Consider the following 287,787-nt stretch of genomic DNA (forward strand, 5'->3'; position numbering starts at 1 on the left):
CTGTCTTATCTATATTCATAATCATTCCAGTTATAAAATATGATTCACGTGCAGTTTGAAAACACCTTTGCAATTCTTGAAAAGTTCCTTGTGCTGCGGACCAACACGACGGGCATCATGCAAGCACATCTTTATGTTCTTCTTCTACGCCTCTCTTACCCGTCCAAGAGGTTTGCTCATACAGGTGTGATAGAGCCCTGTTCGTACGGGACAAGCAAAGTCTGTATTTGACTTGTATTAACATTATCTCCTGGATATGATGTCATAAAGAAACGTTATTTTTTTGCTTTCAAACATCGATATAGTCGTCTCACAGCACAGCTGCTGACTGCTGTTGAACGTGTTTCGAGCCACGATCAAATTTCATAATTGCTCAGTGTTTGACAGCATAAAAACAGCAGTTTAAAAAGAAATACAACCCAAAATCACTAATAATGTTGTAGTGAGGCCTCTGTGTTTGGCAGATTACGGTAAACGTCCTCTTTGCCAAGGTCATCAAAAGAGGACCCAAAAGCAGAACACCGAGGCAGGTGAACAAAACTCAAACCGAGCTTTAATGAAAGCTGATGTCCAAAGTCCAACATCCAAGCAGCAGAATCGCTGGCAACAAAACTGGAGTAATCCAAGAGTGTAAACCAAACTGAGTACAAACCGGCACAACATGAGAACACAGGCAGCAAACGCACGGACCAGAGAACAGATGAGAAACAGAGCCGAACCAACAGAGAGTGAAGGGAAAACACAATTAAATACACAGGAAGGGTTAACTGATGGATCACAGGGGTACGCCGGGAAAGGCTGGGTAAAAGACAAAGACAGGAAGTGGAAAGTAAAACATGAATCATAATCTACAAAATAAAACAGGAAACAACTAAACGAAAACCCAAAGTATGACACACATCAAAGCTTCTCTTACTTTTACTTTTAGTGTTTCGGAGCCATATTCACCCTGAACCAGTCTCACCTGTGGACTCTTAGTCATTTGTAATTAATGTGAAGCTCGTCTGTGATCGAAATCCTGTGCAAATCTGCCATGTCTGAAATTTGCGACGTAAAAAATCCACCACAAATGATCCACCAAACACAGAGGTCATGTGATGACATCAGTCCTGTTCTTAATTTGTTTAACATCTGTTGTCTGTAGCACCAAACCTGATAACAGCTTATAACACGTTGATCTGCAGTCAACAGCTGTCGTGTGATCGACTGTATCGATGTTTAAAAGTGATAACAGAGAAGGTTGTCATATTCAAGTACAGCCACAAAGCATCTGTTACTTGATCTAAATGAGCTGCGAATGTGTATTAATGCTTCTCAAGTGATCAAAACAATTTAAAACTATATATTAATGTGGCAGTTGAAGAACAAACTCTCCGTTTCTGAAGCGCTGATGTTACATCGATGCCTTGACATCATATCCAGATAATGTCAGCAAGTTAAGGTTGTTTCTGAGCGCACACGAGGTCCCCTGGTAACACTCGCCCTGTGCTGGCAGGAAGATTCAGCAGAGCCTCTTCAGAGCGAGGTCTCCACGAGGAGATGAGAAGAACTTGAAGTCCTGCTGAAAGAACTGAGCGGACAAAAACAGAGAACATGCAGCGGTGTCGGTAATCTTACAGTCGGCAACATGAGAGCAGCTCATTAGAGCAGCGCCCTACTGTGGCACAAAATGAGGTGGGAATGGTTTGACATGACCTCTGATGTTAAAATATATCTTCCATGACAGTCACAGAGACACTAGAGGAGATAATATCAGACTGTGCAGCACAAGAACACACTGATTGTTATTTCAACTCCTTCCATTAGTTTGATCTGGTCTGTGCTGAATGTGAAGATTAATTAACTAACAAGAGTCAGTTAGTGGCCTGTAAATTGATATGACACCTTTCAGTGGTGGTGTGTGCGTTTCTTTTCTTGTAGGTTTATTACCTTATTTCAATTTCCTCGGTCTGGTGTTTCCTGAGACGCCACAGTATCAGCTCGTGTGATATAATGAAACACGAACACGGACTTTTTAAGGCCACTTTTTAATTACCCTGGTTCCACAGAGTCTGGCTGAATCCGTGCTCTAATTAAATCATTGTGCAGGTGTTCGAAGCATGATCGGGAGCCACCACACCATAAGACCAATTATCTTTACCGCGCCGTCCTCAGTGGATAAACGCTTATGTGACATTTAAGCTTTTGTGAGGATGAACGTGTTCTTGTGGGCTCAGCCTCGACACAGTTCAAATCACAGCGGTGTGAAGACGCCGCCCACGCCTCTAAATATGACCTCATCTGCTCGGCTTCAGCCGGGACTTCAGGTTCTCACATTATTTAATAAATCATCAAAATATACTGCTGCTAATAAAATGCTTTATGTAAAATTCATACTTGGGGACGACGGCACCACTTCAACAGAATAAGCAGAATAAATAATTATTATAATTCACCAGGAGGAAATATCGCTCTCCCTTCCGGAGGGGGGGAATGTAAAACTTTCCGTCTCTTTGCTCCGATTTATGGGTCCATTCGTCATTAAACAATTACATAGGCAAAGAATTCAATTTCGCTCCCTTCATTTCTTCTTTCATGACTGTGTTTCCCAGAAAGGGCAAAAACATCATTACACAATGCAGCAACACGCTAACAAAGAAATATCGACTGTTGCCTTACAGTGTGGATTGTGTGTGTTTGTGTTGCTAATGTTTTCTCCTCCATTATCAGGGAGACGTTTTTCACCGCAGCCTTGCAGTGTGAAAGAGTTTTATATTCAAAAAGAAGAGAACGACTGTTTCTCATTCCCATCAATCTACCTTTGTTTTTGTGAGGGAAGACAAAAGAAGCAGCCTTAACGTGCAAATCAACAACGACAGGATGAGTAGGAGGCAGTGTGTGTCTGCGTGTGTGTGTGTGCGTGAAAGCCTTTCAACACGTGCCAGAAGAGTCGCAGCATTGTGTTTCCTTCCACCAGGAGCATACGTTTAATGTGATGTTAGTGAACGCTTGAATGTGTGCAGAGGATGCATAGCAGCGCATGCATGTCTTCCTCTTTTGCAGCCAGACACAATTTTTGGACGTGGAGTTGGAACTGCAGTCGGCTCACATGGGAGCTCATTTGGCAGACCAGCCTGTCATCGGGGAGCGTATGAAAGCTAAACCTAATGAAAGCACACACAGCCAAAACCTGCCGGCTAACATCTGCCCCAGACTTCAGCTACAACCAGCTCCACTCTCTCGTCAAAGCGAAACCGCACAGCTCCCGTTTGCCAGGCTTTCTTTCTCTCACTTGAGCTGCGGCTCTATATGATCTTTTATGTGTAGCAAGGCGTCCGCGGCCCGTGGGGCTTGGAAATCTATCAAAAACGAGGTGCGTAATTTCAAAGCCGCAGAGATCTCAGTAAGCAAATGTAGACTTTTTTCATTCCTTGGAGTTGTTTTTCAGATACGTGTATTTATACAGGCTACAAAGATAAACATAAGCTCTCCTCATCCTTAGCTGACAAGTCTTTATTTCTTTTTATGAGACAGCTTATTTATTCATTCAGTCACAGCCACTCTACCGTGCGTATATGATTCTGTGTGGGGAGGTGCACTTTGTTTGTTTTTTAAACGATTCTTCTGAGGTCCTGAAGGAAGTAGACGACTGATACAACTACTACCTAGTGTCGGATTAAAACTGTTTCTCTGATAGTCGTGAGGCTCTTTGTTGTTTTGTCCAGGGTCAAATATTTCTGGCACAAAATCTGGTAGAGGCATTTTATCATTTTCATCTAACGCCAGCAGCAGGTTAAAGGTTTTGTTTCTTTGTAAAAAATACTTCACAACTGTTGGACACATTGGCATAAGCTTTGGTGCAGACGTGCATATTCTCCCCAGGAAGAACTGAAGAGTCTGCTAGTGTGGCTGTTGACTGTAAACCCTATTTGCATGGGACTCCTTTTACTTTGGACCTGTAATAACTTATAATAACTGCGAAGGACGTCTGTGACCTTCATCCGTGTGTGAATCCACCATGGCCATAATTTGTAAAGTAAAAATCCCAGCCACAGAGGTCATGTGATAATATTAGTCCCGAGAGATTTTGGGTTGTAATCCTTTTGAAATATCTGTTTTCTGGCGTCAGACAACTGAACAAGTATCTGATATAAATGATGATATACGGCTCACAATATGTTGAACAGCAGCTAACAGCTGTGCGCCGAGATCGCCTATATTGATGTTTAAAATGAGCGGCAGAGAAGAAAAGGTTGTCAAGTTCAGCCACAAAGCATCTGTTACTTGATCTTCTAAAACATGCAGAAAGTGAGTAAAACAACAACTTTAAACTTTTATATTAACGTGGCAGCTGAAGAACAGACGCTCCGCTTCTGAAAGCTGATGTTAGACGGAGCCTTGACATCATATTCAGGAGACGTCAGCGAACACACTCCACAGAGCGCACGAGTAAATCCTCTGGTAATACTGTGTGAAAGCTTTAGTGTTGTCCTCTCCTTGTTAGATTACTTTCATATTTATTGCCACATTTGTTTTTTGTTTGTAACAATTCTGCATTAAAATGTCTAAAAACATCCGGCCGCCTTTGTTATATAAGATGTTTCCAACATGTTAAAAACTAGCTGTCGGACAGTGACGAAGACATCATCAGTTATGGTCGACTTGACCTACAATCCCAAAGCTTCAGTACTCGACAAGTTGGGAATGAGACTCAAAAACCTGCTTTCTTACAAATTGGACGTTTGAACACAAACACTCTAAAAATGCTTTTACGTGTCACAAAAACTGCATGTCATTTTTAATTCTTATTTTAATGTGGAGTATAAATGATCTTTTTCAGAGTCATAATAGTGAAACGTCAGTGTTTGAACATTTTCAGGGGCAACTTGAGCCCAGATCGTTTCTCTGTTAATAGGAATAGTATCAGTCATGTTATTCTGAGGGACTTCCATCTGTTTTGCTAAATTATCCCACTAATTATACTGAAAATAAGAGTGGTCAGATCAGTCAATAACTGATAAGAGGGGGACAAACAGCCACGCGGCGCTAACAGCTTTTCAGCTGCAATCCAAACGCAACAGACCAATCAAAACGCAGTCAATTAGTATAAAGAGATCTGCATTACACAAAATGATTATTCTGGGTATCAACATGGATTCACAATTTACACAGGCTGAAATCCAACGGCTTTGTTCGCACATCAATACTCAGAATAATGTTTGTCTACTCCAGCTGTCAGATGTCTTTTCAATCATGTATCTGGGTTACCATAGAAACATGTTAGCAATGTCCTGAAAATGATTACTTATCTTTGGTAGATGTGTAAACATGTGGTCCTACAAAGATGGATGCCAGTTTCCCATCATTTAGGATGAAATGGTGATATCGAGATCTCTTAAGAGGAGAGTATCAGAACCAGAATATTTCTTATTGGGCTTCTGGGACATACAGTGAACCCTGTGTGTTGGTGTACAAGTTGTTTTTTAAGGGCCTCATTTGTACAGGAATGCAGCTGTTCTCACAGGTTCAGTGAGGAAACTATTTTTAATGTAATCTGACTAAACAAACGCTGTGGACACGGGCGTCGCTGACCCACAAAGTTAACCTTGTTTCTTTTGTATTTTTGGAGTAGCTGGAGCATTTGGTGCTCTGATTTCTGGAGCAGCCCAGGGGACCGCAGGCTCAGAAACCACAGACGCAGTGGATTTTAATGAGAGTGCACAAATGAGGGACAACATGAAAATTAATGAAAATAGTCCAAGAAAGTGAAGAAGAGGCCAATAGTTTCTGATGTGTCATACACATAGATTCAGTTGTTAATGTCAGCAGAAAGCAATTAGTGTGTATCATCACTTCAGTTCATGTTTATATTAATACTATATATATTAATCATAGTATGTTAATCAGCAGATGAAGCAGAGCAGTTATAAACTGCATTTTGAAACACATTTCATGTCAGCGTGTGTACGATGCAGGTACGTTTATGCATATTTTATAAAATATGGAAATATTTCCTGATCATTATTTGAAATGCTAATTGCTTCCAGAAGATCTTCATAAACCTCAGAGAATCACGCTGTTTAAAAATGTACATTAAATAAAAAAAAATAAATGAAAATGCAAACATGGAGATTCAGTGATTAGTTATTAGTTTAGGTAACCTAGTTATTAGTAAGCCTACCACAGGAAGATAAAAGAAGTGCCTTTAGCTGCAGTATCAAGACGTTTATTGGCAAACGCTTAATGATCCAAAGTGAAACATTGTTTTCTCTGAAGGTTCAGTTTCACCAAGAATGTGTTTTCTTGTCCATTTCTTGCAAGAGATAAATATTCAATTTATTCCATCGTGGGCGAAATGTAGTCATGAAAAAATAAAACTAAAATGCAAATCTCCTTCAAAAACAATGCCTTTATTTTACATGGCAATAAGTATCCAAAACAAGGAAGTGATATAATCATAGAAGGAATTACACTTTACTATACATGTCCTTGTTTTGGACCGATGGTCTTGCACATTACTAGAGATCCACCTTAACACTCAACTCATTAGTGCAATACAATCTAGGTGTGTAAGCTACTGCTGACAGTGACCCTGATGACGATGCGTTGGTCATTTTAAATACATATTGCCATGTAAAATAAAAAGTATTTTGATTTTGCACAAATCCTACAATGTGCCTTGAATTGTTTTTGAACGAGACTAGTGTTTTATATTTTTAACAAGACTTTATTGCACCAACGCAACGAGCCCTTCACAAGATGGGAGAAGCAGAGCACAGCTGAAGTTTCCGAAGAGCTGCTGTATGTGATCACCAGCAGCACTGCCAAAAGGATGACTGCAAACTCAGCACCAGTGATTGTACAGTTTGACCACATCTGGTAAGTTTTGACTTAAAGCAACATTATGTAGAAATTGTGTGATTTTTTTGTGTGATTTGGCGCCCCCTACTGTTTCTGAGTGACCACAATGAAAACTTCCACTAGATAGGGATACGGTCAGTACCTGGTCAGTTTGATAAAAGAGGACGCACCAGTGATTGTATGCATTGATCACATTTGGTCCATTTCAAGTTAAATTTAACGAAGCTGTCAACAACATTATGTAAACATCACCTGTTAGTAATCTACAATGAGTGACGACATAATGGACGAGTCACTGGAGCTTGTGGTCATCTTCATTTTAAAATTGAAAACTGTTATGACCAACATCTAACTTTTCAGAAAACGGGCAAAGCATAAAGTTAAAAGTAGCTCCCAGTACGATTTTCTTGATTGTTTCACTTTTATATTGTTATTTTTGGAATATACTGTTTCTGTATAAGAAACTGAATCGAAAAATTCTCAATGATTTGTCAGCGTCATTCATTTACTGTTGAATAAATATGAGTAAAACACTAAAATATAGTTGTAGTCATTCAACAATTTATATCAGTAAACAACATGTATGCTGTAGGTGGGCGAGTTTGTAAGATAACGACTCAACTTTCAAAACAAACATCAAAACAATCGACTCTTCATTTCCTCTTCTGACAAATGATATACGTAGTTTCACTGAGGCTGTTACTGATGACAACTACGCCTTCTGTACTGCATTTTATAGGAACTGAAGGGAAATGTAATGACAGATGTTTGTACATCAGCTGTGATGTCAGTACAGTTATACAGTACAACAGTAAATGCTTGGTAATTTAATATGTACGTGATTTACTGTTATGGGACTCCAAATAATATCGTCCCATGTTTGTGTTCTTTATTATACTTATACTGATTTAAAGTATGGTATATGTTATTATGACATACACATGGTGGACATGTCACCTCACATGTGAGTGTTTCTGTAGATATCTGCAGTGTGAACAGAAGAAAAGCAGACTGACGTCTATCAGTGAGGCTGAAGAGAAGAAGTTTTCATTAGTTATTAGCCATTTAGTCGGACTCATCGGTACAAATACATCTTCATTTATTTCACATACATTTTTTTTACTTTTACTTTGAAGTTTTCACAATCTAAATGATTCAACAACAAAATGAGGAACTACCACAACAAAGTCCAAATTTCCTACTGGGGAAAATTATGCAAATGTCACTGTAGTAAAATTGACACATGTAATTTGCCAACCAGCAAAAGTACGGTTAAAGTAATAAAAAGAGACAAAATAGGACAAAAAGGTGTTTCATGTAGGTTCTCTGACCAGTACTGGGTCAGCTTTCTCATGAATCAAAGTGTTATGCTAGATCCTGATTTTCTTTTTTTTTTTTATAAATAAAATCTTTTTTCTTCATTTTTTATTGATAAATCATATATATTTATTAATATCTAGGAGTCAATTGGGGGAGCAGGGACGTATAATCACCCATAGAAGCCCTTCCTGAATCCACGGAAACTTCAAAAGTCTGAAGAATGTTCTTGCTGAACATACGGGGTATATCAATTTTGGCTAATGCATCCCATGAATATTGCTATGAGTAGTTCTTTTGAATGAATATGTACATACATGTACATAATGAAGCATTAGGTACACATATGCAAAGTATAGAACATAGGAAATCATGGTCTGTTTCATTGAGTTGTTCTGTGAATAAGCATGGCGCAAGACTAAACAAAGTAGGTTAATAGCTTAGATACAAATTTGTACTGTACATGGTTCAGCTCAGTCTGTAGATCCAACCCAAAACTGAAGTGTTCTTTTTGGGCATATAAATTTCAAAAAGCTGATAAATGACACATATTCCCTTCGGGTCCACTTGGCGGTAACAGTTTTCACTTCTCGTCCACGTTTAAGGAGTCGCTCGTTGGCTGTCCCATCATGACTCGGTATTTTAAACACAGTATCCAAGCATTATGTTAAAATCCACTGTTTTACGGTACTGCTCATCTTGTTATGACGCCCCAAATGTTTTTACTACTATTCTCCCTGCAGTAGTGGGAAGTTCAGTAGTCCAATTTTCAAAAAAATACATTGTGCTGTGCATTTCCACAATCCAGATATCTTGGACTTATGAAGAAAGTCACATCATTTTCATGTTAAAACGACGAGGACCAGCTTGTCCCTCTGCCGAGTCAACGTTAGTGCCGTTAGACTTTGACCGAGGCACATATTCAACATCTATGTTGTTTTTATGTTTTCCTTTTCCTCTGCTCCAAACGAAAAGGAGCAGGAAACAAAACAAGACCACTCCCAAGAACGTGAAACAACCCATTGCCGTTGACACTAAAATAGTCTTTAGGTCTAAACCGAGGGTCACGCCGGCTGTCCCATTGGCAGTGGTATTGCTGGGATCTGTGTAGTACTGGGTCCTGTTGGCGTACAGCGATCCCAGACTTTTCACCGCCAATGAGGTCATCAGGGTGTCATTCCCGGCAGTGTTAGAGGCAAGGCAAAGATACACTCCGCTGTCTTGTATCTCTGCTGACTTGATCTCCAGTGTGCCATTGTTGTGGACGCTAACTCGACCATGGCTCCTACTTGTAAAATGACGTCGACTTGGGGACATCCAGGACACGGAGGGCCTTGGTGTCCCCTCAGCACTGCAGCGCAACATCGCCTGCTGGCCTTCATCCACAGTGATCATTTGAGTTTTATTCTCTCGGATTTTTGGCTTGGTACATGTCACGTAATAAGAAAGGAGAGTCTCCTTAAACTCCTTAAAAGGCCTGCCACGAATACCTTCAGGTGTGCTGCACTCTGGCTGCGATTCCCCAAAGAAGATGGAATGCCTTTTCTGCAGAATCCACATGAGACGGCAGTCGCACACTAGGGGATTGTTGTCAATCAGCAGAACCTCCAGAGCCTCAGGAGACTGAAAAACACCCTTCTCAAGTGTATCCAGTCGGTTGTGAGAAACATTGAGGACTTTGAGCCCCCGCAGGCCCTGGAAGGCATACGGTTCAATGGTGGTTAGCTGAGCTCCGACCAGATGGAGCTCCTGAAGCCGAACCAGTTCCATCAGCATCCCCCCTTCAATGTGCCTGATGTGGTTGTAGGACAGGTTGAGGTGTGTCAGGTAGGGCAGATGCTTCAAGGCTTGGTAAGGGAAGGAGGACAGGTTGGTGTTGGTTATGAACAGAGTGGTCAGGTTGAGGCCATGCAGGGTATTGGCTGGCACGTGGTCCAGTGATGGCCAATTATCAATTTCTAAATTCCGCAGCCGAAACAGCTTTTTGAAAGAGTAAGGATGCAAAGTGCTGATGCTGAGGTATCGTAGATGGAGGCTGACAAGGTTGTGCAGGTGGGAGAGGGCCTCAGTGGGTACAACTGTTAGGTTGCACCTTTCCAAGGTTAGAATCTCCAGGCTTAAAAGTCCACTGAATGCACGGTGAGAAATGTAAACCAGATCATTGTCACCCACTTCCAAAAACTTTAGATTGTGCAGGTCCTGGAACATGTAATCCAGGAGGATGACGATCTTGTTGTCACTTATATCCAGCCGGGTAAGGTTTGCTAAGCCTGCAAAGACGCCCAGAGGTATGAGTTTGATACGATTGCTCTTGAGACTGAGCGAGTGCATGTTAAACAGGGCGTTGAAAGCTCCAGGCTCAACATAACTGATAATATTTCCACTGAGGTCAAGTTCTTCAAGCCCAGGAAAGTTGATAAAGTCATCAGGGTTGATCATTGTCAGCTTGTTCTTACTCAGGTCCAGGATCCGGGTCTCTGTTGGGACGCCGTCCGGGATGGTGGGCATGCGCTTGCGGTGACAGACAACTGCCTTGGTCTGCGCCGAACACTCGCAGCGCGAGGGACATCCCAGGGTAGAGCCCACAAAGACAGCCACGAGGGCAAGTCCCAGGAATGGTTGCCAGCATGAGACGACCGTGTGCAGCATGACTTTGCTCATACAGTCGACCATTCTGTCACGGTTCTGCAAGAAAGAGAGGGAGAGAACAAAGAGAGAAAGAAAAAGGTCAGTTAGTCACTCAGGATACAACTCGTAGCTGTGTTCCTGTACAATAACTTTATTTTACACAAAACATAGAGCAGGAATTAGTCTGGTTTAGAGTAAAATAGCTTCAGGTGCCTTTACTCCTGTAGTATTTGGATTGACCTTGCTGCACACAAATGTTTTATTCTTGCCACCTTTTTCCCATCTACTTATTTCTTTAAAAAAAGGCTCCAAATATTTTGAATTTAAGTAATTCTTTCTCTCTCCTCTTCCCCACCATCATTTTATTCTGTCTGCCGTCTTTGTGTTTCCTTTCATCCACGGGATACTGAACAAGGCACAACAGAGCTGGTTAAAGTGCTTCCCTGGTGAGCGTTGACAGTTAATTTGATTCTCACTGAAATCAAATTAACTGTCAAATAAATAAAAAGAGCAGCTTTTGAAGCCCATTGTTTCACCCCACTTTATGTGTTTTAGCAATATCACAAAAAAACTTTTCCACAAAACTGTTGGCTATGGCATTTACTGCAAATCAAAGTTAAAAAAAAAAAGATGAGGATGACTAAATATGTTCTGAGTAAACATGTCATTATGTGATCATTTAAAAAATACACAAAATCGAGACAACAAAAATGAAACAAAATCACAAAACAGCTGAACTCCTGGTAGAAATAACCCTAAACGTGTGAGTGTCAGGATGAAAGAACTCAATCATGATAAAGTGTGACCGAACAACAAAGGTTACAAAAGCCAATATACGTATATATATTTACATAATAAATATATATATAAATATATATATATATATATTTACATAATAAATATATATATATATATATAGAGATATATATATATATATATATATATATATATAGATAGATATATATATATTTACACTATATATTTATATATATATATATATATAAAATCAAATTTATTTCAACATCCACTCAATAAATGTCATGTTACTATGCAGTACTGATACATTACATTGTGGACATGCACCTGATCAACCATTTGTGTGTGTTCATTATATTGCAATACTGTATATATTATTACTCATTTCTGCCTTCTATACTGTTGTGATCAAAATAACTGTAACTGACCTACATAAGTAATCTTGTTGGATGTGTACAAACATAAATTAGATGAGAAATATCTTCCATTTGAATATATGTGATTTATCTTTTCATGCAGCCACTGCCAATAAATTTACATTAAAACACAACCTAGTCCATCGGTTACTTATTTGTTATGCTGTTTTTTTTTTTATGTTCATGGACCATATATATCATATAAGCACCTACTCATACATAACACATGAGCACATGCAGATAAGCAGATATATGACCTGGATGCACTGATGCCACAAACAGACTGGGTGACAGGTTGCAAACCATTCTTGCCTCATTTGGTGTGTCATGGGCTGTGCTAAATTTAAACGATGAGAGGAACAATCTGAATTTCTCCCCAGGCTCTTAATATGCTAACAGATTATGGTGCAAAGATAATATGATGACATACCAATCTAAGGAGAAACATTATGTAAACCTAAGAAATCACGTCAAATGGTCAAAATAAGGAAGATGTGAAGCTCAGAGTGCTCGTGTGTCGGCTCAGAGTGACACAATTACAATCTTCTCACCCATAATCAAGAGCAACAACGTGCACCAAAAACACCACGTGTCATTGTTTTCATCCTTAACAATTACCAATTTGAAACATCAATTTAAAATGTGCTTTTATATATACACCGAAATGCAGCACATTTATTTCTGTTTTTGTTATACAGAATAAAAATGGTGAAGTACTAATTCTCAAAGCTGTGGTGGTTGTTAGTCGCCTATTTTTGTATTTTTTTTCTTCATTTTTTAATTAGAAATGTATAAATATTTATTTCTATATTTTTCTTTTTGTGTCTTTACTTCCCCTTGCCTTTAGTTTGCTATAAAGCGTTATTGCCATAGTTAGTGGGTACCATATGGCAGCTCTCCATTGCTGCTGAGTTGAAAACCATTGCCAAATGTGCATTGGCCTGTTTAAGCGTTCAACAGCTTTCTAATAGTTTCTCTGAAATGTAAAGCTAAATCCTTACTCCCCACTTTAAAAACATTACCCCTCCGTATTGTGCTCAACATTCATGCTAACGCCTTAGTCTGTCCTTACAAAACACCTTGGTTGTTGCTTTCGTTATTGCTGTCTTCCATTTTGTGAACCAATATGGGAAAAATGTATAAATTGCAATTGTTTTGTTATGTTTCATAGATTGCTGCATAACATTTTGAACAACTTGAAAGAACAAAATCTTGGCACTATTTTTCCATCTAAGAAGTCAATTATTTAAAGTTGCATATGTAAGAATTGTTAGCTAGTTAGCCAAGTTAGCTAGCTGTCTCTGAGCTCAGAGTACCAGGGGAATGTTTGTGTTGTTAACACCACTGGGATCGCACGCTAACCTCAGTGGATAGGGAATACATAGCTGTCTTTTACGTAACATTAAAACTGTTATTTCTGCAAATTGTGTTGATAACTTCCGACTTATTTTTGAATGTCTAATTTCTTAAAATTGTATCTGGGCAGCATAGTTCCTATATACTGTATACTGTACTTTATTTTTCTATTCAGTGTCATCATGAATTTAAATAAATTAATGCTTGTGGTAGTGAACTGGCATAATTGTATGAATAGAGACATTATCCAATCTCTGTGTTCAATCAAACATGTGTACATATACATAGCTCACGTGATTGTAACACATACAGATCTCTAGACAGGAGATTTTCTTGCCTCCTTGTGTTCCTACAGACTCTTTCAAGAGAATAATCACTTTATGGACACACACTGGCCACATGAATTGCGGCACCATATGATTTGATGGTTTACTAAGAGGGTATCTAATCAGTATAATCACTGGATGTCTTCGGAACAGTGTGTAATCAGAGTAAGAGCGAGCCTGTGATGTAACCCTCTCACCTGGACGCTGCTCATTGAGAGAACCATAATGCAAATGCATCATCAGTAGCACCTGTGAAGTGTGTCCTGTGCAGGAGCAAATGCTGCACAGAATTAGGCAGAAGCCCCGGGGCAACATCCGCAAATAAAATCCTAAGTATGTGCTCACTGACTGAGTGAGCTGAGTGTTTGCTGACGTGCTCACCAAAAGAAAAGACAAAATACAGGATGGTACATTTTGTGACATAAAATTCAATAGTGATAGAAAAAGAGATCCATTTGCCTGAATTTATTTTGTTTTTTTGTACATTTTCTGGTTAATATGGATAACTGGCACGATGTGAACAATCTGACTTCAAGGTAAGAGTATGTTGGTTTCGAGAATATATCTGCTCCCTTAAACATCAGTGGCTTTTCTCTGGATTAAACATTTTATATCGATGTTCACCAGTCACATGGACAAAGCAAGGACAGCCAGAGTGATCTCAGGGGACCAAATTATTTTGTAGCCACAAAGTTAAATGAAAATTTTCTCACAAAACTCAGTTAATACCTTAAAATATCAAAAGGGCAAAAATATCTGAACTTTTTCAAAAATAACTCCTGGAATACAATGAAGAACACAAATATTGACCCTCGAGTAAATGCTTTCTTCATAGCGTTTTCCCAACATTTTCATCTTATCTTCCGGAGCCATTCAATAACAGTCCTGTTACTGAAATCCTGCAGTGCACACTATGAGATAAGACTGCACGGTGAAGGTGTTTCTATAATGTGGCCCCTGACCCACATTAGTGCAGGGTTGGATCCTGAGAGGGGGAGGATAACAGCTAATGGTGTCTGACTCAGCATAAATCAGTGAACAGCCATTTCGCAGGGGTGCTGAGGTCGCTTGGGCAATGCCATCATCCCTGGCATATGTATACAAGTGGCTCGATGTGAATCTCAAACTTATGCAACACTCCAGACTATTAAGTGATGATTTACTCCTCCGCTATGACGAGTATATGAGACGTATTTGTCTTAGCTCATTTCAGTTTTCTATTACCGTGACAAACTAATCTCCATATGAATCGCTGAAAACATGCAGAGCTCCTCCATCCCATGATGCCACGCTTTACTTTTCAACACAGCCCGGGGCTAACTAGTAAGAGGATGAGTAGGGATGACGTCTGTCTTTACTAGAATGGCAAAACACAGCCATGCATGTGCTGCTAGTCATGATTCCACTCACATGTCTCCTGGTTTACGTGCAGGATTATATCACCTCATGTAGAAAACCACTCCGATACATATTCATGAGAAATGCAATTATATTTGCTACATCTCTCGTCAGACTAATCGAACTTTGACCTCTGCACTCCAGACTTGGCGTCCATGTCAGTGAACAGTACAAAAGGATTTATCAGGCAGGAATCCAGAGGTGAGAGTGGAGCCACTGTAAGCAGGAGATTGTGATCGCTCCCCCGGCAGGCGACTGATATCTTCCTCAGGTCACAGCTGAATTTGTGTCTCGGTATCTTTCTCTCACTGACTCTTTCATTTTGTTCACAGATTTTAACTTCCTGTGTGTGAACCTCAACTAATTGATATGCATTATGTAGTGTCATGTCTTTATTAAAGATGTGCTGTAGTTATTGTTACTTTACTTGAATGTTTGAGCTTCACTGTGCAGATAGATGTAGGTGGTTGACACTAGAAGGCTGTTTTCACATTCATCTGCTGAAAAGGGAAATTTTTAACAAAGACATTGAATGTTTTTGTGGAAAAACCACATCAGACACGATATATTATTCAAAGCTTAGTATTTTTATGTGTCTTGAAATATCTTTAAATCATAGCTGGATGGTTGTCTGGGCTGTGTTGTAGTTTTCACTACAACAAGCACATTTGTTTATAATGAGCATTTAGAAGAGCAGATATGATCAACAGTGTAGGTGGTGATAATACTATTGATTTAAACATTTTTGATCATTGTATAGTCAGGTAGGTGTTCTTAACCAGCGAGATTAGCCTGCCAACTAGCCTAGCTGGCTGCTAAAATTAAGAAGGGCCTTTGTGATTGAAGATTTAGCTGGACACAGTAATCCAGTAATGAGGTCGGAGCTTTACTGATCGCTTTCACAAGAAAGACGCTAATGCTGCTAACAGATATCTGTGCATCTATAGGATAAAAACTTAACGGTAAACTATTCACAATTTATACAAAGTGAACAATTTATACAAAGTGAGTTATGGCTGAAAAAGCACTGAGATGACTATAGATGTAAACTGTGGAGTTGTTTAAAAGTCTAAAAGTCTGGTAGGTAATACTCCATTTAAAAAGACGACCATGATTATGACTCATTTTTCACCAAAATGTTGTGTAATTACAAAAACAGAAGAAATACGTGTTAAAGATCTTACTAAACTTGACAAAGAAAACAGAAAAAGATGAGAGATGAATATTTAGTGACTGAATTCTGTTGCTTATTCAGACAACTGTGAGACATTTTGTGTCACAATATTGTGACAATGCAGACCAGAAATAATGACCTTATGCTGAAAAGTCCTGCCGCCGGGACATGAAACGTGTTTAATATACAATATGCGGTGATTTCAAAAGGAAAGCTTGACATTTATTTATTCATTTATTCTCTTTCATGGGAAACATCAACAACAAAGATCTCAAGTTTCAGTTCATGTCCTGCAGCAATACACAGACGTGGTGATTTTAGATACAGCACATACAGAAAACCGCCGCTCCTTTGAGATGCAGCAGCCAGAAACTCCACAGAAACATGGAAGTTAATTTTATTTTAATCGGAGTAAATTGAATCAAGTAATCACAGGTCAGTTTGCTCATCAGTGTCTCTCCCCCTGATGGGCAGAGTGGACACCCACCATCCATGTTTGATTTCAAATTATTTACCAACTAATTAGCCCAACAGCTCTAATATGGACTGAACATAATTAAGCTAAATGATAAATTAAATCCCTCAATGGTAAACCTCACTGTACAGGAGGTCAGCTTGTTAGACTGCAGCAGGATCTTGGCAACAAATTCTGACCTGATTAAAAAAAAAAAGAAATCACGGTTAAACTCTCTGTAACCTGTCTGCAGTCTGAAAACACATTTGAATTTGAATGTGGGCTGTAGCAGCATGAAACCAGTTCATCCGTCAAAAGATTACACAAGCCGTCAGTTCAAGTGAAAACACGAAAAATCAAAGTTGGCATAATGCGTTTTTTCCGCACTAGCAGTGACACTGTTTGTCACTGGTCGACTTTGTAACCTCTACGTTCTGTTTGCACTGAGTCTCTTAAGCCATAATCCTGGAAAACTATTGGTTGTAAACATTTTGCTCTGGCTTTCATCAGAGGGGTGAGTTTGCACACCCTGAAAGCTCACAAGGCACTTCTTATTTTGCCCAAGTAGTTTGAGGATTTAGATAACAACTTGGCCTCTGTGCAATCAACCAATAAAAAGCCACTTGTGAAATTGGCCTGCCTCTATCTCCTCTGGAAAGGTTTTTCAGACTATGTTTGATGTGGCCCCCAGGCACTGATCATTGCACATAATGTGATTCCTCTTCACACAGAAAAGCCTCCCTGCGTTTATGGCGGATGGTGGGAGACAGTTGCTTTCTTTACCCGGCAATTATCAACACCCCTTAAAAAGCATAATCAAAGCGTCAAATTTTGATATTTTGACTTAGACGGCTGCTCTGGAGGAAGAGCCACTTTGAAAAGGCAGGAAAAAGGAGGAAAATTAACTCTCAGAGCTCGAGCAAAGCCGCAGAGGAACACGACTGTATGAGGAATAAAGCAATAATGAAAGCAGCATTATGTGTAATCATGCAGGGAGAGAATGTGCTACATACTGGGAGCTGCAGTTATACAGCAAGCTCTCTTGTACATTAGCATCTGACATGGCTGCCCTCATGTCACTGGATCCAACTCATCGTAATGTAAGTGGTTATAACGGAAGGAAAAGGTGACTCTTTCAGAAAGCGCCAAAAAATGAAGGTTAAGAAAACCCTGCATACGTCTAATATTCCTATATTATATTGTGTGAGCACTGCATGCCATTACTGTTATATCAAACTATGTAGAGAAACTGTTATTGTCACTGGACGAAGGAAGGTTTCAGTGGTCAAGAGATGGTTAATTCTTGTTTTCCAAAGAACAGCACAGACATGCAGAAGCACCGTGTTTGATGTCTTAATTTCCCAGACAACTACAAAATAACCGTACATCCTCATAAGGGTCATTTTAAGGGAAAGTTATTAAATCATCATTTTATTTTAATGAGGCTTATATCTTATAATGATGCTACCCCAAAGGAAAGATGTTATTAACTTGCAGGTTAGTTCACAGTCAGAGTGCGCAATTAACCCACCTTTTCCAAAGAGCATAGACGAGTAATCAAATGGGATCATAATGAGTGGGAAGAGACTGCGATGCTCTTTGCCTTATCCATTATTGAAAGGATCTTTGTAAAGGGCAGCGAGGCTTTAAGGTGAGCCTGCCAACATGCAAAATGACACTGTACTTCTTTAATAAACCTCTGTCGATCTGACTTGTCATGCAACACAATGCCTCCTCGGAACGTGACCTGCATACCATTACATTTTTTCCAAACACAAATAATTAACCGGAGAGCACGGCAGTATTTCTATTGGTCGAAGGAGTCGATTAAGTAAAAGAACAACAGCAGCAGCAGCAACCTTGATTATTCATACGGACGGAAACAAAAGTCTAAAACTGTTGGTAATTGTTCCGTTTTCACAACCATTTACATAAACTAGATTCAGTGTGGCAAACTGTGTAATTCATTAACACACACAGCAACACGATCATGGTCACATGACCGAGGGTTTTGGGACCTCGAGCCCTTAACAGCGAGGATCAACAGCCTCGAGGCAATAATAGGCTTCCATGCACGAATTGCCCTTCTGCTTGGCTTGCAGAGTGAAGTCAAAGCTCAATTAATCCGTGTTAATTAGAGATAAACTTGGTAGATTGAGTCAGTTGCTCTTTTCTATGCGTGATAACCCTTGGTTTGGGAAGGAGTCAGAATGGCCGCATCACACAGTCGGATCTAGAAACATCCCACAAGAAAAGCCTCTCAGAGAAGACTGTTAATCCTTGTGTTTAATAGCTATTAAAAAATGCTGAACTTTGGAGACAAGAAGGAGCTTGTTAAAGAAGGTAACAAAACTTGGTGATTAAATGTGTGGGGATAAAAGTACAACAGTGACGATTTGAGAGGACTTAATAAGGTCTGGTTGAACGGAGCTTTGTTATTATTTCATTACATTTACAAAGTGACAAGTGGAAAAAAAGACAGAAAAAAAAAAAGAAATAAAAAAATCAACCAATTTGTCAGTTCATTAGGGACTAATGTGTAATGCAGTAAGAGTTTTATTGCAGTGTATTTGTTAAAATGACACCCACTCTCCTCTCCCATCAGACTATAAAATATAAACATTAATGCACCTTTATATTGATACTGAGGTGATGTTATTGTGCTTTTTAGCACCACTTAAGCAGGTCACAATGCTTTGCAGTGAGTGCAGAGAGTCTGTGTTCCTTCGTTATGATCAGGGCATTCAGGACGCATACTTAATCCCACATTAACATGGGCAAATGGTCTAAATAGGTGTGAACAGCCCACAGGATATATTACAAATGTTTTTTTCCGAAGGATGTGGAGCTTTACGCTGCTTTTTATCTGATAAAATAATCTAGAGACAGACACAGAGAGACAGCCAGTCATCGTTCTGTATTGGCTTTTACCAGATCCTATGTTTGGTAGTTTTTTACATTTTCAAAACTGCCTGAAATCATTAGGTATTTGATTTGACTGGAGAAACATGACAGATAACTCACCCAGGCTGCAGATATATCTTTATTGGCATATATATGTCAGCCAGTAAATAGTGCAGAGATGTTATATTGTTGTTTGTGGAGGAAAAGAGTGTCTACAGTTTATTGTTCGTTGAGTAAAGAGCACTCACAAGTTGTTTTTCAAAACACAGTGAAATAAAATATATGAATTTCCCTGTATTGAGGCATCTCTTGGTATATGTTGACAAAATAATCAGTGTTGTTGTATAAAAGACAGTTAAACAGATCACAACATTACAATAGTTTTGAAGAATCATTTCGATAAATCAAATAATTAGCCAATCAAATGAGCTAACCATATGAAATAGGACAGAGCCATATGACAGAACTAGAGTATCACTCAGTAGAGTGCATGCTGGGCTCTAAAAAAGTCAACTGTACGCTTAAATGTTATAATTTACAATTATGGATATAAATCATACACATTCACCTGTTAAGGACCTTGTGTAACGTGACATGCAGATGATAAACACCTGTGTTGTTTTCAATACCCAGAACATAATTCTGGGTAATAAATAGTCCACAGCAGATCCCCGCACTCATTCATCATCTTAACTAGCGATATTTTTAGAAAATGGAAACAGATCTTTGACCATCTGAACCCTGAACACCACTTGGACTGATAATGTACAGTGCATATGTGCTATGTAACATATATGCTATTACACAAACACTAAATATAACATGAAGCTCACTAGGCTACTCTATCTGTATCGAGTGAAAAATCAATAACGGCATCAGAGACCAGAATCCCTGTAGCTTGAGCATTATGTGGACATTTATATAGATGTGTGCAGGTACATTATTGATGAATCACCAATAACTGAGACTTAACTAGAGTAAGATATATGATATTACAATACAACTAACACAAAGCGTGATTCAGGTTTGACATTTTTCACTTCACATCTCAGGCGATGCTACAGCGAGAAGTCACTGATGCCTGGAGGGATTTTCTTTTTTCCACCTGCTGCCCCCACAGAGAGATTAGCCCACAACAGCACCCCTGAAGCTGCGAGGGATGCTGTGTCTTGCTCATGGGTACAACCAACAGTGTGTGTACACGCATGCCAACAGAAAGACGTGAACCTGAGTGCTGCAGGTCTTAAAGTACTGCTGCCTAAATCATAGTCGACTGCTGCCAGTAACAGCTAAAGAAAGGATAAGAGAGGAAATGAAGACAGAAGCTCGTCTAGTCTCCTCTCCTTAATCTTCTCTTGCCTTAATGACTTCATCATAAACTTGCATAACCAGCAACCCATGCCCATTTTTTTTGTCACTGATCTCTTATAGTTTCACTGACCTAGACTGTATTTTTTATTCAGCCTCGTGTCTAAAGAGCATTTTTAAAAGGGTAAGCAGAACCTCGAGTGAATTTCTTCCTTCTGTGGCTTTGAACTGAACAGCCTTGTGAGATAAATTGTGTGGACTGATTAAAATGCATCTGCAGCAGCCGTTAACACATTGTGTGGGCTCCTGAGAGCCCTTGTGGATTCGCTTCTTGCACCCCCATCCCCCCCACCCCTCTGTGTCTGGACAGCCTACATCAGGTCTGAGTCAGGGGGTGTTTCATCAGTGCTATGACTCAACCACAGGGGCAGTTAAAGGTGCTTGGCAAACCCCTTTACCCCTACACCCACACACCTCATCCTGGCCTATATTTACATCTAAACCAGTATACAATAAGTATACATATTGCATGTAGAGCCTGAGCCCATGCGTGCTGCATGCTAAAAAAAAGGCATCCACACCAACAATCAGCTATAATAAAGGAAGACATGTGCTGCTGACTCCATAAATGCCTTTAGCAAAAATTCTGAAAACAACAAACAGTATTACTGCAGCATAATGAAAGCGTCATGCTTCCTATTGCCAAAAATGCATCAGCTTAGACCCAGCGCTGCGCTGAGAGGATGCTTTTCAGTATTACAATGAGGCACTGCAAGCATCTCACAGTCATACTGATAAGAAATGACTCCATATTCATTTAGAGCGTGACATTTCCACATTTTACACAAGCTTTAAGAATATATCAAAGCAACCACCGCTGTCATTTGTGCATTAAACATCATTCTGCACACACTACCTTCAGCACACCCCTGAGAGGCGAGTGGGCAAGAAGTAGTATATGCCCAGAACAACAAACAAGCAAATGCAAAAGAACATTTCTTTTTTGTAAGTTACAGACGTTAGCTGAAAGGAACACATGCAGCTCTGACATACCCATGCATCTCCGTGATGTCCCAACAGTGTTTCAGTAAATTTGGCAGGAAATCTTGTACAATATCTTCGAGACATCTCTCCATCTCTTCCTCTAAATCAAAATGGATTCACAACTTGTTGTTTTGAATCTCACTCTCTTGTGCTATCATTTTCTGCGTGTGTGATGCTTGTTCCTCTGTGTCTCCCTCTTTGTCTTCCCCTCTCCCCCTCCTCTTTGGTTTTCTCTCTCTTCACCCAATCAACAGATCTGCCCTCTGACCTCGCAGCTCAATGCCATTAAACTCCTTTCAATTCTGCAGCTTGTAGCGCCTCGGAAAAGACAATGCAGCCCCGTGCAGTACTTAATATCAGCCTGTATTTTTGTTCTCCCTTGTACAGTCTCAGTCACCTTCCTTCATGTGAGAAAAAAATACTGAGGCTTTAGAGATGCTTTTTTTTATATGATTGTTTTGCTTTATGCTGGTGTGTCAAACACAGTCAGGGGAAAGGTAATGATCTATTGATTGACTGTAGTATTTCACACTCTACATCCAAATTAATAAACAAAAAGCATTAGCAGGTTCAAAAGATCATATAGTGTGCACAGTGCCAGTGAAGAGCGATCTCTTCATTGTTTCTCTTCCTGAGGCTTCAGGTTTTTTCACCAGGTTCTTGCTATAAGATTAAAATGACTTCACAATTGATTATATATGTTGGACGTTTTTCTATCAACTATCGACAGTCCCTCTGGTTTTCTGTTACATTTTCAATCATCTGAATTCTTAACGGAAATTCATTGACGATTAATCATTAACTTTAAACATGGTGCTGCTCACACTGTGTGTCTGTTTCTTGCGTGGAAAGACTGAACTGTTAGATCAAATATGACTGGTTGGACTAATTACAGATACATAGTTGTGTTGACTGTTGAGTTACATTTCTGTCCATACGGTTTTATTGTATTTATGTATTCATCTGATTTAGGTTCATCCGTTCACAGTCTTTTAATGTATTTTATGTATTTTATGAGTGAGTGGTTCACTTGTCTGTGTTCGGCTGAGCTCACCGAGACAAATTCTATTCAATAATGTTGATATGACAATAAAGTATTGAATCTTGAATTAACATCCACAGTTGAAATATGACTGGAAAATGATTTGACTTGTATTTGAAATAGATACCAGCGCAGTGCCATTTACAAAAAAAAAAATAGTATATAAATGTAAATTTCCCCTGATGTCATCCAAACTGCCACCTTTAGATAAACAATTTACAGTAGTAAAAAATACAGATGTTCACGTTTCTATTATCAGGACAGAAAGCCCGGCCACCGCTGCTGGAACAAAGAATGAAAAGCGGGGACAATAAACAATAAACACATGGTTACAGAGTTGATTCCACCTGACTGATCTGATGTTTCTAGTTCAGTACATAACTTAGTGTCAGGTGAAATAACAAGGCAATTGGAAATGATAGTGCTAATGTTGTTAATGCTAATGTTATTGCTGCAGGTTGCACTTCATTACATACCATTGCGTTCCAGATTTAACACACAGCAATGGATCCACAATGGCTAAATGCAACATTGCTGCTGATTCAAGTGAAACACTGCGTGTACAAAAGGCAGCGTTGCCTCAAGACCTCACAGTATGATCACTTCCCGCGGGAATTCACACAGCTGGGCTAATCTGACTGCAGTTATGGCTACTTTACAAAGGGTTAATGAACTGTCCAGGGATAAATCAAAGCAGGCGTTTGAGTGACTGTTTTTATAGCTTGCTGTAATCAGCTATACAATATGGCTCTCCCGCGGGATTACAGTCCATGGAAGGATCACAAAGAGTTATTGGATATTGATCAGACCACGTGATCCAATTGTGGCAGAACAACAGCAGCAAAATAAAATAAAAGATACAGCAGGTGGCGAAACATAATGTCCAAAATGACCATCCTGCTGATTCTTGTCTGGAGTGTCTCAGTCAATATTGCATTTATGGCGCTTCATGCTGCTTGTGTTCACTTCAAACGCTGTGGGATAGGTTTCTTAAAGCTCGCAGCGCATTAAGAATATCAGTGAAATTTTGTGTCATCATATTTCCCTTCCTTATTCGTTCTTGGTTTCCCATGAGCAGCTATAAAGACGCCTAAAGAGGAGTCTAATGCCCGAGCTATAAACAGTGGGACATATAGCTAATTGGTCATTCATTATCTGAAGAAATGACAGCGTAGTATAAGGTGTAGTGAGGATATTCAAAATTACATAGTTTAGTTTTTAAAAATGACATCAGATCAAGCTTGATCTGCACAGTGCATCTTTTCTTTTCCATTCTCATATATAATTAAACCTTGGCATGACCTTTAATAGTCTGGCACTTTATGTAAGGATACAGCTGGCATTTATCATCAGTTTCAGAAAGATAAAAAGAAATGAAAGTGTATTCATGCTTTGTCTAGTCCTGGTGCTTTGTCGACCATTGACAATGATCGTTGACAAATGTCTTTTTCAACCAAAAATGTCTCACTTAGAACAAATCTTGATCAAAATCATTTCAGAATTTAAGTTAAAATACCTTCAGTGTTTATGTAAAAAGCAAAAAACAAAAATAATTCAGCCATTTAACCACATTCATACGACCATTTTCCTCTGATATCATGGTTCAGGTAGGAGGCTCAAACGTTGTACTGATGTCGTCGAGGTTGCAATTCTGTTAAATAGTGACTCGGACAAATCGTTATATCAAAGCTTCCAATGCAACTGAAAATTCAACGGATAGTAAATAATAATCTGGAGCGACATCAGATCATATTTCAAGGTAAAAAACAGACTTGATAAATGTCATTAACTTCTGTCAGACTACAGGTTATGTTAGCGTTGAGCCATTTTCTAGCTAACATTACGATAACATTACAATATTAGCTCGGACGTTTTTGAAGGCTAACGTTAGCTTACTGGTTATCATTTACTTTGAAATAAAGCCCAGTGACTGTCCGCATTTTCACTTTTCATCATCTTTTCAGTTGCTGATCATTCAGGAAGCTGTGAACAGATAACAAATATTGAGTTTCTCTACCTACATGTATATACGACTTGCAACCTGGAACACAGCAGCATATCGTTACCTAAACATTTGAGCTTTCACGCCCTGAATGTGGCATCGGAGGAAAATGACTACTGTGTGAATATGGTCCATATACAGTATGGTTATCACAGATTCCCTTACAAATACTTGCACTTTCATCAGCCCCCCAAAAATAATCCATGATCAATTGGCTTAATAACAGATTCTTTGTTAGATTTGAGTTGTCAATTAATAGATCACCAGAAATTATAGTATTTAATTAGATTTTAATAGTTGATAAGTAATTTCAGTCACTTCCAGAGTCAGATATGAGGATTTGCATTGTATCTGTGTGTTCTGTACAGCTGACGAGGAAAAAAAAGACATATGAGGATGTCACCTTGAGCTACCATGGCATTTTAATTAGTTTCTTAACGTATTATAGACTGAATAATTCCACATTTTTTCAAGAAAATAATCAACAGATTTACTAATAATGAAATGGTTCATTGTTTTTCTGGTCTTCAATAATACATATAAGATCAAAAACTGAATTAAGGTCAGCCCCTGAAATGATCATTTAATCAGTGACATCTGAAACCAAAGACTTTTCTTTCTATGAGGAATTCAACAACATAATTGAAACTATAATTTAATAGAACAACCAAACAATCAGAACAGCTTTTCTCTTGATTCATATTTAAATGAATCTCTACAAGCTGCATTTATGAAGTGACATACATTCTGCAGTGTATATGTCACATATTAAGTCATTTCAATGTGCTACAGTTCATTAATCAGCCAAACAAAACATAGCCTTCATCTATATTTAGTTGTAAGATTAATTATCCGACCATGATACTTTCACATCTCACATTTTGAATTATTCATGAGGAGAGTCCTCGGTGGTCTCCGTGTTTCTTTCACACACCTCTCATTCGGAGCAATGTGGGGAAAGCAAGTGGTGGGAGTGAAATGAAAGCAAAACAAGGAGAAAAATGGATCTCTGAATTTGAATACTGATCTGTCAGAGCTGCTTGTCAAAGGCAATAGCCACAGGCTGCATTCAGACGAAGGCATGTGAGCGGGATTGTGTCTGCATCGCCGGTGGGCGCTCAGGTAATGTTACTGCTTAAACAATGTTGACTTGTGAAGAAAGTAGAAAACAATGTAGCAAGAATTCAATCACAAATAAGCATGTTCAAGTTTAATTAAATTGCAGTCTCTGTTGCAGATGGCCCCCAGTACAAACACTGGAATAAGATTACCAAACACTACGAGCTCAAGAAACTTTGGAAACATTCAAATTGGAGAAGTTTGTGAAAGTGCAATACTGTAAAAAAAAGAAATCTGAGCTGTACAAAATTACTTTTGTTTCTAAGTATCTGAGCTCAGGTCTGATACAAATGATCTTCCTCAGGTGGCTGCCGTTGATATAAACTGAAACACATTTCCTGCTCTGCTGGCTCTCTTGGGTGTTGGGTGAACACGACAGGGGAAACACCCTTGGTACTAATCACTGAACCACACTCAGCCCCTCGAGGATCTCACACAGTTTTTGTTATCATAGCAGCCTGAATAACTGGATTTTTAGTAATGTTTCCTACATACAAGTAAAATCTGAGGCCACTTATTGTTATTGTGCAATAAAACTTTAACAACTGCGAGTCATCAGTAAAAAGAAATCTGTGATTGTATTGAGATGTCACTGATAATAATAAGAAACGTATAATTCCAGTGGGAGTAAAAATGAGCCAGTGCAACAAAAACTCAAACTCCATTCAGAGCTGAACAACTCACAGTCACTCACTTGCTGTTACTCACAGTAAATGTTACAGCCAGTGCGATTATGTATATAGTCTATCAAATAAACAGCCTGAAATGGCCTCCACTTTCTCTCACTGCCTCCTTCCCTACTTCATTCTGTTCGGTGTCTTCTCAAAGTTGCTTGCTTAGTAATGGAGGAGCAGTGAGAGAGCATTTGGATCCACCCAGGGACTCTGTAGCTCACTACACAGTTTAGCTAACAATAGCCCTGGGTGATTGGTTTAAGCACTAGGAATGGGGCTGGTGTGGGAAGCTAATATTTTAACAGTCTACCAAAGCAATATGTTCAGGGTAGCTCAAATGATTGAAATGTCTGACGTGTACTTCTGCCTCATGTTGTCAATACGTCAACATGAGTCCTGAGACGACAGGTAGAATCTGCACAGTATGTAAAAGCAAGTCTTTTATATTATTAAAGATTGTTTAAAAGATGAGAGAAAAAATCTGATTACTCAAAACTACCTGAGCGAAGGTGCATACAAGTTTTTTTTTATCACGTTGGACAGCTAAGGAGAGAAGGTTTGTTGTGGTATTACTGTGGTGGTTGAAGCAGAAAAGGTGTCTGTTGCCAGTTTAAATAGTAACTTTCAAGCACATTAAGGAATCAACGAGAACAGGGACACGACATTCTTGATCAGTTATTAATTGGAGGTGTATCATATAAGTGCATACAGTTTGAGGTAACTGAGAAACGGCGTCGTCACCAGAGAGCACTGACAAGGTTCATGTTCTCTAGTTTGTTCTTCTTGTTTCAGTTATAATAATTAAAAAGAAAATCTAAGAGATTTGGATCAGCACTGATTGTTTATATTATGCGATCATGTAAAAAATATTAGTCCTGACCAATAAATAACAATCTCTTAAATATCAATATCAGTTTGGGCCTCAAAGATCCAGGATCGGTTTGGCAATACCAACAAACAATTCCTGAAATAGCCTACTTGATTATATGTTAATGTGACAAACAATAAAAAAACAGCCGATGTCGATGTCACTAGAAAGGAAAGAGAGAACCATTTTACATTTACCATTCAGCAGAGGAGTGAAGATAGTTTGCTGAACAATTTTGCTCAGCAAACACACCTCAACAACCCTGGATTTATACAGTAGATGCTTTGTGGAGGATTTTTTTGACTTCTCAAAACCACTTCCTCACATTAAAAGTTTGTTTCCACCTGGAGACCTAGGGCGGGTTTCATCATGGGTCTGTTTGCCGAAGATAAGCCCAAAATGAAACTCCACTGCAGACCGACCCTTTTGCAAAGAAATCATTAACATGGCCATTTCTCATGGCACTTCACCGGATGCTCCCACCATTTTGAGCACCCTGAATACTGACAGTGTCTACTTAACTTAATGACTTTCTTGACTGCTTGCAGGTAAGTGATTGGGAAGTGTATAATCTTTTAAGAGGGCTGAAAGGTAACGCTTAGAGGAGGGAACGGCTAATAATGTTTTATTATGAAAACAGATTAAATTAATCTTTGGATTAATCAGTTGCTCTATGGACTGCCTTTGGAAAATCTTATTATACTCCTCACAACACTGCAGTCTGGGCGAGACACTCAGTTTGCAAACTGCTGTCCACACTGCATTCTTTAAATCACTGCCATTTATTACATGTTTTTTGTTAACTCAAATTCTCATTTGTGTTTAGGTTTGTGTATGTTTCTGGTTAAGAAACGTATTTATGTTAAGTACTTAGATGCATTAGCTATTGAAGGACGTTGATTCAAGGTAAACTGCAGCTGAGGGAGGACATTAACCCTGAGTTCTGAGCTTATCTGCTGTGGCAGCTGTTTTATAAAAGCTGCCACACCATCAAGCCGCTGTCTGGCCAACCCTCACAGTCCATCTGCAAACGTCTGCGGACAATATCAGTGCAATATCAGTGTTGCACACACCTTTGCACACACTCGCACTATTTTTACACCTGTTTATTCGCATTACGTTAAAAGTCTCAAACAGATTCAGAAGTAACAGAGACACACAGACAGATTTACACAAGATATTTTAAATTCTTGGAAAGTTTGTCTCGCCAGAAACTTCAGTCATTGACCTATGAACAAATTCAGCAAGCCCCCAAACAGCTCAGGAATATGCCACCAACCAAACATAGTGATGAATTTGGCTCTCTTTCTATCTCTTTCCTCTGTGATATACGGGCCAAGTGCCGAGGGGAAACGTTCCTGAGGTGAAGAAAAGTTCTCTTTTAATTTGTGTCTGTGTATGACAAAATATTACAGGAAACATTTACAAATCTAGTATCAGTCCCATGTTTTTCAGCCTCTTACCTGCGACGATTATTAAGATAATTCCTTAGTCGATCAAAAGAAAGATAATCACCAACTATTCTGATAATTCATCGATTGTCTCAGTCAATTTTTCAAGCGAGAATGTCAACCAATTTCTGGTTTTAGCTTCTTAAACGTGGGGATTTGTTCCTTGTTTTTGTCATTTATGACAGTAAATGTTGAGTCTTGTCTCGTCCTGTTGGGCAACTGGAAGACATCACTTTGGCCTTTTATTATATTTATTTATTATTTATTTATTACAGTAAATAAATAATAAATAATAAACACTGAAGCTTTGGTCTTACTAAAGCTAGCAGCAGCCACGGAAACATCACAACAATAGTAATGACAGACTGACAGAAAGCAGCTTATTAAAAACAGTAGTATATAAGGAACAAGGCAGTGACATTCTGAAAAAAGTTGTGGATAAAACTATGACAAAGATGAAACATAAAACTGCTTTGAAACAGTATTAAAACAGTCCACTGGTACAGCAACACAACATTAACATGGAAGTAAGTAATGAGCCAGAATCTAGTAAAAACTGCTTTTGTGGAAAGTTTTTAAAAGAGATGATAAATAAAGAAAAAAACACTGCTCATCTGGTATTGACACCTAACTGGGATGCTGAAGCTATAAACTATCAAAGTTAATGAAAAAAAACATCCACACTCAAATATGTACAAAAACCCTTTTAATTAGCTAGTTTCAGTCTGAAACGTTCTTCAAGACATGAACAGGTGCAAAACAGAGACAATGCCAGCAGATGTAAATAAAGATGAGACTGTTTCACATGAGTCACTCGCAGCAGATGCTTGGTAACCAATTGTTTTTAACCGAGACTGAGGAACCAGGCCAGATGACCTAAATAAGCAGACCTAAGAGGACTTTAGGGAAAGCTAAAAGGTCACTAATGCAATCAGGGACGACTATTAATGTGATTAAGATTGCTTTGACACAGTGGAGTCATAACTGGCCAACACTTCAAAAACATAGAATTGGTGCCAAGTGTGAACATTGGTCAATAGCTGAGTTGGCAAAATTATATATCAGTAATGTGGAGGTTGAGCCATCCCGCTCTGTGCTGCTTACTTCACCAGTATACCCACATCATACACGTCTAAGAATGCAGCAATGGTCTTGAATATTATTTAGTTTCCCTCCTGACCCCTTTCCAACCCTTTTCATTCAGGTTTTATTGTGAGTGGCCACAAAACTACTGCCCAAAGCAGCACTACATCGCACTTGTTCCAAGGTGCCCCTAAGGGTTACTTCTAAGGACGCTGTTTCGTGATGGTGAAAAAGGTTCAGGGAGAAAGGTTATTGCTTCCAATCTGGCGGTGGGGAAAACATGATGACTCTAAGCTAGAGGGCACTACTGTGGCCTAATTATAGTCCAGATGGTCTGAATAGGTAGGACTTCCAACAATTAATTACTGAATGCCCATGTGCAACGCATGGCCAGGATCTCTCCAAAAGAGTGAGCAGAGATAGCTTCAGTCCTGTTTAAATGAAATAATTGAGATTGATTACTTTCATCCTTAAACAATTTTTTTTTATATATATATATATATGTCAGGTCTACTTTGATGTTACATCTTAAAACATGTCTTTTTCTGCCTATGTCATGGTAAATGTGTTGGCAAAACACATCCTCCCTGGGAAGATTCTTATTTAATGCATAATTAATGACCTTCCTCATAGCAACCTTGTGTCTACGTTTCATCTCAACCCAAACACAGATGCTTCATTGATGACATGAACCTCAGAAAGAACAATCACTTCCCTTGATCATGACCAAACTGTACCAAATTCAAAGCACTAAATACGGGACCACACAGCTACTGTAACTGATGGGCTCCAATATTTCAGGTACTTCAGCCAAGAAAATTCAAGATCCTTCAGGGTAAATTTATGGACATGGCTGTGATTTAGAGTTGGGGTTGCTGTGAGTTTCTGGCACCCTATCTGCAAAAACAAAAACAGAAAACAGAGCTCCGCTATTCCCGACAGACGTCTGACCGGTCAAACGATGGGAAGTTTTATCTCTCACTTAAGACAAAGTTGGACAACTTCCTTTCCCAGCAATATGAAGATGATGTGTGGTTTCGTCTTGGCCACTGGCCACCGTTTTTTCTGTGTGACAATTAACTTGATATATATCATGTATGACAAAGCCCATGGGCCCCATTACAGGATCCAGTATATCCAAAGGGTCGTGTGAAGACGCTTCAAACCTATCTTCTCTCGACAGATACAGTACAATCTGTCTGCTTTAATAAGTGAGAGAGCTGCCTGTGTCTCCCATACAGAAGCTTGGTTTTACAAGTTGGTAGCACGCTTCAGGTTTGAGAACATCCAGTGCACTTTTTCGAGAGGTGTGGAGTGCAACGTAGTAGGAGAAAGGGAGGACGCATTATGGAAATTAGTTGTAATTAAAGCGGAGAGAGTCAAAACAGCACAACAAGGCACAATCAGGAAGCTTGTGTGATCACAAAGTCAGAGGTGCGAGATAGGACAACCATCTGTAGATATAACAAAGAGGAAACATAAAGGGTTTGTGGTGTACGGTGATGAGGGGGAACTCGCTTTGATGTCGTACATTTTGTGCGGGGGGCGTGTTAGTGTTATGCTAATGACCTGTCAGTACAAAGGGCCTATTAGGCAGTGTCTCCGGTTGTTGTAGACCAATAGGAGAAGTGGACATCTGGTGCAGCCGAGGCTATTTTATTTCCTCAACAAAACCTTCTGATTTCAAAGGGATGCAGCAAGTGTGTTTAACATCATCCTATGAAAATTATGTTGATTCAGAAATGCCATAGAGGGCCGCAGGAACAAGTCCCAGAACCGAAAATAAGTTGACATTTTTGCGTCAATGGGTTTTTTGAATGGGTATTACACAGGCTCAAGAGATTTCAGATTTTCAGAGATTTGTTCTACAACATAGAAAACATCTGTAAATACCCTGCTTGTGAATTTTGAAGCATTAACATGTGTTTAAAAGAGATTATCTAACAAGTGGCTAAATGAGACAACTGAGGTTGTCAGGGACATTAAACGTCATCGTTCATCTATTCACTTTTCCGTCTTCACAGGTGGACTTTAGTTTTAGCTCTGACTTTCCAGGATTGATCAATCTTTGTCTTCAAAAAAATCCATAGGCTGGTTGTTCTGCAGTAGTCAATTGGGGTAGAAAAATGTCACTGGAGCCTAAAAGGTACCACCAAGTTGTGTCGAGGGATAGTATAAAAAGTTTTTTTGTAAGACAACACATATCAGCTGTCACAATATCTGATCACCTGAATGTGAAGATGGAAAAAAGAAAAATTATAGATTGTGAGCGGTGGCTTCAGATGTTGAATGGATCTCACCCCAAAAATATTACAATATATTTACTCGCAGTAACGATCAACTATCTAAATGCCTTGTAGACTACAGCCACATCTGAAATAGATAGATAATAGTAAAGATAGCTCTTTTTTGGCACAAGCACACATCAATTAAGGAAGAGGCACGTGAGGTAATTCATCCAATCAGCTTTTGCCATTTAGTTGGAAACATCACTTTGTTGGTTAGTTCTAAATTTGTTAGTTCTTCTAAATTTCCCTCGGGATAACTTAATAATCTATCTATCTAGTTCATGTAACACAGATCTGCTGAGATTATGTGAAGTTAGGAAACAGAAAGAGAAGGACATAAAATTCGGCAATCTCTTCGATTCGCCTACAAATTAGATTAAAAACGCCTTCAAGATCGATCACGCTCTCAAATCATCAGATCGCCCACCACCTAATGCACTACTTCCACAGAGCTGTTATCACAGAGTTGGTGTTGCTTTTAGAAAAAGTCATGAAGTAACTGCAAGAGCAGGCATTTTTATTTTTTTTTCATTAAAGCATATAACAGCAATTATGTGTGTGAACACATTCAGGGAGTCCTGGTGTCTAATGCGTTGAAGTTTGCTTACACCCCGTGGCCCTCACTTTTGTGCTTCCACAGTAATGCTGCGATAATTCACTTTCACTGCAAGAGCTCCGTTTTTGCTCAGTCACTCAAACAGTAGTCTTGACTTGACTCATCAAATTCTCAAGGTGCAGCCGAAAGCAATTACAGAGCCTCTGGGTGGAGGAGCTACAGCCAAGGCCTTTTTCTTACTTTGCCCCTAATAAAGGCTCGCCTTACAAACAAGATGAATCATGTTCCTCTTTTCCTTAAGCCTCAGCACTTTGGTGAAACCTCTCAGACGAGCATTGTATGCTCATTACACGTACACCTCACTGCTGAAAACAATAATGGCTCAGATTTTCACACCATTTTAGCAGGAGGAAGATTAAGCCGATAGTACGGCTCTGCCGGAAGAACCATGTGTAAGATGTCTGTGCAAAGCTTCTCTGCCTGAGCTCTGCTTCGGTTTCCGAATGCATGTAGCTGCGATTTGTAGCTCAGGGTAAGAGTCATTTATTTTTTCCCCTTGTCGCACTGTGCACGAGAGTGAAATGGTAATAGGCGTGATTTTGACACACGATGGTAACACAGGAATTGCGGGTTCCAATGTATGTGTTCCTGTTATAATTGGGGACTCATGTAGAAAAGATGCATTCATCACTCACTGTACCATTCTCCCCTGCTGCAGCATCCTATTACTCATCTGCTCATGTGGAGCAGATGAATAATAGGATAATAGGCTGGGCAGTATACACAAAAGTTCTGTTGTAAGATGGATGCAGCTCAGTAAGGCAGCTCAGAAATACACAAGCTGCTCTGATTTTCCACAAGGGCATCTGGCATCATGATGTTTCTGTAAAGTTTGGTGGCACTGGCACTGATGTTATAGGATGACATGGATTTTACTCCCATCTGTGTAAGAGTCAAAAATAATCATTTGTCTGAAGGCAGACACGATCTCAGTGTGGCGCACACAAACTATTTTCGGCAGCAAGGGGAGAAATCCAAAATCCCCCTTTAAGTATTACAGATTATGACAGCTTTAGTATGTTTCACTTCAAACAGAAACCAGGAATTGTATAACTAAAAGCATGTATATTAGGATGCAGAATGTTTCTAGCAGCTGACCTTATGTGGGCATGTGTACACTCTAATTAAAATATACATACATTAAGATTAATAAATTAAAGAGGATTACTCAGAGCTGAATGCAGATACGGCTCCCTCTGCTTCTTCTTCTCCACTTTCCATTTGGAGATTATCAACTCACAAATTAATCCATTCAAGGTATTGTGCTGATAATAATGCTGGAATATAAATATCAAATGAAAATACAGCGCTTCTATAAATGAACCTTAATGATCGTGACCGATTAGAGAGAGAGACATACATTTAATACGTATCTGAAGTAAAGCTGTCTTACCACAGTCAGTCAGAGAGCAGCCCAGTGATACTACTACTTTGCACAAAAAGCAAAGCGAGCCAAAAAACAGTCCCTTAGAAAGCAGAATCCACATCCTCACTGTGCGTTCGTCTCGATCTCTGACTAGAAATCTCTCCAGAGTATCACAGCTACAGGAAACTACAACTCCAGACCAGGCTGGACATTCTTCACGCACGGAGGGATTTTGTGTTGTTGTTATTCTCCGTTTTCCTGCATTTTCAAGGCAAAATCCGGTCAACTTTGTGAACAACAACTGTCTCATATGAGCTGGACACAGACAAAGACGATTCAATAGGTCTGTTTGTCTGCTAATGCAATCTGAGGCTGCTAGCTAGTTACCTAGTCTGGTTAATTAACCCCCGGAGGTTTAGAGAGAGCAGAGGCTGCGATCTCGATGGGTCTACTGGGCTCAATCAAGACCACAAACTGAACATTGTATATGGCATAAAAGTGTTGTAGTAAACACATTCTCTTCCCTCTGGCAAACCCCCGGGAGCTCTTAATCAAACCGCAATACACACATGATGGTGTCTCCACACAAACGGAAGAGGAGAAAAGACAGAAAAGTGTATGAACTCACGGGCCCTTGGCCTTTTATCTGAACTCCTCTGTGACATTTTAACTCAGCTGCTCTCTGTGGACACAGTTTTACCAAATGATGGGAAGAAATCACATTGTATCGTAGAGAATTATGCCTCGTCTTTGATTATGTGCTTCACCTTGCATGGTTTTGTTTCTCACGCAGACGTGAGTTAGCATAATGCCATTAGAGTCATTTAATTGATCTATGTTTTGTTATTCACACAGAATGTGATCATTAGCAATCTGTTGTGATGTAACAGTTCTCCCATTCGATCTAATGGCACAGACGTTATGGGTGTAATCTGTCCAAACAGCATTTTTCTTCTCACGTGATTAGCATGGATGTCACTGCTGTTACTTAAAACTGCGTTTTCTTACTGTTCAAGTCACAACGGAAGATTAAGTTTGCTTTTTACAAATGTGTTCAGGGATCACTGGGCCATTTTATGACATCCGGGTAATTTATACCATGTTAGAAGTGGTTTAAAAATTCTAAATGACACGATTTCCACTCAGGAAATTATAATTTTCTGAAAATGTATTTTTTTGGCAGTTGCTTGTGCTCACCCTGCACCTGTGAGGGAAACTTGATTATTCAGGAAGGAGTTAAGACTGATGAAAAAAAGTAATGAATTATGTGTGTTCATTAAAAGACATCTTGACGCCATCTTGACTCTCTAATTTGATACTGTATTTACCTGCTTTAATCAGGGTTTCTTAGTGAGACCTGCTGTAACATGGCAGGAGGTGGGGAAGTTCAAACGTGGTGCTTAGGTGTAACTCCTGCAGCGGTGCATCGGGAAGACGGACCTAAACATACCCTGAAAGATACAGTTTGTTTCTGTGGTTCACTTAAAGCGAACAGGCAGTCGGAGGACAGTAAAGGTTCCAATCATATCACCAGGGAAGAACATTTATCATCCTTTGAGGCCTTCTTGTAAATCACCACAAGGTCTTGCCCCCAAATTACCCAGGACACAGCCAGAAAATAAATAATTAAAAAGCCCATTTTCTGATGGGAGCTTCCTGAATGATAAATGATGAGGCTTGGATGGTGAACATGACCAGCCAAGTTCTCAAGACCTTCAACACTTGGTGCAGGGAAGGGGAACAAACGCATTTCAGTGGTATAGACGCTGACTGTTAAAGCCCGGTATTGTGGGATTTATATCATCGACAGTTTAGTGGTATAGGTGAAATTATTATGATAAATATCGACAATAATATGAAGCCAAATTGCTTTCGTGCTGTAGGCACCTTGAAAGAGAAGAAGGAGATGGAGAAGAAGAAAAAGTCTACAAATTTTAACTCAACAAATCTTAATAGTGTTCTGGGATATTAAATCATCCATCTTTTTTATGATAATATAATTTTAAAAAAAAACGTTATTTATATAGCACATTTCATTTTTAAAATACAACACAAATTGCTTAACATAAAAGCAGATGATCAAACCTTTTTTGATAAAACAATAAAACATCCATCGGGTAAAAAAAAAACACTTAAGAGAGACGGCAACACAAAAGAAGGAAATACAATAGAATTAAAACAACAGGATAAGAAAAAAACAACCGGTCAGAGTCTTGGGGCATTATCAACAAAGGCAGCCTCTCTGTGCCTTTTAGTCCTGACTTCAGGAACAACTCTCCTCACCCTCAGCTGTGCATAAACTACAGGTCATGAACTTTTTAAAATAAAAAAATCCCTACTGTTAAAATAATAAACACTACAAGCATCAATAACGTAATCGGGTTGTTTTTGAGCGTTTGTTGAAACGATCATGCCGTCGTATTTATTGAGAACATTTGCCTAAAACATTTATCTGCATGCAGAGCTGAGATGTGGCAGATAAAATCCAACAACAGGCCCTCACGTGGATGATAAAAAGTAAAAGATGTCCTGACAAACAATAAACTACACACGTAGTTCTTATCCTGATTCACCTGTGACACACCTGTGTCAAGCTGGACAGTGCCTGTCGAACAAACTGTGACTACTGTGGGAATCATTTTTTACCTGTTGTACTAGAACAAATGCTACAGTTTAGATTTTCTTCAACTGCTTCCTTTTCCTGTCATTTGTTGAATTTCAGAGGGTGAATTCATAATGCATGTAGCTTAAAACTTAAACTCATAAAGTCCTTTTATAATGTAAGAATCCTACAAAGAAAATGTAATGTAAAAAAACTTTCATTCAAAAGTAAAACAGATTTTTCACAATTTGTATTCGTATATTTTCCTTGTGACACTTGAACATGTACACACGTTCACTGCAGGGTATTGCTAACATGTATATTATAGAAACAGGACATCATCTTCACTAAAAATGTATTTTGTGTCTGAAAGCTTCAGCAGACTGTTTATCAGACCATCCAATGTTTCCTATGTGATAGTTCTCCCTGTGAATCATATCAGATATTAGATTAGTCATCTCTTATTTGAGGGCAAAAGCAGCTATGTCTGGTTTTTATCTCTCAAGTGCTGCCCCAGAAATTACCCGCCTATCTCACATCTATACAAAAAAGATAACAGCAGAACGAAACAAGGTTCAGGTTGTTACTTACAGTACATCCCTTGTGAGCACACAGACCTGGTAAATCTGCCCTTTAGATTGCATGTAGCCAAAAAGTGACGAGTTTTTGGGCAGCAGAGGCGTTTGTGGGATGTTTCTTTGCTCATGGGTGACTTGATTTTGCTTTTGTATTTGAAATCCTGTTATTTTACATGTAAGGAACATTAGTAAAATAACTTATTTCATAGCACCAATATTAATAGCTAATTTAACCCATATAATGATCGACCACTTGACTGATATAAACACTGCATTAAAATAGGAGGCAGAATAATTATACGCACAGCAGAACAAGGACGCAAATGTGAGTGTTGAGTTAATTTGAAGAACAAAACAACAATCACAAGAAATACCCAGAGAATAACTGATGAAAATATATAAACACTCCAGGAAAATCTGAGCCCAAAAGGTTACTTTTGAGCTCTATTTCCTCTAATCCTCAGAGGCATTTCCATTGGCTTCTGTTCTGCATTTTGGCATAGTTTAAAGGCGGCTCCCAGGAGACCTGTGAGACAACTAAGCCATTTTCACTACTTTTAAAGTGCAACATCAAACAAGGCTTTTCTTAATTCACCCACGAAGCTTCATCATCTAACTTTAGAAGAATCTAAAAACAGATTTGTCAGATTTTATGAAGCCAGTCGGAGTTGAAAAGCCAAAGACTGACACAAAGGTTATTATCTATCACTAAAAAGTTATTATTCAGTGATGGATAATTGAAGCAAGAGGCCACACTAAGAAATGACACCAGCTGCAGGTCCAACTCCTGTCATGAGTATAATTAGAGTCCTGTTAGTACAGAGATAAAACTGATAAAAGCCTTTGTGACAAAGCAAAAAGATTGTCCTTTAATGGCTCGTCTAAATGGAGAAGGATTGAAAGTGAAGAGAAGTTTGGTCCAGTAGCTCACATCACAACACCTTCATGTTCCAAGTGAAAATCCCAGGTGTGTTAAACAACTTTGCCTACAGCTGTGCAGGATCTCAGAAGACACGTGGTATATTTGGCTCTGTCATAAACAACCCTGACATTTTGAGGGATTTGAATTTTTCTTTTTTCTGTTTTGTTTTTTCAGAAACGTTATTTCTTTCTAGGTGGGAGAAGCTTGCAAAGAATAGACCACTGTGGAATAATAAAACCCTCCATTAAAACACATGCTAATGAAATCCGTACCAGGTTTAGCAGCTCCCATAAGCAGGGTGAGGCAGGGTTCACTGCAGATTTTATAGAGCCAAGAAGCTGTTGAGGAAAATCACATCTTCATCTCCATCATGGACTGACAGCCTAATATCAGATGTCAATACTGCCTTGATATACAGTATTGACTTACACATGCACGCACACAGACACACAAACCCTGGATTATGGGAGTGTAGGCAAAACATGCTTCAGGGATCAGTCTTTAGCCACCTTCTATTCTCACTCTGCGATACTGTGGCTTAGTTATCATGTCTCACACAGACACCTTCAGGTTCAAGGATGCATCTCAGCATGCCTAACTGACATTTCCACGTGAATGTTTCCCACAAGCTCAAGTTCAAAATTGCTTTCTTCCTCCCTGTGAGCACATACCTCCCCATCAGATTTGACTAGTCACACCTTTCCTATCTGCAAAGACATTTGTGTGATTTCCGCCACAGTAGCCACTGTTCTCACCAATAACCACTGGATCTCAGCCTAATAAGAGAGCAGCTCCTCGTCTTTGCTATTGGCTATTCTTTCTTCCAGTCAGAACAATAATTTTTTTTTCAGTTTTGTGAAAGGGGAACAGCAGAGTCTTGTGGCAAAATTAGGGTTTATATCTTTCACAAATATGTAATAATAAAGGCAAAGCATAAAAGTCCCTCAAAACATGGTGAGAGAAAACTTGAGTATTTAAACAGGCTCCACAGAATGAAGGTTTATAATACAGCAGAATGCACAAAAACACCCAGAAAACCTCGGCTTCATCAGGCCTGTGTGGGTGCACTTTGATTAGATTTGGCTGATTAAAATATTGCTGAATTCTGATTGGTGCTCGGGAGCACATGATATCATATTTTCCACCACAGCAACGCCCACTTCGGACCAGTGATCAAAGCACAGACAAAGCACAAGAGACAGTAATCTTTCATGTGAAATGTCCACAACAGAAACACAAAAGTAGTAAAGTTACAAAGTGTAACAAACCAAACTGAACAAAACCGGACTGGTCGGTGGAAACAGGGCTTTGGTGTAATATCTACTGTTGCTTACCTTTTGTTTGTATAGCACAGAACTCTTTGGCTTCTTATGCACTGATGAAACCATTGATAAAGATGTCCTTGATCTGCTAATTATAAAAATTGTAAAGTGCAATTTTAACGTAAAGAGTACAAAATGAGAAACACATCTACACTGGCAGATACAACACATACACAGAAGCCTCGCCTTTTCATTGCGTATCCAGACCTTGCTCTTTGAAACACTGTCTAGAAGTCTAAATCTCGAGCCGTGGATGCGAGTTCTCGCTTCCTCCTGACAGCTTTGGGATCATAACATATTATAATGCAAACTCAGATAAAATGAACCTCAATTTGCCTGTCTTAGTGGCCCTGCTGAATGTGATTCCATCAGCCGTGGCAGGGAACATTGTACCATGTTCACTCCGAGAGATGAGATTAGGTCGGCACTGAAATACGCACTCATCCACGCGCAACCATTCTCAATATGTCACTGCGACATGAGAGAAACTCAAAAACCTTGGAATGTTAAGGACTTTTGTTGTGGGAGTTTGCTTTGAAAAGCTTTCTCATTACTTTACAGTACTGAGAGAATTCAAAAGTAAAGGTTGGGGTGTTTTTTCACGTAGAGGTGAACTGCTAGACGACTCAGCAAATGAATCAATGCTCGGATGGAGAGAAAAGACTTGGTGATAATCCCCATTCAAACAGAGAATGGTTGGCCTACATAATTTGAGCGTCTGCATGAATTGATGAGAGTTTTTGTCTTTCACTCGGAGTAAAACACACATACGCACAGACCCAGACTCTCCAATTAGTTTGACAACTGTTGGATCAATACTTCTTATTGTATTTAGACACAGTTATAAGATTAATGCTGGAATTCAAAATGCAAATGCGGCATAAATCTGTAAAATGATTCCTCTATCACTGCTACTGTGAAACCACAGCGGATAATGAAGTGGGGCGTGAGTACACACTGTGTCAGATTTGGTAGTGAACTATGAATTGTATGCATCATTATATTATGATCTATCTTCGACATACATATGACTGAGATGTCAGTTCCTTCTTCACCTATGTATGAAGAAGCTATAAATACATTTTTTCCCCCTCCAAGAATAATGAAGAAGTTACTACGAGTGGAAGCCGGGCTGCAGTTGGTGCTCTCAGAAGAAACTGTCAGAGGCGTATGCAGGATTGTGGTAAGTAGGATGAAAAGCCAATAACTCGGATCTGTATTATCTTCAGTTTAGGTCCCTGTAGCACTAATGCAGTACACAAAATGAAAAATGTTTGTAATTGTTGAGTTTCAAAAGTTGTACTTGAACACCAGAGAGTTTTGTTCCTCAAGAAAAAAAATCTACCTTTCAAAAGAATAACAAGTACTGAACTGTAGGTAACTTAAGTTCAGGGTTGACTATAAGATGATTCAACACATCTATAGTCCATTATGAGGGTATTCATACTGAATTATAATGCACTCACAATGGCTTCTGGCTACACGCATAAACACACAAAATGCTTTGTGATGCACTATACACAAATCCAGCAAAGTACTGGGAGTAGAAAAGTCGGCATTTTTGTTGTGGCGTTTCCTTACAATATCCGTCTGCATGCAAGTTTTCCTGAGAAGTAAACACTTATCTACTTTCACCTTTACTTTCTATGTCGTGCTACTTTTGACAGCTTAGACAGACATCAAAGAAATCGGGAGGAACCTGTGCAGTTCTCAGCTGCTCCGGCAGTCCTGGCAAACCAAACTCTGAAAAACACAAGCTTTTTCTTCATGAATTGTCTGAGACAATACACTTCACATAGATTCCTTGATCATGCAGAGGAACAAGATGTTCGCCAGTAGTGGAACAAAATATATTAAAATTATTATTGATTAATTAATGTGATTATAAATGTAATTATGACCCTCTATGAGTGATCTGTGGGCCTAGTTTTGTTGCCAAGGAGATTGACTTCGTATTTCTACATGTTTTACTAATGGAACGGGTCTATGGTTACTAGTAATGATTAAAAGTAGTTGTCATTTGATGATGCTTGCTATCTAGTACAGTTAGTAACTAACAGTACTTTATCAGTTGAAATGTGGTGGATGGTCAGGTTTCTTCTCAGTTTCTCTAATATCTGTTTGGGCTAAATGTGGTGATGATGCACAGACACGCTCCCTGAAGAGGAGAAGAGACCCTGGCTGGCTGTATTTGTTTGTAATCGTTGAACTCACGTTCGTGCACAAGCACGCTCGTAAACGTTTGGGACCATGGGTACGGCTTCAGAGACGGAGGGCGAGTAGAAAGCAAAGAGAAAAAGGAAAGTGACGGACAAGGCAGGAAGCTGTTTTCAATGCCTACCAGCCAAAATGACTGCTGCACTTTAAAGTTCACTTCCCTCAGTGGCATGACGCTGGATGGCGTTACAAACAAATCGATATCAAGTCCATATCAAAAGTAATAAATCATCCAAAATCTGAATTATTATAATTTTAAGTGTCTTATGGATCGTCTTTCCAGGTAACATTTGCTTTAGGAATGGCACTTGTTGTATAAAACGTTTATTATGTATCTAAAGTAAGAAAAATACAAAATACATTCTGTCAAGCTTTAAAAGTTTAGTTTAGTTAGTGCATTAGAAAACATAATGTGTGTTTGAGTGAAGTCAAAAAGCTTTATAAACACATTATAATACAGTACGAATGAACTCAAAATGCAACCGATAATTTAAACGCTAAATCGTTCATACTTCACATAATCTGTCGAATGAGTAAACATTTACCCATAATCAGGGAATGATACATGCTACACACATGATTTATCTGTTAGAAATTAATCTAATTAACCATATTAGTGTGTACTATGTTTTCTCATTGAACGAGCAAGTCTGTTTTTTCAAGTGTTTAATGATTGATTGTGGAAGCAGAACAAAACAGCTAAATATTACCAACTGAGATAACAGAATATTATAAAAACATCATGTTCAGGTGCTGTTAGCGCTCAGTGGCATTTATGTGATTAGTAGACGTTGAAATTATCAACTCTGCCCGCTGCCGGGGAGCCGCGCCCTGCCTTAAAGATCTTTCCCGTTCAATTTAACGGCATGTTGCCCCCGTCCTCCTTAACTGTTTGCCTGTGCCGTTCCGAGGCAGTGCATCACTTCTGCTTTCTCATTGGACAGGACACTCCACAGTCCTTGCAGAAGATGGGTGACCATTACCTCCCGCCTAACTCTGCCGCATCACTTAGCTCGGATTTAATTAACTCCAACCAGCCTTACTCCTGGAGTGATGGCCGCAGAGGACTGCCCACTGAGGGTTTCTGATCAAGAAGTAGACAGGAATACAAACTAGGACTTCACGCCGAAGGAAAACAGAATCGCAAGCTGGTGATCGTGACGCCACAGCTTGTGGAGCACAGTAAGGATTGTGCTCCGTGCTGAGGCTTTTCCCTCAACACTCAACCCTTTATTCTACTGGTATCCCCGACCTCCCTCCTCCCAGCTCCCTCTCTGATTTTTCACTCCTGTGCTTAATTAGGCCCTACAGTTAAACAATGCTCTCAGCTTCCGAGGGTCTTACTTTACAAGCAAGGAAGAGGGAGAGTAGAGATGGGGAGATTCATATTCAGCTCACATAAAAACTGCAAGAAAAAACTCTGCTGACAAGCCATAATTCACCCCGTGCTCCGTAGCTGCACTTAAGTATAGAAACCAGCTAATAGACACACACATGCACACATCAGGGCTGATAATATGTATCGTATATTCCACGCAGTTTGACATAGCAGGGTGGTCTGACGCTTTATTCGAAGGCGTGCGAGAGCGGCATCTCCATTTAAAACGACTCCGTCCGTCTGTTCTGGCCCACGTTCTTCCTGGATACCGAGTGATCCATGAGGACTCCTGCACAACAGTGTCAGCAGCGCTTGATAAATGTGCTAGCCCTGCAAAACGCTTGTACAAGCACAAACATATCTGGACTATTTATCTTCCTGCTGGAAAATTTATCAGAATATGAAAGCATATCAACCGCATCCATTCTGTCTGGAATCAAATCTGACAATAACAGGCAGACATTGGGCAGATGATAGATGGCAAAATGTAGAAGAAAACAGAAAATAGCAATTTCACACTAAAATTATTTCATGTTTAATATCCGGTTGGTTTCCTTCCAGCTATTCACATTTCAGATGTGAAGAAGCAATTCTGAAGTTTGATGTGCCTTGAAATAACTGTGGTCAGAGATACATCACCGTCTCAAACTGAGTAAAAAACATTTTGCCCTATGGATCACCTGTTGTTAGACCTCAAATTTATCAACTGTGCCGTTCATACATAGTGTTCTTTTACCTGCTCGTCCCACAGATGAAATGAATATATGTCTGATTATTTGTGACTGGAACATTTCCCAGCCCGTTTTCCTGCCTGCACAGTCGGTCCTGGTGTACATGTCTGGTTTTCATGACCCTGATGGAATGTAACTTTGTGTATTTACTCAAGTACTGCAGTTAAAGTGCAATTTTGTGGTACTTATAGTTTACTTAAGTATTTCCATTTTCTGCTACTTTCATGCTTCATCAGAGCCAAAGTAGTGCATTTTTAAATTCATTTCTTTTATTATCAATTGAATAAAAGTATCACTGATCATAGTATATAGACTGACCTGTGCCGTAGGCTGAATATATTAAGTGTTGTATGAGTAAGTCGTAAGTACCCAAAAATCATACTCGAGCAAAAGTAAAGATATTGTGCTAAAATATTACTTCAGTAAAAGTAAAAGTCACCGATAGGAATGGTAAATGAGCAAAAGTCTAAAAGTATCTGATAGTAAATTTACTTTTGTACAATTTAAAACACCTGCACAGTAACTGGTACCTAAAATTATCAAATACGTGTAGTGAATTAAAAAGAACAATATTTAACTCCAAAATGCAGTGGAGTGGAGGTATAAAGTAACAGAGACTATAAATACTCAAGTACACGTACCTCAAAATCGTACTCAAGTATGGTACTTGAGTAAATGTACTTTCAGTATCAGATACTTCAAGATTTTGACATGGCCGTGGATAGATCTAAGGGAGTATGGAAAGAATGAGTACAGTGGGATCTGACAGTGACAAGTAGATATTGTGATGTTTATTCCTAATATTATAAAAATGTTATGATTCAAACAGTTAAAAATAAAAATGTGTATTTGATATGATATAGAAATGTTTCATAATTTTGGGGCGTTGCAATACCAAGGAGTGTTAAAGCACTTTGGGAAATATACTCTCAGATCTGCACAGTGGAAATAAGGATGGAGTCTGATGCCAGTTTGCTTAGCTTAGCATAAAGACTAGAAATAGGTCTTTAGATGTGCTGGGAGGCAGATTTTGTTCTCTCTAGGGTGCCCAAGTTAACTGTTTCCCCCATTTTCCACTCGTTGTGCTGGGCTAAGCTGAGTAGCTGCTGGCCGTACATTCATATTAACTGCACAGGGGCGAGACCTAACCAGTCTTAAGTGAAAATATCTGACTATTCCTTCAAGAGTTGTCAAGTATTTAATCAGGTTTTGAGATTTCTGCCTTCCATTTTTTTTTGTTTTCCAACAAAACCTGTCCAGACACACCACCTGTTCAAACACGTCCAGCTGTAATTTCCTTAAAAAGAATAACAGTGAAGTAATTTTACGTTGTATGTGACAAGTAGGGATTTTTGAACAGGCACAAATTCATAATTATGCCCTTTTGTGACCTACTAATTTACCAGATACATTTTAAGTAGCCTGTTCCCTTGACTTCAGTGAAATGTGCAGGTAGCAATTATCTGACTTGATTAATATGTTTCATTACTTCACAGTTCTGCACATTATGTTTAATCTCACCTTGGCACCAACTGTGGTAGCTCCATCGCCCTGAACACAGAGCTGACTCATGAATGACAAAAGAAACAGGATTCCTAAAAGAGCTGTTCCAACATTTACTGTCACTGTATCACTGCACTGTACAGAGTCAATGGCACATTTTTCACTCTGTCTACTCTCTGCGAGCAGCTTGAAGCCTTGCTGAGCACATTAATCCTCTGGGATGGGGCCCTTTAGAATCATTTATTCACAGTTGGGGGTAAAGCGCAGAGGAGTCAAAGGTCACCACTTGGCCATTCATATCACCATAACCCTGGGGCTTTTCCATCAATGTACACTCTCCATCTGGGTGAGACACCACAAAGGTCGAGGCACACATTGTTGGGAGTGGTACTTTCTCCAATTTTCTGGTCAATGGTATCTCAAGCAATGCTGTCACAGTTGGGTTAGCATATGCCATCTGGTGCACATTTTCATCCAAAATTGCTGACGGTAACATGAGCAGACGCAGTGGATTTGTTGGTCATTTATAAAATGTGAGGGTTACGTTAAAGCTACAGTAAATTCAATTCTCACATGACGCCGTCATATAAAGGTAAAAAAGTCAATATATAACTCACAACATATATTCAAAACAAGTACAATTGACAGAAACCACACTTAACGAGGTAAATAAACAAGAGATACATACAGTACATTTAAAAATAGCATGTTCGTGAGCTGTTACAGTAAACATCAATAGCCTTCAGCAAATAGCTGAAATTCTATCGGCATGCAACCATATTTGTTCTATGGGTCAACCATTGTCATACACAATGACTCTAAGGCTAAACTCTCATTGGGTTTCCATTGCTGGGGAGCTGCCTATTCATAAACAGGGAAACAATAACTGTATGACCCGGCAGCTGAATATTTAAATAGCCTCAAGAACATGATTTCACAATTACTATCCAAGGATTTCTATTCAACACAGGAGCAAATGACTGCTCTTGGCAGAACATGAGGGAGGAAATTAACTGTTGAGCTTGTCTTTATAAAGACTGAAACTTTTGTGGCACAATACTATTTTGTATAACTGTGGTCGACTGGATGCACAAACTAATATAAAGCATCATTCCCCACTTATTTTTGGTAAAGTTTGTACGTTTGTGATGTGAGTACTTTATTTATAGATACAAATAATGCCATTTTAATTTATGGTAAGTCATGCTGTTAATGTGTGCCAACCGCCGCAAACCAATCCAAAGTCTCTGTAATACACCTGATGGGTCCTAATGGAGAGTTTGACAGGGAGAAAGGGAGATTGGCACAATGCTCGCAGGACCTCGTTAGGCTGGTTGCCATTCTGTGTTTTCACATGTAAACTTTCATCGCGATTCGAGATGCACTCCACAACACTCCTGTCAAAAGCAACCACATCAGTGGTGCTGCTTTCAGGACTTTCGTCCTCTGTTCACCCAGCGCTGTGGTGCATCATCATATTGGCAGCTCGGTCTCCACCCATCTTTCAGCTTTGGCAGTGTTTGTGCTTTCATTATAACAACTCATCTTCATGTACTCTCAGTAATTTGCCATCCGTGGTCTCCTATGGGGCCATAAAGCAGAAACAATGATGGAAATAGACAATGATAACTATGGCTAGGATTCTATCTTGGTCCACAGCGTTGTGCAGTGAGGCACATAAAAGGATATGTTTTATCCTTAAAGCAATTCTGACTGAAACTGTGCTTCCAAATGAGTGAATGAATCTTGTGGGGATGGCTTAACACCATTTCTAATGAATGCGTATATGCAATTTGTTAAATGTTTTTTCTCACATTTTCAAGTTTATTTTATGATTTTTTTTCTTTGGTAGAGGAATAAAAAGAGGAAATGAAAGAAGGAAGGCAATTTACATGTGACTTGGGGTGAATTTAAACCGAGATTAACTCACTCAGCCCATCAGAACACCAAAGTCTTTATGTCCCTGCTCGACCCAATTGCCAGAATAAATGTTAGCCAAGTACATTTCAGCAACTTTCCGTTTGTTCATGTTGAATTTTCTGTTGTAATTCTCGTGCTTATGCTCTGTTCAAGTTCAGGCACAAAAACCCTGGCGCCAAGGTCAGGAAAGGATCATGATTTTGCCTTAAAATACCTGTTTTGGTGGCCACGCTCAGGGATGGAGATGGTCCAACTCCCTGTGAAAAATACCAGGTTTGGTCACCACAAAAACTGCTGGAAACTGCAGCTTTCCTTAAAAAAAGACAAAACACCTGGAAATATCTCCAGGTGTCCTCCAAAATATCCATTGGTGTGATGTGGTCTTTGGTCGCCCTTTTGGTCGCATTGTTGGCTTGTAATAACACCACCACCTTCCCCACCATCTCCTGCTGCAACCGGTGGCAAACAAGCATATAATGTGCACGTGATATGCCGTGTTTGGTACAAATGTCAACCTTGGACGTTCCTGTGGTTTGCAGAAATGTTAACTGCTAACATAATATCCTCACGACTGGGGTGTCCTGCTAAATATCGTCTCTGAAATCAGAAAGTGTAGACAGGGGTCAGTCACAGGTGCCTCCCCCACAAACATTTCCAAGCTGCTGGCTGATTGAAACTGAGCTGCAAGTTACTCTCGGAGAGGCTGAATGGTAAAAAGAGCTCAGTGCTTTCACACCCAGTTATTTCACCAAACATCAGGGCCAAAGACTCATGACCTACAGTATAGCAAATTATTTTTACTAACAGATTCAAAAGCGATTTAGTAAGAGTGTAGGAGGATACTACAGGACGGCTGAAAGGTTCTTTAGTCAACAGACCATGTGTGATTTTATATAAAATAAAATAAATCTATGCCAGTTGTCCTTGTAAAAATATTTTTATTTTATAGTACTTTAAAGTGACTTTGCGGTGTAGGTGGTTGTGTTTATTAAGTGTTATGATGAGCCCTGTTTTCCTCACATCTGACCCTGAGATACAACATAAAAAGGTCTCGCTGGATGTGTAATGCACTTGAACTGTACCCTCAAGTTTAGAACCGATGCTTTATAACACACTCATCACATTCTTGCAGAGGTCAGGCCTCCAGAGAATGCAGACTTTATCTGAAAAGTTTTTTTTCCAGGTGTAAATGCAGCCACATCTCTGTCATTGCACTGCACCTCAGGCAACATCCCCACTCTCTCTCCATCTGAGCGCAGGAGAAACTTTAAGTGCCAGAGGACTATTTGGAAATCTTAAAAGCACCCATGCTCGCCTTTGTCTCCGTGTCACTTGTTTACCCTCTTTTATGTAATCGTAGAACCTTCATTCCTCTGCGCAAAAAAAACCACAAGCAAACAGAAAAACGGGAATTGTTTTAACTTAATCCGACACAAACGCTTTAGTTGAATATGAGCCTCTCGGTATCATAAAGAATCAAAGGCTGATACTTCTGACACAGTTATTACCACGGTGCAACTGAGAGGTGGGTGTGGGTAGGCCAAGATGAATGTACTCATTCAGCACTCCACCCCACCATTCAATTCAGTGGAAGTGTCCTCGTATGTGTAGCCGCTCTTGAAGGGTATGCTTGTCTGAGTTCTGAGGCTATGCGCTGAAGGAACAGGCAGCCAGCAGACAATCACAGAGGAGCTCAGTGCGTCCATTAAGGCTGTCAGTTAGCGAGGGCCTTGATTAATTGCACACTGCATACTGGCAAATTAAGGCAGGTCTCAAGCCCCCCCCCCTCCTCTAATAATTAGGTAAGAATAGATTGCCAGAGAGAGGAGGGTGAATACTGGGTGCCTGGCATCACTCAGTCTGTCTTACATGTAATAAAAGGTCTCACACTGTGTAAGCATGGGCAATAATCGTGTGTGTGTGTGTGTGTGTGTGTGTGTGTGTGTGTGTGTGTGTGTGAGGAGTATATTTGCATGCATGACTGTGGTTTGTGTGAATGACTGAGGAAGTAATGATGGTGCTGATGGTGCATGCTTTTATGCCTGCCCTCTGGCTTTTGCCTGTAATCTTGTATTTGCATTGTGTCAGGTGTGTGTGTGGAATATGTATGACTGACTGCGGTAGACGCTGATTGCTTGCGCGTGCATGTGTGTGTCGCTACAGTATGTATGAAAAGAAGCAAATATAGCTGTACATCACAGGTGACTGTTTTCCCATGCAGCCAACACGGCATTGTGCGTCTTCACCAGCTGCCTTTTTGTGTAACATCACTGCAGCTGTGGCTACACCTGTCTCTTCAGTGTGAATGTTATCATCTGATCATGCCAGGGTGCATTAACTGACAGGTTCAACTGTTGCTGGAGAGGATTTTAAACCCAACAAGCAAAGCCACATCCTGAATTCCACTAACATCAGACTCTGGGGAAAGGTGAACACAATTTAAGCACAATCGAGACATTTTTTGTTGTTGCTTCAGCAAAGCAATACCCCAGAGTCGGTCCAAACACTCTGCAACAATTCCCCAGTGGTGACACAATCCCACCAGGTATTGCCTTGATCTCGGGCCCACAATCTTCTATCTCACTTCAGTGTTACCAAAAAAACTGTGGTTCTTTCCACCCATCCCCTGGTGCTGTTCACAACGATTATTATGAAGATATAATCACTAGAGATGCAACGACAAAAGATTAAATTGTGGAATGGTGGTGAATTTTCCTAATCGAGATAATTGTGAATATCCTCACATGAATGACATGAAAAAGCTGTCTAGCTCTCTGACGTACAGTCTTATATTGCTTTAAGCATAGTTTGCACATAGTATCCCCCACAAACACAAATTAGATCGGATGTATAAATACTACAGATTCCCAAAAACAACACAGAAATGATTTACTTATCCTTTCTGTTGTGCACATGATTTGTGATCTCTCATGTAGGATTTTTTGATTGCTATTTTTTGACTTAAAACAATGTGTGTCTCGAAAATTGAGATAATATCGTGAATCCCAATTATGTTGGACGGGATTAAATTTTCAGATCGCCCAACAGCTAATTATCACTTACCCGAACACATATGACACATTTCCGCCACATTCTCAGTCTCCTGTCCATCTGATGGAACTAATGTGCTTCACTTTTAATCAATGCAGCTGTCTAAACTGGCCTCAAAACAACTCACTCTGCACTCCCATTTATGCATGTAACTTCAGCCCAAATCATGTTTGTAGGCTTCAAGTCTACACTATTCTCACTTACATGCTCGAGAAAATACATTGTGTATTTGGCCAAGAGCATTCACAAAACACCTCTGGACGCACAACTGTACTTGAGGATGAACAGATTCACATAGATACTGACAGACAGTTTCTGCTGTTGCGCTGCTGACAAGGTGCTAAATAACATGTATACACACTTTACAGTTGTTGCATCTGCTTTTCCTATGCTGAGTCCTTTTGTGTGATTCTGCTAGTGCGGCTTGACTAACTGTAAACATGCATCTCTAGATGTGAGTAACCAAGCAGAAGTACAGATGCACATGTAGCAATGAAAAAAATACACAGCATGACGTAAAACAAGGTTGAGTACTGTACAGATGTATACAACATCCAGCACACACTGATGAGACTGTCGCGGTAAACAGACAACGCTGCCGAAGGTCTACAGTGTGAGGACTGGTCAGTGGCCTTTACATATTGTTCAACAGTGGATTGGCCCGAGGGAAGATGAGTTCTTTTATGTGTTGATCCTGCAGGGAAGGACACCAAGACTTCTTTCAGTCAGTAGGAGCTTAATCCTCTTACAGGCAGACTGTGCCTGAGTCTATTAAAAACTGTCTCGCCCTTTTCTAACAGGCCATTTCTTAAACTTCACCCACTTTAACCAGAGGTGGGTTTTGTCTGTGTGTTAGAGTAAAAAAAAGGACAAGGACAAAAAAACAAACCATGGTTGCACTGTAACCTCACCATATTGTTTCTGAGCAGGGCTGGCATCTCAGAGGAGCCGCGGTAATCATGGTGATCAAATAAACTACCCTCAAATTCTCATTTACTCTCTTCCTTGTTCATCATTTTCGACCTGCCCACATATCTTCAGTGACTTGTAATCTCAAACAATAAAGAACTGTGGGTACATACTCTAGTCCTAGAAACGACTATCACTGCTTGATTCAACCTTACAGGGTTGGGGACTCTATCCCGAATTCAGCTACTAGTTAAACATCAGGGAGCTCTGCCTTGATTCACAGAACCTTTCACACATGTTTCAGACGACAGTGGGTTCTTGTCATAGGGCGGGGAAGCTCACTTGACCCGTCAATTTGACCAACGGATCACAACTTTCCTCACTGTACTCTTTCTTGAGAAACTCCATGGGGGAAATTCTTTGAAAATACTGCCCTGACACTGTGCAGGGCTGATCAGACAGGGGCAGAGCCTGGCCGAGTCCTGGGACAAAGGCAGTCAACGCGCTCATAGCTGTCTGTTCGGATAGAGTGCTCAGGAAAAGTGGACAGAATGAGTGCTACCTGCTATATTGTAGAAGAGCTAATTGTGATTAATGTGCCCAGACGATATTGAGTGAGCAAAGATGCAAAGAGGATGTGAAGCCATGCTGCATGAAAGGGTAAAGCCTGGTTATTTTCCCAGAGCTTAAACACAGGGTTAAGTATTAATATCATGATCTCTTCAGCAAAGTCCTTAGACTGTGAGAAAAAGGAACGGCCTAGATGGGTCTGTGTGGATAAGTGCAAGAACCTGAACTAGATGTCGAGGAGATTTACTTATCCTGCCCTTGTGTGACCTTCACATAGTAAAGATACTTTATACCCAGCATCAAATATGCTGGCTCTGATTCAAAGGCACATCATATTTTGATGCCCTCATTTCTAAAGTCTGAGATGTGCTTCTCTGGGATGCATGTCTGTGAATGTGTCAGGGATGTTGAGAGTTGTCCGTTTAGACTTCTCTGCGTAGGTTCACCGAGATGTTTCATGTAGGAGTAAATTCACAGGAGTTTAATTCTGAAACAATCTGATTAAGTTATTAAAGGTTACAGTTTTCAACCTACTGACCGCCCCTTATGTCACCACAGTTAGTAGAGTTGTCCCTTCTGGGCTTTTGTAGAAACATGGTGGTGCGACATGGCAGGACCTGCTCTCACTGTGGATATAAAAAGCTTATTCTAAGGTCACGAAAACACAACAATTCCCAGGTGACTTTACACAAAGAGAAACATAATTATGAATATCATATTCCATTCAGTCAGTAAATTAAATTGATAGTAATCATTAAAAGAGAGACTATTTTGAATAATCTTGATGTACAGTAAAATGTGACTCCTGTTAATTGATATCAAAACATTGTGTTCTATCCAAAGAGCAACATGGAGGCAGCCCAGATGCTTCGATTTGCGTCCAATAAAACACCTTTAAACTTTCAAATTGTTTGCAATAAATATGCCAAAGTCCATTTTGCAAGCAGGTAATACGTAAACCATCCTATCAAGTTCTGTGGAAAACTGACGTGTCCAAAAAACACAACAATTGAGAAAGACCACTTATCAGTCAAGCCCATTAACGGGGCTGATATTCAGCATATTCCAGTTTTCAGTATCTGTGTTTTTTGTGTCCAGTTGCTGATTAAATTTAAAATTGCACTACTTTGGCTCTGATGCAGCATCCTTTCTCTGTCTGTAGTCACTACTCTGAGATCTGACTCAGTGCCCAGCCCACAACACGGTCTGATTAGTTGTACTGATTGATCTGAACCTGCTAAGTAACTAGTAACTAAAAATATCAAATAAATGTATTTGAGTGGAATTGGAAAGTAGCGAAAAATGGAAATACTCAAGTAAAGTTCCTCAAAATTGTACTCAAGTACAGCATTAGAGTAAATTGTACTTAGTTACATTCCATCACTGATGATTATAAATTTTCATCTTTCCTGCAACTATATATCAGTTCCAAATATCTATTATTGGGTCTCATTGATTTCTAATAATTGACATCGGCCCTGAAAAAACAATATCGGTCAAACCCTAATAAAAGGTCAAGTGACAAAAATGCGACCATTGCATGATCCATAGTAAGGTGACCTGCGTTGCACGCAAAATTGAACTATGCATTGCACACAAGAAAAAATTGGAAATGTAAAGCCATATTATTTGTACGCTGACTGATGAGATGGGATGAAATGGAAGTCTTACAAATATTGAGGTTTTCCCTGCAGCAAGGACATGAAAAAAAACACAAAAAAACAGAGGCTGTTTGCATCACAGTTGGGAAGAATATTTTACGGTTGAGAGGGCTGGCTTTCTATCAAATATTGAGCATAGTGACAACCCCTTAAAAACCATACTGATAAGAGTCAGACCTGCCGTACGTTACGGGCTATTGAATAGGGACTGTGTGTCACTCTCCCACGTCTCTTCCACTTTCTCATAAAACAACAAGCTATTTGCAACGCAGCCAGAGCGTAAACATCGTTGTCAACAGATCTCAGCATGTGTCTTTCAAACACTGATCAAATGGGTTTCGAGATGTGGATTCCCCAGGAAGTGTTCATTGTTTTTTGTTATCCAATTTGAGCAGTGGGTGTAATACACCTTAGTATAAAATTGGAATTATCAATATCACCAGAAAAAAGAAAAAAAAAAAGAAGGAATCTCATATTGTGCTGTGGAAACGGTGTTTGAAGGCGAGTGGGCTGAAAGTGATGTAGTGTGACAAAACAAATACAGAAGATATGCCACAAGGGAGCACTATAATAAAAGAACTGCTGAGGAAAGGGGGAGAATATGGTTTAGCTTGAGCGTACTACAATAAGAAGGTTGTGTGTGTTTGAGCGCGTTTCGTGCTCGCATGGGTGAGCCGAGTGTGTGCGTGTGTTGTTTGCTGCTTACAGGGCCTGAGCCAATGAAGATGCAGCTTGAATTCGTGTTGCTCGATCAAAGTCCCTGGAGTAATCTCTCATAAGAACAGAGCATGGACAGGCAGGAGGATGCCCATTTCATTCTGAAGTGTATTAAATCCCCACACTCAAACCAGTGTACCCCAGCGTGGCAATGTAATTTTGGAAGGGATGTGGGTACAACAAGCGAAGAGGAAGAAGAAGAAAAAAAGAGGTATTCATAAGGCTGGTGTTGACACTAAACCAAGATTGGAATGGAGAATAAAGGATAGCAACATGCCTCAGTGATTGGCCAGTGGAGGAACTCCCCTGTGTCCGAGCAGATATGTCTCTCCTTCTCATCATGGCGGGGCAATTTTGTCCCGGTTATAGCTCCTCCATCTTCTCCCAAGCTACTCCTTATTTCAGCATTTCAATTTCCTCCCTTGTGCAAGCGCTGAGTGCTAACCTACTTCAGACTTTCTCTCAGACGAGAGAGAAGCAGAAAAGACGAGAGAGAGCGATCGAGCAGAGACTAGGAAACTGCTGCTCAGTTCGATACTGCTTCCGGTTTCCCCAAGGTGTGGGAATGCAGATTCAAAGAGCCTGAAGATGATGCAGTGGTTAAGATCCCTGCGTCATGAGCTGCATATATCCATGTTGGCAAAAGACTGCCTGCTGAGAGAACTTCCTCTCCGGTGTCTCACTATTTTAAGGCACTCTCAGCTGAATCTAAATCTAGATAGAATAAAACAGCTATATGAGTGGCTTGACAACTCTAAATTGAACACAAATAACCATTATGTCAGGGCCTAATGGCACCTATGTGCTACAGTGATAGCAATTTAAGGCCACGATACTTTAATTGTCATTAATTATCCTTTTCTGGACAATAAGTAAATTTATTGCCCCACAAGGATAAGGAAGTCCAACCTGCGTTTGCAAGTGATCAATCTGTTGTCAGTGTAACTGAGCTTGTTGACATCGCCAACGAACATGCGCAACTGTCTGCAACTGCACTGTCACATCAACACATAGTACCAGTCACAGATGAGACATCCCTGACGTAGAAACAGTACGAATCCTGAAGACTCAGAGCATGAGGAAACTTTAAACCAAGTGGTGGTGTGCACATTAAATCATTTTCCTTTTCATTCATCTCCCTTTGCACAATATGCTTGTCCGTTTCGCTATGATCCCTGCCTTCCCACCGCTCTAGGTTTCATCTTTCATACTTCTCATTTCCGCACCCCACTCCACACTATCTTTGCATCATTCTCTCTATATTTCCATTTTTCTCTGACTGTTTGCAATGCATCATATCTTATTTCGCCTCATTTCATTCACCCGCCCAATGCCTTTTCTTCCATCTCGACACCCAGGAAAATCTCTTTTTCCCTGTAACCCGATGGCAATGACACATTTATCCACTTCAGAGATGTCTCCCCCCTGAGGTCCTCCTGAAATTGTCCTTCAAAGGTCTCTGCACGAGCTCTTTGTTCTGTTTTATGTTTCCCCTAAATGACAATAACTAACTTAAAAATGGAGGCAAATTTGAAAAGAGAGATACAATCTAAAGCTTATTTGAGTGTGTAATACCAGTGAGGACTGAACCTCTAGCTGTTTGTGCTATTCTCCACATATTAATGAAGACATATAGCCCTAATGTATGCTTTAATACTCCCAGTAGTTCCCTGCGAGTCAAGAGAAAGTTAAACCAGTTTAGCAGAATTTGTAAGCATTTTTATACAATTTCAGACTGCACATCTTATTGTTAAGAAACATTAAAGACACCGGATCCAGCGAATCACTGTGTTAAAGTTCACCCAAATACAAAATTCAGTCATTATCTACTCAACCCCATGCTGACGGGACGCTGGGTGAAGTGTTGTAGTCCACAAAACTTTCACAGAAAAACAGTGCCGCACCTTTCTCCTTAACAACTGAAGTAACTGAGCACATGTTTTAAAACCCAACGTTGTATGAAGGAAAAACTCTGGTACGTCCCCTGGATTCAAATTCAATTCAAAATACTTATTTGTCCTCGCGTGGCAATTAAAGGCAGGTGGAGTAGTTGTACACAGACACAAACAAGTCAGCATGTTAATTACACAAGTCAGCATGTTCGTTACTGGTTCCCATACCAGGAGTCGATAGGATAGTCATATGGATGCGTCAATAGTGAGAGGCAGGACACACATAACATCACTGCCTTGCATACTGTTGTTTTCTACTTACAGTACTACTCTCATCGAAATGATGTTTCAAAAACAAAATGTAACTTCTCATTATCTAGAAAATGCTAATATAAGAAGGACATGTCCTTTTGATCGGTCTCAAGTCTAACTCAAGTCTCAAGTCATGAAAACCAAGTCAAAGTCAAGCCGAGTCTTTCATCAGTCTCAATCAAGTCTCAAGTCCTCAAATTTAAGTTGTGACTTGAGCCCCCCACATTTGGGGAAAAGCATTAGCGTGCACCACGTCTGAAGTGGATGCACAAGTTCCACCGCATGTTGAGGGTGTAAATAACGTCTTGGGGCCCCAGAGACTTTGATTACTTCAGGCAATGGAACCATCTGATTTTTTATTTCAGCTGTTTTAAAAGTTCCCCATCGACTAGTTGTTTGTTTAGGAGAATGCTGCAATGCTGTTTTGCTCTGAAGCTTCAGAAATGTTTTGTGGACTGCGTAACTACACTTTCCATCGGCATAGTGGTGAACAGAAAATGAAATTTCATGTGGGTGAACCGTTCCTTTAACAAAACCACTCGTAGGATGTCAATCAACTGCAGGTGTCATAAATGAAATCTGACCATTATATGAGGAAAATTGGATTCAAAATATTGGCACATCGTAATTAAAAAAAAAAAAGATAAGTTGTTAAACATAGTCTATATCTGCTTCTTGTTGCTGTGCAGTGCTGCTGTAAGAGCAGCACAATGCTGGGTGTCAGCCAGCACCTTGCATTCTGGACTGAAATCCCTTTGGATCCAACCCCTTGCCTCCATCACTTCATAAGTGTGATGCATGAGACGGGAGGCAGTGAGATGGAGGCCACTTCTCCGCATTCACAAAACCATTTGGGACCATGAATGTCCTCATACCTGCTGCCACAGCCTCCAAGTGATGCCCGAAGTGATGGGAAGGTACTCTCACCCCTTTCCTGAAAGTGGGACATTGCTTTTCCCCAGAGAATGTAAGCTCCGAGCAAGTGCCTGCTTCTTTTCCTGAGCTGTAGTGTCTCTCAAAGTCTGCCCGACATTTAAAGGATTTGGACCTACGACTATCAAAGGGTGGCATTGCTGGGACTGTGGAGAGAGACGTAGCTTCAGCCCCGAGTTTGATCTAGCCTGGGGCAGTATGGGTCAGCCTCCCAGATTAGGCCTGCTTTGGGGAGACACTGGGAGAGATAAACCCATAGAAATTCAGGTATAACAAATAAGTCCATTCTAGCAGTTTCTTGGCCTAAACAGACAACTTTGGGGCAAGGGTCTGTATTCATTACCGTCTAACAGATGCTATCTGCTAGTATTATGCTCACTGTGGGTGTAAGCATTGATGCCGAAATTGTAAACTTGATCTCCTTCCATCATTTCTGTCTTAAGCTCATTCCCACAATTTTCAAAATAAATGCACTGCATGTAGAGTACACGCAATTTTAAGCTGTTTTTCTTTTACTGAACAAGTACAGCATGTGCTAAAGCGCATTTAATTGTGAGCAATCCATAAATGGAGAGAATACTCAGCCATAAGGTGCTGTATATGACTGGAAACTGCAGTGAAAAATATGATCCGGGTGAGAGAAAAGGCGTAACGGTATGTTGTCTATCCTTGAAAAGCCTGGTCTCAACCCTGGCTTATAGAACAACATGAGAACAACTCCAACATCCACCTTCCTCTCTAGTACACAGAGGAACACGCTGCAGCCTCCCGGATCCAAACTGCCTGGAATCTTAATGACCTCTCCGAACTGTACTACTGTGAATCCCACTGAAACTACGCTACAGCACCCATCTGAGTTACGATTGAGTAAATCCTCGCCTCCAACTCCTCACCAGCGTCATCCTGCAGGAATCAGGAGTCTTTCCACGTCAAGCAGATTCATTTAACTTTAAACTGAGCGAGCGCTTGTGTGTGTCGGCTTTTCAGTACAAACCGACAGAGAATACCACCTCTGTATCTTTTATCTTCTATAGGTTAAAGCGTGCCTGGATAGTACAAATCTCTGTTTTTTTTTATCTCAATTAAAATCAGGAAATCAAAACTGAATCGAACACACATCCCTATGAATAGTTTAGTTATCAATACTCCTATTCATACAAAGAAAAACTAAACAGTGCATCATCAGAGCTGTTAGGGGATCTAAACACCGACTGTGGCTGCACTCAGAACAAATAAAACAGTCTCCATGGCAACAGAAGACCATGTTGTTCTTCCTATTCTGCCAAACAGCAGTGAGCCAGAGAAGAAGCACGCAGGATGAAGTTCTTTCATTAAGGTTTAATGAAGATGCCATTGACATTTAACACACAGTCCATGGCAATGATCACATACTGATGTTGTGTGGAGGGAAATAAGGCTTCATTCTTTAACACAGAGACAGAAACACAAATTTATTCGTTTATTTGTTTCATATGTAATGGAAATATACTTTTTCGGTCTTTGACTGAACCTTAACCAAATAAATTCTCTGGCAGCGAGAAAAGTTTTCAATAAAAAGATATCTCAGGGTGTAAAGTTGACTCAAACTTTCTCTGTCATTTGTTTTATGCTTCCTTTTTGCCGAGAGCTATTAGGATGAAATGGAGTGGATGAACACATAGGTACATACAGCGGCATGAATAATGAGAAAACAAATACACTTACCTACATCAAGGGCAGTGAAGGAAAAGAAGAAGAGAGAGAGAATAATATTAAGGCCCTTGGGAAAATATTAAAAGCAGAACAAATATATATTAGTGTTACTTTTAGTCAACAAAGTCTTCACTTTTCTTACTTGTTCATTTATGCTATTACCCTGCAGGGAAAGTACATAATTTTGGCATCACAGAACGGAGACAATGACCACACACGCATGCAGGTTTCAATTATCAGTTTGTGAGTTAACACCTCTGGAACTTCAAAGTAAAATGAGCATCAAGGTTTTATCATCGGTACCACACTGATGAAGTTCTGGTTAAGTGTTAATTAACCATTCTTATGGGAGTTGACTCCTAATTGCAAGTTGTTGATGATGGACCAAACCCATGTGTAGATGGATGCACATTTTCACAATAAACGCTCGAACTAAAGACATTTTTCTTTCTAGGTTAAAGCCCTCAAATAAGCAATCAAATGATTTACAGGCTCCCTACATGACAATGGTGGATCTCCTCAAGAAGCTTTAGCCTGCAGGGAGCGTATACATCATGTGGATTTACTCTCAACCATTAAAAATATGGATGCAGGGGATCACATTTTACAGCCTGATAGGATCCCTCGCCCAGTCAGCCTAGCAGGGCAACCAGCAGCCAACGTGGGGAGAAAAAAGTGAGCGGATAGGGTGAAAAATGACATCCGCATACCTGTTCTCACCCATACATCATTCAGAGGGCAGTTTTTCGATGGAGTGTGAAAAGAGGGAATGGAGACATTGGATGAAGGTGGTGTGAAGGTGTGTATGTGGGTTGGTAGATTGCAGAGGTTCTGCAGTGTGCTTTTCTTTAAGGGCTGGACTTTCCACGAGCCACTGTACTGATATCCGTTCTTCCCAGATGAGACTTAATTACTATTCATTATTGAATTTTCTTAGCTACTTTTCCTAGAACTCCGAGCCAGGCGGCACGGCACAGAACATTACCTTCAAAGGTCATAAAGATAAGCCTGAGTAATTATGGGTTTATGGGTGATAAGCACCTTGAATGTGACTCAAGAAACAAATTCAATCAAACCAATCATAGACAATAACATAACAATAACAACAATTAATCAGCAGAGCTATTTTGCATACACATGACGTCGCAGAAGTTATTAATTGTTTGTAGGCCCCGCATCTTAATAAGGTTGAACAGGTCTGAGCTGAAAAAAAAAAAACATCCACATAACAAACAAATAATACAAATAGTTTAGTGAAAAATCAACTGGGTTCTTCTTGGTGCTTAATCTACCAAATTCATCTCACAATGCCCTGGGATATTTGCACATCTTTTGCATTTAAATAAAATCATTTATTTGAATCCACATCACACCCCGAAGACTTCAGTTTATGATCATTTTTGAAATATATTTTCTCTTCAAATGAGTTAATGCTTTCTGTTTCAATTCCATATGAAATTATTCCCTCCTGATATGGTTGACTTTACAGGTCTTCTCCATTTAAAAAAAGGCAATAAAACACAGCATGCTACTCAGAGAGGCAATACACAATTCATGATTGCACGAAGAGGAAAACAATAATAATAAAAAGTGATTTGCCCTCTTTTACCACTTGTAAAGCAGCTTTGCCAAACAATAAAATATACAGTACATGTTAGGTTGTTGCGAGCAAAATGATTTAGCCCAGACTGACTATGTGATCAGAGAACGAGAGCATGCTGCAGTGATTTCCAGCCATACAGCACCAGCTCAACTGAGGAATTGCCTTCCATAAAAAGCCTCCTGTGGTCTAAGACAGAACACGACAGAGCGTTAATTATCCAGCCAACACTGGAGAACAAGGTAAAAGGCGTGTTAATGAAATACTAATAAGGTTCCAATTTGAGTCCTTCGGCTTTGCCATCCTCTAAAGTGATCTCAAGGACTTTAGTTCCTTCCGAAGCTAGTCTCTGTTATTGCTAATTACCATCGCTCACATGACAGAAGGCAGTTTATAAACCATTATTTCTGGGGAATGAATCCTTTGTGTGTTGTCCTTTGATGGAGGACACCCAGGCCGGTTTACTGGATGTCAAAATTGAGGGACGTGGAAAAAAAATTGCTTAAACCCCGAAAACTCCTAAAGAGAGAATGAGTTAATTGTCTGCCAGACGTTCTGCCTTCTCCATTCTGTCATTTAACAGTTGGAGAACAACCTAGTTTGGGTTCTCAAGAGGGATAATGTTTATAGAAGTCTGAGTAATGTTCTAATTTAGCTACTTTGGACAGCTGCACAATTTAGTTGGAAAGTTCAGTCAAGTGTCCATTTTCCTTACAACTGAAAGAAATACTGGAGTTGAGTTAGTGTTGTTAGGTCTTCAGAGTTGTCTAGTAACCACAAATCTTTGGTTAGGATCTTCGGGAAAGGTAATGGAATTTCCACTACGGGCATCCTGCAGGACCAAACAGCCATTTCACAAGACTGTGCACCGCACTGAAGCACAAACTGATAACATAAGTCAAAAGGGAACTCTTCAACTGTTGGCGAGTAGAAAGTAGAGGGAAAGCAGACAGGGATGGGAGATATTCTCAAAGACATTTGAAGATACAGCAATTTCTCTGAGGCAATCATTTGATGCTCTCATTGCGTGATGGCTGAGTGTCACTACTTTTGCGCTCCCATCACTCAAGTGCATCCAGCACTCCAAGAAATTGATTGTTGGAGGATAGCGCTGGAACAGTGCACACATACAAAAGTACACATCTAGCCTGGAATAAAACTGTTTCTTTCAGCACTCAAAGCAGTCCATGCAACTCTGTCTGATAATGGATTTCTTGTTGATGGTTTAGTATTAGCTCAGCATTGAAATTACAACTGAAAGTACAGCCAGTCCATACTATGACCACTTGAGAAAGCTGAAAAAAATTACCAGCGACTAGATGTCACATTGAACACAGAGAAACACAGGCAGGCAGCGCCTTGGTAACCGAATATCTTCCACGCAACACCACATGGATGCTTGTGTTTCGTAGCGACGTTGATTCGATTCCAGCCCGCAACATTTGCTGCATGTCACAACTTTCTCTCTCTCTCCTATTTCCTGTCTGCCTCTGCTGTCGAATAAGGAAAAACGCCAAAATCTTTAAAACAAAATACAGACTGAGAGCTATTAAGATAAGTTTGGTGAAAAAAGGTTGTGCTTATATTATTCTGTTTTACATCTAAACTGGAAGATTATATCTGATCTCTTCAGACAGATTCTGAGATTAAGATATTGATTTTTATGTGTATATTCTCAAATCTGGCCCCCCTAACAGCTGTCATAGTGTCTGCTCAAATCACACAGGAGCCAAGCTGAGTACAACTCCCTCATATCAGGTATAGAAACAGATTAGTTCAGGAGATTATTTGCCTCCTCTCAGCAGGTCCCCTATAATCATTGCAGGCACCACCGTAGCTTTTATTTTTTTTCTGATTTCACATGAGACATTCAAAGCATCACTCTGTATTGTAATGATTGAAGGTCAGTAGAGGTTTAGTGTTAATGAACAATTATTACTAAAGTCCTATCACGGAATTGCTTTAAATAGATTAATTCCTCCAAAGCATCACACGGAAAGGGTATTAGCATTCAGACTCAAACAGCAAATCCAGAACTTGTACAACCTCTAACAATCGTGAATGTCATGATCAATGCCGGCACGTCGCAATGTGAGAATATTCTACTGATTTTCTGTCAAAAACAGAGGACTAACTCCTAAGACATTTTAGCACTGTGCATCACTTACAAAGAAATATGTACTGCAGTAAGAGGTAGCTAATAGCAAAAGATCCTTTCTTCAGTGCCTGTGTTGTTTGTTAGCATGACTTGTGTTTCTTCTTCCCATCAAATAAAAATGGCAAGCTCGTGTTTGCATATGATTGCATCCCAAGTGGTAGGCAGGTGCTTCATTTTGTCTCCATGCTACTTTAAGAAGTCAAATAAAACCTTTACTTTCTTTCTTTTGCAAATACAAACTCTTTTCAACACACTCCTTTGTCTTGGAGTTATGACAAGATATTTGATGACTTAGAAGACTCTAAAGGGCTTTCAGTAAAAGCCAAGCAAACCTATTCTTCTGTCAGTCTCTTTTCTCTTCCCTCCTTTACATCTGGCTCAGAGTACAACTCTTACACAGCCACTAAGACTGTGTAGAGCTTGCACAGCAGTGGTCGATAATAACTATGATGATAATGGGATTCTGGCCAGTATCACATTACCCACAGCTGATGGCATAAAATGTGATTATCATGTGCGATTTTTTTGTATGGCAAATGATAACACTGCCAGTACAGCTGTCTGTGTTATCATTAGTAATGTAGAGCGTTAAGCGTCGTGTTGGATGGCTTATCATCCCTCTGTGTTTTGAAAAGTTAGAAAAAGATCTGGCACGATTACATTGTCAGACTCATGGTGGTATTTGGGGAGAAATATTGAATCCTGGACAGTTTGTGCTGGATAGAAAATGGCTCCGTATTAGCCAAGGGTAGTTTGGTACACTTGGTGTTAGTTACTTATGCATTTGACTACAGCTCACCCAAATGTTATCCAATAAATAAATGAATTATTCAAAGTCTTCCCTGCTTTATCAGACCAACTAAACATTCAGCCAGAATTGATGGATTGAGCAGAGACCAATACATCCCTTGCCCCCCACCACTTAGCCCTACCCCTGCGTTTTGCACGTTCACGCCCTCTTCCTATAAAGCAGTGTTCTTTTGTATTTGATGACTTGATTGATAGTGTGAAGTTATGAATGAATTGTGAGAGTCCATGCTTTCCCATCTCCATTCGGTAAATGGCAGATGGCCTTGTGATAAAACCAGGATTGTCACAGTAACGCAAGAGAAATAACCAAAGCTGAAGGGGGCATATCGGAAATGTCTGTTTTGCTTGTGTTTAAGTAAACGCCATAGAATGACACTAATGACGTATGAGGGTTTTGAAGGGTTGTCCCATTTTAAAGGGGGAGATTTCAACCACTACCCTTTGTAACCCTGTTGTGAGGGGCAAGAGGAAACTAAAAAAAAACAAGGGGTAGGGGTAAAATTGGAAATGAGATTAAGCCTCACAGCCAAGTACTCAGGGAACAACTCGGTCAACTTTTAATGCCTTTCTTTGCATTTTTCAGTGCCAAAAGTTAAAACTTTTCAAATCAATCACAACAAATAAAGATGCAGCGGCTGGTAGCTCCACCAAATTATGCTCCATTTGTGTTTTTTTGACCGTTATTTTTCGGCTTAATTAATGAAACACAGTGCCCATGGTAGAAATACTGTCATCATCATCATCATTAATTTGGAGAAAATGCTTTATTTGGTTATGAAAATATTCTTTTGATGTGTGAAACTACCTCTGTAATTGTGAATTTACATAAACATAGTCTATGTCCGATGTATGACCCTGACCAGAATGGAGGTTGTAAAACTCCCCAGACAAAGTTGAATGAAGCGCCTCTCTTTCATGAAACAGCTTACACAAGGCCTTTTAGTTCAGTGACACGCCATCTTTATCGTGCTTGCTTTCTCTTCTTAAATCATTGCTGAACCACTGGACATTTAAGACAAGCCTGTTTTTATTTTGAGGAATGGCGATGGACAGCATTTTGGATTATTGAACTGACGCTGCTCAAATTGTTTATCAAGACAGGCAGGGTGTGGATGGTTTGCTCTCTAAAGCATTTCTCTTGTGCTCTTCCAGCAGAATATCTACACAACACTCCCCGCTGCATGACATTGGGATTTCTGGATTTAAATGTCTGCAAAATCTCATTTAGGGTGGACTGGGGGAAGGGTCTTCTGTATGTTCCCATCTGAACAGAAATAAACTAAGGATATTTGGCAAAAAGAAGAGGTCACACATACGACTATATGTTTTATCTGTTAAACCATCTGTAATTAAACTAAACTGAGAGCTTAATATTACTATCAGAGACCACATGCTACCACTGGAATAGGCATTCAAAAAGGGTACATGTTGTTATCTGTCGGCTTGTGCTATGAAATTCCACACCATATTTTTGCTATAGGCTACATTTTGAGTGTAGTCTTATCTTGGAAACTCATTTTAACTCCGAGAGCTCTTTAGAAATTGCACGAGAACTGCTTCTGCATCCTAAATGTGGCATCTATTTTTTTTTTTTTCTCCTTCCTAGAGAGTTGGGAAGGAAGAGATGGGCATCCGCCTAGTTTGCATTCTGCACAGGCTGGACGATTCAGGGCCTGTCAGGCTAGAGCTCTCTTCATCTGAGGTGCCTTTGAGAGCTTGGGAGAAAGAGATGCATGTGAGGAGTTCTGAAGGAGGGTGAACTTCACACTCGCCTAATCTCTACTCTGGATCTATCTGTCGTTCAGCGGAAGCACCAGCGAGCGGACCTGGCACTAATTCAATCACCGATTCTTGATTGGCAGGGGAGCGTGCTGCAGCCCTGGGGAAGTGAAAAAAAAAGTCCCTTTTGTCCTTAAAGAAAGATAGGAGGGAGAAAGACTGTCTCCCTTTGGACTGAACCAGACCAGTGAGTGCCATCTGTTGGAGCCTGAACTCCAAAGATCAAATAAGGCTACAGCAAGATTGAGGCTGCAAGACTTAACAGAGTCTTCAGAATGTCACAAGAATTCACATAAAACTATACGAACTGTTCCCTCCAAATGTAACTGTACTCTATATACTTTTCTGTATCTTAAGTGAATGTTTTTATGTAACTTTGTTGGACAAACAAGGTATATTTTGCAGTATTTCTCAATTTAATCAAGAAAAAACAACCTGGAATCTATGAATCATGTTTAAACACAACTCATTTTCTTTGCCTAGTATTTTTGAGGGACTCTTATCTGGATGATGTACCCTGGCAAGTCAAGGAGCTGCTCAGTACCACATGAAGCTGTAGAAAGGTGGCTGGGTTAATGGTAGGTGTACGGGGGATTATGGCTCTGGAGTTTGGTGCTTTGTTGCTGAAAGCTGATATTGTATGGAACAAAAAAAAAAAAAAAAGGTTTTTCGTGCGTGTTCATTAGAAACGTTTCCTCTTTGTGGTGACTATGTGTAACATACATACAACAATTATAAAGTGTATTTGCTGTTCTAAATAGTACTGCATATATATCCTTTGACTGAGAAGTCACATTGAGATTAAACTTTATTTTACAAGTGAGAGCTTGCCAAGACAGGGTCAAGATAGCAGCATCAAGGACATGACAAGACAACAACAATATCTAATTAAATCAATCATGTCAAACACTGGGACAGATTTTTGATCAGTGGCCAACGTTCAAAAGAGAACTGGAAGAAAATAAGTTTCTGCTCGAGAAGAAAACTTTCATGTTTGCCTTTAAGGTACTGAAACTCCTTTAAAGTCATACATAACATAGTTTCCAGTAGAATAGACAGAAATGATAACAAATAATGGATATAACTCATTACCATGTTCCATTTTTGCTCACATATTGGTCAAACTAGAATCTCATGGTTACAAGTTACTAATACATATAATACTTTTTTATGATTATTTGTGTATTTTATTGTTACAAGAAACACACACACACACACACAAAGAATCAGGTGGGAGCAATACAAACATTAGGTCATAAAATAAAACCCGATCCTCTAAATACTTACAGACACTGAATTAAGCCAAATGGTTATCACTTGCTCCGCTATTAAATTTGAATGACGCCTCTCCAGAGAGTGACGATATTATGAGAGGAATAATTCCATCCGTATGAATAATTAAAAATAAAGTTATCAAACTTTTTTCCTCTCTCAGTTCTTTAATATCATAAAATCTGAATTATAAATCAGAGAGGCTGTCACGCTGCTCATATGCATACTGTGCAGTCTTTATCATTTGTCTGAAATGCTTAATTAGGCTGATTGGTTGGAAACTATATTCATATACTACCTCTGAGCGTGAATATAATAACAGAGATGATTAGGTCAGAGATAGAAGTGAAATGAATAAAAAAATCATATATATTTACATGTAATAATGACATATTTATCCAACAAAATCTACAGATATCTTTAAAGAGTGCATATCTGCAGATCTTGTGTGAGGTTATCAGTGTAACATGTTTTCTGTCTCCACAAACAAATTCAGCCCTCTACCAGACATTTCTATGAATGTCACTTAGGTACCAGCCAAACAGAGTTGACGAATAAACAATGCTGCTTATTTTCACCTACTTGTCGTACCTGATCCTGTTGCTGTGTGACGCTTTTTGAGGTATCGCTGTTAAGTCTTATCTGACAAGTGTATCTTTATCCAGGAGAAATGTGTTATATATGGTTCAAATGAGCGCACAGAAATTTGACGTCATCAGAAGATGTATCCTATTTTTCAGAAGTCAAGGCAGATATTTCTCTATTTTTTTCTCTATTATTTCTCTAGTCTCATTGTGAGCTGAAGAGGATTTAAGATATACTTTTCTGGGGTCTTATATATTATTGTTCCCAAGACAACAATACTTCCTCGGTACAGCACATTCTTTTCATAAGAGATGCACTTGCTGGCGGTGCATCAACACATTATATGTGCTCTTGATACAGTAGAAACAGCAATAAAATCAACACGCTGCGCAACCAAAACTGTTTATAGTGAAATAAACAAATCATGTTTTGGACAGAGCATTCGCTGTTCCATCAAGTGAATGACAAAAAATGAAAACAACTCCATCTATGCATTAGACTAAGAGAAGATGGTTGACTGAATGAGAGGAGGAGAGACAGAGTGAGCTTCTGTAGCAGCTAGATGAAAAACCAAGTTAGACAACGGTTCAAACAGGAAGTGAATGAATGCGAGAGGAGCTGCTTGTGCCAATAATTGTCTCGTGCTTTTGGTTAGGAGTGAATGGTCAGTCGAAACAGCTAAGAAGTTGCTCTATCAGTGATGCAGAGTGTCACCTCTATCAGCGGACCTGGAGAAGCAGCTTCCTGGCCCATAATGGGCTCTGGGATTGGTGATAAAACAAGCATCAATACCATGGGACTCTTAATGACAGAGGCCTTTGATCCGAAAAGAGGAAGATTGATGAAGGTTCGTACTGATGGAAGGCAGCCATCTCAGGGTTTTGTCATTAGCACTAGTTGCAATTAAATCATTTTTTATGGGTGCTCTGATAGAGTCAAAGCCAGAGTGATTTATATGCTGGATCTTGCAAGTATTTTCATACTAAAGTCATTTTTCATTATGTTGCAATTAATCTGGTTTCTTAAAATTTTTCACCCAAGGCTGTAGTTTATTGAGGGCATTGATTTAGTTTCAGGGCGCTACATGTATTTCTTTGTGAGATGGCAGCTTGTGGAATAAAAAACGGACATTAAGCTCAATGAAAACTGTTTTTCAGCAAATATCTCCTCTTAAACCGCAGAATCCGAATGTTCTTGTGATAAACTAATACTGAACACTAATCTCTAAGCACTATGTCCAATCCTAATCCGCCAGTCACTGACTATTACAGCCGGCATCACCTACTTCATGTTCACAAGCTGATGCTAAGACCATAACAGCTACAATTTACAGTGATGGCGCTTCAGGTTACTGCAAAAAAAAAAAAAAAGCCTATCCTTGGAGCACTTTCACCTCTGTGACGAGGGAAGTTGACTTGCCTGACTCACTTGCACAGACATGAGAGTACCACCTGATCAGTATCCTCCAATGAGATCCCTTTGCATGCTGTCCTCCACTTAAATGGGTGCGCTATAGTACGCTAGGTTTCATCGCTCACAGAAACTTACATGGCTTTGTGAAAAATTACTAAAATGTATCTAAATTCCCTTGTGCTACCCACAGAGATTAAAAGTGTCTGTAAATATTTACTGCTGTAATTTCCAGCACATGTTCAGTTTAAATCTGTACAGAAACAGCCTGGTACATCTGTTTGGAAGCAAATACCCAGAAAAAGGAATATGATGTGTTGGATTCTCAAATATGTACTCAAGTACTGGATTTATGCAGAATGCATTGCCAGTGTTGCATAATGTATTGCGCTTGTCTAGTTTAAGAAATGCAAATCACCTCACGTTGATGGAATCCACTCACATTGATGGAAACCTTCCACCGGCATGGCTATGAAATATTTGTGATTCTTCAAATGTTATTGATGCAGCGAAGATAAAAGACACGCAGAAAGATAGATGCAGGGGGAGAGTGGGGGCAGTCAAGGATAAAGGAGAAGGGGGGTACGAAAGACTGAAATGAGTATAAACTTTGCCTTGCAGAATATGACACCAGCTGTTACTGGCTTTCTCTCCCACTGTTATTAAACAAGGGATAAAAGATGTTGTGTACCGCCATGTGTACACTTTTTAAATGAGCTCAAAGAAGCCATTTTGCAGCCATTGTGCAGGGTAATATCCCATTCACACGGGGTACCATTCAGATGTCTTTTAGAAGCCTGTTTTTTTTGTAACAAATGCCAAGTCATATAAAATAAAAAATAATCCTCTCTGAGCATTGGTTGGCTTCTAAAGCCCCCAAACCGTGAGTGCAGACGGGAATGCTTGTTGGAATACTTTTATCCCTGTAGCGATGGACTGGACTGAAAGCAATCTGGGAGGAATAAGAGGGAGGAAGTGATTATATTATAGAGCTATTATGCCTCAGTTAAACATAGGATGTCGTGTATTTTTTGGGCAACAAAATACAACATCTTGAACATAATTTCCCACAAAAAGTATCTTCTCTTTTTAAGATGTAGATACATTTCAGTAAATCAAAACAGGCTTGAACAAGCTTGTTTTTTAATTAAATTGATATGTTACCAATACCTAAACCCATATTAAGTGATGTTCACTGCTTTTTCTGACATATATATCAAAGTGCAGCTATCTTTCATAGTTCCTTCTTCTTATGTTTAAAACTAACAAGCATCTTCATCGATCAGAGGCCATAATCCATCATAGGCTATTTGGCATTGTCCGCTTTCTGCAGGCAGTGCAGAGGCTCACTTGTTATTTCAGTCAATAACTTTTATAAGAGGTGGTAAGCTTCAGTTTGTATTTGTATCAATATTTGTGGAAAAACATTATACAGTACATTGTTTGGTGAGTCAATGGCTTTAAACTTTAATCCAAAGCCAGTTTACTCACATCACAGTTCATATGTGGATTGCATTATAAAACAATTTTTTCAAAAAGGTAACCTGAAAGGACTTCAGTATAATAGAGACATATAAGAGGTAGAAAATAAACAGGATTTTCTCTAGCAACCCCCAAAATAGAGTGTTTTCTATGATGAGTTGACAGTTGCTTGACAATTTAGTGGGAATCCCCAAGGTATTTCACTTTTCAATTTCCCACTAACTGGACAGTTGGAGAGAGATGACAGGGTGCGACAGATATCATGTTGAATAAAGACTTGGTGACAGTTCTTTCCTTTGAACCTCAGCCCTGGCTCCTCCTAGACTCTTAACCTCCTGGAAAAAAAGGTTCAAACAACTGAATCGATAGCAATTTAGGGCAACACTCTTGTCACTTCCTCCTCCTTCTTCTTCATCTCCAACCACCCAGACTGCACCCTGGGAGACAATTTGCTGTGCGACACTGCTCTGATAGGACAACAAAGAAGGCCCGGGACAAATGGCTCTTTGGAGGGGATTGATGGGACTCTGATCAGACAGCTCTGCTGATAAACATGTTCCATACCAGTAAGTCTCGGATGCCCTGTTTTCTTTCTGTACTCACATGCATTGCTTTCAAAGGTGACAGTTAAAATACAAAGTATTTCTTTCTAACTGTATAGTAGAAATATAAGTAGTTAATACTGACTCCAGACCTTTGCATTTGTTGTTTGTGGATGACCTAAACCAAAGATATAGTAAATGGCATGCACAGGCACAGGAAGCAAGCTTTTTTCTCTCCTTCTTATAACCATTAGGATGCACTATGACACAATTTGATCAGGGCTTTAAGTATCAAATGATGCACAGCCTATATGCCTATACACAATCAGTAATGTCTTCTCCTTCTGTGTTTTATATAAGCTCTTACGTATGTAAAAGATCTTGAAAGTTACAGGTCTAAGTCCACACCAAGAGCTCCTCTCTCTGACGGAAAACACTGTTCCTGAAACGCATGTAAGAAATTACTGTAAGTCGCTTTGGAGAAAAGCGTCTGCGAAATACCCTAAATGTAAATGTAATGTAAGCTGGACCAACTGATTTCCATTTTGGACTTGAATTAATGGCTTTTAAACATCAACCTTCCAAAGATGACACACATACAGCTCAACCTAATGTTGTCTGACTTTTAAGATCAAGCAAGAAAAGTATGGTTATGACCGTGCCTTATGAAGCTTTTGTTGTGTTTTTTCTCTCTTTTTATGACAAAACTCAAGAGTTTCCACTACCCCCGCTATACTCTTTCTGCCATATTCTCCATCACACCCTTTATTCGTTCAACATTGTCTGAGCTAAAAAAAGACATTTTGTATTCATACATTTCAAATGCCACCGTGTCGTGAAATCATGTCGAACCAATCCCACTTTCTTCCCGCAGTTGGCTGGTGGATGCTGATATTTAAGTATCATTGTTGAACCTGCCATTCTGTCTTACAGAGCAGAAATTGCACGGCCCACCTCCTAATCCATCACCACCATTATCTTCAAAGTGTCCTGAGAGATTTAGCTGAGAATGAGGCACCATCATTCACCTGCTGTCTGTCCACCACCATCTGCAATCTACACTCCAGGGGGCATCCTGTACTAATTCCTCCACCGTCATTGTGGGTGGTATAATTTAAGGTAGTATCACAAAAGCCTTTTCTAAATTATAGCTTCATGATGAATACCGGTTTCCTCCTTATGTCAAAGTATTTATATTGAGTGTGTCACTACTGATTCATGGATTAGCTGTTTATGGCATGAAAAGGTAAATGACATGAAACCGTGTTGCTGGATGTAACCATACACACTCTACAGTACAGTCTGCATATCATGTCACTGTATGGCATCTTGACAAAAGCAGCAGAAGCAGCTCTTTGAGCAAACTTGTATCACGGCTGTTTGATAGATTCCCTGTGACACTGATGCTTCTCGTGATGGCTCACCATCTACCAATTCTTCGCAGATGGCCCTCAGAACACTGTATTACCATTAGCCACATACATTTTCATCAAAACCGTGTTAAATAAACCAGAAGACACGCATGGATGAAGTTATGTCATTTTGATGCATACCAAGTTTAGGTATTCAAAGCTTTTTTCTCCATACTGTGTTCACATTTTATGTTATTTTGTATTTCAAAGCAATAATCATAAAACAGATTTCAGAATTCGAATCTTGGTTTGCTCTGTTGGCACCGAACTAAAGGCTCTGTGGGCTGCAAATGTTACAAAATTGTGGCTCCAGTGTCCTGTGGACTGGCCTGTTGAGAGCTAATTGAAAGCTACTACCCTCTTGAAAAAGGCCATTATTTGTCTCAACATTTGGAGCTGCTATGTCTGAACAGCCTTAAAGGTCAGCCAAATGATCTAAGCTGTCACTTTGGGTTTTTACCACTTCAGATGATCAGTGGCAAATGTTACATTGTGGAGAGACAACAAGAAAAAGACTGTCCCTGCTTTAAATACATCGTTTTCACGAGGAATAAATAAAAACCGTCAGTCGGACCAGTATTTCCTGGAAAATCAGAACACAGTGAGTCTTATTTCACAATCTTGAAGCAATAAATTGGATGTACAAAACAAATATTATACTTGTTGTAATACGTTTTAAAAGTGTGGAGCTGTATACTCACATACTTGTAGACTTAGGGGCGGATCTACTAAAGGTTTGCGTGTATTAAAATGTGTGCAAACTGCTTGCACACGCAAAAAATTGCACAAACTGATTCACTAACAGTGCGCAAAAAGGGTTGCAACTGTTAAAGGTGCAAAATAGCGCATCTGCATCCAGTTAGTACGTTTGTAGTAATGAATATGCAATATGGGGCGTTTCGTCATCAAACATGAAAGCAATTTTGCTAATAGAAACTGCGTCTATATTTAACACGTCTTAAAGGGAGTGCAAACGGTTTGTATGCGTAATTGCGCAGATTAGTACAAGCAATTTGGGATCTTAGTAGATCTGGGCCTTAGACTTTGACAGACTTCATTGTCACTCAGTGAGCAACAAGTGAACACAGAACGATATTTCGTTTCAGAAATGAAAGTGCAAATTATTGAACTCGACATTGTACCAAGTAAGATTTTATTCTATAATCCAAATGTTTTAATAACTTATGATCACCGCATGGACTGCAACAGGAAAGCGTGTCCCATTATCCTCAATTCAGGAATGTCGTTCACATTTCCAACCACAGGACCAAAACACATTTAAGGTTTACAATTTATTCTAAACAGTCTACAAAAACTTAACACACCATTACATCATTTGAGCATCTCGCCCCCTTTGGTTTCAGACGGTAAAGCGTGTAATCATGAGGATGTTTGAAGTTTATTGTGATTACCTTACCTGACTGCTAAATACTGAACTTTTGACACCTATTACTGTCATGAGATCAGGCAGTGTGAAGTTGAATTGTGCAGCTTTAAAACATTTAAATATGCCCTGAAAAAAAGTAACAATGTCATAAAATATACACTAGCTTACGTAGCTCTTGCATTTCAAGTTCAAGTTTTTTCCAGTAATTTAATTAATCAGGAAGATTACAGCAGCTGTCAGAGATTGCAATAACCTCCGGACAACACAGCATAACAAATCTATTTCAGCACATTAGATCTAAAAAATAGGACAAAAAACATTGTCGCAGCATAACACAGGGTCTCTGTCGGCTTATGTTTGAACTACAAATATGGGGATCCTTTCTACAGTGCATTAAAAGAAGAGGAAGCTGAAGAAGAAAAAGGCAATCAAATATTGAAGACTCTCTTGGGCACTGGCACGCAACAGCCCTGTTAACCTGACCCAACTCCTTGGCTGTCGCCAAATGCAGCTCCACTGCACTGAAATATTAACTGCCTGCAATCTGTGACACACGTGGGTACTGAGAAGCCTTGGCGGGGCCTCCCAGCTGAACCACATGTGAAGGAAATGTAGACCTTCAAACATGCGGGAATTCCTTGCTAACATATACATTTAGTTTATGGTACATTTAAACTATAGTATGAGACATACAAGACACACTGTGTATGAATACTGTATACAATGTACAATGCATGCAGTATTGGATGCATTGTTTTATCATACACAAATATATAATAACTTACAGACATAATATACTTCATAAATGCACATTAGTGATTATGCTGTTTGCCATGTAGGCTGCGCATCATTTGATACTTACAGCACAGATCAAAATGTGTCATAGAGCATCCTTATGAGCATAAGGCATACAAGAATAATGTCTATAGCATGCAAAGTGAATGTGTCAATGAGTTTACAGTACGTTCGTTTTGCCAGTTTCAAAATACAACCATCATCTTATTCTATATGCAGAAAAGCTGAATGTGGATCCTAAATTATAGGCTATGATCAAGCTAGATTAATTTGTGTTTGCATGACTTAACAAAGGGGATTCGTGTCAGGTTTAGATGACAGGATGGAAAGAGTATCAGGTAGATATGGAGAGTATCTTGTGTTTCTTTAAAATCTGCATTGAGAACGAGTTTGAGAAGTGGATATGTGAAAACTCTTGAAGGTAGACAGCCTGCTTGGATGTAGAAGGGACATAAAATATAATAAAATGCACAATTTAATGAGGCATCCTTTCAGCCTCTACACTTTACTTTTTTGAGCAGGATTCATGATCTAATATGGACCCTCCCTTTCATGATAAAACATGTTTTCCTCATAACACACTTATATTTAAAAAAGCTCTCTCTCTCTCTCTCTCTCTCTATATATATATATATATATGTATATATAAAACATTTTGCTGTACAAACAAAGATTGGTCTCACACCAGTTTTCCCCTCTGGCCAAAACAATGTGTCTCTACCAAACAGAGGTTTAAGATCATTAAACTATACGAGTGATCAGAGTCTGTGGAGGCAAAAGGACGACGTCACGAACATTAAAGAAAATTTTAAACCGAGAAGTGAACCCTCCACGTATTATCCTCCAACTGTAGTCGACAATAATTTTACTTTTTAAAAATGAATTTAAAAAGACACAGATGTTTTGCAGAAATGGCCTATATATTTAATTTGCAATAAACTGGATGTGAAGCGATATACTTCTGGCTACTTCAGCATGACAGTTAATACTGTATTTATTCTGGGTAGATGACGCAGTGCCTCTCCGTCTCCCTAACCATGTTCATGCTTCGGTAACAACTAGCTCTGGGCTAAACAGATGATGAAGTCGTTGTTGTTGTTGTCATCTGATCATTGCACTGCTTTCACAGCAGATGTAAATCAAAATGTACTTTCTTTTAGACCTTTTAGTCATATGGCCATTATAGACATTTTCACTTGGAATCCTGTATATCAAGTGCGACTGTATCTATATGAGCGTATTAAGCAATCTAAAGCATTATTGTACATGTCGGTATATTTTGTTAAATAATGCACACGACCATGCATGAATCAAAATACATCTTAAACAGAAGCAGAATAATGTGTCATTTGGGCGATGGTTCAGTTAACATTATTGTTTCACTTTATCCTGAGACAGGAAATTATTGTGGAGCCTCCAGGTGATTTAATGGAGAGGAAAATGTCAAGATGAGGACGGAGAAGACTTCCTGTGAAGCAGTTTTTTTTTTTTTTTAATTTTTACTTGCCCTGAGCAAGGCTGACAAGATGAAACCAGACTGGACTCTGAACAACAAGGGCTCCTGTAAGGGGACTGCTCTCTGACTCATCCTCTGCAGCTTTAACAAGCTGTCTGCAAAGGGCCACGTCTTTGTTCAAAGCAAGGCAGCATCCATTGTCTCTACCTCACCTCTCCTCCTCCTCCTCCTCCTCTCTGTGTCTCCCATCTATACTTACTCACATGTTCAAACCAGACACACATGAAGAACACAGACACGTGGGAACACAACAACACTGTAGGCTAATCATGTTTCCTGTCTCTCTCACTGTACCGTCTAGAGTGTAGTGATTGTTTTGATCCATACCATCCTTTTACAGAACACAGCGTACACAAGTCTACACATGCATGTAAGGCGTAATAAATAACACATGGCCATAATTCAAATGTAGCTCCAGAAAAATAGGAGGCAACATATCAGCAGAGTAGCCATCAACTGCAGCTCTTTGCTAACTATCACCTTGGTTGTAGCTTGCTATCGTTTGCCAATTACTATAGCTCAGTTAGCTATAGAGCTAGTGGCCCTATTAACAAAGTGGTATTACGAGACGAGAAGGGCCAGAGCTAGCCGGTTAGCACGCTAACTTCAATATAACTTCAATAGACATGTCTGCAACACAGTACGCAGATGTTTTTCATAGAAAGTGTTGTTTCTTCACGTTCTGTTCATAATTATTTTAATAATGCTGTAAACAAGAATTCAGGCCATATCTTACACATTGCCCCTATTTTTTTTTTTTTTTTTTTTACTTATTTTTATCTTTCACAAAAGAAAACAACAAATTCTCCCTGTGAAATCTGTTCAAATTGACGGGGACGACTGTTTTTAAAGCACACTAATTGTTGCAATTTTGATATGAATACTGACTTTAAAATGGCTCATTCAATGGTGGGAGAGCTTTATTTGCTTCGTTGCTCGGTGTTGCCTGGCATCTCGCTGTGGTATGGCCAGCACCCCTAGTCAGCCACAGTCACTAGTAATCTGTTAGGGTTTTACACTTCCATGTTGGCTGGACAGAAACATTATCACAGTTTGCATTCATAGCTGGTCCGTGTGGATGACTGATAATCCTGTAAACAATGCACTCAATCCTGCCGAATACACAAAGATAAACAACAGCGGTCGCAATGACACAGCACGAGGTCAAGTTGGGCTTCTTTCCTTGGTTTCCATTTTCCTTCCTCTCTCCCGTAAATATAGTTAGAGACACTGAGATGTGCTGCCAAACGCCTTCATTTGCAAGGGAAAGGATTTTACTCGACAGTGCCAAAAAGCCTCTCCCCCAGAACTCATTATCTTGTCCTCTTTGTCACAAGGAGCAAAAAAGCCACATTTGTGAGCATTGTTTAATCTCTGACTAGAGGTCGTGTTTTCCTAACAGGTCGGTCATACAAGGGGGAACAAGCACACTTTACATCTATGCAAATGGGATCGAGTAATTATCAGCTGAACAAGTTTGTAATGCTTCCCCGTGTAACTGACAGAGCGAGACTGTAGAGTACCTCGCAAGCATTGATTATTTTCATATAAATCGCTGTTTATTGACAGAGTGATGAGGGTCACAATTTAATCAACTGCACTGCATAAGGAACAGACAGCAGCCGAGATAAATGGATGTTTCCTTCAAAACAACTGTGCAGGATAATTTATCTCAAGCTGTCTGGTATCTGCTTTTAAAAAATGAACTAATTTCATCAACAGCATCCTGCATATAGACGCTGAAATTCAGTCTCATTACTGCTTGCTCTCAGGTCCAGTGAGAATCTGTCCCTCTTTTCAACACAAACTAACAATCAGGATAATGTACGTTATGTATGTATGTATGTATGTATGTATGTATGCACTGTGCCGGATGTTTTGGTTAGAGTTTGAAACACACCATTCAAAGGTGCAGTGAGCAATTCTGAGGAAAAAGGTTATTGTTCAGTAGCATTCCCATATTGTCCAATACAGACATCTCTGGGTTTGCCAGTAGTTGGGTTTGTCAGAATTTGAAGACCTGGGAACGAGACAGAATAATCAATTATCTTTTTCAGAATCACTGATACCCAGAAACGTCCATAACATGGCAAAATAATAAGAAAATATCTTAGAAGAGGCAGAGGGCAGGGTCTGTGCAAATACAGATGGCGCCACACATTTCTGGTGGGTCATAAGTGATAATTGAGCGACCCAATGTCCAGAATAAATGTTTTCAATTTTAGCATTTTAAAAAACACTATGCTTATGCTCTGGGTTGGTTTAAGCATAAAAAACACATGCTTAGGGTTAGGAAAAGAGCATGATTTAGCATAAAATACCTGTTTAGTTGCCACAATCACATCTGGAAATATATTTTTTGTAATGTATTGTAACTGTATGTAACAGGATATGACATGTTTTGTTCTAATGTCAATATGGTACATTGCCTGACACGTACAAATGCCATCAGCCATCATTTACAGAAACGTTTAGTGCCAACCATTTATCCTGGTGACTGGGCTGGATTGAGAGGGATTATCTTATCTTTAATTAGTTTAAACATCGTTTTGAAGTAAAAATCCAGCGTAGTTACCTTTCACATTGGTCACTTCTGAGGCGTATGGGAATTTAGATAGGAGCAGTTCAAGACCTGCCCACTCACTACCATAAAATGTCTGTCACCAATGAAACCCGACTCTTCACTCCAGCCTTTGCTGAATCATTTAATGGACTTGAAATGTTACTTGCTCAGCTAGCGTTGTCTCACTTGGACAATGAAAATGTGTGTGTGAGCAAATAATTGTTCTTGAATCAATACAGCAAGACATGAAACGTGTTTGTCTTTTATCCCTTCCTTTATTCCAATGTGATGCGATTTCTCTTTACAATGAATGGAAATGTCTGGCTTAGAACATTCCCCTACACTTTACAACCCGTTTCCCCACATATCAATGTACACCATGGCTCGGGCTGTCACAGGGGTAATGAATAGCAGCAGAAGTAAGATAAATAAAATAAAATATTGCCCTGGCACCAGCTTCGTTCAAACTACTTTAACTGACACACACATCTTACTGCTGTCAGCACAATATCTGGGCGAGGAGAGCAGGTACGCTGCATTATCAAGATATTCATCATCAGTTTGGACCTTAAAGCGCAGTGAGGCAATCTCCATTTGGCACTCCTGGCCTTTAAGAATTCCTTGGATAGGTTTCTGCTTATCTGAAAAAAACTATTTCTGCTTGTTTAATTATTACTTTCCACCCAGTGTAATTGCTTGTCACCCTGTTTGTATTCAATTAAAGGCAGCTGCAGCAAAAGCACATTGCCATATCATCAGCATTATCTTTATTATGTCCAAGTCCCATAAAAACGCGCCTCAACGGCTTGAATGTTCCTTGGAGTGCTAACATGTAAAATTAAGGCTTCTCAAGCTCCGATTTCATGCTGCATTGCTTTTCTTAACGAGCTTTCTAAGAAAACAAAGGTGATCTGGTTCCAATCAGTTCTGTTTTAAAATATACTGCCATGTTTTAACTCATCTGATGTGACCGTACCTTGTAGTACAATGTTGATGGAAACAGGTTGGGTTTGTGGTGCAGGATCTGGAGAGCCATCAAGGTTTGTACATCGTGTCCCATGTTTAACTGAGGCAGGCACAAAATACCTCAAGAGGCAGCTCTCACAGACCTAAATTAAAGATAAATATGCCAAGTAAGCCACCTTAAACCTGATACATAGACTGGAGTTAAAAGAGCTATTCTGAGTTCATGTCAGTGCAGTTTTCCAGCTAACACAGCATGATTTCCCTCTGGGGTTCAACACCGGAAGAGCTGCTCAGGGGTGTATTGTTCTTTGAATAAAAACTGGGTTGATCTGCATTATAATGAATCACCCTCACATCAGTTTATATGAAAATACCGTGCAGCTTTAGTATCCAACTAAGAAATAGTCATTTGCACTGTTCTGGCACCCCTCCAATGCAACTGACAACTACCTCCTTATTGTGTCTCTGTGGTTAGCACTGTTGCCTTACAATGTCCTGGGTTTGAAACAAGCTATGCCTGGTGAAATTAGTTGTAAGAGTCAATGGATCAGCACTAGAGCAAGAGCCAAAATATAGCTCCCCGTTTCTTTTTATTGAACCAAGAATGGCCTTGAATCAAGCATCGAACATCTCATCCTTTCAGAAACAAACACATGGAAACCTTATCAAGTCTAACTAATGTTTGCACATCTTCCTAATAGTACAGCTTTAACACCCTCGAGGTGCTTCCCGTACATCTGCCATCTGATTAATAGCCAAATAACAAAAATCACTGATCTGGACAAGATCTGTCGTGACAGGCACTTTGCTCACAGTGATGTGTCATCAGTGCGTTCTTGGAGTTTAAACTTACTCAAGCTTGCTAATTACGTATAATTGTCATGCTTAATCAGATCATTTATCACTCGTAAAGAAAGCAGGTTGGTGGAAAAAGGAAACATTCAATTGTTGAAGAAGGATTGTCAGGAACAACGAAAAGGCTAACAAGTCAATGGTATCCTTCAATTAAGATATTTGAGAAAAAATACTTTATTTGCTATTGTTAAAGTCAAACAAGGGTAAACCTGCTGCTTCATAAACACATTTTAGCCACTGAGTCACCTTAAACATTGCCATTGCCAATACATTTGCATGATGTTTGACCCAAGCACAGTTTGAGCAATCTAAGCAGCCTGGCAGAGAAACTTTGGCAGCCTTTGAGCTTCCAAAAAAAAAAAAAGAGGTCTGCACACAATGGCTCAGGCACTGGCCCAGGCCTGCAGCTCCTCCCCAGGGGAACAGAGAACTTTTAATCTAATTAAAACAAGACTGGGAAAGACAACTTGAAAGATAAGGGTGCCACAGAGAGTCAGCTGCCTGGCACCACTGCCATTCATCCTTCTCAGTAGCGACTAAAGCTAGTTATTAAGACCTTGAGGGCAACAAGGGTGCTGCCAGGAACAGTCTACCATGTGACAGTATTAAATAGAAGCCTGGTTTGACAGCTGCAGTCTTGTTGAGAATGACAACACAATCACAACAGTGAGGCTAACAAAAACAGGCAGGAGCAATTCATCTTTTTGGGCTTTTCTTTTTGACAATGGAGTAGAATGGACAACAGAAACATAAACAACCAAAACTGCACAGACAATGCCGAAGGAACCTGTCCTGTTAAGATATCCCTGGGGCATGTTGGAAATATAACAAGAGTGGAATACAACAACTATTACATGAAATGGAAGTAAATAGGTATCCATTGTTACAATTCCTCTAGTCTAAATATTGTCTAGGATTCACAGTGGAATTTTTATATTAATGAAATAGTAGGCTTATAAAATCTAAATGAAATTCTGTGCATTTGTTGCTTAGATTCACTTTTCTGGCTCAGTTTGCATCCACTTGAATATGTTTGGTTGTGATGAATGAAGTGAAATAGATGGGAAAGGCAGAGAGTGGTTTTAACTACAGTATATGGTATTCCATTCCCTCCTGAAGCTGAACTGGCATAATCAGTTTTTCTTGTGGCTCAGAAAATCTTTTTTATTTGAGTTATTTATGCCTGATGAGTCAACAGGGTCCAAAATGAATCTGTGAGTTTGTGATAGACTGTTTTTATATGCAGAATATAAAAAATGTGTTTCCACCAGAGAGAAGATGAATGTGTAGCTGCAACATTTTTAAACCCCCATGATCCAACCCCTGATAGTGCCTGCATGATTACACAAGGGACAGAAAGTACCGAACAAAGCAATGTGTGGAGTAGGTGTGAATGCTGTTCAACATAGACGAGAACATTAAGACTTAATCACCACATATGAAGTTGAAAATTGATAATGGAAGGCACACTGTAATTAGTCATGGGCTGGTAAGCATTGTGTAAGCAAGAGGTTCGGTTGCATCTTACTGACACGTGGCATATAGGTGTGACGGCAGTTAATGTCTTGAGTCAGCAATGCTTGGATGAATATGTCAAAGATGGACCACAAGAATCAGAATGTATGGTTTTAATTATGGTTTATGTTAATTAACTGTCAGTCACTGGTTCCATGGCTTGTACTGTACATTGGAAGTGGAGGATCAATAAATCGTGTGTGATTTGCCACAACCAACCCAAAGTTTCATTATTTGTTGTGTTGGAAATGAGACACAACAATCACATATCTTAAAATCGGACCTCTAAAATCAGTAAACTGACGATTTCTTCAATCTGCAGCATGAACTTACATTTAACTAATTTAATTTTCCTGGATTGTGTGTAAAAACTACTCGGTTTCCCATCCAAACGTTTACAAATGTATGTGTAGCTCTAAGCTTTAACACCTCCATCCCTAATCGTGCCTGCATGACTAAACAAAGGGACAGAAAGTACTGAACAAAGCCATGTGTGAAGTAGGTGTTGTATGCTGTTAAACGTGGGCGAGGACATTACGAGTTAATCACAGTATGTGAACTTAAAAATTAATATACAAAGGTACAGCTCCATAATTAGTTATGGGCTGTCAAGCACTATATTTCTGGTCTAAACCACTGTGAAAAGGTTAGGTTGCATTTACTGACATGCAGCACATACGTTTACTGTGGGTTATCATTTTAATTAAGTCAGCAATGCAAGGATGAAAACATTACAGACAGACTATAATAGGAAATAATCAGAATGCATGGTTTCTATTAAGTATGATGCTTATTAATTGGCAGCCACTGGTTCCATGAGCTGTGCTGTGCTTTAGAAGTAAAAGATCAATAAATGGTGTGCTGTAAATCAGTAAATTGATGATTTCTTCAATCTGCAGCATGGACTTTGAAATTCATTGAATTTTCCTGCATCCCATGTAAAAAATAAATGTTTCTCATCACAAAATTTCTACATTTCAATAAAAAATAACTGGCCAACTGTCAAAAAAGAAGATGATTTGGATATTTTTCCACGGGATGACACACAAGATGACTTAAAACGGTACTTAAAATGCACAACAATAGTTGGCAGGACAAATCCTGCGAACAAAGACTCGTCCTTCGTTTCAGTCCTCCAGACTGGAAGATAGTCCCAAGCTGTGAAAGTAGCTTTCATGTATTACTTGCCAGGAGGGTCATGCGCAGCAGGTAATAATTCCTTTACAGTGTGTGGTAATAATTAGTAATCTTCATTGTGCAGCTGTAGGGATGTTTACAGTCCCATCAAGAAACCCTCCTGTTTTCTGACACATCTCATTATGGTGCTCCTACATGTTTATGAAAACAATGGTGACAAGAGCTTATATACTGCAGCATACAAACCTAGTATGGATGAATATAAAAAAGCTCAGTGGTCACTTTCGGAAGTGTCTTTAATTGTAATGTGACATGCACTGCGATTTTTATACAATTCTTTTTTTCTATTACTGTAGATGAGCACTCACCATGTATTTCTCAATATATGAAAGGAATGCCTGTGTATAAAAGCAATTAAGTTATATCTCAAATGCATTCATCCAAGCATTGCAAACTTAATTAAGGCTTCCCACAGCTGTGCGTATATGCCACATGCCAGTAAGATGCCACAAATTTAACCTTTTAGCTGTGGCTTAGACCAGAAACACAGCGCTTATCATCCCATAAATACTGATTTTGTAATACCCTCTCATGTTCGTTTTAAGTCCATGTACAGTGATTAACTCTTAATCTCATTCTTACCCAAATTAAACAGCATGTACATGGAGCACTCCTCAAAGCAGCGTCTGGGGGAGTTTATTTGCCCTTTGACACATCTCCTGCTGTTTGCAGGCCATTGTGTCTTAATTATGATGATGGCACTGATGATGATATTCATTTGTTTGGAAATGAGATAACATCATTATAAGTTCCAATGCTTTTTATTTGAGCCACTATTAGCTATCACACCCCAACCGCAGTCAATTACTGAGCCGTTTGCGAGTTACGTAGTGACCTTATCCAAGCTGACAAATGGCCAATTTCTTCACACCCCTCTGCTTCCCAGCATGCTTTGCCTTCGCTTATTTACTGCCTAGTTTCTAAATGCCACATTTTTTCCTGTTTATTCCCACAGAGGCTTCTTTTGTTACATTTTTCTTTTTCATTAAGGCAGCTGTCTCAAAAGTATTGTTGATACACATTTCATTAATCTTTACTGCCCAAAAAAAAAAAGGTCCATTAAAAATGTCTTAAAAGCAAGCAAAATACTGTGTATATGTTTTTGGGTGAACTGTCTCTTTGAATATAAATGGAAAGTGACTCATAAACATAAACATTATATCTGTAAATACAGCAGGCAAACTAAATATAGTTTAGGATGAGTGCACTATATGATTTTTATGGTACAGTAAACCACAATCACCTGTACCAACAAAGTGATAATGGCCTCGGCCTGGCAGTGTTCCTAGCACATCTCCTTGGGGTAATGACCCCTCAGAGCCACTGAACTTGCTGTGTATGCTGATGCTACACTGCTTGGCGTTTTACCATCCTTCCAGCCCACACGAGAGGTCAGGTTCACCTTCAGTCAGGCGTTAAAATGAAGTCCACTCCCTCACAGAGCCCATCACTCACGACCATTCCGACTCCCAATTGAACACATAAAATGTAGTCTTATGAGCTACCTGCATCGTATATTTCCCTGTAAATGGCTGAGGACTAAGCCCATCTAAAAAGGAAGAGGACTCATCATGTAAAATAGGGTGGTGGGAGAAAGAGGTTCCTCCTCCTGTTTTGAAGATATTATATTACAAAGCACCAATATTGGCTCATTTACCCCGGCTAGATACAGCATAGTCTTTGTAAGCAGTTGTGTGCGTCTGCTTGCAGAGATCGAAGTGTGTGTGTAGGCTCATTTCAGCACAATGTATTCATCAATTCTGTCTTTGTTGCAGTTCAAGGATCAATCTCTTTGCATAGCCTTCCTAGGTTATACATACAAATGAATATGCATTTAATCAGAGGGATGAAAGCACAGGGTCAGCCAGAGTACAGTTCCTCTGGAGCAGTTGTGGGGTTCAGTCTAGTCACTTGCTCAAAGGCTCTTAGGCGTGGATGATGCCATCATAGATGCAAAGCCCTCCAGTTAAGAGTGCACCCTTCTGTCACTGATAGGGATCAAACCAGCTACCCTTTGGCTACTGGTTGGCCAGTGATCTTCTCTGCAATCCTGCCTCGAGAAAGTGGTAGTCCATTAGTCGGTTCTAATAAGTTATGTTTTATTGATCCCCTCTATTTAACCGTCCTAAGTATTGGAGGCAGTGGAAAGCCACTGTGCAGTGCCCGGGGACCAACGCCAGCTTTAAGCCAGCTCTCAAAACTTGGGAGGACATGCCAACTCCACAGGGAAAGACCTTGCCTGGATCACGATTTGAACCCAGGACCTTTTTGCTGTGAGGTGACAGTGCTGACCATTGAGACAATGTGCTGGTCAATAATTGTAACCCTTCATACAAACCAGTCTAGGTGTTTATGAAACAGATTTCGTTTCAATGGAAAAGTTGCAAAGGTATAAATTGTATAAAATTGCTCCCAGTCGCTCTTCCATCGGTGTGTCGTATGAATTGCTTCTGATGAGCAGGTAGTGCCTTGCACAGCAGCCTCTGCTACCAGTTTATAAATGTGTGCTAGAATGTGTAAATGCTGACTTGAGTTGTGAAGCAGTTAGTGCTCGGTAAGACTGGAGAAGTGTTATATACATCCAGTCAGTTTACAATCTTTAGTTGCAGCTTGCAAGTTAGGCAGCTTGAATGAAGGCCAGGAATTACCAGTGTTAGTGTGACTGGCTGAGGCAACTATCAATAAAGCAAACATGGTCAGAATCACTTTTATCTTTAAGCTTCACGCTAATACTATTTGGCTTATAAGTACTGTGTTGTTGAGCTGGAGGAATTACTCCAAGCTTAACTGGTGCTCTGATCGTATTGTGAAAAGCATGCAAGGACACAAATTGCGATGATATGGTGGTGTCAATGTGGTGAAAAGTACCAACTACTTACAATTACTATTACTTAAGGCTCTTTTCAGGAATGCTTCCATTTGAAAATCTGGTAACATACATTCTCATCTAGGATATTTGGTATGCAGTACAACCATTGTTTTTTCTGTTGGATACCGAGCAGCTCCAGTGAAGCAAAAGCCCTTAAGTGCCTCGTCTCACCTTGTTGTGTGTGTGTGTGTGTGTGTGTGTGTGTGTGTGTGTGTGTGTGTGTGCGAGTGTGTGTGTAATTCTTGGACAGGGGCCATAGGATATGTGAGACTGAAGGTTGATGGTCCAGTGCTCCTGCCCGGGAAACTGCCTCCCTCTCAATCACCTTATTCAAAGTGCTGTAAGCTTGTTAGGTGCAGTATTGCTCCTCTTAGTTTAATTTCCTGCATGACATAGGCCTGTTTGTTTCATTGGACATTTACCTATCAGCACCTCCAGCCACTCATAGTGTTTTCAGCAGCAGTACTTCCTTACATAAGACTTACAGTGGGAATCTCTTTTGCGGGGTAAACCCTATCGTGCAGCTTTAGTCGACATCATGTCTATTCTTAATCTCCTATTGAAAAATACAGCGTCCATGTTTTCCGACGCGCTGCTGTAAATGTAAATCACTCACTGTGCTGTCAGCATTACATATGCTGACCAGGCATGGACACTGTAATCTGCATTATTGCTTCACTCTTCCAGCTAAAGACCCGCCCTGCTCTGATGCCTGTGTTTGGCTGGGAGTGCTCTGTGGTCAACAACTGTACAACACGGATTGATTGTTGTGATATGCTTGTAATTGTCTTTGCTTCATTCTGCCAATATAATCCACGACATTGTGCCATACAAGCTAGTTAGCTAATGACAGCTAACTGGCAGTGATGGGACAGGTCGACTACGTGCCAGGTTCATTTTTCTTAAACTGATGGAACAACTGGAGGAGTTAGTTTAAATTACTGTATAAATCACAAGGCATTCTAGATTCTCTTGTAATCAAAAGCCTGCGCTCCAGCTTGGGGAAGCTGTAGCTCTTGAGGTAGAGCTGGTTGGAAGGTCGCTGGTTCGAATGCCCGGCTCCCCCAGCTGCATGTCAAAGTGTCTTTGAGCAAGAAACTGAACCCCAAATTACTGCTGATGAACAGTTGGCACCTTGCATGGCCACCGCCATCGGTGTATGAATGTGTGTGTGAATGGGTGAATGTGACAAATGTTGTAAAGCACTTTGAGCGCCCAGTAGCTATAGAAATGCAAGTTTCATTTACTCTATACATGCTTTCTGAACTAAGCCCAAATTCGTACCCTTGGTATTTGAAGTTGTATTACCCTCCCTCAGTAACTCTATCTGTGCATAGCCAGATCCTTTACTACTATTGATCTGTATCCCCATTTCAACTGTGCTGTGAGAGAATGTTCCATGCAATATTTATTTTCCCTGCAATTCCCCTTCTTCAAATCTGGGCTATCCTTTCCGGTCACACCTGCTGATCCAAGGCTTTTTTTGCGGCGTGGATTTAGCCCTTCCTATAATATTCAGTGGGCTAGAGCCGCATCGCTGCACATTAGAGGTTGAAGTGGAGGGAACGTAAAACCACGGCCCTCTTGGCCATTGTAGGCAGCAGGGTCACGGGTGTTATTACCCCATCCACCCTCTCGACCCTGATCATCATCTGCTCCTGCTGATATAGTTGGTATAGTTGAGACAGGGCTTTAGTGGATGTGTGTGGAAGAAAAAGGAGACAATGAATGTGTCTGTGTACGTCACCTTTTTCAGACACATTTTTAAACAAACAAACTTGATTGTGCTTTTCTAAATAGGTACAACATTGATTTCCTCATTCAAAACTGACAATTTGCCTTCGAAACACTATGTGATGGAGCAGGACTGATACAATGTACAGCCGATATCGGCCTACCACCGATCTATCTGTATCAATCAGTATTGGTGTATAAAGTGTGTTGTCAGATTAGGGATGGAAATTGTGAAGATTTTATTGTGTGTCGCGATAAAAACACTCGGGATTAGGTTGACCGTGCTGAATTTCCATTATTAGGCTAATCGTGAATATCCTCACATGACTGACTTGTAAAAGCTGTTCAGGTCAATAATGTATCGTCCTGTATTGATTTCCTGATTTATTTTTTAAATTACCACAAGTGGATCCTCCTAAGCCTGTCAACATGGCTGAAAAAAGATGTGCGTCCCATCTGTGATGCCATAAAAATATTTATTTTCTTAACAAAATGTAAGGTCAAGGGTTAGGGTTAGAGTTATTTAATGATAATTGGGATAATATTGTGATTCGCAAATGTTTTCTCATCCCATGCTAAGTGCTAAAAACTCTTTTTATTTTCAGACTACAATGGATAAAAAGATGCATGGGGCATTTCTAATTATTGAATTCCCAGTGAAGTTTATTGCGTCTGTGCACTGATTTTTGGACAATGAAGTTTATTCTTAAACTGTAAAATATCCAGCCACCATTACATATATATCTTTTTGGTAATTGTTTGATAATCACATTTCAGGGAAGTGTTTATGAATATATTCTGTGTGTATATGCAAAAATCCAGTATCGGCCGAGCTCTAAGAGGTCGTGTTTCAATTTAGGATCATTCTGCTGAGAATGCACATATATAGTGTGTGAATGTGTTTACATACTACATCTGAACATGGTAAAGCATTTCTGTAAAGTGCAGTGAATTCAACATTTAGTAAGTGAGAATGGACATGGAGACATGGAAACAGATGAACTCTCAGACACACCACATTTACGTTGACCTCACTATATTTCATCTGGCTACTCTCTTAGTATTCTGTTTCACATTTTTTTTCTTTGTCCCACACTCACAAACACTGCACAGACCCAGAGTTTGCATAAAGCCCCCATATACACACAGATCACGGCATCCATAAATAATACAGCACACATAAATTAAACATAGAAGTTGAGTTTGCGATAGCCGCTCACAGTTGGCCGACTAAGACGCTTCATCCTCCCCCTCCAAGACTTAATTAGAAGCCTTGCATTTCCTGTATGGAAAACAACAGACCAAAAAAAAAAAAAAAATCCACAAACAAACACAAGGGGAAGAAAGCCACAGGGAGCGTAGCCTTTGATTTCCCACAATTCACACTGTTATTATGGTTTGCAATAATTGTGGACTATATGAGAGGACAAAGACTTGAACAGGAACATCTAATAAACACCTGCTTTCCTCCCTCTTTTATTCACCTCTCGTATCTTCAAAGGTTACTATCTCTACCATTTCCTCACAAGCCTCCTGCATCACAACATGCATATCAGTTTGCATTTGTTGAGGCCGTGCAGATGCAGCAAAAATTGCCTGGTAACCTTATCTAGTGCCAACATGGATGCCCAGTGGAGAGTTGATTGTGTGCAAACAATGTCCAAATACATAAATAACAAGGAATGGAAAAGAAATATGCACAAAAATGATAACTGTGATGCAGGTGTAGGTCTATTTAGCAATAAAATACAGGCTGCAACTAGTGACTATGTTACTAATGAATACATAAGTGATTGGAAGATTGACAAATCTATTATTTGATTAGTCAATACATGTTTTTATTGATTGAAAATAATTATAGAAATTGTGAATCGAGTCTCAGGACTGGTTATAGATGTAACGGTGAGTGAGCAGAGTTAATATAAGACGTCAGGAGTCATGAAATCATTTTAAAATTAACCTGTTAGTATGATGATACTTAAAACAAACTAGACTTTTCGCGTACTATTTTTGTGCTGGACTCATTTGAGGTTTCAGTATAAACCTGTGGTCTCCCCTGATATGAGGTAATCTATCTCACAACCACACAAAAGTGCACGTCCTTCTGCTTGCTCATTCTTAATTATGGCTTCTTTGATATTGAGACTGACATTTAAGATCCCTTCACGCCTGTGTTTTTGTGAAAGACCTGAATGAGGCCCATCTGGTCTAAGTAGGGCACCGGGGATGACAGCGCGCCAGCATGTTAATATGTTCTCTCAGAGAAGAGGGGGCCGCAGTGTTACCGAGATGATGATGATGGCGTTCCCAGTCACGTTCACTCACTTAGCAAACCTTGTCTCCTCTTGATCATTCTTGACAGTAACAAAAGGGGTGAATATTCTCTAATCAAGGCCAAAAATTCTGATCACTGCTGGCATTTCCCTCATCAGCCCATAATAGCATTTTGAGGACAGTGTCAGTGGATAATGGAAGGTTAGCCACACTAAACAATAAGAGATGACGACTTTCTATTGCAAATCCAGCATCTAGGAAATGAGACACGTGCCCCAAAGATGCCTGTGGCACAAAATTAGCTGACATTTGAGCAACTGGGATACTCCTGATGAGAACTGAGAAAATACTGCAAGTTAACATACTCAACTCAACGAGTAACTCGACAAGTGATGGGGTACTTATTCCGTTAAGGGGAGAGGAAATGCACATGAGCATGAACACTAGTTTCACAGACAGTATATGCTAAAATGTTTAAGCAAACAACTAGACAACCTTTTATTATTCTCTCTACTTACTATTCTTTTGTTTTTACGATGAAGCCTCTTTGATAATTCATGTTTTTATTGGGACAGGTTTTGTAACTTTGTGCTATAGATTTATAATGGATTTATTATGAATAAATGGCATAACAAGGCCTATTTTTCTGTGCATGTTGTGAACTGTATGTGTGTGTGTGAATGTGCCTCGTGGAGAGATTTAAGCGATACAATCGTTTAATTCCAACAAACAATTTGACCTTACAAGTTTAGAGCTAATATGTTGTTAGTGTCATCTTTTTTTAAATTGAGCTTCAGGACGTGTTTTTGATCAGTACTAGCTCAACCCTAGTATTCATTTTATTTTGCCCCTATCATTCAAAAATCAAAAATCATAAAATACTAGGTAGGACTGAATATGATGCAGACCCACACAACAACAACGCAGCACGATTTGGCATAATTTTCAAAGCGATTGCCAGACTTCAAATGATATGTTTGGAAGGAAGGGTTGAGAAAACAATAATGAATCAATAGACTTGGTGGAGATATGGCTCTATTACCAAGAATAATGAGGCATGTGGGCAGCACAGAATTACAATAGACAAGAACGATGCTGTGTTTCCCATTACCATGAATGTGTCTTTCAAAAAATTGGTAAAAATCTAGTCCAGTCCAGTCTGTCAATATGAAGGGAAAAAATGTCATATCTACATGGAGGCAAAAACTATAATTCATGCCAATTTATATTAATCACTGTGAAATAAACTACTAACTTCTAGCAAATTCTAAGACAGCACATACACTATGTATTTATTTTATTCATTGTAAATTTTCTTCCCTGCATCCGTCACTAAATTACACTTGGCCTAGAATCAGCAGGGAGCCTCTGCTTTCAAACTACGAGAAAAAAGCAATCATATCCATAATAAATCAGAACTGTAGGTAAAGTACAGTGAATGGAGCATCCTTGCTGGTTTATCCTTGTCATTTTCCTGCAGCGAGCAGGCTTCCTCCTCTAAACCAGTCTTCTTACTATGTTCTCCCTTTGAAACAGCAGCCAGGCTTTCCATTACATCTCAGTGTGCTGTCAGAGCCTACCTCTTTCAGAGAGATTATTTCCCCCTTTCATATCTGAAAGTGTGCAGCCAGATCTAATAATACCATATCCAATTGATGTTGGGGAAAATGTAGCACTTCATTGGAGAGAAAAAAACAACAGCAACAAATAAAAAAAACACAAATCATGTCCTCTATCCGCAAATGTCAGCACCAGAATCTCTTATCCCTCTGGATAAACACTTGTGTTTTTGCCCAAAACATAATTAAAAGCTCTGTCACAGTTTTTTTTGGTGTCATTTCACAGGGAATGAAGTGTGTCGGGTGAGAATTCTGAGGGGTAACCCCTGAAGGCATCTTGAAATGAAACGTGCCCGGACTACTGCTCACTCTTTCCTCCCAACTGAGAAGATGAGAAGGTGGTGCAGAGGTGCGGGCCATTTCCTGCTGATAGAGGATGTGGAGGAAGCACACCTCAGTGCGATAAGGGCCAGGTGGTGTGTGTTTACTCTTTATCTCTACTTTTGCTGAGAAACTGAACATTTGCCAAGAAAAGACAAAAGACAATACTGCCGGTGAAAGGACTGATTTAAGAAGGTGGAATATGAGGAATGTTTAGGTCAAAACAAAATGAAGCTAATGGGATTCAACGTGCCTTGACTGATGAACTATGTTTGGTAAATCAATCACACCAGGAGGGGACGTTTACAGGGGGAAGAATCGGTTACACACAGTACGAACACATTTTATTCTGCACTGGAGCTGGACAGCCTTAGCCATAAGCGGCATCAGTGGGACAGTATCAGTAACAGACTGGTACTGGACATAAAAAGTGTCATCCAAATTACTAGCACTCTCAAAACATGACTGACGGAGTGAAGACTACTCATTAACAGGTTAAATATATGATCTTTTGAATATTAATAACTATACTTCCTCTGTAAAGAAGTAATGGCGTCTTGAACTGAGAATGACGTCACATTTCCTCTGTGTGTGTTCTGATCCGAGCTTCTCTGTTCTTTGTGTTGGTGGCTGCTCATGCATGTCAGTACCTGTGTGTCCCTCTCTGTTCAACAGGCATCCATTTTCAACATGGCTGACTGGAAAGACATTTTCTCACATCAAAGCTAAACAGGAAACTAAATATGTTTCTGAAAACATTTTAGGCTATGCAGGAAGAGAGTATTGATTATTTTTCGATCAGCACTGCCTCATTTTTACAGTTTGATCTGAGATATGTGAGCCTCCATTTCAAAGCAGGACAGAAAATGGTGGTCGACTTTCTCGCTTTAAAGCTAAACATTACACTAAAATATGGTTCTGAAAACATTTGAAGTGAAAAATAGATTATGTTGTATAGAACTTTGATTCATATTTGATCAGCACTGTCGTATTTTACAGTTTGATCTGATTTTCCTTCGCAGTGTTCAGAAGCTGCTCTCTTTGTTTATTCCAACTTTCCATTTGTTCTTGTCTGAGATGCTGGTGCTGTTCAATTTTCGTGGAAAAATCCATTCAGTAGTTTTTGTGTAATCCTACTGACAAACCAACCAACCGACCAACCAACTGACAAACTTCACCTTAACCTTAAGGGTAATGAAGTGGTTAAACACTACCAACTATTTCACCGTTAACTGCTTAGTACTAAACTTTATTTGACTTTATTCTTCCAATTACCCAGTGATGTGCACTTTGTTCAGTATGAATGATAAAGAATCAAGATAATGTTGAGCTTGTCTTCAGGGGCAGATTAAAGTCAATGCCCTTATCATTTAAAGTTCTCTGATTACAAAAGTGGATTTTCCACTAATTCTGTCATTTCTAGGATCATTGGCAGCATTATATTTCTCTATGTTTGTTGGGTAGCTAAAAGGTCACAACTTCAAGTCTTAAAAATCTTATGCAGAATTAGTGAAACAGGGTTTGAATGGGGGGCAAGACAATATTAGTCCAACCAATATTTGTGCAATGTTTTAGTACATTCTATAAACTGATCAGCAAGCAAATATGGTGAATACTTTTAATCAGTGATCATTAGGGAAAAAAAGAAATGATGTAATTACAGCCTCTGGTTTTGGCTGGTGGTAATGACTGCCATCACCCCCATGATGCAACCTGCTGTAACTTCCTCACAGTGGTTGATAACTTAACTACCCTACCGCGATAGTTTTGTGTTCTCTCTTTCTTTTTTAATTGACTAGAGATGTTACACTTAGAAGGCAATTGAATTTAACAAGTCTTTAGTACAAACAACAGCATCTGGATGATCAGCCTGTGCATCCAGACGTATGTGGAGTCGAGAACAGACACATCAAACTTTGTCTCAATAAAGCCCTCTCTGAAGGAACACGACATCTTGATTTAGATGCAAAACACAATCCCATGCTCGGCTGGCTCCTCCCATGAGAGGCCAGGAGATTAAGATTTAATGGTGATACTGAAGGAACGACACTATCTGTCTGCAGCCTCCCGTCTCTTCACACAACATCACCTCTGTTGCTTTTCTATCTCTTTCTCTCCCTCCCCCAAACACAGATGCAGACGCACTTGCCGACACAGTCATGCATATACTGAAGTTTGGGCACACGAACATATGCGCAAGAATTTCTGCGCTCCCAACAGATGCCCGCACACACATTTAGACACTCACACATGCAATTTAAAATCTGACAAAAGCTTGGCTGCTGGCAGATGAAGCCAACTGGAGTTTGACTTGTAAATTAAAAGTCTTGTCAAGACGATCTTTCTGTTGCATGAATGCTGGAATTGGCTTAAGAAATGATGGATCTGCACTCAACATGCCTGGCAAAACAAACATGCCTGAAGGGGACATGATTTTATGTGATGTTTACGGCGTAATGCACAGTACAGATGTCAACAAGACACTTGTATTTAGATTATATGTGACACTTCAGAATGGAAACCACTGCCTTTCACACATTTTCCATTATCTATATACTCAGTCAGTAAAAACTGTCAAACTAAATTACTGCATTACAAGAACAGTTATTTTATATCTCTGTCTTGTCATAACCAGAGTGCCTTTAGTGTGTGCTGCCTTAAAGGGTAAGTCCACCTATTTAACACATTAAAGTGTATTTACAGGGTTTTTGGTATTTACTTACAGGTCTTGGTGAGTACTACTGTATATGTGAAGAAAGTAAAATAAAGCCTTTTGTGGCTCCAGAGGAAGCTGCATGTAATCTGATAAATTACCTCCATTGATGTCTGGTGAGTGGCTACTGTGCGACATTGTGGGTTATGTAGGCGCAAGGTTTTGAATAGCGTTTAGCATCGCACTGGTGCCATTATAGACGGTTTAGAAACAAATGATCAAAATCGATACAGCAGAGAAAGATATATGTTTTTTCTTTGGTCTTTTCAGAACCTGGCACCTCCATTACCCACAATGCAACTTATCTTCTGAGAGACATCACTGGAGGCAATTCATCAGATTGCACGCAGCTTCCTCTGGAGTCACACAAGGCTTTATACCACTTGTTTCACATTTGGACTAGTGCTGCCTAAGGCTTGTAAACACACTTAAATGTGTAAAATTGGTGGAGTCACCCTTTAAGGAGGGAGTTACTCATGCTGAAGGTCTGCGAGTATAGTACAGTGCAGTAACTTTGCATCAACACAGGAAAGTCACATAGAGACTGTACATCCTAAAACACGATGAGTACTTTTCGAATATTCAGCTGCAACCACTTCTGCAAAATTCATGTCTAATCTTATCTGGGCTCACAATGTATCTGTAATGGCTTCCTTCCTCCCTTCAACCACTATTCCTTATCCCTTAATATTTGAAGAGGCTTTAAGAACTGAAATTACCGAGGGATCAGCTTTCACCTGGATTCACGGTGTCAGGCTATTTCATGGAAAGTGAGGATGTTATCTCATGTTTTATGAACGCGTATCAAACTCTTCCTTGGTTTAGAATACCCATGTGCATCTCTGACATGTCACACATACATTATCATTTAAATAAATAACATACAGTGAAACCATGGGATGAACTAAATAACTGTTTTAACGTCCATGTCAAACTCAATTATGAGATACACATGAGTAAATTCATAATAATCTTCCCTCAGAACGACTTCTTATTATAATCTGGACGCAACACATGAAGTTTAATACACTGCACCCTCTGTACTCTGCAATCCATAATCTTAAATTATTTATCAATCATAGGTGCTTTCTTTAGAAGGTGTGAAGAGTTCATGGACTCATTGTAAATTTAAAGGATGCTCCCGGTGCGACAGAAAATCCAAGGTGACAATATGAACCCTTTTTCTTAGATGGCACACATCCTGCTGATCTGACCTGCTTGTCCTGGCTGCATTGATGAGGGATCAAGGCATTATTCAACAATGATTTGTGTGTCAGCGGTCAGAGAGGCTGCAACAGGGGACAGTGACTCGACACTGAAACTGTGTGACACGGAGAACATAAAGCCAGTGACGCTGGAAAGGAACAGTGTTGTATAGCTGAAGGTGCACATCTGGATTAAAGTGGAGTCCAACAGAGCCCTTTACAATTAATCCACTGGTTTATGAGATGATGGCATGTCTCACAAAAGGTCATTGATTGGAGAAATATTATTGAGACTTTTCTCACTGCTGGCTTTGACCACACAGGAGGAAAGAAAAGTGTAATGGAGGAATAGAAAAGGCAGAAATAGTTGAATGAACCACACACTTAAACTTAGTGGGTGCAGGTAGTGAGTAACATAATCGTGTCACCCTGACCAAACGGACCACAGAGAAAGCTTTTTTGCACTTATGTTATTTGTCCATTTCTCTGCACCACAAAGGCACCAGGACTGACGCAAAAGTAATGAAATCGTCCAAAATGAACACACAAGTCTCTGGAACAAAACAGCTAAGAGACTGTAAATGTCTGATGCTTACCACTTTGAGAAGCAATCATCCCCTCAGCCATGGCCTATTCTTTTCTCTCTTCTTTTGCTGTGGTCCTCCTTATTTTCGGGCTTTTATGTCGAAGGAGAGGAGAGGAGAGGGAAGAAGTAGAAATAAGAAGAGAAATTACGGGTAAGCTTAAAAGCCACAATCAGAATCAATACATAAAGATTACAATTCCAAACATCTTGAGAACACAATGCTTGGAAATTAGATGGACACAGAAGAGACAAGAAATCGATAGTAGAAACGGTGACAGCACATCAGTTTTCAAACCACATGAAGTAAATCACATTTTATATATCTACTCTATTTCATTTTGACCTTATCGAGGCTCACAGTGTCACTATTGAGAGTCCATGGTAAGATTTTTCGTATAAAGATTTTTTTTTAGCCGAGGTTCCTGATCTTTTTCTCTCTTAGCAAACAGTGTGACCTACGCAATGCACACTGGCCCAAGCCTTCTACTCTCTCTACTATAATGAGTCCCCTTATCCAGACTGCAGCAGGAAACACAGAGGATGGTGATTATGCAAAAGGCGTGCCTGAGTTTGTAATGCGATGATGAGAGAGAGAGAAAGAGGAGACAGTTATCTCCTCCAAGTCCAAAGGCAGAGAGATTAAAAAAAAAAAAAAGTTAGACTCAGGACGCTCTTGTTAAAATCACTCTTGACACCCTGCGCTATTAGTACGCCATTAAGAGTTCAAGGACAATAGCTGTCCTGTTTTTTGATCATTTATCTGTTGGATCCCCTCGTTAAGCCAGAACCCAGTTCTTCACAATGGCCACAGAATATTGATGGGCTGTGAAGGGGTGATTTTACTGAATTCATAATAATCCTCTTTTTGTCTGCCCTTGATATTACAGATGGAACAAATGTCTTTGACATTTCAGATCGAAATATGAATTCCTTGATGTTAATGCAGTTCTCCCAATAATCCCAATAAAAGGTGCTCAGTCTCGGCACAGCATTTTAGCCACATTAGTGTTGCTAGATAGTGGATGGCAGTGTCAACTACTGGATGGATTTTCCCAACACAATGAATCCAGATGATTTTAATGACCTCCTGACCTTTCATCTCGCACCAACAGCAGGTCAAAGTATCTTAGCAACTGCTGGAAAGATTGACTTTATACACACAGTCATGTTTCCTCAACAATATATGGACTTATTTTTATCTCAAGAGCCATGAAGCCCACATGATGAACTGGAATGACTCAGGTGATCCCCTGACTTTTCATATAAGGTTTCAAGAATCAAGGTTCAATGTGATTTGTTATTACAAACCCAGAATTAACTTGGGATTTAGTTAAGTTGTTTACTGTTTTATTTCGTATAATAGATCTTCATGTGTCATGTTTTACTTTCCACTTCCTGTCTTTGACTCAGTTCTTTAAGTTAAGCCTGTTTGTTTCACTCTTTGTTGGTCTTACTGTACCTGAATTGCAGCCCATATATCTCATGTTTTTTTTGTTTGTTTTGTCTTTTTGCACTCTTGGAGCCAGATTCTTATTGCCTGCCTTTTGTTTTGGGGAAATCAGCTTTATCTTATCAAAGTTTGCCTCTTGTTTTGCAACCTTCCGGTCTCTGTGTGTTGCGTTTGGGTCCTTTTTTTGCAAAGTTTTGGGTCCTTTTTTTCTTTTCTTGCTATCACGACAAATGCCTGTGTATTTATTGTTCTCACAAAATAAAGTTGATCCTGATTCAGCTTGAAATACAGTCTATCATTGCACATAATGTGATTTAACAACCTTTCATTGACAATCTGTCATACGCTGGCCACAGAGAAATGTCATCAGTTCCCCCGCCTGCCGCAAGCTTGGGCTTGATTTGTAAAGATGCATTATCACGCCATTTGCCACCTGGAATCAAGACGCACACCAATAAGACAATAGTGTCTCTCCTTAATTATGTGACCATAAAGGGTCTTAATATGCACGAGCACCTGGTTGCTGTTATAGACATCAGAGCTTCATCAGCATTTGTTTTTAACTACCACAGCCCAAACCCAGTTAATTGGTACTTTATTTTGTAGAATGGAGAATGGTGGGGGACATACTGAGATATGGGATGTTTTTTTTTTTTTTTTCTTCCCATTTCACTGATCAGCTGAACGTGAGAAAAGATAGCAGGTTTTTTTTTCTCATCTGCAGGATTCTTTCTTGGGGAGCAAAAATGAGCTCATAGTTTAAAGGCTGCATGTCCTTGAGAAAGAAAACTGTTTTTGTATTCAGTTTTAGTTTTAAAAAAATGATTCGCTTTACTATAGTATGTGGTTTTATCTGTCAATAGTATATCATTATACATATACAGCATTTCCAATCAACATTAGAATAAAAAAGGAATTGCTGTGTGGCTTGATGTTGACATTGACAAGTAGAGTCATTAAAAACAGGCAAATTAATTTAAATCTGATTTCAAAAACAGAGTCACTCTTATTAGCTGAACAACCCCTGTCTTTGAATGAACTTGCGGATGTCAATGTCTTTTTTAAACAGCTTGTTTTAAATGAAACACAGACTTGTTTACCTACTGTAGCTATGTGGGGAATGTGAATTTAAATCTTTCCTGATACTGTTGCGCTACAGAGGGCAACACGGGACTGTAAGGTCCCATTTTTCACCAGAAAAAGAAAAAAAAATGAATCTGAAAATACAGTCTTGTGCAATTTAATGTTTTTTACCACATTTAGGAGGACATTTCAATTTCAATCTTTACTCTAAAATGAGAAAAAATCCAAAAAAACTCTTCCTCCAGATCCAAATGTCTTTCCTTTTTAACTAATAAAACACAGCTAATAAAGTAGAACCAATTACTCTGCACAGCTGGGCATCTTTTATATGTTCCTTTTCGATCGTGAGCATTCGATTGCTTGTAAATACACGCCTGATTTACACTTCTTTACAGTGTAAAACTCAGTGGGCCCAATGACAAGAAAGCAATTAATCACATTATTATGCCAATTAAGAAGTTGGTCTGCTCCAGTGAAGGTGGAAAAGAAACGAGGGAGCTAAAGATGTGAGAGTGAGGCCCTCCAGGAAGTTAATGTGAGACATTAAATTAAATCCATCACTCCCACTCTTCCACATGGTTCACAAGCTACTGCTGAAGTGCTGTTTATATATGAAGATTTAAATCCATTGGCCTCTTATTACATTTTCTTCCCTTTGTGTTTAACATTCTGTGTATAATTTTCATCGTCTAACATACAATAATAACAGCGGGTGCTGTTGTTAAGATAATATGCTATATTTTTAGATGATATAGCTCCAATAATCAGCTTATAATAAAGATATAAACATGAAGAAATATGTTTTGTTTTTCATTACGCCATGATATGTACACATACAGCATTTATAGGACTCTGCAGCGGTTGATTCAAACCCCCGAGAACGCCACTGTTACCCATCCTCTGAGCATTAGTGATATCATGAAGGTACTTTCAGAGATCCCAAAGGGTTTTAAAAGAAAACTCCAACCTCAACCACAGTCTGTTCACAATGGTGCCTTCTGACAAAAGATACAGAAGTATTCGCTATTGTGCCGGCACCACCAGACTACGGAGCAGCTTTTCAATGTATCCCTCTGCAATCCACTTTCAATAATAGTTTATGTATTAGACGTATTTATTTAAGCACTTATATAATTTTTTAAGATATACCATTTTTGGAAGAGCTTCAATGTGACAGCAGGGACTAGTCTAGGAAATCATTAAGTGCAAATTGAGTCTTATATCTAATGAATTTAGAGTTCACATGAAACATTAAGATTTGAAACTTAACTTTGACTTGGCTTTATCTTTTTCACTTAAAATGATAAAGATTTTCTTCTTGTAGCTCTTTGAGCAGGCTTGGAGTTGGAGTTGTCTGAAATCAGACACAACTAGAGGCTGTTAATTAGGCAACAATGTGGCAAAATGTAATTAAAATACACACTTAGAAAGATAGCATAGAAATAGAGAGTGTAGAAGTGGAGGTTGTTGCATGACTGGATTGAGTAAAAGGATTGATCTTTGGAGTCTTGCTGGAAGCTAACATGGAGCTAAGTATTTTTGCTAACATGAAATCAATGAGCCCTCGATACAGTCAATGTGATGAGAGGTTCTTTGCATTCAAGATTTGGTGCTCTTGCAAAATCAATAACCAATCAGCAATGTCCACTACTAGCCATCTGAATTTAATGGAAGGTAGCCTGGCATGCTGTTTCTTAAACCACTGTCACAAGTTAACAGCAACTATTTGTCTTTCTCTCCCCCCTTCTCTCTTTTCCTATCTTGACAACAGTAGAGGTTATAACTCCAGCACCAAGCACTCCAGTTTATGATTAGAGATATTACTGGGGTTAATCACGTAAAAATGTATTTAAATACAAAAGCCAAACTCAAAATCTAGTTCATCAACTCAACTATGCTGCAGATCTTGGTTTACAAGATGTCCACCTTTGCTGGACTCTCCATACGAAATCATGGTAAATTTCCATTAGTGTTATTAACCAACTTAAGGATGGTTGTTATTTTCAGGCCTTTTTTCATGATCTTTACTTACTAAGCAAAAATAAATCCAAAAGACGTCAATTCAATTTCTTTTCAACGTTGACCAGTGATGTCCAAGCAACATCCTTACAGGGTTCAAAATTAAAGTTTTCACAATGTAATCTCAGACATCTCTTCAGCTTCAGTTACAGATGTTTTTCATGACATCAAATTTTACCTCATGCAGCAAAAGCTACAGGCTAAATTCAAACCCCTGGTCTCAAACTCAGCCTACATGAGGCATGTACCTTATCAGGTGAGCTATTTAACAGCGTCATTAAGTACCAAGTTTTGGTCATCCAACGGTGGAACATTGGTCGACTTGATGAAGCTTGGATGATCAAATTAGGATATGTGATGAAACTGATATATAGCTCACCTGGTATAGTTCCTGTCTTATTCAGACTACTGAGTTTGAGACCAGAGGTTCAAATCCAGCCTGTAGCTTCTGCTGCATGGAGTAAAATTTGGCTGTCATGAAACCTTTAAAATGACATTGTAAAAACTTTGAACCCTGTAACGACGTCACCAAAAGTGAACGTTGAAAAGACGTAGGAAAAAAAAGACTTAAAAATAACTTTCATTCAAGGTTCTCCACTGGACGTCTTTTCAACGTCGGCAAAGACGCTGAAAAGACGTCCTTTGAATATGTTTTTGCTCAGTGGGTAATTGTGTTTAAATTGTTGTTCTCTGGAACTGTTTCACAGGGAAAATGCAAACTTGAACCAAAAAGCAAGAACATCATATTTTTTACCATAACAACGTCCACACAGCAAAGAAACAAGCCTACATTCAATTTTCCATTGATCTATCGACTAAAACGTATGTATATTGTGACTTTATACATGTTACTTTTACTAACACGGACTGGACTACTGAGGAATCTGATGCAGCTTTCAAGTTCTATCAGATGTTCTGTAAAAAAAAAAAAACACTCTTCACATCAATCTTTGATGCGTACTTTCAAGGGTCTGTTGGATTTTTACAGGCCTGTTATCTACCACCTGGCATCACAAATTGTAAGTGTGTCATCACAAGCAGCAGTACAAGGTGTTGCAAATAGAATATCAGTGAAATCTGCAATAACTCAATCAACTCTACTTGAAAATGAAAGCTGCTGTAGCTCTTTTACAAAGAAAACGTTGTGCGTTCATAAAAGTGAAATAAAGCAAAGACACCTTCAGGCTGATCCAACGGCTCTCTTTTGCTCGATCTACAGCGGCTGATTGGCAGCCATAAAAATAGACGACATAGTACGTGAGCAACGTTTATCAAGTATCAAATGGACTTATATAACTGACATGTCAAGATAATTGTTCAATTATAGCCAACTTCTTTAAAGATCTTTAAAGGTGCTTTTTATGGTGTTTTACGGTGTGTATATCGTTGAAAAGACCATTTTCATCAATTTGTGGGCAAAACCATTAAAGCTTGCTTTGGCCTCTAAGTGTGTGCTAGAAAGATCAGAAAAATAAAGTAATAAAAGGCTCTACGATGAAAAAAATCAGTATTTTTATAATAGCAAAACCTGAAAAAATAAGCCCCATGCTATAGCTGTCTGGATATTTGTCACCAACACATCACAATGTGCATGCATGTGTGATGTTCATATAACCACATATATTGATATTCAAATTTTTCATCAGAGAAATCTGCCAATTTCATCTTTCATCAAAGATTCCAATTTACTGTAATAACAACGCTCCATGTGTGCATTTGTACATATTCTGAGGAGTGCATCTGCTCGATGTGTTACACGTGTGCATTTACACACACATAAGATTGTATTTTGTGCCTGTGTGCGTTCATTTTGACTGTGGGCTCCTCGAGGGTCTTTGCATCAAGTGGAACCATTTTGACTGGCCATGGCTCCAGGGGCCTCAGCTTGACTCCTGAAAGGAAGAGAAAGCGCAGAGCGGCTGGGTTTGTGGTAAAGGAAACTACACCACCACATGCTCCCTCTCTGTTCCTCTTAGCCGGCTCAGTGGCCCATACCTCGCCTTAATGAGATGCGGCACACACACAAGACACATGTAACACGTCTACCCTAATTATACTAGAAGGCTCTGCCGTCTCCTGCACCCTGTGGTGGCATCATGCAATTGACTCCAAAGGGTTGTTTTTAAAAAGGTGAAAAATAAAAAATAAAACTATGTCTGTCATGAACAATGGCAGTTATAACAGAAAGAAGAGAAAGACGCCAACAGCAGCAGATCACACAGCATAAGCGGTGGTTGAGGAGCAGCATTTGTTGCATCGGTTATTTTCGTATAGTTCGACTCCTGCTGCTTGACATAATGTACTTTGAGAGACAGATACACTTTGTGTGTCTCTTTATCTGCGTCTTACATGGCATTTTGAGCATCTGTCTGATACTTTCGCTGTGGGGGACTACTTTATATTCCAAGTTCATAAACTTTGCAAGTAAGTGAGGAGTTTTATGTACTAATAATTTAAAGTATATTGCTCAGGCATTGGATTTAACAAATGTCCAAGTGCCCATTGCCCAAGGCTTAGGGTTAGCTGCTTTATGCAGCTAAAGCACAGTTTTGTTTGATCGATTTCTCCACCAGTGGCACTTTAATTGTTTGGTTATCATCTATATTGGTACATAGAGAACTTTATACAGTATGTCATAGACATATTCTTGTTATAACATAATTGTAAGTGGGGTAAGGTATAAATGTTTTGAACCTGGGGTTCTCTTTGTGGGTTTCTCTTTTTATGTACGCTGCCAGATATGCTTGGGTGGCTTGATTGCAGGTAACTACACGTGTGTTGTATGAAGCTTCTATTACACTAGTTTAATATCACTTATTAGTTTGGTGATTAATTATTGATTAAATCATAGATGCATAAAATAATTAATGGGATATTTAACACATGTACATGTAATATGCACAAATTAGCTTATTATTTATTGTTATTTATAAGCTAGTTATTAAAACAATTTGTGAAATGTTGATTAGACCTGCAATTTATTATTCCATTTCACTACTCTGTTTTGTCATGCCTAAATAACTAAATCAGTAAATAATTTGTAAAATGATGGAGGTTTTTGGGGAAAAATGTAAATTGGACTTTGTGTTTCACCATTAACTTACAGTCTGCATTTTATTTGTCTTTTCTCCACCCACAAAACATCGGCTTGCTACTTGACCTACTTTACACTGCCCTGGCTTGCCTACTGCTTCTGTAGCATCCACTCGTTGGCAAGTATTTTCCTATAGAATGAGCTAGATTTCTGTCTTTTACTCTAGCTGCATAATGTTTAATTAAAAGTCTGTAAGTTAAACATGGCCCACATTGCCGAGTTGCGAGATGGAAAAAAGCTATGATAATTAAGCTGTTACACTGGAGCTTCCACAGTGCTACTTTTTAAACATGCCATGTTGCTTTGTTCTATTTCCCTGTGCTTATTATGTTACATCATGTGCTACATTTCTTGTGAGATTCTGCGCTGCAACATTTTGTTATATGACTGATTGTGGATCAGTTACATGCTCCGAGGCTTGCTTTCTGTGGTCCCTTTCGGGCATTAATTAGTAGCGAAGATCTTTGGCTCTAAAAGGGTCGATTTTCATACTATACTGAGATGGACTGCATAAAAGAAAATGTCATATGGTGTGTGAAAACATCAACTGCAATGTGAAGTATAAACAATGTGTCATGAACTGGATGACATATGCAGATAAAGATATATTTCAATCAAAACTGTCACTGCTCAAACTCAGACAATAATTCAAATCATCATCATTTTGAAAGGCAGAATTTCTCCACAAGAACAAAGTCGCAAAACAATAGAATCCGGTGCCATTTTATAAGTACTTCAAACCAAGCTATAAATAGACCGTCAGGTACACAGCAGCCAAGGCACCTCCACCCCCCCTGGGGAAGCTCTCTACATTTGTTCCACCCTCAAGCTACTGTACACCATTTCTACAATCTTCTTCTGCTGAGCAATTGTCATCATGTGGACTTCTTTTTCTCTGCAGTTGGGAAATGAAGCATGTCTTTACAATGCCTTTTCTTTTGCCCCCACTCACGGATGTACATTTTGGTGCTAAAATGATGTAGGGCATGAATTAGTGTGGGATAAATATGGTCTTTTATGAAGTACCAATCATCATTCGACACTAGCCAACTGACAGTTTGGCAGGTGCAGCCAAAGTGCTCTCACTGCCTCCCCTTGAGCTATCCATAGTGGTGACTATGAAATATGGACAGCAGCAAATTGAGATTCATCAGGCACGCCTGCCTTGCTCACTGAAATCTATATTCAATTTTGGAGCATCTGTCATGGCAGTGGCAGGCTGAGGCATGCTGGGATTGAGAATCACTTAAGTGTTTTGAAATTGTACGTAGTAGAAAAAAAGCTCTCTGTCTTTCTCTCTTAAATGCCTGCCTCTTTTTTCCTTTGTATTTGCAGGTGAATACACGTAGCACATTTTTTCCCCTGCACGGCAATGCTTGTTTTCCTGCACATCTAATTAATATATCTATTCACAAATGCTTTTCCACCTGCAGTTTCCCTGATAATACCAATGCAAGCCATACACTGCGTCGTTTGGTGAAATTATCAGCGCATTGTCACTTCAGTTTTAAGTGTTACCACTGGGAACTCTGACAGCATCGTTAAAATCTTAATGCTAATGCAGCAGATGGATAAGCTATGCTGACAATCAGAATAATAAAGTGATACTCAGGAAATACAACATAAGGTCATGCAAAGGTGATACATATGTGTAGATTATATAGTGTTTTACTTCACATATTCCAATATTCTACTGACTGAAATTTTGTAAAACAACACAGTCTAGGGCTGGGCAATATGGCCTTAAAAATATATATTTTTTGGTTATATTTACAATACAAGATACATATATATATATATATATATATATATATATATATATATATATATATATATATATATATATATATATATATATGTTGTGTATCACCATACAGCCAAAAAAAAGTGTGATATTATTTTAAGACAACACCGCCCAGCCCTACCAAAACCTAACACGATATGTAGTCTCCTATCATGATAAGCATATAATATAGCTATACTTCCCAGCGTTAAAACTAACAATCCAAAGCAAGTATTTTCTATCACATCTGACAGGAAGGATGTACAAGACAAGGCGTCAGAGAAGAAGGGAGCATGAAATCCTTCATTCAATGGCAACGGTCAGACTTAATTTCCCTTTTTCTCATGCTTATAAGAGTTTAAGCAATTGGCTAATTATCTACAGAGGACAGGAGCAGAAAGGTCAAAGTTTTATCTGCAGGGCCGGTTTCTGCTCTCTGTAGAGCGGGTCAAGTGAGCTAAGAATTCTCATTACAGACCATTAATCTGTCAGTGGGCGTGCAGGTGGAGCTCAGTGTCTACCTCGAGGACACTGACATGAGAGTCAACCAGTGGCTTTTCGGCTAAGGACCGGCACTCTCACCAGCTGGCTCCCTTGATTCTACAAACTCCTTGTGTTGAGGATTCGGTAAATAGAAAGGCGATGAGAAGCTGTTGGTGCTCATCCTCTGACCTCATGTGCTTGATTCAACACATCAAAAACCTCAGCTCTGTTCCCCCATGAAACTGCCATTTGCTATGTCATGATCCTGATGTTGGTTGTAGAGTCTAGAGGGGCTGCAGAGAACACATTTTAGGTAGAAAAAGTTAGGCTGAAAGGAGGTATATAGATACAGACTAAACATTAAAATATTTTTTTACACTGTAGACTTGAATATAAATCAATAATAAATTCATTAAATTCTTCCTCAGCTGTGCAATTTTTGTGAAACTTACCAACACAACACTCTTTGGCGTAAACTCTGTGCAGATATATAAATATATATGTATATGTGGTAAGCCTGTTTGCAATATAAATGAAACCACATACCACACATACATAATGGCTTCCAAGCTATTTGAAATAATATAACATGCAGGTTTATGTCTGCAGAGGCAATTCAGTAAGTGAGGGCCTCCATCTGTTATTGTTTAAATGTGAAATGGCTCCCATCTTTAAGGCTTGTCATCAGTCTGTCACTAGCCACAGAAAATGCATAATGGCACCAGTAAAGCTCTTTATTAGTCCGTTGTGAACAATGAGCCATGTCAGCTGATAGAAGGAGACTCCCCTTCTCCTTCCCAAACAGTGGAATCCAAGGAAGTGACAATCAATAGAAATGCTTCATTTGGTTTATGTGTAGTGCTGAACGCACCACGGCAGAAATAGATTGTTTTCGCCCCCCGTTATGTTAGCACATTTCCACCCACTCGTTGTCTCTACAGGCTTGTTATATAGGCCAGGTCCAAACTATTAGAAGAACTATGCGTTCTGATTTGCATTCTGATTTTATATCACGCACGCAATTTTCACTGCCCATATTTCAAACAATTAGAAGATTAATACTCAGGACTAAAGTCAAATGATAAGCATTTTCATGAATTTCATATTTCAGCAACCAAGCCTGCAGGTTTTACAGAACTTTAATTGCAGTGTGTCAGTCAAAAGACAAGCATGGCAATGACAGATGTTACACTGATGTCTATTTTTCCGCCAACGGCTCATTTTAACAAATGACACAACTGCAAAGTACCGTTCTTATCAGTGCCAGGCAATGTCATGCCACATCCAATCTCACAAAACACCTTGCACTCTCTGTCACTCATCTCCCCATCAAAGCGCCTACCATACACGGCTGAAATATCTGACCACGAAGAAGCAGAAACAGAGTGTTCTAGGCGAAAATGTAGGAGGAGGGCGAGCCTGGAAGGAAAGCATTTCTGAATGCAGAAAATAAAGAAAACATGTCTCGAAAGACAACGTAAAATATAAAGACACATTTTTAAATCTGTCTGACCATCATTATTAGTCCGTCTTTAAATAGAGATTACACTTTCTAGCTTGTGTGTTTATCTGTGTATGTGTGTGTGTGTGTGTGCCACACGCACAACCCAAAGCCCATAATCCTCTGTCTGTTGACAAGTTCATGGTGGCAGGTTTCAGAAATGTGTGCGCTATCTGTCTATATGGAGATTATTTCAGCATCAACGTGTGAAAGATAATCAAACCGTCATTTATGAACTTTGAACAGATCAATCTCTTGACTGTTACGCTTGTTAAGGCATGGGGTAGGTCAAAGAATATGTCTGAAGCAATTATCCCAGGGGGGAGGGAAGATATTGTACCACTCACCGCTTTTTGAGTGGTGTCTTTGCGATTCGGCAGACAAAGAACTGCATCGCCTCATTCAGTATGCATGCGATGCATCAAATAAAGCTGGAGGTATTTTTGTCATAACTTATTTATTCCCTAAGTGACTATGTGGGACTGCAATATTTACAAGCCACTATGTTACATCATGTGTTGATCTTTCAAATTATTTGCTACAGTGCTTAAGGCATTGCCTAAATTTAGCTAAATCTGCGTGAAGAGGTAAACTCATCTGAATTCTGTTAGAAGACGTAATACTGTAGCTACAGCACTAAAGATAACATGCTATTTTTTAGGCTGGCAAGACCGACCACTTAATGACGATCAGTGACCTTTAAGAAAGCTCATTTGCTCTGTCTACGCTTTTAGCCATTCAAGAGCGATTATCTTGCTTGAAGAAAAAAATAGTAATAAAATATCATTAAACTCAGACGGCAGAGACTGTACTGTATCAGTTTGCTTACTTTGGCGTGGTATAATCAAGTGAAAGCTCCTGTCTACAACCTCTTCCACTGCTCTGCTTTGACTGTAAATGAAGGCAAAACATTATGCTGCGATCTCTTTACTGTTCTCCCCTTTCTCAAGTGACTGCTCCCGGATCAGTGCAGTCCCTGAGCAGAAGAGAGCTAAAAAAAGGTCACAACGGGGGAATGAGAGAATGGTGCGAGCCAAAGAAGCTACATTTCTTCATTCAGCGGTCTGCTTAGAGATTGAGTTACAAGGGTACATTACCGTCTCCCAGAGCTATCCCGGTCGCTGGGTTTATGTGCCCACATCTGGCTAAAAATGGCTTTTTTCTTTTTTTTTGGTTACAAAACATAAAGGATATGCCTGCTTTGTCTCCTAGAGCACAATATGGAGTCTAACACATAAATATGATTTACCAGGAATGTGATATGTTTTATAAACTATACCTGTGCAACTGTAGGATTTTAAGGCTAGCTCTGTTTGTAATGGAGACAAATACAGAGAGGCAGGTGCAAGCAGGAAACACTCAAGTCTGCAGTGCACAGTCATCTAAAGGCTGTAGACTCCAATCCAAGCTAAAAAACTACCTCTTTGTTTCATTATCCTGTAATAAATAAACCACTTCAATAGCTGTTTCTACTGTCGGCAGACTAGTGTACAGTCAGTAACTTTGTAATGTAAAGTATAGACTGGGCAGGTTAATTGTTTAGGTTAAGAGTTAGAAGCAAAAGCAAAATGGTAAAGTAGTAAGAACACAGGTTATTAGCAAATGATTGCATTCTGTATTTAATTATGTTTTTACACAGCGTCCCACCTTTTTTTGAATCAGGCTTATATAAATAAAGTCTCCAGAGTGGAAAATTATGTAAACATATATATTTTGTTGATAAGTTGAAAATACAGAAACACAATCCAAATGTTCTACAGTACTGTAAAGAGCAAACACGTAGATATGCCTGTAATGTAGTCTTTACGCCCACCTTCGCTCTTTACAATTAAGACAACTTGGAGATCGCAGGGGGCAATTTAATTTTCCGCCTCTGCCACAGTGGTATTGTTGGGCAGCAAATGGTGTCAGAAGGTTAATGCTGATTTAATCAGCAATTAATTTTAAGCTTCTGTCTTAAACATAATAAAAGATTAAAATCATCTTCCATTGCACTTAACTGAGACGAGACGCCGAAGTACACAGAGGCAAGGTAGTGGAAAGAGGAGTTTATTTGTTCATCGCATTGCCAGAAGTCAGGCAGCTGGTTAATTGGCTCAGCATTCTCCTAAGCACTAAGCACTAAGTGCCCTAATGATGTCAGTCTGGATCTCTACAAAAGGTACATGTGAGCGCTGACAAATCAGAAACACTTAACCAGTGCAATAAATGTGCAGTTCAGTATTGCGTCTTCGTGGCGGATGTATTCCAACTTTCAGAACAAGCACTGAGCAAACCTCAAAGAAGACAGGACAACACGCTGTGCAAAGGAACTACACACAGGATACTATGGATGTTAGTGTACATGATAGCGTATTATCATGGTAGTGTGCAATGGTTTGCGCTAACAATAAGTTCAGCTATTTTGGACATACAGATTCCCACACATTCATGCTCTGCTCATGGATTATACATTGTTTTGCTGCTTGTGAGCACTGTAAGCCCGTCAGGCCTGTGCACTGATAACACAAGCGTCTTGTTTATTATCTATAGAAAGATGCTAATAATGCATGTCAGAGACATCTCACTCACTCGTCACAGATTCCCCATGAGATTCTACATGTGCAGTCGAAACTGCTTCACTCGGCCCGCCCCATCACTATCCTGACATGCATGGGGGGGTCACTCTGAATCTATTACCATTCTGCATTAAGTAAGACTGAATCCACTGTGACTCCTTGACATGAAGTACTCTTACATTTTTTGACCAGGTAAAAAGAAGAATTGATTAAGCCTCGGATCTGATATCAAATCAAATCGTGATACATACACAGAAATATGCAGTTATTGGAGGGGTCTGACTTTGAATCTTATTTTTTTTTTCATCACATTTATTTATTACTTCATTGTATATCCTCTATGGCCAAATCCTCTACTGTATTATCTTTTCTTACTCTCTGTCTGTATTATTTTATTGTATACTGTGGCTGGTAGGCATCCTGACTGGAAATAGTTTAGATTACATTATGAGCCTGCCAGATCTGAGCACAATGTGAGCCGTTTGAATCAAACTAAAGCAGCTCCATTTAGTTGCACTAAAAGAATGTAAAATATTGCGTAATTAACAAACTAAATACAAACTTCTTTGAAGAAATTAAAGGCACCCTGTGGAGTTCCTGGACACGATGGAGCTGCTTTCGATTATGCCCAGTGGCCACTTGTGGTGTTTCAGCAAAAACAATCCCCTTATGACTCTTTTATTAGGAATTTTTGATCCATGGAGGTTTGTATTTAAAATCTGCGACATAATGAAAATGTAAACTCTGGGCAGAGTGGTAATTTGGGCTAGAGGGAGAAACCCTACTGCTCATATTCAATGGGCGGCATAAAAAGGAAGTAAACCCAGAAGCTAGAAAACTTTTTTTTTAGTGCATGCGCCAAGCAAGACAAACAATGCATTTTAGTGAACAACATTTTTGTTTGTTGGCAAAAAGGTTTATCAGTGCACCTTTAATAGATGCTGTTGCAAGTCGACACATTCATTGACTTATTATGTGGTGATATTCAAAACACACATAAAATGAGTTTCCACATTACACAAAATGTTTTATAAGATGAAGAGAACAAAGTATTACCAAACAGATAAATGAAACAATGATAAATATGTAAAACTGGTTACAGCCTGCTGTTATCCACCGGTGCATAAACTCTATCTGTCCTGCACTTTAACTCTATAGATTGAAAACAATTACTTTGCTGCCACAAGTAAAACTCTAAGACATAGGGAACGTGCAGATCTGCCCCTCCAGGTCACTAAGTCTGGAGACTCCTGCTCAACATTACAGAGTGGCTACTCAATTAAGGAACGCAAGAAAACCACAAGCTTTACAAAGCAAGAGTCTAAGGTCCTGACATACGGCTCCCCTTTCAAAGCAGGACCAAACACACACAGACACACAGCAGATAAATCACTCAAGATCAGATGACCTACCTGTCTCCCCCGGTAGTTTGACCTTGCCACTAACAGCTACTCTTGTTCGATGGCTGCAAAGGTAGCGCTGTGCTAACTATGCTACCTCTCTCGGGAGTTGTAGCTACCACTTTGCAGCGTCCTGCACCTTAAACCTAAGTGTTCCCTAAATTGCTGAAGAAACGTCCCTATAAATTAAGGGTGTCACAATTAAAACCCCAAGAGGAACAAATCTGTACAAACCTATGAGCTAATCCAGCATGCAATGTGTCTTATTATGCCTTTCCGGAGGATTGAGGAGATTTTTTTCCATACAGCACATTACGAGGGAATCAATTTGTCAATGAGCAACAGGAAGGGGAGGGGGTGTCATGGAGCATGGCATCGCTATGGGGGTGGAGAGTTGCACTCTGGGTATCAGGTGTCTCCTGCACTTTTCTAGGGAGATGGTAATGCCAGCGTGTGAGGCCTGCGTGCAAATTAAATGGAGAGACAGAAAAATGCATTATTGATCAGGATGATGCCAAAGTGTCTCGCTCACAGCACGGGATCAGGTTTAGGTACAGGGTAATTAATCCACAGGCCTGAATAAAAGCACAGGAACTGATCTGCACCCCCCCTCCCTTCCCGTCTCTTTCTGCCTCTCTCTTTGTTCAAATGTCTACTTCATTCAACGCCGAGAAAAATAGGTCGCTGGCTTGTAGGCAAAACCGGTGCACGGCACCACTGGGATAGCTAGAGCACACAGAAATTAACACACATGCTGTTTCCTCCGCATAAACACTCACTCACTGACACACACAAACACACACAGCGAGGGAAATAGAAAGGGAGGTGAAAGACAGAGAGACACTGAGAGCACCTGGGTGTTTTTTTGTTTTTTGTTTTTTTTAAGCTGAACAGAGCAGGTGTCAGTTTGATTCTCGCTGTATCATGTACTGTAATTTCATTCTGCAACATGTTAATGCTCGCATCACATCAACAACAGAGAAAAAATACATGTTTGAGATAAAATCATTTAACTTTAACTGGGTCCAACCACTGAATGTTTATTTTCTCTTGGCCAAAGCAGCAGCTAGAGTTGTCAGATTTTTAAAGCTGCTATTACAACATTTTATATGATTCAGATAATCATCAGCAGACTCTGAGACAGTCTTAGTGTCTTTCAGCTCATCGTTTTGGTTTAACTAGGGCTGTGTATCGGTAAAACATTTTTGATACCGATACCTTGACTTCGACGCTTGTTCCTGAACCATACTTTTTGCTACCAATTTTATGAAATCCTTCTTCACAAAACATTGACTGACTCACTGGGCTACCTTATATACACATTGTGCGCCCTGTCTCCTGGCGTGCCACTATTAGATCTTGGCACAACAAGCATGCTGCAGGCTTATTGGCTCATTGACGCTGATGAGATTAACTCCTAACATACTGAAATTTGGTGTCGAATGACAAGACATTTTTTCGATACTTGATAATATCAAGGCAATTTGGTCGGTGCCATAAAAGTATTCTTGATTGAATGGAGGGATTTCTTTCTCTTTTTTTGAATCTTAAAGCTATACTCCTTCCTTGACTGTCCTACACTACCTCCAGATTCCTTCACCAGACAATTTTCAAAAACGTCTCTAAACAACCTGGACAGAAATAGAAACCAGCCATAGGCAGAGAAGACTGGAACTTAATTCAACAGGAAGCTAAAGTAGGTCTTGTTCTATATCGACGCAATATCCAGTTACCTGCAGACCTTATGTAACGTCCTTTCTTAAGTTTTCTGCAGGGTTGTGAGGTCCCTCTAGTCCTGTGTTTGGTTATGTTGTCCCTTGAGGCTTTAAATACAGAGAGAAATTTACAGCAAGCCTAAAGGGACAACATTACCAAGCACAAGAAATACAAGAAACTCGCACCATGAACTTTGGGTTTTAAAACGTCCATTAAACAGATTTTCATCCAGCAGGAACAAAGCAGGTACAAACATACACAGTAAAAACAGCAAAGCACTGCTGGTTTTAACGGCAGAGGGGGAATTCTGCACACACATTGTGTTGAATCTCTATAAAGTGAGATTAAGCAGTGGCGTGAGTGCACAGTCTCACACAATGACTGTGGGTACAGGATGTGCGAGTTTTGTTTTGAGAGTAATAAAAGGCAACAGAGTGTGTAATTTCTTTACATTCCCAAAGCAAATCTGTACCGGAAAAAAAGGATGTGCAAAGCAGATTCCACCGGTCAAACTTCTGCAATAAAATGAATACAAGTAATGATTTATTTTAAGGCCTGAAAGGTAAACACAACCTTACTTTGTGTTGCTGACACACATTCTGGTGCGTTGCTTTACACTCTGTGGCCTGATACTGAGCAGCCGACATTTAAATCTGAATAAAGGCATCTCACCTGCTGCCCCCAAGCAGGTAGGTTCAACCCTCTTGCTACATTTTCTGTTTGCGTTTATTTGAAAAAACTAAAATAACATGACTTATGATTGATAAGTCAAGTTATTCAACTGAATAACCATCTACGAGCCAGTCAGCTATATAAAGACTTTTAGAAGTGTATTTTCTCGTATTTTTAGTTACATGCACGTCTTTATATCAAAAACACAGATTGCTGTCGTTCTCCAATGTTGCCAATGCAAGCCCATGCTGTTTAAATGTAAATATTTGGTTGGTAGCATCCATTAATATCGTAAAAGAGGGACAAAGTTACAAAGTGAACAAAATTGTTTGCTTTTTTGTAATTCAATAATTATATGAGGGCTTTGTTCAGGTCTGTCATTCGTGAAATTGTAGAAAGTCTATTTATGCTCACTGCCAAAGCTGGTCTTTTAAATGCAGCCTCTGACTGCAAGTTTAAGTGTGAATAGATAAAAATAGATCAACCAGTGTCACTGGGGAAGACATATCATCATTAAAGTAATAGGTGGCGCGTGAATAGAAGGTTTAACATTTCTCCTCAACATCTGCCGTGATAATGGCCTCACTTATGAAAATGGAAAAACATAATTATTCCTTCTTTATCTCCAAAACAATTGACTGGAGAAGCAGTTCTGAAAAACTATTGTCACAGTGATTTGCCATTTCAATTATTCTGGTCCAAAATGAGCTGAAACAAATAAACAAACATTTCCTGTCAGATAGGAGCTCCTGTATTTCCGCAGACACTGAGTGACGTCTGTCATATGTGATTTCCAATATTTGCAAATGAAACGCTGGGGTTACAGTGCCTTCTAAATACAGCACTGCTTGATGATCGGACACAAAGGTGATGCTTTGATTGTTAGAATAAATTTGCAAGTCATTATTTTCCTTGCAGATACTGCTATGGAGAAAATTGGACATCTTGATACATTTATGAGTTATAATACGAACAAGATAATTTCCTTTAGCACGTTTGGTCCTCATCCACCAATCACTACAACATGTGTGGGCTGCTGCTCTGTATCTTTGTCTCTCTGAATGCTCAGCACCCACATCTAGCATCTCTGCCAAGCACGTGCTTGTGCTTTAAGTCCATAGTGCCTTTACAAAGGCAGACACTTTCTTGTGTATTACAGCAGTACTCACCCAAAAAAAAAGTCTTTGTGCATGTAATGTGCCCTATTAACATAATCTCTCTCAAGCCTCTACTCTCTGTAACGCAGACACACACAAATCACACAAAGTGATCCACCTCCAATACCTCTTGTATTTTTTTCCCCAGGACAACTGATCCATCCATCTTTCAGTGTGTCACCCAATTAAAGCTTTTTGGCCATGATGAAATGAACCAATTAAGCAGCGCACTTCTGCTTGGGCAGAGATGCATCTCTTAATGGGTGAGATTCACTCACAAGAATGCCATGTCCTCTCCACCTCATTATCATGCAGCTATTAGCCATCACTCATATCAACTGGGGCTCGCACTCACACCCGGCAAACGGGCGTTCATCCATGCGCTTTGGTGAATCATAATGCATTTACACTTGAGTAACTGGAACAAAACAGGCAACAATCCGCCACGTTCTGCAGACAGTCCCTCTATAAAACTGGATTGTGGTAGTTAAAATTAGATGGTATGGTTCAAGATCAAGAGCATAAAAGACCACACTAGTATATTATATAGAATATAATATGGAAGGCAACGCTCAATCTGGTACAGTGACTAATAGGTGCTTTTATTCCCACTATACATAAGACATTTAGTTTGACATTTTCACATTTAACAACAATCCCTCTTGAGTCATGGTTTTTAGCTCGCAGATATTATCAGATTCTGTAAACTCATGAGGATTCTTATGCGTATCGCTCAGCATCACGCATTAACAATCTCAAAGGATATCAACATTGTTTAGGCAGAGCAGTAATGATACTTCAGGGGTTGAGATTTTGTTTTACCTGCCAGGATGACAGAGAGTCTGTATGTAGCAATGATTTTGATTTTACTCCAAAATGGAAATGGTGTCTAAAACTTTGAAATGATTTCATATAGAGTTTGCATCAAGGGAGCGTGGGAAGAAAATCTTAGATGCATAATTAAGATAAGAAGGAGACCTATAATGCAAAGTCTTCACAGCGCATTCATCATAACATAATGAGAGGGACTAAAAAATATTGCTGCACATCAGATTGCCAATCCTGTGGCACCAAGATAATGTCAGTTTAGTTTCGGCTCAATCAGCTTTGCCCAAGTCAGCTGATATGCAGGAATAGAAAATGACTTCTGTTGTAAGCTGGAACTCATCTCTCCTTTTTGGGGAAACAGGGACAGAGAAGGGCACTTTATGTTCTCACCCTCCCATTTCCTCCTGATCTGCACTGACTTCTCTGATTTCCAACACTGACACTGATCACTTCTTTCTTCTTTCTTCTTTTTTCTTGTTATACTGGAATGTGTCTTTACATCTATTGTCAGACAACCGGCGGGTTTATTCTGACACTTTATTTGCTGACCTGTTTGTGATATTGCTGATCAAAGAATTTCAAGTTAATGCAATTAAAAAAATAAAAAGTATGTTCTGCCTTTTTACGGTTCTAAATTAAAAAAACTCTGTTTATCACTATTGTTTAGTGGTGTTCTGACTTGCGATAACACTGTTACGAAGATGACATCAAGAAGCCCCTTGTGACGGCCAATATCAACACCTATTAATTACTGTTGAACGGGGAGATGACCCTGAAATCACAGCGTCTCGTGTAAGTTTCCTTCACATCTCCATTTAGTCCCATTTCTTATTTAAAGAATGTGCATTCTAAAACTTATACTGAAACTGTTTACATTTGTTTACTCACTGCCTCGACTGCCGAAGCACTACATTATCCATAATTTACAGGGTATGCATGATTGCCCGTTAAATATTTTATTAGAGAGGGTTGAATTGTGGCCTTAAGATTCAGAATGCACAGCAAACACACTTTATGCCAATGAAAAAGAAAACATTTTTCATGACGTTCCACTTGAAACACTTACAAGTTACTAAAAGTGGTGGAGTGGTTATCATGGCAGTCTAGTGCAGAGTCATACAGTACAATAAAAATGTATATTAGCAATCAAAATATTCTTAAAAGCATCACTGCACACGTTCTGTTCTCTTTTATTTTATTTTACTTTAATGGGAGTTGCTAACCAGACCATAAGTGCAGCATTGTCATAACATAATTGGTTAAATATAAGGTATTAGGCTTAAAATACCTGGTTTTGTTGCCACAGAAACAGCTGGAAAAATGTCCATACATCTTGTTAAAAACATACAGTGGTGTAAAGATAACAAATGCTGAAGCACCGTCTTGAACAGTGACACCCGTCTGGCCCAGCTGTAACACCACCAACATCCACTCCAATATGGTACGTATGGCGCTTACAAATTTAAACATATTCAGGTTTGCAGAAACATAAAATGGCAACGTTTTATTCTTGCAACTGAGCTGCTCATTTGGAGTTTCCTGAAATCACAAACATACCGGTGCGATTTTATTGCAAATAGTGAGTAAAACGATGAGTAACACATAAGAGAATTCACTCCAAACTGTAAATCTCATCCACTTGCAGGCCTTAGCGATTGAAATGTCTGCTTCACAACCTGTAATGGAATAATAAAGCCAAAAATCTGCCAACTGATCTCCTCCTTTGTGTCTTTGTGGTTTGAAAATAGCCCTCTCTCTTCCTCTCTGTGTGATCGGAGTCTGCATGGCTAAGATTAGCAGATCCCCCCTCCCAGCTCCTTGTATCTGACCCCCTGGATGTAGCTCCAGGGGGTCGTAGCTACTGTAGCCTCTGACAATGTGAAAGAAAAAAGAATGGAGAAAAGGGTACCTGAGAAGAGATTGCCTCTTCACTCCCCTTTCATTGATTCCTCACCATAAAAAAAAAATAAACAGTGTCCCAGTGTTGACACTGAGATACAGCATACATTCGCACTCAACTGTCAAATAAACACCTGAGATTTAAAAAAAAGCCTTTTGTTCCCCAGAGATAATTCCTCTCCCCCATGTATGATTAAAATATGTGGTTTTCATGTAGTTCACAGCTGACATTTGTTCACCAGAATAAAAATACCACCACAACTTCCCGTTTACTCCTCCTTTCTATCCAGCCACCTTCCTCTCCACAGGCCACATGCAGCTCTGAGGACTCTTTTGTAAAGGCTTTTTTTCTTTTTTTTCTCCCTCCTCACAAAATAAATGGTCACATGCCTTTTAGCTCCCATTTCATTTTCCCACCAGATGGCAGGTTGGAGACGGACTCTTTACACGGGGTACACAGCGACGTGCTCATCTATCCATCAGGCTCATTTCAATGTTAATGGGCAAAGTATCACTTAATTTGTCTCTGGCGAGGACGTACTTAAAACGCTGACATTGTGTTCTCATTATATCATCAAAGAGCCATCGGCTTAGGTCACAAAATAATGGAACTTGAAAATAATAAAGGAAATTTGGTCTTATTTTTTGGCGATCAATCATTTTGGAGACTAAGGCATATTTTTCAAGTCAAGGCACAGCAGTCAATAACACGGATCTAAAGCTCTCCTGTACATAAGAGCTTGCTTTGAGAGGATGATTAAGTCCCTGGAGAAAATGTTAGAGAGATACATATGAACAGTATAAGGTATTAAGGGTTTTTTTTAATCTGAACTGAGGGTTGAAGGATGTGTTGTATGATGTATATATTTTAAATCCATACATGTAGATTATGTTTCAGTAAATCAAGACCGAATGTGAATCAACACATTCTAGAAATCAGGCTGTTCATGTTTTCCTCATATATTATAGCACACAGCAGATTTTCAGTTGCTGTTAATGTCAAAGGATCTGAGACAGTAACTTGACCTTTACAATATCATGCTGACGCAGATGTCTAAGTGGAGTGATTTCTAATAAGGAAACTGAAGTTTTGATACGGAGAAATAATTAATAGTAACAGATTAATTAGCAAATTCCTATTAGTTTGGTCCCTCTTACTGTAATTCATTTTCAATTATGAAGAGGCGTTATCAATGGGCGCAGACCAAAATTTCACTGGACTCAACTGGATAGACCGACAACCAATCAGAGCACTGAAACCTGCGTCGTAGCATTGAGTGTCGAGTGCAAGTTTGGGCTGTTTTGGTGCTTGATAAAAGTAGATGAGTGATACAGACAAAAAACAAACAAAAAGGAGTACACACTATAAAACGGAGTTTCATAGCGAGGGGTCGTTATTGCAAAAGCCTGGTCACCTGTTGTGAAAAGGGGGGATTTAGGAGCCCTGCTGACGATCTGAGGTTGAGTACAGGTTCACAGGGAACTAGCAAGTCAGAAATATATCTGGTGCCAAAACCCTGCAAAGCTTTAAAAATTAACAATTACATTTTAAAATCAAATCTGGAACAGAGACGCTCTTCAGTGAGTCATCGGATCAAACCTGTCCAATATTAGATCAAGTGTCCAGGTTGGGTGAAATTTGTTTGAATAGGAGGGGACTAGACGCATCTGCCAGAGAAAATAAAACACGGGCCCGTATATTCATCTGGTTCCCAGGCTAATTCATTCTCACAGTCTCCCATGATTCAACTTCATGTGTGATGCCTATATATATCTACATGTAATATAGTCTTCAGGGTCAGGACAAACTATTCATACATTCATCTTCACATTACTGTCATTGCCAGAGACATGACTGATATTCAAATGTGAGCACATAGACAAACTAATCACATCGGCAGGAATACAGTTTCACAAAATGTCTGATTACTGTGTCAACCAGGAGAGACACTTAAAAAAAATGCCTATGTTTCAACTCTGACCCTAACACTGAACAAGGACTGGTAGACATTGAATAATGTCATATTCAGATGTTACATGCATTCATACCGCTTACAATGAATAGAACACATTGACTATTCATACAAAATAGCGTATGACCTTGAAACAATCACTGCTTCATTTGCCTATTTGAAAATGTTTCCTGTCACCTACTAGTTTGACATTTCATATACACCTTATGCATATATGCGCATGTAAGCAGCCATCACTATGTGTGTACTACAAATGTAGAGTGAGCATAATGCATATTCATATAACGTGTGAATGGATTGCATTCTCTTTTGTTTACTATGGTGCCATATGTAGCACTACATGAGTAGAAAAGCTATGATTGTTTTTTCCGAGGCATTTCATAACACTGTAGCTGAAACGTCTACCTTCCCTCCAAGACACAAATGTATGCATTCCACCAGAAGAGTCAAAGCACGCAGTCTCTAAGTAGCAGCACACCTGGAGCCGGTCATGATTCAGTCTTTTGCTCAAGGGCGTTTCATATGAGATGGCTATATTTTGGATCAAACGTGTGACATTCCAATCAGGAGATGGTTCTGCTAAACACCCAGCCATACATACCTGCTGCCCCTGTGTGATTAATCAAAAATATCTGACACATACAGGTTATTCAATTATCCCTCATGCCAGCGAGAAGGGGAAGTTTCCAAGACCCCTGGGGCAGAGAAGTTTTTGCTTCAAGGATTCAAAATCAACCAGAAGTGCAGTTAAATAGGGCAGCACAACAGCTGGCTGTTCTCAGCAGAGATTTGAATAAATATTTTATGATGGTATAGTATCTGGGATAACACACACACACACACACATACTTTGGCAGTACTGCATGGTTTTGCCATCACAATAGCTATTGTGTGAGGCAAACAAAGACGCGTGCACACATTAGCGCATATCTTGGTGGAGCTGGTGTGGCTTGGAAAAACGCCTTTGAATGGGGTGCGCCACGTCTGCTGCTAAAGCATACGCCAGTGCATCTGGGCTCTAACATCTGGACACAATTCTGCTGAAATTGGGCAACAAACGTTCAATGTTTTCACCTCAATTAACATAAAGTGATGCATTTAGTGGTCGGTAAAGCATAAGGTGGTGACTGTGTTCTACATGTTGGCTGGAAAACAGCCTCAGAGCTCCGAGACCGTTGGAAAACAAAAGTAGCATATGGGCTTTGATGGATATTCCCATTTAAAGAGTGTTACAGCCCCACCAGTGCACATTTTTGGGAACATGGTTGACCTGTGCAGTATATCAACCCCTAATCTACACCTTTTTAATCATACAGAAGCACAATTTGAACCCTGGTGTCTTGCATTAGTGAGTTCCATGACATTACATTTCTTTTAGTAAGTTTGTTTGTACATTAACACTGTTATAGATATTAGGTTTGTTTATGCATTAATCATACATCTATCCCTGGTACCAAGTGTATGAAGTACTAACATAAAAGTGCATATCAAAGTATTCTGTAGTGAAGCTTAGACAGCAGTAAGAAGATGTATATTATATTTGTCGCAAATTGTGATCTTAAACACATGTATTCATTCTAGGTTAATTCTGTTTACAATGCGACCATTAATCATCGTTGTTTAAATATTATTTTATCTTCATCAGTTTTAATTAATTTGTTTGGAAAATTGAAATGTGTTTGGTTTTCAGCCGTCTAAATGAGCAAAGAATAATGTGGCAGCACATTGATTATGATGGACCACTTTTGTTTTGTGTTGCATTACAATCGGTGATACAGCAAAACCCATTTTAATTATCTCATTAATCATCTCTGACTTGGGTCATGTTTCATACAGAATATGTAAAATAAATGAATAAATAAGCAATAAAATATAGATCTTACTGAGGTTACAAACGTTTTAATGATCAGTTTCTGAAGTAAAATGTTGACGTGAGTATTCATATTGCATCAAACCATTCACCCTGCTGTGTATATATCACTAAAAACACCATGCGTCATCCACTGCTGCGTAAGATGAACTTTTCTCAGAAAAAGTGGAAAACAGCATTTTTCTCCCACTTATCTTCCCATACTTGCCTCATCTTAATGTCTTGTGTTTCTTTTCCTGAGTTCAAATAATATTACTTATTAGATTGCTTTCCACACAGAAGTGCAAAATGTATTAAGAATACTTCAGTTGCCTCGCAGTAAAACAGATGCTCAGGCAGCATCAACAGATCATCAACAGATTAAGATTTTTAAGTAATCCGTTGTTTAACTGAAGTCTACTGCTTGTTTGTATGTAAATTAATACAGATTTAATGTGCAGACTACCGTTCGTTAATGCTATCGCGATGCGATACGTTATAATTTTGATGTAAGAGCCAAGCGATCTCTACTTCTCCCATGCCTGCAGCAGGAATTCATGCTCTCTTGTAATGATGGATGCAATTGACTGCGAACTGCCTCCATTGCCATTTAATGGTTTGTAATCAGAGATGTCGAGCTGCAACTTTATCATCTGCAACAGTTAGGGAGTGCCTCACCTGTTGTATTTCTCTCTCATTACTCGTGCAAATATTCATAATGATTACAAATGAATAGTGACACAATGCCTCCCAGTTAATTGGATGTAGAGGTTGAAACTATAATGGCCTCTTATTTCTAGCTCCTTCTTTAAAGCGGGTTCACGGTGAGGAATGGGCATGCAGGGCCGGGTGCCAAGGTTGTTATGTAAAAATCGACAATTTCCTGATTATTTGAAAAGAAGGCAGACGACTGGTGGTGCTGTAATGCTGTTGTTTCACACACCAGGATGCCAAAAGTGTTGTTATGGATGTGCTCACCGCTTGTTTTTCTTTGAGGTGAGGTCACAAGCGCAGATTGTTCCAGACCTCCTGCGTAGCACCACATGAGGTCCGGTTTGCAGAGTGCTGGAAGAAAAAAAAAAAGAAAAAAAACTCCCTGTCCTGAAACCCTCCTTCCTAAAACAATATACTCTAATGTGGTTTTAGCTAAATTACAGTTCAACAGATCCATAATTATCGGAGCGACTCTGGAAATGGTAAATAAGAGAAACTATTAAAACAATTTAATTTTACATTAATGCTGAGATCCAGTCCCCACCTGGTGCTGGTTTAATAACAGAATAATGTTTTTTTTAAATGATTTGCCCATGTAGATGCAAGTCAAAATGTGACATTGTAATGGATTATATAATTTCCTCTCTAATCATGGGTTAAAGGAAATTGATCTTTTTGAAAACAAAATGTGATATGTTGATCTAAAGTACATCAAATATTGAGGGCTAAAATCTAAAATGCTTAACGGGGAACATTTTAACATCAGCTAAAAATCACAATGCAGTCAACTGGATATTGTGGAGGGGGTGGTGGTGGCGTTATCACAAGCCAGAAGTCTTCCAAGTGGGCGACTGCCGTTCAACTATGTGGGGAGATTTCCAGTCGTTTTTGTGACCTTGTAAGGAGACCTGGGAACATTTGTAGCCATTTTTGCGGCGGCCAAATCAGGTATTTTAAGCTAAACCATGATGTGTTTTTTAACCAAGTGGTTTTCATGGCAAACCTAACAGGACCATCAGAGCAGCGTTTGACAAGAGAGAAATAGAAAACTGAATGTAACCAAACATAACAAAGCAGCATAAAGAAATGTTGTTCTTTTAATTTAACTGTGGTTTTCTGCAGACACGTAGCTAACGTAGCTAACATTCATTCTGCACAACTTCTCTGTTTGACCTCAAGAGTAAACATGAGAAGACATAATCCTTTAATCTACACAACAGCTTAGAGTCAGTGGTAAGAGGAGTTTCTTTGCTTAAATGACCACGATGTTTCATGCTGCACTACTTTCACTGAATTTGGATTTCAAATCAGACCTCAGTTATATGGACACACAGCTGCTAGAAAGAAAAAAAGAAAATCAAAGGGATCCATCACTGACCCCAATTTTCCAGGGCTACTTCATAATTCAGTTTGATCTGAATACATTTTTTTCTTGCCTTCTCGGCAAACCCCTCTGATTTGCCACCAAATCATAGTCAGTACTAATGAGAAGTGGAAGACTGAAACTCCTTCAAAGTCCTTACCACACTACATAAAGGATAGCTTTTGCAGGTTATTTCTTCATGCTAATTCGCCTTTAACTGTATGATGTACACAGAAAATAGGTAATTTTGCTTCAAATTATATGACAACTTTCAAAAAAACTCAGTATCTATAATGAAGGTTTGTTCAAATGCTTCATAAATCCTTTATGAGCAAATATACCATTCAGAGGTTAGCATCAGTGGTTTTGTATTTTTTGGCTAAGCTCCAGATGTATGGACGGGCCATTTCACCTTTTTATATTTACTGTATGAATTAACTCATGAATGATTCACAAAGCATCTATGAAGGAGCAGGACCAGCACATAAATAAATAATCTCCCTATGCCAGGCCTTTGGGCACGGGGATCTAGCAAATTGTGATTTTTTTTTTTTTTTTTGTCCTCCATTTCACAAAACCCTGAAACTGCTGGGCCATGCCTCCTTCAATCCTTGAGACAGACAGACGCACAAACTGGTGCATGCTGCTTCTCTCCCTCTGTCTCGATGCATTCTGCCAAGAGTGAGTTGGATGCTAAAGGTGTGCAGAAATGATCATTACTATCTAGCGAGCTCTGCCTGCAATACCATGGCAACCGAAGGCAAATGTGACCAAGAGATGTGTTCAAGTAGCTGGCAAACTCAAAAGCACAGCCCTTCAAGGACTTGGAGTAAACAGGCACATTTGCCCAATGGAGTGGAGCTGATAGGTGTTCCATGTTCAGGGTTTATAACTCATTTCAATGCTCTTCCACATTTTTCACCCCTCTTTTTGGCAACTCAATGTCATTCTACAATCCTTAGTTTGGGTGACACACTATTCTGGAGAGTTATCTGAACTATAATTCCCATCGGACATAATTAGGGAAGAACTTTCTTTAAGAGTAAAACACTGAAAGATTGATGGAGGACATTTTTAGACAATAATGTGCCTTTTTCTCGTCCTACAGACTGTGGCCTAGGAGAGTATAATCTTTCACTGACTCACTGAACAAAGCCAATTGAAGTATCCATTCAAGGTAACAAAATCAGGCATCATTGAAACCAACCCAGGAAGTGGTTCACGTTCAAAAAAGAGCCTTACAACATTAGGGTGCGTAAAGACAAGCAGCTCCAGAGAAAAGAAGCAGTGGGATACGAGTTATTTTCGATGGAAAGGAAGAACTACAGTAGCATCAGAGGTACAAAGATGTAAAGTGGCAACAAGCTGCGCAAAAGCTGGCAAAGAAACAGAGAAAAGAGCAACTTTATACAAATGTCCTCTGGCGCGTGGAAACAGAACAATAACACTTGTGTTGATTCCCACAGAGAACACAAAAAAAGAACAGGAGACAGCCACCGAATCATCCAGTTGAAGCTGAATATGGGATTGAGGATAAATTTTAGCAAGTCAAAAGTCTTATTTTTAAAACTACTATCTTGATAGTTAATCTTAAAGGCATGCCCCAAACATTTCATACATGACTATAAACTTGAAGCTCTGGCACTTTTTGTGCGGAGGCATGCAAAGCGGGATCATTTCGATATGAATGAATTATATTAATGCAGGTGAAGTCAACCTTCATATGACTCAAAGTGATTATACAATCAGTGCTTATTATTGTATTCAGTTATTACAGATCGTGAACTAATGACTAGATAATGCAGTTCAATGCAATTGGAAGACTGAATTTTCCATCCATCAGATTTTAATGGGTTTTTGCCATGTAGCTTGTCATCTATATTTGAATTGTGTGATGAGTTATTTTGACATGTACCAGCTTACTGCATAACATAAATGTCAAGCCAGAACCTCAACCGGGACATGATGTCATGACTGTCAGGGATTTGATTTGGTATTCTGCATATCAGAGTCGAGAGGGAATTGAATGAATAAATCCAAACAGTAAAATGAAATACATCGGCTCTTCATTTTTTAAAATATCACCTTCAGCAAATATTTTAAACTATTGAACTGCTGCTGAAATATGTAAAGCATTTTAATCATGTTGCTTATCATTATTTATAATACAATAATTTATGTTTGAGTTCATGTCTCAAAATTTGATTAATTTCACTTGATGACTTTTCAAAGAGGGGAAGTGAACTTGGACGTCCTCCCGCAGGTCGAGATCTCTGCTAAGTCCCTCTTGCCTCCTAAATCATTTTTTTGCTGAAGGGCAGCAAGGTTAAGCAGGTTCAACAGAGCAAATAAATAATGAATTCAATAAGGGTAATTAAGCAAGCACATCAGACGAGCGGCACATGACCTCACGGCCCCACACAAGGCCCCAGACTTAAAACCCACGTGCAAGCCCTTTTCTTCTTTAAACTACAGCTTCATGGCTGCTGTTACAACTCTAATTTTAGGTCATTTCCAGAGGTTATAAAATCTTCAATCTCTGAGCATCCTAATTATCTTACTTTGTGATGATACAAACTGCCGCTATTTATCACTATTAGTCTTTCTTGTCAAAAGAACATCGCAATTTGTTGATGTTGACACTGGGAGGGGAACACTTGTCACCGCTGTACAACCGTGTCAAGAAAAGGCTTAATAGTCATCCCGTGGGTCTTGTCGTATTGATTCAGTTGAAGAGGCACGCTATAAGCAACAAATTAGAGTGTACCAAAAAGAAAGATAATCCTTAAATAACAATGCCAAAAGCATAATGACTGATGCAAATGACTAAATCCATTTCTTCAAGGCTCGGGCAGCTTGACTTGGCTAATTGATCCCTGAGCATCTACAAATCTTTACGCCAGAGTATCTTTTTTACATTTTTTTAAGTAACCACTTACTGTATATGAACTGCATAATGTTGTATCCATTGATTTTTTTCTAAATGAGTATAAATAAATATAAACAGCAAGTATTGCATCATTTTCGAACGGATGAGGTTAATTTCTCTAAAACATTATATTTCATATACACTTTGTATGTTGAGTGTCCTCGTTATACCAATTCTCTGCTACATCACCCCCGTGGGTCATGTAGAACACGAGCTGTTTCTAAGAATACAAAGTGGGTTTGAGAAGGCTCTAGAGACCAACTTTAAAAACTTTTGATAACAATGTGCAAATGTAAAACAGCAAAATTGCAGTTGAGTATTTTCCATTACAGCAGCATAATGCTTTTCATTTGGTGGGCAGATAGCAGCACATTAACACGCTAGATGTGGCTCTAAATCCCACTATGCCTCAATGCTCAAAGTCACACTCCACATTGTCACTGTACAGGTTCATACACTCTAAGCCAACTGACTTACAGATGATAGAGGATGGTCTCGGCAGTTAAAAGGCTTTGTTGCCAGTCCAAGTCGTAATTAACTAAATGACAATCAGATTTGGTTAACTGCACTGGTTGCCATTTATCTCCAGAAGGCAACAGATTTAATCGATCTACTTACAGTACAGCTGCTGTGTACATGTTGCATCAAGGAGCTCTGACTAATTACATGATAACACCGCATGTTTGATGTTACACGCATTTGAAAGAAAAAGACTAATATGGAGAGAGAGAGATACACAGAGAGATAACGAGACAAAAGAGGAGAAGCCCTGATACAGATCAAAAGACACAGTAAATACATTGGCTTCATATGATCGAGTACGTACTTCATGTTGAACAGACATATCTCTGATGACCTCATGGGTCTCTCCAGTATGAGTGTATGTTCTATTATAGATGTCAAAGAAAACAAGTTTAAAAAAAGAGCTCTTCAGTAGTTTCAGTTGTAGCTTGGGTGGTGAAAGGTTGCATTAAAACTCTTAGATAACCAGCAAAACATACCACGACTAAGAGGCAACAATTTCAAAACTTCAAACCCAACACAAAGAGGCAATGCGAAGAATGTCAGTAAAAAAGTACACAACACGAAAACACAACCATGTCCATATAATTCCTGTAAACCAAAGAATAAGTCGATGAATGTGATGCCTGCACAATAGTGATTTTCTGCAGAAAGGGTAAGATTCTTGCCCAGTGCTCATACAATAGCAGAAATCCATACAGAAATAAAATCTATATACAGAAGATTTAGCAGGAGTTGAGAGCTCTCTTCAAACTCACTTGTAATTTAAATTGAGATTAAGACTTAATATTAATTTTACTTTCTCTTTGGTAATAAATAAAACCCTCACTTAGATCAGCTTTAAGTCACTCTCAATAGAAATGCAGTGTAAAATGTAACTAAGAGCTCAGGCTCGATGACATTTAATTGTCTATTTGCATAAAGAGTACCGAATATACATAGACTGGGCTCAAAGTACATAGACAGGCAAGTTCTACTTTTCCATATGCAAATTTCGCATTAAATTATGTAAAGGTGGCCGATAGTGATAGCTGGTTTTCAGCATGGAACAGCAAGCAATTTGTGTCAGAAAAAGGTAATTGTCATGGGTGAACACTGAAGTGTGTGATAGTGATTGGGTGTCTCTCTCCTCAGCTCTACTGTCTATAGGGAAGTCATGCAAACATGAACGACGATGGTTCCTGTGAAGGTGAGCTCCGCCTGGTGTACGACTTGATGCATTTTAGGGTCCTTGACAGTGGAACGGACACTCGAAAGAGAGAAAGGACAAACCAAAAGGAACGCAGTGCTTTTGTCAAGATGATGTACAGAATGTTTCTTCTAGACCATGCTAAGAGGATTGTGGGAGGTGTGTGAAAAGCCACAGCTAAGGTGTAAAGATATCGTTAAAATTTCACAATGTATGTCACCCCGTTTTTTAATTATTCACACACACGAAAATAAAGATGAGGGCTTTTCAGAAAGGTGCTAAATAACTAAAGAAGTCACACGGTAGGAGAGAAGTCTCACTCAACTGCCTCTGGATATTTCAATCACAAGGAGCCCAATGATCATTACAATATTATAAATGATTAAATTCTTACACTTCATGAAGAATATGAACATCATAGACCCAACTGATGAAAACGGCATGGAATGAATACTGTTTGGTTTCAACAGACATTCAGTAGATACAGTAACTGAATGACCAAACTGATGAGTAAAATTAAAAAGAGATCTCAGTGATTAGACTGCTTCATTAAGTCAATGAAACAAATCATCTTATTTCTGGATCCTTTTATTGCATCAAAACACTATATCAATGTCTTCCACTCATTGCTGGAATGTGGCGATGCCACTATTTGCATAGCCCTGATAAAGACATCACAGGCAGAGTCAGCCTGCACACAGATCCCTCCCACTCCTTGCAATACATTTTCATAGCGTTGACTCCGCTTGGCAGCAGTGATCAAATCCTTTTTCAGTGGAGAGGGGAATGTGTGGGCGATCCCACTTTAGCGAGGGATAGCCAGATGAAAGTGCGCAAACATGCTTTGGTTGCTGGAAGCACGTCCCTTGCAAGAAGAGAAACACGACTAATTTTGAGGGTGAATCATTGCAATCAGAATTCATTGTGATGGCGCTGTTCACGGGAAAACACACCATTGGCTTCAGCTTCAACATTAAAATGAACGGTTGTGTAACCGGAGCACATTCATTTGAGATGATTCGCAGATGCCGGAGCTTAAAGGCAAAGCACTCCGTGTTCTGACCCTAATAATCACAACCTAACACTTTGCATTTCAAAACAATTCCACCAAGGCTCGCTATTCAACGTGACGATCGCATGCATCAAAAGCACAAAGTCTATTCCACGTATTTTTACATATCTGAAGACAATGTTGAAATACATTTTTAAAGTTTATGCAGCTTTAACTTTCACTCTATCAGTGCTAATCCACACATGTACAAGTATCTGGGAGCTGCTCAGTACAAGCAGTTGTCTTCTATTGCTGTATCACAGCTTGGCTCGCCTCACCACAGACTTTGCCCGTCCATCCAAAGAAGCTTTACAAAGCTCGGCGTTGGCATAGATCAGGCTCTTTAGTGAGTGATTCAATAAAAAAAGCTTGTGCACAGTACTCAAATACTGAACAATTCTATGTGACAACAGAAGAGATTTATTTAGAAATTAGAAATGTTATAGGAAAGATTATCTTGAAAAGATATTAAAATAAAAATTCCATTAAAGTCCGACCCACATGTCGGTTGGCTGATATCGGCTGATACTGGCTTATAGCTGTATGAACATTGGCGTATATGTTGTCTGATATGCACTGACATGAAAACTTTTTTTAATGGTAATAATGCAGAACAAAATTCAAAGTTCACAGATGTCACAAGCTTCGTCACAAGTATTTGATGGATCATTGAGAAAAAATGTGTGGCGGCAGCTGTATATCTATATTTTTTTATGAGTATGCATAACTCTTATCGAAAGGACAGTCTACTCCAACTCAATAATGCAAAATTTGATTTTAAATTCGTACCCCACTAATGTAAAAGAAGACTATATGAGGAAAATTCGACTTAAAATAAATGATTTCTATCCTATTATTACAGCACATTTTTGCTATGATCCAACGAATAACCACCTATTGTAGCATGTTGCTAGGATTTGAATTCTACACTGATTGAAGTGATTTTGATTGTTTGAGATGACATCCTCCTATGATACGACGCAGGAATGAGAAAGGAACAGGGAAAATGACGAGTTGTTCTGGGAGCTTTGACTCAGCAAGATGCTGACACTATGATGGATGAGGATTTTTAAAAGTCTGCCTTGGTGAGCACAAAGACGGGAGCATGAAGATGATAGTTGTCAAGACTAGATAATTAATATAAACAAAACATGGTATCATCAATCCAAACTCAGCATGATGTTTGTGCAGTGAAGAATATTGTAATATTGTTTTTTTCCCTGACATGTTCAGTCTTATGGAATCGCATTTGCACATACAACATATTTTGACAGCAGTGATATGAAGCATCCTCTAAATACTTATTCAACAGAGCAGACTGGACTGAGAATTGTATGCAAACCTGACCTGCAAGAGAATGTTGCAGGAAAAGTAATAACTCTTATTTTTGCAAAAAAGACAAATCACATACAGTGTACAGAAGAGGCATTTAATGAACTGGTGTTATGCGCTGTACATGTGTAATTAAACATAGAAACTCTTAAGTGAGAGTGACAGGACATATTTTAAAGAAATGTATCAAATTTGGCTTTAACAAACACAAATCTAAACCTCATCATTGAAGTCACGCTCATCAGCTGAATGTATTTGAAATGAGCATATTGCCAAGGCACTCACTTAACAAGCCACTCATAGAGTAATTAACAGATGGAAGAGCAGCCTGTGGTGTATTTTCAACAAGAAGTTCTGATGTACATTTTAATTACTGACAATTTTCCTCCTATTAGTTGTGTTTCGGTTTGAACAGATTTTGATTGGAATATGTAGGTCTGTTGTGTCCTCCAGAGATGACTGCAGCGTTGGCTCGATTCACAAAGCCTTGTACTCAGTCGTGTTATTGTATGATGACTTTGTGCTCTACAGCTTGAGGCTTTTCCACTCCAGTCTAAACCAAATTTTAGCTTCAAAATGTGGCTTCAAAATGCAGCAACCACTAAAAAGCAATTTTATCTTGCAGCACCGCAGTAATGGATCCCATACTTCTGTAGCCATTACCAGTGTCTACTGCCTTTAAATCTACAGTCTTCTTTTCATCTCAAATCTGAACATGGAACCCTGACTGACAGTACTTTCAAGCTGCAGAGCTGTAAAACAGCTGAATTGTGCGCTGTTTCTTCTTCTTTCATCTATTATAGATTGTTATTGTATCAGCTCTCTATCAAGTCAGCTCTTACTTAAACAGGTAAGAAATGGATGACTGACAATCTACACGTTTTTGTATGCACGTGCATGCTGACGACTTACAAACATTTGGAGTATCAGTTTGTTTTTTACGGCTTTTCAGTTCCAGTTGTGTATTTTCTAAGATTTTATTATCCTGGCAGTTGAAATGAACCTCTGGCTGTGCTGAGAACAGCCGGTCAGAATCCTAAACACACCACCTTCAGTACCTATGTGCAATAGCTTGAGCAGATGATAGCAGACATGCTGGATTACAGACACAATAAAGCCAAACACAACATGAGTCAATCGCTATAGGCTACTAGTCTCACACCACAGAATCCTAGACTGCGAAGAACCCACAAACAGCTTCCTTGACTGTTTTCACACTGGGTTTGTTTGTTTATGTCTGAACCTGAGGTCAACCGTCCCCCTCTAACCCCACTGGCCTGCTTTCACACTTGTTTTGCTGCTGTTCCAATTCATGGTATGTTTGTGTAATGCTTTTGCTTTCAGAATTGAGATCTTGACCTCTGCTTCTAGGAAACAATAACATCTGAAGGAAGAGAAAAAAAAAACAGAGCATTGTTTGGACTCTTCCAACACTCTTCTTGCATCAAGTTAGGCTCTCAAGTGTCAATATGTCACTCCCATCTTCTATAGAAGAAGGAACGGCTTCAACTAATGACTGAGGATTAGTTTCATATACATTTATCCACAGAAAATTTGGTCAATTAAGAGTACATTGTTTGGTCTGTAACAATCAGACAAAAAGGGGAAAAATTCTGTCTGTATTTACCAAAGCACAATATCACATATTAGTTATTATACACATATTCTTTTTTTCACAGTCCGTAAACCAAATGGATTTAATTTGCTATGCAGACAATTATTTAAACAATCAGATATTCACATATAAGGAGCTAGAACTGGTGAATATTTTACATTATTGCTTAAATTTTAGGGATGCACAATATATATCAGACAAATAAATTATCGGCCCGATAATGGAAAATGTACATTATCAGATGACAGAGACACCTTTCACCCTATTGCGAGACACTGTACCATCAAAATGATTTTGAAGCTGTTATTTTAGGGTAGAAAAGTTACATAATGTTGCTTTCAGGACATACGATATTATTACTCACTGTTGACTTTTGGTTTTACACAGGACACTTATGGTATTCTCCTGGGTGAAAGTCCTGTTTTCTCAAGCCATCCATTCACCAACTACTTCATCTGCGGACTGAGTTGCTCCTAGTGACCCCACTACGCCCTTTTCTCCCATTATTATTACTATGGCCTCTCAAGGTCATGTTAAGCTGCCTGCACAGACAAGCTGCCATTCTGGCCAGGCTGGTTCGTTTGCTTTCTATAAACGCTCAAAGATTCTGTAGGCAAAAGCAATCCTTAGATGTTGCTGCATCCAATTCCACTACTGCCATATGTTAAACCATTACAAGTGAGACATTTAATTGGTAAGAAAACATTTGGCTAGCCTGCATCCCCTTCTCCAGTAAAGCTTTGCTTCACAGTCATATGGTTAAACACATTCACACTTAAGAGCTTCACAGAGAAGACACCATTTTTTGCAGCTCACCACTGAGCAGCCTCACCAGAGCATCCAGAGACTGATTGCTTCATCCAAGTGCACCTCAGCAGTAGTTGTTGAGGAAAGGGAGAGTCTGTATACCCCACTTCACCGACTAATAATCCTGTACGATATCTGAGTCGGCCACTGTCCAGTCACAAGCTAGGCTCCATTTGCATACTTTTTTCCCAGCAATTCTCAGCCTTATGCGTGTTTGTACTTGCCCCGTTACCTTCCATCCCCTTCTCTCCTCCGCTGACCAGAGGGGGGCGAGAGGCGATGGCAGGGATCATTACATCACAAAACACCCGCAGGCCATTGTCCTCAGCAACTGCCACACAACATTACCACAATGCTCTCTACAAGCAAGTGGACAGGTCCTGTGCGCCACATTGCAGACATAGGCAGTGAGAGAGAAAGAGGGAAGGAGAGGTAGAGGTGAGTGGAAGAGAGGAAGGCATGAGAAACACGAGGAGGAAAAGAAGGAATGGGAAATCAGAAAGTAAGCTGAGAGAAAAAAGAAGTTTGCCCCCAGGGTCCAAATCACAACTATTCTCATGCGGAAATACTTGACATTTGTATTTCCATGACCCAGATAATGTTTGCTTGAACATGGAAAGATTGCATAAAGTCAAAGGTCGAGGAAGTATGGCGGATGTCAGACTGGTCATTGCCACCTCAGAGCTTTCTCTTATTACCAGGGAGGCCTGGCATTTCTGTGTTCATGTGATTGCAATGAGTCCATCCTCCCCTCACAGACACACGCGCGCACACACACACACACACACACACACACACAGATTTCTTTATACAAACATGACCCCTTTGTTGGTTCAGAGGAGGACAAGGCCTCGCTTGTCTTATCGCTTGCACGCCAACATTTTGCTTAGTATGCTCTCAACCTTTGTGGCTCCACAGGGGGCTGGGACATCATAAACAACTCACTGTGCGCACACAGATTTCTAAATACAAATCATTATGTTCTCTCATGTAGATTGTAATCTGATAACTGGATTCATAACATTACGGGGGGAATATTCCTGGTGGAGATATAAACACAAACAGGCCTGTGGCGTGTGCACATGTATCGACATATTTATTGGTATAACCATAAATATTAATGAATACCTCACTCTGGAGCTGTGATATGTAAGTGGCTAAAAGAAATGTGAAAATACCCAAATGAAAAAACATCCTATTACATCTGACTCAATTGACTCTGTCTATTTTCAAGCTGCAAAAATTATTTTCTTCCCACAGTGACAACTCTGGTTATCCCCAGTACACAAGCTTACTACTACATATGTAGAGCGCTGTTTATTTACTGCTAATTAAAACTGAACACTTCCCACAACTGTAGCTTCACATTAAAAGCATTTTTACTGGTGAAACACAAGTTGGCTTTTATTTTGAAGTTAGGCAGGTTGCAGGAAATGCAGTGTGCTCAGTTAGTGCCGTTATCGTTCATCATAAATGCGTCTACAGAGCAAAACAATGCTAATCTTCGTCATTAGTTGACACGGATCACCTCTAAATATGTCTGGGAGTAGTTTTATTCTGTCTGTAATGGGAGTAAGCTGCACAGCTCCAACTTCTAACCAACTCCTGCTCCCTCCTCAACATTATCAGGTTCCCTTTTTGCACTGGGTTTGAAACTGAGAAATTACCAATTTACCATTGCTTTTGCCTCTCGCTTTGGCACAAAATGATTCACCATTGTCTCGTCAGTCAACTGTCCTCACTCTCTTCTCTTAAATGTGAAATGTGCTACTCTGTACTGACTCTGCTGCTGGCACCGTTGCAGCACAGAGTAGATGGCTTTGGTAGTTTGTAACTGTAGCATCTGTCGTCTGACTAGGTATCGAAAAGCAAAAAAGCAAAATGGCGGTGAGGGCAGTGGGCAAGTAATGTAATTAGTGTGCACCCGGCTGCCGTGTCACATTGGGAACACCAACTACCAGAGCAATCCTACTGACTACTAATAATTAATTTTTTGGGCTTGTGTGTACACAGAGCACACAATATGAAAATGTCTTCTCTGGCTCAGAGAACTTTTGATGTTTTATTTACTCACTGTACTCTTATGTTATTTGATATGTTAACAATAAATCATTAGTATTAGATACAAGATAAAAACATGTCTATTAAGCCTTCTCTGTACAAAGATATAACTGATCCATATATTCATCCTCCATCAGGCTACAATTCAACATCACACTACCATACATGAGGTGGATATACACTGTCATAATATTCAATTTGGAAATATATAACTTTATCAAAAGTAGAATTTAATAAAGAACTATTGTATAGAATAACATTTTAGGATTTGCTGTTGTTTTGCCCACCTTCTGTGGAAGAGCTATGAGTTAATATTTGTTCTCAGGAAACATACACCTCTCAGTGGAGCTCCACAGAATATATGAGCAGGTGAACGTGTTTGGGGACGCACAGCTCCTCTCTCTGGTTTGGTCTCTACAAGTGCAGAAGCTGAAAACCTCCTCACTAAACAGCAAAACCAAACAAGAGAGAGCAAATACATCTTTGCTCTCTGTAAACATTAAGACAAATACAACGGCAGACAAACACAGAGTTGAACAAACTGGGTATGACAACAAACAAGTTGGCCAAATAATGTCAAATACAGAGCAAAAGAAATAAAGGGCAGGGAACAAACAAGCTGAGCCATACCAGCCAGGAAATGGAGTTCAAGTTTTATTCCGCACAGCCACTAATGCAAATAACGTTTCTCATACAAATTCCAGACATATAAATGCAGGGAAATTGAGGAAATAAATAAATAAATGGGGGAATAAATTGAGAACTGGCAAGACACAGAAACACTTCAAATAGAGGAAGAACTGAGGAAACCGGAGCACAAATATCTGGAGTCTGGACGGATTAGTGTAAACATGTTCTTTTTTTCCCCGGGAATACCAAATCACATCACTGCGTCCTGTCACGAGCGGTGCTTTGTTTCCTCGTGAGAAAATAATCTCTTGAGCTGATATTATTTGTTTTTTCGATACACTATTACAAGTATGATATCAATATCTAAAAACACGTTTTTGTAATCCTAAACATTCTGTCTCTGTGTAATGAGATGTTTGTATAACAGGTGAATATTATGATATCATTTTATTACTATTATGGTTTTTCGATTAGTTGATTTATCTTTGTTGTTTTTTGTTGGTTTTTTTTGCATGTCATTCCAAAAGAGAACAGGTTATAATTTCTTGTGACTCTAAGATAAAGGATACTGCATACTGGAAAATAACATCTTATGTGTGTCACTCAGTGTGTCAGGGAAAGCACAGGTAGTAAGTAGATGGGAATCGTGATGGCCTAGTGAATTGGTTCGCATCACGGGGGTTGGGACCCTTTGATGGAGAAGATAAATTGAACAGTTTGCTACACTCGGGGGTGCACAATATGCACTGCTCTATTTTAAGGCAGGGGTATTCAATTAAAATTCAAAGAGGTCCAGTTAGAGACAATTTCCTCAAGCATGTGGTGACATTATATATAATTCAATGCCATATACAGTTTGTTGAAGTAGCCGAGTAGTTGTTTCAACATCTGTATGTAGTCAACAACTGATAAATCAGATAAAGTACATTTCTGTATTTCAACAATATTTATTATCAGCTTCATATTGAACTGGAGGGATTATAGATTGTATATATTATGTGCCCTTAGTTCAGATTTGAGCGGGTATGTTTGCTCAGAGGACATTATCGCTTCTACTAACTGCCGTGCTCTCAGAAAATATGAGACATGAGCTACTGGTTTTGAACTATCCGTTGTCAGAATCAACATGTCAAAGTCTGTCCATTGTTGATCAACAGTTCTGTTTCTGTTATTCACTTTTTTCTTTTTAGAGCACACCATGTGAAATACCTGCTCTCTGACTCAACAATTTCTCGTCTTTCGTCTTTCCCCCACATCACACACTGATGAGACATACGTGGTGACGTGGGGGGTTGCTAATTGCGAGGCAGACAGGAGGTTATAGGTTAAAAGGTTAAAATGATTCTATATTCATAATCAATGCCCGCAAACATTCACTGCGCTCGTCAAAGACAGCTGAGGGATATATAGTCTGGACTGTTTGTACTTTGTAAAGCCTACACGGCCGTGCATGAGGAGAAGAAGTATTGCACATCTATTAATACTGCGTAAGCCAAGCCATCATCCCACCTATGACGGCTTCAAAGTCAAAGATGCCTTGAAAAATATGTACATCGAACACCTAAACAACACTTCCCACTCCTCCTTTCTGCACCTCATAGCAGCGGTTAACGTGGAGTCACACGTTCTATCTCAGCAGCCTTCTCGCACAGATGGGTTACCACACACTCTACTTCAAAATGAGTACAGCAGAGGAATTAGGCTGCCCCTGTTTATGGTATCCTGACATATTATGTCACATGACTTTTACCAACAAACATTATCTCAGTTTTCAGTTATTACTAAATTTACTGAATTAATAAACCTATTTCATAAATGTAACCAACTGCAGCTTTACACTCTACCCACAGAAAAAGCAAAAACCAGGAACATTGTGATCTTATATGAAGATAGTATTGACATGGCAGCAATGTATACTTGTGTCCTCCCTTCCCTTTATTCTAGTAATTGTTGAAACCAGACTAGGCTTGTATTTATAGCAAAAGTATAAAGAAAATCAATGCAGCAAATAGTCCCATCTCTTTCATTTATAAACCCTCCATGTAGTCCTATCTGTGGAACAATTTGTCACCACCAAATGCCTCTACACCACCTATCAATAAACCATCCGTTGTCACATGCTGTGCCATGTTATTAAGACCCATCTTCATGGTAATCTCTCAAAGACATCATTGATGGGGGTGCTCTTTATTTCTTTACAGTCTGGCCTGCGGGAGACATCCTACAGCAAATGAGAGACAGCTCTCCCACCTCACTCTATATCTCTTCCTTGTGCTCAAGATAAGAGAAGAATTGAGTTATTGAGCAGACAGTTTAAGATATAAGCTCTCGCTAAAGGGCCGCTCAAAAGAGTCACAGTGAGAAAAGATTGAATGTTTTTCTTTACGTGGAGGCCCGTCTAATCCTCACCATTTGTCTACCGCGGTGCTCTGATTAACCCATGGTGAAAAGGCCACAGTAGGGGATAGAAGCATGCGCTAATACCACTACAGCTAGCACTGGCTGATGCCGCAGGTTGTGATGTGAAGTCTTAAGTTTACTTCCATAATGTGTACCAGTGTAACCTTTTTATTTTTTCAGATTAATTTACCTGGCACCTTGTACAGACCCCCATTAGCCACAGTACATTGATGCAGAGGCCCCATAAAATAATGTAAACACCTCAAGGAATAGGGCCTGAACAAGCTTAATCACAATTACAAACACAGCTTCAAAGGTGGGTCATATTTGGTTAAATGGCAATTAGCAGTGCTTGTCAGCTATAAAGAAGAGTTAGCAATCAGTGCTATGGTATGTGGGATTTCTACACAACATCAGCAGCAGCCAAAGAGGCCAAACTATCTGGTCTTACACTGCAGGTGCATCAGCCGAAGAGACTGCTGGGATAGATTATCAAATATGTTAAGGAGAGCAGTCTCAAAATTCAAGACTGGATATAGCAAACACTATCCACATGGCTGTACAGTTAAAACACAATTTAATTCTTGTAGATCATATGGAGCAGGAGCTTGTAATAATGTTAAACAGCCTGTAATCCCCTTGAGTTGAAACTAATGATTACTTTTATTATCATTATTTGTATTTATTGTATGTTTTTAATTTTCTTTATTTATCGGTTGATTGATCAACAGTTCCCCAGAGCCCACGATAACATCTTCAAATTACTAGTTCGTCCAACCAGGATTTCAAAACGCAAATGTATGGCATCTATTATCATGGATGATTACAAAAACCAGCAAATATTCACATTTGAGTTTTAGATATTTGATCAACAAATACTAATGTTGTCTTTTCCTACTTTAAATATGCTTCGTCCTGTTGACCTTGTGGAACGCCCATGAACAGTGACAGTCTTGTCAGTGCCGGTTTCAACCAAAGTCACAATGACAAAAGTCTCTACATGTATTGTTGATGTTGGTTGACTGGATTCTGACTTGAAACAGTATATGACAATATAGAATAGCAATTAGATATTGAGAAAACTGGCTCCGATGTATTCTATAAATTTGTTCAAGTTAATTATATTTTTCGACAGTGAAAATATTCTCGTCTTATTACATTTTCATACAAATTAATTAGTAAACAGAGTAGTCATAGAAATACATTATGGCCTGTGTTTAAATATACATTCCCATTGAATTCTGTATGAATAAAGTAAACAAAATCACTATTATTAAGCTCAACCTCCAGCAGTAATGCCACCCTTAATTAAGGAACCATTGTACAACACGTCAAGTAATGAACTTATATAATGCAATTTGAAATTCATAATCAAGAGCCATGCAACAACGGGTCTGTTTGGCACTCCAGTCACTAACAGAAACAAGGTAATAGCAGCCTAAATGTACTGACTTCCCAAAAAAGCTCCAAAGAGAAAGGTTAAGCACATCTGGACTTCTCAGATAGATCCACAATGGTGGAGGTTGTAAAAAAACAAAACTGGTGTACTGGGTGCACGAATCACATTTAGCCAGAAAGGGAAAGTGAGAGTGAGAGTGAGAGAGAGAGAGAGAGAGAGAGAGAGAGAGAGGGAGGGAGACAAAAAATCCCTGGCAGGTGTGAAAACAGCCTTCTGTAGTGAAGATGAAGAAGACGTAACGGGGTGATGCTGGCTCCGGTAGATGGGTTATGCCTTGATGTGTTACAGTCAAAGCATGATGGAAACTCACATCCGCCATTTCTGCCATCCATAAACATGAATGTGCAGTGAGGAATTTAGATCACAGCTTGCTTTTGAAGATTATAAGATGTGCTTAATACAGACAGGAAAGAGGTTATTCACTCAATGGCCTGGTCATGAATATGAGTGCTTTCTGAGGACCAAGTGCAAGTACGATGACTATATAGTTTTAAGCCCTACACGTTGTATATATAACTAATTAAAGATGACTAAAAAGTGAGACAGCTGGCCCCATTGGGTAAAGTAGTTTGGAGTTTTAGTTACACAAACATTTTCAGGGGGAGGAAAATGTAAAACGAAGCAAGCAAGTCTCATTCGTAAGAACTATGGGACCACAGTTTCTCTGGTTAAGTAATGACTGAAATCCAGTGGAAAAAAGCAAGAATCGTTAATCCAGCGTGTTAATCAAACCAGCAAAAAAACTGTGTCATTGATGTAACAATCTTTACCTACCTTTGCTTCAGAATTCTTCAAAAACTCAAACAACAAGCATGCATATTTAACAACCTGCTAAATTATTACTATTTTGCATAATGACAAATCCATTTAAAACATCACATACATATCGCTACTATGAATAATCTAACAGTCTATTTATGGCAATTATGGTGTTTCTGTAATTACAACAGTTGTAAAAGCAGATCCATTCTTCAGAGGTGAAACAAGTCCCAATTTAACTAAATAAATTAGCTGCATGATTAAGACATCTCTGACTCCACTATCTCAGTTGAGAAAAGAAAAGAGTTCTGCAAAACAACACTGGCATCTGAAGATAAGAATTACATCAGTGGCTTTAAACATTTCACAGGAAATAATAGAAACCGGAAAAGGGGTGATTTTACACCAATGTTATACTGTATAATTATCAAAGTATAAAACATTAACTTCCATTTATGCATAACATCAAAGAAAAAAAAAACACTACTGCTTACATTTAGCTTTTTGCTCACAAGATAAAAGTGGCAGACGAAGAGAACATTCACGATACATTCCCTCTTTAAATTTGAAATGCATTTACTTTGACATCCGATAACTTTCACCCTCGGGACGTGTATTTCCAGGCTTTGACACGCATCTTTCTTCTTGATCCTTTAGTCCCAAAGCACTCTGGTGAGAAAAGTTTCATGTAATGCAAGGAATCTCCATTACAACCTTCAACAGTCCACAGCATGACTCAGTAAACCCATAGTGAGGGTCTAATAAGTATAAACATGTTGATATTGTGAAAGAAAAGTGACTTAATGCCTCATGCTGTGACTCTCCAATGACTATATATTCAGAATGAAGTAAATTGGCATGCGTGTAAAGAGAAAAACAACTGGAACAGGAAGCTGACAAACAAAGCTCAGCCAGCTTTATTCAGCCTATAGGTTTTCCAGCACAGCCAGTCCCACTGTGCTTGTTACAGTATGTGCTCTTTCAACTTCATGAATGTTACAGTCAAAATGTGATTGCATTCACATTCTAGCGATGTCATTTGTAATAAACAGGCAGTCACATGCAACATAGACAGCTCCAGATGAGCCGGTTCAGGATAAGGTGAAATATTGTGCTATCACACTCTGGCTATAAAAAGGTATTCTATTCATGATGTTGACCTGATGCTCGTCAGGGCTGCAGTAATGAAACATGAAAGCTTTCATTTACATTGAACCTGTCACTGTTTGGGATGCCTGCTTTTTATTCTTCTAAGTGCAGTTAGTTTTCAACAGTGAACTTCATCTACTGAAAAAAGTATTACCTATCTGTAATCTTCTGATAGAAGTTAGATGCTAGGACCTGAAAAGGCTGCCACAAATTGACATAATAAGGTGCCAGCTTGTTGCTGGGGGCAGTGTCACCTGTGACAAGGAAAGTCGAGTATTGTTTGTGTTTGTGCTTGTGTGTGTCATAGTTTATTTTTAGTGGACTACCTCTGGTTCTGCTGTATTAATTTTAATCATTTACTTTTAAACTGTCCATAGAGATTTCAACAGTGTTATGGGAGTACAGTGCTTCACCATTGGACTGCTTTTCAAAACCTGCCACCTACATTACCCACAATGCAACATAGCCACTGAGTGACATCACTGGAGGCAATTTATCAGATTACATGCAGATTCCTCTGGAGCCACAAAAGGCTTCATGCTACTTTTTTCACACCCCAAGACCTGTAAGCACATTTTAATGTACAAATTTATTGGAGTTACCCTTTAAATGTGGCTGGTCTAAAGCCATTTTAAGCTCAGAACATACACAGGCATGATTATGACATGTCGTTCTGCAGACAGCTCCCAACTGATGAATTAAATATACAAATGGTAACAATTATAAATTTCAATACAGCGTTTTTACATTTCGGGCTCCCTTGGAAAAGATCTCCAGACAAATGAACGACCACTAGGATGGGTTCAGTTTAGTAATAGATTACCTCACGGAGAGTGAGTTCATAAGTCTAAAAGCAAACTAAACCTGTTAAGAACAAAGTTAGCTCACTGATCCACTAAATCTTCAAAAATCGAGAAGCAGAGTATCTAGAATTCCCAAAGAATGTGTTGTTGAAGTGAGGAAGGACATGGGAAAATGAAAAAGAAAGATACTCGGGTCTTTGCCCCGTAGATAAACTCCAGATGAACTGTCTATGACTGTGGTCAGATCCCTGGGGAGCTGTCCAAGGTCCTTAGGAGAACACGGCACAGAGTGGAGCTGTCCATTGTCCCGACTGCTTTTCTCTGCTTTGGCTTTGCAGCATTAGTCAGAACAGACAACTCCATAGCTTTCAGACAGTCCTCACCCTGTTTTGTTTGTCTGACACATCCCACTCACTATACCAGTCAAACTGTGCTTTGACAAGGATGTGCGCAGAATGCTTTGAGAAATCCTTAAATCCCCCCGTCGATAATAATTGCCTGCTACCAATGCTCAGTGCTTGGCTGGCTGAATTTTGCCTGAGATTCCCGTCATTCCAGCACACAGAACTCTTTTATCAAACCAATCCACGAGACTCCGCTGAATGTCACAGGAAAACGTGTAACGTTACAATTACATTATAACTGTGTATTATTATAGCGTCAAGTCATGTGCTAAGGTGCTGCTGAGCGTGAAAGCTTGGCAGAGAGTACACTGTTAACCGAAGCAGTTCCTCAGCTTCATACATATTCATGAAACCCACCGTCAGGAAAATCACATTCACTAAACTTCAACAAGTAAATGTAAAGCTTTAAATATGCTCGATACTCTGTGAGATCTTAGCGTTCTGAAGCTAGGCTGCCTCTATAGATACACTCACTGGCTGTAAACATTACATAAGGATAAGGATTTATATATGACATGTCTTGCAGCAACGATTCGCTTCAAAAATCCTTCCGTCACACAGTTAGTGTGTACTTTTGTATATTATGTACAGGGCAGCAGCTCAGTACAGTCACACTCTTGCTCCTTACATTACTGATCAGCTTCACCACAGACACCAGACGGCAGAGGGAGAGTGGAGACCATTCATTTGTCCATTTCTCCTGACTGCAGATTCAAACCAGCAACTCTCAGATGAGGACGAATGCATTCTCTTTCCAAGTTTATGCTTGATTGTTTAAAGATCTCTATATCTAGCAGGCTTAAGACAACTCACATAACACAAAAACACACATACTGTAGTCATTTGACAGAAATCAACAGGCTGAGCTCTCCTGCAGATTTTGAGTTAATTTCATCCTAGGTTAATTCTTCCCTTGTCAGGCGCAAACCTAGCATCAATATACATGAGGATATGCTAATGCAATAACTAGGGAATTATACATGCAAACCGGAAATCCTTTCGTTAAACATATATATACACAGTATTTACCACCATCATTCATGGTTTCTGTGCTTCAGTGTTGCAAGTTGGCATCCTGTGTGTCAAATTAATCTGAGAGTTCTATTTCCAGTCCCAGTGTTTATGCCAACGGCAGTATTAAAAAGAGAAAATCTCGAGAGGGATTTACCATGGAAAAAAGGTCTTTAAAATAGATTTAAATGCACTAATGTAATAAGCTCGGCTGTAATGTCCAAGTATCCCATAAAATAATACTGGTTTTACTGGTATTTGACGTACATGGCAAACAAACCTTCTCTGTGTTTAATGGGTGACACAGGTTGCTGTAATGACACTGAGGAGGTCAGTGCAATTTCTGCGGTGTGCTGGTTTGGCAGAGGTAGACACTGTGGACCACTGGTTACTATTCTCCACAGTGATGAGAGCAGTACCACTGTGCAACCTCACGGTAATCATTTTTACAGCCCTTGCTTAATCAAAATGTCAGATCCACTGTAGCAATATACAGCAGAGTTCTCGGCAAATTAAAAAGGAATTAGGCTGGCAGATGTGGCCTTAATGGCTTAATCATGCCTTTACATTCGTTCCAGTAAAATGCGGCCACAGATGAATATTGTTTCAACTCTCACATTGAAGAGTGATGCCTAAAAAACAATCTGAAATGTAAATTTGGAGACAGCTGCTCTGGTTATGATGAAACATCAGCATCTGACAACAAGTCAGAAAATGGAGCATATACTAATGTAGAAGCCAGAGAGTAGGTAAACATACCCATTAAATTCAGTAAAATGACTCTTTTGGACTCCCTTCACAGCTGCAACCATACCGCACGGCATTCTACTTCAATGCTTATCGTCAAAACATTGTGAACATTCAGTATGTTTAACGCCATGGTAGATCTTGCACTGCACCTTTGAAACTGATGTACCGTCTGCACTTCTTGCTGCACTGTGTACCTGTATGTCAGTATGTTTCATATCAGCATGTACTGTATTGTAGTAAATGTGGTCTAATGCTACCGCTTTATTATGTATGGAAGCTCTGTACTGCCCATTTACGTTGCAGTACTGTATGTAGTATGGCCACAGCATCAAGGTCAACACCATACATTAAGGTAAACCTATTCACCATTAACTATTTGCTTTTATAAGTAGCATTTTCACTCTTAATCATGTTTTATAAAGCACTTTTTTAAATGTCTTATTTTGCAAAACCCTATTTTACAACTACTGGGCCATTAATAAAGAGTTTTCCCTCAAGTAAATATGGAAGCTGTTGTTGATGAATTATGATCTTAATATGCTTCGGTCTGTACAGGCCTCATGAGGTGGTAGAGCCTCACTCTCCCTTAATAACACCTCATAAACATGGTCTATTCTTATGTAACAAAACACAAGGCTACAAGTGATGATGCTGAGATAACTCTAAATCATTCTTAAGTGAAGTTTTGTCCATAACTCATTTACTAGTAGAACATGTGTGGGTTAATAAATGTCAGACTGCCAGGTTTTCTTTAACAGCAGATGCTGTATAAAAAGTGAGCTGTAACAAAGAAGCAAAGATATTTCCAAGATGTGTTGAAATTTGTCCTGAAGTTTAACTTTTTACCCAATGTCAACCCTCCACTTATCTCTCCAACACCGCTGAGGATTGATCAGGGAACGCGTTTTCAAAAGCAAAGACCTGCTTCAACATTCAGAACTGCAAACACACTCTTCTTTCTTCCCTCAGTTCCTAAACTCGGCATGAGATTTCCATGTACTACTCTCGACTGTTCTACCTAAAAGTATGTTTATCTATCCTCTCCACCACTACAGCCTTTTCCCCTGAAAGTGTAATCCTGAGAATGAATGTAGAGAGACTAAATTAAGGGACCCAATTTGAAGCGGCACCACTTCACTGATAAGCTGTACCAGTGATCTGTGAGAGCACTCAGGGTCTGCTACATTATGACAATACAGAGGAATAAAGCAGATGAAAGAGAATAGCCTGGCAAGAGCAGAAATCAGATGGGCAGAGGGAGAGGAAAAAACAATCTAAAGTCTAATTGTGTTATGCCTCACGGCAGCAAGGGAGTTCACAGAGACACATTTTCTTTCCACACGTCGTTCAGCACAGTCCCTTCCCCGACGTGATCACATTAATTTCCAACCAGTCCCAGTCTTTTCTTGCCACGTCTTGCCTGGGTGCTTTTATTGAAAAAGTGACATGAAAGGAAATCTTAACCAGACATTAGGTTTGACCAGAAACATGCAGCATTGGCATTTGAGGCTGGGCATTTAAGCATGTTGGCTAGATGTGCCTGACACCCTCCAAGTTATTCTGTGTCATCTATGCCCTTTGGGAGGAAAATGTCACTTTGATGCCTCTAAGCATTAGGAAGCAATGTCGAGGCTGGTGATTCACTTAAGTAAACTACTTTTTTTCCCCCTTTGTCTTATTTTTTTCCAGACAAAAGAACTACGAGGGAGAGACTTCTGTTCAAACAGGGCTGATGACGCAGGTATTCAATGTGCTCTGTATTTTTTGTTTTGATCTTCTGTCTGCATGTATCATGCACATGCATGTTTTCAAAAAGCAGGTACTTGTTTGCTAGCTAGCTCGCTTACTTGCTTGACTTATAACATGAGAACTTGATGATCAGCAATAAAATCCTATAAAGGCTAATGTTTATTAGGGAGGTTGAATTCTAAAATTCCCTTCATCTTCACTCATGTGAGTGAAAGTAATTTCATTCCCTATATAATTGCTTAAATCATTTTACACTTTACCCAAATATCTGTCATGGTACCATCTTCTTATGACTTGTGTTATCTGCCATGTCAAACCTCCATGACTGCAGCAGATGTCTACATTGGCACAATATCATGGGCAAACTTCATTAGCATGGCTGTTTTTGAAATTTGACATGATTATCTTTTTACACTGTGGTTACTGAGACTATTTGAGATACATGTTGGGAAAGACAAGAAGGCCTATCCATGTTTATAATTTCCAAAAATAGTAAAATCCCAGTGAGCATCACCACGAGAACCTCTTTCTTTTTCCTTTCACATTTGTCGCAGTGCTTTTCCCAAAAATGAGGACATGGAGGAAAAATCTGACCTGTAAAGTTTAATACCCCACAGACACAAGAATGTATAGTTAATATCTAAATTTAACCATTGACAACATGTGTTGTGATAAATTTCAGGATGTGCGATGCCGAAAATCAAATTTAAATGCAAGTAGGGTATTACAAACGTGTTAATTATCTGTGATATATTGTAAACTGGGGGTAATTGGGCTTTCACTGTCAGGGGATCTACATACTGGAACAGATGGCACAGTGACATCAGGCCTGCAAATTTCAGATCCATGAAAAAGGTATCAGTTGTGAGAATAGGGCCTTTCAGTGTTTTGCTGGAGGGTGAAAGCAAAGCTAAAGTAGTCAAAGAGGAACTACACACTAAATACTAAAAGCTATACACATAATCACATGGATTCTTGTTGGCATATGATGTTAATACAGATGGGTTTTCAAACATAATGTTGGTTATGTATATAAAACGAAATTAGCTTGTAGCAGCAATGTGTGAACACTTCCCCAAGAACACACACACACACACACACACACACACACACACACACACACACACACACACACACACAGCCCTGCTACATCACAGGTACCCACACAGGCTGTTTCAAAGGTTCAACAATGTGCTGCCAAAGCTCCACCAGACTCCCTGTCTTTCCAGCAGAGAGGAAGTAGCTTCTCATGGCTGGTTAGCTCAGACTACCAGCTACACGTCGATGTTTGTACAACTGTACAGTGGTCAATCAGTCTCCCTCGTGTCCCCTAATCTCCTGCCTCACATGTTACATTAAGAGGCTACACCTACAGTTGTTGCTCCCTCACTTCTCTACTGCATTTTTTAAATATGGTGGGAAATGCTACCCTTCCCTTCCTTATTTATTTTTAACTTGTGAAACATCTTACTAAATTTTTACCAAAATACTGTGGGCTATTGTTAGCCAGATTTGTTTAGCTTCCTTTTCATTCAAAATTGCCCTTTCAATCCAAATCTGACTAAAAAACAGAAAAGAGGCAACAGAATCCACAATTACAAGAAGATATGAATATATTTTGACATACCTGCTGGGCTTCCCAATGTCAGATGTCCATACACTGCAATAGAAACAAAGAAGTCCTACCCCCAGTGCGCCTCTATTCACAGGTCACTTACTCCAGGGTCTGAAAGAAAACAAAAGAAACACAAATCAAAGAAGACATGGAGAGTGAGCTCACGACTTAAACCAACTCACCCACCACAAATGCCCAGCGAACCAGGATAAACCTCCTGGAAGAAATGTCAGTCCAAGGAAGAACATCACCCAAACCACACCAGGGTAGTAGGCAAGAAAATACCCGTTCGACATATGCACAGCATCTTTCTCCGTGCCTGGTCAACTTGATCATTTTTCTGCTTTAGCAGCTGCCAGAGAATGGCTCATTACACCACCATTTGAGTTGGGGAAGACAAGTGAGTAGCATTTGCAGGGCTTATGTCATTCAATTTTGTTGTGCAGACATGGACAGCCAATGTCTATTACTATATGACTGACTGTTGAGATGCATGAGCAACAGTTTACTAACCAACTTTTAGACCTTTTTAGCCACATTACAGCAGATAATGGCAACGCATATAGCTATTGAGCAAATATTAGCTACTTTCCAGTACAATGACCAGTATTGCTTGATTGATCTGCAGACGCCTGTGATTGCTGTGGCTGAGGTTTTCTGGGCTGACAGCGTGGTTTATTGATTGGGAGAGAGCGGCACGTTCAGTCAACCGTAAAAGGAAGCCAGGATTAAACAGGTAACTGATTGTAAAGCATCTCCACCTATGTGAAACACTGGTTCACTTGTTCTTGTCACTCAGCCTCTCTTACGAACAGGCTGTTTTCACGATCGGTAACAGTGAGCTCGCCTAGGCTTGTCATGCCTAGGATGCCAAAACTTCATACAAACTAATGTGTATAAACAAGTCAAGGCAATTCAGTTTAAGTGTTCTTTTTGTGCAGATACGTGTATTAAAATATGATGAGCTCGCAGAGCCTGCAAATCACTCACAAACAACGCTCATGTATCCAAGAAAGCTTAAATCCCAACTTTCATTTTCACTGGAAAAAATTATTAAAATCATGATGATGTGACTTATGTTGGAGTCTGTCCACACAAACACGTTTTCCTCCCTCTTTGAAAACAAGATTTGTCGGCCAGGACATCGCTGCAGCACTAAAGTACTTCATAATAAAGCTGTTTTGTCACATATTTTACCTTTTATAAAAAAAATCAGCTTTTTGCAATTTGGATATTGCACTAAGCTATATTGCCATTTTGATTATAATTTGATTGCAGCCCAACTGTTAAACTATTTAGTTTTAACAATTTATATCAATGTCACTGTTATAACCCAAGATTTCTATTGGTTTTATGAAAGAAACACAGAGTGTGAAGTCAATGAGATGGGAAGACAACCTATATAGCCTCTCTTATCCATACTGCAACAGGAATCATAACAGATTATGAAACTGTGAAGGAAAAGACAAAAAAATTTAAGCACCAAAATCTATAATGGCTGCTGGAATTTATTGCAGGACTGGCTAACTCAGAGGTTCTTCTTGCTAGGCCACATGCATGCTACTTAAATAAGCCATATCCTTTGTAGCTACGAATTGAGAATAATTACAAATCTATAGCTTCCATGAACTCAAATTGATTGATGGGCACCACCGGACATGTGAGCTGTTGCTGCTGACACCTTAGAAATGCTCACCTCTTCCACCGTCTCACGAATGCTGCTATTTTCGTCCCACCCACTGATCAGCCTAATCCACTGTTGGAGGATTTGTGCACTGTGGTACGGAGCAATTGTGCTGCAGAAAAATGAGTGTGGCTTAATTGGAGCAAAGACTTAATGAGGGTCCCTCGAGGATTATCATCTGTGGCTTAGAAATGGCCCAGGTAGCGGAAGACACGGTCAAAAGGATCAGCTCACAGCCTTCTAAATTGGAGTGACGGTGCTGAGCTACAACTGTGTCAATAGATTCTTTAATTTTTTGCAATTTTTTCCAGTGGGGTCCCTGGAGAGAGGTGAACTAAAGTGAAAAGCTCCACGGAAAATATGGCTGCAGGACCAACAGCATGAGGAAGCTGCTGGAAAGCTTTTATTTATTTATTTTTCCCCATTTGAACTTCTAACCCATAATCTTATTGTGTTTGTGCAAAAATTCATTGTAAAGAAAGACTATTTTTAACATCATTATCTACTAAACCACCATGGTGTGCTAGTTCAGGTGTACCGTGGGATTTTGTCACAACTATCGATTATAACTGCAATGACTAAAGAATTATTTCATAATCTACCATATCGGTACTTTGTATGCACACATCTGCTGCTGAAATTTGGCGAGAGAGAGAGAAGAGAAGAGAAGAGAAGAGAAGAGAAGAGAAGAGAAGAGAAGAGATGTGTTTTATCTCTGATGCTATCATTTTTGGACGCTTCATATCCAGTTCAATTAACACACCTGCAAGTAATAGTGAGTAAAGCATGGGAACGGAGAGGAGAGCTCATATAACTTTAGAAACTAACATTATAATATGCTTTGTTTCTCGCTACTGACGCTTCATATCCAGACCAATTCGCACACCGTATAAATGAGGTATCTTACGCTTACCTGAATATGCCAGCTCAATGATTCTAACAACAATCTTCGGGTTAATGTTAACACTGAAGCAAGCAATGCTGAACACGGAGTCAGGATCATTTTTCCCACAGAATAATGCTGCCTCACGTGAGCAATGCAACGTTACAGCAAAAAGCAGTCATTTGTTGGGAAAACACGAGTAAACACTAATCTGTGAAATTAACAACATTTGGAAGATCCGTGTTGATGAAAGACAGAAGGTATTCCTCATGAAGCGATCGTTTTCTTCTTCCTGGTTCCAGGCCTTACTGTGCACAAGGGGCATCGTGTCGTGGGACAGCTGTCAATTAACGACAGTTGACAGATTCCCTCAGAGATATTAATGATTATTTAGACAGGATTCATAAAAGATCAGCATAAATTAAAGAGTTTTTATCACTGAAATGAAAATTTCATGTAGTTGTCCCCTCCAGAGATGATATTATACTTTTTCACCTCTGCAGATTAAAATTTTCAGATGAGTTTAAAAAGACGCCATCACACCTCATATGTACTTTTTGTGCTTAAGAGTCCCTCTGCTGCCAGCAGACACATTAAGACCTCCCATACAGTGCACTTTGCAAACATACAAAAAAAAATGTTTGTGACACCTCCACTGCTACACCTCCTTTCTCAGGGGAAACACTGAATTACATACCCTAAAAAAACCTCCATTAAAAACCGTGTACAGAGCAATTAGACAGCACGTGTTACAAAGGCTATTTCTCAAGGATATGAATAAAGATTTGCCTTGAGATCTTGGCCTACCCTTTGGTGTGCCTTTGAAAACCACTGTACTACATATGATGTTCATTGTAATCGTAGTAAGTAGTTTTCCTCATTAAAATAGGATCCGAAATATCATAGAGATATGATCATAGAATCAGTGATACTTTTTAATGACATTTTTACAACTACAACGGACAATCTTTTAACTCAAGATTATATTCTAGATTAATGAATTAATTGGTTGGTCTATCAAATTACAGAATGTTTAGCATTTATGCTTGAAAAATTCAGAACTATTAATTTAATGATAGTTGTGGATTTTTCATTAGATCAACTACATATACTCATTCCTCTCGGCAAACCAACACACAAAACTTCTGGAAAGGAAATGCTGCCGCCGTGGTCAAGAGGTAAAGTAGACCCTTCACTAGCTCTCCAAGCAGTTTATTTCTCCGAGGAGCCTGTCTCCACTTGACAGCCACAGATCAGATATGACTGACCAAGATAAATGGTTAGGCTCTAAAGTCAGATCAGTTCAATCTAGCAACTGTCCTCGCCAGGAACAAAAGGGCACTCTGTCAACAAGGCTCAACTCACTTCAATGCTTATTCACTGTCTTTTTGTCCTTGTTATATAAATCCCGGAAACTGTGAATGTCCTGCTTTTCTAAGTTAAACAGGTGACATTCATCAAACTCAACAGTAATTCAGTGAATCTGCATTACTGTTACTAGATATTAGTTTTTGATGTTGTGCTGATGATATTTTCTTCAATTCAGCGTTGTAGGCTACAGAGTTTCAAGTGTGCAATGAAATCCCTTTAATCACTGGCCTGTGATAAGTCTATGCAGCACATCACAATTTCCCTGTTGGATTAATGACCAGACTTAACATCTTCTATCATAAATTATTTCACATTCCAATTCAGTGGGTTTCAAGGTCTGAAGTCAGCCAGACAGAAGACAGGGCTGGAGTCATCATCTGCAACACTGTTAGTCAGACCTCACCCCAGGCAGCGATTTCATTATATGGCAAGACATGAACGGCAAGTCGAACTTTGTGCATTCAATTCGATTGATGTCAAACATGCCAAAAGTGGCTTTTAAGCCCAGTTACAATTACCCAAAGCTCAATGAAATTACACGCACAACAAGAAGCACTAACAACAGTTTCATACACTACTTAGTGATTGCATGTTGCAAGTGATATTCGGGATTGATCCCGCTTTACAATGTTACCATATTTGAAGTAGAGCATAACAATTAGTTGTCTGCACCAAGTAAGTTATGATTTCACTTCTGTCTGTCTGTTTGTTGGATGGTTGGTTGGTTTGTTAGATTATGATGAAGCAGTTATGGGTGAAATTTGGAGTGATGCAGGGCTATCGAGCTTGATATTGGATTAGGCTTGATTGAATTAAAGGGGACTGTTGGGCCTTGGCAGAGGCATGCGCTCTGCTGAGTGTCTCTGTAGTTTATCAATAAATTAGGTGATTGAAAGAAAATTAACTGCCAACTATTTTGAAAAATGTCAAACACTTGCTGGTTCCAGCTTCTTGTAATGATTCGCTGCTCTCCTTCATCATTTAAGTTTTGTAAATAAAGGGGTTGGGTTCTGGACTATATCTTGGACTACAGAAGTCATTTGGAGAGATTTGGGCTCTGGAAAATTGTGATGAGCATTTCACACAACTTTTGACATTTTAAAGAGTGTATGATTAATCAATTAATGGTGAAAATATTTGGGGAATCATCTGATAATTAAAATAATCGTTGATTGGAAATGTGTATGATGTATGGTGGATATGTCTTGCTCACAACATTTCAAACAAATGCAGCTCTCCTTTAAAAGTTAAAAACTGTTTGACTGTACTAATGAGGATTGTGGTGGCAAATTTAAATTCAAGAGTCAATTATTCATTTTCTGAATATAATAATCAACTTTCATTACATCATATTGAGTATTGTACAAACAAACAATGCACTAAATGAGTTTGACATGAATTGTTAATGTTTATGTTTGATTTTCATGTTAAAATATGTGTCACTGCAATGAATTTACATTACCCGAAGCATAAGATGCTATTGTAAACTGACTGGTGAAGTGTTTGATGGAAATGACAACATACTACATACATATTTTGACACTCGATTAGACAGTCTAGCTCAGCATGTGCATGTAGAGACATTGCCAGCCTCCAATACATTGCCTGGAGAAGCTTTAGTATTAACAACCTCCCCCATCCTCCTTTTCATCTGTCTTTCTTCAAAGAGAATAAAACAGAATGGAGGAAAAGCAAATTCAGCTCTCTTATTTTTTACACACAAAGGAAAAGTGAATAAGAAAAGACTGTATAGCAACACAGGGACTATTAGTTCAAAGGGTCACTACAATGTCACAAAGACATTCTGGAAACTTTCAGGTCAGAGGCATGTCTGTGGAAGTGGATCCATACGCAGATGAAACAAAAAAAGGAAAAGGTGTCAGGAAAGTGTCAGTACTTTAAACAGAAACAGACAGAAAGAGAGGATGAAGGTAAACCAACCTGCCATACTCCATTTGTAAAAAATAAAAATAAAAACAAAAAATAAATAAATTAGCATTCTGAAGTAGAAACGGGGACAATGCAATTGCTCAGAAGACTGTGCAAGAGGCAGTGAACATCAAAAAACAACCCCTTTGGATAAGATTAAAAAGGCTGGAACAGGAAAATACTTATACAAGTCTTTGGCCCCATGCTGAGTGACCACCACAGTGTAATGCTGCGTGAGGACTTCCCTATACAAAGGTTTATTGCATCATTGCCTGTAACACACAGTGCCTGAGTCAGACTCCGACAGTGTCTGAACCTTGGGACCTTGTTTTATGAGGCCAGTCTTGAGCAATTTGCAGAGAGAAGACCAAAGAAGGAGGCTGCCCCCACCCTCTCACACCTACCACCAAGATCACAGGAGGGTATCAAAAGCTTAAGGGAAGCAGTTCAGTATCAAGAATTTGATGAACACAGAAATATATTTTTGTTCTAAACTGAAGACGCAATATTTTAAAAGTTTTGGTGATGGTAAAACTAGACGTTTACCAGTTGTTTTTTTTGTGTGAACGTGTCAAACAGTGCTGCGATTTTAAAATCTGAGGAAACGCCAATTGTCTTTTGATGTCTGTTGCCTAGAAAAATCACCACAAAAGTTTCTAAGCATAGTATACACAACACGAAGTCTGTCTTACGCTGACAGTCTCTGAAACTCTCACTCTGTCTCTTTCTTTTTATCGCATGCAGACATGCAATGCTTTATGCAATACATTTAGCTGAGGGAAGTGATTTAAAACTGCTGGCCTGAAGCCCTCACACCCTGCCACACAAGCGCAGATGATGCGAGACTCTGGGAACCCTGATGTGATAGCACATGCCACCAAATCCATAGTTAATTGGACTTTTCCTTCACAACAGGCCTGTGGTAAACAGCAGTGAGCAAATAACAAGGCTAAGACAAGCTTCCAGAATGAACAAGAGGAAAAATCTTAGATAACGAAACCAACGGCAGATGTGTGCTTCACTGCAGTATATTGTGTTTAGAACAACAACTCTTCTTTGACTGCATAATCCTCAGCATTCTGCTAAACTGATTAGCCTTCCCATGCTTAACAGCTGGTATCTTAGCCCAATTTGTCCGGCTTGGAAATGTTAAGCAGAATCATGTCTGCTGCATTCCTCGTGCCAAATGGACATTTGTGTGTAGAAAATGGTCAGCAGCCAGGTACTGAGGAGGGATTGCACATGATCAAAAAGGATTTCATGGAAACAGATTGAGAGAAAGAAGACTTATGGAAATATAGCACAGTATTGTGCTGGATGTCTCAATTTTCATGAGCCAGTCCACATGTGGTTGTTTGCTGGAAGATGTGAGGGGTTTAGAGAGCTATCCAGCTCACCAGAAACTCTGAATTCCACCCGAAGTAATGGAGTTGCTGGCGGAGAATGTCAAACATTGAGCAAGCCAATGGGACACAGAGTTGTCTCCTAACGTGGTGGGCTGAAAGGCAAGTGAACATTTGACATATTCGACTACATAGGGGTGCCAATGTTGCAATCCTGCTCCAGTTTGCTGAAATCTGGAATTTCTGGCTCCTGTGAGGGCCAAGATAGCAGCAAGCTATAGACGTGCATCCAAGTTTAAAAACGCCTCTACAGACGGTCCACAATGGTAACACACTTTTTTTTCCTGATTATGATGAAACAAGTCCTCGGGAGCAATTAATACTGATGTCATTTCTAGTACGAGAAGACCGCCAACCAGAAAAAAACTAATCTTAAGAAAAGTACTTCTTGTATGTGTTTACTTTAACGTCTGAATTTTCAACCCTTGCTACTGACGGCATCTTCCATTTTTCCTAGAGTGGAGACTGATTCCCAGCAGGGGCAGGGCCTTCTGTGTGGAGACTGCATGTCCTCCCTATGACTGTGTGGGTTTTCTCCAGGTGCTCAGGTTTCCCCCCACCATCACAAACATCCATCTTATGTCGATTCTCCTGTCATAGTAGCCGAACAATAGCTGCCCACCACACCCTTATACTTAGGATGGGTTGAATACAGAAAGTTACTTTCACTATACCTTGTACTGTCTGTAATGCTGACTGATGTCATGTTTCATGCGTCTATAGTCATGATATCATATCACGCTTGTCTTCATATAATCCCCTTTCATTTAATTTAAGATAACAGAAATTTTCACATTGGTTTCCGTCTACTTCAAAGCAGCAGACAGGTTTAATGAACCAACTCTCTGAATTAAGTGTCAGTAATTTAGGCTAATATGTTGGGTAAACAATGATGAGTGAGTTATGTCATAATTTCATCAACATTGATAGCATAAATAATACGTGACTTTGTGTCAAATTAAAGGTTGGAAGAAGTTACGGTAGCATTATTTTGTCACTCATCATGGTGTCTGTGAATCTTTCAACTTCTGGCTCACAGCACCAGCAAGGCAAGGAGGAATACCTTCTGCCTGTTAGCTTCACTTGTACATCTCACTCTAGTCTTTCCACCTGCATGCTGCAAATAAAAGTACATCCACAGAAGAAGATGACAGTAAACAAACTGTATTCTTAGACTGGAATAATTTGTATAACGACGTACAGTAGGCAGTTTCTCCTAAGATACAGAATGTTAACCAGGCTCCCAAGTGGTTATTCTGGTCATCTATGTGGGAACTATCAATCCGGTCATTGATCATTATATAAGCTGTTTGTTGGGGATTTGACTTATTACAGGGTGAAGCTTCATCTGCCTTTTTTAGGTGGCTAAAGTCTTTATTTTTTTCATTATGAGCTTAAATCATGGGTACAAAACTTGTGCTCATTCAGAGGCTTAATCACTCAGTGAGTTAATTCTTAACAGTGTTAGATATATAGATCTGATATAGAGTGACAACAGTCAAAAAGTGTGGGCACAAAAATTAGCTGCCTGTAAGCAGTCGATGAAAAGCAAAAGCAGTTTTTTTATCGCTTTTATTATGAATTATCTAGCAAAACACATGCGTGTCAGTGCATTAGTTTCATCCAATGCTCCATCACCCTCATTTTAATTTTAATGTTGAGGTTAGCAAGGCAAAGTGGACAATATTGGCTCAACAACCTTTGAACGACCATGAAACTGAAAGCTGAAAAACAAAGCACTTAAATAAACATTAAATGTATATTAAATATCACTTAAATATTACATTGTTCCCCCTACATCACGAATGACCACTGTTAAAAGAAATCAAACAAAAAGTTTTTTATTTTCCTTTATCCTTTTGTACCTGAAGCATTTTCTATCAACTCAGAGCTAGTCTTGTGAAAATTTAATTTCATGGGTGACTATGATGCAGATGGGATACTGGTTTCCGGACAATTAGAATTATGTTATTTCTCAAATAAATCTGTCTCTAAGTGACAACCAGATTTGTCCCTTAGGGCTGCGTGTGTGTGAGAGAGGGTTTTGCAACAGATAACTGCAAAAAGTTTGGTTTGCCCAAATAACAATCAACAAATTCAGCATGACATTTTTGCATGTGCGCCTGTGTCACTGTGTGCTCAGTGCTACAATGAGTTATTCTTGATGTTATTGCCTTAGCAAATGTCTGCTTCGACTCTGCCCATCTGTGTGACCCATGAACAGTTACACATATCTACTATTATCATATTTCTTCTGTTTTATGCAGATCCCCACATTGGTGCATCACAGTGCCCCAAGGAACCCACTATTATTTCATTTTATTCGACTTGCTGAATGTTTCTTTCATTGGACAAAGTCTAACATAATGACTCATGATGAGGCATATGAATTAAGTATTTGTACTTCTGCCTCAACAACAAAAGAGAGGAACAGTTTGAGTCATGCAAGTGCATCACACAGTCATCTGTTTCATTGCTTCAATCCTCTTAATTCAAATTATGTAATTAGCAATCTTTGAACTTTAAACTGAAGAACTAATACTAAAATTTAAAGACTATCAGTTACTAATACTTGGTGCCAAGTTATGATCACATGTGAACATATGTTAAATACAAAAGTATTTAATATATTTAACTACAATGTGGGATTACACTCCCATAAAAGACGTACACGATAAAGACCTTATGAGTGTCACAACAGTGATAACTTTTAGAGACTTTTAGAGTCTTTGCATGGGCAACCCTAAAAGCAGAAGCTAAATCCAACCACTAATATTAATATTTGAATTAATATTAATATTAAATATTAAACAAGAGGCTTCATAAGATGCTTTCCTAACAATGAAGTAAAACCTGACCTCTCTGCAGCCCCAGCTGTCAAGAAGGACAGTCCAATCAAACGGTCCCAGCTCAAGCATTCATCTCGCAGATAAAAATCTCTTTGGTGTTAGCAGAAATGTCAGACGTTATCTGCATCCTTTTTAATTGATTTCTCTCTGTCTTCCATCTAGACAGGTATTTCCTTGCTACACTCCAGTCTGCGTTACCACTGATGGCAGCTGCCAGTGTGACTCATCGTTGTGCATCCGTAAGTCAACCAGATACAGAATCAGTCCATTGATTGTCTGTTCAACATATTTAATGTATTTAATGTTGCAGGTAGACAGACACATTTGCATTTCTTTCAATTTCCTTCATCTTTTGTGCAAGTCAATTTGCTTATCACCATAAGCAATGTGGATTGTATTTGGTTAATATCATAAGAGAAATAATGTGCAGTTAGGAGTATTTTTTTTACTTTTCCTGTCTGTGACTCCTTCAGTATCACACAGCTGAACTGTTTTGTTGTTTTTTTGTCCAGTGGGCTTAAATTTACTTAAGAGGGACTTTAAATGCTCTGTTGTGTTGTTGGTTAGAAAGTTATCTCATTGTCTTCGAACCAGTAAAGGATTCATTTGTCATGTATTGTTGAGTTTAATTATGTGTATGGATGTCAGATCTTTCTAATGTTTTTTTTTTTTTTTCCTTAAAAGATACCATCCAAAGCACAGAATCCATCACAAGTTTGTGTAAGACACATTTTTACTGTCATCTCATGGTGATACCCTGCAATTGAATGAATGGGCTTGTTTACAGTGGAATCTAGGCACACCCCAGGAGGAGGGGGGGACTCAGCTAGCAGCTGACCGGCAGCCGAAAGGTAGCCGGATGGGAGGGGAAAATCGAAGCAGCTGTAAATGTTTGAACTATTTGTGTAATTTGTACTTCCTTGTTCCTGCATTTGCAAAAGTGGCATTTAATAACTTAAAGGTGTGATTGTCTTCCCTGCAGGAGTGTGAAAGCTCAGCTGGAATAAAGCAAGTGGCGAATAAGCAGTTTGGTCCCTGTGACCGTTCTGTTCTTTTTGCAAAAGCCTCGGGAATTTGCAAAAGAAGCCACAGAATCAAGCAAGGTGACAGGCAGAAGAGGTTTACCTGTCAGTCTGAGAAACTCAGCCTTGCTAATATGCATTGTGATTATTTCTTTTTACTTCCTACATTGTTTGATGTCCAGGAGAAATTAAAATATTGTTATGATTTTGTTTTACTACTCAAAGCTTTTGATATCTTTTCATTTTTATTTTAGTTTTTCTGCTTTTATACATACATCCATTCACACATATTTGTCAAAAATGTCATCAATACTTGTCAAAGTCGTTTGTAAACACATTTTTGTTCAGAAGCTTTTATGCCAAAAGAAACTGGGGCAGGAACAACCATTCACCACAGACAGACAATACTAAGCAATGACATAAGACTAAAACACCAAATACTTGAGCGGACAGCACAACACAACATGAAATCTATGTCAAGCCAAGGCATCACATCTATTCAAGTCTTTCTCCCTGTAAACTCCTGTATGCCCGATCTCTATATGTACTTTATTCAGTTCTACTGGGCCAAACATTTGAGCAGCTAGACTCAAATGCAACGCTAAAGAAATCCACAGATGATATTGAACTTCTGGACCATTTGCTATAGAACATTGCTTTTAAAGATCAGGGAAGAAAGATTTGCGGTTAAATCAAACTTTGACAGAACTTTTGCCTTCCCACCCCAAAACTTTTAGTAATCAACTGAGATTTTTTTTTTAAAACTCCCAGGTCTTAGGAAGGTCTATCCTAACGACACATAAAACGCCAATGCTAGCTAGTTAGTGCATGTTCTTCTTTTTGTTCCCATGGTGGGTGGCAACCAGCGTAAGGTGCATTACCACCACCTATTATGACAAAGCAAGAATGGAAAGAGAAAGAAATTATTTAAGAGGCAACAGATTATTTAATATATATAAGGGTAATAACAATTATCATGGTTGTTGTCAATGTAGGTATATTGCAACATCTCTTATTGGCATGCTAACATCTCAAATCTTTTCTAGTATTTCAGATCAGATTACAACTGACTCCTCTCAGTTTTTGGGGTTGATTGTATTAGTGTGAACTATTAATTGTGATTTTTTTTATACCTCAGATCGCTGACACTGATGAAATCATTGCTCATGTTCACTGCTGGTGCTGAAACACTTCAACAATTTGTGATGCCAGTTGGAAGATGTCCGCAACCCCACCATATGCTACTTGCAGTTACCACTAGTAGGTTAACATGAATAGTTATTGTAGCAGGCAGTTTATATTTACAGAACATCAGATAACACAGCATCAACAGGCTGCTTGCCAATAACTCATGCTGTCCCAGGCAATGGATTAATGGATATTGAAGGTAGGCAGGTCCCCCTGTAGTGTGTGTGCTGCTCTGTAAAGAAAATATATTCAATACGTTTGTTGGTTAAAGACAGTTTAAGTAGCTAAAAAAAATGCTCCACATGAATTAATAGAAGGCAAAACAGAGTGTGAGATGTTCCCTGGTTAAAATCCTGCAAATGTTAAGTTGCATCGGATGTTAAAGTTTTTCTTTTTGGTTTGTTTATTTTTTTTACCTGTGCAAAACATTTTGCCACAGCTTTTTAGTATGTTTACACCTGTTCGGTAGGTGCATTTGAAGCATTGAAAGCAATTCAATCATGTTTTATATATTTGTGCAGATCTAAGCATGACCCTGGAAAGAAAGAGCACAGCTACCATCAGTCAAGTAATCAGCTGTGCTGGCACTAAGCTCCCACAGAAGCACAACAGAGTCAGAGAGGAAGGTAAAGGTGGAGTAGGGGCCTGAAAGGGGGGCCAAACACTGCACGTGTGATGAAGTTAAGGTGATCCGGTGCATCATGAAGAAAGAAGGTAGTTAAAACATGGACTGTATCAGATGATGGGTTATGATTTGGAAAAACATCAACAGTTAACCACAATATCAACCTTTTGTGTGTCCACACTGCTCATTCTCATTCCCAGTCTGATGTCGCTTTCATCTGATCTTTACTCCTCTATTTCACTTGTTATCTGTTACTGAATCCAGCAAGTCCAACAAGTGCCTGTATGACAGAACAGTATGTGTGTTAGTGCTTTTGACAGCAACACAAATGACTGTCCCAAACAAAACACACAAGTCTTCCAATGTAAACCTATATGACAAAGGTATGGTAACGACAACATGGACAACTAGAATTACTGGCTCAAAGTTATGTACCTCTGCCAACATCCATGTCTGTACAGGCTCATACAATACTGTATAGGTAGTGAAGACTTTGAAAATTTGTCATAACTAGTATATGAATACTTGAGTTATGGCCAAGGGAGGACACAGTGACTTTTACCTTTGATTTCAAGTGGATATCTGTGCCAAATTTAATCAAATTCCCTAAAGTTGTCCTGTCATATTGCGTTCACAAGCAACAACATTACTGTAGATCACAGCAACCTTTGACCACCAAACTTAATCATTTCAGTCCAAGTGAACATTTTTGCTAAATTTGAGGAAATCTGGTCAAGGGTTTCCAAAGATATCACCTTCAGTAGAATGGGACGTACGGACAACCCAAAACATGATTATAATAACTAAAACTGCTTAGTCAACATTAAGGACAATTGCACAACACAATAAACCAAGAATATCGAAAAAATCCACAACCGAAATTCCATTTCCAATCTCCTCCCTAACACTACATTCAGAGGCAGAGTCTCTGGGCTCACATGAAACTGCCATACTACATGAAGAAGTTGCTAATTTCCCGTTTCACAGGGTTTGATTTGTTTTTTGTTTTGTTTTGTTCACCTTGGGTTACTCGTTTTAACAACAATGACGCTGGAGCTTGCAAGACTGATTGACATAGTGGTCCTGTATATGTGCTGGAAGTAGTCTCCACTAAGCACGAGTGAAGTGGAGTAGTAAACAACTCCAAGCTGGAATTGCATAAGTTTTAGCCTTTCTTAACTTCTCCCTGTAGTGCCAGCTGCAGAGCCATGCGTCCATATGTCTGATTGGCCTGTGAAACTTTCTGGTGGTATGACAATGTGACAGTTATGTAATAAACCACACAATCAATGCAGCTGTTTTACTTCTGTTTGTTTGGTATATTAGTGACATTACTTCTTCCTTCCATTTCCCACACCCACACACATATGCACATAATAGCCTCAGCCTCCCTCTCTCTTTCTCCCTCCCTCTGCTTTGCTCAGACTTATTCTTTGCCCTGCCCAGGCGTTGCATCAGGAAGTGGTGTAGGCCTCCTTGACAAGAACTTGACACTTTGAGGATCAATAGGGGATTGAATCTTCACTGCAGCAAAAGTCAAGCTACCTCTTAAATCGATGACTGGCAACTGCTAACTGGGGGCGGATCCAGTTATTCTCCTTTTGGTGTTTGCGCTGTTTTTTTTTTTTGTCTATTTCATACAAATTCTTCAGTCTTGAAGAAACAGACTATTTAACAATATTGTATATCAAATCTACAATTCCCCTTAATCTGTATTGATACAGTGATTTTGTGTTTGTTTGTCTGTCAAGTCTAGGGCTTGGTATTGTCAAACACTACTCATTTGCAGCTGGCCAGCTGCGTTATTATCATATTCAAAATTACTCACATTAAATGAGACATCAGTGTTAGTGTGCTAGGAAAAATGATGCCAGTTTAAACATCTTTTGTCCACACATTCTCTTGAAAATGAAAGTGATCAAGCCTGCACAGCTGGTTGAGGCTAGAGTTTTCTAACCATTTACAGTTTTCTAACCTTTGTTATTTATAAATCTATACAGCTTAACAACACTTCTGCAACCATAAATATCTATGATCTTCTATTCCAGACTACTGTTACTGGGAGTGTGTGTGTATTAACTCTCGCAAGCTATTTACAAATTGAAACAACTAAATTTTTACATGAATAAAATTATATTTATACTTCTTTTGTCTCAACTGCGTTACACCTCTCCTTTCGTCTTCAATAAAACAAGTATTTTCATTCAGCTTGGTTTATGTTGACAAGAGGTCGCACTTAGTTTGCAGAGGATTAGGCTGTGAGAAATGGCAATCACGTAAGCTTGACCTTTTCTCAAGCTACTCCGCGTGTTATTCGACTGCTGAATGATACATGGGGCTAAGTCCATCTAGATGAGGACCCTAATTTAATTCCTGCTGTGCCTGTGCTCTACTGTTCAGGCTATCAGTTGCCATTTTGGTAGGAGTGCTTTACAGACAAGAATGTATTGATTGAGGCACGGATGGCTCTAAGCCTTAGCTACCTTTGAATCCATCAGACAACTGCCAGGGAAAGAACCCATTTCTGTAGGGTATTACTGAAGTGTTATACTGCACTATGCTCCAGCTTAACATATCTAATGGATTCCTGGTGGAATTAAGAATACAACAGCACACACAACATTGAAAATCAAAGACTTTCAAAATAGTGTAGTGCATTGTTACACATTGTTGAATTGTTTTGGAGGTTTCAGGTATAGCCACATTTATATGGGCCATTTTGCTGTTATATTAAAGCTGTAGTTGTTAAGACTGAACAGCAAGCTACATTTTTAAAGTATCCAACCAAAAAATCCCATCCCCTCCCTTCAGGCCACTCCAGAGCCACTCCTCCAAAACACATGAACACACACTGCCTGATTACACCCACTACCCTGTGGCTGGCCAACTGGGAGTTGCGTGTTAGTGGCTAGTTCGCTACATTAAACAGGCTCTCTTAGCTTTTTAGTCTAATAAATACATAAATAAAACAAGTCTGAGTCATGCCACACAAAAGCCATCATGAATGTACCTTGGTCCGAAAAGGATACCCAGATTTGCAGCTTGTTGCTTTGGGTGTAGGTGGGTGTGCTTTGTGCTAACTGGGTTAGCTGCTGAATGGCAGTGCTTACTGCATAGGCTTATTAGAGGTTTTCAACAGCAACAGGCACCAGATTTTTCTTTTTTTTGTGGGCATATTACAAGATTTTCTACAAGTAAAACAAAAAATGCCTCTGAAATAACAAACCAACCGACTGTTGCTTTAAGAGTATCTTTTACACTCATTTTCAATTGACTACCCCCTCACACTTTGATTTTGTGATATTTGTTCTAACATTGTTTTTTTAACAGGTGAACTATAAGCCACCACTTTAGCATAGTTGGAAGACACAGATGCAGGATGAAACCTTACAAAACAGCTTTTATTATTAAAGGTTTTGTCCAGTATTTGAAAGCGTTATGCAATGTCTATGAAAAGAAGAACACAAAGAGACGTATGGGGACACAGGTGCTGAATTAACAAGTTGCAAACAGTTACCTTTACCACTGAGGAGTTGGATTTTTACAAGAAACGCTCGTAAATGACAGGACTTCAATTCCTGGGCTTCAACCCTAGTTTCTATCAGGAACAAAAATACTTCAAAGCCAAAGAATGTGACAAAACTCCCTTGTATCCCAAAGTGCCTGAGGATAGTCACAGTAGTCCACGACAGCAAGTCTGACAGTTATTTAAGGACGTGTTTACCACAAAGTGACTTGCGGGGTGTGGGGAGGTTATATTTTTCATAATTTACTCTATCTGAGAGGGTGGGGTCTGTCCCGCTTTAAGAATGATTAAATCACCCACAGTTTACTGCACACACACACCTGCTGGTCCCATCCGCCTGTTTGTGAACTTGTGTCATTATTCGGGATATCCTGATGTGTTTCAGGTGAGTAAATAGATCCTGTATTACTTCAGCTTGATCGTTTTTGAGAATGAACTGCATACTCAACTTCAGGTCTCATTTATCAGTGATGGACTCTGCCTTGTAATGAATGTCAAAGGTGAAGGTACAAAACAGTCTAACACATTGACACTTGTTCTCGTGGTGTCATTTGTGACTTTTTGATACTGTTTGGCCTTTTGCCATGCTGACCATTAGACCTTTACAAAAATCATTAACCAGGGTGATGTGAAGAGCAATGTTGTAATCTATAATCTCTGTCCCTTTATCTGGCCACTCAATTTAATGACCATGCAGGTGTTAATGATGATGGAGACCAAGACTGGCTCTGGCCAAAGAGCCATGAACAGAGCGTAATGGGGTGAAAAGCTTGCTTTGGGACAAAGGTAAATTATGGCCCTCACAATCAATAGTAGGCATGACTGAAAGCCAATGGGGCTTTACTCCAGTTCTCATTATAACAGGGAATATATCCATTGATTGGTTCTCTTTCGGCAATGTTTTTGCCAATTGCAATTGATGTTATTGAACACGGCATTATCAAAATAATTCTACAGTTAATGCAAAAAGCACAACACTGAGGAGGTAACTGGCTTAATAGGTGAGTAAGTAAATGATTAAAAAGAAACTTTACAATGCAGATCGACGGGCTGACACAATATTCCAAATGAACTCTCTTAAATCATAATCCATCAGATGCAATCAACCAACATGCTGAACTAACAACAGCCACTACCAGTAAATCAACTACCAAATTAAATGTGTCACTGCCACTACAGAGATCTAGTAGAAATATAATAATGACGAATGAAACTGATTGTAAAAATGACCATTTGAATCTCTTATTTAAACAATAAAGAGATAAAGAACACAACTAACTTTTCTATTCATTGCTGTTTGACAGAAGGACTTTAAAATGAGGCTCTTGTCATTTTCAGCAAACAGTCATTTAGATGAATGAATTTTCCATAAAGAAATATCAAAAGACCTACAAAAAATTAAAAAAATAAATCCACGAATTAAGATCCATGTTTCTCTGCTCATATGTTGGTAAAAAAAATGCCAGTGCAGATTGTTATTCTCCTAGCTCATGTGGAGTATTTAGTCTATCAACAACGAGACATTGTGTGTATATCTTACAAGCCACTCATGCACGGCTGAACCCAAATGGATGATGTAGACACTTAATAGATATCCTGCAATTTACTTATGAAATCAACTTAATGCAGAAGCTTAATGGTCAGTTATGAGTAATGTAAGTAAGACGGGGAATTCATTGAAAAAGGCATAGGCATTAAGAGGGATAAGAAAGCAGCCTGGCAGAGAGCACAAACATCACTGGCAGACGGCAACATTAGTACAATCTAAATGCATTTTAGTTGAATTCATTTGCAGTAGCTTGTAGTGTCGTTTTACAGCTTATCAAAGCCAGTTTTACTCCATAATAAATTTGATCAAACTTTCCTAAAAACAAGTGTTTTAAAGAGTATCTGCTGAATGTCCTTCTAAGACTGTGTAATGGTTAATCATATGAACTTCAAACTAACGGATAAGTCTGGTAATATTCTATGTATTATTTTAATCAAATCCCATGAAAAGACCAACACCGACAATGAACCAATACCTTTATCTGATATAATATATATCAAAAAAATAGACATTTAGACCAGTCCAAATCAGACAAGATACAATATCAATGTGTGGGCAAAATCTTTTTTCAATCATACTGATGCTTATTTCTTTTTTGGATGTTTATTAGTGGGGTTTTTTTTGTTTGTTTTTTCTGTTTTGTTTGTGATTTCCATTTTCTCTCTCTAAATCTTGGAGACGATCCCGCAGTTTGCAGTATGTAATGCTGTCAGAGGAACTATTTTACTTGCTAGCGATTCATTTGGCATCTTAGCATGGCATTTTGCTCTGCCATTAAGGATTTTAACTCATTATTCAGCCAAGGAATATAATTATTCCTGGCCTTGCTTATTCTTGGAGCGTGTTTATCAGCTAAATTGCCCATGATATTTGTGACTCATGCTACAGCTGCAATGAGGATTTGATTCCTTAGAAACCTCTGAAAACTGAACTTTCAATAAATCAATAATTATCCTTTTAGAGTTAGTATGACCTGTGAAAGAAGATACAGTATTCTGATTTCTTCAGGCAACTTGTTATAGTGGTGTGACGATTCAATGATCCAAACCAACCTTACATTTTAGATACACCAAAATTGATCTAATCAGCTTGGATAAGGCAAAATCTCAAATGAATCATAGAAAAACAGCTGCAGGCTTTAGTGCCCCCAGACACATTTATGACACACATATCTTCTATCTCTTTTGTGCACCTGATAATTGCTCTTGCAGCTCCATTCACATCTTTTGTTTGCCTCATGTGTTTTCTAGATTTACTAAGTACACTGAACTCACAATCCCTTTCTGCCTGTCATTCCCAAAGACACATACAAAAATCATCATTTCACCTACAAAAATCATCATTTCACCATTTGCACAAAGTAACACATACTCTCAGCATTTCAGTTTTACGTTATCCACTAAGGTTTAATCACAATTTGTGGGACAGCACTGTATGTTCTTCTGAAACCTCTTATTAAGTTAATTAATTAGTTATTCATAATCCTTTAGATTGTAGTCCTGATTGATTTTGCGATGCCTGTGGTTACTGCAGCAAATGTGTTTTGATAATGATCCTAGATGGTCTTACAAAACGGTAAATGTGTTGACCACTGAGGGCAACAAACACACAATGACTGGATAGTCTGTCAAAAATGCTACAGAAAAAATGTAATTCATATATCTGTTTAATCATTTATTTATTGGGTGTTCAGATCAAAAACAGCCTTGTTGGGTTGTTTTTGCCCTTTCCTGTGCTGTCTCACCTGTGCAGCAGGCCTGGCCTCATTCTAATGAATGATGGTTGTTTTTTCTGCACTGGACTTAAGGTGGTCTTCACATGGCCTTAGGCATATTTCTGCTTTAAGCTGAAGCTAGTGTTTCAAAGACACTGTTAACATGCTGGTGTTTAACAGGTAATTTGTATGGAATTTAACACTGTTTACCATCTTAGTTTAACTTGCTAACATTTGCTTAATAGCACCAGACATTTCCCGGCAGCCTAAGCTGTACTCTGTGTGATTGCATTTGCAGGCATTTGGTAATAAACCAATATATCTGAAATTCTTAAAAGGCACTAGAGTAAAAGTCACGGGGATCACCGAAATTATTACAATTTATCGTTTCTGTAACAACTGTTATGGCAATCCATCCAATAGTTGTTGAGACATGTCACTAAACACCAAAAATGTCAACCTCATGGTGGCGGAAATCAGTGTCTTCCAGATTATATCAAATATCACACGTAGCAAAATTTGTCCTAAACACTATACCCAGTATGAGCCTGCATCTTTTCTTGTAAGTCCCTTATGTAGATGCACAATTCAGTGAGAAGGCAATTAAATAATGCAAATGCATCAAAGGAAACATGTACATATTCTAATAAATACAATAAGTTAGTTACTGTTTTATTAACAAAGTAGCAATTACAGCAGCGACAATAAACTGATCAATTGACTAGTTGATTGAAGTTGTAGTAGTTGAAAGAAAATCAACTGCCAACTGCTAATCGATCAATTCTTTCCATCCTTCTCAAGCAAAAAAAGGTCACAGATTTGCTGGTTCCCGCTTCTTAAATGAAGGGTTTGCTGCTTTTATTTTACATTCATGACAGCAAATGAAGAGTCTTTGGGTTTTGGACTGTTGGACGGACAAAAGAACCAATCTGAAGACATCACTTTGGGCTCTGGGAAATTGTTGTTAGCATTTTTCACAATTTATCAATAAAGCAATTAATTGTAAAAAAAACCTGCAGGTTAATTAGTAATCATTAAAACTGCATTGCAGCCCTATATGCAATGGATATATAAACTGCCACTTAACCACTTAGATGCTTGTATGCACTGTGCCTCTGCATGTACAGTATGAGCTACAGTTGGTTGAATGACATTTCTAAAATGCACTGGGGCATATTTGAAATTGACTGGTCTTATGCCTGTTTTGCTTCCAAATATGAAATTCAAACAATGAATTGAAAACAGTGGAGGTGAGCACTGTCACCACACAGCAAGACTCCTTTTCTAACCTTAAAAAACAGACTGCTGCACACAGCGCAGTCTGTACTTTTATAATAGCTCATATAAATAGGACCTGTTCTGAAAAGCTGACTTCATTACCGTTTCTACTTTTTGCTATGAATGAAATAGGGGTCTTTGTAATAAACAAGGATATTCCCTGGTAGACCACTAAAGGAACAACAAAACCCTGAGTAACAATGCCATTAGTATCAGATCTTCCAAAACACTGGCTTGATCTCAAAAATCTCAGGTTAGCCAACGCAGGAGCTGATAAAAGCCTTTCTGTCTCACCTCAAAAGAACATGTTCTTGTAACTCTCTCCAGCACAAAGTTGAAGAAAAACAAATATAAAGCTTTTCTGCCTCCATTCTCTGACAGACACGTACACTTTTAGACAAGAAGAACTTCCAGAGGGACTTACTATGGTAATTCAGACTAACATGAACCCTCAAATTGCCGCGAGGCTGTTACTGCTGACACCATCACCAAATGAGGCCCCAAATGCGTCATTGTAATTAGATGCTGTCCGCACGACATGCTCATTAATGTGCATATTAAACCCCTCTCCCCCCACCTTACCCAATTCTGAGGAGGTAAACATCAACAAATTCTCAAGGTGTTGAGGGGTTAGCTCATTAGCTCAACCATAAATGACAGCAGACATAAATGTTGAGATCAGACAGCTCATATTTAGACCTTCACTAATATCAGGTTAGATCGGTGCATGGATTCAATGTTAATAGTAGATTTTCTTTAAAAAAATAGACTATTTCTTCAGTTGTCTTCATGAATTCTCAGCATCCTTTCTGACACTGTTGGCCTGTTGTTTTTCTTAATTTGGGTTTGTGGAAAACAGACTTCCTGTTCTACTTGAAAACTCCATTGTCTTCACGCCAGATGGGTTTGCCTCTCTTTACATCTGCCTCACTGTTTCTCTGTATTGTTTTATAAAAGCTAAGCAAATAAAGCAGCAGCTGTGTCATTTTTGGGGATTTCAAAAATCTTAATAACTTTCTTGGAAGGATTAATTGATGAGACCATGGTATGGTAGCATAAACTTGAATATACATTTGAAATAGCAATCCATGACACTGTATTGTGTGGCCTGAGTACACTATATCTTGGAAAGCCCATTACGGTTGAGGCTATATATTCCTTTCTCGTTGTCTGAAAGAAGAAAGGGGGTGCTATTTCTGCAGGTAATTGCTGATGTTAATCACAGTCATATTTGAGAGAGGGAAGAACCTCTGTCATTCTTTTAAGCAAGCAAAGCCAGCGGTCAGCTGCCCCTTAACCACAAAGAGCTTCACTGACTAATTACTGCATTCCAGCTGCCTACACTCTCCAGAGCACTCTCCCAGCTTCTGTACCCGAGCACTTGTCTTGCAGACTCTTCTGTAATCACCGTCAGCCCTTATCCAGTTGGGTAGGACCATTATGTTTTCTTGAGATCGTGCCTCTGCCAGATTGTCTGTGCATGCTTATGAATGTAGATGTTTTGAATTGAATCCAGTAAGAGTGACTGACCAGGTGGTGGGATATTTGTTCTATCCTTGTCTGCATTAACCTAACATCTGTGCCTCTGTTAAATTACTACTCAAAAATAATGAATCAACTAAAAAGAGAAAATCCAATCAAACCAACAGCTCTTACACACCACAGAAAGCCATCAAGGTGCAGAATTAATCTGACTTCATGTTGGAAATCCAAATTACATAATTGTACTTATAGAGAGTACATGGCTTATAGTAAATACAGGCGTTCATACGTCATGCCTTAACATGATGCTTAATCAAATCAACACTTTCACATTAAAATGTTAAAACAACAACCCAACTATAGTCTCAGGGTGACTGTGCATTTCATTTGGTTTCCTGTCCCTATAACTTTCAGGTAAACATTACATGGTAAATGGACTTGCATTTCTATAGTGATTCGAGTCTACTGACCACTCAAAGCACTTTACAACACTTGTCATATTCACCTTTGAGCAGTGCTGGCTCAGGCCTGTGTCAACTGACCAATCAGAGCAGAATATGCTTTTCAGGACTGGGGCCTTAAATACACAGGAACTAAAAATGCTGTTTCAGACAGAGGGTCCATGGACATTTCTGCCTTAATGACATGAGATTTTCATGGGCAACGGTGGTTGTTTGACAATGAAGACTACACCTCCCATGATCTCGTGCTACTTCACGACGTCATCAAACTAAATCTCTAACAGCGAAAAACTACATACTGAGCATTTAATAGGCTACAAGATTGCAGTGAGCCATTATTTGATTAGCTTCAACAGAAGCACATGAGCCAGAGAGTGGCCTGTGAAAGACAAGAATACTAATCTGACTTAGTTGTCAAACATGGAGCCAATCTTCAGTGAAATTCAATAGAAACCAGTAGAGGTTGACAAAGGAAATACCACTGATCTGAAGGGGGAGGGAGACCCTGGCAGGAGTCCACTGCAGCATTTAAGAGCAGGCCAGCAACACAAAATTGGTTCCCAGTTCCAGTGACTCTCTACACCTATCCATCCAAGCTCTCTATCCAATACACTTCCCTGCATGGCTATGCTGCAGAACAACAGTATTGATTCTTCTTTTGTTTCAATTTTTTATTTTTTTTTTTTTACTTTCCTTTCACGGTGAGCAATCTTTCTCCCTCTTTCTTGTTCTTCTTTTGAAACAGCGCTTTCATCTGCGAGGACAAAGCCAATGTTTGTGTCCACACATCTTCTTAAAGACTACCCTGAATCATTACAGTTTTTTCTTGTGTAGACTGATTTTCTTCCCCAAAAGTTGAGTAAAACAATTTTGTTTGTGTTAAAGAGATCCACCAATGATGCCTGAGGGTCATTAGTAAAGTAAAAAACAGAAGCTAAAAAATCAAATACACTTCAAGATTGTCAGGTTTGGTTTGATTTAGAATATTAATGTTCAGTTGAGGGACAAAAATACATTTAGCAAACTGTGTTTTGTTTCTTGCATGTTGCTCCAGGAAATATGAGTTAAAACCAAACAATTTATGTTTTTTTCCTTTCTTTTTTTTCAGGGACAACAGGCAGTATCAATTACCCTCTCATCCAAAGATCTTTCACTCCAGTACATTTAAAAAGAATGACCATGGGTCTACTGTCGAGCTACGCCAGTCGGCTGTGTCCTAACATCCTGAAAACAATCTATACAGGATCCACTCCCTTCAGGCACTTGGGAAGCTCACTTAAAGACATCAATACTCTGGGAAATGAGACACAGAGCAATGGCTTGAGAGACTGAGAAGTTAGACGGCTGACTGAGATGCCCTTACATCTTACTTAAGGTGTTGCTGCTCAATGCAGTAGAGTTCATTGAGTGAACTGATTTCTCTCTTGTTAAAACATCAAACCGACAGGATGTAAAAGCCAAAAGGCAACGATGGGGAATAAGCAAGACAGGTGAACTTCTCTTCGCTAAATGAAGTGAATGTTTCTTTTCACTGCAATTACTGTTAGCAACAATCCGAAGTCTTCTAAGTTTCTATATTAAATGCACATTAATCTATGCCTCTAGGGGTCTCTCAATCAAAACAATAACAAAAGACAGAGTTTCATGTTGTCATGAAGTGACATGGGGTCATGGGAGTTTTTGTCTATATTGTTAAACAACCACTACTGCCAATGAAAATAAATAATGCCCCTCCAAGAGTGTGCAATGCAAACAATTGTCAACAATTGAGTTGTGTTGGGTGATTCCTGTGTTTCCCCGCAAGCTGTAGCAACTAGATGGGTTGAAGGGGATCTGACGCCATTGACAGGCGACCAAATTAACCCCGTCAATACTTTGAATAAGATTATGGATTTCTCTGGCTTTGAAGATTGTTGGAAATGTAAGTTTATGAATAATTTACTTCTACTTCAACTAGACTTCAACTCTGGTACTATTTCAACCTTTACCTCAGGACTGTTTTAACACGATATCTTCACTTTTACTTATGCATGTCTTTAAAGTACTTTTTACAACACTGTATATAACATAGGTCTAGTAGTTTTTAGACAATATACTTTACATATTATGCCTTTAATTGGAATGATGTAGCGATTCCAGGGCTGACCCGAATGCTTTGAGGCCTTTAACATTGCAGTCATCAACGTCCAACTCCAAATTCATTGGGATGTTTCCGAGCACGACCCTCCCACAACAGCTCAATAACTGGTCCCCCATCAAGTTGCCTTTTGAGAGTTTGGAGGCGGGAATGGATTAGACAGTGGCTGATGTCTCCCTTGCTGTCCTTTACTCTCATTACACTTGTGGTTATTCTAATAGCAGTGAGTAAATAATCACTGTAGGTTAGCATATAACTGTCAAAGCTTTCAATATTTGCAAGAAATACTTACTACTTTGAAGCCCTAACGATGGTATTCAGGACAACCCTGAGACATTCTGTTTCACGCTAGCATCAACTACAGTGTTATATTAAGACCCTTTTTCACCATGAATACAGGATAAAACCTTTGAGTTCATTGCTGGGTGAACCAGTTGTGTGTGAGGAACTGCATTCAATTTGCCAAATATTTAAACAAAATGGAACTTACCTTTGACAGTTTGTCAGCATTGTTGATAAATAACAATGTGCTTCAATTAACTCAAGCTTCTAAAATAATGTTCAAGCACTTTTTGCTTCCCTTGTTCACAGCCAAAGATATCCAGGAGTACATGAAGAGAAGGATTAATCCGTATGTTTAATATTCAGATAATTTCCCTGCCTCTCTCCTGGAACATTGCACTGTCAATCAAATGTCAGCCATTCTGTCCTTGCTGTCAACCCCCCTTATTGCATTGGCAATAAAAACGACAAATGTACTGAGAATACAAATCAACTGGCATTAGAAAGACAGAGGAGGGACTTGGAGATAGTCGAACTAGTCAGTGATAAAAGCATCACAGATTAGTCATGACAAATGGCCTACAATCTATCAATTTCCAGTTCTAACTAAAATTGATGCAGTTATAAAACACGATGGTGCAAAGGTTGAGCTAGTCTGCCTCGATCTGATGAATAGATGTTATATTTTCTAAGATTAGCGATATAGTAATAACAGACATACAGCTGAAATGTGTCTCAGTGGATGATTTCAAAGTTCCAATAAAGAATGCATCATCTCTGTGTCCGCTGCAACTCTCTGCAATGATTATGTTGTCACAACGGCCCAATGTTGTCACTACATGGCTGCACTCCATTATCACTTAAGCTCAAATGTATGCATTATCTATACAGTCACATGTAACACAGCAGGCAAGAGAGATCTGCTGCACTCTGTCAGTGGTATAGAGAGACGCTGCAGCTCCAGCAGCTCTAACATCTGAGAGAAAACAACAGCAAGTGTGAGCGTAAATTTCACCGTGCCAGATCGATGAGATCAATAATCACTTCTCTTGCACATTCACTTCTAAGTTACTGCTGAGAACAGCTGTCAATGGCTCCAACTTGCTCCACACAAACGACACTTTCATGTGTTAAATCTGTTTGGCACACACTGATATCAGGTGGCTGATGACGCACAGAAGATCTGATAATCATATCAACCATAAATAAAATAAAAAGGTGAATATTCACTTTCACAGCTATAAGTAAAGGCATCTGAGCTGTTTTTAAAGGTAAGGTTTTAAAGGATATTTCTGACTCACTCTCTATCGCTAATGCTAAAATTGTCCATCTCTGCTGTTTATGGAAAGGCAGCAATGTAAATTCTAACCCTATTCAAGTTTCCTGTTGATCTGTATATAATCTAATGCCTTTCATGCTCTGCCACCTTTTCACCCGATGGCATGATGCTGCTGACTGTCAGCTCCCTGGAAGAGCGTCTGATGTGGCAACTTATGCTCTACAGCTGCTGCTGGGTGCCTGGTGCTTCTGAGGTTGGGAAGTGATGATGATGTGTTGAGAGAGAGGGACTAACGCAACATGCAGTTTTGCATGAATAGGTATGCAGCAGGTGGCATCAAACAGATTTGTTGTCAGCACGCCAAGGTAGATTTTAGATGTATTAAAACATGTTAGACGTAACATGCAGCTGTTTCTCGACCCACTAATATTTCTTAACCTTTGTCTGTCTGCTGCTTCCTGTTTACATGCATATTTCTTAACTTTTGCTGCTGCTGTTTTGATGTGCTTGTTTAGCTGACTGCTTTTGTATGATGCTCTTGTTCTTTCATTCTATTGTCTTAAACATTTGTCTGCAACAGAAGCTACAGTATGTGTCTGTTGCTTGTGTGCTAGTATGTCATTTATGTAATGCGTGTGCCATGTGCTCACATGCAAGTGGTGGGTGTGTTTTTTTTTTATATGTTCTGTTGCTTTTTTTACTTTTGATATTTACTACTCCCTACCTTTTTCTCAAGAGGCTTTTTCCAGGCACCCATTGTTAAAAGGAATTTCTTTTTGACTCGCTTGGTTAATAAAGGTCAAATGGAAATAAACAACATATAAAGTAACATCAAATGCTTTTTTTCTATGCCTAATCCTGACTTTGATCTTTTGATGGAAAACTGAACTGTGAAGGGTCTTATGCATTCTTTTCTTATATTGTCTTCACCGCAGTGCATGGCAAATCCAAGTTGATAAAAGCTTGTTTTCTTCGACAGGATTACAACACCAGACAGGCCTGTCTATATCCTGCTGCTGCCTTTTTGGTGTGCCCAGGGCTTCATTAAACCTATCTCAAAGAGAAAATGTAAGATCTCAGTCTTCATTCAGTGCACAAAGCATCTGTGCCAATCTGGAGACAGAGAAACAAGTTGTATCACGCATCACGGCTGAATGGAAACACTTAAGTGAAATGTATAACAAGCACAGGGACAGACCAAGCATGGTACAGGGTTTTTGATAATTTTCCAATGTGAATCACACACCACCTACAGTGCCTATAAAGTATTCACCTCCTTAATTTTTTCCCATTGTATTGCTTCTATAAATGGAATCAACATATAACAAAAATGACTGCATAAGTATTCATCTCCTTTAAAATTAACTGACCTAATTCAACACAGGTCCAGCCAATCGATGCTAGTAGTCTCACAATTGTTGAAATTGAGACCTTAGTGCAGTGAATGTGTCTCAAGTGATTGTAATATAAAGACACCTGTATCGGAAAGGTCCAGTCACTGGTTAATCAGTACTAGTAAATCTGCCTAGAGCAGAATCCAGCAAAATATAGTGAAATCCTGGAGGACAACCTGATTCAGTCTGGGAGAGAACTACAAGTTGGGAGAAGATTTATTTTCCAGCACAACAATGACCCAAAGCACACAGTGAATGCTACACAGAAATGGTTTAAAGATGGAAGGAGCATGTTCTGGAGTGGCCGAGTCAAAGTCCAGACCTCAATCCAATGGAGAATTTGTGGCTGGACTTGAAAAGGGGCCCGATCCCCTTGTAACCTGACAGAGCTGGAGCAGTTTTGCAAAGACAAATGGGGTTAAAATTGCAGTGTCCAGATGTGCAAGCCTGATTGAGATCTATCCACACAGACTGACTGTGGCCAAAGGTGCATCTACTCAATACTGACTTGAAGGGGGTGAATACTTGTGCAATCACTTATTTTACATGATATATTTTTAATTCATTGACTACATTGATTACATTTTTAAGAAATCTGTTTTTACTTTGAACACTTAAAGCTGTACTATATTAAATATACTTTACTTACTTACTGTCTTTTCTGCCCTTTTACACTGAAGGTATGACATATATATGTTATCCTCTTTTGTGACTGGTGATGTTATTATTTTGAGTATCTTATATAATTATGTACAGTGGCCAGTGGACCAAATTGTTAGGTTATTTGTCGAGGCTACTTACAGTTACTACTGTAATTTTAGACAATATATAATTATCCTTTTATAGGCAGTCATGATGAATACTTTCTTTCTTAGCAATCGGATTTTGGCTTAAACCCACCATGGTACTTACAGAGTGAACAAAACTAAAATAATTGCACCCTTGCAGAAGCCACTCTAAAACAGGACTGTGACAACTGAGAGGTAACGGTCCCTAATTGTGTGACTTCTCAAATCAGCAATTGTAAATAATTAATCATGCTTCCAAATGTGAAGGATGGTGTGATGATGATATGAAGCCACAAGTAATTCTGCTTTTGATTAGTGTAGGAGGCTTGGGGTGTTGCTAGTAATGGTTGATATGGTGGAAATAGCATGAATTGAATAGAAAGCAAGAAAAAGAAGTTTAAAGTGAGGTAACAGCAATACACTAACATACGGATGAAAGACGGGGAAAGCGGATGAGTAGGTGATGGGTGGGTGGAATGACCAGAGGGAAAGTAGATACCTCCTCAAGGCTGTTGTCAATTTGGCGACGAATGTTTCATATAATTTACGAAGTCATATCACAGAGAAGGTTGAGTAAAATGGGTAGTTCCTGCCAAATGATAAAATTTAAGTCCAATATCAACTCGCCATTTAGTTTCTGAATAAATAGCTGCAAGATGACAAATGCAGTGAGAGTGATGCTCTTGTGGACCCTTGAGCCAAAGCAATGAGCTGAATGTGTCTTAAAGATAAGCTGCTGAGTACAGTGTGGCCTAACATTTGGATTCACATAGAGACTCTTAAACATTACAGAGACTACATTACTACATTACATGTCAACCGACCGGGGACTACAGCCGGAAATTAGCCGTAAAGGCTCAAGCTGCTCCTTTTACTATAAAGTTTATTAAAGGAGACTGTCCACGTCAACATAAACAAATAAACTAAACTAAACTAAATTAATTCAATATAAATATCTCAAAAATGTTGTTGAATGCTTGTTGAACTGTGCAACATCAATCAAAGCCGCAAATAATACAATATACAACAAAAGTGGTTTCTGTTTATTTTGTTTCTTAGTATTAATTTACAATTAGTCACAGCAACTCAATGTATTGTATATGGCTTATTTTTTATCAGTGCAGAATGCAGTATGTCACGCTGTTTGTTTGGTATAAATGTATTGTTTTGTTTCAGTGTTCAAGTAAGAGCAGCAATTAAAAATGTTTCAAAACTTTTCACCTCAGCATATTGTATTTGTTTCCCAAACACTACCATGCAGGTGTTCAGCATAACGAATCTATAAAACAGGATTAACAATTAAGAAAAGAAGCTCCTAACTCCAGGGCTCCTGGCTCTTGGCTTTGATGTCAGGTTTGTATAAATTCAAGGTCTTTCCAAGTAAATGCCATAAATACTGCAAAACTTTAGCAAATACACTTGACCACATTTCACATCATCTTGTGTTTGATAGGCCAGTTTCAACAATTGATCTGCAAGTTACTCAATGGTGTCTAAAAGATGTGCAACGGACAATGCATTTTGTAAGAAACATTAAGACTGTTTACAAGAGTATATGGTATAGGCAAAAATGCCATTGGTCAGGACAGAGAAAGTATAAAGACTGCCACTGAGGTGGGAGAGGGTGGAGACTTTCATGTGACCAAAGCAACAGAAACGTCAGCAAGTGAAACAATCCAAGTCTAATGATCTAATCTGGGACGATAATCAATGTTTAGTATACAAGTAAGCCAAACTTAGTAAATTAAATAATACATTGTCATGTTGCTGACCATTCCCTCTATTTTAAGATAGAGCCTGCTTTAATTAGGTGCGTGATGAGATTACAGAAGGTGGATGGCAGCTGCCTGTGGCCTACAGGCTGGTAGCTTCGGTAGCCAGCAGCGCCCTGTGCCCTGCTGTCTCTCTGTCTGAAAGCACCTTTAATCCCCCCTACAAAGCTCCTTCAAAAGACCTCTTTGTATTAGCAACTTCTTTTATGCTTTTTTTGACAGTTTATTATTTAAAAAAAATAGTTTAAATAATATATTTCTGTGTGTAATAAAAGATAAGAGGTCTTGTCTCCAATGTCTAAGAAAATTCAGGTGGTATTAGCATTTTGGTATCTTAAAGTTAAGCCACCTTAGCCTCAAGAAATCTTTTAATAGTATCCTAAATCACTGAAGGCTTTCACTTAGATCATCAAATAAAGAGCATTTCTTTGCCCAATTGTATGCCCAAAATCCCATTTATTTTATTTTTACTTTTTTTATTCAAATCCTCTTTTACATCAAAAAACAAACTCCACTCACTGTGGAGATGAATCTGAGGTCAGTACCCAAAAATAAAATTCAAAGAACAAGGGCTTTGTTTTAGTTCTTATTTTATCAAATAACACTTCATTGAGCTACTGAAAGATAAATGGTCTGAGCGTGTATGGCAAAATTAGCTTTGTTTCGTATTGATTAGGTCTCTAACTTAATCCATGTGACATCCCATCCCCAGGAAATCACTCAGGATGCTGTAACAATTAGTTTTAAAGCTGTAAAATTGCTCGAAATGTGTCTGTAAGAATCTCTCTTGATGAAAGACATGAGAAGATTTATTTGGGATAATTTCAGCCACATTGATGACCGTACCGTTTGCACCTCCATTCTGTCTTCCATACTCAGCATTTCGTATGTCTTCAAAGAATCACAGGATGCCTGAAAGGCTACAGTTGGTATAGATCATTTTTACTGTCATCACAATACCAGTAACTGCAGGCTAGTAACAGCAACGTCTGCTTTCATTTCGTCACACTCCCAGAGCTATCAGGTTTTTTTTTTAACCAGATCCTCATAAACCTCCGGCAACATTTCCACCCTATCTTTGATTAGTCATATTGGCAATTAAAGTAAAACAACCTGCTCATTGCTTTAATAAAAAACAGCATCAATGTAGTTACAACTTACATTGTTTAAATAAGCAAAGAAAAAAAAAGATAATTAACCAGATACTCTGGAATAATTTGCTAAATCCTGCTTCATTGCTTTCCGTTTCACTGTGCCATGTCCTCTCCTATAACCTTGCCAGTACAATTTGGGACTGCTGAATGGGCGCAGTAGCTGGCATGGAGCTGGGAGCTGCTCTTATCATTTTAAGCACAATGATAGGGAATGGTACAAGAGAGCAGCTTTAATGATTCTGGATTTGTTACCCTGGGCTGAAATCACCATAACCAAACCCTGTATACCCATTTTTAGCCCTTGGGCCGCAAGCATCTGTGCCTCCATTTTGAGACGGCTCTTGAAAAACAAATATAGCCTTCTTGCATCACTGGGTGCAACACTGTAATCTGACATTTATAAAATGCATCTTACTGGTATGATTATGCGACAATAATTCTACAAACATTTGATGTGTATTACGAGGTACAGAAACTGTGCTACTAGCTAATGTATTTTCAATGCATGTCTGGCTGCTAAATATACTGCAGATTGAAAACCTTAAAGACGGGTCTGCAGTAGCACATCAGAGCCTCAATGCTAACATTCATTAGCTCTTTATCACATCATTTCATAACACTGAATTGACAAAGACATGTCAAAAGCAATACTATTTTTTTATCTACACTGACTGTAGCAGATTAAAAAAAGCTGTACATGAAAAGAACAGTGCATTCTGTTGGCCTATTTTGAAAAGCCACCCACGGATTCACCCGATATCACTGCACCTGCGGGTGAGTTTGTAGATAACTACCACTTTCAAGAGGGAAACCGACATAGTGAAAGGATGCCAGGAGCTCTTTCCATCATGTCACAGTTGCCGCCATGTCCAAAATGCTTTTGCGGTTCCTTACAAAATACATCATGATAAACAAGGAGAGGAAGGAAAAACGGTCATATTTGACCAACATCTTCCACGTCCATTTCCCTAAATGGGAGGCATTCTTACTCTCTTATTGCCTTTTCTTTCCAGCAGGTAGTGTCCTCAGCCTGTGTCTTTTCATTACACTTTCATAGCGTTCACACGTGTTTATCAAAATCCACAGTATAACAAGTCACGCATGAAGCCCTGCTGTTATTCCCTGAGGAACACCTTTATCCATGCTAATAGAGACACAAAAGATTAACTTACCATACTGGAACAGAGGCAAGGAACATGTCTGCTTTCTGCCAGTAGAGTGGATAGGTGCCTACACAGATTCAGCCTGAAACACAGAAAGAGAAGACTTCTGTAAGGACACGCAATAATGACTTGTGTTATTCCAAGAGACAGATGCATCAGAAACATTTGGAATGTCAGGTCGCAGTAAGCTTGTGTCATCCACTCATTGTACTCCACGTCACTTTGAATAAAACCATCAGCAGGATGCCGAAATATAGATGTAAATCCTTGACTTTATATAACTCCCACCTGGGCTACCCTGTATATTAAGGGACAGGGAACATTATTCACACAGCACGATATAATATAAGCTTGCAAAATTAGATCTCAGTGAGTTTATTGATTTATTAAGGGACAATATCCTACAGGACTCCACAAAGGCATTTAAACACATTAAAATATTATTAAATTCTGCAGAACAGGCTGGTATAGACCAGAGAAATATATAGTAGCCTCATCTTGCAAAATTCAGAGGTATAGACCTAACATTGGGTTTGTAGCTTGCTATTCATTTGTGAACCTGTCAGCGCCAACATCTTCTATTTGTGATTGTTTTTAATGAGAAATTAGTACATCAAAATGGCCTTCAACTGGAGTTAAGGTTAGGTGATGTGATGATTTTTTTCTTTCTTCACTGGTATATTTTTGTCTGTCATGATAAAAGAAGGTGTAATACCTCTGAGTGTATTGGACCATGCTTTGACGATGCTGCAGAAGAAATGAGCGGGAGTGCTTTATGGCAATATTGGATTTATAGAATTTTTGCAACAATGTGATGAATACCTTGATTTGTCAGGCATTTTATTCACTGGATTAACCTAAAAAGAGATTATGATTTAAAATTACATATAACTGAACACATGAATGTTTTGTACACATTCAGTATACACATGTACATAGACTGTCAGATGGTTTACAAACAACACAAAAAGCACTTGTCATTTCAATTGAATTGTAATGGCAGTTTTTTTCCCCATACGACGACTAGCAGCAGCATGGGCTTCTACTGCTGTCAACCTGAAGCACTTTGAACAATAAGAAATATGCCTCTGTGTAGCAGCATTCAAAATGTCTGTCATTTTTCAATGTTTCAACCATTTGCACTCATAGTGGAATGTTTAGCTTTTGTTAAGAAAAATGCTTTCCAAAGCTAACAATGATGCAGCGATTGGTTTGTGTCCTCATTTAAATTCCTAGCTTTAATATTATTCGCTATGTTCTGTTGTGTTCTGAAGTGAAGAGAAAAATAATAAGCATTGAAAAACTTCAATCTGCCATTCACTGCATCTCTGCAATTCTGAGAGCAATGTTTTGAAATAATGAGATCTCTGGCATGGTTTACCCTTAAAGGTATGAGCCAGCAGAAATGAGAATGGCAGGAAAAGTCACAAGTTTTTAACATTTAATGATTGCGTCTAGGCTTTCTATTGGCTGTAGTCTTCACACTCGAAAGGCTAACCACTGTCCTGTCTGTTTTAATCACAGCACTGTAAGGAATTGTTCAGGTGAAAGAAAGAAAAAAAGGCAGAAAAAGATGCTGGTCCCCTTTTTTGGATCTGCTGGATGATTCTGGGTCTTCTTCACAAAGGGGGAAGAATAGCTCTGTCCTGGAAGAGGATTTGGGTGGAGTAAGGGTGATAGGACACGGAGAAAGAAAAGAAGAAGAGGGGATGAAATCCTGAGTATGCCAAGGTCAGCAGAACTCTCCCTGTGAAATGAAATGCTGCCAAACACGCACATGCACTCAGGCACACACACACACACACACACACACACACACACACACACACACACACACACACACACACACACACAGCAACCCACTGCCCATATTAGCTCTTCCCTGAAGACAACCTGCTGAGAAGTGCTAAATTACCACTGGGCTCACACTTAGCTATATGTGGCTATACACCTACACATACAAACACACACTTTCTCTACATTTCTTTCATGTTATTCAGTCTCTGGTCACTTTGAGTATGTCAACTTTCCCCTCTGCCATTGCTGCATTAAGATGGGGATATTCCAGCTTTTCATGAATGCTAGCTGTCGCCAGTCATGACCTTCTTAATGCTCCCGCTTCGCGTCGGGGTTCCATACAACCTGTCTGGGTTTATTTCTCCATAACAACCTCCGAACTATACATTATCCCTTACTTATATCACAGACGACTCCCACTGCACACCCAGCTATAGTCAATTGGCTTTCAGTCTTTTTGTTCATCACAAATGTATGTACAGGATATATCATCTTGCTCCATAAAAGCATTGTGAAGTTATGTGAATCCTTTTACTATCATTGAATTGTAACTTTACTTTTGACTACACCTTGTTACACTGACAAATTGCACATTATGCTCTTATCTTCCTTCCCTTAAGCAGGACTATAAAGGAAGGGATAGGATGCACACTTCCGACACTCATGTTACGTTTTCCTTGATGCCATCTCAGATCCTTTGTTTTATTATATCATAAACATAAAGATTTTTCCAATACTGTATACTGCCTTCATGCCCCCGGAAGGAATGCCCTTAACTGTGTTCCAAGAGGTTATTTAGTGTTTCAATATAATCCATATAGTTCATTACACACTTATCCCCTCGTCTCTTATGAAATTTCAATGAGAAACAAAAACAATGTTCTGGTTTGGCTGCATGTTGAACTAGTTATCAGTCTTAAAACATTCATGCTTATTCATAATAAAGGACTCAGTGCAGACGGGGAGAATAGGGGAAACACTTCAACATCACATGGGTGTTTACCCACTTATAAGAGTGCCTTTTGTAATCCTTTCAAAGACCTCCCTTAACTACCGAAGTGCCTTTTGTGATTGTGCATTGTTTTTGTGTTGATATGGATAGGGAGTTTTACAAAACATCCTGATTTTGTCACAGCATTTCAATCAATCTCTGCCGTCCATTGTCCTCATCAAGAGATACTAAAACTACTATGAAAAATATAGGTTTATAAATTTATATTTCCTGCCTCCTGATTGCATTCATCATCGTAATTTCTCAGGGAGATCCCTGAAGGCAACAGGCGCTAAATAATTGATGGGCCTGAAAGCTGTTTGGCTCTGTGAGGGAGAGCCTGCAACTCCCGTGGGAAACAAAAAGCACCAGCAGCTTTGAAATCAGCGGAAGCAGGCAAGCCACCGTTAGAATTAGTATTGTGTTCTGTCATGCCAAACATTTGGTGCTGAGACAATGCAGTACAGTTTCATTACAATAACGAAGCCTCGCAGGCAGAGACATCAAAGGCCCGGTTTGTCTCGGCCTTAGTTTACAAAGACAATAAAGAGATAGAGATATAGTTAAGACTAATTTCAAAGAGAACTACTGACAGTTTCATTAAATGTAAAGTGCTGAAGCAATCAAATACAACAGTATGCACCTTGATGTAGAAAACTACAGGAAACGAGACACAGACAGGAAAACCCAATCATGCTGGAGCAAGTACATCAAGGGTATATAATTTATGATTTTTGCAACCATTTATTCGTTACATACAACATAAAAAACAGTGCATAATCATGGTTGGCCTCATAAGTTATTACGCATCTTGAACTGAAATCTTCAATTTGTTTAACGGGGGTGAGAATCCTGATTGGGATGATAGTTGTTCAATAAAATATCTGGAGCAGTCTCGTAAACAGTGTCACCTTTCCCACTGGGACCTTTGCAGATACTTTTGGGAGGTTTTAAATCTCAAGAATCAGTATGTAGGCCACAGTACAAAGACTTTAGAACAGAAAGAGAACACGGGATACATCCAAGGTTTTTAAATGCCACAGCTGAGACAGATAGTGTCAGAGAGATTTGCACACTGCTCAAGTAAAACTGTTACATCCAGTAAAGTAAGTATCTGGTACAGTGGTAGCACTTAAATGTACAGTATGTTATTTCTGCCGCTAGTGGTCTCTCAATAAAAACAATAATAAAAGTGAAGTAGCATGAGGTCATGAGAGTTTGAGTCTGTATTGTTAAACCACCACCACTGTTGGTAAAAATCTATCTGATGTGACTCATGCAGAAACCATGTTCAGAGACAAGGCTCCAAAGTTATATTCACATTGCGTTTAGTCACGTTCAGCAACTTCCTTCATCTCTCTTTGATGTATTATCTGGTGTTTACAGCAACTAGAGAGGGTAAAGAGGATATTTTACATATACTTGGAAAAACACCATCAAATGCATATAAAGCAGATTTAGTCAGATATCCACTGATAATTAGCTTTCGAAAGAGAGTACTCAAATGTTTTAATCACCTTAAATCCAGCCCCCCAGGCAGCCTTTCATTCCAAAGCTCTCCAAACCCAAAGGCTGAGCTCAGAAAAGAGTCCCCCTATGTCAGTTGATGCAAAGACTAACTGCCATCTCTCAGACAGACACTGAGCAGTCTCCCATCAACACTGCTTTCCAAACACCATTCAGAGTAAACCAAATGACAACACAATGTCAAGTAACCTATTTAGATCACAAGAAAGAAGAAACTAAAAGCCAAGGTAGATTAGAATGTGAGATTATGAATAAGCAGAATATCTCAGAATCAGTCTCTGCTTTCTGAGATAATCTGCCAATTCACAATCTCCTTCTCAAGAGTACAAACTCAGTTACCCCAAATCAGCAATGAAAAAAGCAATATGCTAAAAAAAAACATAGCAAACTGAAGAAAACAGAATATGTGGCCACTGTTCTCCGGTAAGGTTGAGACAGAAATGCTCTTCTTCCTACAATGCACAACATTCAATAAATTATGGAGCATTCACTAATTGCTGCAAGTTAAAATCTGTAAAGTTAAAGTTGTTGTTAAACATTTGAATGCAGAAATGTTATGTATTACATCTTGCCCCATGCTAGTGTGAAAAAAGCGAACGTGTGACACAGAACAGCATGTGTTACAGTGCAGATGAGATGACATCATGCTGCAGAGATTGTACAGTACGCTGTTCACACCATCATTATCCATTTTATTAAAAAAAATGGAAGCACAGAAAAAGCATTGTGATTGTGCATTTACAATGATTATATGCTATTGCATCACCAGTCTATGTCAAAATATACTGTGCTGCTTGAAATACAAGGGTGAGGAGAGAGAGCAACAGCCGCCTCTATGCTTTCCCAGAGTGGGTTTCTTGCTACATGTGAAACAATTAACAGTTTAGCAGGAAACAAAAAACAAAATGGCGACATGCACAAAGTAAACCTTGTCTATTTTTACTGACAGCTCGTCACTGTACTGCTGTAAGTGTGTGTTACAGCACTGACTGTGCCATCAGTAGCTGACAGCTTTTGAATTTTTTGCGTGGTCGCTCAAGTCTGTGATTGTCACCTATACTGTGTGTTAATGCAGATTAATTCACAATGTAACTCATTTGCATGTCTTTAATCCCGATTTTCCAAGACAACCAAGCAAGAAGGATCTAGAAATAGGTTGTCTAATCATAAACAGCGTCTACCTGTTAACAACCAGTCCTTAAAAGCTACTGGCTGCTGATCATTGTTTTATGACCACGACATTGTATGATAAAGTCAACCAAAATAAAGATTAATGACAGGAGCTATGCGACATATGCATTTAAAATGGACGCTCACAGAGATGTTGTCTTTTTAACTTACATCATGTATAATATTATGTGCCGTTGTGTTAACTTTGTTCTAATAGAAAGATCTGTCAGAGACTATGATTATTTGTCCAATGCAGCCCTTTATATGATATGAAATACAGTAAGTCGAAAGCATTGATACTCCTTTGGGACTCCTCATTACATACAAATAGAGCAGTACGAGGATGACACTTGTAGACGCGATTCTGCCGTGACAACCTCACAGAGGCACTGCAACCAGACCATTATGGAAAAGCTGGACACTTTTAAGTGCTAAATACAAAATAGCACACTTGCAGAAAACTAATTGTGTGGAGTAAAAAAAAAAAAAAAAAGAAAATTGTTTGAGGAGTAAATATGTAATGATAATAATCATTTCTTCATCATCGTCATGTAATAACTAAAACTAAAAATGTTAAAAGTCTTAATTCTGTATTCCTGCAGAACAGCTCAAAGGAAAATTCTACTATTTGCAAGTATCAGTGGCAGGCTTTCATTTCAGTGGTTATGGCCATGACACTTATTGCATACTGATGTGCTACCAGCTGAAGCAAGAATATTGTGATGTTTGCATTTAAAATAAATTTTTTACACTCCATGAAATCAGCCTCTATATAGTATTAGCCGAGTTAATGTCTGAAGAGGAGCTGTATTGAAATGGAAATACTGCAATATTAATACACAACAGATCTGCATAGCCATCAGAGCATAAAGTCTAATCAGAATCATCATATGCTATGACAAACACACTGTAAATGATTATTTTTTCCCTTTGCTTTTGTGAAGATCTTTCATTTTAATGAGATTTGTTGGACTTAATTTCACATGAAAACTTTAATGTTAAAGAAAATGCATCACTTGTATTAACCTCAACTATTGCTTCTAAAAATAACTGGATCAGTTCAAACTTCCAAACATAGTGTAAATTTAACTTATAACAGCGTTTCCATCTGACTCATTTTAATCGCTTTAGACAGTTATGTATCAAACAAAAGAATGAATAAGATTAATTTTCACATGGTCAGGAATAAAAGACGATATTTCTGACACAAATACTCCATAAATATATTTTAAAAAGAGGGCTGTGTTTCACTACAGAGCATATATTTTTCTTTTACTTGTTATTCTCACAGAGACCAGGGGTTATGAGATTGCCTTGTTTCTGTATTTATAGATTTTCTGAAAAAAAAAACTATAGTATTGCTAAAAGCAAGAGCCAGGCTTTACCAACAATGGTGGTGGTTTAACAATACAACTTAAAACTCTCATGATCCCATGCTACTTCATGACATCCCCTAACTATGTCTTTTATTTGACTATTATGTTTAAAGTAATTTCACATTGTTGTGTGCAAGAACATAGTTTGCAGTGTCCACACTGTTGAAGATTTTGATGAAGAGTTTAATTGCATAATGCTGAAAATCATGACTACACTTTCTTGGAACCACCTTCACTGTTCTCAGAACAATCTAAGAACAATATAACTATGTTCTTTATGAGAATAAAGGTCATACTCTTTAACATGGTAATTGCTCATGATTTGAAGCACTTAAGAAGTGCTAAAAAGTTAATTAAACTTTCCATTAAGTTTCAAATAGTTTTACTTAGGAAGTTCTTTTTTCAGTGCACTGGCCAAATTAACTGCCAAGTGTTTCCAGCATATCAGCACAGATACTGACTTTGATCACTAAGCTATACTGTCTTTTGAAAAATGATATGCAGAAGTGCATCATAAAGTACATCCGCTCTATAAGTAAAGGCAATATTTGCTCTCCATCCTCTGAATATGTTTCTTTTTAAAAGGCGTCCAAGAAGATCAGACCAATAGCAAAAAAACCCGGGGAACAAGCCAGAAGTAAGGATGTATGTAGTACAGACCCAGTAGTATGTCATCAGGGAAGATGAATAGGATCTGCTAATGCCAATGAGTTTTAGGCTTAAGGCAGAAATTGATTCAAAAGCACTTTTATACATATTTTTTGTTTCTTAATATTGGTATATGTATTAAAAAAAAGAGCTCCACTGATCACCTGATATGTGTCTGTACACACCATCAAATTAAAGCTAAATGCTTTTACTTAAACTTCTAAGTCATGATCTTATTACAGGTATATTTTCAATGCACATTTCTACCTTAGCGAAAAGATAACAAAATTGAATTGCCTTGGTTTTGAACAGCTTCGCCCATTGAAGTCTTTTTAGCGTTGTTGAGCATGAGATGGCTTTTTGACAGGGCAGGAAAATTGCTCTGAACAATACCAGTGAACTATTTGCTATAAAAAATAAATGATGATGAAAATGTTTCTGACGAAAGTGATTGGACCAACTGACCCATGTTCAACTGCTGTTCACATGAAACCCTTTCGCCTTCAAAGTTCACGTTTGAATATTTTTCTACAACCACCAAGATCATCCTTACTTTGTTTTTGCTCATAGAGGGCAGACATAAGTAATTAACACCATCATTTTTGTCCTTTCTCATTTAAGATATTGAACATAATTACAGAATTTTGTTGCACTTTTCAGCAGTTCTCATACATTTTGCTTGACATGAGTGACAGTGCTGTGGGTGCTTTTTAATAACTTTTATAATGTGTGCTACACATCAGTTGAGCAATTGTAAATAACAGCTCACAACTAACTTATTTGAGGATGCAAACACAAGCTGACACTGATGCTGAAGCAGCCACTGTAGCTGTAGCCCTCGGTAATGTGCTATATATTTAAGCATGTTGGCACTTCAGTGTCAGTGTTTCTTTCCCGCTGCTTCTATGAAGTAACATCTTCAAAGCACTGTACCAGAAAGAAACGCGTCATGTTTGTGGCAGCAAGTGACGACTGTTTTCCACTTTTCACCTTTTGTTCTAATTATGTGCATCTCTGTTTGTATCTGACAGAATTTTCAACTGCAGTTATGTTTCTGCCAGAAATCATTAAATTAGCTACTATTTTTCTAGTCCCACGCAAGTGCTGAGGATGCCTTAGAGAAGGTTATATGCTGCTGATTGGATAAGACATGCTTTAGGCCCTAATGAGGAAATGCAATGAATGTTATATTGTGTTTTGTCAGGGGTTTTTTGTTTGTTTGTTTGTTTGTTTGTTTGCTTCTGTAATACAATGCATTATCAAATATTGTGTAATGGTCAGAGTTAACAACCAACCAAAAAATAATTAAACTATTGGCAATCGAGCAGTCAAACAGTCAAACAGTGGAGGGTGCCTCAAGACACAGAGGCTGCGTCTAAAATGTGCATTATGTGTATAATTGAGGTCTAACAAATTTGTGGAATGGATTCTGTTTCTCATAAAACATAAACAAAGCAAAGTATTTTCAAGCTTGCATGGTTTACATCCATGTTTATGAACAAGAAGTTTTCTTCGTTCCTGCCTGAATTGGTGTATCGCTGCATTTCTTGGCACATTACAGCCACCTGTAGTGGAATAGTTTCAGTGGAATAGTTTGAAGCCACTGGAAGGAATGCGTATGCCTCATCTGCATGAACGTGCCAGATGACACAAAGACAAAGAGGGGGCCGACTCCACCAGGAACATTTAAATCAAGTTAAGAACAGGTGAATGCCCCACCAGATGTGAAGGACAGACCCTCAGGCCTGGACTACACGTATATGGATATATTTTTAAGCGGATATTTTCGTATTCATTTAAAAAAAAAACTGTCCACACCACAGAAATATCTCTGTCCATACGAAGAGGCAAAACTGAAAACGATCGCCTCTGAAGCCTGCAATGCCATGCCTGGCCGATAGGTGGCGATTAGCAAAATGTAAAATACCACAGAAGAAGAACGTTATGAGCATGCACAGTCAAACGGTCCAGAAGAAGCAGTCAAACGGCGGCAGTTAGGGTAAGAAGTTATGGCGAAGAAAACGAAAATAGAATATTTTGTGTGGACCGACGATGAAGTGGAGTTGTTGCAACAAAGTTACGTTCATGTGTAGGGCTGAGATGAGACGGCCATTGTTGTTGACAACCGTTTTGCTTCAGTGCGCATGTGCGAACGGCTTGTTGCTAGGCGCTTGACGTCATCGCGTCAACACCAGCTCCGTTCAACATCGCTACACGGATCCACTCAAACGGATATTTTTTTATTTCTCCACTTTTTTATCTGTTTAAAAATATCTCCGTTTATGTGGGTGAAATCGCTGTGTTCGTGTGGTTGAGAGGCCCAATTGGACAGAAAAATGTGCGTTTAGGAATATATCGTATTCGTGTAGTCCAGGCCTCAATCAAGATCAGGAGTCTCTTAAATGTAGACTGAGACAACCACACACATGTCAGAAAGAAAGGCTCCCTACCAAAAAACTCCATGGATAAAGCACACAAGGTGGCTAATGCTGCTAAAATGTACAACTGAACAGTTTGCCTCAGTTCCTGACTGTGCTGAATGTACTGGGCTCAGGCCCTGACCAGGCGCAATTAGACCTCGGCAGCTCAACCTCCAACTTTCCCTCAGGAAAAAAAAATGACCGCAGCTCAGCTGACTGGGTTAAATAGAACTCAGACAAGACTTTTGGAAAAAATCCAGATTTCCGGGGACATCCAGGGAAGTAGACTACACTTACCTCTTCATCAGTCACTGTAAAGTGAATGAAGCTCACCTATAAGATAATGGCTGATAGAAATCCTGTTTCAAGAGCAAGCCAATTTGGATGAACCAATAGATTCCTGTTTGTCCCAAGGGCTTCAAATGGACAATGCTTCAGTGCATGCAAGACCATGTCCAGATTCAACAGAAGGAATGTAGGGCCCCATTTAGAAAATTGTGAACTACTGGGCAACCTAGAGGAAAAGCTAAATTGAAAAAGTCACTTCAAAAAGTCCCTTCACTCACTCATCAGCAACATTAACATCCGTTCTGATGGTGTCTGCCTCCAGTTGTTTTTGCAGAAACTTGCCAACGCCATTGGCTGTCCCAGTAGAGCTAATCTAAAGGAAGCCAATTGTCACCAGCAGACCTCTGGAAAACTGCCACACGGGAGAGATATAAGCACTGTGACTGGAGGACAACTGGGACTCAACTAGTGGAAGACAAAGAGATCAAGGAATAAAGGGAACAGGAATCCGAGGATGGTGCCGAAAGACTGACAGCCAATCCACACACATCAAAAGAATTCAGTTATTAAACCCACTCACGTAAGTCACAACACGGACTGTCAGACACTGCACACTGACGAAAGTGAACTAATAAGACATTACAGATAATGCTTAATGTCCAAAAAAACACATAATAATGCCTCTTTCTATTGAATCAATCATAAGGATGTGGCCAATGAGTGACAAAGCATGGATTATTAGACCACTGAGCTTTTAAAGTTCACAGTCTTTGGTTAATGCTGCTGTACAAGCATGCCTTGTTCATATGCCTTCCTAAAAATGCGGAGAGAGTGTTACTAATTCTCTTATATACCCTGATTTAGGGATGGGCAATATATTGATATAATATCATTATTGTGATATGACACTATACTGCATATCGTCTTAAATTCTGGATATCGCTTTATTGTGATATGGCATGAGTGTTGCCTCTTCCTGGTTTTAAAGGCTGCATTGCAGTAAAGTGATGTCATTTTCTGAACTTACCAGACTGGTCTACTTGCTCTAATAATTGCCTTTACCCACTAAGTTATTACAGTCACGTTACTAATGATTATTTATGAAAAATCACAAATAGTCTTTCCCATATTATCTCTTCACTACATGGTTCTTTGTGATATTTGTTAAAACTAGTTAATTAAGTTTGGACATTATTGTCACCTGACAATGTAGTTGCAAGCTGAGGCTTACGCTGAGTCCTAAACTACTCAAGACTTCAGACACATTTTACACTAAGAGCTGAATAAAGAAATAATCGTTTTTAAAGTTTTTAAACAAGAGGGTCTTTGGTACAATACTTATAGATAATCAGCTACATTCTCTGTCCGTCAGACTGTCCCTAATCACTGCAAGTGTGAAGGACTTTCCAAGCTTAGTACCATCACTCAATGTACCTTGTGTGCGTGGTGATATTACTTTCCAACCTTACAGGAGAAATTTTAAATGTCACAGCATAACAGAACAGCTTCTAACACATCCACCAATTACTCAGCAGCAAGGCTGTTGAAAAGAACATATCAGAAATCTAAATGAAACTTACTGCAGCATAGAAGACATGAGATTAAATTTGATGTCACCTTTTTCTCCAACTGTTAATCCTCTATATGATGAGCCATAAAACTATATACATAGTTATATCTATTAAAGGAGAGTGCCACCTAAAATACTAGTAATGTGTGACACTGGAAAAGGTCACACCATAAAATGATGAATAGTTTTCTCAAAATAAAAAGATGAAGATGAAGTGAACTGTGTTTTATTAGTCTATTACCATGGTTCGATGTATTTTTACAAGCACAGCAAACTGTGTCACATGTGCACAGTATGCCTGCTTTAGCTATCATATACAGCCCCCGTTTGTTCACTGACCCGAGAAAAACTAGCAATGTCCTTGTGCTGGCTGTGTAGGTAGTGGTGCTGTGCATGCATGCTCTTAATGCTCCTTGTGTACATATTTGAATGAATAAAACATGTCATCCCAAAGAGTTCATTCCACAATGCAAACTCGGCAGCTCCCCTCCTTCTAAATTTCTCTGTGGTACTATTTTATCTTATACATCAGGTTGAAAGTTATTTAGAAGTTAAACATAGCACCTGACGTAGATTCGGAGACTTGGTTCTTAATGTGGAGAAACTGGTATGTTAAGTGGCTGATAAGAGATCCACAGAGCTAAAACATTTCAACACCAAATGCAAATATATGGAGACAACCTGCCATAAGCCAGCAAGTGGGGGAAAAAAAACACTTAGATATACAGTATGTGTCAAATAAGTTTCTTTCATTGCTCACTTAACTGTGCAAATCTATTTTTCTCTCATCTAATTGCTACATTACAGTTTGTTTATGGTTTTACTTTACTAGCATGCTCATTTATAATTTAAATGTCAACAGAATATAGAAGATGCTAAACATTAGCACACTCCAAATGGCCTACAGCAGAGAGAGCAACTTAGTTAAACATACTTTACCCTGGTGGGACGGTATCCCATTTACATATATGAGAATTCTAACTGGCTAGTCCACACTGCAGTGGTTAATTTAGCTGAATAAAAATGTGGCTACTGTATTGTAATTAAAAGTGTACTGACAGTATACACAAACATCATTTGACTTCTATTCTTTTCATTGTTTGACTTGCTAATTAATGTTTTATATAATCTAATATGGTGCATTGTTTACCGCTTAGAAATGTTGCAACTTTTCAGTATTTTTAGTCATCCCCTGAACAGGAACCACAAACACAGGCAAGAATAATGCGAGTAAATTTGCTTAAATCCTTTTTCAGGGTGAGAAAGAGCATCTTGTCTTATTTTCCCCATACCTTTCTACGGGAAGCCTTATCTCTCTACTGCAGTGTTTTCTTTTTTTGTTCTCCCAATGTCATGCTACTATTCATCCCCAATCTGCCTCTGTTCTGAACAACAAATCACCGTTTGCCTCTTTTTGTCTTCAGGACAACCAACTGTCTGTTTCTTATTCAGGCTCTCAGCCTCCTTGCCACATTGTCCTCACTTGCTCATTGTCTTTGCCTCCGTCTGCCCCTTGTTATTTATGGAATGCAAAACTGCAGGAGTACAGAGAAGTAGCCTGGAGCTATACGATGCCCACAGCCAAGCTGCCCGACCACTGCCAAGAGATTATGGAAAGGCCTTGTCAGCGACAGGAAGCCTTCTGTCACCTCTGCCACGCCACCTCCCCTGCACAGTATCCTGCTACTCTTTCAGCCTGATTAACACTTCTACGCGAGGATAAAGTGATGACTTGGATCCCATTTACCCCTGGTATTAAAATGTCACCTATATCTGGACATGTTAACCAGGATGAGAAAAAACACATTAATGCAAGTGGGAATGTGTCGAGATCGGAATGTGATAAGCCTCACCACATCTGGAGGTCATCCATACACATCCTAACATTGATACAGATATTTATTTTTAGTTAATGTAAAATATATGTTGTTGCTCAAATTTATACAGCAAGCATTGTTGGCTGAAAGAGACGTGTCTCTGATTATACATCTCTTCTGCGTCATGTAAGCATCACTCCAGCTGTTATTCAACAGAAATGCGTGAAAATGAAAGCAGTATTGTTGGAGTATGAATCATTTACAGTTTAAAATATGTGTGTTTTGTGGCACTCATCTGTGCAGATGATCTGCGTATACTTTATCTAATCACAGAGAGGCCTACACGCCTGAAACATGCAGGGACAAACTGACACAATTTTTTTAACAAAGAAATTAATAACTTTATGTATTTAATTTGCCGGATTTACAAGAGGAGATAAAATATTAAGAATTTGTAAGAGACAGTGTTTCACAAAGTTAATAAGTTTCCCCTGGCTCAACAAGTCACAAAATTCTGTGATTTTTAAGGGGGTCTGGGGCAGATTTACAGCCACCTCAAATGCTCACATGCAGGTTTTACTCTGTAGGAAGTCAATCTGATCTCAAAGAGAGTAGCAAGAACACCAGGATCAGATTGTTTATGATCTGAAAAACTTATTCAGATTCCATTTCATACCCGGCGTAAATTAGATCTTAGCGTATAAGCTCATATAGTGATATGTATTCCTCTGGGAAGTTTTCAGTTTGTCCTTTTATATGGGGCATGCATCCGTCTGATGCAAATTTGTTTGTAATAAACAACATGTCTATATTTCTGTTATTGATTTAGCTGCTGAAATTGAAGACAATAAAGATAATTCCTTGACCATCCAGTGGGAACATGACATCTGAACAAAATTATAGTAAATCAGTTTTAGTTAAAGAGTTTTCTTTTGGCGTTATTATCTCTGCTTATCTATAAAATTCATTGATGTCTTTCCTTAGCTCACTTCCCTATTCACATTTTATACTCAAGTTGTTAATGCCATCTTTTGTGAAGAGTATTTTTTTTTTAAGAAATAAGATTTTGATCACGGTGGTCTACTGTGAAAATATAACAGGTCCAACGATGAAGTTTACTCCTTCTCCTCCTTCTCCTCCTAGCTCAAGAAGCTGTCAAGCTGTCAGATTCTTCACTATACAACTCCACCTAACCCCAGACCCAATCAATTGCAACAAAGGTACAATGGCATCCCACAGCTAGTGTTGGCTTCCCGCTGCTGCTGTACTCCAGGTGTTGACTGACTTTGTTGTAAAATTTAAGGAGGGAATTGCCTTTCCACCAAGGTCAGGAACAGAGCTCAAACCAGGATGTCACATTCCCCATGTCTGGTGTAAACCTTCAGAACCAAAAAGCCCCTTCAAACTCTACTGTAAGGCTTGGTTAACCATAAAACCAATTACCATAAAAATCACCTCATGGGTTTCACATAAGAGGATGGTAAACACATGCTGCTGCATACAAAGTAGAGAAGGCAGGAGCTCCATGACTGAGGAGCCATTTGAAATCACTGACTTTAGTCCCTTATGTGTTTTCAGTGTCTGTTTGCCCTAAGATAAAAGATCTGAGCAAAATATTGAGGAATGAAAAAGATTGTGGATGAAAGAGTGGGCTCCCAGGAATAACTGAAGAGCCAACATAAGGAAATTCATAAATACTTGTTATCATACTCAACATCTCAAGTCATGCAAATGTCCTATTCTTTCTAAGCTTTAATGTCCAGATAGGCAGAGGTAGAAACGACTGCCTCGGTCAGCCAGCATCAAAGCGCTGTCTGTCCAGCATCCACTGAGTAACTGAGTGATGGCCTGGGCATAAACCACTTATCATGTAAAATTAAACCTTCAGAAGTTGGAGTGGATATTAATGCGGTCAGGTATGGCAACTCTTATTTCTTGCACCGTGTTTCTAAGATGCATCTGCAATAAAGGTTCAACGAGTCCCAACTGCCAAAGACTCAAGATCCAATAATCATTCATTCTCAATGAACCATTAGGTTTCTGGCTATAACTGCCGTCCAGTCTAACAGAAGGCATTTATTGAGCTGCTGCTCTGTTGCGCAGCTAATTAGATAGGCTCTGTTGTTTCAGTACTCTTGACATGTATTAGCTTGTTTGCATGACTGAGTGCACGCCAGACACCTTTTTACATGGTCACTGTGTTCATGCATGCATGTAAAATCTAAGACCAAAGACAGGATCTTAAAGATGCAAATCAGCATGCTAAACAACCCTTCGGCGATGGAAAGCAGAATTGCCTGCTACTGTAAATTTGTGCTGTTGACAATTTAACTGTAAGAGTGTAAGTAACGAGAGTAGATTTAAGATGATGGCAGCACATCAAAGACAAAGACCTAACAAGACCTTCACACAAGAAGGGGAAAAAAACAGTCAAGTTTGTTGAATCAGTCATTAAATGGGCAATATGTAAGAATCTCAGTTCAAAGTGTTGAAAAATGAGCTACAATTAATGACAGAATGTTAATAAAGAGCAGTTTTGACATTGTGATGCCTGTGTATTTTTTTTGCAGAGATTTCTACTGAAGTTAGCATGCCAACCAGGTAACCCTGGCTCCCCTGGTCCCTGAGCTCCCAGTCTGAATGGCTAGCTGCATGGCTAACTAGCTATGTGCAGCTATTCTTAGCAGGGGTTAGCGGGACGGACAGAGGGACGATTCTTACATATCTCACCTTTAGGATTATCACAAACAGTTGATGTGATGTGAAGATGGAATGCAAACTGCAAACTTGTGGGTACAGGTAAGACCCAAGAGTCTAAATAAAACTATGAAATATTACAACTAAGTATTAATTTCAATGTTCAAAATAGGGATGGGCTTAAAAAAACAATATTCATATTCAAATCAATCTTCATTTGACTTCTCCGATATCGATTCATTAAATTCAGATATTGATCTTTGAACAAATGCCTTTTTATATGGGACATGTGTTGTTCTACCAGGCAGGAGCCAGGTGCCACACTGACAGATACATGTTTGTGCCAAAACAGTCTTGTGATTAAAAATATCATTTAATATCACTCCCTTTTTGATTTGGCATTAACTTGCTGATAGTGTACAGTACTTTTGAATTTTTTTATTGAAAATATGATATGGCATCCACTGATGTATATACTGTAATGCACATTTTTTGCATTTGTCCAATGAGCAGTTGTTTTTCAAACATAAACCATGTCTTACTGCACAGAAAATAAAAAAGCAACAGCTTTCTTTAGACATTATTTCGAAAAGCAGGCATTTGGGATCTGTATTCTTTGTGGACCTGGACGTGTGCAACCTGCATTTGTACACAGCTTTAGCGAAGCCTCCTGATTTACCGAAGTAAAGCATGAGAGACTCTGGTTTGTGAGGCTGCGATTGTACAGCTGTGAGCATTATCCATCCATGATCATATGTTGATCCGAGTGGAGAGGACATGCCCTTGTAAACATCACATCATATTATATTTATAGCTTACTTCATAACAGTGGATTTAAATTGAGCAATCACTTCGTGAGATGATGCATAGCAGTCTTAGGTGAAGAAACAACATGTCACGGAGTAGTGGTCCTCATCTGCAATCTATTTTACTCATTAACACCCTGTTTTACCATACAGAAACAGCTGTCTGGCTCAACACTGGTTACAGCTTACCATCGGGAGCCTCAGTTTAACCATTTGGGCTTCTCGCTGGCGTTGCACTCGCATTTTAATAACATTCCTATTTAAGAGCCAATCAGTGAAGCCAGAGTTCTGACAGCTGTGGCGGAGCAATAAATCATAAAATGAGGAGAAGCAGAAAATTTTTTTTTGCATGTAATTATAACTGTGGTTCTGACAATGTGGCTTGGTTAGCAAACTCATGCCCACGTAAAGGTCTTTAATTTCTTACCTCACAACAGGCTAAATATGATCAAGTGGGCATTTGTCTGTGGCTGATACAAGCAGCCTTAACCTGGCCTCATTCTGCTTTCAGTCCCTGCTACACGTATGAAGGTGTCAGTTTATTTGTTCTGAAAATAGCAAACCGACAAACAAAGTGATTAGGATGATCAATACTACAATCCCGGTTCCAAAATCATTCTCGACGTCCTCGAAATGCTCAGTCATTCACAAGCAATAATGGGGCAAGATTCTTTGTGAAACACATGACTGTATTAAGGATATTACATCATGGGCTTGGGGACACAAGCCATTGTCTGTTAACACAGTTTGTTTGCAAATGATTGCATTTTGTTTTAATATACGTTTTACACAGTGTCACTTTTTCTGGAATTGAAAAAAATGGCGATTTATCGAATTGTCTTGTTGCTTTATTGATGTAAAAATGTATCTACAACAGAGAGTATGTTGTGCCATGCCCATAATTGCATTGAGATTAACTTCCTATGAAATTCCTAGGTCAACATTTGATACCATATACACAGCAGTGTTTACAAAATATATGTTATGTATTTGTATTAATCAAAGTTGGTTAGGACTGAAATTAATTGCAACAAGTATTTTGAATTCTTTTGATAATAATCGAAACCTGATTGTCTGTGCGCTGTACGATGTGTCTGGGCGGAGTACGATGGCTGCCCGCTGTACTACTGTGTGTGTGATAAAGATTAATCTTCCTCATTTTAAAAGCTAGCAATGACACCCTCAAGTAAATAGTTAGTTGTCCTAGAGAGTCAGATAAAAATGCTGATCGGCATTCACTGAGTGAAAGGTACGTTAAGTGTTGAGTTGACTGAGTGGCTCTTTCCAAATTCTCCTGTGTGTTTAAAAAATGTCTGATGAAATGAGAGAGCTTCATATACGGCTCAGATAAATTGCACCTTTAGGCAGTAGGCATGAAGTGGAAGTCTCTGGAAATCCAATCACTACAAAGTGATTAAACAGTATTTGAAGTTCTGAAGGCTAGCTTTTTCACCACAGAACAAAAACAGAAGTGAGGCTTGTGGTCTGAGGTTGGAGCTAAAGCTGAAATAGCAGGAATAGAGGAAAGACATGGTCAGGGCAAACATCCCAAATCCATAAGTTAACAAATAATCTGCTCTCCATGGCTGCCTATTGCTGCCCTCAAACAACTTTGGCCTTGAGTGTGAGATAATTCCCTGTTATCATTCCCAGTACTTAGAAGGTATTAAGAGCACTGTAGTTTACACTGAAGGAAACCCTCAATATGTCCTTAATAGCAGCCTTTGTGCATTGTGCCATAACAAAGAAAAAACAGTAATTAGCAAATGAAAATAGCTTTACTATGTTCCTGAAAGCATAAAACAAAGGTTTTACAATGATTATCCTTTCATTTAAATTATGTAAAATATGCATTTTCTTTCGTGTCTTAAGCTTAATCATTTCCTATTTTGTTTTTTTAAAGTGTCCTACAGCGTGCAGGTAAGAGGCTGCTGTGAAGGAAAGGTTTGCACAAACATTGGGGCAACCTATTTTTCATCCCCAGCATGAACAAAATACTGTTAGTACAAATGTTGTTTTCAAACAACAGCAGCAGCTGACCTGCATGATGCACCTGCAAAAACTTCTGAAATAGAGGCAAAACAATTGTTTTGCTCTGAAGGTTGCTTTCTTCACCTCACTCATTAGAGCTCACTCTCATCATTTATTCATTCAGACTATTCTCATTTTCTAGTGCTTCTAGTGTTTCTAGTTTGTTCAGTCACAGCACTGCATGGGACACATCTATACTGCCTCTGATACATGTATACCATGAGTGGACTAGTTGCAAAGTACTTATATCTCTCCCATCTTGACAGTCTCCACAAGCACTCAGCAGCATCTTAATGTCAGTCCATTTCTAAAGAATAGGAAATGGTTACATTAGCGGATTCATTTCTGGTAAATAACCACAGTACAGAAGTCCACTCAGATGACCAGACAGAGAGAAAAGAACAGGCACTCTCTACCAATTCCATTTTGAATATTGCCCTTCCATCGACAAATCAAATTATCATCTTCCTGCTCGTTTCTGTAATCAATGGAGGAAATGCTTTGGCTAATTGGATGCTGAGAATATTGCACCCTGGTAGTACAAAGTCTTTTCCTGATTACCCTAAATGAACTTTCCAACTGAAGTGATATTTGTTTGTTTAATTATAAGTACAGCACATTATGTACTCAACTCCAACAGACCAACATCGAGATGCTGTGTGTTGGAAAAGACATTAAGTCTAACAGGCTTATTAAAAAAGATAAAATTCTCCCGAGCAAAATGCTGCACATAGTCTACAGTCTGCTGTGCACAAAGAAGAGGGCAAAGATGCATCCTATGCAACATGTCAAAGATGAGTGACAAACATGCAGTGTTGTTATGGGAAACCACACAAACAAGACTTATCACATAACATTGTCAAAAAAAAAAGATTTTAGAAAAACTACTGCTGTCTTACACTGAGGTAAGGTAAAACCAAATTCAATTCATGTAGAACATTTAATAAGATTCTGCTGTCCTTATTATTTGTATTATTATATAACACATCAAGTTTGATAAATTGATGTAATTATTGCATCATCATCATTGTTATTGTGAAAGATTATTTACAGGTTATGGAGCTATTGAATACATTAATGGAATTATAAAGAGCTCTTATCAGTGAGCCTAAAATATATATATTTTTTCCTTCATAATCATATTCCAGAAACAAAAAGCTGCTTCAAAAGGTCAGAGCTAGCCAAATGTCACCACCTCCCAGAGCGGCTGAGAGATCAAAGTTCTTGCTTTAGAGGGTCAGACAGACAGTCTAATACAACCCACAGAGGATCTCTGGAGTAAGCTCCTGAAACCCAAGGGCAATTACTCAGAGCTCTAGCCTACACAGTGGAACTGTCACCTGACCTGACATGTCCTGTGCTCAGACTTGAATCTCTGTACTTTCTGTGTTCTTCCTATGTTAGAATGTGCTTCCACCTCCAAGCCCCAATTTGCTCTCACAGCCTTAAGTTATTAAGTTCAAATCGACTGAAGACTTTCATTAGGTGTGACTATGAGTGTAAATGTGTTTGTTTGTGTGTGTGTTAGTTCTGCAACACGTTGTTTATCAACCCCATGGGGAAAGGCTCAACCTCTTTCTAATCGTATAGCAATACGTGAGTATAGAAATGCAATACAGTAAGTGCACATTATAATCATCCCTCAAAAACATACCCCCTTCACACTGGGCAAAAAACCTGCTTGCATTTGGCACGTTTGCAGGCATATATGCTCTTGGCTTTTGTCTTCAGTGGGAAAGGCTACAATTGGCATTCATTCTCCGTTAGTTACGGGTCATTTTCGGCTCCAGCTCTGATCTGCAGCAATGGAAATATGAAACCAGAGACACCAGACCTCATACAAGACTCCCAGCTCTACAAAAAGCACCTTCTGATTTAATGTAAAGGCAAACTCATGCAAATCCATACTGACATACCGATATTTTGATATCTTTGTTCTGCAGTAGCAACAACAATGCTACAGATGCCTTTTAGACAGAAATCTTAAATGCAAGTTATTATAACAGGGAGAAAAGATAGGGAACATGATTTGAAGTCGTGCCGTCAACTGGAATAAAATGCAACATATGTGGCAATTACCACAAAAATATTAAGATATCTTAAGTAACTATATTGGGATACCACTCCTTTAATCTCAAATATTTCAATGTCACCTGCTGCCACTTGTCTGTAATCCTCAGTGTTGTGGCCATAGCAACAACCAGTAGCAAGTATGTTGAAATTAAGACCTTTCTGAAAAAATAATCAAGCTCGGGTAATAACACTGGCCTAGATTAATGTCTTAAATATGATAGAACATAAAGCTTGTGTTCTACTTCCAAGGCCAAGCCCTGTCTCCCAGGTGTACTTCTTGCTAGCAGGCATAATCTACTGTATCTTGCTCCGGCACAGACAGTGACCTACTTAAAATCTAATGAAAGTTCACCCCCCTCTCTCATCAAAGTAGTACACACAAGGTTACCTGAGCTCAGTGTCAACAAGGAGGCATTTTGAACCTTTTCCAGAAGCAGATAAGTAAGCTTGTGAAGCATCAACTATTCAGTGAAGTATACTGTAAAAATCAGATTAGTGGCTTTTACCATGCTCAAGATGAGAACAAACTGAACCCTTTTGCTCTTTTGTTAGCAGGGCTCCTACTTACAACCGTATCCTTTTTCCTCCTGCATGCTGTACATGGCAAATCTTAGTTTGCTTGACCCGGTGGAGAATGAATTCAACACCTCTTAATAACATTCAATCTAAATTTTCCATTTGAGGAGGATTCAAAGACAGTGACCCACACATACACAGAGTGGTAGTGGTGAGTGTGGATCACATGACACAATGCCAATTCAACATGTTGAAAGGTTGACTCCATTACTAAAGGTGTTAACTCCATTTAATCAGACAGCAGTGACAAGAGGAGACGTTCCTGCCAACACCACAGACTTTTCTAATCAAATCCCAGATGACAGGAGCCAGTCTCATGCTTATCGACTCACAATCTGTGCTGCAGTTTCAGTGATCACACAGACTGTTTTGTCAGTGGTTGATACCGAGGTGTAAATTGAGTGGATTACAAACCAAAGTGATATAAACTGTATTCTTAAACACAGTATTCATTTCTTAAAAATCAGAAACAACACTTTGTTGAAACAACAAATCATCTTACTGCTGCGTATTTACCTTTTTCATTCACCACCCAAAGATAGCATGTGCTTTTCTTAACCTTTAATGGTTGTGAAAATCGAAATGTCTCATCCTTTTTTATCAAAATGATCCGTAAACCAAATTATACATCTGCGAGTACACAAATCCTTTTGTAATCATTTATCGAATACATGGATATTATTTTATGATTTGGGCTGTTGTAAAGTAGTTTTACTTGTACTTTTACAAGACCAAACAGAGTATAGCTGGGAGCCCTGTTGCTTCGGAAAAGCTGGGATGACATAATTTAACAGTTTTAGTTTAGTTGGTCATACCAAACATCTGGCTCATCCAATGTAGGAATATAAAACATTGTTTTTTCACGATAGACATCTTCCAGTTATACATATACAACACATAAGAGCAAAAGTGACAGTATAAGTTTGTTTATATTCTTCCAAATCATACATTTATGTGGAAAAACTCAAATGAACTGCCAAACTGAAAAGAACAGCTATATCCCAACAGTTTATCCTGATAAAAGTCTTTCTCTAATCAATTGAGTTATTTAAATTTTTCATTTTTCAAACATCCAACATAGTCTCTGTGCATCATCCATAGCTACAAGATCAGTATCTGTTTTTTTCTTCTTCTTAACAAAGAATTGCACAGTTCCCAGTAAAAAGGACAGTAGAAAACAAAAAGGAGCTTATTGTCAACATCAGTCAGCCAGCAGATTGAGCAAATCCACTGGAACGTTGCTGAAATTTAAGGCTAAATGGTAATCCGTGTTTTCTCTTCTTACCATTTTAATTACCATAATTAAAATGTACAACGTAAGAGTATTAAAACAGTAGGTGCGTAGGTCTTTCCACTCATTCTGCTCAACATTCTCAGTCTTCGTTATCCAGGAGCTATCACTCCCTATTTATTCTGTATGCAAAGATCACTGCCAAGTGTCAGTACAAGCATGGTACAAGATGAAGCAGGTCGAGGTACTGTAAAAATAAACTGCAAGTACAACTAAGGATCTTTCTTCTTTGCCACTGAACAAAGAACACTGATCGATGACTGCAGAGTAACGATGCAACAGTTTGCCGATTAGCTACACAGTTTTAATCCCTCAAATATAGTCTGGAATGTAAATTACGCTGATGAAACCAAGATATGCACGCTCGGGAACTGCACATCAAAAGACGTCTTCTTAAGCAGATCCAGTCATTACCAGTGCTATGACATCTGAGTAACTGAATAGGCATGGCACTACCAGTGCTGGAGCGTGACTTCTGTCCAATGTTTGATGCCTATAGAGTGCAGATCTTTGATCTAATTTTAGTGTGTGCTTTGCCCTTCACACAAATACTCATTATCCGTGGCACAGCCGGAGGGGTGGTTCAGTGCCAATCGGATGTACCATCAATTCTTGCACCGTAGGAAATGAAAAAAAACCTGAAAAATTGATTTTTTTTTCTTCTTTTTTTTTCATGGTGAAGATTTTGGGCTATGAGCCCAGCCATCTGGGTTAGGGAGAAACAAACCCAGCAAGGGATATGAGAAGGAAAATGAATCTGTACTTCTGTGGTAAGAAGTTTGCTGTCACTTGTTGCTCCGAACATAAAGCGAGTATCAGCTTTTTCAGTGAACTTGTTACTGACCATAGAATCCTTCTGGATCATTTGGTAGTTGTGTTTGTGATAGAATTGGGTTAGGTGTTTTTTCCTGTACTTTTTCACCTTAGGAACAACAGTAGATTAGCTTGTCAAACTGTATTCATGTCCTCCCTAGGTAGGGGAGTCCATTTGGGTCGCACTCCAGTTCCCACTGATCGGTTAAATGGTATGACCTGCTCTATCAGCTGCTTTAGAAATGATCAAGTGCTATTTAATTTGTCCCTTTTCTTCTGTCATATTGTATGAACACAGCGGAGGCTAGCTTGCTGCCATGCATAAAACTATTTTCCCTGTATCCCTGCGAGGAAAAGGATGCTGCATCACATCATTTTCTTTTCTCCTCTTTCTCTTTCTCCTCCTCCATCTCTATCTAACAGTTCACTATTACCATCCATCTGCTGTTTTCATGTCTCATCAAAGATTTTTCTTTCCCTCACCAACTTTAAATATTCACTTCGTGCTCTTTCAACAATAGCTTACAAACACTTGGAAATAATTGAGTCTCAGCGGGCTGACAAAAAAGGAGCAGCGATCGTGCGCAGTGGAAGTGATCAAATATGGCCTTGAGCCAACCGTCTTTGTAGATGGTCTTTGTATTGCCATTGATCCGGGGGTGGATACACCCAAGGAATACATTATTTATGCACTTTTTTTTCCTCCCGACAGTTGAAAGTAGTGAGTCACAAACAGTAACAGGATTAGATGGGTGATGCACCGGAAGAGAGGAAACCAGGGGCGCCGAGTATCTGGGCAACCCTGTGGACCAAAGGCAGTGGCCACAAAACAGTGTGTTAGGAGGCTTTCATCTCCTAACAGAACAGTAATTGTCAAGATAATGTACTTCTCAGCCTCACTGTACGCAGGGTGCCATGTCATCATTACCATGGGCACAGAAAGTGCTTTTAACAACCTCTCAAACCTTGATGAGCCAATCATATACCCCTGCAGTAAGCTGTTTGAGTCATTTATTTTTCTTCCTGCAGGGCAAATAAGTAACTGTGTGATCATCAACTGTGCAATCTGCCTCTGAGTTTACCTCATGTGGAACGTTTATGTGGTCATGGCCTTCGCCGTGTATCCATATAAATTGCAAAAGATAAAACAATAAATGCGGTGATTTCGTTTTAGCATTTTAAGTGTCTCAGGTCATTAAGTTGCTTATTAGCTGAAAGAAACTCAGCGCTTTGCTTCTCTTAAGTAACACAAACATGTTGAACAGGCTTCCTGATGCAGTCATGTACAATAATTTTATTACTTTCTGTTGAGTGCTTTTAGAAAGAAGGCAGCTCAACATGTTCATATTCTTTAAATTATTCAAATTTCTGCGTCCAAGTGTTTATGTATGTGTGCATGCAAAGGTTTGTGTGGGTGTTTAAGATGCCTTTAGGGTCCACATACACTATGGCTTAGATAAGATACTACAGCACTTTATTATTCAGTGAACTACATACTATTACTACAGTATAATGCTGAAAATATTAATACAGCATATTGCTAAACGAATAATGCTCTTGCTATTACTGCTATCTTTCCGAATAATTAACATTTTTCAGTAATTTACATACATACTGTAACAATTTCATTGTGAACATACATGTGCTACATTTCCAAGAAGTTCTAAGGCAGAAATCAGAATCTAGCTGACTTTCCACAGTCACACAGAGTAGGGCTGCAACTAATGATTATTTTCATTATTGATCAATCTTCCTTTAATACTTTGGTTTATAAAATGTCAAAAAGAATGTAAAAAATGCTCATCACTATTCCCAGAGCTCCACATGACGACTTCAAATCACTTATTGACCAACCAACAGTCCAACACCAAAAGTCTCTTCCTTTACTGTTATTCCTCTACTGTCATTTATCATCAACAACAGATAAAAAGAAGCAAAATTTAAGAATGGGGGAACAGCAGATGTTTGACTTTTTGTAAGTAAGCTTACAACTAATTTTCCCTACACTGACACTGATTAATCGATTCATCATTGCAGCTCTAAAACCAAGCTAACTGCATGTCAATATTTAATGCCTCCACTTACTGTATCTCCTACTCTTTCTCTTCTGTTTAACTGAAGACTGAATCAAATGTATTGTGGATGTTCAAGGACCATGAGCTGCTAAGGCACAATAAGTGTAGGGTATATTCATACCAAAGAGCTTTTCTACAAACATTTCTCATGCTTGCTGATTGAACAGGCCATCAAAGCCAAAACTCAGTGTTAAACAGCCTTTTTCCCTTTTTCTTGGCAGAGGGCAGCATCTCTGTTGCTAAGCACCCATTTCTGCATTGTATTTGCATTTCACATCACATAGATCATTTCTTGATAAAGTAGTAGGCCCACTTCCAGTATTGTGATGTCTCTTTTTTTTTTGTAGGTAAAGCCTGAGTTTCTGTAGTTGGTGCTCTTTACTGTGTCTGTTCTGCCTGTAATGACTCAACACATTTGTTGCTGCAACCATACAAATAACACAATGATTTTCAGGAAAACAAACATTGTTTTCAACAGTAAATGTGAATGCTGTCATAGATCAGCTATGGTCAAAATCACTAGTGTTACAAAAATGGTCATATACAAACCGTGTGGATTTCACTGCAACATTTTGTGTCATGCAACAGTGCTTTTTCCTTTGTTCAATATATATAGGCTTCAACTATTCTTGAAGCTCCCTGAAGCTAATCAAAACACACACACACACACACACACACACACACACACACACACACACACAAAGAAACACACACTTTTTTTCCAGCCAGTGCTATGTGAGCCCCCTGTCTCTGTGTATCTATATGGATGAGCTCCAGGCTGTGACCAGCAGACCCAGAGTTGGACAGCCTGGCATCCCCTGAGGTGCCCCTGTTTCCCTCCTATTCATTCTTCCATCACAAGCAAAGCCCCAAGTGCTGGAGGATTTTACACTAATACATGCTCATTGATTTATAATTCACAGTGAGCATGCCGGCATCCAAGGCTGGGAATTACACATGTTGACAATAGCAGTGGCGCTTGTATACTTGGAAGTAAAGGTCAATGTTTAAATTTGGAGGTTTAATTCTTGGCTCATCAAACAGGAGCAGGCCGTGCAGTCCGTGCAATATCTAATGTGGCAGGCGAGCTGAATTCGCACTACGTGTGCTGAGTTTTTCTTAGGACATGTACATTTAATCTGTCATGCGTCACCCACATTTTAAACGTGGCAGAGTGCTGTCATCCACAATTTTGTTCAAACAAGCATGTGATGTCATTTATATCTTATTGTGTATGTTTGAGCATGGACTCATAAACCCATTTGTCATCCAGCTCACGTGTCATTTAGTGGAGACCTTTATACAGTGTGGCATACAGTTCAGGGAATGGATACATACATTTTTAGAGTGGAATGGATCGACTAATCGTTGCAGTATTAGGCGTTTCATCATGGACTCCATTAAGAAGCACATAGAACAATAATCATGTTATACTGTCTCAGTGCTATGATCTTGACGGCATCTGTGTAGAAGACATAGTGTAGAATCATGGGAGTGCTTGTCTTCATCGTTTAACGACTTCCATTGCTGATGAAAATCTATCATCGTGACCCAGGACAGCATTTTCAAAGACAAGGTAAAATATTAAAGTTTTATTCACGTTATGTTTTGTCATGTTTGCCGTCTTTCTCTTGCAAGTTATAGCACATGACACATGACAAATGAAATCTTTGAGTAAAATTATGGATTTCTCTGAGTTTGAAGAACCTTGAAAAATTGTGGATAATGTCAGCGCATAACTCAACAAAATATACAACAAAAGTCGACAGTTCAATGCAGAAGTGTCATGATATATCTTCAAGGAGACACTATGACATTCTGACCTGAAATGACATTGTAAATCCCCACAAACCCTTTCTCCTCTCCATCAACCCAAGAACTATGCATAAACCAGCAAACTCATAGTCTCACTCTCTCACACACACACACACACACACACACACACACACACACACACACACACACACAATAGCCTGTATTTGCTCCAGACAAACAACTGAATCATCAGACAACATCCCTCTGTAACCAAAAGGCGAACATGAGTGAGACCGCAGCAGGCAGAAGATTATGTGCTGCCGTCAGAACCTCCATCGCCACCCTGAAAGACTCGAGAATGTCTTGAGCTTCCACTTGACAGTCAAACCTCTGGTAACAGACTGAGCCGGCTGGGAAGAGGAAAAGAGAGAGCTGGAGTGATAATAAGAGCAGTAGAGAGAAGCTGGGAGAGCAGAAAGAGTTCTTATCTACTCGGCGTGCTCCCCAGCCCAGGAGCAATGGCATGACAAAGGTTCTAATGAGTCTCTCACCCAACTGACAGCTATCTGAGATTATACGACTATAAGAAAGAAGCATGCAATAAATTAAAAGGGCAACACTGAATCACAGCCCCTCCTCCCAATTTATTGGCAGTTTATGCAAAAGCCTGAAATAGAGCAGGAGGTGACTGCAGTATATGCCAGTTCAGGAGCAATGCCGTTATGAAACAGGGTTGGTTCCACTCACTGGATAGCAGCCAACTGTCACTATCTTAATAGAACAGTGCAGGTATAATAGGGACTTTTGTGCCTGTGCAGAAATTAATCTTGTGTCATCTTGCCTTTCTTCTTGAACACCAAGAGAAAAGTCAAGATTGACATTTAGCACTGAAACTCATTAAAAAGACAGAACCACCAATTATAGGAATGATTAAGTATTGTATATACTATTATCTCCTTTCTCGATTTCCTCTGTTTTCTCTCATGTTCTTTCATCTCTTGTTTCACTCCTAAATTGTGTTTTGAAACTAATTGCTATCTAAGAGGCACCTTTTCCCACCAGGAGATGAAAACTCTTCCACAAGACCCAGCATAACATTGTTTGAACCTGCGGAGACGAGACACCTCGTTCACACAAAACAACGAAAAGTCTTCTGCTCTCAGGGGGGGGTTAAGGTGTGTAGGCGTTCTTACTCTTCCCCACTGACTCGTTAAAGCATAAGCAACTAACAAACATCCAAGCTGTACTTTAGCCTATACGAGCTGTAAGCCCAAAGGAAGCCAGGATCAGTGACCTGAACTAACAAGTGCAGGGCCAGTGTCCTGCTGAGAGCCTTTCATAGTTTGGCAGAAGTGGGGTTATGGGAGCTTGTCCAGTGTAAGAGACACAAGTGCTGTTGAAGAAACCATAGTCCCCTCAGAGGCAGAGGAAGTATCCATGTACTGACATTTCCACTATTGTTGAAATGAAAAGACTACACCCTGACATGTCTACCTGTGAAACATTTAGTGGGGATAGTGCAGTGTATGTAATGACCTAACCTTTCTGGACACAAGCAAGTCCGCTCACAGCTCCAAGATACATTTTAAACAGCTGTCTGTCAAATATTATTTGAAAGATCTTTTTAACTGACATTTTTGCTATAAACCAGAAAAAATTGGGATGCTGTTAAACAAAGAAAAATGGCCTGTGCTAACTTGCCAAGCATTGTTGACAAGAAAACAGTAAGAGAATATTCTTAATGCTTTTAGCTCATCAACCCCATTGTTTTATGTAAATATATATACCCATTCTGAATTGAATGCTAGCAGCATGTTTCAAACAAGTAGGGAATGGGGCAACAAAATGCTGGGACAGTTCGCTCAAAAAACACCTGCTTGGAACATCCCACAGGCACACGGGTTCACTGGTAACAGATGACAGCACAATTGGGTATGAACGGGTCGTCCTATGTCATTCACAAGCAAGGATGGGGCAAGGTTCATTACTTTGTAACACTAGACTGTATAAGGGATATTACTAAATGGGCTCGCAGAGAATGGTCCATTTCGGTTTCTTTGAAAATGAACACATTCTGTTTTTATTTTGGTTATACACTGAAATCAGGGTTGTAAAAGCAATTCTTAAGCGAAGTTTGGTCTTGTCAAATCCATGCACATATTTGTGCTTTAGTGTGAGTCTTGGATTAACTGCATTTTACAGCACGTTTTACAAAATTGCACAGGCTGAATAAATAATTCCTCTAACCTGGATATGCAGCCTTTGATCTGCTCTGCTTATACTTATCACTTGGCAGGACTATAGATAAAGCTTAGCAAAACAATGCACATAACAAAGAGTTGAATATGTAAGTAGCCCCTCACCTTGATACAAAAAGACGCAGCATTTCTGTTATCATCCAAAGTGCAAAGCGGTCAATACTCTAAATACACTGCTTCACGGCTGAAAACTGAGGGTGCAGGGAGAGGATGAAGGTGGCAAAGTCACTGTAAGGACATCCTAAAGTGGCTGATGGAGGCAAAACACAAAATGGATGGTTCCAACATTGGCCTTGCAAAAAACAAACCAATATTAATTGTTCCTTGCTTTTGGGAAATAGGTAGGTTATTCTAGTGTGTGAATATTTAATGATGCTTAATTAGTTTTTTAAAAAGGGGGGGCTGGTCAGTAATAGCGTGTAAGTGGTTTGGCTGTTGTGTTTGCATGTTTGTGGCTCAAATGACTTCTTGGGTAATTGATAATGGTTAATAGGTTCATTGATTACTGTCTAAATTACATAAGAAAAGCCATGTATAGCACTAGGACACAGAGGACACAATGTCCCTTCACATACTGCCAATGGGCTTTGTAAAACATCATGGTAAATGATGTTATAGTACATGTCACATATGCACTTCACTGCACTCTTCTGTTTAGACAAGAGACTGCAAGTGAACTGGATGTCAGCATATTTACATATATACCTGCAGTAATAAGCTATTGATTCAAAAACTAGCACAGGTATAACAATGTCACCTGTAACAACAAAGGATATGTTTTTTAAACCTTTCTAGCAAATACCTTCTTTAAATTTTTTTAAGATCTTTTTCTAGTTAAGCCTCTTAAGTGTGATGTTGGAATTTGAGTTTGGATGTGAAAATCAAATGCTTTCAAATCACTTTTTGCTTTTTTCAGGTGCCATTTTGTTTCTGAGATCACTCCAAGAAACCTCTCTGATTCTGTCTGGATAGATGATTTAAAACTGAGTATGTCCCATGTACATGTTTTGTCTTCATTCACAAAGAATAATTTAGTTTAAAGGAGAAAACAACCAAATATCCAATGCAACATATAATTTATTATAACTTACAACAGCTGAGTTTGTAGTGGTGATAACCTTCTCTAATGTCCAATCACTATCAAGGAGGAAATCCACTAGTTTGCAGGTTGTATTCTGCACTTGCTGGGTTTAGGAAAGCTTGTGGATTTACTAGGGGAAGTAAAAGTTCAGCTCAAGTTTAAAATACAAGATGTCTTGATTTAAGCTGTGGGCACTGCTTGAGGGCATTTGATCTTTGTTTTCTTTTTCAGTGGACGAGCCCAAAAGCCCTTTTTTCCTCTTTTCCTCTTGTTCTATCTCAACTGCCACATGGTGCAGCATCCTCTGCCCCCTATTCTTAGTCAGCTACGTCACCCCTGACCCTTACTAATGCTCCTTGTCGACACACATGGAAAGGGACTTTTCAAAAGGTGATACAACGCTTATTGCCCTCGGCAGCTTGCCGAGGAAGGTCACACGGTGAAGTGACACAGACAGCAAGGTCACTGTCAATGGAGGTTGTTCGTAGATCACTCCTCATGCCCCAGACAACCACTTCCTGGTTACTGTATCCCAGAAGGGCTACACTGCCACCAGCAGTCACTTAGCACATCACATCTTCAACAGACATCAGACAGAAAAATCCTTTCTGCTCCTTTTCCTAATCTCTTTTGCCAAGCTTTTCTCTTTTGTACATAAAAGAAACTGTGGCTTTACTTTCTATGTTTTATTTCAGTGTGAGTTACTTTTTCTGATGCTCTTATCTAGATGCCTCAGATATAAACACAAATGTTAAATAAAAAGGGAGCTACATAGTGACACACACAAATGCCCTTATTGTCAAATATTCAATGAAGGAAATTGTGCTCAATATGCATGGCCAACGCCTCTGATCTTGTCACTATAATCAGATTATGGTGATTGCAATAGTTGTCCTGTCTATCCAAAGATCTTCCCCCAGATGCCTTTTAGGAAAGTGCTGTCATTTTTTTTGTAAACTGATAAATGAGCTTCATTTAAAATAATATGTTTTACTTCTGTGAGGCATACTCGATTAAAACTGCATTTTTTCCCTCTCCTTTGAGCGGCAGTCTACCATGATGAGTAAGCATATTCCATAAATGACCCAGCTGTTCGAGCATATTGTGTTTCGCCTCATCAGGGATTCAAAGGGGCTGACAACAGATCAGCCCAATCCGTTCACGGCTTGGTCTCCAGCTGACCAGACCTCTATTTAAAATAAGGTCTTTTGTTCTTCTCAGCCAGCTGGTGATATATATGCTACAGATGTGTGGCTCATGATCACTAGCTTCAGAATGTTAATGTGTTTCTAAGTGACAGCAACAATTAAACACATATTAGCCTGTAAATTTGAAGTATGTGGTGAAGCCTCACAGCTGTGTGATATAAATGTAAAAACAAACTCTGACTAATAGCATTACCCATTCAAAAGTACAAAATGAATCTATGCAAATATTAGTTACCTAATACATTTAAAAAAAGACAAAAAAAGTGTTATTTCAATGTATCTATTTCATAAACAAACAAGACAAAAGCCTTGTTTCATTTACATTTATAGGTCTCTTTCATTGACCGAGTTAGAATCTGATATACACAAAGTACATATTCCCAACTGTATCCAAAGGTCAGAGCGGGGAAAAAAAAACTTAAATTTGAAACCTAGTGTTTCAGTCTGCGATCATTGATTTTTCTTCCATGTCCTTAATGGATAGGCTAAAAATACTGTATGCTGTTCTGCTTCTGGGTACAGGCCCAGCTTTTGACAGAACTCTCTGTACATTTGTCCTCTAACAACAAGTTTCCAACATGTATTTTAAAGGAATTTGGTCAAATGAGTTTTATGATATACAAATGTAACATGTCATACAAACTATTTTCAGGTTAATTATTGTCCTGTATATATATATATATATATTCTGGAGGAGTAACTGCGCCTGAAAGATCTTAACATGGCTTAACATGGCAAAGATGCTGCTTGTATTGCAGCTGATCTAAGAACTCTGGAACAAATGTAATTAAATTTCAATCTCAGCTTCATTTTTTGCAGCTTTAAATGTATATCAAGTATCAATTATATTTGACTTCTGCCATTTTGTGTGCATATTTCAATAAATTGGCATTATATAACCTAATAAAAACTATTGTGAATCTTGACATACTAAAACTCAATGAAACATAAATATTTATTTTATGGTACAGCCCCCTCAAACGTTTTATCTTTCTATGAAAAAAATCCAATTTAGTAATCTGTTCTGTGTCAATTCTTTCAATAACGGAGATAATTTGAAGCCTCATTAACATAAGAGATATCTTAATTTACATTCACCATTACAACAAACAATATAATGGATATTCCACAAACCTCGTCTAAACTTTATTTCATCCATATGCTGTTATTTGCAACAGTACTTCACTCCCTTAAAGCTAATCACATAATGAGGTACGGCTTTAGTCATAACAATTAGTGATAGTGATTCATGGAATAATCCTGTTAATGAGCCCTAACTCAACAATGTAAAGACTCATGGTACAACTGGGAATCTAAAAACCTAATATTAAAATATTAGGCCTGATTTGCCACTTCTACAATTGACTGATATTTTGCTGGCACCAAACCTAAAAGGCACACATGATTGCAAATGATTTATCATACTTGGAAGCAGGTGTGTCAGATTTCAGCTGCCTACTGGCGTGCATGCATACTGATTCAAACTCTGTTTCTGAGTAATAAATCAAAACCCCAGCATTTTTGCCATCAAAGTTGTTTCATCTGATTTCTGCCCCATGTGAACATGCTGTCAACAGCACTGAATAATCACAAGGTAGAAGAGGGCTCCTTCCCTCTGTTCCTACCATACCGTGATTCAGTGGATGCATAATATCACTGGAAATGGAGGGCCTTGTCTTTGCTAACATCAGAGTGGGAGAAAAACAGACTGCATACTCTATATGCCCTTATACACAGAGAGAAGGGGATTATAGGCCTGTATACACTCACCTGAGCAGAAGCACACATGCTGTATACATGTGCCTTTCCTGCTTACGCACATACTGTAGACACAGATGTATACAAGCACACATACACAGCCCTGCACCAGTGCAAATATACAGTGCCTGAACCAAATCATTCACCAAATCCAAAGGGCTGAAAGAGACGGACACAGCATTGCTAATTCAGACTTAAAGGAGCTACAAGGAAAAGCAAAGTCCGCCTTAGTGCTTTCCTTTAACCATGCTACTCCATATCAGAGGCAGTGCGTCAGTCCTACCATGGTTAACACTCAATAAAACATCAAAAGGGATGAAGCTCAGAGCTCTGGACAAATACACACCCACACAGATACCAGATACACTCAAAAAACTCCCTTTCACTCTCATACGCTCTCTTAGACACGTATGTGCACACATACATGCACACTTGTACGCATATTTGATATATACATAGTTTAAATGTAGCTCATTAGATTAAATGAATTTCAGTAGGCAGAATAGCTGAGAGGTTTGCATCTCTCTCAAGAGGAAGCAATAGCATACAACGCCTTATCAATGCTAAATGTGATTTCAATAGAGCATTTGTGAAAAGCAGCTTCCTGCAATCAGCTCATATATGCAGGGGAACAACTGGCGATTTGAGCCACCTATAAGCCAGTCAACACCAGATACACAGGAGCTGTCATCAACTTCCCATCAGGCTCCACTTCCCCCCAGTGGATGTTCTGAAAGAGGAGAGACACTTCTTTTGAAATTTTTATATCCAGAGGCAAAGGCATTTAATGGTCACTGTTTTGCATGTTACATGAGAATGTGGCATTATAATCATCTGCCCAGGACAAAGTTGGGCTTTGACAGCTCAGACAGGCTATTTAATATTCAATTATTTTAAATATTTCAGGGGACCAACAGGATGCTCATGCAATCATTAATATTTCAACCGTTGCCGTACAAAAGGAGGTAGCCTTGCACTTGTCTGGTATTGATCAAGAGGGCAGCATATTCACTCTTCCCAAAAAAAGAGCACAACAGCATACCTTAATGCTTCTGTCTGCTGGTCTGTACACTGTCACCTAAAACGGTCCTAATTTCCATCTGAAAAGGAACTTGGCAACCGAGAGACATAAAGAAATTACCCTATCATCACTTTCCCCTTTGGAAAACAGAGAGATAAAGAGACACGGAAAGAGATGTATTGCTGAACCACAGTCATACCGACAAACTTATACATACATAGAAACTGAAGGTGAAGGTATAATGTAGGGCGTCTGAGATAGTGTAACACTGGACACAATCAGTTCCCTGCAAGCAGAGATAAAAGGGACAGAGCATGCATTAAAATGCAGAGAGACACTCACCATTATGAATAAAAATGTGGCTACTGTACAAAAGTAATTCCCTGCGCTCACAGATACTAGCTGTTGCAAAGACGAGGACAAACAGCCACCACAATTATGCCCCTTCCGCTGGCAGCCTCCCCTGATGATAACCGCCATGTAGCAAGGAAGCAAAGAGATGAATTGCTTTGCAGACAGGCATCTCCCCTCTCAGCAAACACACATGCACAAGTATGCAGATAGACATAGATAGATTCTTCTCTGCAGAGGGGAGTCGCGATCCAACAGCCATAAAAAAAAACATTCTCCGTAATCCCTAGGACATTTTATTGTATTATTAATGCATTTATCCCAACTTTGCACTTTCTGTAAAACTGGCGATATACAGTCTAGGATAAGACTCACATACCTTTTACATCTTTTTTATCATGCTGAGCTTTTTGGCACCCTAATCTGCCCTTTTCCCAAAAACCTGGAGGGTGCTATCGATGTACAAGTGCCCGTGGATGTGTCCTTACCTTGAAATACCATCCAGAAACCTATAGTCCACAAGACAAGCTGTCGGAAGCTCGGTGCCACTCCACAACAAAGAACAAGGGCTAAAATCCTTCAAGTCTCTCAGAATCAGAAACCAATTCAAAGCCTTTTCTGATTAGAACTTACTTTTCGTGAACAGGATGTCCTTCATTGATTCTGTATATAATCCGTTCCTCTCGACTCCCCTGGTTCAGGAGAATTTCTTTTGGGTTGCTTCCCCTGATATTCCACCTTGGCACAGTGAAATACTGTTATGTATTCTATTGGAAAATGTGTGTGAGAGAGACTGAGCGAGAGAGAGAAAGAGGCACTGTAGGATCTCTTCTGGTGCGCACTACCAGCTCCACTGCAAGTGAATCCAGCCGGTCCTCACAGCTTTCCTCCTGCCTTCAGGAATGAAATTCAGCATCCGCTGTTCATCCCCACAACAAGGGGAGGGTATCCCCCCTGGATGGAAACTTTCAGACACCTCTGCCAAAGCTATAGGAGGTGGTAGTGAATGTCCAGTGAGCCCTGATTATGTGTTATTTTCCTCGATATACTCCCTCCTCAATGGATTTTTCCTCCTTTTGCCTCTTCAATTTGCCTGTTATGTAGCTCTCCCCCGCTCCCGAACAGGGTCTCACAGAATGGATGCTGGAAAAGAAGCGGAATGAGGCGAGCCGCTTGTTCTCGCACTCCGTCTCTCTCTCTCTCCCTCTCTCTTGCCTTCACCCTCCCTCCTACATGCCTCCTCCCTGCTTCCTCACTGCACCTCCCCACCCTTTCGTTTTCTCTCTCCTCCTCTCCTCCTCATACACACACACACACACACACACACACACACACACACACACACAGACATGCACTTCTCTAGCTTGGGCTTTTCACAATTACTGCTGTGCCATTGCCAGCCATGTCAGACAGAAAGGTTCACCGCCCATATTCCTCAGAGAAACAAATAATGCTTGATAAACATGTAAAGTTAAATAGATATGAGGCAGCAGCATGGAAAAGAGCACTGAGCCAAGAGGCAATCTAATCACCTTCTCTACATCCTCGTTACCTGCTTGCTAAATATCCTTCGAGTTTACACGTTTTTTTGCATCTCCCTGTTATTAAAGCAAATTTTGTTTTGTGAGGTCTGTTCAGCAGTTGATGCTGGCCAACTGTCAAGAGTGACTGAAGAGGAAGACGAAAATAGCAAGCTAGGGAGCTGCACACTGCATAGAAACCAGGACGACACATGTGCAGTAGCAGCCATATAATTATACAATTAGCCGCCTAAACAAATTGCCAGAAATTCTGTTATCATTGTGTGTACATACACAGTGATTACTATCCCCGAGGTACAGCAGGATATCAAACAATGTGAAGAACAATTCGAAACAAAATAAAATTCTGAAACGTTTCTGGAAAAGCCTCCCACACTTACAGTATCTCACCTCACCATATGTATTTACGGTGAGACCATTTATGGCACACGCCATTTATCATGTACTGAGAGCTGTATGTCAACAATTCATGCTGTCGTCACACAACTACTATAAATAACTAACATTTACTAAAGCCGAGCAATTACCTTGCCGGGCCTGGAATTCACGGTCTAAGTGAGGCTGCTTGTTTTCCGTTTCTCTACAATGTGTAGCCACATGTTCATCGATTAGGATCGCCCTGCAGAATCCCAATTTAACCTGTCAGTCATGTATAACTGTAACAGGACACAGAGAGTATGTTGATTACATATTGGTTCCATTTGCACTAGGTGTTGATAAGAGGATCCTGACCTTGATATTATCAAGGCAAGGTTGCATCTCATCAGCACCTTGTCACCAAAGCTCTGAGCCAAATGTTAAAGTGCCTCTGGCAGGGTCACTCGCCTACTATATTCCATCCATCATGTGTGTCTACCTTGGGGAGTCATGTCAACAATGTCATCACGTTTTTTAGTACCAGAAAAAGTGCAGTTTTGGAACCAAACAGACGGTCTCACACTGGGGTATTGCAGAGAAAGCCCATTATTTTCTCTCACTGTTTTCCATTTTCTCAGAAACCACTGTCTAAAGGGTAACTCACGCTAATGGCATACGATCTGCGTCACCACTTGTTATCATGTGTCACCATGTGAGAATAAGCCACTGTCATATTTCCCAACGTCAAAGTGAGTGAACTCCCCAGAAAAGCAGCATTTTTTTCGCTCCCAGAATGACACATCTCTGCTGCTTTACCTTGACTGCTTCTGTCTGGACACACAAGCATCTATTGTTGCAGTCATATTTATGTATTATGTAACGCTTTGTGACGAGGCTAGTGCGTTACACTAATGCTATATCTGTACAAGACCCTTGGCTGCTTCAGCTATTTTTAAAATGTGTGCATGTATATGACTGATGCTAAATTAGCATTACAAAGTCAATTAAAAGCCACACGAATTGGTTAGTTTGACATTGTTGGCTGCATCAAGATTTTTTTGTAGTCAAAAATTTCAGCACTTGTACACAGAATATGTATCTGTGCCAAAACAACAAGTGCCAGGAATCCCAGCCATCCCAGCTACTGTACATAAAAAACAACGTGGTGAACAGCAACCCATTTCTGAAGAATCATCTAATTATCTCCTTTGCATCACAAAACAATAAAATAAAGTGGCAATTTGAATAACATTGACATCAAAGATAGCTACAAAATCTGATTGGAATGGACGTTGCTATTCCTTTTATCGAGCATAAATATGAGACTATAATATGTTTATCAAAATGTAAGTCAGTTCATCACGGTGGTAGAGAGGAAGGCAGTGAGGGTTTGAAACTTGAAAATGATTCGGTCTTTCTACGGGGTTAATTTCCTCATGTAACCACAGGCGACTTTCATTTCATACTTCATTTTTATTCCAAGCTAAAATATTTCTATTATGAGTGTCCAATGCCTTTTTAACAAGTGACTGGATTTGTTACCCACTGTCAGGGCTGCAAGTTGACGGCTGGAATCGAAAAATTAAAAACATTTTGAGTGTTTTCCAACTCAACATATTTAAAGTCACCAGACCTGTGGAGCAGCTCCCTCCGCTGCTTGAGTCAAAAATGAATATTCCACCCTTAACCGACATGAAATGTTCTGCGAGGGAAGGCTTCAAGTGTGAAGATAGCAGAGCAACGAAAAACAGTGGGCATTGAAACGCTGAACAAAATGGCTCCACATTAGCTCAGCACATCTCAAAAACATCTCAACCTCGACGTCAAAATATAGGTTAGCGATTTAACATCAATGATAACAGTCTATACTACAAAGAAATATTCTTAAAAACTCCTGTTTTTTTGAGGGCTGTGCTTGATAACTGCGGGATGTAACATTGTGTGGCTGAATAATCAGAACGTTTTGACAAACACTGTCAGATGTTTAATTTCAGAATGTTTAAAAGCAGCATCCCTCAATATTCATCAGAAGTGTTTTACGTTAAAAGGTCTATCATAAAACGCTCATATTTCCCCTTTGTCCCATTCTCCCTCTCACTGTCTCCCCCTTTCTGGTACAGCTTGCAGATAAGCCTGGGTAAGCCCTCTGGCTGAGGCACCAGCACGGCCCTTCCTGAATCTCATTATCGAGGAAGCAGTTTCCAACCAACTGTCCACAGGCCCATGTTCCAAAACAGTCAGCAACTACAACCCATTTGTCGTTCCATTGTCTCTGTAACTTTTTTGTAAACTTAAAGCTACCAAAAGTTTCTCTTTTGTGCCTTATAGATCAATTTGTACAAACTACGACAACATTTTCAATTACCTAACATACCTGAACCATAAAGTAGCTCTAATTGGTGATGACCTGCAATGACTGGCAATAAGGATGCCCTCCCAATTAATGGCAACTTATGATAAATACAAAAAGGATGTGAACATGGTCTAACACATTGATGAATTGTTTTCACTCAGCAGAATTTTGTCCAAAAACTCTAAAAGATTGGAGAAACTGAAGTGGGAATCTCTGGCAGACCTAGTTTCATCTAACAAGTCACCACAGAAACAAATCACACTGCACAATTCAGCATTGCTGCCAAGAGGAAGTGAGCAAATAGCCCGGGTTCAGTCATCTGAAGATAGAGCAACAACACCTCATCATGGATCCCACTGCTTTTCTTGCTTAGACTCACCTTACTCTGCTTGTAATTGGTTAGCCCCGATACTTGTATCCAAACCAATCTTACTCATCGTGCCTAAGCCTAACCAACCCAACCATGAAGGCAACCAATCAGAGGCAGAGTAGGCTAGGTCTTAGCAAGAAAAGCAGCTGGAGCTACATTAACACAGCCGTAACAGCCACTACAGCAGCATATAAAGACTTCATGTCCCACCCTAGTGTTGGTGCTACAGGATTTGTACAGAAATACATTAGGGAAACGTACAGCGCTTGCTGTCCAAACAGAAATAGAATAAATATATTTATACTCTGTCAACCCCTATTCATACAGATAAAATAATACTTTTTTTAAAATTGCTTATCCCCATTTAAATAGGTTTTGGAAACAAAGGTTCATTTGTTGAATCACCAACCTTACAGACGTCAGTACAGCCAGCCAACGTCTGAAGCGTCCTGATGTCATCGAGGTCCTGAGTTCTGGGTTCGTCTCAACTTGGTTGCAGATCATTCTTCTCTCCCTCTCTCTCAAGGTCTTATCTTCTCCATCCTTTACAAACAAACAAGAAAAAACATGTTTTGTATTATATTTTAGACTTTGCCCTTCTGCATGTACAGAAACATACAAAGCAAATGTGGAGTACCTACTTAATCTGTTACATGAGGGATTTGGGCCTTTAGATTATTGTTTATTATTCATAATAGACTAATCCAGTTTTATAATTCCTCCCCTTTCACTCTTGTTTATATCATTTCATTATTACAGTTATCTCAATATGTCTTGTCTTTTGACTGTTTTTCCTCAGTTTGCTGTAACCACTATCTTTATTCTCTTTATCTCATTTCAGCTGGGCTGTATCATCACTTGTCCCTGGAATAATACAAAACATGTTTATATCATTTATTCACTTAAAAATAAAACTGTTTTAACTCTGAAATGTGTTTTTATGACGGCAAAAAGCGACAACCGTTTCTCCACACAGAAGGCGCTGAATTGCTAACGTAACCTTCACTAGCTAAAGTTAGCGTTCTTCTCAGGTGCTCTGGAGGACACTGAGTCTTAATTACAGTAGAAAACACACTATTTATAGGCGCAATGTGGCTAACATTACTGCAAACACAAGACTAGAGGAAAAAAACACACTAACAGTCTGTGTGTAAGAGCACGAGCACGCCAACTACAGGATATAAGAGGGAAATAAACAGAAATGACCACTGTACTTTTAATATATTATATTATATTATATTAGCATATATTTTGTTAGGCCTACTACTTACATATAGGTTATGAAAGATTTTTGAGAAAGACTGGATAACCTTTTGATAAATAAAGCTACTTCTGGCCAATAGAGGGCACACTTGTTTACATGGCCTAATAGTATGGCAGCCTCATTAGGACACACTTAACCTGAAGTCACGTCCCTTCCTGTTTCCCTCATCGGACCTTAAAACATTAAAACTTTGTATGGTAGTGAACAGAGAAGGACAATATTTTTATTTTTTATCTTGTTTGAATTTAGCCATGAATCACACATATGATGTTTGTCAATTTAAAAGATCATTGTCTGAGTGAAGAAAGTCGCAGTTTAGTCGTAATTAAAGGAAAATACCATCTAGTTTTGTGTTCTCGCTCACCAACGTCAACATGGCCACCAACTCGGCAGGAAAGGTACTAAAAAAACTATATAGAGAGACTTCAGTTCTCTATTGTCCCTCAAATGGCCACAATGCGCCAAAAAAGCAGCAGTCAATCGCATGATGGCTGATTGTAGACCATTTATATTTGCACTTTTGAATATTTATGTTGTTGTATGCTGCTGAGCTGTTGGGTGAAATGTGTCCTCGAGTAGTCTAAATGTAATAGCCATATTCTTCAATTTATGTACAGGAGTTGGCAGGTGATTTGGCTTAAAGGGTCACATGTTAATTAACGTCCTATTACATCATTTCTGCATAATGCACCAAGCCAGACAACAACACTAATAGTGTGGAAGCAGAGGCCCTTCTGGTGCCTGTAACCCCACCCCAGTAAATAATTATGACCATCAGTAACGATGCACCTCTTGGCTTTAATCTGTATCATTTTTGAATCCTATATCCCCACATTAAGACAGATTTGAACAAACTTGTTATAATGTCACATATGGCTAGGTTCAGGCAGTCCGTGTTTTTTGGTTTCCCTTCAGTGAGCTCAATCGAAGCTCATTCCTACAGTCGCAGCTGCACTTTGACATGCACTTTTGCCATTAGCATTAATATTTCACTCAAATGTTTCTCCGAATGGCTCCACTGTGGTGTGGTCATGAATTCCACGCATCCATCCCATTAAATAAATAAAACCACATACCTAAAAGAACATTTGAAGCATTAATTGGGGACTTTTTCTGGCTAAACTCGAAGCAAACTTGCTTACTTTTACTCTAATCTATCATAGTCTGTAACACCTTTACTTTGTACATACTGTTTCTGTTTTTTCTAATAACTCAGCTCTCTGACAATATTCAAGATGTTGTTCCGGTCTGTGTAGTATTTCAGTAAATGTATGTTACTCACCAAAACTACATTGGTGCCTTTCCACACAGATCTCCGGCCTGAGTTTGAAAAACATCCAGCGATTATTATCCCTGTCTGCAGTACAAAGATGAACCAACCTCACCCATCTTATGCGCTGATCCTAGAGAGCCGGGATTTTTCTAGTCTCAGCGTGTCAGTCCAGGATGCCCCTGGGAATGCTTCGTCCGTTTACAGTCTAACATGTTAGATGAAAGAGACTAGACCAGATCTCTCTTTGTGATCAGGTGATCTGGGTTTAGGTGACATCTGTAACCCCTCACAGCCTCAGCTTTACCACTTGACACCTCCAGCAAAAAAAGTATTTGTGTGGATTTAACTGCTGCCCCTGAATCAGCCTGGCCTCTCGCAGTCATGTTTCAGTGGCGGTGTGCGTTTGCTTGTGGCTCTGGATGCTTTCTAGTGGCTCAGGATGCAAAGTCTTCACCTGCATTAGGAGTCATTAAAGCTGAGGATTCCAACAAAATGTTGTCTGACACTTTTAGCCTTGAGGTAAATGAAATGGCTCGTCTCCACCCCATTGATCAACACTGGAATTGAAACTCTGACATGTTAAGGGAAACTAATTAGGGGGGGAGCATACCTCATTAAGCCTAATTAAAATAAAGATCAGAAAGACACCCAGCACATTCCTGTGATCCAGAAGTTGTATCTGCCCCATTATATGATAATAAATCGCCAATCTAATTGATTCTGAGTTAGATGTCTCCATTTTGACTCAACTTTACACTGCTGCTTTATACCAAGCAGGAAATCCTTCTCGCCCTCTGGTAACAGCACAGGGATGTCATAGTACATGCTCACAGGATGGGAATGGATAAGAGTCTATTTATACCAATGGCATTATTGAATCTGCTCATTGATCCGATTCTTTATCGATTCCCTTATTGATTCCTGATCAATTTGAGCTGGCTGTAGTTGGCTGGGAGCTAGAAATTGCAGCAGTATGTCATCATCTAAAATGGATGAAATGAAAGAACATTTGAGCGTGGCACTGATTTTATTATAACAGGATATTAACTCTCTAACAGTCGTGCTACTTGGTTGGGAAGCAGTGGCACTCGTGCACAAAATATGTGGCAGTTCTCAAATTTAAGCCTGTGTCGCATAGAGAGATGTTTCACCATACTTCTGGTGTTTGAAGTGATCGTTTTACAGACGTTACTAGCACTGTTGCCACCTCTCGGTGTGAAGTGAAGCCGTGCTATTCACAGTTTTTTTACTCGCCACCATGGCTCCTTCTTGTTGCAAGTTTTCCAGCAGCTTAGATGTTTATGATTCCAATTGGATTGGAAAATTTGGAGCCGGTTCTCAATGATTCCTGAATTTTAGTCCTATTCCTACTCAACTAGTAGGACCAACATTTGTAGTAAACCTTTGTAGCTGTATTTATGCTCGAATAATCAATAATTTGACTGGACAAGATAAAAATGTTACTTTTAAATTGCTGCACTGTTAAAAGTGAAAAAGTCAACTTTTGAGTCCATTTCCAACTTATCAAATACTGACACGTTGTGATTATAGGTCGAGTCAGCCGCCTTGTCTGGTTGGGAATGAGACTCAAAGATCAACTTTCTTACAAACTGGACCTTCAACATAAGAAGATGTAAAGTTGGATGCATTAGCAGGAAAATCATTTCAGGATTTTTGAAAACAGAATAGAACTAGAATGTCACTCAGTAGAACGTATACCTCCGCCAAAGCCCAACAGCCCCGTGTAATGCAACCAAGCCTAATCCAATATCAAATAAAACATATTTAAATCACACTCACACATAGATACCAACCAACTCACTACGCCTGTTTTGTTTCATCATGGTCCATGCCCTACTCCTTGAGATATAAACGGAAATGTTGAAAACACCCTATCTCACAATGTTAAAGAAAGCGGGATCAGCCGGATCAGCACCAAAAGTTAATGGGGTCTTTTCATGTCTGAGACCTATCCTCCATCCAAGTTTCGTGGAAATCCGTTCAGCAGTTTTTGTGTAATCCTGCTGACAAACCAACCAAAAAACAAATGGACACGGGCGAAAACATAACCTCTTTGGGAGAGGTAAAAAACTATTTTCCTGATACACTCAAATGATAAAAAGTGTCAATATTCTTTGTACAATGTAAAAAAAAACCCTCATTTGAATGATCTTACATGCATTACACAGTCTAGGCTGATTCAAGTCCCCCCACACTCTAAACTGCACCCAGTGTACATGTAAATGACCTGCGTGTTCGGATCAGCTGATAGGAACGCATATTAGATGTCATAACTGTGAGTGTGATTTGTAAACAGAGGCGTTATCGCCATGTGAATGCAGCCGGATGTTACTCCTCTGTATCTTTAAGGGAGATTCAGTAGGAGAGAGTGGCCTGTCCAGTGTGTCCAGTCCTCCACAGATTTGGACACTGATGTAATTCAAGTAGCATCTCCATCAGAGTGGCCTCAACTTCAGCCATAGGTTATGTAATCATGTTGATTTTAACTTTAGCTCGAGAGTTGAGTTTTCTGCCTGCTGTGTCCAGTTATTCTAACAGCCTTGTGTTACACTCTTTATTATCCAAATGTGGATAGTTATTAGGCCATTTGATCACTCCTGAGGGTTCTGAAGGTTCATAAGGGGTTTAACCTCTATCACCTAGAGAGGAATCAGTTGCACATAGAGTCCGAACTCACTTGATGATATGTTAACGGAGGGTAATTGTTGGTAATTTAAATAGGATAATGCTTTTAGAGAAAGTGCCTTTGTGCAAATGCACCCTGTTGGGCCAATCATATTTGGCAGAACAGCAACATCATTAAAATATCTTTATTCTCAACCTTTTCTTGTGCAGAATAGAGAAATTGAATTTGTGTTTTTGGTAGCAGCTTAATGACTCTATGGTCGACATTAGGGAGTATGTAATACACTGGCCCGATCATCAGTCGTCTCCCACTGTGCCCAGAAAGGTCAATAACAGAAAGCCATTGTTGGGTTTGACTCCATTTACATGAGTGTTTATATCACACAGTAATTTATTACTGTGATCAGTTAATGTGTTTTTGATTGAATACAACTGCTTCTTAATTTGTTTTGCAAAAGCTGCACCTTTGTTAATATCATCAGTACAACAATCTGGTAAAACGTATTCGGTGGTTTGTCATCTAATAATGTGAACTTGCATAATGAATTAAACTGCATCTCATATTTTAAACTACATCACAATGAAATAAAAACTATGTCCAAAAAAATGAATTCATTCTTACATGTCACATTCCCTTTAAAACAACTGTGTTGTTCAATAAATGCTCCAATAATACAAGATACATTTTACTCTCTTTTCAATCAGGGTAAAGGAACCATAAGTCTGAAGTGACTGTCACAGTCAGGTGATCTTACAGTAGTGTCGGCGCTGTTGCAGGTTTCCTTTACAGTTCTAATAGTTTGAACAGATGTGTTAAAAACAACACTTAATGTGATAAATTTCAACATATGCTGCATCATCTTATATCACACGTAGCAGCAAAACAAAGAGCACATGTGCTGTTGCTTTTGACATAGATGCAGTGCATGTGGTATAATGAAGTCATGTAAAAAATAATATAATGTGTATTATTAACATGAAAATACTAAACAGTGGAAAAGTATATATTTACAAACTCCTGCTGCTCAAATGTATTAAGTAGTAAGCTTGTAGTGGATTCTCCTCTACTCTACTGATCCGTATAATGTTCCTGGGTTTGACCTCTTGTTGATTACACTGAGTTTCTACATTTTGTGGTTGAAGAGAAATGCACAAGTGACTTATATGCTCGATACCATTAAAACTCTTTCGCAGATGTTTTGCTTTAAAAGGTCTGATGAATGTGGAAATGTGGGCAAGTGAAAACTGCATAAGAGTGAGGCTGTGTCTGAATGCAAAATAGATAGCAGGTGTTTGAACTGGCACACCTTCTTACCAGAAGACTGTGATAGGTGTGACAAAGAAACTTGGAGTGATGAATGACCTTCCTTCCTGTGTGTGTGTGTGTGTGTGTGTGTGTGTGTGTGTGTGTGTGTGTGTGTGTGTGTTCGAGAGAGAGAAAGAGGTGTTTCATTTATGAAAAGAGAGGGAGAGGTAGACGTCCTGAGAACACAGCAGAACGTGGACTTGTCATGAGGAACTTTTCTCTCTGATAAGCTTGTTCTTATTTTCTGTCTTCTTTTCATGCTTGTTTTATGCAAACAGTGTTTTCTTTTTTAACTTTGCCTCGCTGACAGACAAGTGAATGCATTACTTCTTGAAACAAAGTAAAAAGAAAAACGCCACAAGCTGTTGGGAGAGGACAAAGAGTAATTCCCACATGGTGTCTAAGATATGCCGGTGTAAATTAATTTATTTTGGGATAAAGATATTCTTATGGTTTGTAGAGGTGACAGATATATATGTATATATTTTTAACATGCTTTCATGTGTAAGCTTTTGCCTTACCTTATAAGAAGAACAAAGTGTGAATGATGAACTAATGAGCTCTGAAATGATGCTGGAGTAGTTCTTCGTCAGCAGAGATATGGTAGATTAAGTAGAAGATAATGTCTAATGAGGACTGCTCTGTATCCGGGGTTCATCCAACAATACACCACCAGATTCATATACTGCACCATGTGTTCATGGTTCAGCATTTAAGCTCATCGTTTGCTTTTCATTTGCTTCTAGCCTGGTCATTTATAGTCAGTTTCCAGTTATGGAAAACACAGTTTTGATGATGATGTTCTTATTTTGGCGCAGTACATGTTACATGTAGCTGGAACAAAGAAATAAAACAAAATATTCATCATCATCAAATGTTTACACCTGAAACGCGTGCTTGTTCCACAGAGCTCGCTCAATCCATCCATCCTCCGTCAGCGACACCCTCCCTAAAACGGCCTTCTTCTCCTGACTTCCTCCTTTGCTTCCGGGATAATTACCAGGACCACTAAAGGTCACTGCCTAACAAAAAACATAAATATGGGCAGTAATAAGCTGCTGTCAAAGTCAACCCATTTCCCGTCCACCTGCAATTGAAACATTCTTTAAGCATCAAACAACTTCACATCCGATTTCAGGTTGAATTACATTTTTAGTTCTTTTGAGCCACGTGTGAGCAGCCATTACTGATGCTGGAGCGGGAACAAAACATGCAGGCTCAAAGCGTAGTGCCAGACCTTGTGGGCAACCTTTGCTCCAGTATCCTTATCTGGGAATAGGTGAAGCTAGATGCTATCTCTCTAATGCATCAGTTTGTGATTTAGTCTAATTCCTTCCTCTTTCTTACAAAAAACAAGCCGTGTGCCTGATGCGACTTTGAACTACAACAGATGCCATAAATAACAACAACACTCCACTGCAAGAGCAAGTTATTTTCATCAAGCTGTCTCCATAGTGGACCTGTACATGATGCGTGTTGCTGTTATTAATTAAATTAGTGTTCGAGCGCTGCAGAACAACTGTTTCAAGACATCGGTCATTCTGATGCACCACAGCTAAAATAGATTCAAAGCCCTTAGCCATCAGTTACACCATGTACTGAATATTCAAAGAGTGTAGTATTTAAAAGTCGTCCTGCTTATACCGCCTTGGCCCTCAGTCAACATGACCCCGCTGTGACCTCTGCATTAACCACCTGGCACCGGTTGGATCCTGCCCAACTCCCTGACTTACTGTATAATAATCTATAATTATCTCTCAAACCTTGAAAGAGGTTGTCGTACTCTCTTGTGTATGAGATTCTGCCCGAAGTGCGGTGTTAGGCTGTCAACAATTGCTGAGTAAGTGTATGCTGAAGCTCTGGGTGCTTTGATGTCCTAAGTATGTTTCTTTAATCAAGACTTAACCGAGGAGATAATAGCTTCATAGATAATAAAAGGAATATAATGTGGTGGTCATTAAGGATTAAACATTTAAAATTACAAGTGAATGGACAAGTAAGCCCCGAAGACTGTCCTGTCCTTCACAACTCCCTGCTGTCTGCTCTCAGGCACACATTAATACTGCAATAATCCTCTTTGACTTTTTGCCATTTAATACACACTGTGTGTTTGGAGTATGCATAAATTCACCTCAGGATTGTGATAGCAGAGTCCCTTTATAGGCTGAATGGAGACTATTACCCACTTTCAATTGCAATTGCATGACTCAGTGATAATGCAGAATATATGCAGAAAAGTGATACAGAGAGGAAGCGTCGTGCTTGTAATCCATCCTTCAGTGAACAGGATATCTCGCTGCGCAGTTATTTTCACAAATATTGGCTGTTTGCTGTTAATATTATCAATTCATTTGCCGTTGTTTGGTGAGTTGGGACTTGAGAAAGCGTATTTAACCTCTCAACTAGGAACTCGAGCAAATGGGGCTGTTTTACTGATTGGATGTGGGAAACGCAGAAGTCAGAGTTATAATTGAATTCGGGGTTAATTAATTTTTAATTGTTCCCTGTAGAAACTGAAATCTTGCTGAGCTGAAGCTGGGAGGACTCATCACAATGACTACATCTTCAAGTTTCACATGCACTGTACAAGCCAAGGCACAATAAATATGTGTAAATGTAACTGTAATACGTGTACCTCTTATAAATCTGGACAGTGTGTTGGTGTACGTATTTTTTTTAAATACTATCTGCTACCTCAAGCTCTGGATAGCTTCTCAGGGTGTCCACATTGCACATGTTTTTATTATTCTCTGTGTGATTGCAGTTGTATTCTACATTAGCGCTAAACGGTCATGGGCCAAACATATTCCTCTGTTTTCCTGTGATAACGAGTGAAATTTTATCTGTTTTCTCGCGATCACAAGTTACTGATGTCATTATCACAAAGAAAAAAAAAGTTTTCCCGAGATAATAAGATATTTTTTCTTGAGATCTCGAGAAAATGAGCTTTGTTATCCCGAGATACAATTAATCCATAATCACAAGAAACATGTGACGCGTGACTGTTTCGGGCTTCCGTAGTTTTCAACCTGTTATGTGAATAAACTGAACCCTTATTTACATTTTACAAAACTCAAGCTTGTTGAGTTTTTAATGAGTGAGCAAACTCGTTCCTGCCAGAAATCCTTTGTCAGTATTGTTTGTAGCAAAATGCATCTTTTAGGGAAATGTCACGCCGTCCGAATGTTGTAGTTACTTTATTTGTTCAGAGTTCAAAGAGGTCCAGTTACAGAAAATGTGGCCAGAACATCATTATTTTTAGTTTGTGTTATGATTCAGCGCCATGTAAAATATTTTATTTCCTCTGCCCTCAGTTTGGATTTAAGGGTATGTATGCTCAAATCATGCTCTTTAATAATTGGTGCGGCGTCAGATATGAGTCATACTGATTCAAATCGCCCACTGGCCAGAGATAGTTAGGACAGGGAAAGAATGATTAAATGATGAAACGTTCACACTGACTACAGATGTGGGCAAAGATGCAATGAGGTGAAGGGAATTTTCTTTATATAAAAAACAGATTTTCACTCATACGTTCCTTTTGCACTGAATCACCAGAATACATGTTGGCACGTACGTTCCTGCAAACCACAGATATGGCACAAATTTTCTTTTCTTTGGGTTCAATTTTCTATTTTATGTTGTGACAGCGCTGTGCTTGTTATCTGGTTAGCTTTCATCACAAAAACCACTTGGTTAGGGTTCGGAAAAGATCGTGTTTTGTCTTAAAATACGACAGCTGGAGATGTCCCGACATCTTCTGTATGTTTCACGCTTACAAATGTTGGAAAGCCACCTTGAACAACATTCTCTGGCTCGGCAGCCATCTCGCCGGCTGTAACACCACCGCCTGACACAAAAGTCACTTCATTGTACAAATTTGAGCTTATCTGCGGTTAACAGGAATGTAAAATGCCAACACTCGGCTCTGGCCGCTGGGCTGCAGTGTATGAAACACATTCACTCACTTCATCGACCCTGACCCTTGCATTGAACATAACGAGGCAAAAATAGTTGTGGATTAATGTCATTCTTGGAACAATAAAGAAAAAGAAGAGTCGATAAAGAAAACCGGTAATTGTATAGGAGAGCGAGGTAATTTCATCTTCACAGCATGTGGCACTACTGAAGATGTACAGTATGTATAGGCGATGAAAGCAGATTAAATCTTCATCCAGTCACTGCAAGGATGTATTTCATGAGGTACATTTTATTATGCAGGGGCCTTCCATAGAATCAAATGATGGTACGGTACTTTTTAATAAGACATGGGAGGCACCGAACAGGCACAGTTTTATTGGTGAGAGGAAGGACAAACACTCCCTTTCCGTCATAACTGCAGACTTGATTCATGGAAAAATAAAGATGTCACACTCACCAAATGATTTGCCAAAAAAATACAAGAATAAAGTAAAAAGTGTCCGCTCATTTGCATTTTTGTAATGAGCTCGCAACCAGTGAAAGAAAATATTAAAATACAATTATAATCTTCATGTGGGTTTGAGACGTGTGTAGTCCAATAGAAACTATAATAAGATTCTTGTCTGACGGTTCTGGGTTTTCCATATGACCTGTTATCATGTTGTCCGTTCCATTTTATTTATTTGTGCTGCTTTACTTGATTCAATCTGATGTGTATTATATTGTTATCACACCCTGAACAGGATCGTCTCTGTGGAGCTGCACAGCGTTCCTGATCTGACTGTATTGTTGCATTGTGTCAGCGCCTGGCTGCATCTACTCTCCTGCTTTTTCCTTTAATTGAAACAATTTTGCGGCGTCATTCAGCAATTATCATGTGAGTTTTTTACCATGAGAGTTTTTCGGCTTTAATGAGGTTCAGCAATTGAATCACAAATCGAACTCTAGAGAAGGTTGGTTGATTTGGGGGAGTAAGAGAATTGGTAACTGAGGAAAATAGTATTTAGATTAGATCTCTGCAAGAAATTAAAACAGGAAATAGACCTGTCTTCTGGAAGTACTGTGACTGGAGAAGTTGCTCTCTACAGTTTCACTCACAATGCTTTGGTCTCTGTTTTCCCCCCGTCTTCACTGCAGATGTGACAACATATCCATGTTGGCTAACCTTGTGTGTGTGTTCAGTGCTCCTATAAACCTCAGTTCCTTCAGAAATCAAAACCTTTACATCATGATTTGTTATTTCCTGTTCGTTTACAGCTACCAGCCTTGTATCCTCAGTGATTAGGTAAGACTCATTTGTGCCCATTTCCCTCCAATTACTACATACATTCTCCGAGCTGTCAACATGGCAGGAGGACCTCCTTTATTGCAAACTGTGGTGATCAGCGCCTTCTTGTAGCAGAGACATTTTTTTGAGTGCACAGGGACATAAAATCCACCTGAGATTCTGCTCTGCTCGTTTTCCTAAAACTTTAGAGACTTCCAGACAGTTTTTCTCATTAGATTTTTTATTACTTTTTGATTGCATTATTATAAACAAGCTTATCATAATGTGTTTCTGCTCTCTGAGCCTATTCTAAGCCTCAGTAGACACAATGTTATACATGTTGGGGGAGTCCTCCATATAAAACTTCGCCAAAATAGTTTCTCAAGAAAATTGTTGCTCAAGTTTTTAAAATGGGCATTGCGGCATTTGTAAGCGTGACACCACTGGCTATTTTTAACGAGAGTTGGGGACCTAACGAGTCGTGTTTGTTTTGACCAAAGCCCTATATTTTTAACTTGAAGTGGGGCCATCTCCAGCCATGTTTGGCACTACAGACCCCAGGTATTTTTAGGGAGGCCCTGGGACATTTCCAGCGGTGTTTGTGGCGACCGCAACAAGATATTTCTCACAGGATGTCAGGCAATCCCTGGCCATGTTTGTGACGACAAAGCCGGGCGTTTTTAAAGAGATCTCAGGACATTTCCGGACGTGTTTGTGGCACCCAAAACTAGATATTTTTCATAGGAAGGCGGGCCATATCAAGCTGTGATTGTGGCAACAGAAGGGAAGTCTTAAAGGAGACCTTGAGTGATTTCCAGACGTGTTTGTGGTGACAAAAACTGAATATTTTTCATGGGAAGTCGGGCCAACTCCAGCTCTTTTTTGTGGCGACAAAACCAGGCGTTTTTAAGGAGAACCAAAACTAGGTATTTTAAGCCAAACCATGATGTTTTCATATCCATAACCAAGTGTTTTTGTGCCTGAGCCTAATCCCTCTTTTCACAGTGTTGTGACAAGAGAGAGAAAGAAAACTGAGCCTGAAACAAATGTTAAGTTGCAACATAAGGAAACACACAGCTTGAGCATATCAGTGGTTTGGCATGGAGACCTGCAGGGTAAACTAAAAAGGACTTATAGCAGATAGCAGAGCAGCAACACAAGTGAAAGATGCCAATGAAAATGGAAAGCAAACTGAAAGGAAAATTTACCAAGGTAGCAGGACTCGCTCAAGGCAAAAAACAGAAACAGGTTTACGTCATACAAAGTGAACTTTGGTTCCTTGGCATCTGCAGTTTTCTGGCACACTCATCTGAGATAGAATCCAACACTTGTACTCTGTTCTTAAGAATGTCAGTGGAAACATGAAGCTTTCACAGAAGCTCAGTGCTCCTGCCATGATGGAGAAATGCCAGCAGCTTTACAAATGCCACATCTTCATCAAGGAGACAAAGGTGAGCGTTTGTTTTCTTGAAGAGCTACCCCCTCGTCTGCTCACCCGAATCTTTCACTCGTAGCTGACATAGATATTAATCATCACGGTGATCACGATGAAATCAGCAGCCTCCACTAGAATTACAGCACTAATCCAGGGCTCACTGTAACAGCCTCGCACCGGTGTGACAGCAAAACACTGTGAGCAGAATCTTTATGTGGCCTACCTGAGCGTCGCTGCACATTTGGCACGTAGTTAATTTAAATCTGCACAAGTCCACCGAATAATCAAAGTGGCACTGGTGCAAAATTGCTCTTTGTGACAGAGAGATTTATGAGGGGCATAATGTGGGAATGTGTCACTCGAACACGTTATCCCAAAACAAGTAATGGGGAAGAAAAGACACACATATAGGGAAAGGGTATTCAATTACACAAGCTTACAGATGTATGGTTAACCCCAGCTTATAAATATTAATGCGGACATGTTCCACGTCCTTTGGCAGGAACTATACTGTGTAATCTGTGGAAATGGATTCTGTATGTCGGCTATTTCAGTTCTTGCCGTGTGGAGGAATTCAAACAAAAGTAAATAGGTAGCTTCTTCTCCTACCGCACATTCAGATGTGACAAATTCAATCACAGCTACATTGTGGACGATACGTTTTCATTTGCACTCTTCATTTATTTAATTACTGTGAGTTTTCGACACCATGAAAAAGTACAGCATTGGGTTAAAAATGTTGAATTACCAAATTAATATGCAACACGTAACCTGTGAACTCTGTGAACGCATTTGAGAATGTAATCTCACGACAGCAGGAATATGCTGTTTGATATTTACAGGCTGCAGACACAGGTCATCATGTTACCACACATATAGAACAGGGACAGCTGAGCCGCCACACATCGTTTAGAGGCACAAGGTGACAGAGCAGGTTACACAGTGCGGGAGACTATGCATATAAATTAAGCATATACATTAGGCATCTGGCCACTATGGAAACTCGAGTGGCATGCGGTGAGTGCACGTGCACACAAGGGTTAGCGTGTCTCAGGCAGAGCGATGAAGGGAGGTGCCATCAGGCAGGTTGCTGTGTGGGATGAAATGCCTGAACTAAGTTATGACCACAATTACAGAAGCTAAAGTGGTGCGGTGCACAAAAGGTGCCTCTATTACTCATTTCTTCTATTTTGTCCGAGCTGCTAAATGAACGAGCAGCCATCTTGCTATCCGTGTTCGTGCCTTTGATTGCACAAGCAGGATCAAGCGGTGCCATAAACCGTTGTCTGCTAAACAAGTGAATAATGAAGATTTAGATCACCAATTATGGCCTCAAACATTAACTGCCCTCCTCACGCCACTTGAGCCGATAGATCAAGGTTTTCATGCGAGTTCAGCGCGGCTGCATGGGATGATCAATTGCCATGCACAAATTCCCAGCTATCATCGAGGCTCATTTGTCAAAGTGAGCTCATACAATGAAAAATGAGATCCGTATGGTCGGTGTATCTGTAGATCTGTGTGTTCTGTCTTTACCTTTATATCTTACCTTTATATCACGCATAGATGCCAAAATAAGAGAGGAGACAATATTGCGGTTTTCTTATGTGCGTTTGTACATTGTTTCCACTGCATTCTCATCACCGGTGGCACTCAGGACAGCCTATGGGAGACGTCTGCCGTTATTTATTATGGCTTAATAACCGCACGCCTGCCAAGTCAGAAAGCGTTCAATAAAAAAAAGTAGGAGTGAAAGTGCTTCATATTAAATGTGTCAGTGTTTGTTGAATACAGAGTGCGTCTCTCCACTCTGTGAAGTGAAGAAAAATTGCATTTGAATCAGGCTCACCTTCAGCCCTTATTTGATCTGTATTAGTGCCGGGGTAGGTCGTGATTAGTCAAAGGCGGCTTTTGTTTGGATCAGAACCGACGTAGCAAGAGTGAAGACCTGCAAGGCTGATAAGAGTTCAGTCAACACGAGTTCAGTCTCTGGAGAGATGAACATAAAAGCTGAATTATAATAAATAATGAATTATATTTTTTTTAAAAAGTACATAACGCAAGTTCTGTTCTGCTCTCATTTTTAATGGCTTAAATATTTTCTGAGATGGTAGAAAAACATATTCAGCGCTCAGGCAGAGTGTTTAACATGGGAAGGGAAGAAATCTTTTTTTTTTTGTCAAATTACTGGATTAAACAGAGGCCAGAGTCCTTTATACAGCCTGTGGGGATGAATGAGAGGTCATGGAATACAGAATAAGAAGTGAAGTGAAGTGAAGTGAAGTTCATCGGTCAGGTTTCATGGCCCACAATGACTTTACTTCTATCCTCCTGAAAACATGAACGAGACAACAAACAGAATATTTACATACAGAATAATTTACAATCAATAGCTGTTTTCGCGTGGGACTAGAATTAACTGCTGACCTCTAGTAAGTCGTAATAATTGCAGAAGACGTCTGTGATCTTAATCCTGTGTGAATCTGCCATGTTTGGAATTTGTAACTTTGTATATCGCCGACCACATTTCACAGTTCATGTGATAATATTTGTTTTCTATTTTCAGACGACTAAACAATAAAGAAATTTGATCTCAAACAGCAGTCAACAAAAACATATTTCAAGGGTCTTCAAAATATGCAAGACTGTATGAGGTCAGAGTAGATGATTAAGAAATAAATATTAAGTAGAAGAGTTTGTTGTTTTGATGCTGAATTCATTAACGTTAGAGAAACAGATAGTTCACAAGAGTTCATGGGTCAAATTCAACTCTTTCTCAGCATAAAATTCAAATATCTATCCATGAGAACATGAATTAAACAGAGCAGGATCGTATTATTTCTATATTTGTATCAATTTTAAAGCAAACACAAATCAATGATTTGTCTTTTTTTATTCACTCTGTGAAACTTGCACAGAATAATTCATTCATTTCACATGATTAAAGTCAAATACCATGGATCATCAATCTGAAGGGTACAGGAGCTACACATTTAAAAAAAAAAAAGTGCAGTAGCCTTATTTACAGCAAAGCTCAGTGCACGATGTCCAAGAGGAAAAAGGGAGGAAACATTAGAAACTAATTAGATCTCAGCACAGTGCTGTTACTCACTATCTTTATACTGTAAAATCCAGCAAATGATCTTAGTTTTTGCGAACCTTAGCTAGGTAGCTAATCAGCCTCTCTAATGTAGGATTTTACATTCTGATGTTGATGCTGATCACATCTGTTATCTTCTGAACTACACTCTCCCTGCACATGTTGTATGCTGTTGCTTAGTCTAATAGTTTATATTGTACAGTACACATCAGGTCCTCGCTTAAGATTTTGGGCCTACACGCCACAATCAGCTGCAGCTAGTTTCAACTGTTATTTTTAACAAATGTTGCTTGGGAGCAAAACAGGCCAAAAAAAAGTGGGGGGGACATGTCCCCCAGCGTCTCCACCAGTCGTCTCTGCAGACCTTTGTGTGTTTTCTACCTGCTCTGTCAGTGAATGGAAGTGGCTTTAGGTGTCATTACATGAGAGAGAGGAACTTCAGTCGCAGGATAACATGTGGTCACATATGAAGCAGGGAGATCATAACCCCAATCTCGGTTCAAGGATCTGAATGCCGCTGGATGTAAAAGACTTCAGGGGTTTCTTCTGCTGCCATTGATCGACGAGGCATTCATGTCAGACCAGACCATTCTTTAAGTGTGACAGGGTTGTGATCTGACCTCTTATACTGTATGAGCTCCTTATATGATGTGACACAGTTCCATCCTTTTACACTTTATATTTTTAAACTGCAGAATATGGAAAAAAAAGAAACAATAACAAAAACCTTTCACTCCCGTTTCCCTCATTTCCCTCCTGCTTCCTCTGTTTTTACACACACATACATAATTTATTAACTGACATCTACAAAAAACTCAGCACAATAAAGTAAAAATATAACATATTACATTTAAATTAAGACATGACCCAATACCAAAACCATGAGGATTTCACCATATATTAAATAAAGATTACATTTTTCTTTTAGATTTCATCATTAAAAACACTTTATTTAATATTTTATATTGCATGATTTTTCCAATCTCACACAATATGCCTTTTTTTAACCCAGACATCAACATTTCACTCAACACTTTCTTTTTTTTCCTGTCAGAAGTAGCTTTGTTTGTAATATAAACACACACATATAGAAGTAAACTGTCTTGCTCTTAAAATCCAGTGGGTGAAAGTGAGATAAAGAAATATTTACAGATAAGATTCATGAGATCATTTTAACCTCCTGCCAAAACTCTTGTATTTAGGGACACCCCCACAAACTATGAATAAGAATATCTTCAGCTCAACATCCTCCAGTTGTACTGAAGCAGCTATAACTTGAATTGTGTGCATCTGAGCCAAAACATAACATAATCCCCTCTGAGGTTCATTCAACCACATGTAAGTTACAGATCAATGATGTTAAACCTCTATCACTGCATTTTTTTAAGCAATTTTTTTTACAGGCCTCTAAAATGATTTTCTTTGAATGCATAATAAATACAGCTCTGTATTTACAAGTATCTGACTCCTCGACACGTTAGACTTCCTTAATTACATCTGCCAATGAGGTTCTGTCTTTTCACCTGTGTCCATTTGCTTGTTTGTTTGTTGGTTGGTTTGTCAGCAGGATTGAAGAACAACTGAACAGATTTCCACAAAACTTGGATGGAGGATGGATCTCAGCCCAGAATAGCTCATGTTAACTTTTGGTGTAGATCCAGATCGACGGATGGATCCAGGATTTTTATCTCAAATTCTTTGACTTTTTTTAAAATTACTGTCAACAAGGCTGCCAAACAAAACAAACCATGCTAGTGGATATTTCTGACAACAGCAGGGGATATTTTGTTTTTATGGCGACCAAAACCGGCGGTTTATTGGTGGTTTTGTTGAAACGTACTTCGTGATGGGGTTGTTTTTGTTAATTTCTCAGTGAATGATACATAGACTGTGATGGAAAGTGCTATTCGAGTGTTCTCAAATGTATTATCTCTTTATAAATCATAAACTTTTCATGCCCTTTCTTTGAGTACGGCCTACATCGGATGAAATACTGCCCCAAATTGAACTAAAACAAGATAAGACATTTAGTTGCATGGCCACTATAATCCTGTCAAGTTTAATCTAGATATTTAATTTAAAAGGATTAAAAATGTGTTTCAAAGATGGATTGAACAGCCATTACTGTGTATTGCAGGGACTCAGATTCATTTAACTTTATCAGAAGATCGTCATCAATTAAAAACACATTTGAAAGTGCAATGGCAGAAACCCAACAGATGTAAACTGCAGGAAACAAAAAATCAGCGTGAGTGCCCACATTCATTCCCTCTCTTGTTTTCCCTAATAATGCAGAAGCATTATAATTGGCTGGCGTGTAGTAGTGGAAGTTGCGTTCGCCTCGGGGTAAAGTGGGTGGATTAACTACTGCTGCGTTCGGTGCTGACAGCAGGTGGACTTTACTTTAAGATACTGAAGGTCGATTACTGAATGGATTTGTTTGAAAATACACTCTTTGAGTGTATGTCCCTCCTGCTGCTCATCCAGGGGGGTCAAAACGGTGTTTCATGTTATAGAGTTATTACTTAGTGTGGTGTTGAATGCCACAATCAAGATTCATTTCTTTCATTAAAGGTACGCCCTCCCAGATCCATGTTTGATAGGGTATAGTTAGTAAGACCATATAGCTAAGTGCTTTGTTATTCTTGAATACACAATCAATTTAACCTCACAGCTCTCGAAGACTGTGATGAGTGAACCCTCCACTTTGTGTTCAGAGCTCGATGGCTCCTTTGCTGAAATGCAGAATGTGGTCTTTTAGAAAATTCCCATTTGCATTTCTACAACCATCCTCACTGGTAGGTGTACAATACATAATCTGCTGCAAATACAGGACTTCTAAATCACAGGTATACGCATGTGCGCCTCACGTAAGTGGTGGAGATAGATAATGAAATACACTGAATGTTTAAAACGTCCTTTCTGTGATTCTCCAAAAGGCAGAAGGCAAGCTGATGTGGGTTTTGAATAAATATTGGTTTTAAGCCAACATTAGAAAGCTGCAGCCTCTGATTTTATTATTATAACGCCTTTGGCTATTTCTTCTCTCACACTATGTCAATAATCTTCTAATCAACCAATTTACCCAGTGATTTTTATTACACAGCACTACAGCAATGTGCATTTCCTTTTACCCACATTTCAAGATCCGGAGGCTCAAAGGTACTTCAAACAGTGTCTGGATACACCCTCGTACTTATCACATTTTCTATTTCTATGCACTTCATGGTCTGTTTGATGTTATTCATGAGCTGTAACTGAAAGTAATACAACTGCATGGGGCCAGAAAACGCTTTTGAATACAAAGTGTGGGCTGCTGTGCTGCAGGATCATATACATACCTGCTCTTAATAATGGATTGGAATTAAATGCCGCCTATCAGGCATTACTGTGCCCTTCTGTTTGTGCCTCGTGAGGAGAGGAGCAGAGGTGGGGCTCTCAGCTATCTGTGGGAATGTTATTAAGAGTTTGTTTTTAAATTATGGATGTCATAATGGGCTTGCTCTCATCATTATGTAAAAAGAAATATGACAGATTTAAAAAATGATGCCCAGACTTTCTAGGGTCACGACAGTCTGTCTGTATTTGGTGTTTGAACTCATCAACCTCATTCATTTTTGTAAATATAACAAGTTGGAGCAGCAGCAACAAATGACTGGGAAAGTTGTGGATTGCTTGAAAAAACAGTTTGTAACCGTCCACAGGTAAACAGGCAGACTGGTATCATGACAACACCTTCTCACTCCCACTCGGCAAATTCGGTTAGAGCCTTAAGCTTCCAACTATGGTGCTCTACCTACTCCTGTCTACCTTCGTAGTATGCAACAACTGGTAAGACTTTCAAAATAAAGCTTGCTGACATGTGACATATTATGACTTTTGGACTGTTGTTAATGTTGTTGCATTAGTTAACTTACTTCTGTACAGTAAGTAAGTCAAGTTAGCAATAATAAGTAATCTAAAACATCTGGTTAGACTATCACAATGAAACTTGCTGATCAACAATTAACAGTATAACATATTAATACTTTTGGAACGTTATTTGTCGAATGGTCGCTGTTTGGTCAGGTTTAGGCACCAAACTACTTGGTTAGGTTTAGGAAATGATCGTACTTTGGGTTAAAACTACATTCAGTCTCGTAATGTAAGTGATGTAACTCACGAAACACAAGTTACGTAAGTTACGTCATTTATGTACGTTAACTTACTTATGTTACATAAACTAAAAACAAATAACCCTTGGTCACCAGCGGGACGAAAACCCCGGTCACTATAGTGAAAGTCCGGTGAATGCCTCACCCGTCCACTGACTCAGACGCTATTCGCTGTTGATACTACTGCACTAGAGGGGCACTTCAACACCCACAACGTCAAATTAAGAAGAGCAGGTCCGCTGGCCAGGCTGCTGTGTTTGACGCGGTGGGAGTGAGAACAAGCTGATCGTGACTGGGTATGGAAGGGACATCCACAAGCGAGGATGAGGCGAGGATCACCTTTTACAAATAATGGCATCCTGTTTTATTCATGTTTGACGCAGTGTCCCAACTCTTTTGGAATCAGGGTTGTACCATATATTGAATAAATGAACCCTTTATCAGCAATGTTTCAACAAACTGTTCCTCGCTTTATCATCTCTGGAGGTAAAACAAATTTTACAAGTCTGCCCGCAGGAAATCACATTCTGTTAACAGATATTTTAATGGCCTGTTGCCCTGTTCAGGTCTTTCTAGGATAGAATCCCTGTTTCCTTCAGTGTGTACTGATATTTTCTGCGATTTTTACTCTCTACTTCATATATCTGCTCCTCCATCCCCCCATTTGTCAGAAGACTGCAGAAATTAAGAAACTGGGTCTTGATATTGATTTGTGCAGCCAGGAGGGTTTGTGAGAGTCTGTGCAGATATATATATATATATATATATATATATATATATATATATATATCTGCACATACAACATTAATATGTGTTGTCTTAGTTTCAAATACAGCCCAAGAATAAAGAATGCAGTCAAGGGTTGGTTCAGGCAATTTTTGAAACACTGCTTTGAACCCAGAGCGTCAACTACAGGTTGTATAATACATTCCTCACCAGTCTGTGGGTGGAATAGATTAACCACTACTGCTATGTGAGGTGGCTTTGTCATTTTTCTTAAAAAACACCACTGAAGATGTTGAGGATTCTGTCTCATTATCATTGCTACCAAAACAATTCTCCAAACCCTGCTGAGGCTCCTGTGGCTCAGCAAGCTGGGGTGCATACTACATCATGTGCTCATGACAAAGTGGATAAGAATCTGTCTCAAAACCTCTGCTGCATGTGATTCGCCCCCCACCTCTTGTTCTGTCATCTCTTGCATCTTTACATGCTGCACTCTCTCCTCATAAAGCAGAAATGCCCCATATACTGCCTATTAAACATTGCTTATGTAGAAAACAACCAGTGCTCGGGCACTGGCTGTTTTTCAAAATTGGCTGCTGTTCATTTGGTGACTGTTGCGGAGGAGTACATCAGTGCTTCTCATTTCTTGGTAACCATGCCAGCCGTTTGTCTACCTGCCTAGAGGGACGAGCCAGAAGGCAGAACTCCTTGAATGAATCCAGTATCATCCTGGAGCTTTGCAGGATGGACATCAAGTGCCCTCGCTCATTTAATGCATCAAGCCACTCGTAACCAGCTTGTGCTCCCTGACTGTTGTTTAATGCAGATGCCAGTTAGGCACTGCGGGAATGTCTCCCTTTGTGTTCTTCCTCTTGCATTTTTCAAAATCAGCTTTGTGCCGGCATTGCCAGCATCAAAGTGCAATATGCCTTAACACTCTGTTCATGTCAACATGACATACAAAGCTGATTATCTCTGGCTGGAGAGTCATTTGGTCTTGTCACTGCGGACCGTACAGCAGCCATATTGTCCTTTATGACATTGTTGGCTGAGCATATTCCAGGCTTGGGGGCTTTATGCTAGCTTGTGCCATAATGAAAGTTGAATCCCCACTACAAATGTCCTTAATTATGATGTTGTTTCCCCGCTGTTTGATAGGATGAGCCTCCAATAACACTGAAGAAGGGATAAGTCAGCCGGGACAGTCGAAAGTGCCTGTGCTCCCATTTCAAATCACAGACGGTCCTCACATCAAAGGTACTCAAAGACTGTCTCTCTGGTCAAAGCAAACAACAAACAAACATACGAGGCAGCCAATCACTGCTGCTCACGCTCCAATGAGGGGAGCTTATTTCTAAAGTTAGGGAAATGGATTGGAACAGACTCATGGAGACATGAAAGCGGGGATTACACTGCACACCTTTGATACAGCAAAGTTACTGATACCAAGTTTGGTTTTGTTCTTTTTTTTTTTTTAACGCATATGAATTTTAAACACACCTCACTGTTCTCAGTAATACCTTATGGGACTCTGCTGTTCAAAAGACACTTTCAGATTGAGCTGTCCCCACAGTGTGTAGCCCACAGACATGGTTGCAGAAAGTAGCGGTGACTGTAATTTCATGCACTTTTAAAAATGAGCCCTTTGAAAGCTGGAAGTCCCAGACACTGGAAAAGTGAGATGAGTACTGATATTTTGACAATTTGATCAAATCCCTGCAGATACCGTACATATTATAGTTATTTTGTGATTTGGGGGTTTAAAGTTATACTTACACTTAATACTCCTGAGAATACTGAGAATCAAACATTTAATTACCTTCATTTATATTCCTTGTCTTGGGGACACCAGCTCTGCCAGGTAGAATTGGCTTTTTTGTGTGTTTCAAACAACCTCTCCACAGAAATTACCTTAATATTTGATGATGGCCGTGTGCAATAATGAATAAAAAAACATTAGTCATGAACAGAAAGTTCAGTTGGCACCGTTTGATATGTTCCGCTTTGGTTTCTCATTGTTATTACATCGTTTAGTTTTGTGACTGCTGATTATTTAGTGACACAGTCCTCAGAGAAAGGCTTTGAAATGAAGGACTGAACACAGAGCGAAATAACTTCATTTGCTTTGATGCAAAGAAATAAGACAAGATTAGGGAGTTCAGACTACATTTCACGAGGGCTGTATTATTAGACTCCCGTTATCACATCTTTATCGGCGTGTCCATGAACAGAAATAACCTATGTTGCCAACCAATCCTATCTCCTAGACATTTATGTAATATCCAAATAGTTTTCCCACTTATGTTGCGATGACAAACCTGGGTTATATTCAGAGGCAATGTGTTTTTGAGTGAATTTATTTACCACAACAGTGTTACAAGGACGTGGCCGGGACAGACTGCGTGCCCATAGTCTGGATTTCCATCCTGAGTCTCCCGCCCAGTCGTCAGGATCACATGTTGGCAGTTAACGTTGCTGCAAACCACAGATACTTCCAAATTTGTACGTGTCATAGGTGACGAACTATATTGACGTCTGTAGAAAACATGTCATATCATGTTCACAGTACATGTTTATTACTCGGCTTTCATATCAGGAGGTGGCACAGATGGCGGCAGAGCTACAGGCGGGAGGTCTGTCAAGGTGGCGGCCACAGTTGGAGTCTGCATTTAAACATTTGTAAGTGTGAAGCCACAGGATATTTTTGACCACAGTGTTTCAACATTTGTATGCGTGATATCAGTGGGTATTTTTAAGGAGAGCTCAGGACAGTTTCCAGCCATGATGGAGGCAATAATAAATGGATATCAGGCCATCTCCTCTGTCTATCAGGCCATGTTTTCCTAACCCTAACCAGGTGTTTGTTGTGCCTCTGCTAACCAGAGAATAAATACAGCTTTGTGACAGAAGAAAAAATGTAAGATTGAACGTAAAGATGCAACATTACAAAACCAAACATTATCTGTTGTTTTGCAGAAACGTACTGTGCCAACATTTATTCTGGAGCCTTGCTTCAGGCAACAAAAGCGCTCCGGTTAAAACAAAGGTTAAGGGAAAGATTACGGTTTAAATGTTAATAAACACAGCTGGTTTGAAGTCACTGCTGACTTTTTCTGCTTTAACCCAGACCACGATCACTCCCTAACTTTCTTCACCCAGAAACAGCTCTATTTCTCAGGGCAGCAAGATTCCTGTGCCAAGTTCTTGTCAACTTTTACAGAGGAGCAACAGAAAGCAGTCTGGAAACATCACAAATTGGCTTGTGGTGTGTGGGATGAGTCCAAAGGATACTAAAAGAATACTAAATACTAAGGATACTAAATAACAACACCCGACCCAGTCACAGCCTGTTCACCCTGCTGCTGGCTGGCAAAAGAAATAGAAGTATGTGCAGTCATACCACCAGACTACAGAGCAGCTTCTGTCCTCAGGCCACGATACTCCTGCACTCTCTCTCTGCACTACAATATAAAAGATAGTTTTATTTTCAATCATAAATCTATTGCCATAACTTCTGCTATAATAGAAGCATGAAGGGCCTACAAACTACATTTTGTTATTCAACCTTGTGTTATAAAATGAGTGTTGTGTGTCTGAACATACCCATCAAAACTGTAATAATGCTGCCGTCACTAGAAGCAGATATACTGTTGCAAGATCGGATGTTTAGGCAGAAAACAAATCAAACATGTTAACAGGGAGCATTTTGCTGATTGATGATATGATCATTTTTGAGAAGTGCAAGATATGTGAAATAACAACATTTCATCTTTATGTTAGTAGAAGATATAACAAAGATACAGTAGCTTCATGTTGCCTTCAAAATGAGTTTGCTTTTGCAAATCAGTTACAGAGTCAGTGACAGTTATCATTCAGCCATTCGTCTTCAAATCTAGCAAGTGACTTTCCTCTCACTGTGCTCATGCTACAAGAAAGATTATAACTCTACACACTGTACAGTATATTGTAACTGTAATGTATCAGAGTCTCTGTAGCCAACAGATAATTGTGCAATTTACCCCAAAGACCCTGTTTTCTCTATGAGCTTAGAGGTTCAGCATCCTTCTGGACATATACAATTTCATGCATTTATAGAAGATCTTGAGTCAGTGTACTGATTTCATCCGTCCGTGAGCTGTCTTGATAAGAGGTTGCTGTACATAGTCTATATTTGATGACTTGTTTTGATGCCCAGACAACGGGAAGGAGAGGTGGGGGTTTGCATCTAACCTCTCCACACAGTCCATTTTAATGAGGCCTCATTGGACTGACAGTCTGAGAGAGGTCAGTCTGACGTGGTGTGAGGTGCAAGGAGAGATCACAGATTTCATGCAAAACTAGGCCAAGGTCAGCAGAGAACCTGAGCGCTGCAGATGCTGAGCACAACACTTAAAAATCTGTTTAAAGTCAGATCTGTACAGGACGATCTTGGCAGGAATGCACCTGGGCACCGTCTCAGATGAAGTGGAGCCAAAATGGAGGATGGCTTCCTTCAAGAATCCTTGTACATGTTTTCCATAGTGTTTTCTTTAAATTAATTAATCGGTTTATTTATATATTTTGGAGCAACGTGTTTATTGTTGCCCATCATGTCCTCATAGAAAACACCTTGAAATATACAGTACACACGCCACATTAACTCCAGTTATTGACAGTATAGCATTTTGTTTAATTTTCTCCAAATGCCATTTGCATAATCATTTTCCAGCTTATAGTAAATTTGAATTGGCAGCCCTCCCAAACTTACTGATTAAATTGGACATAGCAGCTCCTTTTCAGAAATGATACAAGACTAATTTAATGGTGCATTCTTGACAATGACTGTCAATCTCTCTGCATGTAAATCTTTACTAATGACAGGACAGGTTCATTCAGAGTGTACGTGACAGTGAGTTATATTTCCTTGTGTCCTTTTCTTTCTCACACGTGAATATACAATCAACATGCTAAATACTTGGGCTAATTTTAACACCATCCTCCTCCCCCATGCTTCACATTATGTGCCCTCTTTCTTTAATAACAAGCTCAACAGATTTGTTGGTGCAGAGGAGCAGCACCCCTCCGTACATATAGGCCTCCTCTTTCTATATAAGCAGTTTGTCAAAAACAAACACATCCTGGGTTCAGCAAATCCAGATCAAACATGACAGTCACTGCCCTCCGTGGCCTCTGTGGTCGAAAGCTAAGTTTGGTGTGAAGACCTTTGCTTTCTGCCTATGCTAAGAAGATACACCCTTGTCACTCACAGTCTCTCCAATTCAGCGGTTCAACATGACGGCTCCTCATGAGAGCCCTCCGGCCCCCCCTCCAGGCGGGATGCACTCCCATCACTTAAGAAAACATTAGCTCGAGACTAAAAGACAGTAGGAGGCTTCTCAAACCTCGTACCCATTTTAAGTCATTTTGAGAGCCAGATGGGAGGATCACATAGTCGGGAGACTTGTGCTGAAGATTTCTTCCAGAAATTCCCATTCAGCCCTTTCAAAATGTATTATTTGAGCACTGTTGTGGCTTCTCGGAGTAGTAAAGCATCACTGTCACTTGTCAGATTAAATTACATCAGGATTGCACATCCACACATGCAAACACAGGCACAGTCCCCTCTTGTGAAAAAAAAAGAAAAAGAAAAAAAGACTGAGGCATCACCACCATTTCTTGTCAGCGTCTGCTGGCATTCAGCCCTAAATAATACTAATAGTACTTGTGAAACGAGTTTACCAAAGAAAGACCGGTTTGAGTGGCCGACCACTTTCTTCATGACTGCAGTCAGATGTTTTTCTCTGATGTCCTTTTTAAAAAAGGACATGACCTTTGAGTGGGGCATCTTCATTTGTTGGCTGTCTTTCAGTATCTGCCTGCTGAAAGGTCACCTTCTCTTTGACAGAATGGAAAAAGGCATCACACGTAGTTGACTAATGGTGAACTAACTCTTAACTGCAGAGGTTTATTCTCAGCCTACTTTTTTATTTGCAATCTGTTGCAGTGCAGAGACTGTTAATATTTAGACAGTTTTTATAGCTGGATGTTCAGTTTTCAAGCAGCCCTGTCGCTAAAATGAAGTGTTGGCAGTTAATGTTTCTGCAAACCACTGAAACCTTCACTTGTATGTGTCATAGGCCCGTGTACCATATTGACATTTCTACAGTCCGTGTCATATCACGTCCACATTACATGTTAAGACCTGACTTTCATATCGGGGGGGGTGGAGGTGATGGTGGTGATGTTACCGGGGAGAAGGCTGCCAGGCCAGTGACTGCAGTTTGAGACTGTATTTTAGCGTTTGCAAATGTGAAACCACTGGATGTTTTTAAGGAGACAAAAGACATGTCTTTGACAAAGAGTCGGGACATCTCGAGCCAAACAGGTTATTTAAGCCAGAACATGATCTTTTCCTAACCTTAGCCCAAGTGGGTTTTGAGCCTCACATAACAAGACCATGAGCAGCGCTGTCACTCAGTTATATTTATTGGAAGGAAAATGAGGTATACACAAACGTACAATGACGACTCAAATGGAAATGATTGTCCTTCCATGTTTTTGGTGTTGGCTCCTCCCACCCAACCCTCAATAGAACAATAAACATCATCCACACTGATAACAACTATAAAGTTAGCCTTGAAATGCAAAATACTAAGTTGAATAGGTTGGAGAACGACTCCAAACAAGCTCATTTGATCATTTTGTGAGGGACATAAATTACATAGCACAAAGTCCAAATTAACTATCAGCAGTCATTTCTATTTACATGGCTCACACTTAGCAGTTAGCAGAGAAAAGCGCCTCCCATACGCCGTAAACATAGAAGCCTATGTGAAGAATTACATGCTTATATGCTTCGGATCTAATGTATGAACATCTTAACAGTGTTGCTCAAGAGGAACAAAGACACACACACACAACATGTTTGCACAGAAGTCGAAAGTTCATTTACAAAGTTTTCTTTTTTTAAATTGCAGCATTTCTTCTTTCATGTGTGTGAAGGATTTCATTATTCTGTTCCAGCCCTGTGTGTTACGGTACCCTATGTGTCTGGAGTACGCTAAAGATTTGAATTAATCCACCAACATTTATGTGAATTTCTGTTTAACTGACTTTTTATTATGTTACCCTCAACCCCAGAAACTGGATTAAATTTAGCAGCATGAAGATGTTATGACTTGCAAGCTGTTTCTAATTTCTGCCTCGCACCAAACATTAGTGCTGACATCGAAAGAGGAGGTTAACTAGACATATGGCAGCGATGCACATACAGTAGAAGCCTCACGTTACTCTGGAAGAAACACCCACTCACGTACCAAAAGTGTGTTTTGAATGAAGATGAGTTTCGACCTACAGAGAACAAAACTACTCACAAGCACCTACAGCATACATTAGTGTTATTTAATTTCATATTCTTGTGCTTGGAGTGCTTTTAAAGAATGAATGTAAGGAAGAACTGTAAAACAATCCCTCTATTTTATTCCTGAAATTAAGATTGTCTTTTCTATCTTTTCTTGTGTGCAGCTACAAATTGTTCTTACCGATATATGACTGATGATGAATTATATTGTATTATGCACCAAAAAAAAAAAAAAAAAAAAGGCATGAATGCTAATAAGGCTCTTTACATCTCGGCTGCGGGCGACCACATTCTGCCATTTGCAGAGGTTTTGACAATATTGGTGGTAAATGTCTCTGAAAACACTGACCCGCTCTGACAGGGATAAACGTAACAGTGCTGCACCCTGATGCTGACAGCTGGCGTGCCAAGTTTTTCCTGCAACCTCTCCTCATTAATTCAGCTCAGGTCGATGGTCATCCTGAAAAAAACAGAGGCCGTGGACTCCCCCGCAGCGTCCTCTGACAGTTACGTTATCATTAAAAATGATTATGAATCTAATAGTGCTTATGTTTTAAAAGATCCGTTAGATATCGGGGAGCAATTAAATTACCTCCTACTAGACATCGAACCTCCTGGACTGTGGACTTCATTGTGCTGATCACAATATAGGTTATTTTCCAAATCAGTAATTTTACCACCTGGCAGTGCAAAAACCCTCCCAGAGGGCACTAGGTTGAATACATCAAAACTAAAATATACAATACAGGCCTTATTTTTAGAAAAGGACAATGTCTACCTAAAACTAGAGCACATCCAGAGCCAGTCTCATTCCCAGCTCGTCAAAAAATGTACACTCTGGGATTGTAAGGCTGGTCGGCTGCCATCGCAAAGTGGGAATGATTGTGATCACGGTCTGGTGAGGTTAGACACAAAAACCAGTTAGTTGTCTTTATGGAAAAGATCATGATTTGGCTCAAACAACCCAATCGCCAGAATAAATGTGAGCTAAATACGTCTCTGCAAAACCACAAATAAGCTAAAACCGCAAGTTTTATGTTAAAAAAATGTAAAAAGATGGAAATGTCTCCAGGTGTCCTCTAAAATACCCAGTAGTGCAACTCAAACTGCGGTCGGCCGTTTGGCAGCCTTGTTGGCTCGAAAAAACACCACCTCCATCCCCTCTGCTACCAAGCATCTAATGTTTACATGACAACCATTACCACAGCCGCTAACATTATATCCTGGCGACTGGGCTGGGCTTAAAATACCTGTCATTGCAGGACGCAGACATGGATGAGGATGTCCTGCGTTCCTGTAAGAAACATCCGTTTTCTGTCGCCACAAACGAAAATTATCACAAGGTTTCCTTAAAAATATCCTGCGGTATCATGCTTACAAATGTTCAAACACCATGGTGATGGATAGATAGATCGATCGACAGACAGACAGACAGACAGACAGACAGATAGATAGATAGATAGATAGATAGATGGCAGACAGAGCAAAAGATGAAAGCATTGTATTTGCACATACTGAAATGCTCCATTCACCAAAGTAAAAGACATCAGAATTTTTCCTTATTTTTCTCATGACAGCAGCACAATAACCCACCCCAGTGATATTTTTCCTTTTGTCGCTCTGATCCAAGGCTGAAGCCTCACCACCACGTACAATAGCTGTTCTCAAACTATTGTCTGATCATAATACACTAAAAAATGTCACTTTGGTGGATGACTGAGTCTGTCTGCTGTCTGTGCTGCGCGCTAGGACACTCGTCCTTCAAGGTTTTGGAAACAGGTGATGTGGCCAAGGTACAGCAGCAACAAGTGTGTGTGGGATAGCTTCGTTTCTGTCTTTCTTTCTTGTTTTCACCTCTAGTTTTGCAAGGGCACCTAGAAATGATGAGCATGAGTGAAGTTTTCTCCAAGATCCCTCCATGACTGCAGGACTGTCTTGGCCTCATGGCAAATGTTTAAAATGGCTTTTTTCTGTGAAGTACATTGTATTTTCCTGCACTATATAAATAAAGTTCTGCTTGCTCTGCTAGTATTATCCTGTTAAGCATCGTGTTGAGGGATGAGGGACTGGCAAAGTGCTTTCTCAGGGAATTATCCAGAATAATTGTTGGCTTAAATGTGAGGTCTCAAATCTTTTAAGTTATATTTGCAGAGCATCTATGTGTTCTGGCTACCACACAGACACTTTAAATGCTCCCACAGACAAAAAAAAATAGAGAGAAGTCTTTGGCTTTGCTTCCTAGTCTCCTATTCAGCCCTTTCTACACGTAAGGAGCACTACCCCCAGGAAAACCCAGCACTCTGAAAAGTCTTTGTAAGCTGAATCACTTCCAGACAAGTGGGGCAGAGATTTGCTGCTGTGCACAATGGATGAAATACTCAGTGGGGGATGTGAATTGGATGTTTCTTGAGTACCAGAAATCATGAATTATAAGAAGTACACAAAATGCTTCCCCCCCGTCTGCCTTTTTCTCAGCTTCCGAAATGTATTGGTAACATGATTTGGGCTAACATGTGTTGACATACAGTCTTCAACATGTTCTTTCACCGCTGTTGACACAAAGTGGAATTTGCTGTGACTTGTAGAAATTCATGAACGGACTGATTGAATGTCTCTTTTCTGTTGGAAGAAAGGATTTTTTCAGCTAAATTCACGGGTGATCCAGTCATCTCAGCATCTTCCCATCATCATTTTTCTGTCCCCTGCTCCAAATTGTTTTGCTTTGCCCAGAGTTCCTGTGTGCATTGACATAATATTTGGCCGTCTTCCACGTCGAAAACCATGTACAACATCTTCCAGAAGTCCGTTTTTCTCAGATGCACTCGCAACACTTTTAGTTTTTGTGTCTTTGCTGTGGATTTAGCTTTCAGTGCACTCTAAATGACTCTCAGGCAGTCTGAGGTACACAGCTGAGGTAATTGTGAGCGGGCAAATAAACGTCTGATTTATCAAACCAGCTTCAAATTATCATGCTGCCGGTAGAGCACTGGCTTTGTGTTTACTTTTTCACATCACAGTGTCCTGTGCCTTGTTTACTCTGTTTAGCCCTATTAGGCTTCCTGCCATCTTAATGAAAATGAAAAAAAGCTTCAATGGACTGTCCGCCTGACAAACAAGTCACACTGTGGCTCACTGCTGCTGACAGATCAAACTAATCTAAAATGGCTTGGGTCACCAGAACCTGGCTTCAAGACAGAGTTGAGTTGCAAATAAGACCAATTTAGAAAAAAACGATTTGAATTTATTAAATCAATATTTTTGGATGTCAGCATGTCAGAAATGGCTGTTTGGTCAGCAGCTTTAAGCTTCACTCTATCATGCTCTACCTGCCACTATACATCCTGTTAGACTTTCAAAATAAAGCTAGCTGACAGACATGGACCTTTGGACTGTTGTTACTCATGTCCAATTGCTTGTTGGTTGTGGCCCAGAATAGACCCAGTTAACTCTTGGTAAGGATCTGGTTAAAGGGACAACTCTATATGGTGATCTGTCAGTGTTTAGTCTACAGCTCCCTGTTCCTGTGTAATCAAGAAAAAAGAATAATAATAATAATAATAATAAATCATTATATAGGCTACACACCCCCGTGCTTTTGGAAAGTTGTATTTTTTTTACATTTTAAATTGGCACTTCAAACTCAGAAAATTAATATTTACAATATTAACGAGGTAATAATACAAACTCGGAAATATTTTTTCCATAACTGAATAAACAAGCTGTTCTCAGAGGAAAATAAGGTCCCAGAACACTGTTTGAAGCTAGAAAGGTGGCAGGGTCCGCCACATATAAACAAAGTAAAACAGTGTAAGCTGTGTTGTCCTTTAAGTTCAGTTTTATTAAGTTCATTCAGTCATGAAAATGAGGAGATTTTGTTTATTTAGTTTGTCAATGAAGATTTTTCCCTTCTTATTAAAATGTTTTTCCCCAAAACTACACAGTGCACCTTTAAAGTCCCCATCAATGTTTTATGGACTACAACACTTCCACCCATCTCTCCTTCGGTATGGGGCTGTGTAGATAATGACTACATTTTTGGGAGACCTGATATTATTTGCCACTGGGCCAAAGTGTTGGACAGATATATTTAAAATAATAGCAGGATTTCTAAAAGAGGAACTGGTCGGCTTTGTGCAACGTTACATTTTCATTTCATGGGAAATCGAAACATTCCTGCATTTGTCGGTTGTACTTTTTAAAATAATTTCAGTGCCACTTGCATTCGGTTTGTTTTGCAGGAAATAATACATGTTATTTCTTGTGTGTTGTGACTGAAGTTTTTGAACTGGCATTACATCTTGTTTCCAAGTGTAGGATTTGAAAACTTCCTCCCAAGGCAGTTTTTTCTCGCCACTGTCGCCAAGTGCTTGCTCACATGGGGAAATGTTGGGTCTCTGTAAATTAATTAACCAAACAGTGTATAGTCTAGACCTGCTCCAACTGAAAAATGTTGTAAGATAACTTCTGCTGTGAATTGCCACACAAAGATAACATTTTCTTGACTTGACTGATGGCCGATGCTTATCTAGAACAGCAAATGGCATCGGTGTTAGACGTGTGCCACAAAACACTGATCTCGCTCGGAGCTGTATTTACTTGAGATGACTGTTCTGAGGAGAACAGAACCACGGTCTTTAAACTGGGTTGCTCACCAAATAACGGCACCGAGATGTCTGAAACTGCAAGTCTCAGTTGTCCTCTGAGCAAACAGCAGTCACCGGCTTCAGATTAGTTGGCCACAGGACCAGCATCTCTAACCTCATGGGATATTGTGTTACCAAATCCCTGATCAATACATGAGCTACTTAAGAGGTCATGTGACCTTTGTTCGCAATCCTTTTCAGGGAATGGTCGTTTATAAACTGTCACAGTGATAATTAAGCCAACAAATATGCCAAGGCATGAACTTTTTAATTGTTATCCAGGCTAAGGATGATGAATTTTATGCCTGGTTGCACCTTTAAAACATAAAATCTCAGATCACCATCCATCTCAGACATAACAGGCTCATGTGACAGCTTGAAAGTGCACATTCAGCAGTCCGGGAATCAGGCCCAGTTGAGCATATTAGCTCAAAGACATGCAACAACCTTCAGGGAAAGACAGTAAATATTTGGTTGAAAAATATCTTGTTATTGGATGAGTAAAACTCTGTAATCTCATTTGCATAGTCCCTTGGGAGAGCTACAGTATATGTGTTTTTTAAACTCCTTTAAATAGCCACTCTTCATGAAAACCCACACTCCACATGCCTCGCAGCTGGGGCGGTCTGCCAACGGAGATTTTTGTAATGACACATTAACAGCCGACAGAATAGATAATTTACATAGCAAGAGCTACGAACATAATAGTTTCTGCTGGCAAGGAGTCCTGATACATAGAGCAGTTCCAACTATTTACCTACCTGTCTGCCTGAAATGTGCAAACTCGTGATGCTTTTTCTTCCAAATTTTTCAATTCTGGGAGATATTAATGACCCTTGGAATCTGTGAAAGCACTTTAAAAACCTGAAAAGTTTTTGCGTATTCCAGCAAATTAGCTGTGTTTAGCTGTGCAGCTCCAAGAAGAGCAATTTCCAGTGTGTCAATCACTCCTCAACTTTAGTTCGCAGAAAGATGAATCATATGAAATGTGGTGATTACTTGATTTATTCTCCACCGAAGATGAAATCTTTCAATCATCCAGTTAAATAGGTCAGCATATACTAGATGGATTTGCCAACACATCCTCATACCAAAATGACTGAATAGGTTGATTTACAGAGATGCCTAAAGTGACAAATATCGCTGTTCCCAAGACTACATGACCATTGCAGTGTACCAGCGACAGGTGAAGCAGTACATTTGCAGTTTGGTTAGTTAGGTTACAGGTGACAAGGTTGCCAAAGAGGCGACCGCAGTTTGAGTCTGCAAGTGTGACATCACTGGATATCCCAGCCATGTTTGTGGTGACCAAAGCCGGATGTTTTTCACGGAAGACTCGGACCATCTCCAGTCGTATTTGTGCCGACAAAACTGGATGTCTTGAAGGAGACCTCAGGACATTTCCAGCTGTTTGTGGCCACCAAAAGAGGTATTTTAAGCTAAACCATGATGTTATCTTTACCATAACCAAGTGTGTTTGTGCCTAAACCTAACCAGAGCATAAGCATAACCATGTGTGAAGAGAGAAATAGAAAACTGAACCTTAAAAAGCGTGAAGTTGCAACAGAAAGAAACCTAACGCTTGAAATGATCTGTGGTTTTGCAGAGATGCAATCAGCTAACATTTATTCTGGGGATTGGGTGTTAAAATAACTGACCATTGACTTTTGGTGACACATTTGACACAAACAACTGTCTCCTGGGTGCTTGTTATACCTGACCATCCATTCTCGACCTCCTCCTTACATGGACATCGTCGCTCTTTATTCTGCTTCACCTGGCGTCCTCCTTTGCTGCCGTAATAATTAATACGGCCACAAGAGGTCGCTGCCTAACCATAAATGTGAATATGGGTTGTAATAAGCTGCTTTCACAGCTCTCAACCTATCCTCTAGCGCCATTTGTGGTTGTGTGTGACCTGTCTCTATTCCAAGTGGAATCATCGGCATTTTAACATTGCTGTTATTGTAGCTGTAAAACAAAACAGAAGAAAAGACAATTGTAAAACAGAAAATGCTTAAAGTCATACAGGCATACACAATCTCAGCTTATGTGGGTGTTCTTAACAGGCCTAGATGATAATTATAGTTTGGAGACTATGCTGCTAAAATTGTTGCTCTGTCAATCTGAAGATAGACTTATTAGAGAGAAGAAAATTGGCAAACTTATTGTTAGAATTGGATTCTTCTCCATTTTTTATGGTGAGTAACACCAAGTAATGAACCTTCCAAGGGGAGAAAAAGGTTATTGTAGCAAAAAATGTGGCTAATCACATTAAAACCTGGCTGGTCGCGCTGACAAAAACTATAACCCCCCAAAAACTGTTCTGACTTGATAGCGTTTTTCTTTTCTTTTGTGTTTTTCTGTCTTTAAAATGTTTGACTGGTGCTGGTCCATATGACTGGAATCCTGCGTTTCACATAAACTGTTCCTCTAAGTTTTTTACGACATTCTGACTTAAAGACTTCAAGAAAACAAATTTCCTAAGTTAAGTTAAATTAAGTCAAATGTAACTGCGATCGAAATGACATTCAGTATGTTTCTCTATTGATTGTACTATTGCTTTTGTCTCACATAATCCTTGTGAGTAGAAAAAAAGAAGAAATTATGGCTAATTTGTCAGACAGATTCATTACATTCATTAGATGCAAGCATTATTAATCAGTGAAGAGGAAAATTAGGCATTTTGTCAGCACCATAATAAGCTTGTATATCACATTAAAGGAACAAATATAGTGAAAAACTGCAAAATAAACAGTAATTTATACATTCTGAGAAATATTTATGTCATTCAGCCTTTTGAGTGACTTCTTGAATAATACATGTGAAGTTACAGGTGCTGTGCTGCCATCTCTGGATAACCGTGTTCTATAATTTTTAAATTTGTCCAGATTAAAGGGATTCCAGGTCAGAATTTCATTAATATCTCAGTGCGACAGCAGCTGGATTTTCATGCACCGCCTCCTCTGCGGTCAATCAGTCTGCCATTACGAATGGAGCGACCACTGACAAGCCGTCACATCACTCCAGCCACAGAACCAGCAGGTGACGGCACCGGCAAGCGGGTGCAAACGGCTTTAAATACGGCTTCGCAAAATGTCAGTTTCCACACATGGCTGAGCAATCTCCACACCCCTAACCCTGACTAACACGCCCCAACCCTGCCAGGTCTGGAGGTACTAAACAGGTCAGGCTACAGACGGGAAAGCCTCGCAAGATCCATTTGCAAAGGAGGTGATATTAAAACCGTGAAAGGAAAAGGAAGATTAAAATGCTGTGTGTTTGACTGTCTTTTTATGAACTACTTCATGTCACAGTTGGGTTTTTTCAGCTTGTTTTGGGTTGCAGGTAGTCAGTTCGAGGAAAACATTACCTCAGCTAATGAGGTCACGTTTTCACCCGTGTCCGTTTGTTTGAAGACGAGTCTCGGCCCAGAATAGACCCGTTCAGGACAGCAGAGATCAGAGTTAATGTTTTGCATCCCACTTGGTGTTCAGATCATTTGGCTAAAACACACTTTTGAGGTTAAGTTTTGAGTCTCATTCCCAACTTGTTGAGAAATGTACTTTTCTAACAAAGGAGACATCTTGGCATTGTTACCATGTTGTCTCCTTAACCAGGTGCTTCGAGTTGCCTTAATGTAACAATAAAACTGTTAATTGAGTGAATATTATAGGAAAAAGAAATGATATACAAGCTCTGCAGATAGGTTCAATAAAAACTATCAAGGTAGCATTACATGTTCATCAATACATGTTAGCATTTTATAGGAGACAGGGTTGTTAAAGTATTGTTGGGGTTCGGTACAACCTGATGGACTAAAGAATAAAGAAAAAAGCGTTGGTAGAAACCACTCATATATTCACATTTGTGCGTGTCATCAGCCTATGGCCTATCTGTCTGTCAGAAAAAGGGTTCTTTCAAAAATAAAGAATGGATGGCTGGAGTCGCAGATGTGCTTTGAGGTGCTTTTATTAACAAAAAAAATGTGAAGAAAGAAACAATTACGTAATTACGTCTCCTGCTGCAAACAGGAAAAAGGCAAAAATCATATTACCACACAGGTTTTAGTCCAGTACCTTCCACCTTCAGACTGATTCAGCTCTCTCGAGGCCAGTGGTGGCCACAGGCTTATATATGCTCAGCCCCTCCCTCCAGACCAACCAACTGTTCTCAGTCAATTAACCCACATTTTAACACCAGAATTCACCATTTCTTTAATTCATGCACATTAATTTAATCCATGCCAATATACTTTACCATCACCCTGAAATCTCATAAATACACTATGTAGTTTTAACAATAAACACAATTTACCTCTCACTCAATCAAACATGGTTTCTCCCACTATCATCACACCTGAGTGTGCTCCCCCCCTCCCTCCTATAAAGGAAGCACTCAGCTTCAGCTCTGGTTCACGCCCTGAAGCTGTGAAAGGACAAACTCAAAGATTGGTGAGATTGAAACAAACAAATTAAACAAACAAAATCATGAACTAATGTGGCTTTTATATTAAATTATTGAAATATTGTGAAATTGTAAATGGTGATTGAAACTAATTTATTGCAGTGAGTGCACTCACTACAAATACAGAGGGAAGACTGGGTGTGTGTGTGTGTGTGTGTGTGTGTGTGTGTGTGTGTGTGTGTGTGTGTGTGTGTGTGTGTGTGTGTGTGTGTGTGTGTGTGTGTGTGTGTGTGTGTGTGTGTGTGTGTGTGTGTGTGTGTGTGTGTGTGTGTGTGTGTGTGTGTGTGTGTGTGTGTGTGTGTGTGTGTGTGTGTGTGTGTGTGTGTGTGTGTGTGTGTGTGTGTGTGTGTGTGTGTGTGTGTGTGTGTGTGTGTGTGTGTGTGTGTGTGTGTGTGTGTGTGTGTGTGTGTGTGTGTGTGTGTTGGTAACCAGGTGTGAGTGTTTTACCAGGTGCTGTCCGTTAGTGACAACATCTTTGTCACACTGTCATATTGACATTTCGAAACATAAGGTTTACATTGCATATTTAAGACCCGACTGTCATATCAACAAGTGGAGGGGATGGTGCTGGAGCTAAGCCAGTGACTACAGTTCAACACTGTGTTGTCCAAACCCTCACCAAGTGTTTTTTTCTTTTTTTCTCCTAACCAGATCATAATAAGTTACAACATGTCCGTGGTTTGCAGACATGTGCATTGGCAACATTTATTCAGGCAGTTGGGTTGAAATTCACATGAAGTGAACATTTAATACTTCTAACTTCTCCAATTTCACACCACACTCGAAAAACAATTGTCAGATTGTTGGCTGCTGCTGGCTTGATAGACTATCAGCTGTTCGCTTGGAAAGATTTTCACAAACCGCAGCAGATGCATCAGAATGACCAAGCACAATGACTCCAGGCTTATTTCTGTACCAAACTGCAGCCTGTTTCAAATTGCTTCATTATCCTTTAAAGAGAGATGAAAGTATCGCTCTCGTCGTCAGGAAAAAAAAAGAGATCTGTATTTAAAACCCTTCACGGTTACATCAGTTTTGTAAGGTGAGGCGGTGTGTTCAAAAAATTAATATTTATCAAGACATTCCTGCATGTTATCATACAGATAAGGCACTGGCTGTTCCGCTTTGTACCACTCTACTCAAATGCCTAATTGTATTCCACTTATCCTCAGACCTCCAACAATATGCATACACCTACTCTTTCTGCTTGAATCATTATGTTTTTAAGGGTGCAATTACATCTGCAATGCAAAGCAACAGTGAGAGCGCTGGTACTAGAGCTCGTTTGCCGTGCTCCCAGTGAAATACTACACAGGGAACGTCTTTTATTTAGCTGCTTCTCTTTGTTATGGGGTTGTTGTGTCTCACAGCTGGGTATCATTGATTTGCATGGCGAGAGATACAGAATGAAGCCACCTAATTCTCCTGTTATCAGCGTTTCTCGGTCACTCAATCAAGTCTTATCGTAGCGCGCTGCTGGTCGTGTAATGACAGTAATAAATTTAAAAAACAAATCCCCCCCTCCTCCCTCGAAGTTTAATTTAAGTTTCAAGAGTTTCCAGGGGAAATTGCTCTCTGCTTAAACACACTGAACGTGAATATACCTGTGCTTCAAGTAGCATGTCAGTCGAGGGGGGAAATACAAATCTTTGCTGTTTAAGCCTGCGGTTCAGCCACTTCTTGTATCTCAGCAGCATTCATATTTCTGTGAGTGGAACTGTGCTTTCGTAAAGAGATTACCACATGAGACATTTCCAGATACGTTTAACCTCCATCAGACTGTCTTCTTAAAGTAAACAGCGTCATCAGCTGTTTCAGCTAACTCTGTAGTGTAATGTTACATAGCCACAAAGAAAGGAAGTCAGGGTGGATGAACAAGACTTCGAGCTGTGATGCTGGAGACTGCTGGTTAACAAGAAAAACTTTCAAACGGATTTCAACCACCAGACCATGGACCGAAGAGTGAACTTGTTTAAGTCGACCTCGATCCAAACTCAAATCCAAAGCAGGACTTATAGAAAAGGATTTCTTCATGTGGCACTCACAGTGATGAGAAACACTTCATTCACATGCGAGTGAACAGAGGGTCGAATGCAGATCAATGAAGATGCTTGGTTGTGTTGTAGCAGCGAACCCAGGGGGTAAGACATACCGAGGGATGGGGTAACACTCCTGGTGAGGCTTTATGGGTTTATTGCCCACCCCCCTGTGGTCCCTGTAATGAGAGAGAAGGAGCACAGAAAGCATAAAAGTGGATTGGGTAAACCGCTGCAACAAAGTGAGATAACCAGAAGAGACACTGGGGTTGGTTGAGCCTATATATACAGAAGGTAAACTAGGTGTTGTTGGGTTTGAAAGACGCAGACATTCATCAGACATGGAGGATTTAATAGTAGACGCTACTGGGTTGCGCAATGGGATCTGCAGGATGAAGCATCTTGCTTGAGCTTGACCTAACACTGCCTCTTCCTGTTAGCTTATAGCAAAAGTCACATTTTTGGTAGTATCTAGTAACTTCAGCCTCGCCTAACTCTGTATACTGTTTACATGTTAAACAGGTCTAAATGTGTTATATTTAGGCAAAAAACGACCCGAACGCAAAACACACTGAGGCAGACTGGTGGAAAAACAACAAGCTAGATTCAATAACCTAATAAGTCCCAATAAGTTTAATGACTCCAAAAAGTGGCCAACAAAACAGACAAAGAAACAGAGAAAGGCAGGAAGTGGAAAGTAAAACATGACACATGAGGATAAACTTTCTGCTGCAAAACTCAATTACACGAGTGTAGAGGCTGATATTTAATAAAGTGTTAATAATGATGTTGTCTTTAGTTTATAATCACCTGAAAACATGACATTTTAATAACAAGGTTAGGCCACTGCGTCAAATTGTCTTCAGAGCCCAGCGCGGCTCCTCGGGTCTTGGTCCCCGTCATGATGCAGCAACATGTTTCTACAGCAGTGGGTCATCTTTAGCGGCCATCGTAGGGGAGGGTGAGACGAGGGGTAATCAGTTGGCTGCGATCTGCAACCTCACCGCTAGATACCACTTAATCCTAGGTTCTTGTTTTCTTTTACATTGCCTGGTTTAACAAACGTATACCTGGGAGCTACTCTCACTACAATCTGCAATCACCGTCATGTGGAACCGCTGAGCAGCTCCGGTTTCCGTGCTGCGTTCAAGGACAGTGGCAGCTGATAAACAGAGAACATTTCTCATTCACTCTCACTGGCCCAAGTTTTACAGTCAGGTCTCTGGACTTGAACCAGTGACCTCAAAATCAAAAAATCAATTCATTTAACCGTCTGACTTGATAAAGTTTAATATGCTGTTCTATAACTTGTTAGTCTTCATGTCTCTCTCTCTTGAGAGTGAGGAATCAAAACAAGAGTAACCACAAGCTCAGGGAAAACAAAAACCCAAAACTTGAGCGCAGTCCCTCACTGCTAATAGGCTTGTGGACGGCAACGGGCGCAGCAACAAGCTCAGTCTTCAAAGTTAAGTGGTGAGATGCCATTTAATATTTACCAGATTTGAATAATACACCAACATTGCTGAGCAAAATTGTCAACATAATCCACTGCCTATGAAGCACTCCATCTCCAAAACAAATGCTCCATGTCTGAACCCTGTTAGTGAAAATGAACAAATGAGAACAACCCCGCTACAACAAACAAACAACATAAAGAATTCAATTTTTCTGGCTCTTTACAGTGTGAGCTGCAAGTCAAAACAAAGCTGAAGAAATCTGAATAATTTAAATGTCTTCTTGCAACCATAAACATCAGGCCATCTATAATTCGGAGGATGCGTGCTCTTTCAAGCCTCTTAAACCCCAATGACCTGTCGTACAGCTTGTTCCAATCCAAAGATCTGTTTTATAATAACATTTTATTTGCGATATATCGGATAAGTACATATGGGATGTGTCAGGGTGAGTTTCAGAGAGATGTGGACAAAATGTCTCACAAGACATTTTAGAATATTTTAAGTGTGCAGTCATTAGAAATCTTGGGTTTGAAAATGTAAACGCCATTTAGCCTCAATGAGGAGCTGAAACATGATGAAACAAAATAGATGAAATTCTGTCAGACAGTGTGAAACAGGATCATTCTTTAACCACAATGTTATCTAAGGGGAAATTAAATGGCAAAATGGATGTTAAAATTGGATCCTGTCCACAACTCCATGGTGGCTTTCTCATGTCTCAACATTTGTGCAATCATGATGTTAAAGGTGAATTCCAGTATTTTATTATAGTATTTACATGTTATGGTTGATTTCAGAATGAGACTTCTCCTCGAACAAGACGTTTTCTTATTTCACAAAAAGTTCTATTTTCCGTTGGAAGCTTTTCCAGAATGTTGTCAGACACCTACAAGAACAACCCCAGACTGAGTGGCACAGAGATTTTTTACTGAACGTGACCTTGACAGTAGGAGTTGCCCCTGAGGATTACACTGCAGCCTCAGGTCCAGGCTGCCAGCTGAGGCGATCTGCTGGACTCATTCCAAAACATTTTCTGAATCACCAAAACACCGAAAGTTATTTCGGCAAGCCCCTCAAGTAGCATATGGCTAAGCTGATCCAAATCAACCTCACGTTTATTTTAAAGACCATTCAGCTAGCCTAGCCGCTTAAAGCTGTGTACAGATAATATACTAGACTTTCAAATTGTGCAGTATATATGCAAGTGACACGCTAATACTTTTCATCAACATCTGTAGAGAGCAGATCCATAATCAGGTGACCTTCACTGTCATCCATGTTGGGGTGACCTATGTCATTAACAGCAGCAAACATGTGGTGAACGTTGAGAAACAGTTGCAGCTGGGTAACGAACGAAAGTTCAAACAAGTCAAGATTGATTGACACAAACAACTGTCTCCTGAGTGAAGGTACTGTGTTTGCTCGACCCACCCATCAACACCAAACTACACCTTACCTCCAGTTTCTTTCTCTTGATACAACATCTCCTGACATTTTCTATTGGTGGTATTTGGATGCATGCAACATTGGACTTTGCTGTATCTACTGCACACAATTTGAATGTGTTATTTTTACACAGTTTGTGAAATGCAATGATTTCATTGACTACTGTATGATAAATCAAGTTTTTCTCTTACGGTTGCCCTTGATTCTCTGGGAAGAACCCAATGTGAACAGCACAGGTGGCTGCTGTTTATCTCAATCATTTTTAAATTAAATAGGGGATATTCCTCTAACCCACGTCTATTAAGGTCACCGTAGTGATGATAACAGCCTTGTACTCATTCATCATAAAGACATCTGCTTAATTTTCTTGGAGACAGCCGTCTTTATCCAGCCTGTGATAAGTAGGTAGTAGCTGCTGCATCCATTTGATATGTTTCATAAAAGGGGAGATTGCCAATTTAAACAGCTGCTTGCTAAAGACGTTTTGCACGTAGGCAACTTAAAATGTATTGCATATCCAGGCTGTATATGACTGCATATTTATACTTGTTCTCTTTGGCTGGCCACTCACTGTCCATATGGAAACTGAAGGAGAATCAGACTCAAGGCTGATTTTAAATAGTAATATGGGACAGTTACTTTATCTTATTCAACCGGTGGCTTTGTCTTAAAGCTCCTTTAGCCTTTTGCAGATGGAGAACAGAAAGTACCGAAGTGATTAGAAGACAAAGAAGCGATTTCATTGGCCAAAGAGTTCGGACTATCATGAACCTTTCCATTACTCAAGCAATTTTCATCAGAGTGAAGAAAGACTTAGCAGCTCTTTAGAAACATGGTCCACTGGCATGAAACCCACCAGCTGCAAATGGTTTTCAGTCTGGCAGGAAAGACATAATTAATGACGCCCATCTAATGACTATTAGCTAAGTGTGGCCCAGAGCAGAGGGGCAAAATGATGATTTTAATGAAAATCATCAAATTGAGCCATTCATTGGACAATTATCTGTAAATTTGTTTAAAGTATTTGATTGAGTGCTAGTAGAGCCAGATATTGGTTAGTTTAGGACTCAGTGGAGAGTAGATTCTTGTGAAGCACTTTGAGGGCATGAGTACACACTAAATGCAGTGGTCATAAGCACATGGCTTTCCAACAGTGAAAAAAAGTATATGTGAGGGCAGTCCCAGGGATTGAATGGCTCTGCAGCATCCTTCATTTACGCTTTCATTATTTATATAATTTATATAAAGTGTCTACTGTCCGTGTTTCCACTGCACGCAAGTGGCGAGCCACTCTACGAGTCTGATTGGCATCATTTGCTAGAAAACTATTTCTGTTATTGCCTGCTTGCCTCTCTTTCTCTGCACTCACACCGAACACTGACAAACATGTCAATTCAGAGTGCACAATGTAGTTAAGTAGTTCACTTTCCACAAAAAGTACCCATCTGTCAGTCAATGGCGGTGGAAACAGACAATTTACATATCTGTACTGTGTAACTCTACTGCATAAACTGTTGGTCTGCTTCGTATTTATCCATGCTAGCAATGTAGCTCCAGGTCCTGGTAACACCACTAGACTGAAATATCTCAACAACTATTGGATGGATTGGCAGCATCGTTCGTACGGGCATTCATTGTCTGCAGACAAACAATTGTCAAGACTTAACTGATTACCTGACTTTTCAGTTTGACACAGGTGGCTCTCAGCTACTGGATGAATTCCCATGAAACAGTCACGTTCCCCACATAAGTGTGGTGATCTCTTGACTTTTGATCTTGCTCAACATTTTAATCCGTCCAATACTTTTCTGACGTAACACCCCCAAAACCTGTGACATACACATTAGTATCATGCGTACTCCTCGCTTAGTGCTAACTAATGTCATCAGGCTGGCTGTGACACCAGATTCAGATGTTATGAAATTGAATTCTTTAAAAAACCTTTTCGGTACTCCTTGTCAATGTTGGATTAAATGTACAATATGTAACTTTTGTTACTAGGGAGCGCTCTCTCAAAACAAAAGACTTATGCTGAGTATTGTTTTGGGAGGGCTGGGTGGAGCCACTGCAGCTGCTCGGAGACGGCTAGAGAGTCCAGTGCTGAGCCAGATAAACACCCTGACTCACATCGGATTCTGCTCAGTTCAGACAGTTCAGAGATTACTTTTTAAATTTAGGGATCATCTACACTCACTGTTTATCAACCTGACTGCTGCAGCATCTGCAGAGGCTATGCCATGACTCAGCCAGAAATGTTTACAGATGAAATGTTTTAAAGTCTTATTCTTGCGAATTTCTGCCTCGTTCGGCGATTTTCTTATCCCAGAAGTGTCATATTACACAGAATGGGACCCAAACACAAGACACACAAGCCGGCAGGTAGAAAACAAAAAGCGAGCTGATAGCTGGAATCAAATCCAAAAAAATACAAAATACAAAAGCAGACCACAAAAGCCAAGCAAAAGACTGGACTTAAATACAAACTGAACTAACAAGGGGATGAGATGCAGGCGGAGTGAGGCTGACTGAAGAGGGAAGGGCTAATGAAGGAGATGCAGTGCAGGTGTGGAGGGAAATTTCAGCTGGTGAGAAGCACAAGAAAACAGGAGGGAAAACAAAACACTGGAAAAAAGGCAAAAGACAACACAAAACCCAGAAAACGCATACAATGAAACTAAAATGACAGGACCATGACAGGAGGCAGAGACTGGCACTGAAACACTGTTACTGCAGGTAAACAGGTGGATTTCTCTGGGTTTGAAACATCTGTGATAATGTAAGCGCACAGTTCATCAAAATATACGATAAAGGGCTCTGTTTCAGACATTTTAATGCAAAATTCCTACATATTATGTATTTGATGTAAACATTTATTTGAACATCTAAACTGGGTGAACTCCATCTGCTGATGAAGATCAGAAGCTCCATCAGTGAGGCTGTTTCCTCCAACCTGAACCTCAGCTGCATAAGTGTTGTCACATTCGTCTTGTTAAAATGTGTTGTGTGGAAAATAGACGGGACCTTGATCACAGCAATACACTGAAGAAAACAAGGCATGCCTAGTGCCACATGTGCCGTATCTATAATGACACTGGCTGCTTTGTAAAACACCGAACACTTCCATAAATTACTGTCTGACAAAGTAATGTTAAGGAAATGGAGTCGGCGTCCCTATTGTCCAATAGACCTCCATATGGAGATAAAACAATTACATAGACACGAGTAAACCTTCAAGCCAATTAAACATTACCATGAACACAATCGAACCCCTGCTGGCACCTCACTTTGCATTCCTCATAGTGTTTCTAAAAATAACAAACATCACTCATTGATCATGGCAGATCTGCTCTACATGGTGGCGTTTTAATCCCGCTTCCTCTTGTTTTATGTCCAAAGCTGCACATAGCTTCGGATTTGCAGACGTACTGCACGTCCCCTCGCATTGTGCGGGAAGGGAACGGCGGTGGGGGCAACAGCAAAAAAAAAAAACGTCTCCTCTGCTTTCCCGCTTGTGAACAAAGGCGACAAGCAGGCAGAGATTTATGAGGTACAAACACATTTATCTGCGACAACTGGGACAGGGCTAGTGTAAGCTGACTCTCAGCTGCCTCTGAAGGACTGGAAGCCAGAGAGAGTGAGGTAAAGACACAGGAAGTGATGGGAGGGTGGTGGTGGTGGGAGGGGGCTCCTGGGGTGGAGAGAGAGCACATGAATATGATGCAGTAAGCAGAGTGCAAATTAGTCTGGGGGGGCTTCGGCGGTACAAGTCAAGTGCTGAGTTCTTTGTTTTCCAGTTGCTCACATAGCCTGTAGGAAAACAGGGTGACTAGTCAAATTTTGCAGCCTGTGCCAAGCCCCCCTGTCCTACTTGTTTGTCCCAGATCTGCTGATGCAGTCCTCTCCCTCATTTTTTCTACATTTTTTTCTCCAGCTGTGGGCATTTATTATTCAAACCATTCCTTTTGAATTCTCCCTCTGCCGTGTTTTGCATAAGGATTAGCAATGCAGCACTTGTTATTTTTTTTTTTCAAAGCAATATCCAAATATTTGAGTAACATTAAATAGGATTCAAGGTGGAATTCCTTTTTTGTTCCCCTTTCATTTGGCAGGACAGTATCCCAATTCAGTGCTTCTTACAAGGCTTATAGTCTTAGATAAGATCACTCAACACAGCTCAGTATGCGCCGTGCTGAGTGGATCTTGGCCTGTCGAAGGATGTAAGAGCTACTCCCAGAGGGAAAACAAATGCAAACCCTCAGCTGCATCAACGCTGCATGATAAGGGGCAGTTTCCCCATCTTTGATTTTTCTTTTTGCACTCGAGTGAAATGCTTTTTCTTTAAACTGAATCATTCTATTTCTCAAGTGCTGAGGCTCCAACTGTATCTGCAACTTGAGCTTTCTGTATCCCACTGTTGGCCCACGCAGCTCTGTAATGCCGTGTTCAGACCAAACGCGTTGCAAATCATACGTGCGACTAGATTACGTACAAAGTCAACGATTAGATACGATTAGACGGAAATTAGGTGAGTTCAAAAGTTGTTTGCTTGTCGTCTGGCCGACAGACATGATGAGGCATGATTTCAGGCTTTTTACAAGACAGCGTTATGATGTTGTTATTTTGGTGTCCTTCCGATCCATTCATTGCTGTCAGGTAGCAGAGAAATGTCTTCGTTTTCCCAAAACAAAGAGATTTCTCTGTGTCTGTTTCGGTTATTTCGCAAGTAACGCAACGCAAAAATGTTCTTCACATTTGGTCTGAACACGGTATAAGTCAGAAAACACACTGCATAGTGCCGGAGTAGAAATGTAAGGAAGTGACAAAGTCATGCGCTAATTGAAAAAGGTAGTACGCTGTTGTTTATTTTCCACGGTCATGTTTTCTCGTCTGATAATTCATACTCATGCCCTTGACAGTATTCCCCCGTCCTCCGCATCATGGAGCCATCACTGATACTAGACTGAACATCATAACACCAAGCCAATAGGGTTTTCTGAAGTGATTCTCAGAAGTTCATTAAAAATCTTATCTGAAGTAGTTTTAAGTGATGTGATTAGGCTTCTGTAGGACCCCAGAGTTTGTGTGAAGCGTCCCACTGGTTGATATCTCATCCTCTTTATAATTAATTTCTCTCCCACGAAAAAACAGCATCAGATACTGTTCGGATATCCTAAGAGGCATTACGCAACAATTAAACTGAGGATTGAATTATTAAACTGATAATAGTCAATATTTTCAGACTCGGCATAGGAGACCCAGTCTTTATTTGCACTGCAGCAGCTTCACACTGTAATTTTGACATGCTGTGTTTTCATAAACTGCTGCTTTCTTGCCAGATATCCTCCAAAATGCAGCCGACTTTTAAATCCTGTTAAGTCACTGTCCAATATGCAGCCTTGTCAACTTCAAAATCTTTATTGCTACAAACACTATTACTGGCCAGAATTCATTACCCCGAGGTTGAATCATGGTTAATTTAAGTTGTCCTTAAATCTTGCAGGAGTAGCCATACCAACCTTTGTAATTTCCTGCAGACCGATTGCATTCTCTCAAAATCCCATCACGTACTACAACAACTTTGCCACTCGCAGTAAATTATTTCCGACTGTCACTGAGCGACTTCAGCATTTTCTACTTGACCCTGCTCAGCAAAAGCACTCCTCGCAGCTCTCTCACTCCTGTGTTGACTAAACTGCACAGTTACTCCTTGCTCTCTCAAAGCCCATTTCTTCCCCGCCTTCCCAAGGCAATCCATATCACCTGAAAGTAATCCTGCGATATGCACCTGCTGCCATGATCAACAGAAAGACTGCCACAGGGGAAACGTAAACAGCGAGGCAAAGCCTTCGGCTGTGTGGTTTCCTGTTCTTTGGCAAGTCAATTAAGCAGCAAATGACCCTTAGAATCCACTGTAATAAGCCAAGCACACAGAATTGCCTTTAATATATCATAATGATGACAGTAATTGGATTGGACGGTTGATTGCATTTTCTCAAGCTGTAAAGATACTTCAGTAACAAAACAATAAAAATAAAAGTGCTGCCAATAAAAGGAGTTATAAAATTCATTCGTTTTAGAGGAGACTACTGTCTACCTCGGCGCTTAAAAACAGACCTGGAAGCCTCACAGATGAGCTTCACTTCCTTTCTTGTATGTAGGACACCTGATTTTCACCCGACTCGACAGAGAATGTTGTTCATTGTACAGATTGTAAAGCCCACTGAGCCTATGTAAAGAAAATGTATATGAAATGATTTTTTTTGTGTAAATACAGAATCAAGATAATAATTCATAGTCAATGAATGAAATTTTATTTTTAGTTTATTTGTTTAGCACCTTCCATCAACATGGCAATTCAAAGTGCTTCACGTAAGAGGCATTCAGACACACAATTAAAAGGGCGACACAAATGACACATTTAAAAGGATTTGAAAGAGTAAAATTAAAAAATAAAAATAATCTAAAATGCAGCTACAGCAAGATGCAAGATGCAAATAAGTAGTCTCAAATTTAATTTCATTAAATGCAGTGACAGCATAACAGTTTAATTCAGATTTGTTTGGGAGTTGGAGCAAATCTCAAGTTTGTTCCAGAAATGTGGTGTATAAAAACTGAATACTGCATCTTCATGTTTAGCTTTGTTTTAGTCTGGCTGCAGGAAGCAGAGCTGCATCAGACAATCTGAGAACAGTGTTTTGGCCCCTCAACCATTTAGTTACACAGCAGAAGTAATTCAGAGTTAATTATTTGACAAACAGGAAGCCAGTGTAAACATCTGAAAACTGGAGTGATGAGATTCATTCTCCTGGTCTTGGTGAGAACTCGGCAGTGGCTGTCTGACTGTTTTAGATTCAGACTCAGATTCAGACAACTTTATTAATCCCAGCAGGGGCAATTTGTTCGAGGGGCTTGCCTTGCACACAAAAATAGACGAGTAATAAATAAAATAAAATATGCCAAGGAGTTCAGTGTGCTGGAGGAATCTATTATAAAAAACGAGATGTTAATAAATAGTTTGATCATCAATTACTGAAATAAAAAACAAAACAAAACAAAAAACACAATAGTAAAATCAATAAAAAAAACCATCAACATAGAATTTAAAAGATGAATCGCAGAGAGAATAAGAAGATTTCGAGTAGTGGTTAGTTTTACAAGCAGGTGGAGAGAGTTTCAAAGTAGTCGGAGTTGAGCTGACTGAAGAGAAACACATGGACAAGTCCTACTGAGATGCACCTCCTCTAATTCGATATATTTTTAAGGTGATAATGTTCTGATTTTGTAGCTATTTAAATTTAGGTTGGAGTCCACAACCACACCAAGATTGTGTTCCTTTTATGTTAGCAATATATATATATATATATATATATATATATATATATATATATATGTATATATATATATATATATCAAGTTGAGTTTAATATATAATAATAATAATAATACATATATCTTTCTCTCTCTCTCTCTCTCTCTCTATATATATATATATATATACATATATATATATATATATGGCTCCAAAAACGATTAGTTCATTCGGTATGTCCAATCCTTAATTTGTTCAAAGCACCCCCTCCTTGCTTGTATGGGACCACAGTCACCTGGTGATATGATTATATTAGTCATTAAATAGATCGGAGTATCGTCTGCATAATGATCGGAAGTTATTTTGTTGATTTCTATAACCTGAGCTAGTGGGAGCAGGAAGATGATGAACAGAAGAGGCTCGAGCATGGAGCCTTGAGGAACGCCATGTGTCATTTTTGTATGTTCCAGTCTGTGTGGTAAGATGTTGTAGTTAAATATGGCACTGAGATCCAATAATACTAAGACTGAAGCGGATGTCATTCAAGAATTGTTCTTTAACTTATCAAAAACAACTGTTTAGGGTCAGAAAGGAATTATTTTGTTGAAAAAGCCTTTGTGAATATTTTATTTGAAAGCAAGACTTTTGAGATGGGCCTGTAGCTTTTCTTCTTTTAAAAAATGGCTTAATAAGTCCAGTTTTGGGGAAATTCCCTGAGTGTAGAGAAGTGTTGACGAATGGAGGATCTGATGCAATGCAGTTAAAAAACTAATGACGAAGCCTGTAGGTAGACTATCAAGGCAGCAGGAAAAGGATTCCAGATGTTGCACCATTTCTTCAAAGGTTTTGTAGCTGATAGTATCAAATTGTATCATGTTGATTTAATTGGTTTTAAGCGGAAACGATACAGAACCAATACATGATATAGAAGTAAAAACCTCCTGTCTTATTTTCTGAGATTTGTGAGTGAAGGAGGCAAATTCATGGTGGATAGAAATTCAGGGCAGAAGGATGTCACAGATGAAGGTCTGCTTTACATTTTTCAGTTCATGCAGCTGGAGATTTTCCCACCTGTGTTCAGCTTATCAACTCTCTTTTCCACCCAAATATTCACCTGCATGGCATTTCGCCATAGTGTTCCTTTTCTTGCCAGAGATTACCTCACCCCAGTGGGGGTAATGGAGTCAAAAACATTTGTACTTAAGAAATGAAAATTGTCCATAAGATCTTCGGGTGTTTGAAGAGAAAGCTGAATGAAGAATTCACTGGTGATTCGGGTGGCGTACCTTTTCTTTTTGTGATTACGTGTGTTTAAACATTTGTGTGCACTGAGATCGTCGTCTCAAAGAAAACATTGGAGCGGTCAGAAGGAGCAACATCAGTCACCACAGCCTTGGAAATGTTAAGACCCTCCGAGATGATTAAGCCCAGAATGTAACCCTTTTAGTGTGTGGGCTCCGTCACATGCTGAGTACTGCAGATTACAGCAACAATACTGCACCTCTGAGGGCAGTCTGTGCTGCCATTACAACCCCCATAGTGATGTGACTATGTAAAAGGCACAGCTACACTGAGGTAGCTGATGTTATTCTTTAAAATGACCAGGGCTTTGATACAGTGGTTACAAATGTTTATTTTCCTTCTAAAATTAGTGCATGTATTACCCGATTAATGATTTAAAACACGAGAAGTAAACAAGAAGCTTTTCAGTATGCTGTCGAAGCTCATGCTGTGTATAGCAGCTGGTAAATTAGAGCTACCTGTTAATCACATTGTTGTTTGGTTTCGATGTGTCACACATATTTTAGGTTTAGTCGCTAGACAGCTTTCATCTTTCACCATTTCTACTGCGCTTTATAATAAAGTATAAAATATAACAACTTCACTTGCTGCACAATCATAGCAATGGCTAAACTCTCTGCTTTGCCGTGTTCAGGCCGAACAGGAACAGTGACGAACATCAACACAGCTGTTATCACTTCATAGTGATTTTGGTCAAGCAGAAGAAGAAAGACTATTAGGCTCACAATTGTGACTCTTTTGCGGCAGCCACGTAACACTCTGTCTTACTCTTACCGTCTTAGTTTTACTTTCATGTTACACATCAAAAGCCTTAAAGGTCGTATTAATAACACTTTTATGTAGACAGATCATTAGATAGAGTCAAGATAGAGTACAGAGCGTGCAGAAAGGTGCAGAATAAAAGCATCTCTTTTTCTGAAGGACATTACTATGACACCCGAAAAAAATCATTTTGTGGAGTCCAGAATGATTTTTTTTTTTAATCTCTATCGAAGAATTGTGACAGTTGGTTCCAGCTTCTAACATCTGAGTTTTGTCAGCGATCAAGAGACTTGGTAGTTTCCAGTTTGCTGGGAAACAACGTAGAAATGGCTGATTAGACGCACGGCAAGATTAAAGCATTTTATCTCTATTCAAGTTAGCCGGGCACTAAACCGATAGTTCGCAAGCTCGGTCGACGGAAGTCTCTAGTGCGCACAACACGGAAGATCAGAGTAATTTTATACCTGGGGGGGGGGGGGGGGGGGGCATTTTAGCTTCAAAACGCCACTAAGTAGCTTGAATGAATGTGGCTCTGCCTCCAACACTGTGTGCAGATTTTAATGTAACGTCCTTCGTACTGCCTAACTAGCATTAACAACATTAGCTACAACAAACTGGCAACCACTCGAGGGGGCAGATGTTTCGAACAACGGTGGCGTTTTGACGTGACTGCAGTGGAGGAGGGGAGATGGAGCGGCACATTTAGGGGCTGAATGTTAGAATCAACACCTTTATGCCAAAGAAATGCCTTTTTATGTCTGACAACAGCCCTCTGTTGGGTAAGAAAAGTAAACTTTTTAATTCACAACATTCAGAGTTCTGAGTGTTGCGAGAAAGTAATGAAGAAAAATGATACTGTCGCAAGTGAACTATTTAGAGGGCAGTAGGCGTCAAGCGTGGGTGATCTTAAACCTCCAACATGTGATCAGAGCAAGAAACACTTCCTCCGTGCTGTCACTGTTGTTAGCATGTTTAATATCATATGAAAATTCAGTCTGTCTGTTTTCAGTACAACAGACTGTGAAGCTTAATTAAATTCCTTTTTTTTTTACAGGAATGTCATCTAATCATATTCTCAGTCACTTTTTGAACTTGAGGTTAAAAAATCTAATTACTTCACATTTTTTAGATATTTTTATACAAGTCTTTCTTCCTCACTGTAATAATAACACATTTCTTGTGCACCTTGTGTCACTTTTATCATCATCTCTTTGAGACTTCAGCAGCAGAATCTCTGTAAAAGCTAAATAGTACAATACACTGACTATTTGTATTAAGACTTTAGACAATTTGATTGAAATAGGAAGTGGTACTCGAGCATGCTGAGTCGTCTTGATGATCACATTTGTCAAAGGCCCCACCATTGATTTTGGGAGATAATTATCCTGAGTATGTGACCAAGGTCATTCCACGGGTTTATTGGAAGTGAGAAAATCTTCAGCTGAAAACTAGCCTGCCCCATTACCAATTCATGAGCTTATAATGACTGAATGATATTATCTTCACCACCAAACCATTTTCTTCTCCATCAAGATCTGTTTGATTGATTAATCATTCAAATGTCATTTCCATTGTGTACATTTACAGATGGGAGATGAGCAGTTAATAAATATTTATATTTATATATATATAGCTTAATTAAAAATGATGATCTAATATGATATAGTAAATAATAAATAAATAAATCGTGCTGAACACTCCACGTGGGGCTTTGAGAGCCTTCAACTTGCTACTGATAAAGTATGCCTGTATGCTCAGGCGCCATGTTTTGAAAAATTACCCAAAAAGCAATGGTTTGATAATATCACACCTTTACAAAAGTCACACCACATATTATCATTTCCAAGTCTCTCACCATGTGCAGATATTTTGTATTACAAGAGAAAACTATGATGGAACATCAAGACATTTCACTTCAAAGCCACGTGAGAATCAGACACCTCATTGTCGTGTTTTAGCGATTTGAATACACTCTTTTGATGTACCTTTCAAAACCACTGATATCCATGATGTGTGCCTTCTGTGTGAGCTCTCTGTGGACTTACAAAAGGTGGAAAAATAGATCTAATTTAATGTGCAAGTCAGAGCAAGTAGTCTGTCCCGGTAAAGCACTTTGGCAGCAAATAGAAACTCAGATTAATTCCAGTGTCAGTGATAATAGCGGCTCTCGGTGCCGCCTATGCCTCTAATGTGGAAGATCGAACTTGAATCGTGCACGTGGAGTTTTGTGAGCGTGCTGCAAAATCTTCAACAGAGAAGATTTCTTAAACATCTTTCAACTCAGCAGTTACATGGTTGACCATTTTCAGTGAGCTGTAACAAAGCATTAATAATAGATCTGTAAGGGTTTCAGCACACGCGCCCTGTAGAGATGCATCTTACTGTAGAGATGCATCATAATGCAAAATGTTGTTTTGATGCTGCTCTGCCGTCACTCCTCTCCACGGGTGATTAAGATTGGGTAGCTAATTAAAACAGAGACCTGTGTTTCACGAGGGCTGCTCTGTCAGTTGGTTTCAGAATGTCACTGAAACATCTTGCACACCTTTCACACTTTTCGATTTGTGTGGAGTTTTTCTTTAATTAACAGCCCTGCCTCCAGGGAATTATGTTTACATGCTGTCGAATTTGCAGCAACAGCAAATACGTTGAATAAGGAGAAAACAAAATGCTTCCCAAAACCCTCTTTTCAATGTAATGTGTAAATGTCAATGTATTGTTTAAATATTCACTGACAATGTATGTTATTGTTTTCAGCATCTGCTCTCACAAATACAATATCCACACTTTTACCCCCCATGTTTGGTCAGGGGAAGATCTTAGTCCAGGTTTTATAAAGTTTAAAGCTCAGCACCTGAACCCACCTTCCACGCTGACCACCTCTATGTGACTCCATGACAAGAATGCAGTGTTTCCCTCACTTGAAGACAAATCTAGCCTGTGAAGACAATCCAGGCGGCAGTTACATTTGTCCCCACATAATTGGGAAAACAAATTAGCACTATGTACACCTCATTTCTGGGAGACAGGATTGCAAACAAAGACAAAGCAAGAAATTACAATACACAGCAGGTAAACAAGCACATTAAAACAGACTGTGAATGCACACAGAAAGCTACTTGTTTCTAACATTATAGTTATGCGGGAAGGCGACGACGCGGTCCCACATATTTGTGAATTTCTTTTTCAGGGAGCTTCTTCTCAGAATTGTCAGTTTTCCTGCCTGTGCACCAAAGGAAACAACAGGCAAAGTAAACAAACTTGTGTGAAGCCGACATGTCATGCGAAGAACAAGTGTAGTTAGTGGTATTCAAGAGTAAGGACCACACAAGCATCTAACTGCACCAAGGTGACATGTGCAGGAATGTAAGTGATGTTTAGTGTGCTGCAGCTGAGGCGCTAATTAGCTAACCAGCCTGCGAACTGAAGTACCAGTGCACTCTTCCCCTGTGAATGTTTGTTTGGTTGCTCCTTCAACGAGCGAAGGTGCAGGACAAGACGTGTGTTCATGATTGTAAGTTAGATTAGCTCATGTGTGTTGTTGTGCAGCAGTCTGCTGCTGCCTGGCTCAGTGTGACCGCCTGCTCTGCATATGACACAACACTGAGATTTGATTGGCTGGATCCATTTGCACTGACTTGGTTGTAATAATTGGGTGGGACTAAAACTAAAGGTGATGTTCGATGATATCATGACAGAGCACTGGCTGTTGTTGCTGCACAACTGAGTGTAACTTTGTAGATCCACAGCTCTGAGCCAGAGCTGGAAGACCTCTGGCTTTAGGCTGTTTTAATCTACTTTAGCCTGGCTAAGCTACTAACTAGCTTTTCTGTCTGCTGTGAAGAATGCAGGAAGACACCATAGTAATCCTTCATGAACAGGAACTTTTTGCTTCTCTTCTTTGGCAGCAAACACCGGAGTTTGAGTAACGTGGGAGCTGAGCTCCCATGAAGTCGTCTAAGCTCCCATGAAAGCAGTGAAATCACACATTACCAACAACCATTATCACAAATAATTATTTTCTCAATGTTATGAGTATTTCTTTCACATTAGTGATATAAGTAGGTTAAATAGGTCAGGACTTAGACACCGTCATGAAGTGAAGTCACTAGTAATGACAATATCCCAGACTTCATGAACTTCATGAACAAATGCTATTGAATTCCAGTTGGACTTAATGATGAACCCCAGAATCAAAGCTTGTTCAGCTCTGAGTTCTGCAAAGTGAGTCTGAACCATAAAATATATCTTTTCAGTTGTTGTTCTCCCTGCAGATGGAGAATATTTTACATTTCCAGTTGTGTAAAGTTTTTGTTTCACAGCAGAGTACAGTGTGGAGAGTCCATTGAAAGCCTACAATTCTCAGCTGCTGGTCAATTTGGCAAGTCACTGTTATTGATCACTAACTCTATGAACCCCCTAGACACTACAAACCCTTTGGACTGGAGGGCAGCAACAATATTAGTTATAAACACTTACAATTTAGTCCGATGCGTCTGTCTGTCGCTGATTCGTATGTTGTAGTTTGGACAGAGGAGCAAGTGAAAGTCATCTAAAAGCCGTGTGATCAAATGAGGGTGTCCAGAGCGTTTGATTGGCCTTTGCTGCGTTGGACTATTCATTCAGATGATTGGCTCTCTTTGGAAATGTTTACTCGAACTGAAAAGGCCACTTAGCCTGCCACAGAGTAAAGGTGAGGAGTGACTGCCAGCATGCAATTTGAGACTGCCCATCACAGCGATGGCAATTTGTGTCACATGATCTGCAAACGGTGAGGCAGATCTAGGAACAAACCGAACACTGGGGAGTTTGGGCAGTGGTTTTAAAATGGTGGATGTAAATCTTTGAGTCCTGAAGCAGGACACCAACAGTAATCCATTTCAGATAGCAGTGACTTTATTTGCTGCGGAAATCTGTAGGTGTTTTAAAAATCTGTCTTCCTGAATTATCAAAGAGGACATTAAACCCCCCACAGAGACGGAGCACAAACACACTCAACTTTAAATTACCTTGAAACCAAAACATGACAAAATGACCAAAGAAATTAGATGATGGCATTAAACACTCGGCAGCCAGGACTCCTCCAGGGTTTGCAGCATAATAGCCGCATTTAGTGCAAATTATCTTCAAACTGGGTTACCTCAAGTCACTGAAAATACAGTAGAGTGATCTCAAGCAATTTCACTGGCGTGTATCTTCTTTCTTTGATTAAAGGGTGAATTCAGGAGCAACCGAGTAAAAAATGAAGAGAAAAAAAAAGAGAAAAGAAAGTCAGAGCAGGGAGCAGAGATCCTCAGGCGACTGTTTTATGAGGTTGCACAGGTTTATAATGTGTCTGTATTGTAGATTTTCAGGTCTGTTAGAAGGTTTCACAGTTCAGCTGTTGACTGCGATGCATCCAAAGTGTGTTGCTTTTATTTATTCGTCTATTTTGAGAAAGACAGAGTACAATAGTGAAATATTCAAGCCAGTAACAAAGGTTACTAAATCAGCATGATGAACATGTGCCATTTTAAAATAACGCATTGATTTTGATGATGAAGAGTCTCATTAGATGTTTTGTCTCCTTCTATTTTATCCATTAACAACACGTCTCTCACTGACTCTGACCCCCGCAACCGTTCACGCACTGCCACTACCAGGTTTGTACATTCATGTCTCCAGGACACCTTTAGGTGTCATCATTAATTTAATTTCCACAGCGTACGTGGAATGAAATGCTCTGTAAAACATTTATCAAGCAGTTGTTTGTTGTAAAGACCCAGCTGTTTTTCTTGTGGCGACAGAAACAGGTATTTTACCTTTTACAACTTCTCCGTAAACGGTTTATAAAACATTTCATTGTTTGTTAACGATGAAATAACTTTTTTATAATTACCTGTAAATATGCCACTCATTAATGGAGGTGTTACCCAGATATTAAATTGCTGGATTGCCATGAAACATGCACATTTATAACCCGAACAGAAACGATCTTTCACTCTTTGGATACATCATTCATCATAAATGTCATTTTTGAGGAGAAGTGGCAAACCTTCTCCAGCTCCGGCTGCAGAAATACGAGGAATTTATACTTTTCTCTGTCGGATATCGCTGTAAATTATATATCATTTGGTTTTGGACATTTTATTCACCTGCTACAAAGTCTTTTTTTCGAGGAAGTCTTTCTTTTTTACTCAAATCGAGGGTCTAAGGACAGAGGACGCTATTCACTCTACAGATTGTAAAACCCACTGAAGCGACGTGATTGTGATTTAAGGATACAAACTAAATTGCCTCGACTCAACTTGACAGAATAAGCTGTTTAAAAACATCACATCTGGGAAAAGGCCCTTTTAAACTAGAAATTTATCTTCACATTTTTCGATAGTAAAAAATGTTAATTCATCTCAGATTAAATTACCTAAGTGATATCATGATGCTCTGGGGATGAACTTATTTTCTTTTTAATTTCTTGTAATCACTGTAATCCAACAGTTATGACACAGTTGCCATTTTTGCCTCGTGTACCTGAAGTCTCTAGAAAAAGCTCACTATAAACTGACTAACATACAAATGTAGTCAAAACTCAAACATTATTTCTCAGATAAGCCCAGAAGATAAATAATAAAAGTGGATCCAGGCACCTCCCTTTGCTTTGTTCTGTCAGAGATTTAATTCTTAACAATTCATCCGTTTGAACGCAGCGCTAGACGAATGCCCCGTTCTATAAACACACTGTGCTTTTGTAAATAGTCAATTTTTACCTTAATAATTTAACATTCATACTCGAGGAGTTTACTTATAGGGCTACAATTAGAGCCAGTAAAATCTGCTTTTCCCAGCGTTTGATCACAGCGTGCTTAATGAATATTTTGCACAACAACGGTCTGAGTCTGAACAATGAGTCTGCGTATGTGGCAGATATGACTCAGTGAAATCTGGAAAGCATAATTCAGTTTACCAGAAACTAAAGCAGGTAAACCCTGGGCTGATACAGTGTGGAAGTACTCAGTGATATAAACCAAGAATGTCACAAGACAACCTTCATCTTTTGATTCTCTGGAAATGGATTATCAAATGCTACGGCAACTTTTCACAATGCGGATGTCCCTTTTCGCCAGCTGTTGATGTCGTCCTCCACATCTGGCCCTTCTCCTCGCTGTTACGTGCTCTCAGAGGGGGAGCGATGCAGCATGCTGTTGAGGAGAGCCTCCCGTCCCTGGGAAGCTGAGTCACTGCCTTTATGTTACTTGTATTTTCTGCACAACTTGATGTGTTTGTTCCAAACAACAATCTTTGAAGTGGGAAAAAAAAAGGATGCCGGTGTCACAGAATTACATCCTGTCATGGTTGACCTTCGCTCCAAACCGATCAGAAGGAAACAGGATGAGTTTCATGGGAATAACGCCGGCACGATTCTCAGATTCCCCAACCAGAGGCTCAAGAACTCTACAGCAGCTTGATAAGGCGCATTAGAGGAATGACTCTGAGAGTGTATTTTTTGAACCATTATCTGTTGTGTCACTTGAAGCCCCGGTGACATGGCCCAAACTCAAGAGGAGAAACAGGTACAGGAGGAGATTAAAACACAGGGAGGCTGCATTGATAAGAGATGGGCTGAGATTCTGAAGCACCTGCTAATGGAAGCTCACATATTAAAATACTGGTCTCATCAGTGCTCTCCATCCCAGCATGTCTATTGTCAGAGAGCTCTGGATGAAAGAACTGAACTAAATGTGGAGGATCTTGCTGCTGAACGACAGGAAGGACTCAACATTGAAAAGACACAAGTATGAATTTTTTGTTGTTAGGCCACTGATTTCCTTGCTGGTCTTGTGCCTCGTGTTGTGGCTTGGTGGTGCTGAATGGACAGTTCCTGCGGACTTTACAGGAACTGCACAGTCAGCACCACGAGTTCTGCTGTCAGTGGAGTGGTTTGGATTGTCATATTGCAGGTTAATGATATGATGATGTTGATGACATGAGGGTCAGAGTTGTGTAATCTCTTGCTGCACTGCTGTCACAGTGGGTGTTTGTCTCTGTCTCCGTCTCTCTCTGGGGCACTTTCATCTCTGTCTCTCTCCGTCTCTCCATCTCTGTCTCTCTGGTTCCTGGTTTCACATTGGACATGAACATCAGTCTCCTGTGTGACAGTCCTTTGCTTGTTTGACCCTCAAGTCCACCTCCGACCACTTCCCTCTGCGGGTTTGTCGGCCTTTATACTCCTTCTTCCTTTGCTGCTATAATAATTAGTCCAGCCACTGGAAGTCGCTGCCTAACAATAAAACGTACATATGAATCGTAATGAGCTGTTTTCAGAGGAGGCCTGTATGGTCATATTTCTGATGAAGACAGCCTGAGTCTGGGATCACGGCCGAGATTATCTGGTAATGTGATCCAGTGTTAAACTCAAACAAACTCACTGGAGGCTGCCCTGATCATTTTAAAACATGTTTTTTATGTTTGTAACATTTTGGATTAAAATCTGGATGATCACATCAGTAATTTCCAAGCAGGACCAACAGCCAACGAGAGAGACATCGTGGATCGGTTCTTCCAGTCAACTACAAACAGTCTAGTCTAAAAATCTCATCTCCAGTTCTCGCTGAAGAATAGACATCCCGTGTTGACCACATCTCCACAACTACGGCTTTTGTTTTTCCTCACCTCAAAGTATAACTACAGGGAGTTATTGCACCGCCTCCGCCGTGTTTACATCTGCTTCCCCATGAGATCATTTGAAAGAGTTGATGTGAGGTGGTGCAAGAAACCAGAATATTAATCATCTTCATGGTAGCGTGAAGTGTCTGATGCTCTAGTATCTTCAAATCTTGTGTTTGTGCATGTTTTCTTTCTTTTTTTTAATAATTATTACCTTTTCGGTGCCTTTTCCTGTTGGATATCTTGAAGCATTGACAGAAGGAGGGGAAAGAGAGGGAGGGGGTGATATGCAAGAAGTAGCCGCAGGATGGATTTGAACTCGGCGGAGAGGACACAGCTTCTGTACATGGGGCACACGCTCTGCCAGCTGAAGATCATCCGTGAGTTTCTCCTCATGTGGATGATTAAAGCAGATTTTGAAATCTACCTCCTGCAATCTGAGCCAGGCTGACGTCGATTGATCACTCGATCTCCTTGTCAGATCACATAGTTCGACTTGATCTCTATGGCTACCATGTTGTGCACTGCACACGCCGTCATGCAGTAATTCTGTCGGTGCTGTTTGTTTGTGGGGAAATACTGTCGGCATGTGTCGCTTCTTGATTTTGTTGTTAACCCGAGTAACATTATTTGCTAACATGTTATTTACACAGCCAGCAGGTAGGGCTCAAAATTAGCAGTCATCTCATTTTTTTCATCACACGATGAATGAAAGTCCAGTACTGACTGACTGACTGACTGACTGACTGACTGACTGACTGACTCACTCCATTTATAGCTCTGTTTTTCTGTCCAACAGCTCCCGAAGGAAATATGTCTCTTAAGCTGCTGTATCCTCCTTGATGTTCACCAGCTGGTTGCTAACTTTGTTCACTATTGATGCTGGAAAGGTTCTTTGAGCCTTCGTGTTGGAAACAGCTGCGGAAACCTACAGAGGTGACTTATCGATATAAATATTGATTATGGCAGGTTGAAATAGGACAATGACTGAAATTTTATTTACTTAAACATGCTCCTGTAAAACTTGTTTTCAAGTCAAGACAAGACAGACAACACACGGGAGGCAAGACAGGAACAAAAGGCGAGCTTTATTTAAACAAAGCTGAAAGATACAAAAAGATACAGATCTAGAAAGACCAAAAAATGAGTGACAAGGACAAAAGACAAAGTAGCAACAACACGCTTAAACAAAGCAAAGTACAAATCAATGAAAACTCAAGGAACAAAAATCTGAAACATACCAACAGAGAGACACAGGAGGAGACACAGGAGGAGACACAGGGGGAGACACAGGAGGAGACACTGATGGAGACACTGGAGGAGACACAGGAGGAGACACAGGAGGAGACACTGGAGGAGACACTGGAGTAGACACAGGAGGAGACACAGGGGGAGACACTGATGGAGACACTGGAGGAGACACAGGAGGAGACACAGGGTGGCATCATGGGGGAAGACAGAGCGAACTGACAAAGACATGAGGGAGAACAAAGACTGTATACAGACACACTAACGAGGGGATCAGGTGCAGGTGGAGTGAGGCGGGAAAAGGACAGGTGAGGGAAAGGAACGGAAAAACACTGGAAGGAGGAACTGAACAGCGACACGCGACACATGAGGGCAACAACATTTTCAAAATAAAACAGGAAATAAGGGAACATTAAAAAACTGGGATCATAACAAGAAGTCTGTTGAGTTTGTACTTCGTTTTCTCACTTTTCTGCACGCTTGCACTGGCCAAAGTATCAATTATTAAATGTGATTTATTATTTAATCGTTAGGGTTTTGGCCACTAGAGTACTCGCAGTTAGATAGATAGATAGATAGATAGATAGATAGATAGATAGATAGACAGACAGATGACACAATGACGGCTTGATATTAAAAATAATTGTGTCTATCCGATACCAATCACGCCTTCCTGACATGTGCAGCGGAGCCCCCCAGTTACATAATATGAAAATGAGACTTTATTAAAGGCTGCACCGACATTATACTGACTTCATCAATCGCAGTCAGCCTTTAATTATTTAGTGAAAGACCCCCTTTGTATGATCAGAACTATGGGTTTTTTATTGAGCATGATTAACATGTGTTGATGTGCCTTCCTTTGTTGCGTTTGGCAGCCAGCCTCTCTCTCTGCAGACATGCAAACAGTCAGTTCATGTTGAACAAGACACAAGAAAAAGAGTGGGAGCTGTGAGACATGCAATTGCCTGGTAGCTAGGCAACCCTGGAGAGCTGCTCTGGAAGACCTTGAGATGTCTCCCATAATATCGCAGGCAAGTATTACTGTTTGGAAGCTCGGGATCTTTTTTCTTTTTAACTCGGGGAAGTGTCAGCAAGTTGACGGGATGAGTCAGAATTTTTCGGGAGTGAATGAATTTTGGATGGGATTCATAAGTAGGCCACCTTGGAATCTTCTCCGTGGCAGAAGTAAGATGATGTGCTCCTGAGCTGCAAAAAGACGTCTCATCGTGCGCTCTGACGGATGTTCGCAGTAGTTTTACGATCAGACCGTTTAAAAATACTTAACATATTTTTTATAAAATGCCCGCTAACTATTTTAATAATCTATTCCTGCTTTGAAAACCTGTTGGAAAGTGTGTCGAACGTCTCCTCTTTGAGTCTTCCTCTTATATATCTCACCTCTGTTTCATTATTCATGGCTGTTTGGCTACACAACACGGACATCTGAAACCCTCTGCTCCCGCCCATGCACAAACGTCTGACTTCGTGGGACTCGGTGGCGAGCCAGATAAAAGCGAAGCAAAGTGATTCACCTGTGGCAAGAGGAGCCCTTTGCTTTTAGGGGTCGCTCACCCACATACGATGTGGGTTCAAAGCATCCTTACCGGGAGAGAAGTCCGAATAGAGACAGAGAGAGAGAGAGTCAGCGGAAAGAGACGTGGGAAAGAGAGGAAATGAAGAAGGGGTGTCGGAGGGGAAAGGGAGAAAGAGAGGATGGGGAAGCAGTGACACAGGAAATGGAGAGAGAATGGGGCAGGGAGAGTGCACTGGATGGATGGGGCGGCGTGGAGGGGGTATAAGAGCAGGAGCAGCGTGGGCACTCAAGTAGAATATTTTCCCAACATCATGGCAGAAGAGCCTCTGAGTGCCCCTGTTATTAGGTGTGTTTGTGTTGCCGAGCCTTTCTCTGCTCAAAAGGAAACGAGTGGCTTTCGGTACAGTACCAGTCTTCTCCACAGATGTCAGGAAAACAAAACGTTAATGAGCATCTGTTCATTTCTTTCAGTCTATTTTTCATGAAAGATGATGTGATTGTCATTTACAATATAGAAAAAGTGACTCTTCATATCACCTCATCCTTGTTTACGTCAGTTAAAGAATGAGTTACAGAGTAATAATCGTGATGCTCAGTGCTCAAATTGTGTCCCAATACATAAGGAATAATTATTATTGAATTAAAGCTTATTATTATGAATTAAAGCTCTACAATGTGAGAACATTGGGGGGCATTATTTCTACACAATGTTACTTTAACTGCCAACATTTCATCTCAGTGTCTGGACTCAAAACATCATCATCATAACTGACAAATGAAGCATGCAGGAGAATCTGAGCAAAAGTCAAAGATCTCAAAATAAACAGCAGAAACCATGTTCAATGTAATCCATAAGTAACCAAGGGCAACAGTGTGGCTCATTGATATGTTTTCACTTCACCTCTTCAGTATCCACTCACAACTATTGGATTGGCATGACATTTTGTACAGATACTCATTGTCCCCAGAGGATGAATCCGCCTGACCTTTCCTCTTGTGCCATCATCAGGATAAAATTACAATTTATTTAAATTTAAAATAAATCCTGTGATCCTCAGCTACAGTTTGTGTTTATTGTGCAGAAACAAATTAAGAGAGTGAACATGATCAACAGCGTTCTGTCAGCTGACGTAGAAAGAGCCAATGCTTGTTAGTTGGATCAGATCATTATTGGTTCTGGTCTTCTCGCTGGATCTGTTGACATTAAGAGAATATAAATTATCACCAGATTAATTATGTAACAGAGAGCAGGATGGTGGCATTTAAAAAAATAAATAATAAGTCCGATGTGAGCTTTTCGTTTCTCACTTGATGTAGTGTATATTTTTCTTCTAGTGCGCTGAAAAGATTTCCCCTTCTGTTCACACACAAAGCCCCAGCATTCGTTTCAGCATGCACGATCACACAACAAAGCCTCTGACTGATACACCATGGTATGTCTTCATTATCAGCCATTCAGCAGAGCTTGTTATGGAGTACAATAGACTATTGATCATTTGGTCTCAATAGTTAGCTGCGACACAATCAACTCCGGGGTTACTGATCATGATAGATGGATCAAGGTAAGCAGGGAGTTATTAAACAATGCAACACGGCTCCCGGGTGAGAATCATCTGTCATGCATGTATTACATTATGCACACAATTGCAGGCTTGAAGGGTCAAAAGGTCATGAAACACGTTCGATGTGTAAATGACCACGCAAACTTTTAGTTCAGTCCAGGCAACACTGCAAATATTTCTGCAATATGAAGCAATAAAAAGATAATGAAATAGAGTTTTAATGTAATGTAAAATATTCACAATGTGTGACTGCACTGATTTGTTCATGAAAATTAACAACCTCAGTTTGGTTGTTTGTATCAAAGCTGTACAAAGCTTCTGGGACCCTCAGACAGACCGTCTGCATAAGATATAACAAACGTTTTCACTAATTACAGAATTTCTCAACAATCCAGATTAGCCACAATGATGCAACAAACTTGCAAGAGAACCTAATTAAAAAGAATCCAACAGCAATCATTTCCATGAATCATCCTGTGACTGATTTCATATCTTGAAATATGTCAGTAGAGTCTCTAGAGAGTGCCGACTGCAAGTCAGGTGCAGCCACGGCAAAACTTCCAGTGGAGTCATTTAGTATGAATGTTAACATCCGACATCACTGCACCTCAGGTGTGACACCTGTATTGATGACACGCACTACATGTATGCATGGACAAACACGGTCATGCATCTCGGAAATTACCTCTCACCCAGAGCTCCAGAACAAATCACTATCCTCTGTGGATTGAAACAAGTTTAATGTAGGAGCTCTAATACATTTGGACCTTATATGATGTGTGGTGTCGACAAAATTTAGTGTTAACTGCTCTGCTGTATCAAAAAAAATCACACTGTCTGATCGAATTAAAAACCATGAGACACTTGTCACTGATCAGTTGCGAGCCGGGCGGCCTCATCCTCTCATAATGTCACTGTGCCACTGGTAAATATGCAGAGCAGCCTCGGACTGAATGCCTGTTTTGTGGCCCAAAGCTTTAGGAATGCTGTGATGTCTGTGTTTTGGTTTCCTGCTCGCTGCCATCTTGGCAGATGTTTGGCACCAGAAAAATCAAAATCTGGGCAGAGTGGTGGAGCCTGTGTGAAACCAGTAAGCAGCAGACATCATCGCAGAGTCACAGCACACAGGCAAAGTGTAGCGTAGGTATACAGTATGTCTCCAACGAGCGCCGAGTGGCAGGAAAATCTGGACAATTTGAAAACAAGCCAATCAAGAAAAAAAGGAAGGAGTCTTCATTATCCAACGATCAAAAACTGCATGTGCTTCTTTAAGTTGCTTTCTGATCGATTTGATTTTGATCTCACCTCATTGTTTGAGTCTAGGTGCTGTATCGTTGGCACCTGGACTTGTTTCAGTTTCTTGGAGACGTGTCACCTCTCATCCAAGAGGCTTCTTCAGTTCTGACTGACTGGAGGGGAGCTGCAGGCTTTTAAACTCTGTGTGGGAGTGTCCTCACAGAGTGGGCAAGGACACGTGTGAGCTGGTCAAACCGGCCTTCATGGGGGTTGCCAAGGCTAGGTGAGCCCAGGTGTGAATTCATTTCTCACCTAGCCTTAGCAACCCCATGAAACAAGTCCAGTTGACTACGATACAGCACTTAGATTTACCTTGACCTGGATGACTGAGAACCTTCATTAACACTCAACTTTGTTTGAGCATTAAAAGGTGCTACAGCCAAGCTAGCAAGATAACTGTGTTCACACATAGAG

At 39.5% G+C, this 287,787-nt stretch overlaps 1 protein-coding gene across 5 annotated transcripts; it reads right to left on the minus strand.

Moving 5' to 3' along the window:
• Positions 1-7,865: 7,865 nt before the first annotated feature.
• lingo2 (leucine rich repeat and Ig domain containing 2) lies at positions 7,866-222,066 on the minus strand. 5 transcript variants are annotated; one of them, XM_084352769.1, is made up of 7 exons: positions 222,048-222,066; positions 221,644-221,777; positions 181,225-181,297; positions 148,295-148,393; positions 122,949-123,035; positions 96,516-96,595; positions 7,866-10,842 (listed from the first exon to the last, which is right to left on the minus strand). In XM_084352769.1, the coding sequence occupies exon 7, from the start codon at positions 10,828-10,830 to the stop codon at positions 8,989-8,991; it is 1,842 nt and encodes a 613-aa protein (XP_084208895.1). In that variant the 5' UTR covers positions 10,831-10,842; positions 96,516-96,595; positions 122,949-123,035; positions 148,295-148,393; positions 181,225-181,297; positions 221,644-221,777; positions 222,048-222,066; the 3' UTR covers positions 7,866-8,988. The 5 variants fall into 5 exon arrangements, with proteins under 5 accessions (XP_084208895.1, XP_084208892.1, XP_084208896.1 ...); XM_084352766.1 differs by lacking the exon at positions 122,949-123,035; XM_084352770.1 differs by lacking the exons at positions 96,516-96,595; positions 122,949-123,035.
• Between the last annotated feature and the right edge of the window lie 65,721 nt (positions 222,067-287,787).

Source organism: Pagrus pagrus (genome assembly GCF_965226575.1).
Source record: "Pagrus pagrus genome assembly, chromosome: 5".
In the NCBI taxonomy this organism is placed as follows: domain Eukaryota; kingdom Metazoa; phylum Chordata; class Actinopteri; order Spariformes; family Sparidae; genus Pagrus; species Pagrus pagrus.

Bases quoted from the DNA above. Each gene is read 5' to 3' on its own strand.
- lingo2 (XM_084352770.1), bottom strand. From the start codon at position 10,830: ATGGTCGACTGTATGAGCAAAGTCATGCTGCACACGGTCGTCTCATGC.